General features: G+C 46.1%; 2 protein-coding genes across 3 annotated transcripts; one reads left to right on the forward strand and one right to left on the reverse strand.

Moving 5' to 3' along the window:
- Window positions 1-23,836: 23,836 nt before the first annotated feature.
- Window positions 23,837-49,754, forward strand: Kcnj1 (potassium inwardly rectifying channel subfamily J member 1). 2 transcript variants are annotated; one of them, XM_013123909.3, is made up of 3 exons: window positions 23,837-24,007; window positions 37,050-37,186; window positions 46,856-49,754. In XM_013123909.3, exons 2-3 carry the CDS (start codon window positions 37,139-37,141, stop codon window positions 47,993-47,995), a joined length of 1,188 nt encoding a protein of 395 aa, XP_012979363.1. In that variant the 5' UTR covers window positions 23,837-24,007; window positions 37,050-37,138; the 3' UTR covers window positions 47,996-49,754. The 2 variants fall into 2 exon arrangements, with proteins under 2 accessions (XP_012979363.1, XP_005084493.1); XM_005084436.4 differs by lacking the exon at window positions 37,050-37,186.
- Window positions 49,755-72,270: 22,516 nt separating this feature from the next.
- On the reverse strand, window positions 72,271-190,563 carry Fli1 (Fli-1 proto-oncogene, ETS transcription factor). Its single transcript, XM_040729884.1, is given in 10 exon segments — window positions 72,271-74,244; window positions 75,267-75,314; window positions 77,544-77,603; window positions 79,420-79,485; window positions 101,555-101,620; window positions 109,664-109,867; window positions 114,215-114,266; window positions 114,268-114,370; window positions 125,092-125,303; window positions 190,227-190,563. Coding segments are annotated over 10 exon segments (1,359 nt in total). The 5' UTR covers window positions 190,245-190,563; the 3' UTR covers window positions 72,271-73,714.
- Between the last annotated feature and the right edge of the window lie 22,456 nt (window positions 190,564-213,019).

Here is a 213,019-nt window from a genome sequence, read left to right on the forward strand (position 1 = left end):
TTCCCTTTTTGTCTAAAGAAAAAGGTTTTAAGTCTGATACAAAAACTATATACAATGACAATGATGCCATTACATTTCCCTCCTTTTAGATGGCTCTAGCTTGTGTCAAGCTGACATAAAATTGACCAGAGCACCCATTATGTGCTGGTTTGACACTCAGCAGATAGTATTTAACGCTTTGATTTCCTAGCTGCCATGAGAAGCCATACTGCTCTGAGATCCAGCTAATGCCCACATGAGGCATCTGCTGAGTCTCCATGTTCTGTCCTGTAGCAGCAGTGGCCTTTGGATTAGCATAGAGAACAAGCTGTTCTTTCTTGATGGAGCATGGCAGAATTCGTAATAAAACAGGATGCTCTGGGCAGTACTGCTTTGACAATATCCCATCAATGTTGGAACCTCTAACTGGAGATGGAAGAAAAATCTATGCCCAGTTTTCAGCTTAGACCTGGTGGATGGAATTCTAGTCCTGACTGGTTCACAAATTTAAGGTGCTCTGGAATTTTCTAGGCCAAGTCCGTGAGAGAGCCCAAGTGGCATCTGAGGATAGGTGGCACTACCGCTTAGAGAGTCTGGAAGGTGCAAAGTGAGCCTTTCATCGTCTGGAAATTAATGGGAGGTAAGAAAGCAGCAGAGCTGGTGTGTGTTAGCACCGTCACCGAGAGAGCAGCCTCTGCCCCTTTCATTTGCTTCTCCTCCCTTCTTTCCTGAGCAGCAGCTGGATTCACAGCTAAAGGTTTTCTCTTCAGACTATGACACCTACAGGAAATCATTTTTTCTCCTATTTATAGAAATTTCATTTGCATTCATGAGGCCGGTAATGTCTCATGAATATTTCCTGCCAGATAAAATATTAATTAAAAGAATTTGTTGAGTTATATACTCTGAAATCCTAACTAAATCTCTTCTAAAACAAATATTTTAAGTACTTTTTTCTCATTCTAGGAGAATCTCTCATCCATTACTGTGTATGTAAGCTCTCCAGGAACAACAGTTATCAAACAATGAAATATTTCCCAAGAGCTAACTAATAGTCAGATGACATCCATGCAATTTACTACTAAACCCCCTATAGAAAAACTCCTTTTTCTTCAAGAATTAACAACCTGAATGTGCTTCTTCTTTTCTTAAGGTTTCTTTCTGCTAAGATTGCAAGTACATGCCTGCTGGGCAGTGGTGGCGCACGCCTTTAATCCCAGCACGCGGGAGGCAGAGGCAGGCGGATCTCTGTGAGTTCAAGGCTGGGCTGGACTCACAGCCTCCAAAACAACACAGAGAAAACCTGTCTCGTAAAAGCCAAAAAAAAAAAAAAAAAAAAAAAAAAAAAGATTGCATGCACACACACACACACACACACACACACACACACACACGCAGAGAGAGAGAGACAGTGATATCCAGCCAGTGACCACTGACCATGTACACAGCAGTCCTTCCTCATTCACTATTACACTTGGTCTGGTTTCAGTTACCAGCAGTCAGCCATGGTCTGAATAAATCAAACGGAAGATTTCAGAAATACTCAATTTATAGATTTTAAGTTGCATGCAATTCTGAGTCGCATGGTGAAATCTCACACCACCTCACTCTGTCCCATCAAGGCACAGGTGTCTGCACTGTATGAGAGACCACTCCCTGGGCATGTACCTGGTAAGCAATGTTAATGCCAAGATATCCCTACCTTGCTTAATAAGATCTCTGAAGCAGCAGTGTAGTAATTAGATGGCACAGATTCCACAGCCAAATATTGATTCCTTGTCAGCGAGATGGTGAAAGTTCCCAACTTTAGAAGGAAGAATTTTCATTCACCCAAGGTTGGTGCAGTTTTAGTAGTAAATAAAAAGAAAGAAAGAAACTCCTGTCTGTGGAGTTTCAAAGAAGGGGAAGGAAATTTGTGCTAGCTTTGCTGTTACATGAGGTGTATATCTCGATGTGGTTGAACTGGGGGATGTGCACTTAGTTTGGTTGGAGAGGCCTTACCCATGTGTAGGGAAAGCGGCAAGTGTTCAGGTATTCTCGGGGGATCTGGAGACAGGAGGAGGTTAAGGGAATTGTGAGTCATTTCACATTCACCAACAGGCCTGCGGTTCTGGAGACACTTTAATAGATGCTGTAAGAGGAGATAGAAAGCATAATGGACTTGGATCAAAAGCACCTCCTAAACCGGGCGGTGGTGGCGCACACCTTTAATCCCAGCACTCGGGAGGCAGAGGCAGGCGGATCTCTATGAGTTCAAGGCCAGGCTGGACCGACAGCCTCCAAAACAATACAGAGAAACCCTGTCTCGTAAACCACCCCCCCAAAAAAGTGCCTCCAATAAACTGGCAAGGTCAGCAGGTGTACAGGGAAAGTTGGACTCACAAGGTGGGTTTAAATTCCTCCTGGATTCTTGGGTGATGGCGTGGAGCAGATAACAATGTTAAAGAAGCCCAGAGAGGGCAATCCAGCAGTCGGCTGGGGCTGAGTCCTGGCTGCCAGGCTGGGAAGAGAACAGGCCTGGGAAGGATGCTGGGATTTTCACAGGAGAGAGGTTGGATATGAACCAGAAATGGTCAGGTGAGTTCCCCGGGCTCAGGGACTGGAAGTGTGTGGTGTTGGGGAGGGAGGTGCTTCAGGGACATTGGAAGAGGACTGATGTAGCAGACTGCAATTAGCTGAGTGTCTACTATGTTCTCAACTCCACTAGAGGCTCCTGTAAGCAATTGCCTGCCACTTTCTCAACAGTCTTTGGGGACAGAGTCAGAGGAGAAAGTGAACTCCCCACTGGTGTAGCCATCAGTGGTGTCTCAGAGCTCTTAGAAGAACCCTTAGATTTGAGGATGGTATTTCTAATTGTGTCGGAGTGACCAAACACCCTGAAATCCTAGCCACTAGTACCTTGGTGTTGTACTAGTGGCTGTATTTGGAGACAAGGTCTTTTTTTTTTTTAATTAAAAAAAAAGTTAGTACACAGGAGACAGGGCCTTTAAAGAATTAATTAAATCAGTGTGGGGATATTGTGGTGAGCTCTAATCCAATTTGTCCTATGCCCTTATAAAGAGAGGACATTTGGACACAGAGACACAAGGAATTGTTAGATACAGGGGAGCCACAAAGAAAGGACAATTGTATACAAGCTGAGGGGACTCATGAGGAAACGGGCCTTCAGCACCTTGATATTGGTCTCACAGCTTCTGTAACCTTAACTGTAACTGTGAGAGCTAAAATTCTCTTAAGTGTCTAGCCCTTGGCACAGGGTTTAGTTATGGAACTCTGGTAACCAATACACTTATCGCTGGGAGGGCCTGGGTCTTAGCGTCTCTATGGCTGTGACAAAACGCCATGACCAGAAAGCAACTTGGGGAGGAAAGGGTTTATTTCACCTTGCAGCATGTAAGTCCATCGCTGAGGGAAGCCAGGGGAGGAACCTGGAGGCAGGAACTCAAGCAGAAACCACAGAATGACATTGCTTACTGACTTCGCCCCACGGCGTGGCCAACCTGCTTTCTCACAGGATCGAGGGCCACAAGACCAGAGGCGGCACTGCCCATGGCGGCCTGAACCCTCCCAAGCAAATCACCAGTCCAGAAAACGTACCGCCGATGGCTTGCCCACAGGCCAGTCTGGTGGGGGATATTTTCTTTATTGAGACTCCCTTTCCCAAATAACTCTAGCTTGTTTCAGGTTGACATAAAACCAGCCAGCACAGCCTGTGTCCCTGGCTATGGATTTAGAACTTAACTCTGTAGGTGGGAAGTCAGTACCTGAGATGTCCGGGGTCCCCACCCCAGAAGTATGAACGTCACTGTGAAGGGTTCTGCGGGGGTGATTCATTTATTTCTTCTTTTCCATGGATAATTGCGGAGCACTTATTTTGTGACTCCTGTGGCTATAGGAACCACATAGGTCTGGCTTTCCCCGGAACATCACGTGCTCCTTGGGCTAACAGCACCGGGTACACCCTGGACAGCCAGCAAACAGTGCCGTGTGGAAGAAGGGATGTGGACTAGGTCTAGAGATGGAGGAAATGACAAGGCAACACAGAGCATAACTTCATGGAGTTTGGAATCTGCGGAGGACAAAAACGGCACAATTTGTTCTGAAAAGAATCACTTCGGGAGGGACAGACTTTAGCAGGGAGTGTCACCCTATAGAACTCGGCAAAGAACGTTGTCTGTACTTTATCTGTTCCAGATAGCACGTGTATCCACTGAATATGTCAAATGTGCCACTGAGTACAAAATATAGCTTAAAATACGAGTTAATTTTGATTAAAACAGGCTTTGAGGTGGAACCATATTTTACAGTCTAGATTTAGAGGTCTGGAGAATACTGCCGGGCTGGAATGGGTGCTATCCAGAGGGTATAACACCACAGCAAATGCCCTGGAAGGAAGAATCGTATGATTCACTTCTTTCCTGACTTTATTGGTAAAAGATAAACCAAAACAAAAGCAAGAACAAAACCTGTCAATACTGTATTGAGGAAAACTACAAATGCTGCGTTTTCCTGTTTCCACAAGGTACCAATGGCGCCATCTGGTGGATGCAAAAGGATTCTACATTAAGTAGAATTTGTTTACTTGATTCATTTTTCATCTGCAGTTTGTGTTTTTATTAAAGTAATATGTGGATTATTGAAGCATGACGTTGCTGCAGTTTGACATGAAAACAATTTGGCCTCTTCTTCCTCCATTTCACAGTCTGAAGAAGCCACCTTCCCACTTCTTTTGACACAGCTGCCTATCCCAAATGACGTTGCGGCAGGGATATTTCTACCCGCAGTAATACTCCTAGATGGACAGCACTGAGGATGGAGACTTGACCTTACTTCCTTCCCTGTCATCACCACATGCTTTCACTCTTCCCATTTCTTACCCAGAAGTGAAGCTATGCCGCCATGCTAGTTGGGCAGCTTGGGTGTTATTGTGTCCCAACCATTCTAGTCATAGCTGATGCATACATAAATCTTCCTCATCTGCTTCTCTTTGTAGTTTTTATCTGTGCCTCAGTTGTTTCTCTTAATACTGACATTGAGGATTTTGTGTTTTCTCTCTTGTACGATCTCCAGGAGCCTCGGTTGTGATGTCCTGCGTGTCTGTGTTACTGGCAGTGTCTTTTCCTTGACTGTTTTCTAAAACATGAGTTTTCATGTCTGATTCTCCTCAGATATCTGCTAACCTGGCCAGAAAAGACTTTGGCCCACGGTTAGGACTTGGTACCTGTCCCACTCCCTCGAGGATTCTCTGATTGAGCTATTTCACTACAGGAACTTGAAACAACATGCTGCTTTTGGGGTAGTAAAACGTGCTGGGAACAACTTTTCATCCCTTGAGTGGAGGGTGGAACCCTGGTAAACAGAACCCTGACTACCAGAACTTTGACCACAGAACCTTGACTACAAAAACCGTGACCACAGAGCTGGGTGTTGGTAGCACATGCCTTTAATCCCAGCACTCAGGAGGCAGAGCCAGGCAGATCTCTGTGATTTCAAGACCTGCCTGGTCTACAAGAGCTAGTTCCAGGACAGCCTCCAAGCCACAGAGAAACCCTGTCTTGAAACAAACAAATACCAAAAAAAAAAAAAAAACTGTGACCACAGAATCCTGACCACTCCAACCCTGAATACCAGAATCCTGACCACCAAGAACCTTGACCACCATAACTCTGACCACAGAACCCTGAATACCAGAATAGTGACCACAAAACACTGATCACAGAGCCCTGGCCACCAAAACCCTGACCCCAGAACCCTGACCACCAGAATACTGACCACAGGACACTGACCACCAGACTTCTGGCATTGAGGTTAAGAGTTTGCACTCTTGACTTGAAGTGTGGATATGACCATTCAATCATCTCTGGGGTACAAATAAGCCATCTTTTAATGGTGCTATGTGTCTCTCAGTTTAGAACCTTATGCTGTCTGCTCCCTAGAGATGAAATCATCAGAGAGACGAAAAGGCTAGTAGACTTGTTTGTCTGGCATGGGTCAAGGAGGGGATCTGGAGTCTTACTGATGCCCTCTGTGTAGACCCTCAGCTCGCCAACTTCTTTTATTCAGCTTCTCGACCCATCCACCACAGAAAAGTGCCACAGATGTCTACGTCTTCCAGGATCTGAAGTGCCATCGGGGTGTTTTCTTTCCTAAATGACTAAAAGTGTTTGCATCTGAGATATCCTCAAGGGAACTTGCATTAAAACAGTGTCCCCCAGCTTGGTGCTGTTGGTGGGGGGTGCCCTCTTTCCAAAGTGGAACCTACGGAGAAGTCTTCAGGTCACTGGAGACCCGCCCTTGGAAGGGAGGGTGGGACTCTGGCTCTTTCTTCTTTTCCTTTCTTTTTCCTCCTATCCACAGCTTTATTTCCCATGTGCTTCCATAAAGACTGCTGCCTTGCTTTAGGTCAACCAGACTGGAACCCATAAAACTGTGGGCCCAGACACACCTTTCTTTCTTTTTTTTTTTTTTTTTTTTTTTTGGTTTTTCGAGACAGGGTTTCTCTGTGGCTTTGGAGGTGTCCTGGAACTAGCTCTTGTAGACCAGGCTGGCCTCGAACTCACAGAGATCCACCTGCCTCTGCCTCCCAAGTGCTGGGATTAAAGGCGTGCGCCACCAACGCCCGGCCACACCTTTCTTTTTTTATGTTTAACTCAGGCAGTTGTTAGAGTCCCAGAAAGCTCACTGACACAAGACAGGGTAGGCTGGATTTTGAAAACACCAGACTTGCCAGCCCCAGATCTTCTTAACCTTGAAGGTTTATACCGTTTCCAGAGCTGCCTTGTACTGTGCTGTCAGAGGAGCCGGAGAACAAGCATGTCCTTACCACCTTCACACTGGCCACTCGTTCATTCCACTCATTCACTCTGTAGCCACTGGCTGCCTCTTATCTCAGAAATAGACCTGGGCTGGATTTAGATGTGTGCTGAATGAAGCTGTGCTCTCTGCCCCACAGGACGTCTCTAAACACGTGGCAGATGAATCAATGTTTAGATAAGAATATTTAGAGCAGGAATGCAGCTCATTGAGAGGATTGGGAATCTCCATGGAGGTCAGATAGGCTGATTTCCAAGATATTCCAGCAAGTGGCACGGTATTGAGGGTTCCTTGCAGGTCCCACTTTCCCGCACAGCCACCTCCCACCAAGAACAGCCACCTCATTCATTGCCATCTAGCTTCCTGATGCCTTAGACTGGAAGACTAATTCCTTAACTCATAGCCAGTGAGCCCCATAATCATCGTTCGTACGAATGAAAATACACAGGACAGCTCCAACAGCACAGGGCTCTCTGCCAGAGTGAGCTGCCTGGGGTTCAATACTGCTGGGCAAACCAGGAATCTGTCACGGGTGGACTAGACCGAGTGCTTTTGGTTTGGGCTGTTGAGCAAGCAGCAAGGCGGTGCTCTGTGGGAGGTAAAGTTGGAACTGTTGAATGAGGCTGCCTTTTCCTGGAAAGTGCCTAGCAGAGCCGTGGGACCATTTCCCTGTTTGCTCTGCTCTGCTCTCCTCTTCTCTCCCCTCCCCTTCTCGCCTCTTCTCCCTGCTGCTCCTCACCTGTTGCTTCTTGCCTTCCATACTCCCGCCTTCAAAAAAGGGATCCTTCTCCTCCCTCACTCACTTTTTTTCCCTTAACATAAAAACTTAATTTCTATATGAAGGCACAAAAGGTTTGGACTTTTTCTAAAGGGATTTTTTTTTCCTGAGACCTGGTTTGTTTCTATGACAGCCCCGGCTATCCCAGAACTGGCTTTGTAAACCATGCTGACCCCACAGAGATGCCCCTGTCTCTACCTTTGCACAAGGACTGCCTTACTCAAATCCTCACCCTCAGCTGCCCTGGCCTACTTGAGACTCTAGCCCAGGCTGACTGGATTGGAAGAAAGGATACTGTTACCTCATGGGGTAAGAGTTCTCCACGTCTGTTGTGGACTGGAGAATTATAGGAAAACTACAGTCATGAGAAAGAGAGTCATCGAAAGAGACCCTCCAGCCTTCTTAATAGCATCAAAGACCACTGACTGGCCAATTGGTGTCTGCAAATCCCCTCCCCTGGAACCTGGCAACCATCGGTGCTCCTTCAAGGAGATCAAGTGCTGGTTCTGTTGCTGAGAGAGGGTCTCGGGGAGGGAGCTTCCTCCTCTGCTACAAGCTTCTCTGCAAAGAGGGGTACATTCTGGTGCCCAGGTACAGGGAGCCAGGGAGGGTAAGGCCCAGTGTGGCTGTATAGATGGGAAAGTGTTGCCTTTGGATTTGCCCTAGATCACTCCTGTTCCATAATATCAGTGCAGCTGGGGTGACAGGGACAGACTGTAGACCTGACTGAGGGCCATGGGGCCAGGGTCAGTCCTAGTCCCTCTCTGTTGTTAATTTCACTTCCTTAGCTGGTCACATACTAACACTGACAAGCTGCGTGACGGCCAGACCAAGGGGGGAGCATGGTAATGATTGCCTTAGAAGTTCTGCCAAGATCCTGTGACAGCAAAGTCATCCATGCCTAACTCATACCCCATTTGTCTTCTTCAGGTTCCACAGAGCATCCTATCACCCCAAATCCCATATCCCAGCTCCAACTATCCCCTAGAGCCACTGGAACAATTTTTTTCTGCCTCAGTGTCACAGCGGAGGACCAAGAGTGGCCTCCACTGAACATGGCTCAGAACCTCAATGTCACAGTGGAGGACCAAGGGTAGCCTCCACTGAACATGGCTCAGAACCTCAATGTCACAGCGGAGAACTAAGGGTAGCCTCCAATGAACATGGCTCAGAACCTCAATGTCACAGCGGAGAACTAAGGGTAGCCTCCACTGAACATGGCTCAGAACCTCAATGTCATGGCGGAGAACCAAGGGGAGCCTCCACTGAACATGGCTCAGAACCTCAATGTCACAGCAGAGAACTAAGGGGAGCCTCCAATGAATATGGCTCAGAACCTCAATGTCACAGCAGAGAACTAAGGGGAGCCTCCACTGAACATGGCTCAGAACCTCAATGTCACAGCAGAGAACTAAGGGGAGCCTCCACTGAACATGGCTCAGAACCTCAATGTCACAGCGGAGAACCAAGGGGAGCCTCCAATGAACATGGCTCAGAACCTCAATGTCACAGTGGAGGACCAAGGGGAGCCTCCAATGAACATGGCTCAGAACCTCAATGTCATGGCGGAGAACCAAGGGGAGCCTCCACTGAACATGGCTCAGAACCTCAATGTCACAGTGGAGAACCAAGGGGAGCCTCCACTGAACATGGCTCAGAACCTCAATGTCACAGCAGAGGACCAAGGGTGGCCTCCACTGAACATGGCTCAGAACCTCAATGTCATGGCGGAGAACTAAGGGTAGCCTCCACTGAACATGGCTCAGAACCTCAATGTCACAGCAGAGAACTAAGGGTAGCCTCCACTGAACATGGCTCAGAACCTCAATGTCACAGCAGAGAACTAAGGGGAGCCTCCAATGAACATGGCTCAGAACCTCAATGTCACAGCAGAGGACCAAGGGTGGCCTCCACTGAACATGGCTCAGAACCTCAATGTCACAGCAGAGGACCAAGGGGAGCCTCCACTGAACATGGCTCAGAAGACTTGAAGCAAAGCTGAGGACTTCCCAGTTCCAGGCCATGTTTGGCTTTAGTATTCCGTGCAATGAGGGAGACTGACAGCAAGCAGTGTTTAGCTGTCACTAGGCACTTCTACAGAGAGTCATGCAAGGCAAGGACAGTTTGCCCACTTTGGAATAGAAGGTGAGACTCAGAAAAGTTATACAACTACCCTAAGGTCGTATAAGTTAGAGCTCAAGCCCAGGATTTTGACTCAGTGTTTTTCCAATCACTCAAGCTCCCTGAGGTTCATTTGGGGCCCTTATTCTAACACACGTTTACCACGCTTGACAGGAAATCCTCATGACCTAGCCCCCAAGGGCCTATAGGCCCATAAAGCCAGTATGGGGGGCAGGCTGGGAGGCCATGTTCTCTGTGTGAGAACACGGTTTGTCCTGTGTACCAAGACTGTGTACCATTATGTGACGTAATCTAGTGATGTATGGTATGGGTCAGTATCAGAGGAGAATTGTTCATATCAGCTAAGCAGCCAGAAGGGTGTTGCCTGCAGGGTCCCTGGACTGGCCGGAGTGTCGTGGTTGCTTTGCAGATGCCAGCTATGTCCTGGGCCAGGGCTGGGAGCTGGAATCAGAAAACAGACTCTGGTGAACAGGCTAGCCTTGGCACAGGGTCCTGCCAAAGCAGTCTATGCGCCTGTGGGCTCCTTCTGCCTCCTGGAATGTCAATGAGCACATGGGGTGAGCAGCTGGGAATGTCCTTTGTGTTATCTTCTGATATTAAGGGGACACATGCTAGGTAACTGAGAATCTGAAACAAGTGTAGAGATTAGAAGTGAAGAGCTGGGCAAGAGACCCCAGTCCAGCGATCCTGCCACACACAATGGAGACTTATTCTTGAGGCTATTGGGAACTTTCCAAAAGCCTTCTGTGGGACCTTGTACCACCCTGGAAGTCTTTCCTAATGGAAGGCATTTGAATAGAGGCCTCAGCAATGAGGCCACTCGGCTTGTTCCTTAGCCCAGTTCCCGCTGATGTGTGTCTCAGTTATGGGAAGCCCACCCGATAACGCCCCAGCAAACAGAACCCCATGTAGAAAGCACTTCCTCTGTGATTTGCCTTAGACAGCACAGTGTCACTGGCCATCTGTAGTCAAACAGCAGTTCATGGAAAATAGTTTCTAAAATAGCAACTACACTAAGCATACGTACTCCCCCACTTGCCGTTACTCCCAAACAGTATAGCCTAGCTAATATTTCACTGTATTATGTTAGTTATCCTATGTCATCTAGAGATGATTTACAGTCCTGGAGAAGTGTATAGTTCATACACAAATGCCACACCATTTACACATAGAGATATCGGTGTCTGTGAGGGGTTCTAGAATTAATTTGAATAGCAAGAAACAGGAGTCTAGAGACCGCATGTATCATGGCAGGCCTTATACAATGGGCTCAGTGGCTATAGTTTCGTCATTCAGGCCAGGGTGGCAGGAAAATAAAAAATCGTAAGATTCCTGCCTCCTTGATCTTCAGTGTTTGCAAGACCTTTGCAAGACATATGCTGATGACATTTGAAATCGATTTTCTTTTTTTAAATTATTTTTATTACATTTTTTATTTTTATGTTTAAATTTAGATTAGAAACATGGTTGGTTCACAAGTCAATTCCAGGTCCCTCTCCCTTTCCCTTCCCTTCCTCCCGTGCCCTCCCCCCAGCTCCCCCATTATCCCTTCATTTCCCCAGGGAGGATGAGGCCCTCCATGGGGGTATCCATAGTCTGTCATTTCATATGGGGCAGGGCCTAGACCCTTCCCCAAGAGTTCAGGGTGAGAGTGCACCTCACATTGTTGGATGGGAGTCCAAAGTCCATTTGTATACTCGGGAAAAATACTGATCTACTGCCCAAGGCTCAATAGATTACCTAGGCCTCCTCACTGACACCCACATTAAGGGGGTCTTGATCAGTCCCATGCTGGATTCCCAGGCATCAGCCTGAGATTCAAGAGTTAACCCTTGTCAGGTCAGCTGTTTCTGGGGGTTAAACCAGCCCAGTCTTAACTCCTGAAAGCAATTTTCTTAGGTGGTGGCACTTGTTGATGGCAGTCATCTTCTGTTTCTAGATGCAGACTTAGAGAAGGAAGCTGTCTCTTTGAACTATTCAGCAGGTTATACAAGAGATGGCTGAGAGGTACATTGATTGATTAACATCTGTAAGCAAAGCGAGTCAAACCAGAAATCACTTCCAGTTCCATGTAGATCACCCAATGAGTGTGTGTGTGTGTGTGTGTGTGTGTGTGTGTGTATATGTGTGTGTGTGTATGTGTGTGTGTGTGTGTGTGTGTGTGTGTGTGTGTGTGTGTGTTTGCAGGGGGGTGGAGGTGGCATAGGAACATGATATCCAGAACAAATGAGATGATATTCCTGTCCTGTTGGGGCTAGCTGTAATGAACCCCAAGGGCTAGATTTTAAGGAGGACTCAGTGCCAGGATGCATGCTAGAGCGTTTGGGGAGAAAATACAGGAAATGTGGGCAAGCCAGAGGTGACTTCTAATTGTGTGGAGTTGGTGAATCTAGACCTTGTTTGTATCATAAGGAGGCACTTGCCTGGAGACATTGGGTGAAGATGGAGAGTCTCCCAAAATCCTGATATGGTATCCAACTGTCAAAAATACTGCCGTGGTCAAGGTCACAGCTTCAGCCAGTACTAGGATTCCTTTCGGAAGAGCTTGCAATCCTTCTACATCCTTCTAAAGTGAATCCTACTAAACCTGTTTCTTAATCACTGTGATGATGGTTATTCTTGACTTCCTTTCTAGGGGGAAGACACCACTAGCAGAGTAACTTCAGAGTGTTTGGGAACCGCAGGATGGAAAGCAGCTAGTCATCTGGACGTAGGGACCTGGTCTGTATGTCTCAAGGCCGCCCTTCTCATGAGCAAAGCTTCCCAGAGTAGCTGAGCAGGAACCTAGGAGTCCAAGTGTCACTTTGTCTAACTCTAGTGAGGATGATTTCCCTCAACAGAAGACATAGAAAAGTTCATGAGGTTGTCAAGTGAACTGACTCACTCTTGGGAGTGGGCCATCAAACACAGCCATGGTCATCATACTCTGTCTGCACAAGGAGGACAGTGAGCAGTGAGGTCCTACTCAAGTGGCAGGAGCCAGAAGATACCATTGCTGTTTAGGACAGATTAACACTTGCCTGAGGGGACTGATTACAGTCCACCCAGTCTGGAGCATACTGAGTCCCCCAGAGCCCTGTTGATGGACAGCTCTTTTTCTTCAAAGTCTGGTCCAGGGGAAAGAGGCCAGCCAGTCTGCAGCCAGCTGGAACCTCCTCCTCCTTCTTTGACTATGCTTTCTGACTGGTGTGAGTCACTGGGCTCTGCAAATAACATGTTTTGTATATGATAGTGTGACTTACCGGATGCAACCCCCTGTCCAGGAGGAGAATTCCATATCCGTCAAAAACATAACAGAGATGCCAGAATGGGAAATAGATCTGTAAATATAAAATTCTGGTAATAACATGACAAAACTCAAGGTGGAAAACAAAGACTAAAGAGAAGTGAACACTAGTGCTTTTGCATTCTGGGTACTTGTCACCCTCTAGAGAGACACAACCATCAGAAGTCAAAATGCCAGTGGCATGATATTGTGTCCTTTAACCATCTTGTTCCCGTTTAACTCTGCCCTGCCTATCCACCAACATGCTGTCCCTAAACCTTGGTCTTTTCCTGTGAGGACTTGGACCCTGCTCCGTAGTTACTCATCAGTTCTCCCTGTTCCAAACCCGTTTAACATAATTCTCCATTCTTACTGTGCCCATGTGAACATGCCTGGGTACCAATCCTTCCCAACTTTTCAGGCTGGAAGCAACCTCTCCTCTGTGCATCCCTAACACTTCCTGGGCACTGGTGCTTTTCTGTGCTCGTCATTGTCGTAGCCTCTGCAAAATGTTGCATTCTAGAAAGACAGATGCCATCTTTTAGCATCTTGTGATCCTCAACATCATTAGGATCGTGCCTTTTTAGTGAGTCCTTCAACAAGCTTTGGACAAAAATCATGAAAATCCTCCATTCAATACTACTCTCTCTGTGTCTCTGTGTCTGTGTCTGTGTCTGTGTCTGTCTGTCTGTCTGTCTGTCTGTCTGTCTGTCTCTCTCTCTCTCTCTTTCTCCCTCTCCCCCTCTCTGTATGTGTTTTGCTACATTTCTCATATATGGCTTTCTTAGGACCTTTCAGCTTATAACAGAGATAACACTGTTCTTTACTTCTTCTCATCCCAATTCATTGATTAGTTCTCTACAGCAAACATCTTCCTCTTACCTGACAAAGGCCATAAGAAAATCAAGCCTCAGAGATGAAAGAACCAATCTGCAATAGCAACCTGCCAGGCGAGATTTCTGCCTGCACAATAGTGGCACAATTGTTATAGGGGTAACCAAGTACTCTCTGATGGATTTAAATCCTACTACACATGAAGAAATTCATGCCTTGTGCTGTAAATCTGTCAAAAAAGAAAATCATGGTTGAAGAGGTCTTAGGCCCTATGGAGGAGCATCACTACTATTATGTGGTTTAATAGTCATGGTGCCAAGCTGCCTTCTAAATATTTATGTTTATGCCTATTGACAAATGTTACTTGTAGCCTTAATCAGAGAAGCTTCTCTTTGCAAATAGTGGCAATAAATGGCAGGCACCTATGGCTTCTAAAGTTGCCAGGAGCAAGAGATTTTTGAGTACTTAGCAGTAAACACAATATTTATATCTCCATCTCCAAAGTTCAGGGATCATTGCAGAAAAGAGGGCACAAAGAATATTAAGAGCCAGAAGATAGGGAGAAGGGTTGTGAAATCCTGTCTTCTTGTCATGGCAGAGCCAATGCAGTCATGACCTAGAACAGTCACAGCTGCAATGGGTTTATACAGACTGGGCTTATCAAATCATTCAAGGGCTGGAGAGGGGTCCATTAGGTCCCTTCATGATAAAGTATCATCTACTGATGGATTCAGAGGAGGGGCAGTAGGTCTTTAATTATATACCCACTGAGGAGTCCACCAGATTCCAATGGATAGCTCCAAACACATAGTCACAGAGACTTAGTAGATAGAGGGAGAGGGGGGGCTGCAGTCATAGGAAGGCAGTCAGTAGGGGAGGGAGAGAGATTAGAAAGAGTGAAGATTACAGTAATCAGAAGGCACCTGATATATTATGAAATTGTCAAGGAACAAATATTTTTAAAAAGATAAAAAAATTCAATGAAGTTCTTTGTCCTGTCCCTTCAGAAGCTGAGAGACCCATGGAAGTAAGTTTGTCCAATGGCAGCATCTTCTTAAATCAAAGAACATAGATGGCAGAGAACAGGGTTACTTAAGTGAAGATGAGAGACAGACTGTAGGTTTTCAGCTAGATTAAAAGACTTCAGCTGGGCTTGCTGTGTTTGAAATACTTATTGAGATTGGGCCTACACAGATTGGGCCCATCAAGTCACTCATAGAATGTAGGTTTGCAGCTATATAAAAAGAGTTCAACTTGTCAATCTGCTTTGTAAGATGGAGGAGGTTATGGTACACGGTCATGTATGTCTCACCAGTGCATAGTGGGCATTGTTTGGCTCTTCCTGTCTATCAGACAAATGTGGGTGCTGTGCATGTTTTCCATAGCACAAAACAAGGTCTCATCTGCAAGTGACATACTTAAAGGGAACTACTAGCCACCAGGAGAAGACTGACAATCACGTAATCTCAATATTGAGAGTTGGGCTGAGGCTGAGTTTCTGGAAAGGGCCCCACCCTCCAGCAAATGTCAGGAGTTGCTGTGACTGTTGTCAACTGTCCATGGAGAACTTATCTACCTTTTTTTCCACCAAAAGTACATGCTGGGTGAAAAATACCTCAAGTCACTCAGAGTTAGTTACTGCACCATTTCCACAGGTGAAGGATGGCAGCAGTTTTCAGTTTTCAGGGCTCTGGGAACTGTGGTTCAAGCAAGGTCAGAGGGTTCATCTGAAAGGGACAGAGCCCATGCCGCTGTACTTGCTCCAGCATGCAGAATTTCACTGTAAACTCCACAAGGATAAAAATGGACTGTGTGGGCTTGGGATCTAGCTCAGTTAGTAGAGTACTTGCCTGGCTTGTGCAAGGACCTGCGTTGAATCATAGTACCACAAAACCAAAGGAACTGTGCCTTTTTAATTTATTCTTGACATATTAATATGTCAATATAGACAAGGTTTTGGTAGGACCTCAGTGTCTCACCGCAGATCCAGTCTGTTCTTCCTGTATAGTTATATCAGATGTTGCATCAGCTCAATACTTAACTATTGAATGATTACAACTCACTAAATCTGGCCCACACTGCTCTTTTTTGCACCATTTTATCTTGTTTCCTGTTCTTGTTTCTCAATTAATATCACTACCTGCTTTGTCTGCATCAGTTAGGGTATACTTACTTTGTTTTCTTTCATTTATAGATATTTGCATGCAATAGCATCAATAATTTCCTCATTCTTTCCTTACCTAGTTCTCTATATATCTATCACTAATTCACCTGGAAAATCATCAGAACCGTAAAACTCCTTTTAACATCATTATTGACAACTCCAAATGTCCCGTTTTCCCTGCGAGACAGTCACCCTGGACTGGCTATCCTCAGAGTCAGCCGAGCCGATGCTCTCTCAGACAAGCTCTTCACCGCCACCCAGGCAAGACTCCCCACTTCTAGCCCATGCTGGGCTCCTCTTGGGTTCACTTCTGTCCTGCTTCCTGCGTATCTTCTGTCTCACTGTGGCATCTCTAGTTATCCTAGAGGGAATGATCTGAGCACTGCCATTTGAACCCTGTGCGTCTGCAATTGTCTTCAGTCAACCTGAAATTCCCTTGAGGGACCCAAGTATGTACAGAACTGCTTTCCTCTCAGAATTATGATGTAGACCTGCTCTGCTGTTTTTTTGTTTGTTTGTTTGTTTTTGTTTTTGTTTTTTTTTGTAGGCTGCTATCCAGTGTGGCTACTGGGTTTCTGGTGGTTTCTCCTGAGCATGTTTGCTCAAAGAGTATCTTTTATTTTATTTTGAACGTTTTAAAAGGGGTTCATAAGTAGAATTGGTGTTGTAGAGCCTTCACCCCGCCTGATTAGTGTTCATGGTGGTGGACCGTACTCTGCCCAGTGCCTTAGTTAGGATTACTACTGCTGTAATGATACCACGATCAAAGCAACGTGGGGAGGATCTCACGGAGGCATTTTCTCAGTTGAGGTTCCCTCCCTTCAGATAACTCGAGCTGTGTCAAGTTGGCGTAAGACTAGTTAGCACAGTACCAGAAGAGAAATGTAACCAGCAGCCCAGCTACAAACCCTATCATCCACAGTGGTTACTTGCCTGCATGCTGGTGCAATAGTGGCAAACACTGCTGTGGGAGTGACCAATCACTCTCCGTGGATTTAAGAGCCACCCCATGAGATGGAACCCATACCTGACATTGCTCAGGTGGCCAAGAACCTGAGACTGGGTAGGCCATGGGCCTGGGAAACACCAAATACTATTGTTCTGATAAAGGAGCATAGCAATAGAATGACTCCTAATGACATTTGACTATATCCATAGTTTAGTGCCTTACTCAGTCATCATTCTCTTGGTGTAGATGGGAACTAACACAGCTGTCCACAACTAAATAATGTGTAGAGAGGGAAAGAACTTGGAATACTAAGCCCTAAATAGAGTGTCTTCATCAAACTCATATTCTCGGGGCTTAGGGAGTTACATGGAAGAAGAGGCAGCAGCTTGTATATGAGAAACTAGTATTCTCCAGTGTAATCTCACTAGGCATATTAATCATACTTCAGAGTAGATACTGCACCCAGCAGTAGATGACCAATACAGAATGAACTCAGTGGTATTTTTTGTAAACTTTTTGTCATGTTGTTTTGCTTAGGCATTTTTTTCTTCTTACCAGCCTTTTGTTTGTATATTATGGCTTCTGATTTTGTGTGTGTGAGAGGTTGTGCTTTGTTTTTGCATTTTTATAGGTTTTGTTTGTATGTGTGTGTGTGTATCTGTGTGTTTCTTGTGTTTTTTCTTTGTTTGCTTGTTTGTTTTATAAAGGAAGAGAGAAAGAAAGGGTGTAGGGTTGTTTTTATAAAGGAAGAGAGAAAGAAAGGGTGTAGAGTTGGGTAGGTAGGAGGTGGAACGGATCTGGGAGAAGGTGGGAGAGAGGAAACGGTTCAGAATATATTCTCTGAAATTTTTTCATTAAAAAGATCATATCTCTCACCAGGAGTCACATATTAAAAGAAAGAAAGAAAGAAAGAAAGAAAGAAAGAAAGAAAGAAAGAAAGGAAGGAAGGAAGGAAGGAAAGAAGGAAGGAAAGAAGGAAGGAAGGAAGGAAGATGCTGGGCTATGGTGATGTATGAGGCAGGCAGATTTCTGTGATTCTGAGACCAGCCTGGTTTACAAAGTGAGTTCCAGGACAGCCAGGATTGTTACACAGAGAAACCCTTCCTCAACAAAACAACAACAACAACAAAAACCCTAAAACAAACAAACAAAACAAACCCCAAAACAACAACAAAAAATAAAAAAAGAAAATGCTTTCATAAAATTATCTTGATACAAGTGTTAGAAGTCCTTGGTCTTATTCTGAGTAGACTCTTAGTATTTAAGGTTCTTATAACTGTGTGATGGTTTGAATGAGAATGGCCCACACGGGCTTATATATTTGAATGCTTGGTCCCTAGATGATGAAACAGTTTGGGTAGGATTAGGAGGATTAGGTAGGATTGTTGGAGGAGGTGTGTCACTGGGAATGAGACTTCAAGAGGTGATGCCATTCCCAGTCAGTTTTCTCTGCCTTGTGCTTGTGGATCAAGGTATAAGCTCCCAGATACTGCTCCAGCACCATGCCTGCCTGCCTGCTGCCATGCTCCCTGTTATGATGGTCACAGACTCTACCCCTCAGGAACTGTAAGCCCCAAATAAATGCTTTCTTTTATGTTTCCTTGGTCATAGGATAGGAAAGTAACTAAGAAACATTTCTCTTATTTGTTACCCAGTTCTTTCTAGAACTTCTAGGTACTATCTGGATTCTCTGTGAAGCAGATGTTATGGTGATACACAACTTTAATATCAACATTTGGGAGGCAGAGGCAGGTGAGCTTCTGTGAATTCAAAGCAACTCTACATAGAGTGTTCTAGGTCAGTCAAGTCTGTGTAGTGAGAGATTCTTAAAAAAAAAACTAAACTAACAAAAAAAAGATAGCGAAAAGATTTGTTAAGAGACATGCCTATGAGAGAATATGGAAGGAGTCTGCAAAGCTCAGGGGATGAGGCGGTCAGCTTGATATTCTCTGTGAGGGAGAGAGGGAAGCAAGTTTGGATAGGATCCTATCTACAGTCTTCTGTCCTTGACTCACATTCCTTTGTTTGAGTCTCAGCTCTTATGGGGGCTGGCCTATCTTGTTGCCCCTGCTTCAGACAATGGCTGAGAACATCCCATGGGACCCTGGTCTTGGAATAGAAGCTGTGATGGAATTTTTTATGTGCATCTGCAGGTGGTCATGTTCAGTGTCGTGGCTGCCACATTTTATCATCTTGCAGATCCTGAAGCTTCTGCATCAAACCTATTCTTTGGTACTCTTTCCATCCTAAGTTTTCTTAGCTATGTTTTACATCTTTTTCCTGTTGTAAGAATTTATGTTTCCAGGTGCATCCCTGCACACCCCTATTTCCTTTACTTGTTCTTATCTATAATGTCATCTTGGTTTATTTTGCCCATTGCTTTGTCTTTGCTTATTCTTGGTTTTGTACACATGTTTGTCAGAGTCTTTTTCATGTTAAGAGCCTGTCCTCAGATGTCTGGTGACCCTTGGCTGCCTGGCATTGAAGACAATGACACTTATTGAAGCAGTGAGGAAGAGGTTGCATTTGATCCTACAGGTGGAGGGACCTCAAGATGTCAGTATAGACGGTGTCTTTTTCCTTAGTCCATAGCTTCCTTATTAGGACTTCTAGTGGCCAGGATCCATCACTTGAGCCCAGAGTAGGTGAAGAAGATATGGGCCTCTTATTAGGCAGTTCAGATTTGCACAAAGTATTGAGTCTATATTGCAGGGTGCCTTGTGTCCATCCTAAACTGTGACTGAAGAAGCCAAGTTCACACCCTTTCTTGTTTTCTCTAAAGCTCAAATCCTGAGCTGGGAAATCTGTTTCCTTTGTCCTCCTCCTCCTCCTCTTCTCCCCCCTTCTCCTTGTCCTGATTTCTCCTTTGTCTTCTTGACAGGGTCTCTCTAAGTAGCTGTGGTTCTCTTGGAACTTTCTATGTAGATCATGCTGGCCTCAAACTCACAGAAATCCACCACTCTCTACTTTCCAAGTGCTGGGATTAAAGGTGTGTGTCACCATGTCTAGCTGTATAAGGAAGTTCAACCAGTATTCCTGTTTATAGCCCCTAATATCAGCCCTGTTCAGAGGTATCTGGCCACTCTTGTTCCACTGGTTTGGGGTTGGGGAGCTTGCTCTTGCTGTCTGATAGTCCCGAGCTTAGTTTTGGTAGTGGTGTTCCCTTCAATTGTTTTCCAGCTTCTTTTTTTTTTTTTTTTTTGTTTTTTTGTTTTTTTGTTTTTGGAGACAGGGTTTCTCTGTGGCTTTGGAGGCTGTCCTGGAACTAGCTCTTGTAGACCAGGCTGGCCTCGAACTCACAGAGATCCGCCTGCCTCTGCCTCCCAAGTGCTGGGATTAAAGGCGTGCGCCACCAACGCCCAGCATGTTTTCCAGCTCCTTAAACCTTGTAAAAATCTCTCGACTACTGAATTCTCTTTTCTGGGCTCTCATTGCTTTTTACCTTTGGGATTCTTTGCTCTATTCATCTTTAAAACAACAACACTCGTTTAATCTATTATATTTTTATATTAAGATTCTTCCAAATTTCTTCCCTGATTACCCAAAAGATGAGTTCAGGGTTCTGCATAGACTGTTTACAGAGCACAACATTGAATTTCAATGCATTAGGAGGGACAAGGACTCCATCCCCCCGCAGAAGGGGCTTGGAGTTGGAGCAGACAGTGGGGTAGGAGGAAGGAAGGAAGGAATAGCCACGTGGGTTTCACAGGAGGTGCAGCGTCTACCAGGTCAGCTGGCTTCACTTACTCATTAGCACCAAGATTTGTAGGATTGAGAGAATGCATCAGCCCTGCCCTCCTCTGTTGCTTAGCAATGAGTTTCTTTTTTTCATTCCCTGCAGGTGCAAAGAGGCCCAGTTTTGAAGGTAGGGGACGAGAGGGAGGTGGACAAAGTTAAGGTCACTACCTGGTCAGCATAATAATGAGACAACCTGGGGCTGTTGTGCAAGAGGCACCTGCCTCGAAAATAAATGAGGCAGTTAGGAAAACATTTATTTTCCTCATTTGGGGTTTATTCTTCACGTTTGGTAAGCACTGTTTATCTTTGAGCTCTAAGTGTTTGTATACATGTTTGTCTTGCCACAGTCATCTGCTGGGTGTCTGGGAGGATGAAAAGGCGCATCCACAGCTCACAGAGGCTGGGAGGCAGAATGTGAACCCGTGAAAGCGCTGCTTGGGATGTTGGCTTGTGAGGGCTCCTTCCCCAAGATGTTCTGTAGGACCCCAATGTCTCTCTTGTCAAGCTCCCTGGTGGTTCCCACTCTGTCTGAACAACCCACTGTGCTTTGCGGAGTCCTCCAAGAAGCAGACCATAAGATGAGATGAGATTAATGGTGGGGTGGATGTATTAGGGGATATGCTCAGGTGAGAAAAAACGGGGAGGAAGGCAGACTACTCAAGGACTGATCCAAGGCCGACTGAATGAAGAAGAGGGTAAGGCAGGTCGGTGGCAGTATCAGAGAATGGTATAGAGACCGAAGAAGATTCACATGGCCACAAAGTGTTTCTCTTTAGCATCCTGCTGTACTGTATCAATGGTGTGGGCCTGAGTCTGGCTCTCCCTGCATTTGGAGGTCTTCAGGGGTTGACCTCAGGGGACCCTATTTCTAGCCTTGAGGAGATTAGACTTCTCTGGAGGAAATAGGACTGCTTGGCATTGGGTTAGGGCTCAGCATGGGCTCTGGGAATATTCCATTGGTTGAGGAGACCGAAAAAAATAAGAATAGAGCCACACAATGAGGGATGGAGCAAGGAAAAGGAATGAACCTACGGACAGGGGCATGCAGCTGGGAATTAGAGTGTCCATGGGAAAGCTCGTATGGAAGGAAAGGCTACACTTAGCAAGGGCTTTGAGTCTCTACTCTTGTTTTCTTCTGTGCCATATGACTGCTCCCTGGGCAAAGTCTCATATGAACTTGACATGGGAAATGCTGTCAGCAGTGGTTTTACTTTCTCTTGGTCTTCTTGGATTTCTACAACAAAATATGTGAGACTGGGTTATTCACAGAAAACAAACAATCATTTTTACAGATCTAAAGTCTGAAAGCCCAGGAATGGAGCAATAGTAGATCTGTGTCTTCTGAATGCCTGGTCTACTTGATCAAGATGGCACCTTCAACACTGTCTTCACAGTATACAAAGAGAAAGGCAGGAGATAGATTGAGGTTGTGTCCTGCAGCAGAAGAGAATGCATCCACTCCATCAAGCAGTTCTACAAAGGTCAGGGTACCATCATGAAGGCTTTGCCCTCATGACTTAACCTCTCTCTACAGGCTCCACCTTTTAAGATGATCATGTTGTCAATCTCATTTCAACATGTAAGACCACAGCAACCTACTGCATTCTTTTCCCTTTTGTACAGCACCCAGCTAGTGTCCTTCACCCATGTAATTCTGCACCAGTTTCCATGTCATCATGCAAACATCATTGTGTGTCAGTTCTTCTCTAGCAGGCAGCTTCTGCATGACTTTTCCCAGGGCAACGTGGACAAAAGTCTGTTCAACCCTGAAGGGACACTGATGAAAGATAAAAGAAACAATTTTACCCCAATCTAACTGGATGAATCAATGCGGTCACTGGGGCTATTTACATAGACCAGAAGAAGCTTGCATGACTCTGATAGCTGTGTTACGAATATGCTATTCCAGCATGATAGACAGCTCATGAAGGCCACATCGCTGAATGATGAGTCTCCTCTCTACTAGCAGTTGTTTCTGTCTATAAAGCTCTGAGGAGGGGACCTTTGAGTCTTGCAATTTTCTCATGAGCTTTGTAGCCTCCATTCTCTTCCTTGCTTGAATGTTTCATCTATCTATCTATCTATCTATCTATCTATCTATCTCTCTATCTCTCTATCTCTCTATCTCTCTATCTCTCTATCTCTCTATCTCTCTATCTCTCTATCTCTCTATCTCTCTATCTCTCTATCTCTCTATCTCTCTATCTCTCTATCTCTCTATCTATCTCTCTATTCTGAAGACAGGGTTTCTTTGTGTAGCCTTGGCTGTCCTGCAACTCGCTCTGTAGACCCGGCTGGTCTCCAACTCACTGAGATCTGCCTGCCTCTGCCTCCCAAGTACTAGGATTAAAGGTGAGCACCACCACCACCCACCTGGTGGAGTGTGGAAGAAATGGCTATACGGTAGCTATAGTGTCAGAGCCATTGGGCACAGCATCTCCAACCTGCTGTGCCTCTTCTTGGACCTTCTGCTTGTTTTATTTCTTCCACTCCGAGTTGGGGCTAGTATCCCTGTGTTGTCACATAGTGAAACCGTGTTTAGACTGCCCTAGTTCTGCTGCACGATGACAGCTTTTGCAAGCTTCTGGTGGTGACTAGTGGCTCAGTGAATGTTCAGGAGAACACTGCAACCTAAAGGGACACCTAGAAGAACAACTCAGGAAGGACCCAGGATCCGATATAGGGGTGACTACAGAGGGTGGGATACACTTAATGCCGATGTGTTTCCCACAGGTAGAGGTTGCTGGGTCAGGGTCAGGGTCTCAACCTTGCCTGACTCCTCAGGAGTCTGTGCAATAAAGGCCAACATTATCATATAACTATAGTGATGAAAAAGGCTTATTGGAAGGTCAGGCTGGCCTTACCTTCTAGGATAGCTGAATGAGTCACCAGGCAGGTGATACTTCGGAGGGGCTCCCTGGGGACCCTAAAAATTCCCTCTTTGGAGCACCCTGACCCTTGTGTACTCTCCTGTGTGATATGGACACTGTCACACAAGAAGGCCTTCCTCCTGTTCTAAGCCCTGGATCCAAAAACCAGTCTCTTAATTATCTTGGCAGCGCAACACCTTTGGTGTATCTCACTCGTTTAATGCCACGCCTACTCTTGTTGGATCCGGTTATAAAGTAAACCATGTTCTTTGAGAACTACTGCATATAGATGAGTCAGTAGCCAGTCTAAGCTGACCCACAGACTTAAAACCAAGGCACTGAGTACCTTCAGCTGGGACATCCAAACTCTCCAATCAAAGGTGCAAGGGACTTGCTCACATCGGTCACCCGACTGCTTTCTTGGAGACCAAGAAAATGAACGCTTGCCTCCATATTTACCCCAGAAATCCATGAGGTAAGAAGAGAACCTTCTCATTGTCTCTTTGTAGAAAAAAAATAGTTAATTCTCATGGAAATATACCCTCTTCCCCCCTACCGGTAATCCAGATAGATTTGCCCCTCCACGCCCAGGGGATAAGAGTGTGGTTTTAAATCACTTGTTATCTTTGATCTGCTGCTTACAGAAGGATTAGTAGCGGGATTACATATTCTGCCTTCCCTTGGCCACTTCACAGCTGCGAGGCTGGAAGGCTGAGTCTGATGGCACCATTCTTGAGCACAATGTCTTCTTCTCTTGGCAGCAGAGATGAGTGCAGGGCTCCTGCATCTGGGGGTACCCTGTCAGCAGCACCTTGCTTAACCTCCCTTCTTGCCTTCTCTGCCTTGAAGGCAGAGGAGGAGAAAGGTGCTATTGAGGTCTAGGATAGAGGAGGCAAGTTACATGTTATATGATGTTTTGTTTCAGGCAAGTGCCTTTGCTTCGTTTTCTTACATAGCACTTAGTGGAATTTTATACCATTTAAGTGCAGGCATTTAGAGCTCTTGTTATTTGTTCAGCTCCCTAAATATTGCTCTGATAAATGTTCTGGGGAGTAGTGCTGAGGACTACATTCTGACTACACTCTACACTCTGATGGAGGGGGTGGTCCTTCTCCAAATATCTGTCTCTATGGATTCTGTTCATAAGTTCTCAGAAGAAGGAGGCCTTCTGTAATCAACATTTAGGAAAAGGGCAACCTACAGCTCTCAGGGCAGAGCACAGTGAGCGTAGAAGGAAGCGGTGGCAGACAAGGGCTTCCCAGACACTCCTGTGCTGGAGGAGAAGCCCAGCACCGGGGTTCTTGGGTTTCTCGTCGGCCCTTTGCCGAGTTCACCTTATCCTATGCGCTATTTTGTGTGAATGTGTTCCCACACAGTCAATCAGCTGTAGCTCTTCAAGTTACAATGGGATAGGATTATCTTGGGAAATAGCTGTCACTTCAAGTTCTTTCCCCCATTTTCTTTTCTTTGACACTCAACTCATGGAGACGGATTTCCTCTGCACAAGGAAGGGACCAAGCCCTCCCAGGCCCAAGACTGAAGTTGTAAAGAAGCAGAGAGAGCACAGATTGCTCACAGCAGTCTTGCACCTTCGTGCTGTGCATTGGTTTGCACTGATTCTTCAAAGCAATCATGACAAAGATGCTTACGATGCCCAGACATGCTCTGCTCTGGGGAGCTGACAGTCAGAATCCCCCATGCATGTCTTTTTCTTTTTCTCTGCCAGGTGTTTTTCAGCACTAGGTTACAAATCTTTGTGATTTCCTAAAGCTCCAGCTGTGACTCACGTCTTTGCCTTTTCTCAGCCTTGGGGTTTCTATGGACAGATGACCCCCCCAGCTTCTCTTAGAGAACTTTCTCTGGGATGACTGTATGTATGTTCTAGCACTGTGATTCTAACTTAACCCACATTTGACATTTCTTCCTCTATCGTCAAACACTTGTCTTTTTTCATTCTTGTACTCATTAATATTAACATTATGCCTGATGTCTTTTAAGTCTTCATATGTTGTTTCCATAAGTGTTCAATGAACGAACTTGGAATCTTCTGGGAATTGTGCTAGGTCTGCATGGCCAGACACATGCTCAGAATTGGCAGCAGTGCTGTAGAGACCTGTCACTTACAGCCTAGGTTACATGTGTGGTGTGTGTGGCAGAAATACCATGGTGGTCTGGGCCTTCTGTGCAGCAGGGCAGTCATGGCATCATGGCTGAGTGCAAGTGCAGTGCACTGTGCATTGTCAAGAGAAGACTCCAAAGTAGCATGATCCTGAAAACCTTAGGTAGATAGGATGGTGCTGGATGGGGGCAAGAAAAAGAACATTCCAGAATAAGGAAACAGTGTGCACAAAAACATGTAAGACACATGCAGGGAGCATTAAGCCAGTGTAGCAGTGTTGGGGGTAAGAATGAATGGGTAATATAAGACAAGAGAGCCATAGGGTGCATGGGACAGGGCCTCACAGGAGGTGATGAGGGGCTCAGCAAATCTGGAAGGCCATGGGATGCCAAGTAAGAGCTTAGTCTCATAGTGGACAGGAGGCTTTTCAGTGCAAGGTGGGCTGGGAAGCCAGGCAGGGGTCACTAAGAGGCAGACTCCTTGAGGGCTAGTTGCTGGTTTGGCTCTAGCAGGGGACAGAGAAGAATAAAATAAAGCCAGAGACCTGGCAAAGTCCCCAGAGTTCACCTGATGAGTGAGCAGGTTTTGAAAGACAATGAGCATTTTCCTTACACTTAATCTTCAGTCCTCCATCTGGGCTGCAGCTTCAGAGAGCTGGTGTGTGGGGCATGCTGGGCAGTGTACCTGCTCTGCCGGGGCCTCTTGTCTGGAACGCAAAGTTGTCTGAGGAAAAGGTGCAGCCAGTGTTTCTTTACCCTGGGGTCTGGGGCCTTAAGTGAGGCGTTGTATTGGAGCTAGAGTCAATTTGGCTTCTGAGTGCTAAACTCCAGTAGCCCTGTAGGACAATGGAATGACTTTAATGTTGCAGTCTAAGGTTGAGACAGGAATCGGAGCACAACTGTTGAATGCTAGAAGCTCTTCGTTACCACTCTCTCTTGCCTGAGTCAGCCCTGGGCGAGAGTTCCAGGGAACTATTTCTCCCAAGAATAACGCTGCTTGGGCCTCCTCAGCAGTGAGGTAAAACGAGGTTGAGCCAATGTTTCCCAAGATTTTCCTGCTTGACTTCATGGAGCGTGGTGGTGTTTGTAGGGTTTGCTGTGTATGGGGCGAGGCTGTTAACCCTGCTACCTCAGGTCCTCACTAACCTTTGGAGCCACGGAGATCATGGCATCTTTCAGAGTTCCCTGTTTGGGAAGCACTGGGCTAAGCCTTGCTGTGTACAGAGCTGTGATTCGTACTTGGGTTTCATGGAACCCGGGGCTTCCATTCATCCCTTCTCCCCTCCCTTCTTTCCAGGTGATCATAGGCTTTGAAATGCCTGGTAAGGTCCCATGGCATAGAATGTTTGGAAATATAGTGTTCTTGGCTGTAAGTCCTGACCTACTTTAGGACAGATGCTGTAAATCCAGCTACCTCAGCATCTTGGTCCTTAGAGCTGAACTGACTCTTGAGGTCCCAATTGTAACCTACAGTGGTTCCAGCTTAGCTTTTATAGTGTCCAAGAAAGGGCAAACCCAGGCCTTCAAAGGAAGGCGACAGTCTCTTCCTGCCTCTTCTCAACCCTTGCATCAACCTGCATCTGTCTTTCCAAATAAGATCATCCCCACCTGATGGGTGGAGAAAAGGCGGGTCAGACTGTGGGAACGCAGGTGAAGAAAGGATTACCCCCCCTTTCTCCTGGAGCATGCATGATTCATGAATGTTAGCTTTGCTCTGAAAGGGCAAAGAATGGCTTTCTGGGTAATGTACTTGGAAAGTGGAAAAGCAGGGTGTGGCCACTGGAAAAACAAAACTGAATATGAACAAGCAAAATCTTCAAAGGAAGAAAAGCAGAGGAAACAATCGGCGTGGAAGGCTCTTGGAAAAGCCAACAGTCTTGGAAAGCTGACTCAGGTCACAGGAGTCCTGGCGCATTCGGGGTCCGCGCTCCAGCTTTGTGAGCCTCATGTGGTTCCTGCCCAGCCCACCCTTTGCCTTGTTAGCATCTTCCTGCAAATGGGAAGAGGAGCAACGCTGCTCACAGAACACCAGAACTTTTGTAAAGGCCCAGCAGCAATGGGCAGCGGGCTTGGCTCAGGGGTAAGAGCATGCGATACTTTTGTAGAAATTCTGAGTTTGGTTGGCTCACCTTGGCTTCTGAGAGAAGATTCATGTTCAGTTCTCTTAGATATAGGCCAGTACCTTCCACTTAGGGTTTTCCAAATAGTCTTCCTCGCCTCCAATTGCACAAACACCGTGTTTTTGGCTCAGATTCAGGAATTGTGTTTACCAGTGTATATCAGTAGGCCACCATATCCCTGGGGAGATGATTTAAATATGCACCAAACACTATTTGAAAGCAACAGGTTAATATAGTGTTTTTGCAGAATTAAGGCAAGCAAAGCTCTCTCAGGTGACTGCCCCTAAGGGAAGTCTCGTGGTTCGTTTCCCTTGATTAAATTCTTAGGAGCTTTCTGGTTCTTTCCAGATCAGTCATTTGTCCTTGAAGAGTGAACTTGGCAAATGTGAGCGATTGCTATTAGTGTCTCATGGAAAAAATGTGCATAAAATTTGAACCCATGGAGTCCAGTCCAATGATGAGATATTCCAAGAGATTAGAGGATCTGGCCTTGTGCTTATAGGAACAGTCAACCTTTTATCCTGATGTTATTAGGGGGTTGAGCTACCGATAGTTATGCATGGAGTATAGAGTTTGAGTTGTATTTAGAGATAAGGTAGAGGCAATGTCACAGGATCATGCTAGAAGACCCCCCAGGAAGTCCTGCTGGCCTGTGCAAGTGTGACAGTTCCACTTTGCAGGACTTTCCATCTCATTGGAAACACAGACAGGGTGTAGGTCACGAGGGCTGCCAAAGCTAGGTAACTAGCTAGATATTCGCAGACTTGGAAGATACTGAGGATGGACCCATCCCCCGTTTCCCTGGTAACCCCCAAAACAGAAGCATCACAATTATCCCCTAAAGACTTAAGCTACCATATGAAAAGCTGGAACTTCAAGGTTTTGTTGAAGCCACACTTCTGGTTCAAAGAATGGAATCTGAGCTCTAAGCTCTACCTAGGGTTCAGGTGTGACATTCCAATCTTTCCTCAAAACATTACGTGCTTTTGTCCCTTTCCTGTCAATCACTTAGAAAAGCCGGCCCCACAGGAAGCTGCCCAGGCTACTTTCTAATGTAAATCTGAGCAGTGGGCCCTTAGGTCATGGCCCGCTGCTCTCTCCTTTGGGGGATGATTAAACACTGTTTTCTCCACCACCACCTGAAATAAAGCCTGTGTTTTACACACTACACTTGGGTCTCTTTCCAATCCATCTGATGAAGACTAAGGGTGGGGAGACAAATGGAGCGGAACGAGACTCCGGGGACATCTCTTGGAGTTTCATTGGATTTTCCTGGTGGTAAGGCCTGGACTCCCCTCTCTTGGGTAGAGACCACAGAAGTCTTCCTGTCTACAGCTCCCTTCTGTGTGCACTTCTGTAGCTGGCTACACACTTTTTCCTATTTTCCTAGGATCTGACAGACCCTGGTCATTAGTTATTGTTCCAAATGTACCTCATCTGCTGCTATCTCCATGCTAATCTAACTCAGGTCTTTTATCAAAAAGTGTCAATGCTGTGACTGTCCAATGTTTTCTGGCTGTTTCTATTAAAAGCTGATAAAGTCAGTGTGTTTTCTGTGATGCCAGACCTCCTAGGTGGGGTCTTCTGGTTTTGGAACATCTTTACCTAATATACCCAATATATTTTACAGGGTTCTCAAGGGAACATAAAGTTTTTCTGTGATACACTGTGCCAAAATACAGGCCTCTTTTGGGGTTTCTTCTAGATCAATCCTGATATTTAAGGAAAGGAAATTAGAGCCATGCCTGAGAGAGAAAATCATACCTTTTCTTTTGTATAGACACAAAAAGATCAAGCTTGGTCCTTGCTCATCAGGGTGACCTGTGGGTTCTGGTCTTCACTTACTGAAGGCATCTCAGGATTTGCAGAGAGAGTGCTGCCTGAACTTCCAACAAGATTTTGGACCTTGGTTCTTGCCATAATAACTCCTGAATCAGCAGTGCACGCTACTACGGATTGCCAGGGAATGTGTAGGTCCTGACCCATTGGCCAGGGGCACTGACATAGTTTGCTAGTTTTGCTTTCTTTGATGCAAACTCCGCTTCAATTCCTGCCCATTCACCTCTCTGATGGATTCTTTATAATTAAAATAGAATTGATCCATAACCTTAAGGAAGAAAATACTTTTAAAAAGAATGTGGGCCCACATCGCCAAACGACAAGCTTGATGGGTTGAAAGCATAGCCAGAATAAAGCAGCATTGATCCTAGAGCAATTTTACAACTGTGCCACTCTTGTAAATGACTCGCAAATGTTCTAAGCTACATTTTGTACAAGCTTTATTATTTTAAGAAAAGATCCAAATTTATGCCCAGAAACCATAGGTGTCTTTTAATAAGATGGGCCCAATCAGTTGACAAATGCCCCTTCCCTGGAGAATTTTCCTATTACACTAGGATGACTGAAACCTTTGGTAATCTTGCCACCCCCAGCACTAAAATCCAAGTGCCCCATATCTAGATATATTTCAGGATACCGTAACACATCTGCCTGCATCTATAACCTTCAAGAGCTTGCTGGGGAATCTGAACGCCTCAGAGCCTCTCTATTCCAGATCTCCAATCAAACAGATCCCAGATATTTTCTTAAATGATACTAAAATATACAGAGTTCTTGACATGTCTCACAAAATCAGAGCTTTATTAAAAGATGCAAATGTTATAAGATGAACTTTAACTGATTTAAAAAAACAGAGTGGTTCAAATGGGCTGATGGTATATAACAGATTCCAGATACCCCATAGGTCCCACAACAGTTCAAGTATATCCCCTGAGGTATAAATATAATTCTACAAGAGACACACAGGGAGATGAGACACTATATTGTCTACATGTTTTTTTTCATGAGACAAGGTATCTTTATGTGGCCTTGGCCGTTCTGGAATTCTCAGTATAGACGAGGCTGGCTTTGAACTCACAAAGACCCACCTGCTTCTGCCTCCCAAGTGCTGCGTCTAAAGGCATGTGCCACTATGCCTGGCTCATTGTCTTTTTACTCAAAGGACTAAAAACACCAAGGTAAAAATAATAAATCAAGCCAAACTGACAACTATAGACATAATGAAAACAATGTTGGTTTTTAAGTTTTATTTTAAGAATTTATTTTTATGTTTCAAATTTATGTGCATGTGTGGGTTTTGTCTACATGGGTACATGCTACATGTATGATGTGTGTGCCCTTGAAGGTGAGAAGAGGGTGTTTGATCCCCTAGAACTGGTGTTCAGGTGGTTGTGAACCCCCTGATGCAGTTGGGGGTGGGACTTAGGTCCTCTGGAAGAGTAGCAGATGTACTTGAGCCAACCCCACTCCCATTTAAGAGCTGACATTTCTTTGAGGCAGATTTCTTACTTTGTTTCTGATATCAAAAGGAAATTAAAAAAAATTGTCTTTAGGACCAGAGACTCCCATTGATATCCCACTAAAGCAAACTCTGTTTTCTAGAACCAGGATCTAGGACAGTGGTCCTCAACCTTCTTCGTGTTGTGACCTTTTAATACACAGTTCTTCATGCTGTGCTGACCCTCAACCATAATATTACTTTCACTGCTGCTTCATAACTGCAATTTTGCTACTGTTACGAATTGCAATCAAGACCCACAGGTTGAGAACCACTGTTGTAGAGGAAGAACAGACAGGGTGATGGTGCTGATGATGAGAAGGAGGAAGAGGAGGAGAGGAAGAACTAGAATTTCTTACAGTCCCATGGGCACAACTTGTGATATCCCACTGACTCCTTTCCTGGAGGAAATACACACAGACAAATGCCACAGACACTTACTTATTCTCTCAAAGCCACTTCTAGTTACCATGTACTCCTTAGTCCTTCTCACAATGTCCTTGTCATCACCTTATCATCACTGTAGATATTTGGGTCATTTAAAAAATTATATGCATTGGTGTTTGGACTGCATGTGTGTCTGTGTGCGGATGTTGGATCCCTTGGAACTGGAGTTACAGACAGTCATGGACTGCTTTGTGGGTGCTGGGAACTAAACCTGGGTCTTCAGGAAGAGCAGTCAGTACTCTTAACTGCTGAACCATCTCTCCAGCCCCTATTTGGGACCCTTTTTTTCTTTTTTTTAATTATCTGTCCAGTTCTTCCCATGCCCCAAATACCAGCCTTGCCAATAGAGGTCATACCTCAGTTCTCAGCAGTGTTTCCTGCACAGGAAACAAGTTTCCAGTGAAAACAAGGAAGGCATCAGAGGAGGATGATTCCACTGTAGATGTTAGAATTCACTTGTTTTATTGGTCAAATACTGAGGAAACTTGTATGTGGACACTAGGTTGGGGTTCTAAGTTTCCATCCCAGCTTTGCCTCATAGGAACTATTTAACCTCTCTTAGATGTGGGGGCGGGACAGGGGGATGATGCAGTTTGGAGCTTAGCCACAGAGACCTGTTTAGCATGGCCCAAGGCCTAGGTTCAATCCCAGTGCCTGAAACAACAGCAGTCACTCACTAAACCTCAGTCCCCTCCCTTGTAAAACAGAGTTGAGTATACTACATCAGGGCATCACTGTGAGGCCTGAGTGGATAATTCCTCCAAAGCTCAGGAATTCACTCCTCAGCTGTCTGCTTCTTTCTTCTGTAGTGATGTCAGGGCAAGCAGGCATCAAGTCTCCCAGCCCAGTTTTGCTGCCGCTCTTTAGGCATGTGTGAGGGGTGCCACCTGCAGAGAATGCACTGCCAACCTTCAGGTTGATGGACCTAGGGAGGGATGCATTTTAGTGAGTTTTGCCCAATAATTAAATCATGACCCAGCTCAAGGTACTTGAGTACTAAGGTAGGTTAGCTTCCAGTTTCCTGACTCTTGTCTGTGAACGCCATTCATTTACCTGGCCCTTTCAGTCTCTGGTGTTCTTCTGTTCCTGTCTACCCAGGATATATTAGCAGTAACAACAGCTAGCAATGCCGTGGAGCAGTTGTAATTGTTTTGGCATGAAGAATGCCTGAGATGAAGGCCCGTGAATGTCATTTTTCTGATCTGTCCCTAAACTACTCTGAGGCTAAACTAGATTCAAGAGAAGTTCATGGAACAATCAAGATTTTCCAGCCAGTTTAATGCAACCAGTTTCCAGCCAGTTTAATCTTCAAACCACTCTGGAAGCCTAACTTCCTTCCCATGTTTTTATTCATTCATTGATTCATTCATTCAACACACCCTAGCTGTAACCAGAAGAGCATGCCAGACTAACAGAGATTAATTGTCAGTAACAATGACATGATGGCATGTCTCTGACTCATTTAGTTGCTGTCCTCTATAGGGATTTTTTTTTCATTCCTCTTCTCCTCCTTCTCCTGTTTGGTCCCACTGCACTGGCTTGTCCCTGTACCGTGGCTGCATCACCATCCCCAAGCTGCTTAGATTCTCTTCGATCTCTTTATTCCACCTCTATGCTGTTTGGTCTATCCAAGCCTTTGCATAGGCTACTACTGCCTTTGTAGCCTTGGCTGTCCTGGAACTTGCTCTGTAGACCAACTGGCCTTGAACTAACAGAGATTTTCCTGCCTCTGCCTCCCAAGTGCTGACATTAAAGGCCTGGATTTTTTTCTTTTTAACTTTTAAACCCTTGATAAGTGTATCAGTGTTAAAAATGAGCAGGTCTTTGACAATGGAAACAGATACTCATGCATGGCTTCAATACATGTGAAATGTCTGTGCCACAAATGCCATGCCACTACATGCCGGCAAATGTAAGCTTAACTTAAGATGAAGAAATGTTCGAGTGTATCCAATGTGTCTGGGAGAACTGATGCTTCTTCCTGCCACGTTCTCCTCAGCATTTCCTGAATGAAAACCATGTGGTTTCCATACTGTCCTAGATATTTGCTGGGTAGCTAGCCGGCTGAGCAACTAGAACAGCTTCTTTCCTTGGGTCTCTGTTAGAGAGACCACTGAGGCCCCATGGGTGGTGTTGGGTATAAAGCAGTGACAGCACGAAGGATTTTGCACACAAGGCACCCCAGTCCACTGGCTTTCATTGACCATTACTCATGCAAGAAGCATTTGTAGATAGTGGGCACTACCTTCGTCTTAATGCTGATCACAGCTTGGGTTTCATATCCTTCAGGAGTCCGAGAGCCAGGAATTTAGTTCCAGCTGAGCACAGCTGTCAATCTTTTCACTGTTCCTAGAGGTCTTCTTGCTTCTCTGGGCAGCCTTAACAAGGTGAGACATGTCAGCTTAGTCCGATGTCACTGAACGCTTAAATGAGGGAATCATGAAACATTGGTGCAGGCTGGAGGGATTGAGGGAGGGAGGGAGAGGATGTACAAACACTTAGTGATCCCCTCCTCTCCCTTCCCTCATGGGTTAGATGAGGGAAATGAACCCTGGGAACCCCCAGGCGGGGTTCCTGGTCATGCCCCAGAGAATAGCAGAACTGGAATTCAAGCCAGATTTGGACACGGTCACCTGTTTCAAGGCCAGAACCCAAAGGGAGCCTGCCCTTGCTCAGCAGGTGAACTGTGCTACTTGTTCTCAAGGGAATTCGGGCTCAGTTTGCCATAGGCTGTCTTTAAGTTTCTTCTCCAAACCATCACACATTCCTGTAACTGGGGGACCTAGGTTTGACCATGTGTCATCAACCAGATTTGTGTTAATCCAGATGAGGATTCTGTTTTGGTTTGTTTTTGAGACTGGGTCTCTTTTTGTAGTCCTGGTTGTACTAGAACTCACTTTGTAAAACAGGCTGTCTTTGAACTCACAAAGTTCCACCTGCCTCTGCTTCCTGAGTGCTGGGATTAAAGGCGTGTGCCACCATGCCCTGCCCAAGGATTCTCTTTTTAAAGGTTGAAAACTGAGCACAGAGTGGTGGTCCAGGACATTACTGCCGGCTGTTGGTCATGACACTCCTCAGAAAGCGTGCAAGGACATCAGCCCTGCTTTTGTTCAAGGGGTCAAGCTCCATAGGACTCAGATCCTGTCGTCCTTTACTTGATCCCAAGCCTGGACTCTATGCTGTCTTTCTGCTAGTTGTTACTCTCTGGAGCAGCGAGGTCTCATTCACTAGCCCTTTTCTCTCCTGTTGGGTGGGGGTGAGCAGCAGAGACGGCGATGGAGTGGTGGAACTATGGGACACTTCAGATTTCTCTTCTTATTTTTTAGTTTATCAAAAATTATTTTATTATTTTGTGTGTATGACTGTTTTGCTTATGTACATGTCCCTCAGAGACCAGAAGAAGGTGATATATATCTGGGACTGGAATTACAGATGGTTCTGAACTTCCATGTGGGTTATGGAGATTAGAGTCGGGTCCCCTGGAAGAGCAGTCAAACTCTCTAATGACTGAGTCATTTCTCCAGTCTCAAGGAAGAGTTTTAAGTGGTCCTGTGGACTCTGGGGTTGTCTTTGCGTTATCATTGACTCTTTAGAGAGGCTAACTTCCATGGGAATAGAAGACTAATGATGCTGACTCCAGAATACAAGAGCTGTGGGCAAAGAACGAAGTACTAGCTATGGTAGAAGTGCTAAATGACCAAGAGCAGGAAGACAAAGTACCAGAGGTGATGATGTGTGCAGCAGGATGTTGCAAGCACTCTTGTGTGAAGCCTACATGTGGTACAGTGACCAGGCCAAGGTCCTGAGAACATCCTCCCGCCTATAATGGGCTGTTCAGGACCCCACAAAGCTGGCCCTGATATGCTAATAGGAGCTGAAGCCCCAGCTAACAGCCCTGGAGATGTTGAGGAGTAGCATCCCGGAGTTGAAATTCTATACCATAATCCATCCAGTGTAGCCGAATGGGGATCTAGGACTCCACTTCCTCTGCTGGACCTGACACCCTCTCTGACCATGGTTGGGAGAACACAGATAGGAGAACAAATGCCTCTATAGCCAGGAAGCATAGGAAGGATGATGCCCAGAATAATGCTTTCTGTGCTCTAGGTCAAGTAGCCAAAGGGTAGAAGTGTCACCTGAGGTTCCACCAACGCTGAAGGAACAGAAGCTGGGTGGAGATGGGAGGAAGTTTGTTGCATCCTTACCATGTTGCAGGCACTTTCATGTGCATTTTCAGCTTTAGCAGGATATAACTCCCATTTTACAATCCCACCATCAGAAGTGTTCTTGTTTTGTTTTAATATTACATTTGTTTTAATAACATTTACAAAGCTATACAACTTTTACCACAATCAATCTTAAAACCTTTTTTTAACAACCTCTAAAGATCTACCTATAGTAGTTCCAGTATCTGGGGCAGCCACTTGTCTAATTTTCTTTCTGTATAGATTTGACTATTCCAAACATTTCTTGCAAAGGATCGTAGAATATCTGGCCTCCTTAGTGTAGTGTAATTCTGTCAAAGTTTGGTCGTGTTGTAGCTTACATTAGACCATCATTCCTTTGTGGGGATAAACAATATTCCATTCTATAGGCATGTCACATCTTATTTACTGGTGAGTGAAAACATGTAGGGTTGCCTCCTCTTTTAAGCTGTAATGAATAAAGTTGCTATAAGCATCTGGGGTGAGTGCTTGTGCAGGACATGGATCCATTTCATGTAATCCTTCTTATAACAAAGCCAACTCGGAAAAATTTGCAGCCTAGTGAGGTCTGAAGCTGAGGAGCTTCTCTCCATTCATTTTGATCAGGATAGAAGAACAAGAGTGAATAGGAGGAGAGGAAACAGACTTTTCTTTACCCTTTCCAGGTCATTGTACCCAGAGAGGGAGGAAAGGCATGGGTGAATGTGCGTCAGCTACTGCCTGCTGTAGGCTCTACTGGTCTCTTGGGAGCTGGGGCTGCCGTGGGGCTGTTTGCCAACCCTGACTTGGCCATGAATCCTGGGGGGATGTCCCCTGTGCTTGACTTTTTCATTTCAATGACAGACATAAGAATAGGCCATGTTTTTTTATACAAGGATGAATGAAATATTTCGTAGTTCTGGAGGGAATGGGGTGGGATGGCTCTGTGATGATGTCACCATCCTAAGAGGGCTCCCTGTGTGGACTGTGCCTACCCAAAAGAAGACCCCTGAAGATGGGAACCAAGCATGTGTGGAGGATGACTGGGTGGCATGGAATTACAGGGTCACAGAGACTACCAACTCTGCTTCCTTCTGGCCCCAGGGCTTTCCCAGAGAGCTCCTTAATGTGAAAGAGTAGATGACGTGCCTTCCCATTAATGTAACTGATGCCTTGGCAGAGCTCAAGCCCAAAGAGGTAATCATTGACCTTTGAATGTTCCCCGGGGCACAGCACTAGAAGCTCCAGGAAGACTGGTCCCCAGTTATTCCATGGGCCACCTCAAGCTGTGTCCTTCTCTTTACCCTTCAGGAAGTGTTATACAGTGCACCTGACATGGGCCACAGGAGCCCAGAGTGAAAGGCTGCATAGACAATGGTGCCCCTGTGTCTGTCCCTCCCATGCCTTCTATTCCTGCAGGAGTGGCAGGACTGGCAGGACTTTGTAAGGTAAGTTTAGGCTCCACTGCTTCCTATCCCCAGGGTTGTTGAAGCTCTGTCTGTCTGTCTGTCTGTCTGTCTGTCTGTCTGTCTGTCTGTCTGTCTATATGGTACACCCGAACGTCCCCATTTTACAACTGAGGAAGCTGACTCACTAAGTGGTTACGCAGCACCCAGTGTTCAAGCAAATAAGTGACTACCTTTAGGTTCAAGTCCTCAAACCCACTTGTCACATTCTAGTCTGGCGACCTGATGAGAATATACACCATCAGCTAGAACACAGGACCAGAAGGCATCCCACGCACCCCTCCAAACACAGGCGCTGATGCCGAAGACCGCCAGCTCTGTGTGTGCATCAGGCTGGGCTGAGACAGCCACTGCCTGTGGACGCAGGACATACCGGTTTCCGTGTTCCTCCTCCCCAGACCTTAGTGGGCCGCTACCCTTCTCAGTAATGTCAAGGCTGGAAATTCTATGTTTTCCTTAAAGCAGAGCATGTAGTCTTGTTTGTCGCAGACAGTTTTCGGGGCTCTCGTTCACATGGAATTCATTTATTTCTGGGCTGAAAGGAGTGAGTTGATGTAATAGCAACCCAAACCACAGAGAACTAGAAGGGTCGGGCTAATAGCAGGGTTTGTGTGCACATAATAAATACGAGCTTTTATAAACATTTAGATTCTTTCATGGAATTGGCGTGCCATTTGAGGTGGGTGGCTTGACATGTGAAATTTAAGAATAGTGTCATTGTAGATGTGTCCAGTTTCCAGAGGAACAGCCTCCACCCAAACATGCACTGTTATGGGTTACACGAGTGCTCCGTGATTATTTGATTTGCAAAAAATTGCTCTTCACTTCATAAAATAATCCACTCTAGGATTCCTTGAAATATCTAATATCCTCCTGTGTGTGTAATATGACTTCTTCACAGTTTCTTCCCTCATACTGCCTGCTGAGAACATATACTGCTTTCAGTGTAAAACTATATACCCAGACGCCTCCAGTGTAGATGTTCTCTGCTTAACAGAAATAAGAATCGAAGGTCATTAGACCAGGAAAGCCTCTGGATCGTTGAGTTGATTTAACTTTCAATCCTAAGTTTATTAGGAACCAGAATTTACTGTTAGGGCAGGTACTCTCAGAAAGCCCTGGGCTGAGACCAAGTCTGAGAATTTGAGTCAAAGTTAATTTCATGAGAGGCAGAGTGGTTCCTCTGGCTCTCTCTGTGTGGAAGAGTCTGGCCTGGCCTGTCTGCCTAGGGTTGTACCCAGGATTCTGGAGGGAGCTGTCCCATATCTCTAGGCAGTGGTCTGTGTGTTGGGCAGTTCAAGATCTCTTCCTCACCATCAGACTGAACTGCGACCCGAATAAGGTGCACAAAGCCTGTAGACATCTATTGACATCTGCGAATGGGGGACACTGTTCCTTCAGCTGCAGGTCGTTGCCTATGCCAGCTCAAGCCATATAAGCTATAGAAGGAAGGAGAACTAACTTCCTTCCTTCCTTCCTTCCATCCTCCCCTCCCTCCCTCATTCCTTTTCTCTGTGTCTCTGTCTGTCTGTCTGTCTGTCTGTCTGTCTGTCTGTCTGTCTGTCTGTCTCTCTCTCTCTCTCTCTCTCTCTCTCTCTCTCTCTCTCTCTCTCTCCCCAGAGACAAGAGTTTCTATGTGTAGCCCTGGCTGTCTTGGAACTCTCTCTTTAGATCAGGCTGACCGCAAACTCAGAGATCTTTCTGCTTCTACCTCTTGAGTGCTGGGATTAAAGCTGTGTGCTACCACCACCTGGAGAAGCAGAGTTTTGATGACGTCAAGTCTTCACCTACATCCATAGTTACCTCTTAGTGCTGCTGGCATTTTGAGCATTTCTGAGCTGTCTAGGACATTGAATGGCACATCTAGTGAAACCTGTGACCTTGGGATCCAATCCAATGTGCCATGTGCCCTGTGAACACTCCCCATTGAACACTCCCTCATATCCTTCTTCTTGCATAGGCTCTTCCTTGACCCCAAAACTCATTATCTCCCCACTAATCAGAGCTCCCATCTTTATCTCTTGCTGACTCTGGCCATTTGAGTGATTCCTCACACAGCAAGGAAACATGCCTTCACACACACAGTGAGCAGCTGCTGAAAGCATGCTTGCCTTCTCTAGCTGTTTGCAGCTATTCCGAGCATGCTGTGGGGCTTCAAAACTAAGATCCTTCTAATTTTTATGCTTGTTTTTCTGCTTTGTGACCTGAGCAAGTGGCATAACATCTCTGGATCTTAGTTCTCAGACTCTCAGAACTGCTAAGAAATCTAAATGCAGTTGATACAAGTATAGGGCTTTGGTGTCTGTGCTTGGCTTTGGGGCCCCAAGAAGTCTCTAAGTAGTTCCTCTTGTGTGCTCCAGGGGGTGCTGTACACACAGCATACAGCAGTGTCTCCTGGAGTGATCTGCTGGATAGAGAAACCTCCTGGGGTCCCTTTTTGTCACTCTTCCCACATTCTCACTTTTTAAGGCTGGGGGGCTTTATATCATCCATTTTGGGACAAGACTCTCCATTTTGAACTTTCTTCCCCTGTCAGCTCAGGCTCAGTCTACTTACAGGCAATACAGCAAAGTTTTCCTTTGTAAATCACTGTGCTCTTGGGTCTAGATGGGAAGATGGTTAAGAAAATTCTTGGTGGCGTCCTGGGACTTACCACTGTATGATTGCCAGTTTCTCATATCCCCCCAACTTCCCAGTGGGGGAGGTGTATTCTCTGCCGCCATCTTCACAGACTCTGGGGAGGTGCTCCTCCTAAAAACTCTGGACAAAGCAGAGACCAGGTGTCCTCTGCAAGGCTGTACATGCCACCATTTCCAAAGGACCCGAAGAAACGGTTGCCCTAGGAATTCTGCTGGGAAGCCGTACAGGAGAAGTTCCCAGCATCCACACCGTTGCCATCCACCACAGCAAGCATGTGCTGCCGCCAAAGACTGGTGATACCCCACTGACGTCTTCCCTGAGTTCAACTTTGTTCCCAGCCTGGCTCATCAAAAGGGATGGCAGAGTTCCCAGAATCTCCCACTGGGGCCTGAAGCAGAGATCTTTGGTGATCCTCTCAGGATGCACAGTGAGCCCCCACCCCCAAACACGTCATCTAGACAGCCTCTAAAGCCTGAACTTGCAGACTTTGAATCATTGCAATGACCTTTTGTGTACCATTTAGTAGCTTCCATGAACAGGTCTTACCATCTTCATAGCAAAGCAAACCTATGCAGAGTGGTGCATGTACACATGACTTCTGCATCAAGAGTGTTAGTTTTCACCATTTATAGTTCACAGTTTAGTCACTGAGCTCCAGGTATCAGCCAATCTCCACCTAAAAACCTTCAGGTTATTGAGTTACTTGCTTGGATTTTTTTTACATGGGTGCTGGGGATTTGAACTTAGGTCCTTATGCTTGCAGACCTAGGGTGAAGAGAATGCTTTTGTTGATGACGTCTGTGACTCTTTCTGCCCAACAGAACCTGACTGTGGGTACCAGGCAAGAGACTGACTTTTCAGAGAACAAGTGTACACGGCAGTGATGCTGATCACACTCTTGTCAGTTGCTATGGCAGCAAGATCAGCATTGTGCCTCGGTACCAGGCCTCTCAGCAGCCTTGCTAAGAAAAGGCTCTGCTTTTGTTATTGACCAATCCTTCATGATCATCTTTGCTTTTCCTAGGCCTGCTCCTCCTCTTATCAGCATCATTCATAGATGTAGCATGTGGCCAGAATCTTTCTCTTCCCTTTAAGGAGTGTTGTCCTTTGGTGAAGTTACAGTTTGACCACGTGATAGTCCATGGTGAACAAGAGTCCGTGGCATTTGGCTTAACTGTTGTGTTGGTTTCAGTTTGGGAACCATCGATACATATCGTCACTGTCATATGCTCTAGAGAATTGTATATTCTGCTACATGACATTTTGGAAGGATAGTATTAGAGCCATCTCACAGATGAGGAAACTGAGGCTCAGAAAAGCTGGGTGACTTGCTCTGCTCTCCTGGTCACTAAGTGGCACAGCTGGAATTCAAGTCCAGGCCTGTGGATATAAGCTGGAATACTTCTTCATTTCCAAGCTGTTTCTGGTCATTGCCTATTCTGGAAACATTCTTGGACCAGGTCTCCTATCTCCCTAAAACTTCCCATGCAAAGCACACCAGCTCATTAGATAATGGGGCTGCAAGCAGATGGCCCTGAGACACCCCAGCACTGCATGCCTGTGAAGGCACTGATACCACCAGACCATGTGGTTCTTTCCAGCTTGTTCCCAAGCCCCTTCTGGAAGGAGAGAGAGACCCTGGAAAGCCTATGCTGCATTTACACCCCTGAGAGGCTACTCCAGTTTCCTGAGGGAAAGGTCATGAAGCACACTTACTTCTCAACCGTGACCCATTTTTCCACGTATTACCCAGTCTAGCCTGGCAAAGGCGTGGGGCACATACCTAGGATATAAGGCTGATAAGGTAAGGAGTGAATCCAACTCCAAGTTCTACTCTAAATTAGCTAGACGCTCAGTTTTGCCAAGGATGTCAGGGTAAGTTCTGACATGCCCAAACAAAGGTCTCCCTCTCTGTGGACCCTGGACAGACGGGAGGCAGCCCAGAAACTCAGGTGATTTGGGGATCCCCAGGCTCTTTAGGTTTGCAGATCTATCTGGGGGGATCTTCTCAGCCATTCTGAGATGATTTCCACAGAAAAGAGGAAGTCCTCTATAGAAGCCATTGCATTTTCTTTTTCTTTTCTTTTTTTGACTCTTTAGCAAAGATGGGCTCCAGAGGTCAAGCTTGACATACAACTCCATGGGTACCATTTTGGTTCAGTGCATGACAATTACCGACTGACTTCTCCAGGAGCAGCTGCAAAGTAAGGGCGGTTCCTTCTTTGTTCCTATCATGGCACCTGGTACTTAGTAGGTGGTCAATAAGCAGAGCTTGTGCTCAGGTCTATTGATTAAGATAGCAGAGAGGATGCCCCACAGTGCCAGGGGTGCATGCGGAAGGCCAGGAGACGTTTGCTGGCTTCAGTTGATTCTTGGTCTGTGATAAGGCTGACCAATTTCATAGAAACTTGACGTTCTTTTGCATCAGAGTTACCAAGGGATTAGAGAAAATCATTTGACATCTGCTTTTGGATCACCCAGTTCACATTTCCTACCCTAATATAAGAACTTGACTCCAGAAATACCCCAGAGTTAGCTGAGCGTATATAGGAGCTGAGAAGAGGGCACAGTCACCCCTGTATTTTCAACTCAGAGGACACAAGCATTGACCCTCATCTCTCTTACACAGCGGTCACTGGGCAACCAGGGGGCAGAGTGACAAGTGTTCTTGGGCGGATGCCCCAAAACAACCTCTGCGTTTAGGTTCTTAGTAGTAGGAAGAGCTAGTTTTGCTGGAGTGGATGCTGCATGCAAATGAAGAGTGTGTTTTTAGGGTGACAAGCCTGCTCTGGAGGAAGCTGCATTTGCTTTCAAGGACCTTAACGGAGAAGCGTTTCAGGCTGACTTAGAAGTATGGATTGTCTCTGGAGCTGTGATAGGATGGGTGTAGCAAAGACAGAAATGTCTACCTAGCCTTGAGTGGCTTGGCTCCTGCCTGAATTTCCAGCCCTAGGTTGTATCAAAGCCCTTTAGCACTCTAGCATGTGTTATCCTGAGTCTTCTTTCTTTTTCCATGGGCTTATTTTTCTTCTGTTGCTCCTGCCTGGGCCACACACACACACACACACACACACACACACACACACACACACACACACACACACACACAGAGACACACACAGACACACAGTTAAATGCAGGGTAGTCACTGTTACACATCTTATGCAGGACTTCTCTTAAAACTGCTCTCCCAGAGGAGGAGCTGATGGCTACTGAGCAGTGTGGGTAACCATCAATTCTCAGCGTTTGCAAACACATCCATCTATTTATTTATCATAACCCAGCAATTGTTTTTGGAGTTCTTGCTACCTGTGGCTCCAACACATCTTTAGCGGTTGGATTCTGTGTCACTGTTCCGTTTCCAATAGGTGTTCCCTGGAGGGTGCCTCATGTTTCATATCACAGTGACAGTCCTCTATGTCTGTTTGCTCATGGACTCATCTGTTCCTCTCCCTTAGGCCACCTGGGAGATGCATGTTGACAAAGACAAGCAGCCACTACTTCTGTGATATCAACACAGTGGCTGATACACACAGTGGTGTCAGCATATCTCTATGGACTAACAAGAGATGAATATGTTTAATATATACAGAAAGGTGTTTGCAGTTGGTTAAAACACATCCTCAGAGGGCAGATCCATAGTTAATAGGAAATCTTATGGAAAAGTCAGACTTCTGGGGTTAACACAAACCACCCTGAGTTCCAACAGCCTCAGCTCACCTCTCCATCTGACCGTGAGCCCCTTGAGAACAGGAAGAGTTGTGTTTATCTTTCAGATCCTAAGGGATAAGCAGACAGCCAATGAGCAGGAAACATTAGGGAAAGTCTTGCTTTCTGAAAATGTCCTATTTACAGAACAAGAATGCTAGGGCACAAAGAGCAAGTGGCAATAATGCAATCCACTTGTTTTGCCAGCTACCAAGGATACCTGGGTAAATATTAGCTAATGTGCAGCCCTTTGCTTGCTATTAAGATTTATTTACTGATTTCAATAGAAAGGAACCTAAAAGCTGGGGCACATTATATAACCTGAGACACCAGTGATAATCTCTAATTGCTCAGTCGTTCATAAATGCACATCGTCTCTGTCTGTGGTTAGATTAAATGGCACGGTCCAAGGAAAGTGGGATCTACATGACAGCAGAGCGACCATGTGAATGATTGGTTTGGTCTGTGGATGGATTTACTTGCTTCCTTAGTTCTCCTGACTCTTTCAATAAACAAATCAACACCATTCGCTAATCCAGTGTGTGTAAAGTGCACCTCCAGCAAAGTCCAGTTTTTCCAGATGAAACCCCACAATAACATCTCAGTTTCTTACATAACAGTGACTGTTGTATAGAGAGATTAATGTGGTATCTTGTTTCTTCCTTGTATGATCTTACTCTTGTCTTGCAAACGTGTCCCCGTCTGTGTCTCTCCATCCAACTGTATGTATCTTTGACCACTTGGAAAGGTTAGTATTCGGTATGTTTCAGAAAGCTGACTGGGAGATTGATGATAACTAATTGTTTCTAGTCAAAAGTTATTTGGCACGACTTAGGAGAACAGCAAGAGAGCTATAGAGCGTAGCAAAGGAGAGGGGGGCCATGCTGGGATCCAATCCACGTCTGCTGCCCAGGACCTCAGCTGATGGTTTGTCATGTCTTAGCATGACGGTATTCAAGCCATGTGAGGTTTGAAAAAATATATATATACACCTAGCTCCAGGCTTGGTCTGAGTACAACCATTTGTGTGAGTTTAAACCACACAACTCCACTCGTTAACTGTTGAGAGCTAATCCAAATTAGCATCATTCTGAAGCTTAAGATTCATTAGTCTGGGTATGAAAGACGTCAACTTTCATTCAGACAACTCCCAACAGCACCACTTCCCTGCCTTGCCCACCATGGATGCTTCAGATCGGAGTGTGTTCAGAGTGCTGGTAAGTGCAGACAGTCTGCAGAAAGCAATGCGGGCTGCTGGCTGCTCCTGTTCACCACTAGGAAGGTCAGGAATGTCTTATTTTGCTAGCACAGTCATAGAGAACCCAAACTTACTGGGGACGTCTTCACTTTGCAGAAATACCCTTCACCTTCAAAGTGAAGCAAATTTTAGAAAGGTTGGAGGATGGTGGGAGGGGACGAAAAGCTTTGAATTTGATGCTTCAGAAGTCATCTTAAATTCTAATATGTGGTGAAGAGTATATGGGTTCCATGGGTAGTGCTGGTCTTAGAACTGGTAACAGGTGACAGCCAGCCTGTGAGGAAGGCCAGCTTCCATGAACCTGGGCAGGAGCATCTGTCATCAAAGACTGTTGGCCAGGTTACACCTAGGTGCAGGGGTAAATGGGGGGGGAGTAACCTGGGAAGGAGCCTTTGCCCTGCCTGTGTGTCTCCCCTGGGGCCATCCCCGCCAGTGAGGGGTGGACAGAGTTCTCTGAGTGTGTGCAGAGCTTCTGTGGCTCTCTTGGTAACTTTCTTGCTCTTATTTTAGAGCCCGGCCTTTACATTTCCCACCACCACTATGGCTGTGTGTTTCTTCTACTGCTTCTACTTGGTGCAGCCTCTTGTATTCTCACCTGGGTTAAAGTTGGGAACAAGACACTGAGGAATACTGCTTTTGTTTAAAATGTGTCACTAAGCTGGTTTCGCTTCCTACTTCTTAAGAGCAAACACATTTTTCAAGGGGGAAGTTTGAGATCTATTTTTAAAAATATGTTTGCATTTAATAAAAAAATACCACAAAGACAGTGCTAACCACAATGGGCACACCTTGATTTTGTTTTGTGGGGGGGAAGAGGAAGAGGTATTCTAGGCTTAAGACCCTTGAGTTTCACTGCTGTTGGCTGTTTAGGGGAAAGCCCCATCACTGTTTTGCTGGAAATCTCTCTCTCTCTCTCTCTCTCTCTCTCTCTCTCTCTCTCTCTCTCTCTCTCTCCTCCCTTTCCTCCCTCCTTCTGAACCCCCCTCTCTCTCACATACCTGTGCTTGATAAGAAATCAGTGAACAGACTTTGTTCTGAAGGGCCTAATCCAGTATTATACCACTGAATCTGATGGAGAGAGTGGTAATCACTCAGTCAGTCTGAACTAGCAGGTGAGACCTAGGAATGAGTTAAGCATGCATGGTTCAACCTTCATTGAACATACATGAACTCAGAGTTCATCAGCTTGGAGCCCAGTTGAGGGAATGTGGAATACCAATGGCCACCCTCATTCCGTTTCTGTTAGAAATTTTGGCAGAACATGGGGAGTAAGCAGGGACAGGCATGCAGATTCTCAGACAGCTGGGAGATCACCTGCTGGGCTGTGAGCTTTGCTAAAAAGTCAAGAGGAATTTAACTGGTCTTGTCTTCAAGTGTTCTAGGGAAGCACAGCTTTAGGGTAGAGTATTTGACAAATGAGCCAAAACAGGACTTCAGTTGTCCCAGAATGAAGGCAGTGAGTTGGTGGGCATGTGTTAGGAGTATGTCTTTGGAGATGTTATGAAAATGTTTTCAGTCTTAGTTCCTTCATTTAAGAAAGAAAGGAACTAAGGTGGATCAGGATGTCTCTTGATGTATTGGTAGAGCAGACAAGACAATTTAGAGGCTATATGGATATATTGATGAATTTCCTTTTTCAGTTATTTATACTTTTATATATCACAAAAATGTGAATAGTGCTCCAAACTTATAGTTTAGCCACAGGTTAAATTTTAATGCAGAGGAGATGATTTGTGTAATAATATCCAATAAGTAAAACTTCAGATTATAATGGCTAACCCCATGTTTAAGGCCCTGTGGACTGATTGAGGTCAGGAAATACTTGAACATGCTAGCTGTAACTTTCCACGTGGTGTCTTCTCTACTTTCTATGTGACATAGCGGCTATGTCACCCAGAACAAACTAGTTGGTTTGTGCTAATGGTTAACAAGCTTGATGAGTTGAATACTCTTTTCGGAGATAGCAGAGTCTGTATGAGTCACCTCCATCATCACTGCTACAACTGTAATCTTACCCCTCCCCCACCCCTTTGATGTGTTTTCAGATCAGGGCACTGACAGAGAGAATGTTCAAACATCTTCGGAAATGGTTTGTCACTCACATTTTTGGGCGTTCGCGGCAACGAGCAAGGCTGGTCTCCAAAGATGGAAGGTGTAACATAGAGTTTGGCAATGTAGATGCGCAGTCAAGGTTTATATTCTTTGTGGACATCTGGACAACTGTTCTTGACCTCAAATGGAGGTACAAAATGACCGTGTTCATCACAGCCTTCTTGGGGAGTTGGTTCCTATTCGGTCTCCTGTGGTATGTGGTAGCCTACGTTCATAAGGACCTCCCAGAGTTCTACCCACCAGGCAATCATACTCCTTGTGTGGAGAACATTAATGGCATGACCTCAGCTTTTCTGTTTTCTCTGGAGACTCAAGTGACCATAGGTTATGGATTCAGGTTTGTGACGGAACAGTGTACCACTGCCATTTTCCTACTTATCTTCCAGTCCATTCTTGGAGTGATCGTCAATTCTTTCATGTGTGGTGCCATCTTAGCCAAGATCTCTAGACCCAAAAAACGTGCCAAGACCATTACATTCAGCAAGAATGCGGTCATCAGCAAGCGTGGTGGGAAACTCTGCCTCCTCATCCGAGTGGCCAATCTTAGGAAGAGCCTTCTGATTGGCAGCCACATATATGGCAAACTTCTGAAAACTACCATCACTCCTGAAGGAGAAACCATTATTTTGGATCAGACCAATATCAACTTCATAGTTGATGCTGGTAATGAGAATTTGTTCTTCATTTCCCCGCTGACAATCTACCATGTCATTGACCACAACAGTCCTTTCTTCCACATGGCAGCAGAAACGCTTCCCCAGCAGGAATTTGAGTTAGTTGTCTTTTTAGATGGCACAGTGGAATCTACCAGTGCAACCTGCCAGGTCCGCACATCATATGTCCCTGAGGAGGTGCTTTGGGGCTACCGTTTTGTCCCCATAGTATCCAAGACCAAGGAGGGGAAGTACCGAGTGGATTTCCATAACTTTGGTAAGACAGTGGAAGTTGAAACCCCTCACTGTGCCTTGTGCCTTTATAATGAGAAAGATGCCCGAGCCAGGATGAAGAGAGGCTATGACAACCCTAACTTTGTCTTGTCAGAAGTTGATGAAACAGATGATACCCAAATGTAGCAGTGGCTTTTTCACTCGCAAAATGCCTTCTGTGAGCCCAATGGCTAGCTGTGTTCTGAAGCAACCAACAGTTGGGGTGTGGATGCAGGATGAGAAGCTACAAAGTCTACCAGCATAGTCATCCTTGAACCCCAGGGCTATGACTCTACAAGACTCATAGTTCTACAAGGTACTAGCAGTAAGCATATGATGGACACATGTGACTTAAACAGGCATGTGGAAGCCATAGGAATTCACTTGGAATCTTCACTATGACTGTGTGAACTCATATAGTGTTGATGGGAAGGAAGTCATCCAAGGTCACATGGACAGGCAATGGAGATACTTCTACAAGACTCCTGAAAGCTGTTAGGATCTTTACATAGCTTTGGGAACTAGCCATATTTCCCATTTGATTCTATGGATTAGAAGAAGGCCACTTTCATCTCAAAATAGACTTTCATCAACAGAAAATCTGTCCCCTGAGTTGGGGGAAGTGAGCCAACTGATCACTGACAATAAGAGACTGTCATACAAAGAATGAAAAAAAGGCTCTAGCCTTCTCAAGCTCTTGTGTTTGAAGCCTTCATCTGAGTCTAGATCACATGTTTCACAAGGGGTAAAGTGTCATCCAGTAACTCTGCATCTTTCTGAACCGAAGGTAAAGAGGAACAGGAAGGGCCCAACAAGTTTTATGACTTATCCAAATGCTGTGGTCCATACAGAAGTTGGCCTGAATGATCTCCTGTGGTACATTAAACAGAGGCCAAGTCCATTCTCTGGATGCTGAATGAACATCCTCCTGCAAAGGAGAATGTTTGAGTTGAAAGTGTTGGTGTTAAAACTGCAGAGGTGGCTCAGTTTGTAAAGAGCTTGCCATGCAAGCATGAGGACCTGGGTTTGAACCTCCAACAACCACAAGAAAAGCCTTACTTGGTAGCATGCCCCATAACTCTAGTACTGGAGAGGTAGGCAAAGGAGGATGTCCGAGACTTACTGGCCAGTTGAATGGGTGAGGTCTATGCTCAATGAGACTGTTTAAAAAAATGTGAAGGGCCTGGAGAAAAGGCTCAGTGGTTAGAAGTACTGTGATTGTTCTTCCAGAGAACCCAGAGTCGATTCCTGGCACCAGCATGGTGTTTTACACCCATCTATACCTCCATCTGATGTTAGTTTTTGGCCTCCATGGGTACCAGGTACACAGACATACACACAAGCAAAACACCATACAAATACAATAAAAAAAATAAGGTGGAGAATGACTGAGGAGGAAATCTTATGTCAACTTTTGATCTACTGATCTACACACATGCACACACCCACACATGGGGCTGGGGAGATCTGTGGTGATATTTCTTTTAATATTTAATGAATGGGTTATAGGGTTACAAGTCTGTTAAAAAGAGTTTTTATTCCTTGTTCTTTCAAGATGACTGTGAAAGCAGTCAACCTGGAGGGGGGTGTGATGCTAACCCTGAACAGTTCTTGTGTTTCTCTGCTCAGTGCTTGAACTGAAATTCTAGGTATGAAGGAGGAGGGGATGAGGCACAACTTCACAGTCTGCACGCTGCTCTCTTCCGAAGGCCATCTCAGCATCTTCCAAAGGGAACAATCTAGCAGGAGAATTTACTTCGAAGGAACTTTCTAATGGGAATGTCTTGCTTGTTCATTTCCCCACCTGTATTATTCTGGACACACTTTGAAAAATAAAGTGGAATTCAAAAGTTGTTCTAAAATCAGAATATTTTCAGTATGTGATTAATAAATTTCCAAAACTGCATGAGCAAAAAGTGTCACCTATGCATTAACTGTGACAGGATGATTGAGGAAAATATTCTTGCCAAGGGAGACTTTCTCCTGGAGGGGGTGAAACAGGCAGGAGGCAAACTACAAGCATTTGTTGTCTACACTCCCTAGGAGGGAAGGAGCTAGGCTGCAGACACGCCCCTTCTGGTCCAGCTACAGCACATCTCTCCAGCGTGAATCTTGGTGAAGATAAAGACAGCTACAAACCCTTGTCAGTAGGGATGGCTTTGTTTTTCTCGACTAGGGGCTGAGTTTGCACAGATCTATATATACTCACACTTGTCATGGTCCTGACCAGTGGAAACTGATGGGGCTAAGGTTGCACACCTTGTCAGTGGCCACAATGGGGAACACATCTGTCCCACACTGATGGTTACTCTGTGCTTGTGAATCTTTGAATCCATGACATGATTTGCTGACCAAGCTAAAAGCAATCAGGTATGATAAGACCAGGGGAGCTGGAATTCTCTGCTGGCCCGTGGACAGGAGGCCTTACCACTCTGCAGCCATTTATAAACCAGCAGGAATGGTATTCATTAAGGGCACACACTCAGAACTTACTACTCTGCTCGCTTCTGCTCCCTGGCAGTATGCTTGGGGACTGCTGGAAGTGCTTTAGGAGCAAACCGTCCCTTTTGAGTGTTAAGGGAATTGATCGATGCTACTCTGATTGGAATGTTTCCGGGTTGCTTCTAAATATTCTTTTATCAGAACCCAAGAACTCTGCACTTGGAGTCTCCTTTTTAATACAAATTTGCTAGATCCATTATACACATCCCATTAAGCTGTCAGGAAGTGAGGTATCCGGGGCAGACAACTCTTTGGGGGTTCTCAGGAGTGCTTGGAGCTCAAAACCAGAATTAAAAACATCGGGCACTGGAGAAAGAGTTGTAACAATGGCACAAAGACCAGCGGGGAAAGAAAACAAATGGGAAGCCGAAGGCATGGGCAGGCCTACTGGGTTGTAGGGGAATGCCAGGGTGAAATGTCAGTTCTTTGTTCCAGCACAGAAAGCCTTTTCCATGTAGGACCTGACCAACTTGGAACTGCTATTACTTATTAGCATGCTGCGTCTTACTATATTTGCTGTTTATCCCATTCAAAAGAAATTCTGAATTTCTTTAAGAAAAACTGCATGCTATTGTAACGATTCAGGCATTACGCTGGCCTGCCCCTGTCACCTGGCAGAATGCACTCAGGCAGTACCCTGGTCAGCCCAGGGTTCCATGGCTACTTAGTGTGCACGTAGGTGCAAAGGACCCCTTTTAAAGAAAAACCTCTGCCCACTTATGCTTTCTTGCCTGCTGTTCCCCTGGGGATGACTGGACTTTTCCTGTCTCCCTCTTCTCCAGTCCTCTTTCCGTCTCTGTGTCTCTTTACCTTATTCTCTTCCCTTCCCTCAACAAAACTTCCATTATGACTCATGTCTACAGGTCCCTGCTTCCCCATCCGCTTGCCGCCCATCACCTGCCATCCCAGGACCACAGTCTTCGCGGTCCCAGTCCAGGACCAGAAACCTGCAACCCACAGTCCCACCCAATTATTCTTTATTCCTATTGTAACACCTGTGGTACAATGTTTTATTCAGAATTTTCCTTGGTGCTGATCCCTCTTGACTTGCCCAATTTATCTCTGTTGCTATAAGGATATTGGCACGGAGAGCTGGATCCCATTTGAACTTAGCTAGTCAATATTTAGAGCGAAGCTTTGGGTGGCTCAAGGGCAGAAAGAAGAGACGCCCCGGGCCAGTCATAATGAGATGATCAGAGTGTCCATTTCCATCAATAATAATATTAGGGATAAACTTTGTGAGTTCATGGCAGGAAGGCTTAGGCCACACTCTTTCTGGAGGTTTTTCTTAAACCCAGAAATGAGTCTTCAACAAGGCTTCTGTGACTGATGTGGAGACTCATCCCTTCCTAGAACAAACAATAGGGAAACTTCTAATGGCAAGAATGCAAATGAAGCCTAGGCCCCACCCCTGGGCCGTTGCTGTCTGCCATTACAGGAAGTGTGTGTCAATCAAAGCTTGACAGGGGAGATAGAGCATTTTATTTTGGAAGCCAGAAGTTTAAGAACAATGACTGGAATTTCCTCTTTCTGTCCAGCAAGGGCTGCATGTCACTCGGGAGATAAAAGTCCAGGGGTAGGGAATAAAGGTTATCGGGAACTGCGCAACACAGAGTCATGTGGGGGGCGTGCAGGAGGAGGGCTTCGGGAGGAAATCTATCTCAATGTCTGTCATTAAGTTTCCATTAAAAGAACATTCGGTTAGGAATTCAGAAATAATTTAATCTCTCCAGCCAGATGCACACAGATGCACACAGCTGGACTCTTGGAGAGGAGCCCTGCAGAAGGGGATTTGCACACACACTGATCTAGCAACTTGCATATGACTCCAACCAGCCTACCTTTGAACGCACAGGACCTTCTAGACACAAGCACCCTTTAGGCAGGGAGACACCCAGCATAGTGACAGTTACTAAGTGTTTACTTGCTTTAAGGGTTAAATACATCTCCCTCCTTTAACTTTCACAACAGCGTTGTAAGGTCAGTACTATTATTATGCTTATTGTTCATGTGAGGAAGCTAAAACAAGGATGTCGCCCCTCATCAGTAGCTAGCAAAGAGCAGGCAGGGAGTCAGACCCAGTCAGTTTACCTGGGCAGCCCATGAGTTTATTACTTCATCCTCTCTGAATCCTGAGATAGACCCACTGCCCTCTGAGAAAACTCACAGGGTCATCGGGTATTGACCTGGAACCCACAGAGAATGCATAACCGTTGCCTGGTTGTACACTCTGGGAGAAGTGACTCAAAGTTAGCATGTGCTAAAGTCCCTGTTCAGGCTTGACAAGGGACTCCTAGTTTTGTTTTTGTTTTTTTCTGGGGCTCTCGGTAATGTGCTTAGTGGAACTCCAGAACTACTGTAGGTGTTCTGTAGATTTGTCTCGTTATCAGTGCAAATTGTGCAACCAATTACACACACACACACATATACATCACTTATGTGGACTAAATACACACACACACCCATTGCAAGTGCTAGACTTTCTGCTTATGCTATAGGCACATATTATTGAAGAACTCTGTAACATTTTAATCCATTTTCTAAGGCAGAGACATATAATATTCCTATTCTAACCAAGACAGAAAAGAAGTCTTGGTTATGTTTAGAGATCAGGGTCTATGTTCTCCATGACTTATATATTTCTAGCACTAATATTCTCTCTTACACCAGCAATAATTCAATAATTGGTGACTGCATTTGTCTGGGTTTTTTTTTTTCTGTACTAGGGCTCAAATACTGACTTACACCCCCAGCCCTGACTGTTTTCTTTTAATAATTATATGAAGAATTCATATGATTCTGATGTCACAGAACAGGGCTTAGAAGCACATTTGCACCCTCATACCCTATGTTCTTTCCCTCCTTGTTCTGTAAAACTAACCACTGCCGACAGTTTTATTTATAACTGTTAAATAATAATCGCACACATTTATGGGGAACAATGATATTTTGATCCCTTCGAAAACTGTAGAATGATCAAGTTGCACATTGCTTGTCCATCAACTTCAATGTTTTATCATTTCTATGTATTCCTGCCTGTCCTGGAACTTACTATGTTGACAAAGTTGGCCTTGAATTCACACAAATCTGTCTGCCTCTCTCCGGGTGCTAGGAATAAGGCATTTGCCATGACAATCAGCTCTGTATTATGATTTATTTGTGATGAGAACATTTCCAATTCTGTTTTAAATATTTTGTAATACGCAGCATGCCATTTTTGGCCCAGTCACCATGCTGGGAAGTAGGTCACTACGTGGTTTCCTTTTGGGAAATACAAGCAATACATATGGATTTACACACCACTTCTTTCACAGTGGGCAGCATTATGAGAACCCTGTCCCTCAGTACACTTTGCCACTTAATACCTTCTTAAGATCACTATATAGTGATACTTGCTTAGAGTGCCAACATCCGAGGGACTGCCCTCTCTTGTTTCAACGTGTCCCTTTGCAGTAGCTGCTAGGATCTGGGCCTGCTGTTGTGGATCCAAGAGACTGTGAATGTGGCTGTCTTGTGTCTCTGAAAGCCTGTTCCTTTTGCAGGGTGTCTGCAAGGGTTATTCTATCCACCCACCCTACGATGAAGTTAGACTCTTAGAATCAGGGTTCCCCAGTGTGAAATAATCTATCTGGGTCTAGCAGCTTTTCAAGATTCAAATGTGGACTGGTTGGGAAGTCAGGACAGGGATCTCCACTCCTATATAGGCATGGCCTGGGAGAGGGGGATTCAATTTCCATGGTACTCTGGGTAACTATCCTTTAATTAAGTCCATGAACTGTTTAGGGCGTCCACTACTGTAATATTTAATGCATGAGTACATTACAATTAAAATCAATGAAATTGGTGAAATGACTAAATGTTAAAAATGAAGAATAAGAAAATTCTGAGTAAGCATTTCTTTCTGGGAAGGGAAAAGAGAATAGATTCTGAGTGTGGACTGGGGGCTGGTAGGGACAGGAGAGGAAGGGATCAGATGATGGTAGGAGGATGGAGGGAGGAAGTGTGGGGAGAGACAGCTGGAGTTGGGCGCCATTTGAAGGGCGGTGTGGAAATGTAACTCAGTGGAAACTTCCTGGAATCTATGAGGGCGACCCTAGAGAGGACTCCTAGTAATGGAGGATAAAGAGCCCGAACTGGCCACCTTTTGTAGCCATACAAGTCTTTCAGTGGTGGCTTATATTGAATTGTTGACCAAGAAGCTCCCCAAACAAGCCCGGCTGATGCTAGAACAAAAAATCACTCTCTGAAAACTGACAGCAGGGCCTCATTGTTGAAGGCAACTTTGACACAACTCACAGAGGGTAGAGAGGTCGAGCTGGTGCAGGCATGGGGCTTTCATCCCTACATTCTTTCCAGTGTGAGAAGATACAGGAAGGAAAACCTGGATCTCAACCCAGGCACAAAACCTTCCTTCCACCTCCAACCTGCCCTGCTTGCAAGATGTGCTGGGGCAATGGCTGCTCAGGACTTGTGAGAGTGAACAACCAGCGTCTGGTTTAATTTGAGGCCCAGGCCCTGAGAGGGAGCCCATGTCCTGCACTGCCTGGATGGCTAGGAACCAGAGACTGAATAGCCCGGAGACCTAGGCTAGGACGTAACTGTGTGAACTCATAGGATTGACCCCATTCCATTTTGACTTAAGGTCAGAGGATTTCTGCCTTCTCTTGCTCTTCCAAGGTGAAACAACAAGGATGTTTAGTCTAAGGGTATGAATGCAACAGGATTCTTGACATAGTATGTGGTCACTGCATGTCCTGCCTAAACAACACAATACTTAACTCAGGATATAGTTACTTAGTGTTTGGGGTATTGAGAATGTAATTATGCTTGATTGTTCTTTGTATCTTGGTTAAGAAGTCTTTTGCCTTCTCCCCCTCTTCTAATGGGAGTGTAAAAAGATTGTGCACAATAAACATGAGTGGTTCAGTATTCACCGGATGCCCTCCTGACTCTACTCTCCGTTCTAAGTATCTTCAATTTTTCTGCCTGCCATTTATTTATTTATCCACAGGCTTCTCTCCAAACACAGAGCAGTCTCCTGGACACGGGACACTACAACAAACACAACTGAAAAACAAAGCAAAACAATAAACAAAAAAGCAATGAAATGATCCCTAATGATATTCTGCTGTACTCATAGTGCCTAGCCAACACACGTGAGTGGGTGCAGAGACTCACAGGCCAGACATTATGCGAAGAGTATAAACTGGAGATCTCCACCGGTTCTCTCCCCTTAGAGATGGTGAACCCTGAGGAAGAGAAGGAGGAAATACTGTTGGAGTCAAAGAGGATGGAGGACACCAGGAGAACATGGCTGACTGAATCAACTAAGCAGGGCTAGCCTGGGCTCACAGAGACTGAAGAGGCAAGCTTGGGGCTTACATGGGTGTGCACCAGGTTCTTAGCACATATGTTATGGCTATTAGCTTGTTGCTCTTGTGAGACTCCTAACAGTGGGGGTGGGGTGTCTCTGACGCCTCTGCCTGCTCTTGAGACTCTTTTCCTCTTAGTGGGTTGCTGCATCCAGCCTGGATATGAAGGCTTTTGCCTTGTTGTGTTGAGTCTTGTTTTGTCCTATTCCCCACCCCAAATGCTGAGTGAAATGGAGGAAATGAAAGATTATGGGCAGTTAATCTGGACCTACTGGGAGGGTTAAAACTTGAAATAAGGAAACGTGAAGAGTAGAGAGTTGGACCGACAGGTGAACACGTGCCCCAGACTAACAGAATCGACGCAGGCTTCTGGGAAATGGACAGGACACACACACATGAGAGGCTGGTCTGTGCAGCTACGGCGCTGTCCTCCTCTATGAGGAAGCAGATGATTTACTACTTGCTGCGAAGCTGTATTTAGGTGACCTAGAAGTTGTACTCCAAGAGACACATTTACACCCATATGGCCTCAGACATCCTCATCATCAGTTGAGGTGGAGGCCAGCTGCCTCCAGAACCTGTGACAGTGCTGAAGGACATACTAAGGGGTGGGTGGTATTGTGTGAAGCCCAGGGGTTTTGAAGAAAGTACTCCAAAGCGTATACCCCACACCATGCTCCCGACCCCCTTGGTGACTTGAATTTAATCTCCTTTGCTTTGATGCAATGCTCACCCTTCTCCCATGGCTGCTTCATTGCTGCCCTTGGCACCAGAAGCCCAGACGCTCGGCAGTGACTAGGAACTGAATACGCCCTCACCTTACGCTGTTAATTCACAGATGGAGAAATGAAGGGCCCCAGCTAAAGCACTTCTGATGACTGGCCCCAAGCTCTAGACATTGTCCTAGAGTCTGGGGAGTAAGGATAGAAAATATTATTGAGTCAAGTGGAGGGGGAGGGAAAGGGAAAGGAAGGGGGCCCACCAGGAGGCAAGCAGAGGAAGTTGGCATTCTCCACGAGGTGTGCTTAATGGCCAGCAGGTGGTGCTATGTACTTCCAGATCCCAAATGTAAGCCTGACCTGGTTGAAGTAGCCATACTCAGATTAGCCACTATAATGATTACAGTGTTTAACAGGAAGACACACATATGTGAAGTCTATCATTGTTGGGCTAATAAAAAGTTTCAGAAAACTAGACTGCATGTAAGTGTAGAGATGCTGCAATCTATTAAGGGTATACGAGATCCTATATGCTTCACATGCTGCCTTACAAGGCTGAAATACTGTTACTACTACCCATCTGACAAATTAGGAAACTGAGGTTCAGAGGGGCAAAAATACCAACAAACTCATGATCCAGTCAGGGCTAGGCAGGTTTGTATCACATGTGAAACATTTATGTGGGGCTTCTTATTGGCAGACACTGTTCTAAGTGCTTTGCAAATATTTTCTCATTTAATCCCTTCTACCAACTGTAGGAGACAGAACAGCCCCTCAGTTACAAGCACAAGGCAACCTGTGTTAAAAATCCACGGGCTTTCCTTCCTAATAAGTAGGCAATCCCCACTGTCTGGGAGCTTGCATTAGGATCCTAGAATCCAGTGGCTTCCATATGAATTTCAGGAATCACTGAAACTTTTGAGGCTGGAGATCTTTCACCAGCAAGATGATGATAGTGAAAAAAGCCACACATATCTGTGGGACCTAGAAAAAAAACATCTGTGGAAACAGTATTGTTCATCCGGGGAGAGTCTACGGCATGGGAATATGATTACCACAGACATATACCAACTTAATGCACATGGAGATGTTTCTTCCAGAAGTACCTGCAGTGATGAGGACCCAACTGTACCATGCTAGGATGCAAAGAATTCAGCATGCACCCAAACAGGGTCAAACGCTACCCACTTTCAATACATATTTGGACACTGAGCAAAGTTCTAGAGACACAGAAAATAAACACAATGAGAATTCACAAACCAGGACAGCTGACAGGAGAAATGCTTCTCAGAGGTGGAATTATCCCTAAGAAGAGAGCGCCTCCTGGGAAGACATTAAGAGGAAGCCTGGGATACAGGGAGGAGGTGACTACATGATGGACAACAGTAGAAGATGAAGTCAAGGATCAAGAGAGCGAGATGGTCCAGAAAAGAGGACACATGCAAAGTCTAGAATGCGAGACTCCAGCATACCATAAGCCGTGGTTTTAAACCTAAATAGCCTCAGTTACTTAGAAGGCCAATCCAGAAGTTCAAGATCAACCTGGACATTATAGTAAGATCTTCATCAAAATAAATAAATATGAAAAGGATGATTCTATATGATGTCTTCAAAATGTCAAGTGAAAGAAATAGAAACTAAAAATTATAAACATTTTTACTTATATTTTATATTGACATTTGGAATATTTTTGGAGCATAACTTTCTTGTTTATGTATACTTCATATAGATGTATTTGTATGAAGTGTGACTCTGAAGTAGCAACAAAGTCATTCATTTGTTCATCCACTCATTCATTTGTTCATGCAGTATGTTTTGGAAGCCTGTGGATCTGGGAATAGCATAGCTAAGGCTAAAGGAAGACAGCTATGAAGAAGGCAATCATAAGCCCCACCTTGGGGATATACTTTCTAGAAGATGATCCCAGAAGATCTCTATTGTCATTATTATTAAGATTTCCTATAGTGGCACAACCATCAGGAAAACTGGAAAGCCAGGAAGAGTATTGTTTGTACAAAAGCTGACTAGGGGCGTCTCTTCACAGAGCTGCAGTCAGGATTATCACATTGTACCTGGATATCCGCAATGGTGAAACACCCTGGAAATGAGCACATGCCAACAATCACGTGCTCCCACCCTTGGTCCCTTCAAAAGCTTGTTGTTAAAACTACCAGGACACCACTGTGGTGGAGCTTATCGGTCAGGCCTTGCCATGCCCATGTCCCCTTGAGTAACAGTGATGAGCGCACCATGCTTGGGTCCCTCTGCAGACTTCCAGAATCAGGATCATCGGTGTCCTAGAAGATTCCAAGGACCAAGGATACTGGTTTCCTGACTGATGAAGCCAATGGGCCAAATGCTTTGAATTCATTTCCACCTTGAATATATCCACATTTGGCTGCCACCTGGGATATTCTGAGGTTGATGGCAGCATTGTCAGAAGTGAGGTCACAGAGATCTACTGAGCCATCCCTTTCTCACACACTCAGAATTTGCTCTGCTCCTGGCTAAATCTCCAACCTTGGGAAAGCATTTTCTGTTTCCTTGAATCCTGAGGCATCCTCACCCCGGAACACTAAGGCCCTGTGGCCAGCTGTTCCTTCTCAAGGTGCTATGAAGAGTACACAGCATGATGGTGAACGTATACATGTCCTTCCATGTCCAGGGTTTCTTTCTAGTTGTTGCAAAGCCTTCTTGGCTGTACAAGGCTGGCTTGAAGCATGTTGCTTGAAGTGGTATGCTAGACACAATGGTATGTATGACTGGGGCATGAGAGAGAAAAACTGCTAGAGAGATACATTAGCAGAGAGGGCTTTTAGTAGACATCCTTGTTCTAAACTTCTCCTTTACAACACTTTTCTAACACCACTAGCCAAAAGGCCACCAGCTTCAACGGCAGGAATGTGTTCTTCAGCCAAGCAATGACATTTCCAGGAGGAAGAGGGGTCTCTAACTTGTAGATGGGCAAGGAGGCACCAAGGTGTAACACAAAACCCCAGAAGCTATGGAGCCCTCTCACCCTGCCTCTCCACCCTCCAACGCCTCTGTTCTGACCCTTCACCCCGACACCCGTGGTTCTCATTTTTGGGATTGCTGTGCCTCTCTTCTCTCTGACTACACTGTCTCCCAGAATCTCTCTGGATTCAGAGTCCGATTAGACTTTCCTGTCTCCCTCTATCACACACCATTTGTAGCTTTCAGCCTTCCACCCTTGGCCAGACAACTCTCTCGCTGCCAGGTGGGGGCTCCTGGAACCGTTTCTGCAGCTCGGTGATGGTCCCATACTCATACCCAACCTCTTAAGCTAACAGAGGACGCCCCCCCACCCCCGCCTCCTGTGACTCTCCATCGGTGTCCTGACCCCACTGACACCAGCAGTGCTCTAAGATTCAGGTAAAGGGGGGCGTTCTCAGAGCTTGGGGAGTGCTCCCCCAGACAGCCATGCCTGCTCTGCCCTAGACAGAAGGCAGGGGAATGCAGATAGGACCTCAGGGAGGTTTAAGCTGTTTCCCGGACTGACCTCCAGATCTCACCCCGAATTAACAGCCTTTCGAGAAAACTCTATCATCACTGCCAGGTCGCGTGGGACTCAATCCGAAGGGGGACTCCCGTGGCCCAAACCGGTCAACCCGACACCCGGATCTCCTCCACTGTCCTTGGGCCTTGCCCCATCCCCACCCCAGCTCCGGGCTGCACCCCTAGCTGCCCTTGTCCCCGGAGGCCCCGCGCCCTGACCCCGGGTACAGGAGGCGGGCGAGCCTCCGGGTCCAGCGAGCCGGCTCCGGCAGTCTGCGCGCCGCGCTCCAAGGCAGCGGGGTGAATGGACGGCATCCAACCCGGCCAGCAATTTGAAAATAAAAATAAAACAGAGGGAAAAGAAATAAATACTAAGGAGTGCGCCAGAAAGCCAAAACAAATACAATGGCGCGGGCTTTGGGGCCAGGCGTGGGAGGCTAGGGGTGGGGGGCTTTGTGCTCCCGCCTGCGAGCCTCGCTCCTAATTGAAGAAACACAATCCCGGCCGCCGACCCGCGGGCTGACAGGGCAGTGCTGGCGGCCACAGCCCCGCCCCCGCCCGCAACAGGGACCGGCTTGTTCTTTGTGATGGCAAATATTTATTTTGGTTCGAGTGGCCCCCTTTCCACAAAGACCACCTGGTTGTAATCAATAACACCTATTTTCAGATAATCTGCTGCTCTCTAGGAGAGCCCAAAAACTCACCCAAACAGAGCCCTTTTTAAAGGGCATTTTAAATGAGCTGGATTCACAAGGGTTGGAGCAGGGACCCGGGTAGGGGCGGCAGGGAGTCGGGCCTGGGTGGTCAGGAGGGAGTTGGACTCTGGCCTGTCAGGTGGGGTGGCTCTGACCTCAAGGGGGTGCTGGTTGATGGAGGGGCTGGGTCCTTCCAGGAACCCTTTACAAAAGAAACAACTGGAAGCCTTTTTGGCAGGCCAAATGTTGCTACAAAGGTAGCTTCTAGAAAATCCAAAGCATCCATTTCTGTTATCCAAAACAGCATCTTCATTACCGGAGGAAGAACTGAGCTACCCAGGTGTCCCTTTTAGGAGAGCTAAGTTTATAGAGTCATTAATTCGGAGATTGAGACGGAAGGGACCCTCAAGCTAGAGTTTAAGACGAGCAAGACCTGTCTTAAAGCAAGAACAATATTGACAAAGAATGCATGCCCACAATTGCAGTGGGCCAGCATCTTGGGCTGCAGCAGGGAAAAGAAGAGACAACACCCAGCTCCTGTAGAGCTTGTGGAGGGAAAGACAATAAAGGACTTAGTGGGTAAACTCCTAGTGTGTGACCCTGCTTTGAAAACCGTGAAGTGCTGGGGTGAGAACAGCTCTGCTTCTGGACACTTGTTTTCTGTAGAGCAGATGTCAGAGGAGGTGCTCAAGGTAGAGAAGGGCGGAAAGGGGCAGAAAGGGCTGTTCAGTCCAAATATTCCAGAGAGTGCAGCCACAGGCCAGGGGCCAAGTCCACCCACTCATGTCCTCCCAGAGCTCTGGAGCCTTCGGCTATGAAAACTACTGCCTTACGGTTGTTTTAAGAATGAAATGAAAATCAACAGCTATTGCTCACATTGACTCTCCAAATGGCACATTGTATTCTAGGACAGGTGGGGATGTGTAGTTGTTTTGTAAAATATGGCATTTGTAGACTTTCCAAGATTTACTTTACTATTTTGGGGTGAAGCATAGAGACCAAGTACCTTTCAGAAGCCAGGATGCTCATGAGAGACGTCAAACCAGGTCATGCCATCCAATGTGCTGTCCTGACTTTGGCTGCCTGGCCAGTCAGGATGTTTGCCATATCCACCACCCCATTTGGGAAGAAACCCTGGCTTTTCTTTCCAGGTTCCTGTCTACTAAGGATGCTCTGTGTGTGTGTGTGTGTGTGTGTGAACACGTACATGCATATGTGTGTGTATGGAGGCCAGATGTGAACCACAAATGTCCCTCCTTAGGAGCTATCCATCTTGCTTTTTGAACTAGGTTCTCTCTATTAGATTGGTGCTCACATAGGTTAAACTAACCGACCACTGGGCTCCAGAGATCTTCCTGTCTTTTTCTCCCCAGCTTTCGGATTACAAGTGTGAGCCATCATGCCCATATTTCATGAGTGTGTGCTAGGGATCAAAGTCGGCTGGCACAGCAGGCATTTTACTACTGAGCACTCCCCCCAGCAATACCAAGGAAGGCTTACAACACATTCTCAGTTCTCCACAAAGCTCAAGACGTCTGGTAACAGTGTAGAGATGTTCCTTGTCCCCATGTGGTCAGGTTGGCAGGGTAAAGATAGTCAAAGGCGGGCATGGGGTTTGCACAGTGGTGGTTAATAACTCAGCAGATAAAACTAATTCTAGACTGTCCTCTGCCTTATCCTGTAACCCACACCTCCATGCTGCTCTCTGTCCCAATGCTGCATTCTTTATCTTCAGAGATGACCGGAAAGGGGATGGGGCTGATTTACTTACTGTTTGTATGGGTTAGGCCAGGCCGGGGCCGAATCTATGTCACTGTGCTTCATCAAGTAGGTGGTGCTCTCCCTAGGCTGAGACGTCCTCAGGATTGCTTCTCAGCAGCGCTGCATCGGGAGAAAGATTAAACATGGGTGCAGAGACACAGTGGGGGTTCGCGGCCCCCAAAAAATTCTTGATGAGAAACGGGTGACAGACAGGAAGCAGGGTGCTGTGTTGGAATTTGGGGTAATTGAATTTGCTGTGCAGCTAACAGTTATGACTTGAATCATCCTTTGGTCGTAAATCCACCAAGATCAGGAAATTCCATAGTTAGGCCAATCTTTCAATTTTTTTTCAGAGATCTGGGTGGTTAGGATTTAGTGAGACTTCAGTGCAATCCCTTCGTCTTTGAGCTATATTTTCCTCCGGACAATGAACAGACCCTCATGCATAAAGGACACTTGTCCATCTGTTCTGATTACCCAAAATGCTGGAAGTGGAACAGCCCCTCCTCCCCAGGGACCTCTTGCATATGTTACAAGGTGGTTGCTTTAACTCAATTTTTCTCCATTGTGTTTGGATCCATGCCACTTGTAATTAGCTGCCAGTCATCCGGATAACTGATCTCTTGAAGACTTAACCAAGATTTAACCTAAGTGCACGTGTATGCAAATATGATTTTAACAGTATGGTGGAGTTGGGAAACTACACATGCTCAAACGATCCTATCTGGAATTAACTAGACCTCCTCTCTGCAGAGGAAAGAGACCTAGATCTTGGGCCAATGAAGATCTGCTCAGTATAGAGCAGCCTGGGGAACCACTGTGTCTTTGACAATGGAGCTCATTGTGGGGAAGGAAACCCCTGGCTTGCCCTTTTCTCTATCCACATCCCTTTACCTATGAGGGCTTTGGCCACAATTGATACTACTGCAATTGCTCAACTGCACTATGCAAAATTGGATTTGTTAGAGTTTGGGGTCCTTGTTTCTAGATGGGAATCATTAGTTTGTAAAGATCTTGTGAAGGAACTTGCTGAGAATCCTTTAGAAATACTCTTTTAGGGGCAGGTTTAAGCTATTGTTCAGTGAATTTAGGTACGCAGAAACTAGTGGCATGTCTGCATTTCTTCTCTGTGTGATATCCCTGTGGATAGCCTGCATTCCACACAGTTCAAAGTTCTCAGAAGGATGTCTGACATAAATCGGTTTCCCGATGGTTGTGTGCTCTATTATGCTATTTTTCTGAATGACAAGGCTTTACCTTATGCAGAAAATTGCATGGTAAGTTTATGTTGTGGGAAAAAATGGCAGAGAAAGAGCAGAGGAAGGTGAAGCTGTCAGGAGAAGCAGAGGTGTCTGGGATGTATTGGTAGGATATATGTGATGCTTGATTAAACATTTCTAGAAACCAGCGGCTCTGGGCAGTATAATAATCAGTGGGGGAAAGAAATACTGCGTCTACCAGGGAAAGCAATTAACACCAAGCACGGCTTTGGTAACAACTGCTAGCAAATTATAAGAGCGGTCTAGCATAATGCTTTAGCTGTACCCTCCCTGGTTTTATTCTACCGCACATCTTTAGTGCTAGCAGGAATGGAACAGAACCGACCCTCCACTTTGTCTCTCAGCTGGGCCTTGGACTCTTTCTGTCTAGCAGGTGCAATTTGATACACAGCAGACACACCCGGAGCCTTCCGTAAGCCAGGCACACAGCCAGATGCAGTCCCTGCCCCTCTCTCCCTTATTGTCCAGTGGAGGACGTAAGCTTTCAGACACAAAGAACTTGTGCTTTCACAGTGCTCCGGCGCTGTATTGCTCAACGTTCAAAAGTCATGAATCCCTTACTCCAGTCTCTATCCAAACCAGCAACATTGTAACTCAGAACACTGCTCCCCACACTTCCCAGCCCTGCCCCCTTTCCTGTTCCCTTCTCTTCCCCCGTTTTCTCTCCTGGAGAGAAATAAAAAAAAATGACATTTAGGAAAAAAACTACAAAGGAGTGTAATATCATTAGGAGAAAGCCAATTTGTAAGTACTATTTCCCCTAGTTTCCTCACTTTCGGATACTTCCTAGCTCAGAAAATACGCGAGTATGTGTGTAAACAGAGGCGGATGAGAGGCACAGATGGTTACATCTTATCTGTTCCGTCTCTTCAATCTCTTTGCCTCCTGAAGCTGTAGGTGCGGCTGAGCAGGACAAGTGTCAGCTCGCAATGGCACAGAGCTGGCCTGGTGTGAATTTTATCGCTCAGCAGTGTGAGAAAAGTTGTGGTGGTGTGGCATGTGTGCAAGTCAGCATTCCACCTGTGTGGTGGTGTACATATATGGGGGTCAGGGTTCCACCTGTGTGGTGGTGTGGCATGTATGGGGGTCAGGGTTCACCTGTGTGGTGGTGTGGCATGTATGGGGGTCAGGGTTCCACCTGTGTGGTGGTGTAGCATGTATGGGGGTCAGGGTTCACCTGTGTGGTGGTGTGGCATGTATGGGGGTCAGGGATTCACCTGCGTTGTTGTGTAGCATGTGCGGGAGTCAGGGTTCCACCAAGGCAGGTTGAAAACTTGTTCTTGTGGAGGAGTGACTTGGCATGGGCTGTTAAGTTTGAGCAGGCTGAAGATGACACCACACGCTGGGATGGGATGAGAGGAGGTCCATGAAGCGGAACTAAACTAGAGAGGAATCTGTCACTCATGGGTAGGGAGGATCCCCAGGGGGAAAGACCGGCTACTGGCAGAGCAATGGTAAGGAAGCATGCTCAATATGCCTGGTGAAAACCACCATTCTCATTACAAATATGGAAGAGAAGAACATAGAGGGACCCTGTGGTGTTGGATTAGAAATGAGTGCATCTAAATAAACTCAGGATTTTCAACACTGACAGAGATAAATGTGGAGTATATACATATTTGTATATGGATGTGCATATACAAACAAATGTGAAAGTATATGCACACATAGTAAGTGCATATTATATATATGCATATGCATATAGCAACTAGTGCTGTTCACTGGGAAGGGATGGAGATACGGGCCACTGTTTAGTAGTGGGCACACCTAGTACCCAGATAGCAGCTTTGAAAAGTCATTTCCCTCTAAAAGTCATCCAGGAATCTCGGGACTGGAAGCCTAAAGGTGTTTTTGAAGGAACAAGTAAGGAAGTCAGCAAAGATTGATGGATGTGTATCTGTCAAAATTGAAACCCACCTGAATGGCTTCCTACTGGGACAAAATGCTTATTAAACTAATGAAAAGGACATATCCCAGCCTCTAAATAGAACTGGAAAATATGAGTCTTTATAGAGATGTATCTTTAGGAATACTTATATAAATATACAGATATATATGAATGAATACATTAGAATTTGATGGTGTGGAGATATTCCCATAATTATAGGAGAAGCATCTTCATAAAATGCTAATTACAAAAGGAAAAAGCTTAAATTTTCTGGAAAGCACCACGTGTTCAACAAACCAACTAAATGAACTCCATCAGTAGCAAGATATATTGAGAGTGTGTGCTTCCCAATAGGCTGCCAGGGGAAGAGCCTGGTGTGATTTCTGTGATATTTTCATAGGGAAGCCAGGCCTAAATCAAGCCATGAGTACACACCAGATAATGAAACTCTGGGGTCACTCTATAACATAACCAGCTCATGATATTCTAAATTGTCAAGGTTCTGAAGGTCGGGGGGAAGACTGGGCATTCCGGATGTCACCTGTGGTTCTGAATGATCCTTTCTTCTCTTACAACAGATGATAATAGGATGGCCTGGTGGCCCAGACCTGTTAATTCCTGTTACTACGGAAACTGAGGCAGGAGGATCATAAGGACTAACTTGGCTACGAAGTTAAAGCCAGCCTGAGCAACTTAGTGAAGTCTGCCTCAAAATAAAAGGAAAGTAGTGGCCTAAAGACAGTCCAGAGTAGAGAGCTTGCCTAATGGGTGTGAGACAAGGTTGCTTCAGTTCAGGGTCCAGAGTCAGAAAAAAAAAAAATAGGGGCAGCAGAAAAGATATCGCTGCCTGAGAGAGACATGGAAGTAAGCTGCCTAGGTTAATTTTCTGGTTCTCTGGCTTGTGGTGGACTCTGTAAGGGGAGACCGATGCTTGGCAGGAATATACACTCCAGTATCCAGAGCTGATGCAGCTGTGATCAGTTCAAGAAAAGATGCTGATTTGTACTGTTCCAACTGCTTCCTAAGTTCGAGGTGACCTCAAGGCTTTATAACTTTTGTTTGTGTGTGTGTGTGTCCCAGCGAGCGCAGCATATGCAAACTTGTGTGTGCAGGAGCAGGCTAGTGCACGTATTCCCAAGGCCAGAGGAGGACAGCAGGTGTCCTACTCTATCCTCCTCTATTGCTCACCGTGCTATTCCGTAGAGACAGGGTCTTCTGTTGAACCTGGAGCTAGGCTCACAGCTAGCAAGCCACAGGGATCCTCTTGTTTCCCCTTGTCCCCACCATACAAAGTTGATTACAGATCATACAACTGAGATCCCAATTCCTCTGACAGAGAGAGAGAGAGAGAGAGAGAGAGAGAGAGAGAGAGAGAGAGAGAGAGAGAGAGAGAGAGAGAGAGAGAGAGAGAGACTCTACTACTGTGTAAGTTTTTGAGACCAGTTGTATCACTGAGCCTGGAGCTCACTGATTGGCCAGAGGACTCCACAAGAGGCGTGTACGTTCCAGCTTCCATGAAGACTCTGAGGGGCTTTAGGTCTGTGAAAGTGCTGAACCCAACATTATTAAGGCATAAAACCCCTGCTGCCAACTTGTATTTCTTAGTCAACTGAAGCTCCTATCCGATATTTCCGACAAAGCGCGTCTTTAGCGTCCCGTTAGATCCCCCTCCTTTCTTTGCAGCCTCTCCTGCAGCTTCTTGCTCGCTTAACGGACTTGAGGTGAACACACGGAACCAGTGAAGGACAAGTGCCCACGTAGGACACCGTGAGGCTGAGGAGGGTGGAAACGCAAATGCCTTCCGGGAAACCCAATCTACTCCCACTTTTCATTCATTTGAAAACGGCCTCTCTGCCTGAAAAATAAAAACCTACGCTGTCCTGAGTGCCTGGACAGAGTGACCTCCAGTTACTATAGTCTTAATAACTGCCCTCCAAGAACCTAGCAGGTGACACTGACTACACACACACACACACACACACACACACACACACACAAATATGCCATGTGTTTTCTGTTCAGCATTCTGCACTGGACTTCCAGGTTGTTCTCGGATGCCTCCCAGGGTCTCTGGCACGAGATGTTATTCAGCTCCCTAGTCAGTAGGTAGCGATAATTTGCATACTAGGTGAAAGGGCCAACATTTGAATGAGGGTCCCTGGGATTATATCTACACTCGTTTAGTCTCCCCAAATTATCTCTCTCCTCCTACTAAGAAAGCACGTGCGTTAACTCAGTTAAAATCCAGAAGGTTAATCTAGCAATTGTAGGTAAGTGAGTGCTCTCACTGGAGACTTTCTTTTCCCCTAGAGCTTTTAAGCTAAGTGTAAATTGACTATGTGCTTAGGAATTTACCGGCTCAGACAGCCTGAAACAATTAGACAGGAGGCTGAGAAAGAGCAAGAGAGGGAGACAGACCCCAGGCATGAGCCCACATTCCTTTCCAAAGCTTCCCTTCATATCTTTCTCATTTGGCTGAAGCCCTAGAGGTTTGCCTGGCTAAACCACTTCCTCTCAGAAGCAGTCATCTTCTGAGGGAGCCTGGGATTTGTAGTCTTCAAATCAGCTGACCTTTCATAATCCTTAAAGGAAGTGTGACTAAAGGCGTGTAGTATCCGTTTCAGTAGCACTCCAGTGATGAAATGCTCCGTGTGTTCACAAATCACAGATTCCTTCTTGACTAAAAGTGGAAACCCTGCATGTCCACCAGAACCCTGCTGCAGCCTCTCCAGTCTACCCCTCCCCCTCCTGTCAACCCCTCCCCTCCAGTCTACCCCTCCCCAGAGTCTACACCTCTCTCTCCAGTCTACACTGCTCTCTCCAGTCTACACCTCCCCCTCCCAATCCAGGATACCCCTCCCTCTCCAGCCTATACCTTCCCTCCCAGTCTATCCTCCCCCTCTCCAGTCTACACCTGCCCTCTCCAGTCTACATCGCCCTTCTCCTAGTTTCCACAGACACTCTACCTCCTTGCTGCTTCCTGAGTTCTAGACACAGGCCCCCACTGCTGATAAGATAGAAGAGCCTCTGTAGAGAGGCAGTCCACAGCAAGGATGCTGACTGGACAGCAGAGGCCATGCTCACAGGCTGGCTTCCCAAACAATTCTTCCAAAGGGTGCTATTCCAGCAGTTTTCAAAGCAACACCTTTACATCATGATTATTAATAAAGAAACATAAGAGAAAGTACTATGTGACAGCAAGACCTCAGAGTCCAAAACTTCTCATACAAAACAGGCTGGAGAGATGGTGACTCAGCTGTTAAGGGTACTTCCTCATCCTGCAGAGGACCAGGTTTCGGGTCCCAACACCCACATGGTGACTTACAACCAGCTATAACTCCAGTAACAAGAATCTAACTCCCTCTTTTGACCTCCATGGCCATCAGGCACTCAGGTGGTAATACATATACATGCAGTAAAACACCCACATACAGAAAATAAAATAAGATAAATAAATCTAAAATAAAAAAAATAGTTGTACCTTGGAATTTGAGGGGCGATGGTCTCAGAAAGTCCCAGAGATACCCAAACCCCTGGATTCTCAAGTTCCTTATATACATTGTGTTTGTTCGTAATTTAGGCATATCTTCTCATACACATACACACACACACACACACACACACACACACACACACACACATATATATATATATATATATATTTAAGTCACCTCTAGATTACTTTTGCTGCTTACTGAAATGTAAAGATGGTGGAAACAATCCTTACAGTGTGTTGTTGTTTTGGGAATAATGACAGGGAAAATGTCTGTAAATGCTGAGTTCAGATGCAGGTTTTAAAAACTATTTTTGATTGCAGTGGTTTCAAAATCCTCTCAAATGATACCTTGCTCTGTCAGTGACTTTGTTTGAGAAGAATGGATATTCCTTTCCTCCTTGGCATTCTGGATCCTTCTCTCTCATTTGGTCTCAATTAAAAATATTCTGTCTGTGAAATGACACTTTATGTATTACCCATGGACTAAATAAACATGTTACACTCATTCCCTAACTGCATGCAGATATAGGTTAGAGACAGCGATGATCACTTTAAATGTTCTTAAACTTCTAGTGGTTTTTGAACACTAAAAATGTTTAAAAGCAGGTTCCTTTGGGTACCAACAATAAATTGGGACTGAAAAATTAAAACTTCTGCTATACATTGAAAATTTATGCCCCCCTTTCCCCTACAATTCATATGCCTAAACCTTATCCCTAATGTGTGACTTGTTGGAGGTGGGCCTTTTGGGAGATGGCTAAGTCATAAAAGGGAGCTCTCATGAATAGAACTAGTACTCCATATAAAAAAGACCCCAGAGAGCTGCTCAGTGCCAGGAATTGTGTGTGTGAGAGAGGACAGTGAGATGGTGCCCTCTGTGAATCAGGAACGGACAATGAGTTCTCCCTAACACCAAGTCTGTGGCACTTTGGTATTGGACGTCTGACCTCTAGAACTGAGAATACAGTGTTTCTGTTGTTTGTAAGCCACACAGCCTATAGTCGTTTGTAATAGCTTCTCATGCGGACTAAGCCATCCACTTGCTCTGAAGGGCTGTAGACAGCTCTGTACCTGAAAGTGGGGGGTGAGGGGGATCTGTTTCCATTGGAACCCCTCCCAGGGTTGCTGACCCCTCTCTGCTTTGCTGGCACGGTTACAATGTTACAGCTGTTCATGGCACAAGTGCAGAAGGGTGGCGTGGGGAACACTGGACTAACAGCCAGGATGACAAAAATGCCCCTTTGTTGGGGGCCATGATTTAGCTGAATGTCTGTGGGTTGGCTGAGAACTTTAAATCTGGGCCTGCAGGAACCAAATGCCAGCCCTCCTTCAGTGAATGCTTGTGAGGACAAAAGAGCTCTGGGCCAGCTTCTGGAATGCGGAAGGAACCACTGTGAGATACTCAGGGCACAAGATTGAGCTGCAGTGCTGCAGCTTTGTGTAGGAAACGCAGCTAAAGAGGGCTAACTAGGGGCTGGAAACGGGACTCAGGAGTTAAAACTTCTTGCTCTCACAGAAGACATAGGCATGCGGTCCAGTATTTACGACTCCCTGTAACTCCAGTGTCAGGGTCCTCTATCCTCTTCTGGAGTCTCTGGGTACCAGCGTGCATGCGATACATATGTACATACATACAGGTATATACACATAAAATTTTTTTCAAAAGGATAAATTAACGGCGTGAGCACCCTGTTCTTACAGCAGTCAGGCAGGCATATGTGCCTCCTCATTTTCCCTAATAGTACATTGTATATTTGTACACACTGTGTATTTGTAAACTGATGAGAGGACTCTCTAGTTGACTATTTTATAAACACACCTAGCTTTCCTCATTTCTTTTTCTACGCCTGGGCCATCAATCCAATTCTTCATTCTTTTCTCTGTTAGAAGGCACTAGGAACTCCATACATGTATATAGATATATGTACATACTTCACTAATGGTACTGTTTCCGTTTTGAATGTTGATAGCAGGGGCAATGTAATATAAAAAAGGAACAAAATGGAATGTCAGCTTTAATGTATTTTTATATCACCTTCTAAAATTTTGTCCTTTTGCTCATAATAAATAATTAATCTTACTTTTTCCTGGATAGCATAGGAGACGGATTACCGGACCATACAAAAATCCATGGTTGCCCAAATCTCTCACTTAAAGGGCACAGTAATTATGTACATATGATCCTAATATCCTCAAAATCATATCTCGATAGTATATGATACCAAATGCAAAGGGAAACGCTATGTAATTAGTTGTTATAATACAAGATTAGGTAAAATGACAATAAAAAGAGTCTGTCAGGAAAGACAGAATTTTTATTTATTTGTGTGTGTGTGTATGTGTGTGTGTGCATGTATGTGTGTGTCTGTGTAAGTATATGCTATGTGTGTGCAGGTATCTGAGGAGGCCATAAAAGGACATCAGATCCTTGTTCTAGTCTTACTCATCTTCATTATAAAACAGAGGAACAAGTTCACTAACAGTGAAGCCATCTGAAGCAAGCTTCTCTATTGGGCAGAAAATAGAGCTGGAAAGTCTGCATGAAACCACGCTGTGAACTTAAAAATGGAGCCAGACCCTTGTTTTCCATTGCAGCATCAGGTCACCTTCTGGGTAAAAGAGAATCTAGTATACCATGCAAGGTCCTGGAGATGACTGCTGCTGCAGTTTCTTGGATACAGTTTACCCATGGCCTTACAAATGGCTTAGAAAATGTTGAAAACATCATCAACAACGGTTTGAAACCTCACTGTTACTGTACTCCAGAATGTGTGTTTGGGGAATTACTGATGGTATAAGAAACAAGTAGGCAGTTTTTCCTTGGGGCCAATGGGAGACCTGAGTGGATAAAAGTGAGGTGTGCAAGCCTGATGACCTGAGTTTGATTCCTAGGACCCATGTGAAAAAGCCAGACACAGAGGTGTGCACCTATAATGAGAGATGGGTTATAGGGCAGCTTGTGGACCAGCTAGCCTGAAGTCCACAGGTTGGTAGAAATACAAAGAGAAATTCTGCCTCAAAAACCAAGGTAGAAGGAGAGAACCAGCCCATAAAAGTTGTCCTCTGATCTACACACACACACACACACACACACACACATTCATGTTTGCATGCACTCCAACGGTAATAAAGACAATTCCCTGTGGGAAAGTCTTTGATCTAGCACCAAATAAGAACACAATGTCTTCAGTTCTGGGAGAAGAAGAAGAAGAAGGCACAATTTATTTAAGTCAAATTATTTTACAACATAGTCTTCATTGGACAGTTGTCAGCTTAACACTTAATATGGTTTAAAAAGTCACGGTTACCTGCAAAATTATATATATTTTCCCGTCTAAAAAATATATTGCATATATGGAGCAGGAGAAGCCCTCGTGTCCACGAGGCAGAGTTCTGTTCAGTTATCGCAGCCCTGTTATTTACAAATATTTCTAAAGCACTGCAGATCTAAATGCATCTTTTCTTTCGTTCTGACATCCTTGTTAAATAACAGTACCACGGCTTTTCTTCCTAAGAACACAGTGACTTTAAACGCCCTGTTTCTTTTCATCAATAGTCACATTATGCTTATTTAAAAAACCCAGCTATAAAAACGTACAAATAGCCCAAATGTACAGATTGACAAAAGATGTACAAATTATATTTAAAAAAATAACAATGATTGATTTGATAGTAAAACTGCATTTGTGACCGAGGTCAACTCGTTTATTCACTCTTTTTAATTTTAATTATTCATTTTTAATACTGTGAGATATAGGAAAATAACTCTGCATAATTTATACAGTAAGTTGCCTTCTGATTGGTTGACCGTGGTCTGGTGTTCTGACAAACGCACAGCGCTTGCGAATCTGTCTGAGTTTAGAAGTCCCTATGACTTCTCAAAGTACTGGGACCCACTGTCATTAGAAAAAATAGTTATTTAGTCCTCCATCCTTCAGGAGTGTCTGTGTTTGCATTAAACCTTCTTAGCTCATATTCTGACTATTTCTGGAGAGAATGGTCAGCCAAGTGCATATTGCCCATTGAGAGGGATTTTGTAATACCCATGGCTTCTTAAATACACACATACACACACGTCTTTCTTTTAAATTCCAGTTGGGCAAAAAACTTCACTGGCCTTGCAGCCAGTGTTCCAGTTGCCATCAGCTGAATTAAGTCCTCCTAAGATAAGATTATAAACATCCTGCCTTGATTTTCACTAAGTCTCAAACCAGACCTTTACTGGTCAAGTCCATGATTCATTATCCTATAGAATCCTACAATGATGAGACCTGTGTGTTGATAAGAAATTGCTTTGGTCATAAAAAATATAAAGAAAATTTATACTTCTTTCTCAGAACCATGGTATAACCATTCCAGTAACCTAAATATTTAACTCATTAGGTGATAGGAGGCTGAGAATCCAAACTGGTATACTGGCCCATGGAATGATTAATTTTTTTTTGTTCAGGTAGAGGAAGCAAAAGTTTTTGACATAAAAATAATAATTTTTAAAAGAACAAATGCAAAAATTTCATCCAAAAGAAAGAACGTCCAGTTTTCTTGTCTCTTCAAGGCTACTTAAGTCCTTTAGAGTCCAGAGTATCCAGGAAAAGTGAGAGTTGGAACCTCAGCCAGAAGGCCACTGACGTTAAGTTCTAGTAGTAGCTGCCTAAGTGTGAAGGCACATGGGTGTTAGGATGGCGGGGGACACTAGGGTTGGGGTAGATCCCAGCAGTGGGGGAGGTCCAGTATTGTGACGCTGCTCCGAAGAAGCTGGAGGAGGTGACAGGCATGGAGGATGGGTGGGGAGGGACAAAGTTCACCTTCTGTTGATGGGTGTGGTAGGAAGGCATGTAGGAGATATCAGAAGGGTACTTGTACATGGATGACTCTGTTGGATGCGGCTGCAGGGCCTGAGCAATGCCATGGAAGTCAAATTTGTAGGCATACCTTTTGCCATGCACCTTGGTCATAATGTTTTTATCATAGTAGTATCGGAGGGCCCGGCTCAGCTTGTCATAATTCATGTTGGGCTTGCTCTTCCGCTCTCCCCAGCGTCTGGCCACCTCATCAGGGTCTGTCATTTTGAACTCCCCGTTGGTTCCCTCCCAGGTGATACAGCTGGCGTTGGCACTGTCAGACAGTAGCTCCAGGAGGAACTGCCACAGTTGGATCTGCCCACTTCCTGCATGCAGTGAGGAAACAGGAGAAAATGGCTTCAGTCCTGATTCTTAAACATGGCAGTTTTTGTCCTTTTAAGAAACCCTTTATTTCCTCTTATGTGAGAGTCATGGAGACAATCCTTCGCTTCAGAAAATAGAAACAGACACATAAGAATTGTGCATATTTACAGGGCATAGAGTGATATTTTGGCATGTGTACACAGTAATTGATGACCAAAGTGGGGTATTAAGCAAGGTTAGATCTTAAGACAGATCACCCCAGTGGTTGGTAATCAAGCGTTGGCATTGTCGCATTAAACTCTTATGCTCTCAGGGAAGCCAACTCCCCACCACTCCCCATCCTTTTGTTAAGATTTCGACTCTCTCCTACTTAGACTGGAGTCACAATAAAACCTCTGCTTAGTACTGAAGTCCCTCAAGCTACTTCCTGTTGGCCTTAAAGAGTGTCAAGCACCCCAGGACCTCTTGGATGTGGCTGTGGGGAGTCGTAGGGAAAAGGCTCTTCATGGACTTAGGGTTCACTAAGCTGGTCTGTTCTCCAGCTGAGTTCTAGTACATGATGATGCAACTTTTTTTTTTTTTTTTGGTTTTTATGAGACAGGGTTTCTCTGTATTGTTTTGGAGGCTATCGGTCCAGCCCAGCCTCGAACTCACAGAGATCTGCCTGACTCTGCCTCCCGAGTGCTGGGATTAAAGGCGTGCGCCACCACCGCCGGGAGCCTAAGCCGCGCCAGGTGAGGGACGGACATTCATGACGCTGCAACTTTTATGTAGGTCATTTACCACGAACGTGAACCTCTGTGCAGAGATGCAGTGTGAGTACATTTGATCTCCAGACGTACCTTCAGTCAGGTGACACTACTACCCACTGACAGGCCCCGGACTGCTATCTGTGCACAACTGAATGTTTGACTAAGGAAGCTAGCAAAACTCCCCAGACAAGTTTTAGGACTAAGGTTTCTGTGGCCCTACAGATGTAGGGAATGTTCTGGAAAGAGAAGCTTGCAGGTCAAGGTTAACTCACCAGGGTTGGCTAGGCGACTGCTGGTTGGGCCCAGGATCTGATAAGGATCTAAGGAAATAACAACAACAAAAGAAGTTTGCTTCACTCTTCATCAGACAACTTGACAACAGCATCAAGAAGAAACCTCAACAATACCACTTTTATCTCAGGTTCATAGGAAAACTCGATCAAAGACCTTGGTCGCAGTTATGGCCCAATCAACACAGTATAGTAACAGCATCATTTCTTCATATTTGGTTTCTAAACTTTTAGATTACGCTGTCATTACTACCCTCCCCCACAAACAAAATCACCCACACATTTGCAAAGGATCTGGCCAATATTCATTCACAGAGTGAATAAACTGAAGGGTTACTTATTAGACAGGCTTAAAGGAGGTCCAGCGGTGGTTACTAGCCACTAATCCTCTTTGCAACCCTGAAGACATTACACATGTCTGAGTTTTCTGATGGACCAAAGAAACCACCAGGCAGCCTGGGTTCTAGTTCCAGCTATGTCATGCACTTAATCGTGTTTTGGACAGCCGCTGGGTATAAGTTTTCTCAGCTAAGAAGGGTGGGTTGGTCCCTGGCTTCAGTTCCTTTCTACCATAACATTCTGTGATTTTTAAGCTTAGAAATATCAGCAGTAACCAGAATTTGTGTTTTAGCTACCAAATCACTGCTTTTTAAAAAGAGTTTTCCACCTAATTATAATCGTAATTAACGACAAATTAATGCAGCTTCTTCTTAAAACTTTGAATTAATTTGAACAGTTCTTAAAACCTTTTAGTCCACCTTTTTATTAACTTTGAATGTTTATTGAAATGACACTGAGCTCTACCTGACTTGGTTTTCACTTGAACTTCACCTTTTAAGCACTTTCTATATTTTGGGTGGAACGTTTGCCCATCCCAAAGCAAATAGCTTGTTTAGATCTTAATTCAGCTACACCACACATGAGAGGCAGTGGTGTTGAGCATAACGGCTGGCTTCAGATCTGTGGGACCTTTCCCCAGAAGACAAAGCGGCCAGAGAGGAAACTGAACTAAGGATGCTGGTTTGGAAAAGAATTGAGCCAAGGTACAGTTGTCAACTTCCTGTTTGTTGTAAGCATTCAAGTACCGGAAAGGGCTGACATGGAGTGTGTGTGTGGGGGGGGTGGCACATCTGTCATAGGAGCTCATGCTCTAGAGGGTATTATGGATTGCAGTCTCTCATCATTTCAGTACTAAGGCTTTCTAGGTTCATGGTTTCAAAGTTCTTCTGCCGTAACTGTTAAGACGATCCATCACTAGATAAGGGCATCTCCAAAGTATGGGTCAGTGAAGTGTAAAGGCTTGGACGAGAAGTGGGGTCTCTGGAGCTTCACCTCGCTTGTATTCTAAGAATTCCTTTCGCCCACTGGGGCCCATTTCAGCTTGAAGTCCCCTTTCTGTCTGATATTTAACAAACTGTTTCCTGCGTCCAGTACTTGCTAGTTAATTCATAGATACTCTTGTAGGTAGCAGAGACAATATATGAAGTAGAGTTGCCCCTTGGTATACATAGGGTATTTCTAAGACCCATCGAGGCTCTTAAAATTTGTGGCTGCTCACTCAAGTTCTTTACAATGAAGTATTTGCACATAGTTTCAGCATATCCATCCATGTTCTTTAAATTATCCCTAGACTACCAATAGGATGCAAATGCTATGCACAGTTCACTGTATTGTTGAAGGAATAATGAAAGAAAGCAAGTCTGTCCCCTTCAGTACAGATGCAGACCCTTTCCTGTGTATTATCAGTCTGTGGTTGCCTAGATACCTGCTGTATAACAATCCTTTTCTACATTATGATTATGTGTTACTTTCATTGGTCAACAAGAAACTGACAGGCCTGTAGCTGGGCAGGAAAGCCAAGCTGAGAACGATGGGAAGGAGGAGGGTGGAGTCGGGAAGGCAGCCAGCCAGTCTTCCAGGAAACAGACATGCCAAAGGACAGGCAAACCCATGCCAATCTATGTGGCAATGCATAGACTGATAGAAATGGTTAATTTAAGTTGTAAGAGCTAGTTATTAATAACCTTGCACTATTGGCCGAGCATTTATAAATAATACTAAGTCCCTGTGTGGTAATTTGGAAGCAGATGCCTGGACAGAGAGCAGGTACTCGGGACAGAAAAACTTCCACCTACAGATCCCCAGACATAGAACCCACAGATGTGGAGGGCCAAGTCTACACAGTCTCACTCCCCCACTGACTGCGGAATCCACAACTGTCTACACACAAGGGACAGATTACAAATCTGAGCCAGGTACCTGGCTGGGGCCGTTGCTCAGTGTTCTTGCCCATGGTCTGTGCTCCTCCAAGGGGAGGACCTGTGGAGAAGAAAGCAAAGGTGGTGAGTGGACTGTTCTTCACGGGGAAGGAAAAGGTTCTTGTCACATAGCCCCCAGAAGGAGGGCACCCATCTACCCACTCTCTCACTGACTCGTGTATTCATTTTGTTATGAATACTCCCCACATTGCTATGCTGGCACTGGTCTCCAGGAGGGGGGTTTAGCAAGGAACTTATATTTTAACAAGAGAGACAACACTGGACAATGCCTGCTGATATGGGGACCTTGAGCTGGGAGAGTGGGTAACAGTGTGTGCTGTAGAAGCATCAGGACGAGCCCAGACCCTGAGCATCCACTTATAAAACATGGTGTGGCTGCACGCGTCTGTGACATGGATCCCAGAAGGGGTTGGTGCTGGGGGAGACAAGCACATTGCTGAGGCTTGCTGGCCAGCTAGACTAGCTGAGAAATGGTGACCTCCAGGCTTAGTGAGAGACCTGTCTCAAGGGGACAAGACAGAGTGATAGACCAATGTCTTCCTTTGGTCTCCATGTGTGTACATGGGTACATGCCAACACATATGTCCCCCCAGAATGCACACACATGTATCCCCCCAACACAAATAGATAACTCTATATACATCTCTCCCGAGAAACTGACATTTGAGCAGGGTCACCTATGGCTTGTGATTCTGTGTTTGTGAGGGTCCCTCCATAATATCTCACACATGCCCTCTCCATTCCCGTCTGCCTTCCCCATTTTGAATGTGTGCTGCTCTTTGTGTGATCTATGGTTTGGCATGACTTCCATCCTCACACTTCTCTCTTCCCACTGGCCCATTATACTGTTCATCACGCCAGTGACTACTCATCTCTAAAGATAAAGATTTGTTTTCACGGGACCGCTCTCCATCCCTTTCTTACCACCCCACATCCTAAACTCCAGGAATCTGGGGTTCTCACTGCCAGACCATGCTACCATGGTCTTCTCTGACCCCTGCCTCTCCAGGCTTACCTGTCTCCTGCTCCCTAGACCGAAACCTGTCCTGTCCTCCTAGATCTAACTCAAATGGTAGCAGGTGCACAGCATTCCTTAGCACCACCCAGATGAAAACAATTATGTCTGCATGTGATTTCTCTCCCCTGCCTAAATATCAGGTCCATGCCTGGTTCGTCATTCTGAGTCCCACAGAGCCACATGCTGCATGCAGGATGAATGAATAATGCAAATTCATAACTGAGATAGACCCAGGCTACTGTTTGTGCAATCGCAACCTCATTAATAAAATGGTTTCCTTTACCTCCCTTGCATTTCCAAGCAGGTTCACTTCTTGGAGATAGTAAGATGGAAACATTGGATGCCGAGTGAATCACTCTCTTTCATTTCCCCCCTAAATGGAAGATACTGGGTGGGTTTCAACAAACCATCACCTCATTGTTGGTGGACAAATGGATGTTTGTGACATTCAACATCTCCACATATGTTATCCTTCCTGTCAGTCTCTCTAACTGGGACTAGGAACATTGGCATGACTAAGCCTTGTCAAGCAGAGAACCCAAGTCCTAGAGATTCATTGTCCTGTCTGAAATAACAAAATCCAGACCAGGCACTTTTCTTTTATGAATAAACTTGTCCCAAGAAACCTTCAGACTTTGTAAGTTAAGAATCAAGTGCAGCAAAACAAACCTCAAAAGTCTGAACAGCCCCTGCAAATTCATGTTGATATCTAATCAGACAGACAGTGTGGAGACAAATGCTTGGTCCTAGTGTGTGTCTCACAACCCTATTCCCACCTCTCAACTTCCGGCTCCCAGGAAATATTTCTATCCCAAAGATTGGTTTGCTATTTACTTACTTTTGTTGAGGCCAGAGTTCATATTATTGCTCCATCCTCCTCTCCTGACTGAGTCATAAGAAGGGTCTGTTGAGAAATAACAAATAGGGCACGAATAGCTTTGTTTGGTAGCAAGGCTATATGAAGATGTTCTCTTGGTGATCAGAAGAGGCTAGATTTAGTTCAGCAATAACTTGCTAAGCACCACCAAATTCCTGAAGTATACTCTTCCCCGAGGACTGGGGGTAGGGTGATAGAAAATGCATTGAGATTTGTCTTATCTGGGGCTGAAGCAGTAGGAAGGAAGGACCCTGAACTTGAAGTTGGAGGATTGGCTCAAGTTCTGTCCTTGTCCTTACTCATTGTGAGATGTGGGATGGACCACAAGACATCCCTGATTCTCATCTTTATAGAAAGAAAAAATTTTTGTATCGATTATCTACCTTATGGGGTTATGCTAATATCTGTGAACTACCTTATAAGATTTTCTAAAAAATAAGCTACCATAAAGTAAGGGGGAAAAGCCCCATTCATACATGACTGGCAAGGATCCTGGGAAGCTCTGAAGAGCCGAGGAGTGGTGTTCAGATGAAAGGTCTCCTGAGCAAAGCATCTCAAGGACCAGGCCCATGATGTTCCTGCAAGGCCAACTCCAGCATCGCCTCACAGCACCAGTGCTATGGAATCACCATGAGAGTGTGCTCACATTGAAGACTGTCCAAGGCCTCTTAGACACTTGCAGAGGCAAAATGGGACCTGGCCTGATAACCACACAGAAATAGGAAAGACCAAAGGGGTGGCTAGAACTAGGACTGAGCAGGTAGTGAGCAGACAGTGACGTTCCATGTAGGAGAGGCTGGTACTATACGGACCCTGAACTCTGTAATACTCAACGTTTCTGGTTCCACGACCACGTTTAGAAACTGCTTAAGAAACTGAGTAGAAATAGTCCTCATTTCCCTTCTCATTGTGTGAGTACCATTGAGACATGGCACAGGCCTCTCAGAAGGGCAGAGGACACAGAATTATGACTCCAAAGTCTTTCCCTGAACAACAAAGGAACCATAAAAACCATCCAAATAAATGGAACACAAACCTCATCAAACAACCGTCTGACTGGGTGAGACACAAACCATCCCCTTTGGCTGTCCTGAGCCTCTCAAACAAATTACAATAAGAGCTGGGAGAATGGGTGGATGGATGTATGGATGGATGGATGTATGGATGGATGGATGGATGGATATATGTAAGCATATGAATGCCCGGCTTCACTATTACTAAGAGGGACCCAAAGACAGGAAGTGTCCTTGTGGAAAAATCCATGTGCACATGCACATTCCTCATGGCTCTGGAAAAGTCAGTTCAATTTTTAAAATTATAGTCTTTAGCAATTGGCACAAAAAGCAAAACAGAGCATGAGGGGGTGCGGCTGGAGAGGGAGTCGGGGAACAGGACAAGGGGACACAACTCAGCTCCCTTAAGTTGTATGTTTTCATGTTGACCTATTTTTCATTTATTTACTGAAAACAGATTCTTCTTGCTTAAAAACAAGCAATTGGAGGGCCACGGAGTGCATGTAGCTTTAAGACAAGCCACAGGCAAGGGGCAGTCAGCTAAGTTTTTCTTTGGTCAGGAACAGGTTGCTAGCTTGGCCTCCTGTTACTGATTTGGGACCAGATTTCTGTACTGGGTTGTGTACATGAAGTCCTGGGGAAGCCATCCAAATAAAGCAAGGTCCTTACATTTAGACATGACATAGTCCCTAAGACAGTCAGGTATTGTCGTCATGTGCCAAAGACATGATTGAGAAGTCAATGGCTTACTGGAGACTAAGAAGGAAAAGGTAAGTAACATTGGGGGCCTGTGAGACTTGAAGGAGACCTAACTGGAGGGGAGTGAGTGAGCCTCGCAGTCAGGAACAGACGTGGGTGGTATGGTGTGGTGGGCATGGCTGACATGTAGGGACGTGGAAGGAGAGGAAAATAAAAGGACCAGGAAGAAAGGATTGAGTGACCATTCAGGAGCTTGTGGGAGCTAAGCTAGCATCTTTGTGGCCAAGGGAAGTTCCCAGTGTGTAGTGACTCAGAGAAAGCACAGTGTGAAGACTCGTGCATTCCAGGTGCTGTGTGGAAAGCACAGAGGACATGACGAGTGGAGGCCACTCGACAGGGACAGCACTGAAAGGGGGACTCAAAGTGATGAGTGTGTCTGTTTAGGGTTACCATTGCTGCAATGAAACACCACAGCCAAAACAAGTTGGGGAGGAAGGGGTGTATTTTAGCTTACACTTCCAGGTAACTTCCATCACTGAGGGAAATCAGGGCAGGACCTCAAATAGGGCAGGGACCTGGAGGCAGGAACTGATGCAGAGGCTGAGGAGGAGTGCTGCTTGCTCGATATGGCTTGCTTAGTCTGTTTCTTTCTAGAATCCAGCCCAGGGATGACACCATCCACAGTGGGCTGGACCCCCCTTCACTGATCACTAATTAAGAAAATACCTTACAGCTGGATCTCACATAGGCATTTTCTCAACTGAGGTTTTCTCCTTTCAAGTTGACACAAAACTAGTCAGGATAGTACATAAAAAGGAGGCGACCCCATTAAGTTCCGGGAACTGATGTCAGCCGTCTGAAGCACCACTAAAATCTGTCTGAAAGTTTCCAACCTACACTTGTCTCAGAAAGCTATTATATACCTGTTGAGAATAATTGCTTTTTAAGTCCACTCAGGGCTATGGCTACATTTATCATTAACTTCTTGATACCTTTTCTTCTATTACTTTATTCTAACTGCCAGGACGGAGCAGGTGTATGAACGTTCCAGTATGTAGGAATGAATTTCCTAGGTAGTCACCAGATTCTTTGGTAACTAAGTGTTTTTGAAGTTGAAGCTTGAGGAAGGGCATGGCAGCCCGTTTTTTTTTTTTTCCTGAGATGCAGCAGACCTCATGGGTGAAGGATGCTGAACAGACCTTGGGGACAGAGGATGCTGAGCTTCAAACACAGATATTCCCACAAGCATATCTTGTGTCAAAGCCTAGCAATTCAGCCAACCATTCAGCCTTCGCATAGATGAAAAAAAAAACCCAAGAGTTCTGGACAGAGAGGCTGCTTCACGATCAGCCTATGCAGTGTTCTCACTCCCAAGTTCACGGATTAATGACCATGCCATCTACAGGCATCTTCATCCATTGTGTGGCCCAGTCAATGGAATCAGACACGAAAAACACAGACTTCCTCCCATCAACCTTCTTGTTCCTCTAAATATGTGGAAATCCTTTCTCTGGCCCCTATATCCGCAAAGCACAGCCAGTGCCCGTTTCCCACACAATCTAGTAAATGCACCAGGAAGGTGCTGGGCTGCAGGAGACATCTCCCTCATGCAAGCCTGAATTAAAGCCAGTGTTTTGAGAATGAAGTATCAAGACAGGAAAGGCCAAGACTAAGAGTGACTCTCTGCCTTGGATAGTCAAAGAATAGAGAGCCTTGGAGCTGAAGTGAAATGTTCAAGTCAGCACAGCACAGGGACCAGCGTGATCCCCATTTCAAAGAAAAAACCCATCAGTCTTAAGGCCTGCACCATTGTCACACGTCGGAAAACACTTGGGGCAGGAACCTGCTGACCATTCCAAATATGCACCCCCTATTCTGTATCCAAATATGCACCCCCTACTCTGTATCCAAATATGCACCCCTCTACTCTGTATCCAAATATGCACCCCCTACTCTGTATCCAAATATGCACCCCCTATTCTGTATCCAAATATGCACCCCCCTACTCTGTATCCAAATATGCACCCCCTATTCTGTATCCAAATATGCACCCCCCTACTCTGTATCCAAATATGCACCCACCTACTCTGTATCCAAATATGCACCCCCTTACTCTGTATCCAAATATGCACCCCCTACTCTGTATCCAAATATGCACCCCCTACTCTGTATCCAAATATGCACCCCTCTACTCTGTATCCAAATATGCACCCCTCTACTCTGTATCCTCCTTGCCCTCCTTTCCCATTTTCCTACCTGCTGCCTCATCACTCATCAATTCACGCTTGTTATTCGCATTCCGCACGTGAGCATCAGGTCCTCACGGGCAGGTCACTTTTACGGTTTTGGGGTGACAACAGTGCCTTGCACATGGTAAGCACAGCACGCAAGGCATACATGTGGATTGAATGAATGACTGCATAGACAATGTCTTCTTGTTGCTAAATACACACATTCCTTGTTGCTGTTCGCCAGCAGAAAAGAGTTGAAGACTCCTACCCTCCTGAACTAGGTCTCTAGTTAATTTAGGTCTGTGGCGTGGGGATTATAGACTATGTCAACACTGTCTGGGCAGCGGTCCACCTATTTTGAAGTGGAAGCTGAAAGTGTGTCCCTTCAGGGAGGCCAGGAACTGGGTTCCACTCATTTATGTGCCTGGATCAGCAGGGGACGGACAGCATACAGGGTCGTGGTCCCATAAAGTCATATCATCTTGTGATGCCATCACAACGGAAGTGCAGTTTGATGTTTATATGGGTTTAAAAGTAACCTGAAATGGCATTTATCAAAACTGGCCCCACTGTTAAACAGGGCAATGTCATCACTAAAGTGAGGGATTATTTTCTCCTACTAAATGTCTCCTCCCAAGTGAAAACTTAGCAATGTGGTCAGCTCTAGTGCCAGATACACTGACAGACACATCTGCAACTAACATGGAAAAGCTGGAGCAGGGGCCAAGCCTGCTGCACACATTCCTACAAGGCCCCTGGCTGCAGAGCCTCACGCTGCCTGGTTATGCCAGTGCCAGCCAGTGCAGAGTCCTCCCACAGGCTGTGGAGGCTCCAGGCCGCTAAGCACACACATTCAGACGCCCCACATGTGGTACGTGGAATCTGCATATTGACAGCTTGCTTTGGAAAGAAGAGTTTGAGGTGACCAAGGACCCAGTGTCAAAAATGTGACAGCACAGGCCAGCACCCAAGGTGACGCTCTCAGACCTTCTCTGTGGTGGCAGATGGCTTTATCAGCAGAAAATTATGCCCGGATTCTGACAAACTCTCTTTCTACTCCAGGAAGGCTGACACCCCCTGGCTTTAAGGAGTACTAAGATGACAAATCCTATTGTGATTGCTTTGCTGAGCAACCACCAGTGGGCTTTGCCTAAGGTTTCTGGTTTCAGGCAGTCCTGAGGTCAGTTTTCGCCAAAGCAAAGAGACCTGGGCCTCATGCCGGGGATTCTGGACTTTGCCAGCCATTGTGGATAATTCAGCTTCCCATCTATGGCGCCCTGAACAGTTTCTCCATTATGCAATGCTCAGTGTGGCTGAATGCGACACTAAATGGCCTCTTAGATTCCAAGACAGCCTCCCAGGGTACAGTAATATGAGCTCTGAGCCCTGTTGGAAGGGGAAGGCTTTTGCTGGCTGTGATCATGGCATAGACACACCAGTGTTAAATCAATCCTGGAAATATGGCATTCATCTCTGGAAAGACCTTGTTTTCTCCTCTTCAGTCAACTGTCTGAGGCCCAGGTGCATCAGCCTCCACACAGCTTTTACTTTGTCATGACGTCATCTTAGACATCAACCCTACACAGAAGCCTCTTTTTGGTCCCTTACTACTCTGGGCCCTGCTCTCTATGAGTTGGTGGAAAAAGATGCACTTTCCTTGAAACCTCTCATTGAGTTTCTGGTTTTTGTTGGGCAGGCTGGCAACCTCTATGCTGTTTATGCTTGGAAAACCTGGGTATGCTTGCCAATCTTTCAGGGTACTCAGTGAACCCAATAGGTAAGACATTGTCTTTGTTTGGGGGCGGTCATATTCTAGGACATGTGCCGCGTGACCTTCTCAGCTGATTCTCTGTCTGAGGATTTGTGCTTCTAGTAGGTTCTATCTCTGGAGAGGTGGCTTTTCTGACCACTGACCTGGCTGTGATTTTCTGCTTTGGGCTCTCCTTTGGGCTGAACCCCTTCTGCAAAAGCCAACTCTGCTTCCTGAATCCCTGGTTCACAACTCAGGACCAGTATCTGATCTACAATCTTCTCTACGATGCCCCTATTCACATCAGTCCTGACCTGCTCTTGTCTGACCTAGTGGCCTGAATCCTACTTTTAACCTAGGGCAAAAGTCACTAACCCAGAAAATGGGCAGTCTAAGCAGACTTTAGGGCTCTGTTCTGGGGATGCCCTTTCTTGCTAGAGTCTCATGGTGATTTTGGTGGCTATACATGCCCCTGGGATCAGCGGGCATCTATTCCCAGCTCTGTTCCTATTCATCTGAGTCCTTTGGTCATGTTATGATGATCAACTGTGTTTTCCATAAATGGGAACTTAAAAAATACACAGTATACCCATAGTCTGTTCCACTTTGCCTTTACCTCTGCAGTCAAAAGAGGTCACAATGCTCATTCAGGAAGGTCTTGAAAAAGAAAAGAAGTCCAAGAATCCCAGCTCTACCCTGGTGCCCTTGGACAGTGATTTCAAGATGTAAGTTTCTTTCAAAGGAAGAGATGGATGATCTGGAGCCCTGGTTTGAGAAACATGATCTCAGAAGACTGAGATGGACAGTGGCTAGGTGTGACAGGCTTTTGCTTCTTCCGTGACTGTGAGCTGCTCAGGCTGCTGTTTAACAGATCCTAAGGTTCATGGTGAGTCTCCGTCTCACTTAACCCATTTCCTAAGGCTCACCCAGTCTTCCCCTCTCAGTGCCACTCATGTTCCACATAGCTACAGAAGAGAGCTTTGCATCCCCCAGGATTGAAGGAAAAGGGAGTTTAAAAAGGACAGCTTTTGTTCTAGCTCGGAACTCATAGACACAAGAGAAAACATCCTGGCTCACATTTCCCTTTCTCAAAGTTCTTGTCCCAGAATCCAAACAGCCCCTCAGCCTCAGGACCAGTTCCATGGCATAGAGCACAATGGAGGTAGTGTTTAAGATATGCTATGTGCAGAGGGAAAAAGAAGGCACATGATGAAAGTGCTGGAAAGAAATGGTGGCTGTGAAATATGAAAAGTTTGACAAAGTAAGAGGCATCGGCTCTGGGTGCAGCCTCGCCACCATCCCACAAGGCACCCTGCAGAGCTTGGGTCCTTCTCTCTGTCTGCCCTGTGGGCGTTCTGTCCAAATGGCACAGATGTCTGAAGACCTGTTTATTTTGATAAGGCCTCAAAGTGGGGCTCGGGGGCGCATGTGGAAAAGGAATTCAGACCGACTAGATGAATTGGGCGTTTGCCAAAATTCCCCTCCACACTGGTCGTGTAGACACAACTAAACTGCATACTTCTTTGGTCAGATGGACCTCAGGATTAAGAGGATTCTAGCTAGGGAAAAGGGAAACATAACCGCTCACTTAGGTAATGAAGTGTTGTTTATGTTTGGCCCCCTGGCCCTGCAGATACAGAGGTCACTCTTCCCACAAGATGTCCTCCTTTGCCATGGGTATTGAATCCTCTGTCTGCCTCACAATTCAGATTTACATGCCTTTCTTCCAAGTCCTTCAGGTCATGACTCACTGGTCACTTGTTTCGAGTTTGCTGTTCTTGTGTGCTCAACCATCCAGTGCTATTCTTAGGTATGACACCTTGATGGCTAGGTGACCATCTCTGCAGCAGAGGGACTGGATCTTAGTCACCTCTGTCCCCACCTGCTCCACCCCTGTACTGGCTTATTGGATTTAGCGGATGCATCCCACTACATAGTCATTCATTCAGCAGAGTTTTATTGAATGCCTGCTCTGTCGCCAGACACATTTATGTGCCTAGAATACAACTTTGGCTAGGCAAACGCCCTTCCTCTGTGGAGCTTAATTCAAAACAAATAGTAAACTGTGCAGTAGATTAGAAGGTGCTGAATGTGAGGGGCCCGGGCAAGCCAGGAGAGGGAGCAGGCAGGGCTGGGGACGAGGGCCTCACTGAAAACATATAATTTAAGCAAAGATTTGCACTGTCTAACATGATTAAAATAGAGATTTCTGTAGCAACATAGTTCCCCTCTGACAAGCACTTGGGTTGTCCCATGTTGAGAGCAAAGCCTAGCAGGAGAGTCAGTGCTGTTTTGTTAGCTCACGTCTAGTGGGAGCTGCTTGATGTTGGAGGACAGTAACATTTAAAAACTCTATGGGATCTTTCACTGTTGGATGAGGGACAGAAAAGAGTGAGCATGCCCAGTATTTACACAGAGAGCTGATTTCTGCTTATTCAGAATCAGGCCCATTCCCCAATCTGTAACTTAAGATGGCTATTCAACATTTCCTGAGACTGGCCTTTTGACAAGACACCTGAAGAGCTAAAGTGGTTTCCAGGGAAGGGCACGTTTTGGAGTCATCCCAAGGGGAAGCAGACAGGTGAAGTAGTTGAATGAAAGGAAACGGCATTGCTTTGCTCTGGCCTGGCAGGTGAGTAGGCCATGTGGAACATGGAATCTTACCTTTGAGAAAATGACCCCAGTTTTGGTAGCAGAATGTGGTCCCACTCTATCGCAGAACAGAAGGCCCTGTTTCAGACTTCAAGGGACCCCAGACATGATCTAAGCCAGACATGCAAATGAGCATAGGACCCAAGGCCCAAAGCTGGGAGACAGCCTATGTGGCCATGTAAGAATTTTAATAGAAATTGAAAGTATGACTCAGAGTATCCAAACTGACTTTCTTTAAACTGATCTAGGCTTTTGGACAGGACTGGTGAATAACTATATAGGCAAGCCACAGCTTTTTAGGTTCAAAGATTTTTCAAGATTATACTAAAACAGTTTTGTGTCTCTTTGGAAGAATGATAACTGAATCTTACCAAACAGCGGACTGTGCTGGTGTGTCACTTAATGCTTTAGAGATGTCCGGGGGGGGGATCAAATCATTCATTGCAAAGGGAAGAACTCAGGATTTGGGGTTGCAACTTGATTTCACTTCCCATCTTGTCAGTTATGTGCTATGTGAACCGTGGGGAGTGAGTTCACCTCTCTGACTCAGTTTATGAAAGGTATGTGCTTGTGGGAAACAACAGATTATTTGTAAATTTCAGACTTTGTAAGAGCTAACAGTGTATATAACCTTCACAAAGATCACTGGAGAATAGATGAGGTCATGTGTACAAAAATGCTTTGCATAGTCCAAAGGGTCCTATGGAATTCTAGTTATTCTTTTCCTTCAGTGCTTTGGTGTATGCGTACGTGTGCATGTGTATATGCTAGTACATTCTCCTGGATATGTACATGGCGGGCTTTGATTACATGCCTCTATTGTTCTCCACATTATTAGTAGTATTAAGTAGTATTATTGTTATTGGTTTGAGACAAGATCCTTCACTGAAGTTGAAATTCACTGTTTTGGACAGTGACTGCCTGGCCAGTGAGCTCCCAGGTTCCAGCTGTCTCTATTTCCAGGCTGGAATTACAGATGTATGTCACCTTCGCTGTGTTTTTTACTTATTATTTATTTATTTTTAATCTGAGTACTTGGAACCTGAACTTAGGTCCTCATGTTTGTGCAGCTGAGTGTACTCAGTGAGCATTTCCCCCAGATCCCTCTTTTCCAGGTTTTATTCATGGGAGACAAGGAATTAATTTTTCCTGTGCTAATGAAGCTAATTTCTCCTGGTTCTTTCTTTAGTGGAGTAAGACTGTGTAAATATTTAACTCAACTGAAAAAGATTAGATTTTTTTTCCCAGTGAATCTATCAATTGTCAATGTTATTTACTGACAATGTACAGGGTGGGAGGAAAGGATACTGGACAAAACTCACAATTAAAGATGACAAGGTAATCTGTAATTAGGTCCAGAAATAGCTTGTGGATGTGGGTCTCAGGGAAGAGACTCGTGTGAACAGGTAAGGTAAACACACTCTGATCCAGGTATGATTGATTTGTGCTTTGAAGGTTTGTTGGATTTTGACATTTAAGTAGTTATCCTACTTAATGTTATTATTTTCTCTTCAGCTTGTGCCCGACAGGAATTCAAACAGCACCAGAGAGACAGGAGAAGCCTCTCAGTCTTCGCTCATGGGACCTACTGATCCTCGAGAGAGAGAAAGGGAAAGCCCCTCACACTGCTACTTTAGCCTCAGAGTTTCTTCCTCAAAGACTTTATCTTCTCTTCTGTGGGGATCCTTCAGGAGAAAGGAGCACTTTGGGATCTTTCATTGAGGCTTCTCTGAAGAGAGGAAGTTGTTACATCTATCGATGTGCTCAGGAAAGATATATTTATATGAAAATAACAAGTGATGCTACTTAGAGCATTGCGTGTTAAACAGAAGACTCACTTTTTTCTTCTGGCTCAAGAGGAGCTTCTCTGCCTTTCTATCTCTTATCTCCATAAAGAGAAAAGGACCTTTCTGGATGTAGATAGATAGGTGGATAGATAGATAGATAGATAGACATTAGATAGAAATAATTATGGGAAATTAAGATTTTTGTTAAGTGTGGTCTTTCTTTTGTATCTGAGGGTGGCTGTTTGCAGTTTCTATCACACACCAAGACCCACAGATGCTCAAATTCTTTATTTTGGTTGTGAGCTTAGCCTTTAATGGCTGAGCCATCTCTCCAGCCCACAAATTCTTTATAAGATGATGCAATACTATGGTAGAACCCATGGCCATCGTCCCATAGATTACCAGTCATTTCCGGATCACTTACATTGCCTCACAGCTAGGATATCACTTCCACGCATACATACCACGGTATAAGTAAGGCACAATAACTCATTGTACCACTGGAGGAGCATCTAAGATCACTAACAATATCTTACACAATATAAATCACTGCTGTCCTGTGCTGTTTAGGGAATGACAAGAAACTTTTTTGTTCGACAGGATGCGCTTTAATCCTTCAATGGTTGGTTGAAGCTGCCAATGTGGAAGCCCCGGATATGAAAAGGTAGCTGCACTTTCCAGTGGCCACCGCTCCTAAACAAGCCCCCTGTCTCGGAATATCCAAATCAGTGTATTGGGCAAAACAAGTAAGCGCCTCTGGAGGACTCAGTGTTGAGGAAGCCAGCAGTGGGCATCAACAACACTCGGTAGACAGTCTTCCTTTTCTTGCCAATTAACTCGAGACTCTTCTCCTTCAAACAGGCAATGTGGCCAGTTTTAGTTTCCATCACATAGCAGACCGCGTGGTGAATTTGTTAATCAACTAAGATCAGTTTCCTTCTGACTTTTAGCTTCATTGTATGGAGCGTATGGAGCGAGACCGATCTCTAAGTCAAAGAGAAACTTGGTAGAAATGGCAGAACTAACATAGGAACAGCCAGGCTAGAGATATGAATTCGGAAAGGCCAAGCCATTTGCCACTGGCAAATTTATGTCAGGGGTGGAGCTTCAGCCATAGATCACCATAGTCAAGAGATCCCCGACTGCCAGTGTGGGAGAAACTGAGTCAGGTTAGAAAGCTACCCAGGATGTTGTTACTCACAAATGCTGTCCCCACAGTTTTGCCCCTCTATCTTTAAGTGTTTACAGGAACCATGCATTGCAGGACACATGGGCACGTGCTGCCTCCTTTATTTCTCCGGGAAGCGTGTAAGAGCAGTTCTGCAAGGCAGACAGGCAAAGTCAGGTGCGAGGAGTGTGGGATGGTCTAAACGAGAACCTCTCAGGAGCCAGGAATGGTCACAGGGGGTGGCGTCTCCTGGCCAAGGGACAAGAGGTAAGGCCTGTGGTATAAAGCAAGAAGCTAACATCATCACTTAGTGTAGGAATAAAGTGTGGGCTCTCAAGCTGAGGATAGAGTGGGGACAACCCTGCAGAAACATGGGAGCATCTAAGGACTTACCATTCAGTTATGCAAAGATCTGTAAAACAGACTAATATGCCTCTTGAACACAGATAAAATTGAGAATTTTTGTACCATTGCAAGAATCAGTACAATCATATGGTTTTAACAAGTGGACAAAACCGACTTCCTAAAGGGAACAGGTCTTGTGGCATTCTGTGATGGTTAATAATGTCACGTTGGCAAGATCAAAGTGACATCACAGGCCAGGCCTGTAAGGAACTACCTTGATTAAGTTAATTGCGATGGACGTGGTGGCACCATTCCCTAGGCTGGGATCCTGGACTGGATTAATAAGGGAATGCGGGTGAGCAGAGCAAGCACTGTTTCCTGCTTACTGATGGGGGATGCATGGCGACCAATGGCCTCAAGCTCCTACCTCCAGGACCGACCCCCATGATGATGCTAAACTGTGCGCCTGAGGAAACCTTTATCTCTCAAGTTGCTCATGTCAAGGCATTTTATCACAGCACTAATAAAACGGAACCATCGTTGCATGGAAACACAAAAAGAAATTTTAGAGCCTGTCCTCTGCCCTGGCTGGGGGAGGGGGCCAGTGAGAACAGATCTGCCTCGCTTCAAAGCAGTGTGGTGATTTGGGCTTCTAGTATTTAAAACAAGAACCATGACAGTACGAAGTTAATAAGATTTTATGGCATAGAATAATTGCTTCACAAGAAGGTACTTAATAAATGTATGTTATAATTGTTATAAGGGGAGGATATAAGAAAAGATAGAAACGGCAAAGTTGAGGGGGGATGGAAAAGCATTTTTTTTTCCTGGAAGGCCACTGTTCTGCATGGGCACAGACTGAGGGCCATGCTTGGAGTGGAGTTAGTTCATAAAATAGCATGTAGCATCTGGGCCCAAAGTATGAAAGGCCACTGGTCCCTTAGTATGGACATCTGCATGTTGAGACTTCCTCCCTTGTTACTTTAGGATGGGACCAATGACAGCTTCAGAGTGGATTGCATGAAGTGGAAGTCAAGGCTAGGTAAGAGGAGGGAGGGGAGGGGAGCGGAGAGGAGAGAAGGAGAGGAGAGGAGAGGAGAGGAGAGAAGGAGAGAGTACATCTTGCAGTTCCCACAGGAGGCAAAGCTAAACAACCAATGTCCCAACTGGAACTGTCTTGTAGGCTAGTTTACAGTGATCTTTTGGGGGAGTGGGTGAAGACCCACTCTTCACCTGCCTATACAATGGCTCCTATCTCCAGCATGCTTTGGTTACATGAGAGGACAATCCATCTGGACTCTGTTGAATACTAAATTGGAAAAACAGTAGATACAAACAAAACATCTTGAAAAAGAGGCAGAGGAGACTAGAACCAGGTAAAGCCATAAGGCCTAGGTCTCTGAACACATCAAAGGTACCTGGGTGTGGGTGGAGTAAGCTGGGGAGGCAGTTCAAACCTTGATTGAAGACATACTAGGTAGAATTCCATTCAGACACAAGTGAGAAAACATGACCTAGGTGGCAAAGCTGTCCTACCTCGGAGCTCCACAGTTGCCCCGAAGTGCTGGGACTTAACATACGTGGGCCCTAGCAGATGAATCTGGGTTTCAAATATGAGCATACTGGAAGAGTCGGTGGCGGCTGCACAGTTCCTTACAATGCAATGTCAAAGTTCCAAAGGACCCAGCATGGCTTTGCTTCCAGGGACTGTAGAGTTCCTCTGAGCTCTAGGCAGTCACCTCTCCCGTGCCAGGCTGCAGCTCGAGGCTGATGTGACTATGCATGTGAGTCCCTCTCTTCCTAAACATATTCACTCAAACTTATGCTGAGGACCGTGGTCAGTGCAGGGAATGAGTGAGTGTGTGTGTGTGTGTGTGTGTGTGTGTGTGTGTGTGTGTGTGTGTGTGAGAGAGAGAGAGAGAGAGAGAGAGAGAGAGAGATCTACACAAGAAGAATGTGTACATACCTAACACCAGGATAAAAGCCCCCCAGCCCAAATGTACATAATTATCTTGGTGCAGGGGTTAAAACTTCAAATCTTTTGCTCATTAGCCTTGAACAAATTTACACTTGTCTTAGGAAACATGCAAACTGTTTCCAGTAATTCTGAAAGACTGTGTGCTCGTCACCATATGACCACACGTGTGCAATAACAGCACACAGCACACCCGTGGAAGGGAATAACGGTTCTTTTACTTAGAGAAAGGAAGGATAATGGTTACTTAGAAAGTGTCCCAGACAAGCTGTCAAATTGAATTCAGAGAGTTGGAGTCTGACTCCAGGGCCAGGCTGGCTGGCTGAACTCCCCCGAGATTAGGGTTTCCTGCCTGCCAGGGCTTAGAGACAACGATTCTTTGTTTTCTCTCTCTCTCTCTCTCTCTCTCTCTCTCTCTCTCTCTCTCTCTCTCTCTCTCTCTCTCTCTCTCTCTCTCTCTCCTGTCTCTCAAAGATAAATAAATAAAAACAAAAATAAAAAATTCAACACATCTCTGAAAAAAGGTCAGACAATCAACCTTGGAATTTCAAAGAAAACAGCTTTAAAAACTGGAGAGAGAAAGCAACCATTTATCCATAATATCCGTGTCATAAATCTTGCCTCTGGACCACAGAAGTAGCTGGGAAATACACATCTGCACACCCTCACCACACACCAGCACACACACACACACACACACACACACACACACACACACACACACACACACACACACACACCACAGCTCATGTCCATCCCGGTTCCTAGGCTCACTTAACCTCCCCACCCATAAACTCACAATTTGAATGCTAGGCTTCCAAAGTATGAGCCTAATAGCACATCACCCTCGTCTACTGTAGATGCCTGAGGAACAAAGACTCCTTACTCATTTAGATTTTCTCCCATCCGCACAAAACTTCTCTGCATCTTTAAAGCCATGGAAAAGAGAAAAGTCGAATGAAGCCTGCCCTGGGGTCCATCACTCTGCCCGAACAACCTCAGTTCAGCTCCATCACACTACCCCTTGGCCTGAGAATTTCGAGGCAAATTCCTGGCTTCTGCTTCTGGCCCGTAACTGGGCTTCCGGTCTCCCCATGAAATACCTAGGCACATTGTCTCCCAGATCTGTGGAAACCACAGCTAGAGACCTACCCAAGGATTCCTCCCTCATACATGCCACCCATTGACACTTTGTTCATTTGCTTAGGGACTTAACCTTTTCAAAAATACACCCTATATCACACAGGGCTCCATGTGACAGTGCATACACACATACCCCACACTCGTTACCCCTTCATTTGTATATCTGTGTCCAGCTCTTCCAGCGTCTTCCACATCTCACCACAAACTCTCTAATGATAACATCCAGAACACCAATGGGGAGGCTGTCTGCAGGGGGCAGCAGGGCGACCTTCCAAGACCATACTGTTCGTCTCTGAGTCTGTTTGATTGGCGTCTCTTGGTTATCATATTTCCAGCATCCAGGAAGATGTAGTATATGGAGCAAATCCCCCCAAAGTGGAGGAACCAATGAATGACTGGGAGAGGAGAGGATGAGTCACAGATTTTGAGTTCATTCCTCACTAAGGTACTGGCCATCTGCATCATTTGCATGAATATACAGGGACAGAGAGATGGCCCAGTGGATAAAGGCACTTGCTGCTAAGCTTGAAGACCTGAGTTCAAATCCTAGAACTTGAGAGAAGGGACTAAGTTTACATGAGTTGTCTCTGATAGCTACAATAGAGCTATGGCATATGGAAACACCCATATCATACATTAAAACATTACAAATAAAAGGTTATAATCTTATACAGGTAGCTAGTGGTCAGAACTGTTTCTGGTCATTGACTTTTTCAGGATAGTGTGTGACTTTGGCTGGGCCCACACATTTTATGGCCTCTCATTTCTTGCCATATAGAAGGTATTCAGGAGATTTTCAGCTGTAGCACTCCCTAGGTTTTGATTCCTTTCTTACCCTCAGAGATCTTGAATGTGACAAGTGACTTTGCATTTGTGAATGTGGTTTTATGGCATTTCTTGGTGTTTCATAGGCATCTCTCCCTAGGAAGTTTTCAAGCAACTTGACTATCTCAGCTATGGTAGAGCATCCTACACAGTGCTGCACAACCCATTATACAGCGCAGTGTCTTCCCATCAGTAGCAGTTGGTAACACTCAAATATATTGGGCTATTTTCCCAGCAATAATGTTAATTACCATTATAATTTTTGCCATAAATCACAATAATGTGCTGTTATTAATATAATTTTATCAAGCACTTTTTGGTGTGTCAGACATCATGCTGACTCACAAGGGTATGCAATTACCCTCATTTTTTACGGGAGGAAATGGAGTGTTGTGGGCTTAATCGGAAATGTCTCCCCCAGGCTCATGTTTTGGATGCTTGCTACCCAGTGGGTGGTACAATTTCGTGGAATCTTTAAGAGATAGAGACTGGCTGGAGGAAGTGGGTCTCTAGGGGTAGATCATTAAAGGGTATAGCTTAACCCTTGATCCCTGTCTAGCTCTTGCCTCCTGGTCTATCACCACATGAATGCCCACTACTACATGCTGTCCACCTACTACGTGCTGTCCACTACTAAGTGCTGTCCACTACTACGTGCTATCCTCATCATCAGCACACACTCCCATTCCCCATGATGCACTGAGATTTCTCCGAAACCACAACGTTTCTATCCTTTCCTGTTGTGTTATTTCTACTGGGTATTGTGACCGAAACACAAATACTACACTGAGGCAGAAAAAGCAAACCCTTGCCCATGGGCACACTGTAGTTTCATTAGCACGACACCGAAATGGAAGGTAGTGTCTGTCTATCTTAGGTGAACAGAAGATATCCGTCAACGAATGTTTAAGATGTTGAGATTGTGGGGGACGGGGAGGGGGGAGAGAAAGGGAGCTGGGCTTGACATGTGAAGCAAGCTTGTTTCTAATTTAAATAAAAAAAAGTTTGTGCAAAAGAAAAAAAAAGATGTTGAGATTAAAATGTGGGAAGCAGCCACCAAAGGAGCAAAGAAAACCTGTGCTGGGTTGAGTTCTGTTCTGCGTCCAAACAAGGACATCATGTAAGGAATACTGTGACCCCTTGTCCTTATTGCCCTGATCTGCAGAATGGGAACAAAAAGGTAACAGACCTGCGGTCTCATGGTGATGGTGTGAGGCACAAATGGATAACGGATGTGAAAACGTTTGGTAAATAATCAAAGGCTACAGAGAAGGATTGCTCGTCCATGCTTGGCCCTTGTCCTTGTTATTCTTGAGAGGAGAAGCTCTCTCAAGTATACCATGGTCCATAAATGCCAGTCAGGCATTCTGCATACGGGACACAGAGGTGATTTAGTCTCCTCTTCTCAATCCTTGGCAAGAAAGGAGACAGACTTTTTATCCATCAGTCAAGGTAGCTGCCAGCGATGAAGCTTCTGCAGACCATCCGCCCTTGGCAGCTGGGGCAGCGGTTTTCAGTTTTCACATCTGCATCAGAGGCTCCAGGTGGGGGCTAGGAGCTCTGCACTCCACCAGCCTGTCCTTGGCAGTTATGAGTTCCAGGAGTTAATAAACAAGGAGCTCCATACCCTCTGCCATTTGCAGAGTTAGAGGTATTTAGACAGATGCCGGATGAGAGCTAAGGAAATGAGGGCCTTAGGCGTGAAGAGGAGTTCTGAAGAGAGTGGCTCACTCTCGCCTGTTGTGGGGCTGGTGGGCACATGGCAGAAAACCACAGAGGATCTGGGAGCTGGGACCTTGGGCCTGCAACCCAGGATCTGCAGCAGCACTCCAAATTGCAGCATGCAGGACTGGGAAGAGGAGAGAGGAGTCAAGCTTAGCTTCTAGATCTTCAGTATTTGTCCATAAACTCAAGTTAGCAACACCTGGTCTCTCCTTAGAGGGCCAAATGAGGACACAGAAGTAGGGTTCTGGGATGTCAGATGCTACACTCATGCCCAGTTGTCAATCACAGCAATAATGACATTATCAACGGCAAGTGTCATTTCGCTCACCAATGCTTACAATCAGTATACAATCTGTCTGGGATGACCTGGGGACATGCAAGGTCAGAAGGAGCCAGAAAGACCTGGAGTAGCCCTGAGATGTGCTGGTCACTCTTCTTCTGTACTATGAAGCAGGGCTCATCAAGCTAGGTAGCAGGCTAGGAGAAGTCTGGAGAACTTAAGGAAAAAATATTCCTAGGGCTTTGTAGGCAGCCAGTAGAGACTTAGAACAAATCCATTCTGTTAGGGCCTGGGCATCAGTATTTGTGTTTATTTTTTGCATTTACGTTTTTTAAATAGAACCGACCATTTGCAATGCTTTCAAGTGTCTAACTCAGCGGCACCCTGAACGCTCCAAGGCAGGGAAGTTGTCACCAGCTTCAGTCTCCAGTGCCATTTCTACTTCCAGTCAACCCAAGCCCTTCTCCCTGCCTGCAGTCTCTGGGAGCCAGCCCTCATTTCCATCCCGTGAGCTCCAGGGCTCCTGGTTGCTCCAGAGAGGGGAGTCCAGTCACAGAGGACTTGTCCTAGGACATCAGTGTTTCACAAACTCTACAAGGGGCTCTCTGTGCAGTCAAGACCCAGGGTAGGGCCAAGTGGAGGCTGTGTATGAACTCATTTCTGGAAAGAGAGCAGAGACGTAGCTGGAGGCGGCGGTGAAAACGACAGGGACGGAAAGGAATGCTTCAGAAGTTCAAATGTCTGCACCAAATTGCGTTTAAGAAAAGATAGCTAGAAGGGAAAGACTGTATTTTTTGAGAAGGGACTTTGGCAACGAGGGCTATTAAATTATACATGCTTTAAGATTTTACAAATTACAATGTCTATGTACCTGCTATTACGAAGCATATATGCAATATGTGACAATCAAAGTCAGTGGCGTATCTGCCACTTCACCACTGAATTCCTAGGGCCGGGGAGATGGCTCATGTGGCAAAGTGCCTGTGGATCAAGCATGGAAATCCAAATTTGGATCCCTGGCATCCATTTCTAGCCTGCTGCAGTGTGGGTCTGTGATCCCAAAGCTGAGAAGGAGAAATTCTGGGCTTCACTGGGCAGCTAACATAGCTCAGTGGATTAAGTTCCAAAGTCAACGAGAGACCATGTCTCAAAAAAATCAGAGTGGAAGGCAGCCCAGGGAAACACCTGACATCAACCCCTAGTCTCCACATGCATGTGAACATATGTGTACACGCATCCACATGTGCACGTGCACACACCCTCAAATATGTAGTCACACGTAGACAATTGTTTTATTGGTAGTACCCAAAATCCTCCTACTGGCTGTTCTGAAATATTGAATCAATTATTGTCAACCATAGTTTTCCTACTGTGTTCTAGAAAATTTTCCTTGGTTCCAACTGCACCACTGTCTCCACCAGCCACTCCCTCCCCATAATCTTTCCTTTCCTGTCCTTGTCAGCCTCTAGTAACAACCACATCTCTCTCCTATGACAGTGACATTTAGTGAAGGGGGATTTTCCTTGTCATACACCGAGGAGCCACAAAACTGTTCAGGCAGCTACCTCCATCTTGTCTCATCTTTCTTTACAGAATGGAAACAATAACAGCTGATTCACAGAAAGGTGCAAAGCCCAAAAGGAAGTATGTGACTTGCCTGTCACACTCCCAAATCCTATACATAAGCGACAGCTCTGGCTGCTGTGGAAGTGGGTGCCAATAACTTCTTGTCTTTGTGGATTTTTTTAAAGGACATTAAATTTGAGAATACTCAACAGCTCCATCTGGGGTCAACTGGGACCCTCAACATGTTTAAGCACACAAAGATCTGTGGAAATTCATTTTTTGAAATATCACCTTACTTTCTGCATGAAATGACCTTTCCATATCTGCAGTTAGTTTTCCCGAGAGATGGTCTAGAAGGGTGGTCATGCTGATCTGAACCAAAACAGCATTGTGGTTGCTAAGTACCAGGAAGACGCAGGGACAGACATCGCCTCCTCTTTCCTTTGTGCACGATGCCAGCCAGCACCTGCCCTTTGTGGGGCAGGGAGCAGGGGCACCCGTGGGCACACGCCCAGCTCCGATTTGAGTGCAGCGTGCGCCTCTTATTTAAGAGAGACGGAGTCAAGGTGGCATTGATGTCTTCTATTTCTTTCTTCATTTACTATTAGCAGAAATAAAGATAGCTATTAGGGAAGAAGAGAGGCCGTCGTGAGGTGGGGGGGGGGTGAAAGGGAGTGGGGGGCTGTTAGCTTTGTATTGCTAATGTACTGGGTTTTGTGGCAGGCTGGGTTGTTCAGCCAGACTACCTCGAAAGGGGAAGGCAGCCGCTTAAGTGGAGGGCTTGACTGGGGACAAAAGATGCACCTGCAAAGCCCAAGCTTAATCGTCTCTAGAGGCCAGGGCCGAGGCTGGGAGATAAATGCCCTGCACCACCTGAATGGGGCAGCCGGAGCGGTCGCCTGGATGCTGCAGTCAATTCATTTCAGAAGAGTCTTGCTACCCAGTAGGAGCTGGCGGCTCCTGCAAGCTAACTGAATGAGGCAGCAGCGAGACAAATGCACTCTCCACACAAAAGGGCCAGCGGAGGAGGGGCTCGCCTGGCAGGTAGAGCAGAGGGTCAGGAGCTGGGCCGGACTTCTCAGCAGGAAGGAGTGGGTTTGCAACACATTTCTATGTCTCTAAACCAGTTTTTTTTTTACAGCCTAAGCCTGTATTTTAGCCCACTATGAACAAACAGCACATTGGTTTTCTCTAGCCCAAAGTCTCATTGGCTTATTTTGACGGTACCAGCATGCTACACTAAATCTCAATTCAGTGGTTCAAAAGCTTGCCTTTCCTTCCCCCTCCTTCATGGTCTTCCCTCATTCCCTTTCTTTCTTCCTCTCCTCTCTTCCACTCCCCTCCTTTCCCTTTCCTCCTCGCTCTCCTTCTCTTTCTCCCCCTCTTCATTGGTACTTTCCCTTCTTTCCAAGCCTGCAAGCTGTAGCCCTATTGTTGTCAGAAGCCGAGAGCTCTAGAGTCTGTGATTGACCCTTCTTAGAGCTCTGCACCTGACACCGAGTCTGAGAACCTGGATGTGATGAAGCCAAGTGACCAGACCTCAGTGTCATGAAAGTAAATATTCTCTGGTACAGATCACCAGGCTGTAGAATGAGTGGGCAGAGCTTCAGTTCTCATGACGAATTAAGTATCTGAATTGGGGAATCAGTAGCCAAAACAAGACTAGGTTGGGTAATAGAGAAGAAAGGAAAAACAAAACCAGCTAAAAGCAGACTCATTATATTGTATAATCCTTCCACTAAAGGTCCTGGTCCTTATCAAATCATAAGCTGTATGACTGAAAGTGTGGTCTTGAGGGAGACGTTTGGAGATGTTTGGGATTCCGCTCCCTTCATAGCACATGAGACACTGGAAGCAAATGTTCTCTTTCCAGAGTCTGGCCTGCAACAGTGCTGAACCCTTTTTGTCTCTGTCCAATTTTGTAGCAGGTGTAGGTCAAGAAAAAGTAGGGCGGAAGAGTGTCTGTCATACTCCCGTCGCCACACCAGCCCTGCTCGAAAGTTTTCATTTGTGGACTCCTTTTGTTGCTATCAGAAGATTTGTTTTCACTTTCACTGGTTTCTAATAATTATTTGATTTCACTTTTCCCCATTAGTTAACCAGATATCATGAATGATTCATCCATTTAAATCTTAAAATCAGACAGTATCTGATCCAATTCTGCAATATTAATGTCATAAATAAATGAGCAAGTTCCTCTCTGTGTGTGAGTGTGTGTCAGTGTGAGTGTGAGTGAGTGTGTGTCAGTGTGTGTGTGTGTGTGTGTGTGTGTGTGTGTGTGTAATGCTGGATCAAACCCAAGGCCTCACACATTCTGGCAAGCATTCTCCTGACTAGTTGGAGCTTCAGCCCCTGCTGATGAAGACTTTGAGACATTACTTTGAAGTTCACTAAAACCATTTTTTGAGACTGTTTTCTTTCTTTCTGACCAAAACCAAATGAATGGTTTGATTAAATAAAGCCAAACTAGATCAAACTAACCTATTCTAGACCAAATCTTCAAACCACCACTTTAAACATGAATTGACAATGCTAAAATTTTTTTAGAAGAAAACCCCCAAAACGAAACTTTACAAGGCAGACACACATTCCATTATCTTCACCAGGAGAGCCCCCAAGTGTCAGCTTGGAAAGTTGTCAGAATCCATTTTTCTCTGAAGGCAGCACCCTTTTCTTTTAGGGCCAATGTCTTTAAATTACATTATCGTGATGTTTTTATGAACTATTTCAAAGCTTCTCTTGTAATTTTGAAGCTTGTGGCAGGAGGAGGGAACACATGTTTCTTAGAATTTTTTTTTTAATTTTATGTACTAGAAAAATAGTTTGCTGAGCAAGACATTGGTGTCCAGACCTGGCATTGTCCACCTGCTTGGACAGTATGGAACTGTGCTGTGTCTGGTAGTGGGGGGAATGTGGACACACGGCGGGCAGACTTACCTTCCTTGACACTCAGCCGCGAGGACTGGTCTGTGTGGGAGGTTGTATTGTAGGCCAGCAGTGAACCTGAAATAAAGGTAAAAGCTAAATGTCATGCTTCAATTTAGAGCTAGAAGGTTCCCCAAAGGTCTCTGTGTGAGAGTCAGGCTTCCTAGTATTAAGTAGAGGAGGCTTTAGATATGGGGCGAGTAGGAGGCCTGCCGATCCTTGAGTGGTCTGCTTCATAAGCGGATTGGGGGACACCACCTCTGGAGTGGTGATACTGTGATAGGAACTTCCCCCCAGTAGCTAGGAAAGCGGAACACAACACACACAGTGTCCCACACTGATTCCTCTGACATCTCAGTGTGCTGACGTATGGTCTTCTATGAAGCTTTGATGCAAACATCTCTGTATCAGACTCCAGGGAACCCTTTTGGAATGGATGACTGGTTTCTTGTTGTCACTGCATGTAAAACACATGCTCCTTTCTTTCCTAAAACTAGATTTGTCCCTTTGTTTAAAGTGAACCCAAGAGTTTTAATTTGTAAAATGGAGGCATTTTTGGGATTCTTCTCATGATTCTCTTGGGGACGTTTTGAAAAGCCATCAAAACCAGGGCTGGGATCTGCTTTGACAAAGGATAGCATGAGCTTAACACATGTGTTTGAGGCTAAGAAAGCCATTTAAACAACTCCTGTCCCTAGGGCATGTGGCCAAGGGGACTGACTGGAGGCCAGGCTGGGAATGGCTTGTTGACTTGTCAGTCAAGGAGGGTCTCAGAAGCAGAGTGTAGTGTGTGTCCTCCCCCGACCCCCACGAGTGTTCTGGATGAGTATTCAGAGTCCAGGGCAACCAAGGACTCCTCCTGGAACATAAGACTCCTGCCTTAGGTACCTGTCCTTTCTAGCTCTGAAGTAGCTCCCAGATGAAAAGCAGGAGATGTGCCATTTAGAGACCACTATATGCTGAAGTGCAGATATTTGGGTAGCATTTTTTCAGTGACACACCCACCCAAGAATATCAGTGACAAAGTGACAAGTTCATTTTAGTGTAGGCTATCCTACTTAAAATAGCTAGTTCATCTGAGTATAGATCCATCAGCCTAGCTCCTCTGGATCACGTGGCCCTCATCGATACTGGGGGAAGAGTAACACCTACTGAACGCGGATGTCAGCTGTGAGGCTCCAAGGAAACCAAGTCTAGAAGGTGTGCAGCACAGACCTTCACTTGTCTGAAGTGTTCAGTCGCAGCTAGCCATTCTCATGACTGCTTTTAGTTACAAAGAATGGAAACCCTTTACACAAGAGCTTGCGGGCACTGGCCTTGCCGCCTGGAATTCCAGCTAGGAATGGGTTCTACCGCAACAAGAAATAATCCTCCGTGACTGGACAGAGCCTCAGAGATGGAAGCAAACGTTCCAAGAGAATACCCAAACCTCTCAGGGGTAAGACCAAGAATGTCTGTGCCTCCTTCCCAGGCATTCTCTCCCTCAGGCAGAACCTCGCTGCTACAGCAAATAAAGAAAAATGATGGGCTCTGAGCAGCAAGGAGTCATTAGCACAACGCCGGGCCAGAGACAGGGCTCAGATAAACCACGTTTATTAAATTTCTCCATGGGCAGAGTTCCTTTCTGAGCACACATGAAGCCACAGGAAACTCCCAGAATGCCAAGAGAAAGGGTCGCCTGACCTCCACAAAGCCTGCATGAAATACATATTTCATGGTAACCTAGGGGAGAGATTTTGCCCCAAGACTGTCTTGGTTCAAGTTTCACTGCAGGAGAGGAAACCTCCATGGGGGAGGGGCTGGCGTCTCCCCAGGGATACAAGTTTTCTTTTCATTTGTTTTTATTTTGCCAGGTCTTCAGGCTACCAAGGGTGCCTCCTGCATACCCCCCTTTAAGGCAATTTGTCCAGTTGCAGGAAAGTCCTTCCTGGAGTCTGGCCTCCCACTTGGTGGCTTTGGGTTTCTTCTTCTGGCTTTGAGGCTCTGACCCAAGCTTTCCGAGTGCCCCTGAATCCTGTAGTTTCCCTACACAAACAGCCTCAGTCAATGGCTTAATAGGGCAGCCCTGCTGAATTACATTTGCACTGCCAGGCACACACACACACACACACACACACACACACACACACACAGTGTGTGTGCGTATGTGTGCATGCACGCCACATGTCTGTGTGTTCACGTGTGAGTGAACTCCTACACATGCAGATGTAGGTACCCTTCCTCAGGATATATCCATCTTAGTTTTTTAATACAGAATCTCTCACTGGGACCTGGAGTCAGCACATTAGGTCAGGCTGGCTGGCTAGCAAGGGGTGGGGGATGGGGATATCCACTTGCTTTCACTTCCCCAGAACTGGGAACAAAGGTATGTTGCCATCACTGGCTGTTTTACTTGGATTCTGGGGACCAAAAGCAGGTCTTCATGCTAGCATGGCAAGCACTTTCTCAACTAAGCTGTTTCCACATTCTCTCACACACTATCACCTCGTTCTTGCAGGAGCCACGCCTACTCTCCTTCCATAGCTGAGATCAGCATTCAGAGAAGTCAAGTCCGAGGCTTAGGACCACACAGACAGGGACACAGGGACAGGTTGGACTGACTGGCTGCTCTGTAAGACCTGTATTCCGTTCGGAAGCTGAAGCAGCCTTTAGGTTAAACCAATACAGGGAAGATGGGCAAGAAAGCGTGGGTGTTTATTCCAACACGCCAGAGGTTCAGACAAGAGGATCACTCAAAGGGTTGGTAACAGATCCACAAAGAAACTCTGTCTCAGAAAGATGTAAAGAAAGAAAGGAAGGAGGGAAGGAAGGAAGGGAGGGAGGAATGAAAGGAGGAAGGAAGGAGGGAAGGGAAGAAGGGAGGAAGGAAGGGAAGGAGGAAGGGAAGGAGGAAGGAGGGAATAAAGGAAGGGAAGGAGGAAGGAAGGAAGGGAGGAAGGAAGGAAAACAAAGGGCGTTGGAAGGCAGATGTAGGTGCCTTGGGCTAGTTGTGCATTGCAATTGTCATAACTCCCTGCATGCTATGCCTTCATTTAAACTGCTGTCCACTCAGTCATTATGCCTGTGTGACAGGATACATACATGTGCATATATGTGTATCTGTTGATCTGAGACACATTTGCTCTACAATGCATGAAGCTGTAGCTGCTGAGCGTGGAGTGGCCTCTTCCAAGTAAAGAGCTTGAGGACAAGATTAATTTTGGTTTTTCCTTTTCTTTCTTCCTTTCCTTCCTTTCCTCCTTTTCTCCTGTTCCTCTTCCTCCTCTTCTCCCGCTGCCTCTTTTCTTTATTGAGACAGGGCCTCAAGTATCCCAGGCTGGCTTAATATTCATTATATGGTCCAGAATAATCTTAAATTTCTGATCCTTCTGCTTCCACTTCCCAAGTGCTAGAGATAACAGGATTGGGCACCAGACCCAGGCTATAGGGTGCACAGGATCAACCCCAGAGTGTCCTGCATGCTAGGCAACCACTCTACCAAGTAAGCTACATCCCTAGTCCAGCAAGGTCATTTTTCTCTTTGGGGTCCATCCTAAACTGGATTTCTGGGATCTGAAAGGAGGTAGGAAGGGGCAGATGGGAAGGGGCTTCACAGGCCCGCGCTTCCTCCGGCTCTGTGGTCTCTCTAACTTACTTTTCATCTGGGACACCTGGATCAGTGGAGGCGAGGGAACCCGTGCCAAAGCCTTTGTCTCTGCCTCCCTTCCTGTTACCATAGAACCCAGCAGCATCTAAGTCCCTAACCCCAGGCGGCCAATAGATTCCTAGCTCGCTTTCTCTGTGCTTAGGGCAACCCTGACTGAACACTGGGAGGGCAGAGGAGGGGAGTTGGGCTCTCTATACAAGAACAAATGGCCAGCTACTGGTGAGTCTGAGGCCACTGGCTCTTTATCTTATGGGAATCCTGCTCTCCTTTCCCCGGGCCAGACTTAACACTTCCTCAGCTTAATGACTGGGCCATCACCTTTGCTCCACCATCTGAGGCTGAAGGTGGGAATACCTTAGAAGGCAAAATGTGTTTTCCATTAAGTTTAAATTAAAAATGGGAATCAAGATTGATATCTTTTCTGGGGTGTCCCTGTCACTTGATGTATTTCATCCTGTGGGTCTGCTACTGTTTTAAAAATGCGGTTTCTTAGTATGTTTCCCAGGTCAGACCCAGATGGACATTCCACCAGTTCCTTTGAAAATGAAAAGGGACAACAAAACCCCTTTTCTTCTGCTTCTGGCTGTTCAGCCCAGGAGCTTTTGGGCTCCTAGACATCCCCAAACTCCCCCCAGTGGCCCTGTGGCTGAACTGTCAGCTAGGGACAGACAGCCCTGCTTCTCCAAGGTCAGCCTCATTGCTCTTGGCAAGGGAAAAGACAGCTCTCACTTGCCACATTCTCGACTGTAAACAGTGCCTCTCTCTGTCCAGTGGGTGTGTCTAGAAGATTCTGGCGGATCTGTCAATTACACCCAGAGTTTGGAGAAGAGAGGAGGTTCGGGTGAGCGAGAGGGTAGGTTTGGTTTAACTGGCATCAATCCAGGAGGTTTCAGAGGAGTTTTTGGAAAGCCTGTATCTGTTGGTACAGTACAAATAGAAAGCTTTGTGGGGAGTTGGTTTGGCCCTCGAGGTGGAGGCTGGAGATGAGGTTAGCCCGGGTGAGGAGAGGGAGACAAACCCAGTGCAGGTTCTCCTGCGTCCACATCCTAATTCAGGCGTTTTCAAACGTCTCCCACCAAAGTTGGCAGGTCCTCTGCAGCAGTGACCTTAGCTCAAGCTGGAAGCTTCAATGATTCGAGTCTCAGAGGTCAGTCCCGAAGCTAGACTGCCTCAGCTGCTTTGGCCAATGCACAGGGATCGCAGAGTTGTGTCCATGGTGTCCACGAGGGGGTGTCCTGTCTATATGTAGTTTGTGACACTGGGGCTGGTGCCTGCCTGAGCCTTGTTCCCTCAGACATTCCAGCTCAGCTCCAATAACTGTTGGCACCCTAGTCAGTTCCAGCCCCTCCGTCTTCCTCCTGATGTCACGCAGGTGCTCTATCCTGAACAGCTGAGATGCCCAGATGGGAAGATCTGGTACCTTCAGGCAAGGCTCATCCATCCCGAGGGTGTAGAGGGGGCTCAGGATACTTTTATTTCTTTCTTATCATGGGAAACTCCTCTTTAATTTATAATTCAGCCTTGAGAACTTAAAGTATGGCTTTCTTCCTAGACAACAAGAAGAGGGTAGGTCTCTTGGGAAAGTAAATATGATGTCAGAACTGTAGAAGTGTCTTCACCCATTGAGCCATCTCACTAGCTCAGCTTCCAACAACTCACGCTTTGGCTCCTCCTAGGTTCTCTAGGGCTGACATCCCTCTACCCTGTGTCCCCCATCCGTGCTGAGGGACTCAGCTCTTTCCCCTCTACTTCTTGCCAAAAGGGGGAATGTTTAGGCCCCTAACTGTTTCTCAACACGACGATGATGCTGAAAAGCAGCAAACATTCCTCTTACCCAACCTTGTGTCAAACCCTGGCCTTTCTCTTAAACATGAAACAGCACTTGAAAGTCAGTCTAGAAAAGCCATAAAGACTTAATAGCATGTTGAACAGCAGGAAAAAATTCTGGGTCACCATAGAGGTGGCAGTGTCTGATATATGGCTTTCTATAGGGTTTACACAGACAACTAATACCGATAATCAGTGGGTTCTAGAAGGCTGGAACTCCAAGGTAGAAAGTGTATTTAAAGAAGAAAAGAAAAACAAATCAGAAAAAATTCCATATGAATCATTTTAAATCTAGATGCCTCAGAAGATTATTATAGTCTCTGCTGCATTTTAGAAAATGTAAATTTAATGCAACTACTGTAATTTTTACTTTGGCCCACAGACACAGCTTTCCACTCAACTTTGTGTCATAAGCACATCTCATGTTTTACCACAGTAACTATCTTACTACCAGAAAAGCTCTCCTATATAGACCTACTATTGCTGGCACCATCCTCTAGATGCAGGAAATTTGTCCTGTGATTTCAAAGGCTTTCCAAATGCATGCTGGTTCTACCTCTTCTCAACCCTGGTAGCTTTCTCGCAGTAGTCCTCTCTCTGGAAACATTGCTGTATGGCCTCATCCATAATGTTTACATGTATTCTTAGGAGGAGAGAGAATCCACAGTTTTTCTTGCTATGTTCTACCCTCCAAACACCAAACTCTGCTCCTGCTTCCTCTCCAACTGCTCACCCCTTCACCCCTTCTTATCTGCCCTTGTAGGCGGCCACCCAGGGGTGATGGTGAGCACTGACAGATTCATTGTATTCCTGGGCCTTCTGAGAAGCAGGTATCTGTCTCATGTCAATGTTTGTGGCTCAGCTTCTTTGGTGACAGAAAGAAGAAGTGGGGACTTGGGCTGTTTATGGGTGGGTCAGAAATCCAGGCCTGGAGGTCACATGGTCTGAATTGGCTTGCCTCTTAGGAAGTCCAAATGTTTTTGAACATGTTGCTCGCAGGCATCCACCATGAAATCTAATATTATTGAGTCCTTTGTCTGGAGCTCACTGAGGCCTCTGTCATGTCTTGTCCCTCGAGGATCTCTCCACCTCCGTCACAGTAGATGCTGGAGGAGCCTGAGAGTCAGGCTGTGCTCTGTGCCGCTGGCCTCTGCTTCCCAGGATCACTCTCTATGTCTACTGTATCCCCTGCCCACCCCATGTGGATCATGGCAGAACTCTGTTCAAAGAGACTTCTGTTTTGTTTTCCTTTCATCAAGCATTTAGAGGCTGAGAAATACAGATCATTGTTAAATGTTAATCATCCCAAAATTAGAGAAGACTAGGTAGAAAACAGCCCCCTTTTAAAATTGTTATTTCTTGGACTGACCTCATATTGCAGCAACTCAGACATGAGGTCATTGCTGTGGGGCTAGCATACCCTCTCCCAGCATTACCAGCTGCCTTTGAGAGGTGGCTGGATGGCCCAGAGGCACTGGTGGAAACTTCCAAATACATTTATTTTTGTTTTCAATTTTCCAGCCAGTGTGTGTTGTCCCTGCTCTCCATGGCACTCTCTTACACTGAGACCATGGGTTGCAATGACAGCTATTAAACATTCAATTGAGACGCAGTACAGCGTAAACCAGCCCAGAGCCCATGAGCCCGTGTAAAACAGCCCCGCAGTGTTGTCTGGGGTCTCAGCATTCGAAGGGGCCTTAAAACCATCAAACCTTCCCAAAATTTAACTCTTGCAATACCCCTGGCAAAATAGGCCATTCATAGTGGACGGTGCATCTTGTTCTGCCCAGCCTCTTTTTGACATCGCTATCTATAGGAATGCCTTCATGCAGAATGAGCCCATATGTGCCTTCCTGTGGCTTCAGCTCATCTTTGCAGACCACTGAGTATGCCTTCAGCACTTGGAGATAGCATGGGGATAGAGCCTGGCATGGATTTCGGGACAGTTAAGGCTGAGGTCACTAGCAAGTCCAAAGGGATTCCGTTGCATCTCTATTGAAATCCACATGGAACTGGTGGCTGCTTGGCACTAGGGAGCCTCCTGTTGAATAACTTCTTTATTAAACTTTCCCTCCCCAAAGTTCTCTCTGCTGTCCAGGTTGTTCTGGGAAAGCTTCCAGTGTCTCCTAACAAACCCTTGCCCCCAGCTATCCTCCTTGCCTTGTGACAGTGGGGAAAGCAGCCCTTAGGGTAGAGGTGGGGTATCAGAATGACTAGATCCCATATCTAGTTCAGAGTTCCCAGTAAGAACTCTAATGTTTCATAGAAAACTTCCAATCAGAGCCTCTATCTCTACAATGCTGGGTAGTGGAAGGTTCTGGAAGAGAGATCTTCCCAGAGGCTATCTAGTCTATGTTGTCATCTTCCCCAGGTTCAAGCTCCTTGTGATTTTCCTTCCTTCCTTTTCTTTTTTTTTCTTTTTTCTTTTTTCTTTTTTTGCTTCTGTTGACACTCCTGGATTGGGTCTTTCCTTTGTGGGATTTGTAGGAACTCATGTGACGTTGACAAGGTTTCAGTAGTAAGGGTGTTGCTCCTTATCACATGTCCCTGGTGACTAGTTATGAAAGTATCCACCTCCTTCCCCTGGGCTGGTTCTTGGGGACCTGGCAGGACCTCCCCCAAGCCATGGGAGCACATGGTTCACTTACTTTCCCTGAGGTAACTGAGGTGTGACAACAGCACTTCGGTGTTGTAGAGGGAGGTGCCTCGGAGGAAGTCGTCCTTGTTCATCTTACACAGTTCCTTGCCGTCCATGTTTTGGAAGAAGGAGGTGTCGATCTCCATCAAGCCATATTCCTTTATGGCCCACTCTAGCCACTGTCGCACGTGCTCCTGTGTCCACAGTGTGGGGTCTGCAGAGGAGAGATGAAAACTATCAGCATGGACGCCTGGCTCCAGCAGCCCAGGCTACCCTTTGCCCTGCCTTCTCCACCTCTTCCTGTGGCTTCTCTCCTGGTCCTCTCCTCCTGGACCCCTCTTTTCTCTTCCTCTGTCTTCTCTCTTATCTCTCTCGGCCAGCTCCCCTCTCTTCTTCCACCTCCTTTTCCTCATCTGTTTCTCCTTCTCTCTCCTCCTTTTCACTGTATCTTTATTCCCCCTTTGTCTTTCCCTCTTATACCTCTCTCTTTTCTCGCTCCCCTTCCAGATGGTCCCCCTTGGAACACCCTATCTGGCTCCATGGCATCTGGTAATGCCTGAACCACTTAGCACCGGGAAAGGTTCTTAGCAGCCTCAACATACCCTGACAGGATGCTATTTTAAGTTTTTGGAGGGCAACTGAAACCTTGGCCTAAGAAAAAATGGCACTGAAATGAAAATAAACAATCCCGCAGGCACACTGACCAATGTCTCTGGAAAGGCGGGCCATCTGTATCTTAAGAATATTAATGAGTACAAGGAAGCACACTGATCCCTCAGATGCCTAGAGAAGACAAATATGTACACTTGTGCTTTTCCCGCAATTCATCTGGGCAGCCGGAAAACCCAATGATGTTACTGTTTGACATAACCCTAATCTGGGCTTCCTCCTTTCAGGGCATAGCTGTATTAAGATTTCAACCAGACCATCCCTAAACATTCTGAGGATATTTAAATACTTAAAGATGATAGATGGTGCTATAGACAGAAACCTCTTTAGCTGTGAATGAGCAAGAAGGACACAGGCTCTCACTTGCCTTTTTCCTCCCCTCTCTTTCTCATGGTTTCCTGTCGTACCTTCTCAGGCTGAGGTGGGAGATGATGTTACAAGTGACAGGCTCCCACAGGCATGGTGGTACATACCAATAACCCTAGCACTTGGGAAGCTGAGACAGGAGGATTGTAAATTTGAGGTACTCTGTGCTACAGAGTGGGTTTCTCCCTCTCCCTCCCTCCCTCTCTCTCCCTCTCCCTCTCCCTCTCTCTCTCTCTCTCTCTCTCTCTCTCTCTCTCACACACACACACACACACACTCTCTCTCTCTCACACACACACACACACACAGAGAGAGAGAGAGAGAGAGAGAGAGAGAGAGAGAGAGAGAGAGAGAGAGAGAGATCCATCACTATGAAAATGCAGGCATCAAAGCAGTAAGCAAGAAATGAGTTTGTGCTGGTAGTTCATGGCGCCTTGGGTAGAAGGTTCTGGGGTGAATTTGGAGAGTGCCGGGAAGCTTCCTAGAGAAGAGATGGTATTTTATTGCAGGGCGTTCCAGCTTCTGCTTTTCTGCTTGGTCTGTTTCTTTTAGCATGCTTATTTAGCAAGAAAACTTGTGCTCCGTTTTAACCAACTCAACATTCCTCTCATTCTAGAGCGGGTAAAAGCTCTAGACGCAAGAGGAATAGGGTCTAAATGGTCAGCAAATGGCAGTGGGGAGGAAGCCAGGTGCTGGGATCTCTAGGGGTTATAAAAGAAACCCTTGAGAGGCTGAGGGGTAGCACAGAAAAAAGTTCAGGGGTCACATGTCACAGCTTCTGCATATCATATCAAGAACCCAGGATGTACCTACCTAGTGACAGCACAACTGTGACATCCTACCACTGGCCAATTCTTCGTCTGTCCCATCTTCTCTATCAAGGGAATCTACAAAATGGGCTTGTTATACCCATTTTATAGATAGATAGGGATTCATGGAAGATTTGCCTTAGGAACTACTGCTGGGGTTCCTGTAGAGGGCCTCACATAGTTGGAGAAGCAGGTCCCCTGAGATTCCCCTCAGTCTTGTTTTGTCAGGATCCTGCCTTAAGTCATTTGGAATTGCAAAGCCTTGAGCCAGAACCGAGATTTCATCTGACCCTCAGCCCACCTTGAATATGTGTGTATTTGTGTTCTTCCTTTAAACTTCTGGTTTTGTTTTTAATCCCTTTACTTTTCAATTCAAGCAAGGGCTGTGGGTAAATGGAAATCTCAGAATACTAAAGAAAGACATCCCAGAGGGAGTTGGATTATGTAGCATATTATTTCATCTGTAGCTTCTCCCAATTCCTTACTTGTAGAATCCAAGACTGAGCATTCAATTTTATGCTCTATATTTTATTTATTTTATTATTTCCTCTCTTTGCTTTGGGCTCTATCACAATGCTAATTCTCTCCCTCTCCAGCACCATGAATTATAAATCTTCCACTCTGGATCATGCTAAACTCTTCCAAATGTATTTCCTGGACGACTTAGCCCTTGTTCCTTCTCATCTCGATGTGGAAATGGTGATTAACTAGAGCCCTCATTTATATTTGTCTTAAAATCCCATCATAAATTCAATTGGTTGTTCCACTAATGTTTTATTGCTTTGATTTGTGGACTTGCCCAAAGGAGAGTTTCCCTTGAGTCCAGGATGCTGACCTGGAGGAAGCCAAACTGTGTAAGGGTAATGCTTCCAGATCTAGCCAGTGAAAGAACCACCGAGCAGATCTGGGCTCGTGAATTCATTATGCCAAATGCTTTGAAGCAGCTTGATAAGAATTTATGCTATTTTCTGTTTTAGTGCTGTGGTTAAGTCAGTCCACTGAAGACCAACCTTTTGCCAATCCACTTGAAAGCATTTCAACACCATTTAAAGAGTAGAGAGTCAGCCAAACAGCCTGGTCCCTATTCCTTCTTCCCATATGCCCTTCCTTATGACAACCAAAACAAGATGGTGACAATCACCTGGTTCTCAGGTAATCTCCAGGTCCCTAATTGTTCATGCCCTCAAGATTTCCTTCCTGTGCTGTGAGGCTGTAGCAGGCCTTGTGGTGTGGAGAGAGTTCCCATCATGTTGGTTTCAATATGATTTTACTGTCTGGAAGTAGGGAGAAGACCACCTGGGCTAACCATCACCAGATGGTCTACTGAGGGTGGTGACAAATCAATTAAATGGCATGATAATGAAGTAGAGGGGGCTATTTGCATTGTACCTGGCACCTGTGAAACCCTGCTAAATGAATCTCTTCTGGACAGGCTTAGGTGGCATACATCTGTAGTTAGTCCCAGAACTCAGGAGGCAGGGCCAGGAGTATTGCTGCAAGGTCCTGCCTACCTGGCTTACACAGGGAGTTCTAGGACAGCATGTGCTACACAGTGAACTCCTATCTCAGACAACCCAAATAAGCAAACAGACACATAAAACAAGTGAAGATCACCTTGCAATCGACCCCTATGCTGGAAGAAGTTGCAGCGAGGTGTCATTTAGTTCTATGAACTACAGAACAACACCCATGAGCTCTTCCTCTGCCTCTGCTTCTGTTATCTTCTACACTTCTGTGGTGTGGAGTTTAGCCCAGAACTCACAAATGTGGCTGTCACTCTAGGAGGGTAGTCACAACTTCCCTCGGAAACAAACACCCAGGACAGAGGAAGGATGTGCCCATCACAAAAATCATCCTTCAGACCAATAGATAAACCCCTCCAAACTCCCTCTGAGACATCTAATCCTTCTAAGACACAACTGCATCTACATGTTTACAAACGGAGGGAGCCAGACTCTCTGGCGAAGTTATTTCGGTAAGATTCGTTTTAGCCCCTGCCCTGTAATTCACTTCGTTCAAGCTCTGGACATTTTGCCCCTTCCCCCTGGCACCCACTCTAAAGTGGCTGTTTTCAAATTTCCTCCACTTCCAGGCAGCAGCGTATACTGGGGTTGGTTTGGGTAGCATTCATCCGATAGGCTGCAGGGTTTAACAGTAAACCCCCCACCCCGCATAACCAACAGCACCAATACCTAGGAAAAAAGAGGCTATTTCTACATAATGACATAACTTGTGGCACACACGTGGGGGCGTTCCGTTTGTTAAATATAGTTATTTCTATTTTAAAACCAAAAGTGCTGGCTGTAATTTTGGGAAGGTGGAACCTAGCAGAGGCCAGGAAGTACATGCCCGAGGGAAGGGTGGACAAGGGTGAAGGAAAGAATGGGGGTATGAGGCAGCCTTGCCTCTGCCCTTTGGGTAGGTTTAGTCCTGGGGTACCAGGCCACTCACGGAAAATCTGCCTTCTACTATGTTTGAGGGTGGGCTTCTGGAACCCGCTTGCCAGGGTTCTGCTGACATTTGAGATTCTGCCTTGGATGGCAGCTAGGGAGTGGGGGGGGGGGGCGGAGGGATGTGCAAATTTCTCTGGTTTGCATTTCCACGGAGACTGGGCATCTAAGTAGGGTTTCCATGTTCCAAGGAACAGGCCTACCCTTCCCTACAGCTCCCAAATAATGAAGATGTGGGCCCAGGCAGGTAACTGGCTCCCAAGGTACCTGCAGGCACAATGACTCTGCGCTCGTTGGTGGTCATGTTGGGAGGAGGGGGGGCCATTCTTCTCGTCCATGTAGCTATTATAGGTCATGGGGTTGGTTTCACCTCCGCCTACCAGCTTGTTACATTTGCTGACGCTGCAGTCCACTGGAGACTCCCTGGAATGAGAGAAGACAAAGATCAAAAATCGTCACTGTGGGGACATCTCTCTCCAGCTTCAGCAGGGTTGGCCAGTCACTTAGACACCCATGGGATAATGATGACAACGACGACGATGAAATCTTACTGCCACCCGCCATGTAGAACCCAGTCTGGTTCTGTCATAAGTACTGTGTCTCCTGGTTGAGTGCATTTCAGTGGCCTGCGGCCCGCCCACTGTGTCTGCAGTGTCCAGTTTCAGCCAGATTGCCAGTGACCAACACTTCCCGTTTTCACTAATCCTTTTTCTGAGACAGGCCTTCTCCACAGTCCTATAGCACTTTATGTCTCCCTCCGTTACAGGACTGAGCTCAGTATGAGATGGTCAGAGTGGCCTGTGCCCTGTCATCGCCGTTTCCTGATACAGTGTCGCCACTTGGTGGTCCAGCTACATCTATTGCACGTATACCATTTTAATGCGGTTTTTTGTCGGCCGTTTGCTTTATCTGGACCTCCCAATAACCCTTTCAGATCTGTGGAGCGCGCATTACTACATCCCCTTCACGGCTACCAAAGCGGAAAGGTGTGGTGACAGGCAGAGTCACGTAGCTAGTAAAGGTGGATGCAGGGCTCAGGTCCCCAGTGTTAAGCTTCTCAATGGAGTCTTCATACGGAAGAGCTGGGCGGTGCAAGGAAGGGGACTAGAACCCAGGACTGCCACCCTGATCTGTAATGACTCTTGTAATGTTTTACAACCACGAGCAGTCAGTTCCCAGAAGAAGCAATACGGACGCACACGAGAGAGAGAGAGAGAGAGAGAGAGAGAGAGAGAGAGAGAGAGAGAGAGAGAGAGAGAGAGAGAGAGAGAGCGCACAGCACCCATCTTGGACTAAAACAGCACAGCCCAGTTAGCATCTGATATTTGCCGCATCTGGCACTGAGCAATGGGCTGGAGAGCTAGATGGACAAGCCTCCCTGTGATCAATGGGCTAGCCTCCCTGTGATCAATGGGCTAGCCTCCCTGTGATCAATGGGCTGGAGAGCTAGATGGACAAGCCTCCCTGTGGTCAGCTGATGCAGCTGAGCACACACAGAACACTCTATGGATCCCCAGCGACCTTCAGCATAACACCATGGCACTCTCAGCATGCCAGGAGAGGTGCCATCCCGACTTGCCCAGCTGCAGGACCATAGCACACTCCTAGAAGGGACAGTGTGGGCTGTGGTATGTAATGCCAGGTGGCAAGCATCAACGTGGCATCCTGGGAGATGGCCAGTTCTCTTGAGGTGCCAAACCCAGCCTTCAAATCAAGGAGAGCCGACAAGGTCTAGATTACAGTGTGCCCGCTCGGCTTGCTAACCCTCCCTTAGTCCCCCGGTCTGGCTGCTGTCTACAGTGACTCTGCTCTGTGTCTTCCACAGCGGGCAGGAACAGAGCGAGAGCCCTTACAGAGGGCTGGGGAGCCACCCATCCCCACTGCCAGGAGAGCAGTCACCAGCCCAGGAGGAAGGGGACCAGTCCAGGGCTCCTGAGAGTCAGGCGGAGAGGGGAGGCCTGAGCACATTCAATAAAGAAAATTAAATGAATTTGTTTCTTAATCTGAAAGGAAAAAAATATTGCAGATCACTTATCATGGCTGGGAGATAAATGCTCCACTGAGATATTAGAAGGCAGACGGTAATTTTTTCCTGATGTCTTACCGAGGAGAACATGGGCTGAAAATGAAAATAAGATGTATAACTTACACATGTTAGAATTTAAGGTTTTACTATTTGCCTACTGTTTTTCCAGGCAGAGTACCAAGAACCAGCCGTCAGAGTCCCAGATTGTTGAAGGTTTAATGTCCCCATGGCAGTCGGAGGGGAGGCAGTAGCACGTCGGAGCTTTTCACCAGTGCTCGGCCCTTGGCTTCCGCTGTTGAACAACTTGGCTTGAGATGAAGTAGCCCCAGTCAGACCTGAGTGCTTGTGTCTAAGCTGAGCTGGCCTGAGCACTCTGCCCCACCCCCAGGAAAACTGTGTGCAAGCATGCGTACACACCTCACACATATATTGCACCACACAGCACACATATATGTAATGAAAGCATTCAGACTCCAGCTTTACTACATATGCACACCCACGCAAACAATTCACTATACTCTACACGCTTTACCACACACATCACATACACACTGCCAACACATATATGCATATCCATATGCTCTACCACATATACACATGTTCATACCTGTGTACACACACACATGCTACTTACACAGTACATGCACACACACATATACACATATCCATGACCCATACACACAATACAAATGTGTACACGTGTACTCTGTATACACATTCATACAGGCATGCATACTCTATCATATAAAACACATATATATACTCTACCACCTATATGTATATATGTATGCACACGATCATAGGCTATCGCACACATACAGTTGGAAAATGCATACCCTCCATCACAGATATGCAAACACACACACACACACACACATCCACACACAGGAACTCACACCACCACAGTCTTGTTGTCTTCCCCAGATTCTTGTCAGATGTGAAACCATCCAAATGCCAGAGAAGCTTGGAGAATTAAGCTGGCCTGACACCAAGATTTTCATTGGCTGCCAGGGTCGGCGGTAGGGAGGGTGGACAGAACACACACACTTCCCGTGCGGTGTGCCCAGAGCCAGACAGCCAGGCTCAGCTCAGTGGTAGCCTAAGAGACGTCTAATCCAAGGCCTCCCTTTATTAATTTTATGAATATTGGGGATAAGAATTTCAAAACGCTCTTTTATATAAGAGTCAGACCTTGAAATTTCTGCATTTAAAACTGGCTTCTTGCCAGGCAGAGGTTAGAACCTCAGAAGTGCCCTAACTAGTGGCCCTTATGGTTTGGAGCTGTGCACAGTGGCCATGGGTGGCAAGGTTGTGCCTATTCTGCAGAGTAAAATGAAAGAAATAAAAGATGAGACACAAAACAAAGCTTGCCTAATAGTGACCAAGGTTAGGATGCCATAGGCAGGGGCAGGAGGCAGGGGCAGAAGAGCAGAGGTCCCCGGGCTCCACTGCGGGCAGTGTCTAGCTGACCAGTGGCACTCCATTCACTAGCCCCCAGGAGTCCTAGCTGTCACCCCTCCTCCAGCCTTCTCCCAGCTGCACCCTAGAGGCCTGTTACCTGCCTGGCTGCCCCTCCCCGGCCTTTGTGGAATAAGGCCCCTTTTCTTGTTCCCAGACTGTTGCTATCAAGGCCTGAAAAGGGACTTCCTTAGAAAAAAAGCCTGACACCCACCCAAGCCCTTGGCCCTTGTAGGGAGCTGTCTGGCCGCCCTGCTCCAGTTCAGGGTGAGAAAGAAGGAAACCATACCTCGCTGGCTTGTGCACTTGCCTGCCAGATCTTTGCCTCAGCCAGACAGCACAGCCGCGGGCTCGGTGACCACTGCCTGTCCAGGTGAAGGCCGGCATAAAAGGCTGCTCTTTAATGAGGCAGCTGGCGCCTGTGAAGTGGGCTCCAGGAAAACAAGAGAGAGGGGAGGCGGGGAGCCCTGGAGGGGGAAGAGGTTTGGCCATTCACTTTGCCCATGCGGCTGCTGCTAATTTGTATTGAGACTTGTACTTTGTAGCGAGCAAGGGGTTGGGGCCCCAGGCAGCTGACTGTACAGGGGCAGGTGACAAGAGGGCTTGAGGCTGCCACAATAGAGCAGGGAGGAAGTGATGGCTTGGGAGTGCAGCTCTGAGCATCTCTACCTCAGGGCTGGGGAAGGCCACAGACAGCAGGCCACAGCAATAGACATAACCATACTAGGCAGAAGCTTCTATTTCTGTGTGTTTATTGGAGGCTGCTTTAAAAAGAACCACTGCCAGTGGTCCCCAAAGGTGCCTTCAGACTCTGGAGCAACGTGAAACAAGGTGTGAAATCCTAAGAGGAGGCAAAGGGGTCCCAGACTTCCTCAGAGCACCTAGATCACAGATCTGCTGACACTCAAGGGCCACCCACTACCCGCAAAGCCTGCAGGGCTCCCTGGCCACATGGTTGCCTTAGAGTCGACCCGTGTGTCTTTCATGTAGCGTGCACATTGCACACCTGAGGGATCTGGGCTGCCTTTAGGGTTTCTGGGGGGTCCGCATAAGGAGGTGATTCATTGCTTCTGGTAAGGAAGAGTAACCTCAAGAAAAAATGACACACAAAACCCCCACCACCTTGGCTTTCAACACAAGCGGTATGCGCCCTGTCCCTAACACCCCACATGCAAGGGTTAGAATTTAGAAATGTAGGAAGGTGCCAGAGAGTTGCAAGTGACAGAGTGAAGGAGGCTCATCTTTTTGAACGTGGAACAGGATTCTCTGGGTGCTCAATGCCTTCTGATGATGCTGGCCAGTGCAGGATGTTTCAGAGCAAGTGATGCTGAGTTCAGATCCTGAACGCCAGGTACCTAAAACCAGTTTTTACCTTTTCTCCCTGGCGAACTGATAGTGTTCCCTTCATGCACTGTTTTCTTCTATCCCCACGGTCGAGACAGGATGCAGCTGAGAGTTATTTGCAGACCACAGCTTGGATCAAGTTTCTGAAGTTTATATCCAGCACAGAACCTATGGGCTGTGCTGTTTGGAGGGCGACCCAGAGAACCAGATTCAACCACAACAGGAAGATGGGAAGGGAGACAGAGTAAACCTCTCACAACTCAGGCAACCCAGACTATCTCCGATGCCTCAGATCTCAGCCCCTCTTCATGACCCTTTGACCCTGGTCCAGACAGCGGGCTGCTAGGATAAAAGGCAAGAGGGTATTGCAGTTTCAGAGACATGGAGTACCTCCTTCCTGTCAAAGACACAAACATCTATGGAGCTCCCAATAAGCACGAAGAAGTAACCCAGAAACCGGCACTTCTCAAAGAACACCATAGGGGTGCCCTGTGAATCCTTGGGCAGTCTGAGGCATTCTGCCCCAGCACGCTGCAATCCAAGTAGATTGTGAGTCACATGTTGCAGCCTTGTGGATCATTTTCACCTTACTGGTAGTTGAGGTTTAAAATTAAAAAAAAAGGGGGGGGGGAGGGCTGGGAAGATGGCTCAGCAGTTAAGAGCACTTCTTGAAGAGGACCACAGCCTCCAGTTCCGGGGGGTCTGATGCCCTCTTCTGACCACCACAGGCACGAATGTGGTACACTTACACAAATGCAAGCGAAACACTCATGCACATAAATAGACAAATGAATCTAAGAAGGTGAAATGAATTGGAATAATAGAACGAATGTATTGTTATGTTAATACAGCCACAAGATGATTGTTTCACCAAGATGTTTGACATCTTTTTCATCCTAAGACTTTTAAATCCATTGTGTCTACTACATTTTAGCACATCTCAATCACAGTCTAGACACAATGCCAGTGTTCAGCAACACAGGGCTAGTTAGGGGCCACTGCATTAAAGCACTGGGTGACACAGTCCTATCCCATAAGCAGAGAACTCCCAAGTTGTCTGCCCTGCTTTGTTTCCTTATTTGAAATTCAGGAGCACTCATACATCCTGCTCTACATTTAAAAACTTACTTTGTGTGCCCGTGCATATGTACACATGTGTATGGAATAGGTATGGAAAGCAGAGGACAACTTGAAGGAGTTGGTTCTCTCATTTTAGCGTGTATGTTCTGGGGGTTGAACTCAGGTCTTCAGGCATGGTGGCAGGTGCGGTGCTTTTAACCACTAAACTATCTCACCGGACATCCCCTACCGTTTGTGTTATGATAAATGGGATTACTGAAAGTTGTCAAATCATATTCAAGTCTTGGTACCCACCAGACATAGAACGTATGACCCTATTGCTGAATGTGCCACATGTTTTGGTCATAGGACACAGAGAAATAGAGCTAGAGTTGAGTTGAGAATTTTTTCCTTACCAGTTGGCATTTGTGGTGCTAGGAGGCTCTATGTAGGCTCTTGGAGGAGAACATGTATCAGTGGCTTCATTCTGCTGTGAGTCATGCTTGCTATGCAGTGCTGTCAGGCACTGATACAATAGCGGCATGACTGTATGGTGGGTAACCACCCATTCTATCATTGGAAGCCTACCGCATTACAGGAGGTACACATCTGGTACCATAAACCTGGTCGAAAGCCTGTGACTGGTAGGATCATGGATCTAATAAGAACGTAATGCTGTTTGTTGTTTCCCTAAATGGACATGTTGCCTAATTTAAATATTTATGTTTAGATCCATAGACTGGCGTTGCTCTCAGTCTAGAACAGAAAAGCGTTTTCTGTTAGCGCGAGACTCATATCTCATCAAATGTTGAGAAGTGACTGCTGCGCTCTCAGCTTTAAGTGGGACATCTACATAGCACACACCCCAAGCCTACAGAACACTGAGAGGAAGGGATGAAGAGCCAAGGGATGGGGAGCGGTGCCATAAAATGCTGACACACAGACACAGCATGATTCTTAACATCACAAACACACAGCAGCAAAGGATAATGGTGAAAGACTGGATTCTTCAACATTCATTCACTGATAGAGGATGTGTCCACGAGACTCTGCCCCTGCTGGGGGAGATAGTAACTGCTGGTTGCTGCAGAAGGGAGTGTTGTTTCCTTCCTGGGGAACCAGTTGGCAAGAAGGAACTCAGAGGGAAAGCTAGTGGGATAACAGAGGGTAACAGGGGAAAATATAATCACCATATATACATGAAAATATAAATGTTTTAAAAATATGCAACTAACCAAGTACCATTAGTGGTGTTACTCAGAAAACAACAGAAATGCAATGTTTAGGATGAGCAATTTAAATGGATGGACATCTAAGGATTAATTTCATTTCTTGCTCTCTCTCTCTCTCTCTTTCTCTCTCTCGTGTGTGTGTGTGTGTGTGTGTGTGTGTGTGTGTGTGTGTGTGTGTGTGTGTGTGTGTGTGTGTGTGTGTGCCACTGTGCATGCCTCTGGAGACCAAAGGACAACTTTGGGTGTCATTCCTCAGGAGCCATTGACCTTTTTATGATAGAGGATCTGCAGCTTTCCCTTTAGGCCAGGTTGTCTGTTCAGTGAAGGTTGGAGATCCACCTCCATATACCTCCTCAGCAGCTGGGATTACAGGTGCAATCCACCATGCCTGGGGTTTTCACTTGCTTTTTCTTTTGCATAGTTAACTAAGTAATAACAAGTCATAAGGTTTGGCATGGTTTCATCTTACATAAAAGCATCTTTCTGGAAGTCCTTGTTCCTGGAGTTTTACTGTCCTTCATGTGAGTGCTCTGAGTATATTGATCAGGTGCAGGCCCTGGCTGTGTCTACCTGACTGCCTCTAGGGTTTACTAGGTCTTTGCTTTTGCGGAGTGGGTGAGATTGTTTCAGCTGTTCCGAGCCTGCTCAGTCACCTGCTGAGCCAGGACAAGTGAGGCAGCTAATGTTGCTTTGTGCAATCAGGTACATAGTCACCCAGCTTACAGAGACACACAGGCTTCCTCTAGCTAGTGTCTGTGTGACCAAAGCTAGGTATGACCTGGATAGGGGGTTTGGAAAGTCTGGGGGGGTTTCTTGTAGGGTTTTCTTAACTTTGGAACACTCCCCTGCAGGGTCCAGGAGTCCCCAGGAAGCAGGGAAGGGGACAGTGAACTGACAGATGCAGACTAGCTAGCAGTCACCGTGTTTCAGATCCACAGGGCCAACTGACTGAGCAGAGCGCATGCTCTGTCCTGACCTGGGCATTGGTCACAGGTGGGAATCTTCCATAAGGACATCTGTTTCTCAAATGCTCTAAAATCTGAAGTGCTTGGGTAACCACATGAGGCCATGTGTAGAAAATTTCACACCTGATCTCACTGGAGAGGTGACAAATGCAAATTCACCAAACTATAGCTTTACTGTTGTACAGTCGGCTCATGTGCTTACAAAACAGTGAGTAGCATGCTTAGATATTGGCCCCATCCCCGAGCTATCTCACTGTGTATAAAAGCATTGCAAAATTTGAAAGACTCTGAAACCACCGGGCGGTGGTGGCGCACGCCTTTAATCCCAGCACTCGGGAGGCAGAGGCAGGCGGATCTCTGTGAGTTCGAGGCCAGGCTGGACCTACAGCCTCCAATACAGAGAAACCTTGTCTCGTAAAACCAAAAAAAAAAAAGTAAGACTCTGAAACCGGCAACACATGCAAATGTTTCAGGTAAGGAGACTCAACTTATAGCTACATGACCTTGAAGGAGCAACTTGACCTTGGCCTGCTTTACTGTGTGTGTGCCCCACTTTGTTTTTTTCCTTAAAAACTACAGACCTCTGCTCAATGAGCAGAAGCCCCACCCACATGCTAGTGAGGGCGGAGACAATTAGATTGGGTGACTGTCAGGGGAAGACTTTGAAGAGGTGATAGGTGGGTAAAGACCTAAGAGAACCATATGGATAAATGGAATAGGGATGTTTCGGGAAAAAGAAACTTGGGAAAGATAAACTGGGGTGGTGGTGTGCTAGGGTATGCAGGATACAGGGAGGGAGGAGGGAAGCCAGGGAGAATATGGGATGGCCAATGGGACTTGGCTAAAGACTTTGGGTTCTGTTATAAGATGCTAAATGGTTTTGAGCAAGAAGGTTACTCCTGTGAAAACTGACCCTCACTGTTGCTTGTTGGGAAGGTAAAGGTTTCCAAAGGGAAGTATGGGTGTCTCTACAGTAGCCCAAACTTGGGGTTTGGTAGGCACTGGCAGCTTGATACAGGCTACAACACTCTCCAACCCTGGGATCTGGATTTTCAATAAGAAGTAGGAGCGCCCTGTGATCTAGGCAGTTTGGGAGGCATTTCTGAACTGGTTTCATCACCGGAGGGTGCTGGTAGAATGAGATCATGGTATAGAACCATGACACACAGGCAGAGAGGGAGGGGCAGGAAGACGCCTAAGGAACCGGAAAGTCTGGTCTGGTGCCAGCATGGCCTCTTTTGGCTTTTTTTCTACATAGCAACAAGGTTAGAATGTTGACCTCCTAGGAGAGTGGCAGGGAACAAGTGATACTAGTCTGTAGATAAAGGTGTCCAATAAACTGTACTCTGAGACTGGACTTATAGGAATCATGGCATTATCACCATTACACAAGGACAACTGACATGGAGGGACTCAAGGCTCAGAGCTTCCCTGACTCCAGACCCTGGAAGGGTGGCTGACACTTCCTGCCTTTAGTTAATGGGATAGAAGCACGGGAGGACTGAGGGCTCTGGAAGGCAGCTCGGAGAGACAGCTGCAAGGAGAAACTCCCTCCCAGCAGCCTCGCCAGCCCTCCTCTTCCTTCCTCCCTCTCTGGACTAGCTTCCTCCATGACTCACGTTCACAGTTAAGCCTCGTGGAGATGATACCTAAGCCCCAATTCCAGCCCCAAATCCTGTGGGCTTTGGCTTCCAAAACCCAGGAGACATTTTAATCTTGAGGTTGTACCACTTGTTCACAGAGGATCCTAAAGGACACGGTGACATCCCTCCCCAAGGCACTGTCTCTCCCCACCTGCCTGTCTCTGCTGACTGCACTCGCCTTTGAAATGTCCAAACTCAGCAGCCTCAGTTCTCTCCACTCACCTGCTTGGCTGTTTACTAAGTCTACGCTCTTGTAATTGCCCCTCTGATATGCCCTTTATGCATCTCTCCTGCATTTCTGTAATCATCGCTGTCACCCTCCCCCAGAACTTTGACTTCTTATCTGGGCTATTTCAGTAGCTTCTTATCTTTCTGCCTCTCCTGTTCCCAATCCTTGTGGACAATGATTGTCACCTCATCACCCTTGACTCATGGCTCCGATCCTGTTTGGTGTCATGTCAGTACTCAGCCTGTGAAATAGGTTTGTTTCTAACCCTATCAACCAAGGTCTTGTCTTTTTTTAAAATTTCATGTTCATTTGCTTCAGACTGAGAGGATTACCGGGGAATCCACTGGGAATTATCAGGCAATGACCATGGCTAAAGTTTTCCCTTCTGTGACTCTATGTATAGTGGTCACTGACACTGTTGGGCATTTTGAAGTCACAGACACGGTCCTGGGTTCTTTTCCTATGGTAGCACACTGACTAAACCTGTTAAAAAGCAGGTGTCCTGGCTCTGGTTTAGACAAGATGACGCTGGTATTCAGATGGATTTAGATAACTTAGCCAAAATGTGGAGGCAGGCCCTGAAGCCTGGGCTCCCTGACCATGCGTTTGTGCTTCTTGTTTCCCTGGATTCTCCTCCTCTGTTCCATAGGGGAAGTCTTTCCTGGCCGGAACACCTTTGCTAAGGCCCTTTATACACACTTCCCACACCTGATGCTTGCTTCCTGCCCACCGCCCATCTTCCTCACCACTTCTCCTCTGTTACTAGAAGGGTCGGGTCACCTTTGCCCTGGTGGGTCCCACCCAGCGGGGTTAAATATTCCCAATGGCACAGCAGGGGCATCTTCCTGCTAAGTTATTTCCCCCAGAGGGCCTGGACCTGGGCCAGAGCCTGACACCAAACCTGCATTCCTGAGTACCTGCAATGGGGCATTGGGGCCTGACCCCTAGTTGGCTTCTGTGGGCTACTCCGGGACCCTGAGAGCCAGGGAGGCTTCCTCCTCCTATTCCACTCATAGCCTTCAGTTCTGTAGACCTCACTTGTCACAGCTGACTAGGAACTGACCACACTCCCAGGCCAGCCCCGAGTGCCATCTGCTACTTCCTGCAGATCTGTCTGCCAGGGTGGCCCTGGGAGGAATTGTGCTCAGGCTTCCCCACCCTCATAAAGGTCAGCTCTGTCGGGCTCACCTGGATCCATTCATGTGGTCATACTCCCGCTTGACGTTGACCCTCACTGGCTGGTTGATCCACTCTTGCTGTGGTGGCAGGGGGTTGATTTTGTGGGGCTGCCCGTAGTCAGGACTCCCCGAAGCAGTCATGTCTGCCTTGGGGAGATGGGCTGCCGCTCCGTATGCTGAGTCAAAGAGGGACTGGTCGTCACTCACCACCGACAGAGCCTCCTGCAAGCAGGGAGAAGAGACAAAGTTCAGTGTCACTTTTCACGCTGGGTAATGGCACCTCTGCTCTAAGAAGTCCCAGTGACATGGGGCTGCCCAGTCATGAAGTCGCAATTGTCCGTGTTTAATTGATTTACATTATCAAGGACAGGCTTACCCCTTCCTAAGTATAAGGAGTTCATTGTAGGTGACCCTGGGAAGGTAGGTGTCTGAGCAGTGGAATGGAAGAGCCCTAGAAACAGGTGCCCTTGTTGAGGGTGCAGGCTAGGAATCTCGTAGAAGAGAGTGGAGACGGGGAGGCTGAACAGAAGGCACAAGTGTTGGTTCTGGCTTCCAGACATAGACAGCAGTGTATTTGTCTAACTGTGTGGGGTAGTCGAGTTGCTGGGGGAGAAGAAAATGGGCATTTATTTCACAAATGTGGTCATGGAGAGCCACCAGAGAGTTTGTCTAAGTCTGGACCACACAAGGGAACCAGGGAAGCCAGAACTTCAGCTAGGTCAATTTCAGTGTCCTCGTAGGTAAGTGAGAATAGCCTTTTGCTGAATTGCTAGGTTATTAAATGGGCAACTCTGGTCCAAGTGTTTGGCAAGAACACAGTGGTGTGCTCAGGGCTGGCTATCAGGTGCAAGTGTGTCCTGCAGGATCTTAGTGTTGATAGTTCAGCCAAATAATTTAGGAGGAAGCTCGGATAGAGAAGAGGCAGTCAGTGTAAGAGACTGTGGCCTTCCAGTTCCCATTCTCCCATCTCCTGATCCAGGTGAGGCTTTTGGTAGTGGGTTGAGAAGAGCAACCTTACTCTTCTCAGAGACTGTGTGCTGATCAAAGCATGGGGATAAGATCCCCCCCCCCCATTCCTCCAAATCACATTTGACCAGACAAATCCAAGGCCATGGTCTGGAGTACAACATTCACCAGAGCCAAGTAAGGCCCAAATGAAAGCTGATCATGTTCCAGAAGAAATGGCAGCAACTGATAATTGTCTCATCATCTACACATTCTATTACATGCAACCCAGTTGTGAAAAAGAAAGATAGAATAATGTATGGGAAATAGTTACAGCAACGCCAAGCATAGAATAATACTCCGGAGACACCAGCAATGATGACCATTTGTATTCAAGTAGAGATTCTGTTGGATTTTTGTCCAGTGCTGGATTCTGCTCCCTCTCAAAGTCACATTTCAAAGCCCTAACAAGCCCCTTTAGATTATAGCTCTGCTTGGGAATAAGGCCTTCAAGGATATGACCAAGTTGAAAAGAGAATGTGAAGGTGGACTCTAAACCTGAATGACTCTCTCATTGTAAGAGATATGGATGCAGGAAGACACCAAGGATGGCTGTGTGCTGAGGACAGACCTTAGGAGGGATGCAGGGAAAAATGATGCTATGCAAAGTCAGAGGAAGCCAGCCCTGCTGCAGCTCTGACCTTGGGTTTCCAGTTTTCAGAATTGTGAGCAAATAAATTTATGTTGTTCAAGCCACTCAGCCTGTGGTGTGTTGCTATGGCAACCCTGTCTTTACTTAAGGACGCAATAATAAATGGTGAAACCTTTTTAAGTCTTGAGATCTGCTCACTTTCCCTACATAACTCATATCTCTGTCTGGAATATGTTTTCTAAGACAAAAACCCTTGGTATGTGTGCTTGTCCTTCATTCAGATCTAAAGCATGCTGGGACCTTCCTGTTTTCACCTGCTGCCCCTGTGTAACGCTCAGGGGAAGGCTGTGGCTCTGACCACCATTCGTATTTTGGTTACTAGATCTAGTAGTCCTCATTTCAGTTAAGGTTCTGCCCTGGCTTCATGTCCCAAACAAATTTAAACTTCCAGTGTATAGCTCCAAGGTGAAAAAAAATGTAAAGTTAAGGCTTTTAAGAGGGCTGAGCATGAATCTTTGACATCATTTGGGTGTTACCCAAGATTCATCGGTCTCCTTTTTGACGATAAAAATGCAGCCCCAGGCCCCAGCTCTGTTGTAGGAGGAGATACTATCTGAGCAGGTGTCTGCTGCAGAGAGCCTTCTACACCCTGGCTCATTGCTTCTCAGTCTTGGTTGTTCCTGCAGAATCCTGGAGATCTGGGAGGCAGAAGCAGACATGAGGATGCTGTGGCAAAGAGTGGATGGTCCCTGTCACTAGTGCCATGAAAACAGGGAGGCCAAAGGCAGGAAAAGGCAGGATTGCTGAGTCCAAGGGGACACAGAGGTGCAACCAGGACACACAGCTAAGAGGTTGCACCGGGGAATAAATGGGGGAGTAAGGCTTAGGAGGGAGAATTTTCAGAGGCGTCTTAAGGAGGTGAGGTGTGCAGTAAGAAGAAACAGATTGGCACATCATGGGGCAGGATGCAAGAGCAGAAAAGATATGAAACAAGTTAGAATTCATTTTAGAATTAACGTTTTCTCTAAAGGTGACCAGTCAAGAGGCAATGTCACAGGAAGACAGTGAGTGCCCTGACTCACCCCCAAGCACCCCATATTTCTGACCCTTGTACCCAGCCAGGTACATGCGCACAGGTCTGTGTTCCCTTGCAGTGCTCTCACCCTCTTCCTTCCCCTAGTCCCCAGAACCTATTCTCAGGCCAGATCCAATTCCTCCAAAGGCTGTGAATACAGCTTGTACCCAGACATTCTTCCTCCAAGAACTCGCTGTATTTCTACCATGGAAAATCTTCGCTCAGTCACTTAGTTTTCAAGAACTCAGCCTTGCCCTATCTGTCATACTATTTGTGACTTCTCACTACAGCCTCTGCGTAGTTCTAACCACTTTCACTGGGATCTTTTTTTTTAACCCAGTGCAAACTTTCCTGAAAATGTCCCGAGTTTCTGGAGCTTTTAACATATATAGACACACACATACACAAGACACACAGACACACACACACACAAACATACAGACACAGATACACAGACACACACACTCAAACATACAGACACACAGATACACACACAGACACACAGACACACAATCACAGACACAGATACACACAGACACACAATAACAAACACAGATACACAAACACACACATAATTACACAAACACACAGACACAGAGACACACAGATACACAGTCATGCAGATACACACACACACACACACACACATATATATATGGAGTATTTATCTGTGTGTGTGTGTGCGCGCACACACAGTTGTGGAACTGATTCTATTTACAATCATTGGTCTTTCTTGACTGGCTTTTGGACTGAATCTGAAAATCTGAAAGTTGCCAATAGTAGCTTTTGGGGAGATGAAGTGCCAAACAAGTTGATTTAGGGCACATGTGAAAAATTACAGTTGTGTAGGGCATCTTTGCCATGTCTGGAAGGAAACAGCATCCCTTTGTCATTCAAGCCAGAAACCACGCCCTCAGTGCCCTGCCACTTCCATGTGGCACAGTGACAGCAAGGAGCCCTCTCCAAACTGCTTTGGGGATAATGGGTATCAATGATGGAGACAGGAGAGTGGGCGAGTGCAATGAAAGGGATTGGTGCTGGGTGGTGGTAGCCCACCTCTGTATCACTGGTGACTGACAGAAGTCACCATGGAGAATGCCATGCGGAAGCTGGTCCCAAGGTGTAGCAAAGCAAGCAGGTGAGAGTCACTGTGCCAGGGCATGTCCACATGAGCTTAAGAGACCCCCATTCTTGCGTTTTAATGAGTTTGCTTTTCCTATGGACAGATTATTCTTGACAAGGCCTGTTGGGTCCATGTTGCTTAAAAAGTAGGTTCCCTACCCTGTGTTATGCTGAGCTTCAAGATTTCTTATACCCCAATGGTGGTCTCTAGAAGGAAGCCCCAAACAGGCTCAGGAATTGGTTCCTTAGAAACAACTTTGCACTCTATGGTCAGGATGGGTTGGCCCCTCATCCCCAGAGCTGTAGACCCAGAAGGTGGCACCTGGTCCCTGCCCCAAGCTGCTAAGTGTTCTAGCACTCTGGTAGCCTTTGGCATCCCCTTTCCCTACAGTTCTTCCAGAGAACTGTTTGCAGTAGCAGGCTGAGCTCTGAGCCAAAGCAGTGGAGTGGCAGATAGCCTGCTTTTGCCCAGAGAAACTTCCTTCCAACAATCCTCGATTGATCTAGGAAGTCAGCAGATGTATACCACTAAATGACTGATACATATGCCCTGATGAAGACTGCTTTCCTTACCTAGTATGGATAAGGTAAGCTTTCCCTATCACTTATAATAAACCGTGCCTGAAATTATAAAAATAAATAGAAAAGGTGGACAATTGGCAAAGCTTTTACTTATTGGAAAATTAGGTTTACATGAAATGTCTAATGTAGCCCTCCCAGCAATATAATGAGAGCTATGACTGTTTTCACCTCTTAATTTCTTTTCAGGTGATAAAATGGACTTTAAGAGAAGTGAAGTAACTTGTTCATGCATACAGAAAGTGAAGACGACGTGGGGTTTCAGTCCAGGCCTTCTGCTTGGGCAGAGAAGCACTGCTACTCCTTGGAACTTCTTCTTTTCCTGGGTAGACAACTGGACCTCTGAAAGTGACTTTTGTACCCTCAGTCTTTGGAGCCAGAGAGTGTCTAACCACCAATCCAAGTACCATCTGTTGTTCCTCTAGTTCCCAGTACCATGTCTTTATACTGTAGGAACCTTGTTTTCCCACCTGTAGCGTGGGGATGTCAACCGGCCCTAACCTGGTAGGTTGTAAATGAAAACAAAATTACATGATCTGAGTAAACTGCCTGTCTCTTCAATGGTCTTGGAACATAGTAAATACACATTTAGATTAAAGCTGGTACCAAGAAATAACCTGATAATGTTTGCGATGGAGATGATGGGGAGGGGACCAGATGGAGCCTGGGCAATGCTTCCTTCTCCCATGTGGGTTTTCTAAAAAGATCATTAGCTCAAGGAGAGGAGAGAACCAAGTTTGCTTGATGTCTTTTTCTTAAATGTGGGACAACTTTCTATTATCTGGTCCTAGACATCAGAGCCCTGGATGTGGTCTTGGGACTGCAGGGCTTGCAACAGTAGCACCTAGACTCCAGGCTCAGCCACAGCACTAATTTCCTGGCTCTCCACTTGCAGATCAGGCATTTTGAAAGTTCCAAGGCTCCATGAATATGTGAGATAATTCTTCCAATAAGCCTGTCTATAATCTATCCATCAACCAGTCTCTCCTTTTGGTCCTGCTTCTCTGGAAACACTAATTCAGATAGACAGCTGGCCCCAGAGTGCCAAGCAGAAGTTCTCCCCCAAAGAATGCAGAATAAGTCAGGCCTTGGAGATGCTGTCATCTATTCCAGGAAGTGGGTGATATTTTATATATTCGCCTATGTACTCTTTATTATAGCCTCAAAATCTCTTCCGTTTTTCTTTAATCATGGTATCTAAAACCTATGTTAGCACTGAATGTCCTTCAGTATGGGACATTGTGTCCTCACTTGGAGAAGCACTCTTTGAAACTTTAAGGCGGAATGGACCCTTCGCTTCCCAGGATTCCTGTTACAACAGTCCCCCTCCACAGCCACTGTCATCCATAGGCACTCTATATCAGACTGCCACAGTCATGAACTGTCACTGCCTGTGGGCTATTGAGCTTACTTATTTTCTGATTATTATATTTAAACCCATAGGTGACATGACAGTGTTCCACCCAAGTGTCCCCTCCTATGCCTGAAGTAGCACCTGGTGCCTAGTAGGTACTAAGTAAATGTCTCTGAGCGAATGAGTCAAAGAGAGAGTGGACTGATAAATGAGAAATCATCTGACTATTATTTACTAACTTTCATCTAATTTTGCGCTTTTTAGATTGTCCCAACTCCACGTAGGAATTAGAGTGGGAGTGCCACTAGAGAAGGCACATTTTGTCTTGTTTCCAGGGTGGTCTCAGAATCCTGTCCTGGGCCCAGCATGTTGGGCATTCAATGCGTGCTCGTTGGATGAATGGATAGGTAGTAGTCCATTTCAGGAAAGCTCGGCAGGCCTGTTTGGGATGCAAGCAGCTAAATCTGAGCCTTATGTAATGCCTTGACCGCAGGTGGCCATTTTCCAGGTACTATCCACAATTTGTATGCTATCATTTACATCCCTTAAAAAGAAAATCTACATGAGGAAATAGGGTGGTCATTTGGGATGAATTGTGGACCCCTGGCTTGTTCTCTTCCCAATTCATCCTTGCTGTCTAGAGCAAAGGACTTGGTCATCTAAAGATTAAAAAATCTTTTTCCCCTTTTTGCCATGATGGATTTTGTTTCTCTGATAGCACCTTGTCCGTCTGAATAGTTCTCTCCTTCCCTCCCTCCCTCCCCCTCTCTTTCTCTGTCTCTCTGTCTGTCTCTTTCTCTCTGTCTCTTTCTCTGACTGGCTTGGGCCCTGCCATTTTCCTGCCTCACCTCTCAGAATGCTGACCAGGAGTTCCCAGCAAACTGTCTGCCTTGGCTCTGGCTGAGGCAAAGAAGAAGAAAGGACTGCCCTACAAGCTCTGTCACAGATGTTTGCAGAACTCTTACCAAGTCTTGCATGGTCAAGAGCCACTGAAAATAAAGACTGTGACACTCCGGTTGTTTGTTTGTTTGCTTGTTTGTTTTGTTTTTTTGTTATAGTGTTATTGCATGTTTGCTTTTCTTTTTCTTTGAACTGACCTAAAACAAAAGGTCCCATTTCAAAGGTTAAAGACCTACCAGGTTGGTAATAATTGTTAGAATCTGAAGCAAGAATATGCAGGTCTAAACAGAGTCTGTCTAACTCCTCTGCATTGCCATCCCTCCCTCCAAGCGAGGCATACTGTTCCCTTGTAGGCTCTGCCTTCTCCATCTCTCAAGCTTGAGTTCAGGCCTCTAGGTGGCAGAGACAAGGCTTTAAATAGCTTCACAACCAAGGGAGGTGGTATTGTGGCCAAGGTAAAGGAGACAGCTGTGCTAACACCTGCTTGCATCTATGCTGTTTACACAGCACAGACTCCGTAAATACCAGAAGAAGCCATGAAGGTATCTGATTTACTAATAAAATTTCACTTGTTTTGGAATTAATAGCATAAATACATGTGCTCATCTGTATATACATACACACATTTACTGCCCTTATATTTACAAATATATCTTCTAACTTTTGTTTTCCCTAGTTAAGTTACCAGTTGCTGTCCATGTCAATTGAATGATGGAGGGCATGGTCTAAGTATTGTCATAGGATGAATGATGACCTAGCGAGTCCATCACCAAACAGCTTAATTAAAGCTTTAGAAGGCAAAGAAAGGTATCTAGAGTGCCTGGAGGTCTCCCCACTCTATTCAGGAACATTCCAAAGAAATTGTCATCACACATCATCCTATGAACAGGAGGATTGAAATAAGATTCACAGTTCCCTGTGATAGAAGACAAATTCCAGATGCATTAAGCTGAGTTTCCATTTCTAAACGAGGGAAGGGCACAAGACTTGGGGCAAAGAGACAATAATTTCCCATGGATGCATCCCTCTTCTTTCCCTTTGTCCTGTCCTGGATCTTGTAAGGATGGTTTCAGTGGCTGAAAAACTTTGCTGGAGGTGATGGGAAAAAAGGAATGTCAAATTCCCTGTTGCTACCCATGTTCAGTGGGTCCACAGAGCTGCTCCCAGATCAGCACTCTGCAAAGCTAATCTCTGGCATATCCGCTACTCAGGGTCACCATGGGGGAACACAGGAGGTTTGGCATTTTATTGCATTCTTTGCATAATGATAAGAATTTCCTTGTCAACCTGAGGGCATTCAAAATGCTGACAACTCTTTCAGGAGCAGAGCTGCCTTCTTTGCTTTGGTAACTATTCTGCATGGGAGAAACACCAGCCTGCAGTGGAACTCTCCAAACACAATGAAGTTCCGAGAGAGGGCCCTGCTGTATTGGAGGACAAGCCTTTCCTCATTAATTACTAGCTATCTGCCCACTCCTTGCCCATTATCCCCCGGCCAGAGGCCCAAAGAGGAAGGCAATGAGAGGGTAACTTAACAGAAAGTGGGATAAGGGAGAAAGTGGAAACACGTGTCAGTCACCCAGGCTAGCAAACCTTAGTCGTATTTTACGCAAAGTGGCCATATCATTATTTACCGTCTTGTCTCTTCCATTAAGAGCCAGAGTTTTTATTTCTCTATCCCTCTCTATTAGCTATTTTTCTCATTTCTGTAACAAAAATACCTGACAAGAAGCAAATTAAAAGGGGAAAGGGTTTATCCTGTTTGAGGGGACCCCCATTCTTCATGGTAGGGCAGAAGCACGAGGTAGCTGGTCACATTGCACTCATGGTCAGGGAGCAAAGAAAGATAAATGTTCATGTTCAGGCTTCTTTGTACTCTGTAATCCCAGCCCATGGGATGGTGACACCCGGATTCAAATAGATCTTCTTTTCTTTATCAGTTAAACCTTTCTGGAAACATCCTCACAGACAGGCCCAGGGACACGTTTCCGTGGATACTGGAAATCAACCCAAAGACAATGAAGATTGACCATTACACCCTAGGAGCCAGAAGGAACTTTGTGGCTGCTTCAACAAATTCAGTGTAAGAGAAGTGGTCTTGCTCAACCTCAGTGGCTAACTGATGAACAGCACTAAGATTTCCACCCACTTAATATTAGTCCTTGGGAGTCATCACCACGCTACAAGGATGGCTAGTGTAGTCCAAGAAGATCGGTGTGGAGAGGACACATACCCACACAGGGAGGGGTTGAGGCCACCAACCATCAGCCATAATTGACCTCCATATTGTAAGTGACCATGAACCATTCAATGGGGTGGGTGGAGCTCCTGAGCGCTATGGTTTAAACCACTAGGTTTGACACTCAGTTTGTAATGTAGCCATAATGATTAGAAATGTTCTGTAGTGAAGCAGAGATCCACAGCTAAGCATTGAACTGAACTCCTGGAATCCAGTTGTAGAAATGGAGGAGTGATAAGCAAAAGAGTCAAGACCATGGAGGGGAAACCCACTGAAAGAGATGACCTGAGCAAGTCGGAGCACATTAACCCCAGCCACACAGTTGGGAAACCAGCATAGGACTGAGCCAGGCCTCCTGAACTTGGGTGACAGTTAGGAGGCCTGGGCAGTCTATGTAGCCTCTTGCAATAGAACCAGTATTTATTCCTAGTGCACACATGGACTTTGGGAGCCAATTCCTCCATGGAGAGATACTTTCTCAGCCTAGATACATGGGGGAGGGCCTAGGCCATGCCCCAAATGATGTGACAGACTTTGGTGATCCCCCATGCATGGCCTCACTCTCCCTGGGGAGTGGATAGGGGGTGGGGTGGGGGAGGGGCGTTCATGGGAGGGAGAGGGAACTGGGATTGATATGTAAAATAAGTTTGTTTCTAATTTAAATAAAAGTCCACACACACACACAATGTTCTGTAGCTAATTGTTGGCTAGAGAGCCCACACTCAAATAATATAGGGGGTGACTAAGTATCCTTTTGCTGTGGCTTTTGACACAGCAGGAATGAGCACCATGACTGACAGGATGGAGAAACTGAGGCACAGAGAATAAGCACTATTCTAGGCTCATACAGTGGAAGGGAATCAATGTTGGATAAGCTCCTCTGATGACTGTGTTGTAGAATTACTCACCATCAGGAAGGAAGCAACTGTAGCTGCGGCTCAGAAGCACAGCGCTGACCTAAGATGGTGCAGCCCTAACTTTATCTCCAATACCATGAAGCAAAGCACCAGGCAGACAAGACTACATCTTTAGACTAGACTGGGTAAAGAGCCAGATGTGGTGGCTCACACCTGCATCCCAACGCTTGGAACGCTAAGGTTTGAAGGACCCAGAGTTTGAGGACCCAGCCTAGGTTACTTAGTGAGATCGGTCTTTAAAAAGTAAAATTAGAATTAAGTATCATTTGACATTTCCAAGAGATTTTTGTAATCACGGCCCTTTAAGATGTGACATGGGATTCTCGTGGTACCGAAAAGGAAACCAAGGCTTAAGGAGACACAAGACTTGTCTAAGGTCCCTCAGCTCTGGAATTTCTGCTCTAGTCGCCAGACTGCACTCTTCAGCCATTTCCACTTTGGCCTCTCTTATCCCAGGCTACACACACAGACACACAGACACACACAGACACACACACACACACAGACACACACACACACACACAGACACACACACAGAGAGAGAGAGAGAGCGAGAGAGAGGCAGGGAGGGAGGGAGAGAGGGAGAGAGGGAGACAGAGACAGAGACAGAGACAGAGAAGCCTGGCTTGCCTTGAGTCATTTTCTTGTTCACCCCCACCCCGTCTTCTGAGATCGCTCTCTCTGCCATAGTGTGAATGTGTCTACTGTAGTCCCTGCCTTCAGGAGTGGATCACCGTCACTGTTGTAGAAGTGGATTAGTCACAAGTGCACCCAGTTCAGGTCTCTCCTCCCCACAAGTACTTCTCTCCCTGTCACTCTCCCTTTTGTCCTCTACTCTAGTGCGTTCCCTCTTTTGTCCCTTCTGCCTTCTACTATGCGAGAACAGCACAAGAAGCCCTCATCAAATATGGTCCCTTGGCCTTACAGCTCCAACCTGCAGAACCCATGAACCAAATAAATGTCCTTTTATTAGAATAGGCAGCTTGTGGCATTACACTGGAGCAGCACAAAACACACAAAGACACCCTCCTATAACGATACTCGATGCTATATAGGGAAAACAATATATTTATTTATCAGAGAAAGAGAGAGAGAGTCGCACATGTGCTAATTTACTTGTCCCCATCCTCATGGGCGGATAGCTTTGTGGGGTTCACTCCTACACCCTCCCTATCTTAAGTCGCCACTAACTGGGGAGGGAGCTCCTGTAGGGGACGACACGGAGATCCCAGCGACAATGGGATTCCTTGCAGATGAAAAGACTGTTGGGATTAATAAATTGAGATATGACCCTGAGTGTGTTTGAGGACAGGATCTCTGAGGCCTCTCGGAGCATGCCACACAGTAGGACCCAGAGCCCGGGCCTCTGACTAAGGGCGCCTCCCATTAGATGCTTCTGCAGGTCTCTCAGGGGTGGGTGGGTACTTTTGCCTGTTCGCTTTGAGTTTTCACCGTCACTTTTTTGACTGTAACCACAGTTAAAGGGCATGTCTAAAGATCAAAGTTAAGCTCTCCTCCCACAGAGAATGATCATACTGCTGAATGTGGAAAGTCACAGGACGGGGATACAAGACTTTTCTGTGTCCTGAGAGCATTTCACGCTAAGGTTTTACTTTCTGTTTCTGTCTCTCTGTTTCTCTGTCTCTGTCTCTCTCTCTCATGTGTGTTAATGTGCATACATATGTGGATGTCAGAGGTTGATGTCAGGTGTCTTCTTTGTTGATCCCCATTTTTAAAAATAATTTTTATGCGATGTGTTTTGATCATATTCTTTCCCCTCCTCCCTTTTGATCTGGCACTCACCAATTTGGAAAGACTGATTGACTAGTGAGCTCTAGGAACCCTCCTGTCTCTGTATCTCCAGAGTTAGGACTACAGACCACAGGTTTCCTCATCTGGTTTTTATGTGGGTGCTGGGGAACCGAACTTGGGTCCTCATGCTTGCAAAGCAATCTCATACTAACTAAGCTATCTCTCTAGTCCTTGCTTTCTATTTCATTTCAGTGAATGTGACCATGTAGAAATCTGCTTTTTCTAGAGGACAGTGGAGACAGGGGTCTTGATAAAGATCCATGGAGCTTATCTCCTCCCATCTCAGCATCTGGGGACAGTCTCTTGAGATAGCAAAGTGGCGGTGACCTAAAGAGGACCCCATGTTGCCACAGGACAGGGTAGAATGAAGGTAGGCTGTTGACTGACTGCAGTTCAGAGCTTTGAAATGCTCTTCCCTACTCAGCCAGGCCTGATGCTAGACAGGGTTAAAAACTCTGAGCGCCACAGGAGGTCCTGATAAAAGAGAACGCTTAGTCAGGACAACAGAACCAGAGACCACAGGTCCCCTAGCTCAGGTAAGCTGCCCTTGGGAGGCTGCTGAGACATGGCAGAAGACACGGTTTCTGTTTTGCTGTAGGACTCTATTCTGCCTGACTTCTGCAGGTGGCAGTACCAGTCACATGAAACATTGCAGTAGTGGTTGCCCCCGCCAAGACTCATGTTGAAACTTGACCCCGAAGGTTTATTTTAACTGTATTTGGAGGCAAGGGTTCTGAGGAGTAGTCTGGAGGTCATGAGGTCTTGAGAGTGGGGCCCTTGTGAATGGGTTAATGATTTTATCAGTAGAAGAAGAGAGACTCGTTAGGGAGTTTGTTGTGTCTCATTGGGATACCCACACTGACTCATAACTGCAGAATTCCTACCAGCAAGAAGGTTCTCATCAGATCCCAGTAGATGCTGATAGCATGCTCTTGGGAGTAAAAGCCTCCAACAACACGAGGAAAGTAACCTCTGTTGTTTATAAGTTTTTAGTTATAGCTACAGAAACAGACTAAGACACTTTCACCCTCCTCTCTCGGTCCCATCCCGGAGGACTGTGGATCTTCTAGAATCTTGCTTCAAAACCGAGTGCAGTGTTTTGGTGCGTGCGTCACATGGGCCTCATAGATGTGAATGTGTCCCTGACCTGGAGAATAGTTTTCTGATACCAGAGATAGGGTTGAGAATGGGAAGGTGAGCCAGGAGCAGCCTTTTTCCTCACAGCAGCCCTGGTCACGTTTGCTACAGTCAAGGTTGAGGAGAAGGAGCGAAGAAGGAAGTCCCATAATCCCCTCTTGGTTTTGCTGGCTGTTGTTAAAATGTATCCTAACAAAAGGAACCAGCTACCCCTAGTATTGGTTGAGGGACTTTGGGCAGGTTACCTGTTCTCTTGGTTTCTGGACATGGTGAGCTATCTTCATATGCTTTGATGATGTCAAATGCTCCCTGAAACTCAGAAGAGCTACTACAGAACTACCCATGTCACAGAGTCTGAATTTCTCTGATTGAGAGACAGGCCTCTAAGAAGTCCCTTGAGGCTTGGTCTGTAAGAGCTTTACCTGAGGCTTAGTCTGGAGTTTTTCCTGGCAGCTGGACCAGGACCTCAGTTAAGGCCTGAAGAGATAACTGAACCCCAATGAGTAGGGAAGGAGATGAGGAGTCATGCAAGTCTGAAAGTCTTCTCCCTCCCAAAGGGCAAACAGATGATTGTCCTCAGGGAAGTAACAAACTTTCTGCCAGTTTGCCTAAGCACTGAGGAGAGGAGAAGTCATAGGTGGTCAGTGCCCTGGGGCATTTCTTTGATGCCTGGGGAACTTTCTTTCTTCTCATAGACTGATTTTGATCCTGTCAGGTCCCTGAAGAGAAGGGCAGCACCAGCCTCCCCCTTCACCTTCTCCCTCCCTTGCTTGAGCACTTCCTAGCATCTAGTGGGTACACAACCTATTATTCTGATGACTAAAAACCGCAGAGCATGATGGGAAGGGCAGAGCTGCGCTCTTGCTCATCCAACACTTCTCTCATAGACTGACACCTTGCCTTCTGTGCTTTAAACATGTTTCAGGAAGCTTTGACCATTGCTCTCCATCCTGTACTGATCCTCTCTTTCTAAGCCAGTCACAGCCTATGGCTGTCTCTAATGCAAAGCCACTGAGCGCTCTTGTCAAACAACAACTTAAGGTCTTTCTCTTAGAAGCTAAAACCTGATCCTCCAATTTTTCTCATGTGACAGTTACCATGGCAAACAGAGTCTCAGAATCACTAGATGCCCTGGAGGAAACACGCACATGAGGGGACCCTCTGCTCCCGTTTCTCCACCAGTCCTTGAGGAACTTCCTACACAGTGGTTCTCAACCTGTTGGTCCTGGATGCCACAGGGGTTGCATATCAGATATTTACAATACAATTAATAACAGTAACAAAACTATAGTTATGAAGTAGCAATGAAATGATTTTGCGGCTGAGGGTCTCCACAACATGAGGGACTGTATTAAAGGGTGGCAGCATTAGGAAGGCTGAGAACCACTGACCTAGAAGGAAAACAAAAGCAGAAGCAGCCACATGAAGCAAGGCCTGCTGCTCACATTAACTATAGGGAGGTCTTAGCCTATAGGCTCAGCTGGTACTATTCTGGGAGATCGCCATTTCAACTTGATGGGCAGAGCAGGCATAACACCAACACCAGAGAGTCCACGTGACTTCATTTCCTCCTGAGGTGCGGAGAAGAGAGATCCTGAATCCACTTCCCAGATCTTCATGGCTGTTTCCTTCCTGTGATTCACGGCTGGGAGGCAGGCTTGGTGACCTCGTGTCCATCAAGTGGGGAGGCAGCTCAACCTTGAGTCCTGAGGGTGCAGTATTTCTAGCTAGCACATCTGGATGAACTATTTTATCCGAGGTGTTTAGTTTTTCTGTGGCCTCGGGCATATGGTTACCATATTGTTCTGGCAGCATGTGGCAAAAGCCTTGCAGATGAGAGGAGTAGGAGGAGGCGGTGCCTGAGGAAGGCCATTTTCTGGACTGGCTCAGCAACTCTCTGCCCATGTCCTGTGCCGTTTGTCCGGGTCCTTGCTAGCCTCATCTGTCTTTGCCTTTGCCCTGTGCTCCCATTCCATCTCTCCTAAGCATTCTGATGTTCAGTCTGAAACTCTTGCTTCTCAGATACCAGACCTCCCCGCCCGTTTGCTGTCACTTGTCACCTTTAGGTGAGCGTCTGACGCACTGCTTGCTCTCCGGGTATTTGAAAGCAATGCAGTGAGAACCGGCTATCCTTCCCTGAGATACTTTCCCCTCATGCTGCTGACCTCTCCAGCCCCTCTGCCTAGGCAAAGCCCACCCGCTCACAAACTGTCCATGTCCTCTAGGAAGCTTCCTTGACCGCTTCAGGCCGCTGCGGCAGCCTCTCATGTGGCCTGAGATCTGCCACATCCAAGGCCTCCACCAACTATTCGGTGCTCTATCCCTGCGTGTCACACCTTTTCTTTCCTCTTTGTTTTGTTTTCATCTGCAAGTTGTGTTTTTCATTGTAGTTTTGCATATGTTTCCGTTCTACCTCACTATCTGGATCAAAAGTGTTTCAGGGAGAGATGTTGTTTACGCTTTGCTGTACACGTTATTACCGCTATGCGCCTTGCTCCCTCGCCCATACGACGGGCACAATGATAGACGAGCCTTCAAAGGACTGCCTTGAGTTAATGTGTGTAAAGAGCCCTTGCCGTGCTGGCTGCTGAGGAGGAACGCCCAACTACCATCTCAGCTGTCGCCCACAGAGCCAGACAGCCAGAATCTGAATTCTGCACCTCCTGATACAAATTCTGTGACCTTATGCAAGTTCTTTAATCTGCCTGTGCCTCAGTTTCCTTCTTGGTAAAATTTATTTAGTATGTTACCAAATAGTAATGTCTAATAATAGTTCCCTAACTCTTATCTGTCCCATTGTAGGCAGCCCCTAAACTTAATCTTATTGCAATTTATGAGTCCTGCTATAGGAAAAACACTTCATATGCCTGGGTTCATTAAAGGGCCAAGGTGGATGATTTGCAAACTTGCTCTGGGATTTGAACCTAAAGTCTGTAGTGAAGTGATCTTACAATCCCCATTTGCTTGGAACATTCTACTACATGCCTACTTGTCTTGAACATGCTTAGTACTCCTTTAGCCCTCAGCGTCACAGCAATTGAGATGACACATTAAATAACCATTCAGTCTACTTGCAGACATGGATATTTCTGTGCATGTGGCTCTGTGGGCTCATCAGAGGCCAACCTTGCTCTCTACTCCAACGGGGAAGGTAAGGGGAACCGAGGACAGCCTGGTGTACACAGGAGAAGCCAAGTGTCCTCCCATCATGAGGCTCAGACATCATCTCCGGTGCACAGCTGGTCTCTCAGCTGGCAGCCACCCTCAAAGCTGTCACCCACTGAGTTGGCCTTCATCCTTGTTTTACTCAAGTGCCAAACCTATTCAGTCTGGCACCAGGACCTCCTGTCTCTCAGCATCCATCTATAGGAAAAGCAGATATTTTGTGAACAGGCCCTGCCATGGTTCGCCAATGAAAACACTGAAGGAGCATTGCGTGGAGAGACCGTTTTTGTCAGCCTCAATAAAGCTAGTTGAACAGCTACTCCAGTTGAAAGTCGCTGACGGTTCCTAGGGACTTGGGACTGGTCTAGTTACTCTGCAGAAGGCACTTGGTGTTCTGCTCTTGGAAACTTTTAGAGTCTCTGGCCTTGCCCAGCAGAAGCTATAGCTGTCTGTCAGTTTCAAGGACAGGTGTCATGACAGCAGCGAGGCTCAACCCTCCACATTCCAAAGTTTCGTGGCAAACAGGATATTAATTACAAGATGGAGGTGAGGTGACCAAGCCTCATGAAAAAGTTTCCTTAGCTCTTCTGCCCAACTCCATTACTTTGGTTCCTGACGCCAAAGGCTAGCACGGTCTCTTATTGCCAATGCTGCTTCGTCTCCCATGCCTGCAGTCTCCTATGCCTAGGATATTCTTGCTGATTTCTCGGAAGAGGCCAGTCCATGGTAACAACCTTCTCAAAAATGGGAGCAAACTCCCCACGGTGTTCTCCTCGTTCCCGTTAATCCTGAGCCAAGAAAGGTTGGGAAAACCTCTGATTATTATGAATTCTGAGTTTGCTGGAGATTATATTTGTTGGTCTTTCCCAGAGTCTGTATCATGTTTTCGATGTTATCAAGACTTCTCCAGCTATTTAGGCAGACATTGCATCTCAGAAAAGAATCAAATAGTTGACTCGCATCCTCAGGAGAAGATGGCCATGTGGGAAGTAAAGGGACTGCCAAGAAGGGGGATTTCAGAGGACAAGAAAGCAACGAGGTGCGCAGGAATGTGAATGTGAACACTTCACTGACCAAGGGACTTTCCTGGTCACGAATAGTTAACAGGGGCCTTGAGTGAATGTGTCATCTCACTCTCTACAATACACATGGTGGGGAGCATTGGATCGCCATGGCTTGACCATTTCTTCCCAAAGCTTGTGTACTGACATATGGCCCAAATTGATACCTAATGATGTCTGGAGGAGTCTTTGGGGAGTAATTAAGGTTAGATGGGCTCAGGAGAATAGAGCACCCACGATTGCACCAGTGACTTTATGAGAAACAGGAGACAGAGTCGCCCCAGCACACTCTCTGTCCCCCCATGCGATACCCTCCTCCATACTATGATTCAGCAAGATGGCCTTCCCCAGATGTCGTGCAAGGCTCTTAGATTTACCAACCCTCAAAACTACAGGACACAGATGTTGCTTCTTCATCAATTACTTCATCTGTGGCATTTTGTTATAGCCACAGAAAACGGACTAAGAGGGGCTGAGGCTTGCCACGATTAAAGGCTTTCCTTTAAGGCACTTCTAGTAAATGGAGTGCCGTGGCTCTGGACTGAAGGGATTTAGAAGGTAAAACTCCACAGGAATGGGGCACTGGGTTCTGATGGGCTGGCGGCTCCAGCCCTGAAGCTGGAGCCTTAGTCGTCTGAATAAATATAGTTGAAGCCAGAGATTGTGGTTGGGCGCAGTAGGTAGTGCAACACATGACTAGGGCTTCTTAAAGGTGAAGCCATTAGGAAAGGGGCAGCTTTGACTCGTTCAGCGTGGGGACAGGCAGGCCTTGTCTGGTAGCACTTCCCTTTCTCCTGTTGGGTTAACAATGCTTGCTAGAAAACAGGATCTGCACCGCGGCACATGCCCTCCCTCCGAGGTCTTCACCTGCTGTCCCTTCTGGTGACCTCATCCACCTCCCTCCTTGGTGGCTGCCCAAACATCACCTAGATAACCATCCCACCAGCCCAGCCCTAGCAAGTGGACCCAGCCTGCAGGATGCTCCCGGAAGACTGAGTAGTACTAACCTCCAAGACTCACCCATCAACACTGATTTAACAGGGAAACGATTGATCCAAAACATCTCCTGGAGCCCAAAAGGATTACTGGACCAGAGTCTGGTAGTAAGATGGGGGCTCCCTCTCCCTCTAGTGGCAGATTAGCCCATGCTCAATACTTGAAATTTAACTGAATATTTAAATATCTGCTTTGGATATTCACATAGAGAACTATGTGGATTAAGTGAAAGAAGAGGGTTTAAAGCGTGAGGGGAACTTAAGCAGGATGTTCTAGAAGATGAGACTGAACATGTTTGTGTTCTTTGATGGCCCAACAGTGTTCAAGGACTTCTCTGATCTCATTTGCGGATTTTCATGGGTTTTAACTTCCACAGTCACCAAATTAATGGGAGGGTCAAGGGAAGACTCACACAGCTCCCACAGGTGCCGCCTCTGGGTGCCATTGTTTGCTGTGTGGTAGGAGACTCACTCTCAGTCCCTCTCGGGTGCTCTCAAGCTCTATGGAGCACCTCTTGCATCCTGGAGCCAGCACACGTGATCACTCTCTGCCCGTTCACCCACACGAATGCATTCCTAAATAACAGTGCTCCCCATCTGGGTTTTTTCTTCCCAGTGCTATGGAACCCATGCACATTCAGTGGAAAACACGTTTTCAATTTTGATCTTTTCCAGGGTAAAGGGTTTTTGTATAACCCTCTCTAAAGATGCTGACAGCATCAGGGAGCCATGGCTACCAGTCAGCCACATGATAGGAAGGGAACTGATGGACCCTCTGTAGGCGACTGAGCTGCTCACCAGTAAGGGCCCATAGTTTAGAGGTTTTAAAAAGCACTGCAGATGTCCAATGGGTTTACAGGGACATGGTCCCCTTTCAAATCATAGAACATCTGTGTGCCACAGTTTCAACAGCCAGATTCTCTTCCCACCCCCTCTACACACAGGTCCCAGCAGTTCTTGGAAAGTTGGTTCCTGCATGTCTAGGATATAGACAAGAAGTCAAAGTTGGTGACAAGGACATATCTGCCCCTTTACACTATCAGAGAGTCAAAACTCATGTTCCCTCATAGGTAGGGGGGAGAGGCCCAGCCAGAGCAGCTGGCTTCAGCTCAAGCAAGGCCCTCTGTTCCTGCAGCAAGAGGAAAATCCTGTCAGAATGGCTTAACGATCTTCTAATATTCCCATGCAATTAAGGCCACATCTGTCTCCCAGGCCCCTGCACTCCTCTGTGAGCCCACAGACAGGAACCAAACAGTCTGTCTTGTCGATCTGCAAGGTAACAAAGAGCTCCATTCATAACTGGAGGCACTTTCACCATTTTTTTTTCAAAGTAAAATAGAGTTTTCACTTTGAGAGTAACCTGTGTGGCAAGAAAGCGAAGGATTTTTCCCCCCTAATAAATCAAATCCAACAGCCTAATAAAACGCTGGCTCCCCTTCCCCCATCCTTCCCTTCCCCCTCCCATCCCCTGTCCCACTCTTCCAGCCGTGCTGGGACTAGAGGGGAGTGGGTGTGCCAAGGAGACTTGGGGAGTGAGCAGAGAGCAGAGGGAACTTCAAGTTGAGGACCAGGATTTCTAAGGGCAAGACTGTGTGTGTGGTGGGGCATGTAAGAAGTAAGGGCGGTGATGCAGTGTGGGTAGGCAGTCTGCCTTCCCATCCCTTACTCTGCCTGCTTACTTAGCCTTTGGGTGTTTTCTTCTTCCACCCATCCCCAAGCATAAAGCCGAGCTCCCACATCTCTCTGTTCCCTGGAAGGGAGCAAGTGACCCTAGCTGGGAACCTAGTTGGGAAGAAGTGGGGCAGGGCTGGCTACACCTGTAGCTGGAAACGCAGCAAGAGCTGGTGCTTCTCTCAGAGCAAGGCTGTGAGCTCTCCCCTGTCTTTGAAGCCTCCAGAGAGTGAGTCTGCAGGAGATAGATGCTGATAAGCATCAAGTCGGTGCTTATCGCAGCAAACACAGTCTTCTGAGGTTCTCTCTGCGCTCGCAGGCAGGGGAGACTCTAATCAGAAAACAACAGGGAAGGCTGCCCTTTTCTTTTGTTTCAGTCTGTGCTGGAAAGTCCAGCACAGATAACGTCATACAGGACTTGAGAGCACCTAACTGCCAAGGCTTTGCTTCATTTATTTTGATGTTTGGTTTTGTGGGTTTTTTTTTTTTTTGCTTGTTTGTTTTTGGTATGGACATCAGTGGATGAAATCTTTTCAATCCTAGACACACAAAAAAAATGAAAGAGCCAAACATTGATAACAATTATATAGCCTTCTGGTGCTGTTCAGAGAGCTTTTACAGTGCACACAGTCTGACCCTCGTGACAACCCTCTAATGCAGGCAGGACAGATGGTTTACAAGTGTCTGAGTTAGGGTATATAATGCCCTCAAAGCTATACATCTTGAAGTGGGGTGCCAGGAGTGCAAACCAGATCTCTCTAGCTATCAAGGCGGTTCTGCTCGTTCTATCCCATGCGGAGGCTCGGCAGTTAGATTACTAGGAGAATAGCCTTGAACTTCGGTGGACCACCTGGAAGCACTTGGGAAGCCTCGGCAGCAGTGGATGGAGTCAGATAGAGGGTTTTCTGAGCTCTGCGTCCTTGAGTAATGAACTTCAGCTGCCCTGAATTTCAATGCACCAGCTCCACGCTGTTTCTTGGGGGTAGGCTATCAGCAAGAAGCAGATGCTGAAGATGTCATGTACTGGTGGAAAGGGAACTGACTGGGTCTGGAGCTCTGATCGCTCACCAACTGTGGGCTCTCGAACAAACATCACTTCTCAGAACTTAAAGTTTTCCTTCTGTCACGAGAGCAGGAGGATGGAGGATGCGAGAGGATTTCTAAGTGAATTCTCTGAAAATTAAGCTACGACACCATCAAGCTTCGTGTAAAGGGTGCCATGCTTAGGGACGAAGATGAGAGGCACAGCGGTACAGCTTGTGTACCCTCCCTCGGCTCTCCCAGCTTCAGTGTTCAGTGTGCTGGCATAAGAGCCTAACTCACAGAGCCGCTGATGGTCATATATATCCAAAAAGATGATGGTGATCTCCAGGAAAGTTTTGATAAAGCAGAATGGTCCTAAAGGCTGAGTCTTCAATTGTATACAAGATAAGCGTAGGGAACTCATTGAATTTGAATAGAATAGACTGGAAACTTCATAAGCTAAGTGGCAAAAGGGCCTGGGACTGGCCTGAAAGAAAGTTTCTGGAGGCAAGAATGTGATTTATGCTTCAAGGGGGTTATCTTAACCTCAGTATATCGTTGACAGAGGACTGTAGTAGCTCTGGATCTGTGGGATCCATGATGAGTCAACAAGGCTTTCCCTCGGTCTCTCTGAATCTTTCACAGGAATATATTTATGTGTTACCTGTTCTTTTTTTTTAAATTAACTTTATGGGTGAAGAGATGGCTCAGTCAGTAAAGCATAGGAATCTGAGTTTAATCCCACAGAGGTCATTAAGAGCTGGGCATGGTCATGTACATCTGTTACCCTAGGGCAGGGGCCATGGGGCAGAGACAGATGGGTCCCCAGAGGTCACTGACCAATCACTGAGTGCTCCGTTCAGTGAGAGACACTCTCTTAGAAGATAAAGTATACTACAACCAAGTAAATAAGACACAGGACATTGACCTCTACCCTTCCCACACACACATATGTGTGAGATGCAACCCCAAACACTGTCTATGCCCAAGTGCGCTCACACTCACACACAAATTAATAAAAAATAAACTGAAAAGATGGAAAACAGGAATGCCGTAGATGTGATCATGCTTTGCAAAGAGAGGTTAGATTCTCACTGATGGATTATCTAAGTTCCTTTACTTCTTCCCAATGGTGCTTAGCGTCAAATCTGGAACTTGATGGAACTACACCATCGAGCTCCATCCCTAGCCCTTGGTGTTTGCTTTGGTTTAGGTACTTTTGGTTGGTTTTTTTTGCTTTCCTATTTGTTTGTTTCTGCTTTCTTAAGACAGGGTCTGTCTATGTTGCCCAGGTTGATCCAACTCATAGACTCAGGTCATCTTCCCACTTAAGGTCCCCAAGTGCTGGGACTGCAGGTGTGTGGTACCGCATCTGGCTCGCTGAACTGCTCAAATTTTGCCAGAAGAGGAAAAATATCATACTGCCAAAAGTTTGTGCTTTGGTCTGGGGGAGGTCATCTACAGAGAAAGGTAAAACAAGCCCTTTTGTAAAGCCTTACTTTGGGCCTGTGAAGGTGGCTGTGCTAATGTTTGCAGGACAGCCAAAGGGGGTGAGCATTTCACAGACGAAAGGGTGGACTCAAACAGGCACCCAGGCCTCTTCTCTTAATCTCTCAATCTCTGCCACTCTATAGGATCTCATGTAGTCCGACTGGCCTCTAGCTCACTTTATACGAAGGAATGACCTTGGATTTCACATCTCCTTGCCTTCTGCCTATGCCTCCTGAGTGTTGGAATCACAGGCATGAACTACCACAGCTGGTTTTTATGCAGTGCTGGGGATGGATGAATCCCTAGGCTTCATGTGAGCTGGACAAGCGATCCACAATGTGAGCAGAACTCCAGGCTCCTTCTCTCTCTGTCCTGTATTAGCTGCCTTTCCTCAAACTCCCATTCAATCTGGAAAGGGATTTCAGAAGGTCATGTCCACTTAAGGGTTAAATCTAAGGTAAAATTATGTCTCTTTAGTTTGAAAGGTCGCCAGACTCTTCTACTTACATGAACCTGTACTTTTGGGTTCGGCTAGGGAGGCAGCCTTGTCTTGGGCTTGATAGGTATACTTCCTTTGGAGCAGCAGCTGAGGGGTGTAGAGGGATGTGGGGTCCTCTTGTTTATGACCCCCACTTGCATACAGACATACGAATAACAGTGTATTTTGAAAGCTACTAAAACTGTGCTATAAATATTCAACTTATGCAAATGTTCTTATAACAGAAAGTATGTACACAGAACACACACACATCCATCCACTCTTCCAGCATCTGAGACCATTTCCCACTGAGTGATCACAGCATAAACAACATCTATACAGTACTTGTTCTGAGAAACCAATAAACAGCAGAGTTTACCAGCATCCATCCATCCTAGAAGTGCCTGTTTCCATATTCTCTCTCTCTCTCTCTCTCTCTCTCTCTCTCTCTCTCTCTCTCTCTCTCTCTCTCTCTCTCTCTTTCTCTCTCTCTCAGCATTTGGGGACATTTTATCTATACTTGGCATATGTCTGGCATATCTGCACTGGTATGAGTTCAGCAATCTTTCCAAGTTCCTATATCCTCAATCAATGTGGCAATGCGGCTTAAGTGACAAACACAGCCTTTGGATATCAAATGTCCAGGTGAAATTTCAGGTGTGACAAGTGTACAGTCAGTACAGCTTTCTTATGACATCAAGGCCTTCCAAAGACACTGGCTCCTACTAGCATCCAAACTTATAGCTCACATTTCCCTTCCAGGGAAAGCTATGTAAGTTTCCAGAGTAAGGATTACTGCCTGTTCTATTTCTAAGGAGTTCTGGCTGCCATGCATATTTTTCAATGAGCATGTCAACTTGTCAGAAAAAAAAAACAGTGTAGAATGTGGTTGACTATGTGGAGAAGGGAGTGAGCTGGGCACCCAGGGAGTGGTTGTGTGTTCAGCTCTAGTAGCTTACGTTTCCTGCCTAGTGGGGTTAGGTAAAAACTATAAACAGGAGAGACTCACTGCTATCCTGGACATCCAGCTTCAGTGATGATGTTCAGGGAACCTCTGCCCAAGGTGGGTCTCTGTATCCCACAAAAAGGGTTGAGCATCAGGATGCAGGACCAACCACCCCAAATTCCAGGTGCATGCTTCAATCTTGTCCTATTCTTCCTTCAAAATTAAGTGAAGCTACTTCCCAGAGCTTGAGAATCATAAAGGGCCATGTGAAAAACTTGTCATTCTTAGGACTATTTTGTCTCAAGAATCTGAATGTCCAGAGGTCTTGCTGTCTAAGGTGAAAGAAGGCTCAAAAAGATCTGGGGAATTTACAAAAAAAAATCACACAACCTCTCCAAATGCCCACCCCCAATCATTCGCCATCAGGAGCCCTGGCCACAAAGAGTATTAAAGTTTCCTTGTGTGTTTGCCTTCTTGCCAAGATGCCTAGCAACTCAGTTAATTGTGATGACAACTTCTCTATCATTGAACTGAACCTTTAAGGAATGCCACAAACTCCACAGTCTCCAAGTTCTCCTGAGATGAGAGTCAACTAAAGAGTTGAGCTGAATGCCATCCCGGGAAGTGCATTGCTTTCTCAGATGTCTCTCATCTTTAAAATGATGTGTTCACCTTGAATCTTTCAATGTAAAGCCTAGTCACCATTACCTGTGTGTCACTGTAGAGGAAGTTAGCTACCCAGGGAGGGAGGAAGCAGAATGAGTCTGGCCTGTGTGACTCCCACTTGCGGTCTTGGCCTCTCTTTCTCTTTAATGGCAATGGCAGAAGATATATTCTCTACAATTCCTTCTTTCTACCCTACTCTGATAGCAATAACAGCAAGTGAAATTTGTGGACTACTTCATATTTCAAGACTTAGCTTAACAGGAGCCTCCCTGCACCTATTATAAACCAGAGACATGGTAAACCAGAGACATGGATAGGTATATTCCTTACCCTACTTGACTGTGAAGAAACAAAGGTTCTGACAGGCTAGAGGTCTCATTCAAGGTCAAGAGCCAGTAATGGAATAGGAAAAATGTAGTGCTCTGGACTCCAGATATCAGGCCCTTTCCATGGGGGTCAGACGTTCTCTGATGCATTTTGGTCCACAGGCACAGAGGCCACAAATACATTAACGCTTTTACATAGATGTTACTTTTCTTTTCCTTTTGATCTCACCCCTTTGGTTAGGGTAGGCAGTTTTAAGGCAAGATCTTTATCTTCCCGTTACTTGTTGTTTGAACTTGTAGCGGGCTCATTAGGGGTCCAGGGACTTTTGCTGATTGATGGCATGCACTGGACATGAGCCTGCTGGCTTTGACATTTTCAAACTGCACACTTCCTTCAGTGACAGCGTGCCAAAGCAATGGGCCTCACTGCCATTTTCTCAAAACCAGGAAATGAAACTGGCCACCAAGAGCAAGTGACCACGAGCCAGGGCATTGGTGCAAACCAAGCAAAACATGGTGTCGGCAGTCTAGGTCACAAGGAAGAACGCATCTCATTTGCAGCTATCATTGAAGAAATAATCCAGTACGGTCCTTGCATCTGCACAAGCCAGACCAACTCTAATCACTTGGATGAAATGTGCTGCCTTTGAGGCAGGACTCTAATGCTCAGCAGAACACAGGTCTTCTCACAGTTGCCTTATGCTGTCCCTCTTCCACACTGTCTACCCCTAGCCCTAAGACTGCCTTTAAAACAAGTCAAATCTCTGACAATGTTTTTTTTATTAATTTATTTTTATTTTTATGTGCATTGGTGTTTTGTCTGCCTGTATGTCTGTGTGAGGGTGTCAGGTCCCCTAGAACTGGAGTTACAGACAGTTGTGGGCTTCTGTGTGAATACTGGGACTTGAACCAGGGTCCTCTGGAAGAGCAGTCAGTGCTCACAACTGCTGAGCCATCTCTCCAGTCCCTTTGGCAATGGTTTTAGGGGTTTTCTCCATGTGTAGCTACAGAGGTATCTTTGGTGTGCTTCAAAAAGCTGCTTGCATCTCTAGCAGTCAACCCCAGTCACCATCATGTGCTCTGTCACCCTTCTCAGCGCGCTGATGGCAGGCCAGATAGAAGAAGCATGTGGGAGCTGACTGGAGAGAGCCATTTTATTTTTAGCCTTATTTCATTCTGATGATAGAGCGTGATGAGGGAGAGAGAGGGATATGAACACACACAGAGGGAGAGAGAGTGATACACACACACACACACATGCACTCACACACGCACACACGCGCTTGCGCATACACACATACACAGAGAGAGGGAGGGGTATGAACACACATACACAGAGGGAGAGAGAATGATACACACACACACACACACACACATGCACACGCACAGGGACACCTATCTTCCCTTTGCAAGAAAAGGAGTCAGACAAAAGATATTTAGACAAATATAGATAAAGGCATCAGACAAAAAGCCTACTGGATCTTGGATTTGCATACCTCTGGGAAGTTTTCAATGCATAGCATCTTCTACCACCATGATCTTCCTGCCAGCTACATCCAAAAATCATCTTTGTAGCTTGACTCATGACACCCAACAAATTCAGATCTGAATCACTGAATATTATTGCTGTTATTTTTCATCTAGTCTGGATCAATAATTTGGACGTGTTCACTCAAAGTAACAAAAAGAAAAAGCCTCCAAAACAACAAGCAACAACAAAGTTCCTCAAGTGATAAAACCATGCAGAGATAATGAGACACTATGTGACACTATTGTCACACCAGCATTCCCAGACCTCTTTCCTAGACTGACTGCATCTAAGTCACTTAAGGTATTGTTTTCAAATGCAAAATTCCAGAACATTCCAGACTGAGTGACTCAGACACTCGGGTGCAGGAGAAGAAGAATCAATGATCATTTTGCTCCCAAATGAGTTGTGCAGGTGGAAGTTTCAGAGCTACCGGGTTAATGGTAGGTGCTCAGTAGAAACACAGTCAAATTTATTAGGAAAACGCTGGTCACCATGTGGCCACCAGTCTTCTCTTTGGGCAATAAGACATGCATTAGCATAGCCATGCATCCAATCTTCAACTTTCCCACAGAATCCCCATTTCCTAAAACTCCTGCAAATATCCTCAGCACCTTTGGAAGCAACATAACAGCTTCTCAGAAACTGTTGTGACAAGTTACTAATGGGCTCTACCTGCCCATGTCTTACTTTTAAATCTCTCTAACTATTAGGAATAGGAATCGCGGTCTGCCACACAGGCATCACACCCAGGAGGTCACTGAATTTTCCTTTTTGCTAGCTAACCGATTATTAGAATCATAACTTGCTTTGGCTATGTGTTGGAAGCAATGAAGCATATTCCTCGGTTCATCTTCAGCACCTATGTATGAATATCTTGTCTTCAGAGGGACTTTTCTGAAACCTCCAACCTAAATTACACCCAGCCTGCTGCTAATTCTTGGAAATACATAGTTCGATGTCGCTCTCCCATTATATTTAAGTCTATGAAGGCAGAATCATCTGTGGGATCATGCCTAGCCAGTAGTCAGCACTCCATATCTATTTATCCTATAAATGAATTACATGATGTTTGTCTTGTCAGTCCTCAGATGCTGTCCATATTCTTGAGACAGGGTCTCTCACCTTGTAGGATCTGGGCACCTATCTGTCTGTATCTTAATAGTGCTGGTATCACACACACATGCCACTATATCTACTGCTTTGTTGCAGTTCTGGGTATGGAACCCAAGTCCTTGTGCTTAAGAGACAATCACTTTACAGACTGACATGATTTAGACAATGATTCTGTTTTGGCATCAGGACTTCCTGAAAAGCTTGTTCAGAATGCTTGGTTCTGGCTGGGCATAGAGCTCAGTGGTAGAATGCTTGCCTAGGATACTCAAGGCCCTGGGTTCTACCCTCCGGGTTGGAGAAAAACAAACACTGCGTTGTCCTACGTGACATCTCATATCTTCTAAGTGAAAATGAGGGGAGGTCAGGATTAATGTGCTAGTGGCTGGCTGAGAAGGAGAAAGGAGGGCTTGGAGATGTTTACCTTCATCTCGTCTCTTGGCTTCTGGACAGGCCTCTGTATTAGTGTCTCTATGTCACTCTTCAGTAAGTGGAAGTCCCACTTGCCACCTACCCTCTTCTACTCCAAAATTACACTGTGAGATGTCTACTGAAACATTCTGAAATCCCAAGATGAGAGGAGATACCGAAGCAAAAAAACACAGTTGCTATTTCTAGCATGATGGGTTTCTAACACATGGCTGTGAACTTTAGTTTTGCCAAGCGATTTTTCACATAACTTCACTGTGGGAGCTTTCTCTTGAGCCTGCCCCTTTAATACAAAATAAAGACTACCCTTGCTTTGTTAACTACACTTTCCTACTTGACCTTTTGTTTTGTGGTGGAAACTCGGCTCGAGCAGACTGCTAAGGCATGCATGCTGGCCCCGTCTATATCTGTCTGCAGTCAGGCAATTTGTGCACAGGGAAGGGGTTGGCACACTTGTGACCCTCACCATTAGCTCCAGATCCCCTCCCTTCCGGAGAAGCACAGGCATTAGTCTGACCTCAGTTGTGTGCAGTACAGGAAGCAGAGGGCATGGGCTAATGTGCATGTCACCATGTGGCTTATGGTCACAGTCTAACCCTACCTTCAAGCCTGCACAAGCTGCAAGAGCAACAGGAAATGGCCAGGGGTATATATAGCCACATTGTGTTTATCCAAAGGTGCTGTTTTGCACAGATTATGACGAGCGTCTTACATTGGAAAGGACACAGCATCCTCCTTCCCCCAAGGGCCTCTTTCCCCCAGAAACACTTAGAAAATGAATTCCACCCCTTGAGAAGGAAGAGGGTCATTGTACCCCCTTGGCTTCTTCATTTTCATGTGACAGGACTTGGCTTGTGAACTTTCTCCTGCAAGGGATTTCTGGATACATTCAGCAGAGGTTCACACGGGGCAAGGGAAATGACAATACAAAAATGCAGGATGAGCCTCTCAACACAGCATGCCTGGAAAAACCATTCATTCTGCAAACCGAGTCCATCCTTCTCCCCATCCCAAGCTAAAACATTAATTAGATTTTGCTTTTCCCTGCCACATTCCCCTGACAAATAATTCATGCACCCCTTCATGGCATATCTGCTATAGATCCCTTGGTCTTACTGCTTCAAGATCCTACCGTAGGTAGAGGTAACAGAAAATTCATGAGAATTGAGACCTCAGTGGCCCACACCTTACACTTCCTTTGTCCTCAATGACATCATCAGAAAGGAAGCAAAGGCTCGTGTCCTCTGAGCCAGATCTGTCCTGAGTGCAGAGCCCTTCTTCGCCACTGTGGAAGCCAGCGAATCCGTCAGTACCCTTGAATCTGATGTGTGTCCCCTACATTGGCACATGGCTTCAGCTAGGCCGCTTTGCCCTTTACCCAGCCCTACTCTCTATTCAATGAGGCCAGAGACAAGTCTTAGGAATGTGCACTCAAGGGAGAACTGGACACACAGGTGGGCATCCAAGCTTTGGTCTGCACATGCACACTGCGAAAACGGACAACTCAAGAGTCCTCTTTGAGATCTGCTTTTCCCAGGACGTTGGGACCCTAAGGATGCAATGAGAGACTGTTGGTAGAGAGCATTAGGCAGCACAGTGTCCACACAGCAAGTGCTCACTGCATGTTCGTTATAATGGAGTTAGTGGTGAGGGGAGCCTGTAGAGAATGCGTCTGGATTTCAGCTTGGCTACACCCTAAAATTTCTCTTGCTAACTTGGTTGGCCGGCTCCTTCGGCTAGGTGTTGGGTTGGCAAAATTCGGTGCAAAGCACTCTCTGATACAATACCGCTTAATAAACGGGGCTTCAAAAATCCTTGGCTCTTCCTACTCTGAAATGACATAGGATGCATTTTGGAAAATCAGGCAAGCACTTAGCACAAGGATTCTGGAGAACAAGACTGAAACATCTCTTACCTTCTAAGTTCTGCCAGCCAGTGACATACTCCCCAAGAACCCATTTTGAAAAAAACAGAACTGAATGCCTCTGTTTGGACACTTGGAGAGACAGCGTGGTGGTGGGGGGGTGGGAGGCACATGGCTCTGGCTCAGTGGGTAAAGTACTGGGTAAATATAAGGATCTGATTTCAAATCCTAGTACCCACGTAAAGGCCAGGAGTGGTGGTGGTCACCTGTGGTGAATCATGCAGATCCCTGGGGCTGGGTAGCCAGTTACTAGCAGTCAAACTCCATGTTCAATGAGAGATCGTGTCTCAAAAACTAAGGTGGAGCTGGGCTCATGCCTTTAATCCCAGCACTGGGGGGGGGGGCAGAGGCAGGCAGATCTCTGTGAGTTGGAGGTCAGCCTAATCTACAGAGCGAGTTCCAGGACAACCTCCAAAGCAATACAGAGAAACCCTGTCTCGGAAAAACAAAAAAACAAACTAACAAAAAAAAACCAAAACCCTAAGGTGGAGCATGACAAAGGTAAGATTGCAGATGCTAATCTCTGAAAGTCAAACACACTTACAAGTGAGCACACCTGCACATATGTGCAAACACCACACAGATACACACACACACACACACACACACACACACACACACACACACACAAGTGGTACTAGATAAAGACTCCTATCCAGCGCATTTTATACTTAGTACAAGAAAGTCAAAGGCAGGTTTTTCTGAGCCCCTGTGCCTTTTGGAACCAGATAAAGACTCCTATCCAGCGCATTTTATACTTAGTACAAGAAAGTCAAAGGCAGGTTTTCTGAGCCCCTGCACCTTTTGGAACCTCTGTGCCTTGCATCTTCCATGGGAAGCCCACATATCGCACTGGCCTCCGCCCTGCTCTTTTTCTCCCCCTCCAGCTCATGTACTGCGTCCCAAGCCATTGTTCAGTCGCACTTCTGAAAGCTGAGCACACAGTCAGTGGCAAGGCCCAAGGCCCGCGGCTGTGTGTGCCCGAGATTAAGATTTTATCTGTTCTCTGACAATGTGCAGAGGAAATCCTGTTCCTAAACTCAGGGCCGTGAGAGGAGAGCCAGCCAGCCCTTCTTCCCTCCCACCTGGGACACAGATCGGGACACCTGACCTGCAGGGACCGCGGGATCATTGTTTATACATAGAACAAGCTCCTTTCCTGTCCAATTCATGCTACTGTCTAGTGGGATTTAGGGGAGAGCTTTCCCACTCCCCATGAGCCAGGAGGTTTACAGGCAGCCAAGTCCTTACTGCATCGACCCCAAAGTGGCTCTCAGTCACTAAGGGAAGTCCACAATGCTGAAGGGTGTTGCGTTCTCTGGTGGCTGGGTTGGGTTAGGGTTAGGGTTAGGGGTTGTGGGAAGTTGTAGGTTCCTATCATTTCCTTCATCCTGGGTCTTGGTGGCCAGCTACTCTAGCTGGCAAGCACCAGTGACTATTAGGGGAGTCACAGAAAGGGGTTAGTTTGTATGGCTTGTCACATCCTGCTATAATGGAGGCGATGCAGGCTAACTTGGTAAAGATGGAGATGCCTGTTGGTGTAAAGGCAGTGAGGACATGCTCTTTCCCATATTTGAAAGAAGACATCCCAACCGAGAACTACCTGGGTGCTGACCCCAACTCTGCTTTTCCTGTCACTTGCTGGACTGGAGCAGACCTGGCTTGTCAGCCAGTCCACAGGTATGCCCAGGACTCTGCACAGAACCTGCTGGGGGTGGGCAGGCGTTTAGTCTCACAGAAGCCACAGCAGTTACAGAAGAAACCATGTGAACAAAATGTCAGTATGAACACCCAGAGCACTGCACGGCAGCAGGGGAGAGAGAGAGAGAGAGAAAGAGAGAGGGGAGGAGCCGTCTCTGGAGGAGACATGCCTGAGAGCTCGCCCTCTGCCCTCAGCACCTTCATCTGTGCAGCAAGGGAACACAGAGGACTGCTAAGGTCTCTGGCATTCGACCCTTGTGTAATTGAATGGAGAGTTGTAATTGCATCGATGAAGCGGGAAGTGTGATGCTTGGGCGTCTCACCTGTTCTTAGGTGTGGCTGGGTCACAGCTGCCTCATTTGCAGGGGCAAGTGGGAGGGGAGCAGCGTTGTCTATGTGGAGGAAGTGTGTTGGGAAACTCCTAAGACTCCAATGCATGCATCCAGGCCTGTCCTGATTCATCTTAAATCTGAGTCCTGCAGAGGGCTTATTGGAGTACCACTTGTTTTGTCGTGTTTGGTTTTAGCTCATGAGGAAAATAAACTTGCTCATCAGTCTGGAACTGGACTGAGAGGAAGTAGGTCCTGGGAGGGAAGCTTTACTTCTGCCCAGCACAAGACAGAGGAGAAAGTAGGAATGCCTCATCTCCCTTCCCCCTTCAACTCCTTGCCCTGCTACAGAAATGAAGGCAAGGAAGCCTGAGCTTAGAGAGCAGGAGACCAACCTGCTCTGGGGTGAGCTGCAGCCAGCTTCAGGGATCGGGACCACTGGATTCGGTGGCGTGTGGGATCCTGGGGAGCATCTCTTCCCAGTTCCATTCCCAGGGACATCATACCAATCACCTGACAACCATCCACAGAGGAACCGTTTGCACCATGGAAATAGGTGAACATGACACGAATCCAGGCAGTAGGCAGCTAAGCACTTATCAGCACCTGGGGCTGGAAACTCCTGCTTCTCGTTAATTCCACCCAGTGTGGAGCCAATCTCTAACTCTAGGTAGTGAGGGCTCAGGCTGGAGCAGGCTAGCTTCTGAGGTTAATATTTACCTCCACAGGCAAGCATGGGCTAGACCCAGTCTTGGAGCTGTGTGAGCATCTTAGCTACCTTCACATAGGAACCCACTGACATGGGAACTGATCTGCTGAGTCCATTATCTAGGTTTGCTGGAGCCACACTCTCTTCCTTTGAGGGCTTGAAGCTGTTTTCCCTCGCTGCTTTTCTGGTCTCTGACCTATAAAATCTATGGTCCCAGCCACCGCACGCTCAGGAGCCGCTCTTTATCAGGCAAGGCACAAAATGCTTTGCATCAGTTATCTCCTCGGATTTCATCCTCACCAGAGCCTTATGAAATAATTTCCTCATTTTACAGTTCAGGGAGGTGAGGCCTGTGAGGTTGACCAGATTATAAGGGGCACAGCTCAGAGATGAACTTGGACTTGACACTACGGGGTGTGCTCTTTCCAAAGCCTGTGGTCTGGCCCGTACCACACTCCCGTATCGAACAAGGCTCTTCTTTGAAAATCTACCCCAGCCCATTGATACCAGCCCTGAACAGGACTGTCCAGTGGGGCACAGCTCCCAGGGCCACCCTGGAGCTAGAGCACCCTTCCCGAAGACATCCCACCTCCCCCACAGTACACACTTCCTCTTCCCTCTGCCCCAGCCATGGTCCCTCCCCTCCTTCAACCTCTATTCAAAAACTTACTTCCTCCTCGAAGCTTTCTCTCATTAACCCCACCCAGTGTTGATCAATTCACTCACTGTGCTTTTATTCTAATGCTTGAATTCAAATCACTCCAGACTGCTTTTGTCTCGTTCTTACCATTTGGGGAGCATTTTGATCTTCTGTAATTTTTACCGCCTACTAAAGTCTTGCAAGGTTTGTGTGCAAAGTCACCTGGCTAAGGTCGTGTCTATCTGTAGGCTTCATATTCAGAGCAGGGAAGCTCTTGATTTGGTCGGATGACTCAAATATCTGTTTTGCTCTTGCTAAAGATGCTCCTGGCATAAAGAACAAGCAGAAGGAGAAATGGCCCAGGCCCAGGCATCTCCAGCCCTAATATTAGAAGAAACCTTTGAGGACTTCCTTGGTCCAACTAGGGTACACATAGGACCTGATCTTTCTTAGAGGGTTTTTCCCATTATATTCCCTCCTTGATACTCTCTCGCACTGACTTGTGAGTTGAAATGCCTGATGGTGTGGCAGTTTGGAGTGGGGTCTGGGGAGGCATCTCGCAGTGTTTTAAAAGGGTAAATGTGTAGGTGAGTACAGTGGGCATTGGTGGGGAGAGGGGAGGTCTGACCCAGGAGTGAGATGGCATTATCTCCATCAGGCACGGTTCAGAAACCCCAGGTGATTTAGCTGGGGAGGCTCAGCCTCCGATCTTCTGGATGAAGACAGCAGCAATGTGATAGTTACAGCTGCTGTTTTGCATCCGAGAACCTGACTGTTTCAGAGGGCTCAGCCTATGCTAGATCCCCTCCCCCCTCCCAGAGTCTGAGAGTCTAATCTCCTTACCATTTCTCCCTTTCCCAGCCTTGTCCTTGGGTACCCTGCTCACCCATGCCTAGAGCGCGGACTAAGTCTTCTCCACCCTAAAGACACGACTTCTAGCTGCCATATTGCCTCCTTCTATGTCCCGAACGTTAACAGGCTCCCCCCACATGGACTGCCACTTTTAGCCTGGCACACGGTTTTCACAAGACAGGGTTTGTGGTTTCAGTTTTTTTCCTTCATAAGTTTGCAGCTGCTAGTTTTGAAACCACCAGCCCTGAGGCAACTCAGTCAAAGAGAGAGAAGGAGGGAGGGGGAGAGAGAGAGAGTATGCCAGCGAGGGGGATGTCAAGAAGGCTTTCTAAGCAGCATTGCTTCCACCCTGAAGGTCCCTGCAGCAGCCTCGTTCAGGAAGGTGAGATGCCACACTTGGTGCCCGCACTCTACCTCTCTGCCAGACCTCAGATGGTGAAAGGCTCCGGGGCACACTTCTGCCTGTGGATCAGAATGACTTCCACGAAATGCGTTTCACTTGCCTATGTGGCTGCCTGAAGGTAACAGGTGATATGTAAAAAGGCAGGCCCTTCATTTCTGATCCGATTTGTCCCACGGTTTCCAGGTCCCGTTGACTGTGTGTATATGGGAGGGTGTAACCCACATAAGTGTTCATGGGACGGGAGAAGGGACGGGATGCCCGGGAAGACTGGACTGATTTTGCGCATGACACAGTGATCCCATTGGAGCCTGTCTAGTGAGTCATTTACATATATATGACCATGAGTATTTAGCTGAACACAGACTTGAGGTGAGAACGGAAACCAGAAGCAAACCGAATCCCCCCCTCCAAAAAACACATTGTATTCAGGTTTCCCCTCCCCCTCCCGAGCTGCCTACATGCGTGGCCATTAATTGCAGTTTCTATATGAACCATGTGAACTCCGAGAGTGTCACAGTCTAGGTATGGCATGGAGGACCGTCAGCAGACCACTGTAGACCTATGGGTGGCTTTGCTGTGCATATATTTTCTGGCAATCCCACTTGATTCCATAGTCGTCCGCACCTGGAAATAGCACTTTTGCCACTGGTAAGAGGAAGAATCCTGGTGATGGCTCCAGGGAAAGGAAAGGGGAACAGAAAAGGTGGGGCCTCCAATCAGGCCTGAGAGGGTGGGGCCAGACCATCTCCACTTCCTTTGTGTGTCTCCTAGAATCACCCACCCATTCCAATCTCCTGTCCCTTATCTGCGCTCATGGTTCCCCTCCTTCTTTCTCTCCACCCTTCTCTCCTAAACTTATCAGAGGTCCCTGAGGGCTTGAGATAGGTTTTTCTTTGCATGAGCAAACCTCTAACTACCTAACACAGTGACTGCTCTGTACGCAATAGGTGCCCTTGGGTGTTCATTTAACCAAATTGAATATGATGTTGGTTATCTTCTTACATGCACTGATTTTCCTGTTACACAGCACAGATGCAAATTCTCTATAGTCTATGTCAAAGGCTCTTTGGAGTCAGGCCACAATCTATTACTTGACCTCCCCATTCTCACTGACATGCCCTTTCCTTGTTCCTGCCCCCATCTTACTGATTCCTCTCCTTAGTGCTGACTGTCCTAGGAATCCTAGGTCATTGACAACACCAGTTCCATGGGTACCTTTTCTGGAGACCATCCTCACCCCTAGCTCTTCTCTAGGTAGGCATTCATTCCTTTGATGGCCTCTTGTGATGCTTCGCAATACTGTTATGAACACACTTGCTGCTTTTAGCATGACTATTGCCCATTTTCTGCACGCAGCGGACCCATCAAAAGCCAGCAGAAAGTCTTGTGCTCACCTGACATTGCCAGAAATAGCGGGGTGCTTACTTGACATTTGATGGTAAAAGTATTGGAGGATGCATGGGTTCTGTTTCCTATTCCAGATCTCGAGAAGGGGATTTCTGAACTTTCTTTCCCACTCTGGGCCACATGGTCACTTCCTATGGCGCAGCACACTTATGGCATCAGGAAAGCATTTAAAAATTTTTCCACTTCTGAAACATCTCTACCGTATTCCATACATTCCTGTCCTTGGGCAGCCAGGTTGGCAAAGGCCTTGGTTCATGACTTGCAGATGTGGCACCTGTGCCCTCCTCCACCAAGTCCTCTCGCGCTAATGGAAGCCTATGGGAATTTTCCTTTTCTTCTCAGTTATTTTCAGTGACCCCGATTATACCTTCCGAGTCTCACTTGTTGTGTTCTTTCTCACTGTCCCACTGTTGCTTTGGATTTGTAGAAGGATGCCTTGGTGGTCTGCACTAAATGTTTGTGTCGCCCTCCAAATTCGTGGTAAATCCTAACTCTGGGTCTCATGGTATTAGAATGGGAGACTTGGAAAGGATTACTTGGTAGGGAGAAGACAATCCCTGGCAGAATGACTGCCAAAAGGGATCTTAGGTAGTGTGCCTTATTTCCACTAGGTGAAGATACAGGGGCACCAGTAGTATACAGGCAAGAAGAGGGTGGGTCTCCCCAGAACCTGACACGGCTGGCACCCTAATTGTAGACTCCCCAGCCTCCAGATCTGTGAGACACAATGTTCAATGTTTATGAGCCACCCAGTCTAGGACACTTTGTTATAGCAACCTGAGCTAAGACATGGACAGTTCTCCTGATTCTTGGGAAATCTCCCCTCTCCATAGTGCCCAGTGCTTGGTAAAGATGAAGAAAACAAAGTCAGTGATTATATTGGACACCCCTACAGCACTGCCTGGCTGCCTGTGGGCATTCGTCCCTCATCCTCCAGCTATGGGTTTTCCTAGTAACCTGTCCCTCGGCTGACCTGGAGCAACTCCTCTGTTAGCAATATGAGTTGTCATCCTAAAGGTTACATTCCTTTTGAAAAAATTCTTTTAAAGACGCGTTTATTTATTTTTATGTGTAGGAGGGTCTTGCCTGCCTGCATGCTTGCATGGGTACCACGTGTGCCTGCTGCCTGTGGAGATGAGAAGAGGGTGCTAGATTCTCTGGAGCTGGAGCTGCCACCATGAAGGTGCTGGGAACTGAACCCAGGTCCTCTGCAAGAGCAACAAGCACCCTTAACTGCTGAGATGTCTCCCCAGGCCATACAATTCTTGTTATGGAGTAAATCTCTGACAATGTATGCATTTCCAACCACAGAGTTACACTTCCCTGCGGAAGCCATGCAAGTCTCTTGTCTCAAAAACTGTTTAAAAAAATAGCCTGTTTCTCTTTGGAAGACAGAGCTATATTCCTACATTCCCTAGAATCTAAGTAGACAGCTCCCCTTGGAGTTTGCTGCCATTCTGGCTGTGCAAACCTTGCAGCGTGGCCAGGTATCTTTGATATTAGATCATCATACTGCCCCGCTTCCCATCCGAGCCCCATTCACTTGCCCTCCCACTTCTCTGGTTCAAATCTCTCAGAGGGGTACTCCTTTTGACACTGCTTTTTCTCCTCCTCTCTTCCATACTATGCCAACAGTTGCCACAGAGCCTTGCTAAGTGAAGATCAAATATTAAATGTCATAATGCCTTCTGTCAGGTGTCACACAAATTGGAGCGGGAGAGCTGGCTCATCAGTTGAGAGTACATGCATGTCTTCCAGAGGACTCAAGTCTGTTCTAGCACCCACATCAAGTGGCTCACAGCTGTTTGTACTCCAGATGCAGATGATCTGTCACTCTCTTCTGATCTTACACACACACACAGACACACACACACACACACACACACACACACACACTTATTTGAAAAGAAAGTTACCCTGATGCCCTTCTTCCTAAACACGAGCTTCCAGAGAGCCCGGAGCCTGCAAGTTTCAGATTCATTTCCATCCACATGTTTGGTTACTGCAGATGAGCATCTAACCCCATTTTCTTAGAAACAGGAAACCCCAGTGTGCTGAGGGTAAACAGATCCCAGCCCCAAAAGGTTTGAGTTCCTTTAGGAACTCCCTGACCACAAGAGTCTAGGGGCCGAGGACTGGGGCTAGGCATGCTTGGCTGCCCATAACTGATCTTGTTATATAGAGCTGCTCTCACTACAGCTTGCCAGCTGAAGCACCTTTCTGGAGGCTGGTAGTAATTTGAGACATAAAGCAAAGGGTGTCAAGCATCTTTGATAACTTGGCAGGCATTTCCCCTATAATCCCCATTATAGATTTTGCTTTTCTTTTTTATCCTTTTTATCTCCCATGGGAGCAGAGATGCAAACCGTGTCTGTCTTACCCTCTATTCTGTCCTCACATTCTAGTACAGTGCAAAGAGCAGGCGGCCCTGAGTAAGAATCAGTGGAATCAATGGATGCCCTAATGAAGAGTGAGCCCCAGGGCTCTGTCAGCCTGCCTGCAGGGTAAGCACACAGCATTGCCAGTCTTAGGGAATTCACAGAGGATTCCACACACAACCTCAGTCCTGGCTCACCAGGAATCCACGTTCTGCTGTGGGTCACCTGGAGCTTCCAGCCTGTCTGGGGTAGTTGAGCACTGCAGGTTAGAGCAGGCTGGAAGAGAATTCAGGGCTGCCTTCCCTAATGGAGGGGGAAGGGCAGGGGAACCTGAGGGGACTTCTGCTACCCAGAGGTCTTGCTGACTGGTTCACTAGACAAAGAGCCCTCAGAAAGCTACCTTCTAAACCCTGCCACACACAGAGAAGGCAGAGAGGCCTGGCCTCTTTCTGACAAGGAGCCTGCTGACCCGGTTGGTGGGAGGGGCAGAAGAGTGGCAGACAGCTGCCCTGAGATGGGAGTTTTGCAGGAGTCACCATGCAGGGATTGTGAGCCTCACAAGGACTAGCAAAGATCGATGGAATCTTCTGTAATTAGGAGTGGCTCTCCCTGGCATGCGTTAACCAAACAGCCTCTGTGAAGAGGCCTCCAGGTAGCAGGCAGTTCAGAGATGCTGTCTTTATGCTACCAGATCAAGTCCACCAGGCTGGCCCGCAGTCTGCTCTCAGCCCAGCTTCCATCTGGGCTGCATTAAGAAGCACAGAGAGGTGAGCTAAGGCCCAGTCTGCCTCTTCCAGGGTTTCTGGTTTTACGACTCAAGTGGGACTTTGTGACTTCTATAACATCACCTTTTCTACAGTTCACGAGATTGGCTGTTAGAGCCTAAACCAAATGGCTAAAACAAAAATATCAAGATGTCTAGCTTGGTTGCAACAGACTATCCAAGGTCCAGAAGCCAGAAGAGTCAAAGACAACACATGCCACTCAAAAGTATCCTAGAATGTAGCCCCTCAAAAGGCCCAGCTTCCCCAGGCACTACAAAAGAAAAACAAAACAAAACCTCAGAACTTTACCTGTAAACTTACTAGTTTAAGTGCGCAACCATCAGATGTAGTGACATGGAAAAATAGTCCAAAATACAGGAAAAGTCCATAATTTAATAATAAGAAAAAAAGAGGTTTCATAGTAGTTGGTTCTGAATATATTAAAATTAAAAATGTATGCCCATATATTTGCATTAAGGAGATTGGAAGGAAGTACACCAAAATATTAATAGATTATTTTATATTATAATAATCTGGGTTATAAGAACATTTTTAAAAAACATTTTTCTGTGTGGTTTGTTTTTCAAATTGTGTACAAAATTGTATTTTGGAAATAATTGTTTTTAAAAATACATTTCTTTAAAATAAACAACACAATGAATGGGTTTGTTTGTTTTTAAGTAAGCCAAGACACTCCGGGTTCAGTACACCCAGAGAGAACTTTCTTAAGGACTGTTCTGAGCAGCTTGGGCCAGGGGCTCAGAGAACTCCATCTTCCTCCCCTATGTCTGCCTTTGCCCCTTCCCTCCTCCCTGCTCCTCACAGCTCTCCCTTATTTCAGTTGGTGACTGCTGGCGACTCTGTTAAAGCGCCTGGCTTTCTAGTGCCCTCGTCTGCCCAGCATTATTCCCCAGGAACAGGGGCCAATGCAGATGTGGTTCTGCTTGCAAACTTTATGTAGGCCTCCACTCGCTAGACACCATCCTGATCTCCCCAACCCCGAGCTCTCAGTACAGACAGAGGCCGTACTGCCGTTTAGATTTTAGCAGCTTCTAGATGCACAGTATCGGGAACTGCCAGTCAGACATTCCTAAGGGATCTTTTCAAGCTATAAATATGCTAACGAATATTAAATATGTGCATGCATATTTAGTATATATAGAAATGTGTGTTTACTTACATATACATAAATTTGCATATGTACGCGACAATAAAGCACACACAATACTTGGTCTTCATAATGCCATGAGTCAGTACGTTTTCTTCACCTAACTGACGAAGCATCAACACTCTGAGATATTAAGTCACAGGCTAGAAGTGACGGGACCGGCAGGACTAGCACCTAAACACTGCCACAAAGGTCTCCAAGCCCAGCCGCTCTGAAGCAAAGTGCCGTTCACTCTCCTGCCAGCAACGCAGGCAGGCTGCTGTGGTAGTACTGAGTTCTACAGCTCCATAATTACTGGGTTCAACTCAGTTTCCAGAATAACCATGACAAAAATTTGTGGAAATGTTCACAACAAGCTCTCTACTTCCAGGTTCTGAGATCAGAAACGGAAGTTTCAAAATACCGAAAGTTCGTTTATGTTGAACACACTGGTTAAGCTGAAAGCAGGAAGTTCAAGAAAGCCTGATCTCATGAGGTTTTTCAGCCCAATTTGGATTCACATCTGCGCTTTTGGATTTTCCACTGAGTCGACCCTCAGCTGCTACGCTCTGGCTGAGTCTCCGCTGTTGAGGAGCTGGGTATGGATAAACAAATACAGTCTGTTGCCATTCGCTGACATCCACCAAGCTAGTAGCCAGGCGCAAGGTAGTAAGCTGGACTAAGAACAGAGAGAAACAATTGAAATTTGAAAAGTATGGAAGTTTCTTTTCAGAAGGGCAAAACAAAGCAAACAAAAGCACTAAACAATAAGTCTTCAGAAGAATGGGCTCCGTTCTTGCCTCCAGGTGCAGGAAATGAGTGGGAATCCTGCCACCCCTTCCTTCCCGCACAGACCTGGTCCTCCCGCTTAGTCAGATTCTGACAGGGAAAGGGAAGGACGTGAACTGGAGGTGCCAGCATTTTGTGGGCACCTCAGAATAGTCTAGAGAATACTGTCTGCACCTCCATGCCCACAGCTTGAGGAACTGTGGAAGCTGCAGGATTTGCTTAGGCCACACCACCCATGCATGGCAGAGCAAGAATAGCAAGCCCATCCCGTCAGATAGCCTTCTCGGTCCAATCACAACATCTCAGCATCCAAATGCATCCATAGGCATGATAAAACTTTCAAAGCACATGCTAGTTATTGTAGGTGTATGTATTTCAGTGTGGCTGGTGCCATAGTTAATTGGATCTTTCTCCAAATATAGAGTTTTCTGGGGACCCCTTGTCTGAGAGATGTCCCATGCAAGAGGGTCCCAAGGCTACCATGGGCCCAGCAAAAGTTTAGAAGTCTATGGGAACATCTGGAGGACTTTTGGACGGCATGCAGCGTCTCTACTCATGAGCTAGACCTCATTCTTTTGAAGCTCAATTTCTAATCAGCCACACCCAGTTGAAACCACTCAGGAGAGGCAACAGACCGCATCCTAGGGCACCCTCTCGTCAGCTTGAGGAGATGAGGTCCACGTGGGTTGCTACTGTTTAAATTTGTCAACCTGTTCAGACAGAGGGCAAAGATACCTATTGCAGCAGAATGGCCTTGAGTCAACCATGGAACCACTCCAAGCCTCAGCTCCATCATCAGAAAGCAATCATGGTAAAAAATAAAAAATAGTCCCTCATAGACCAGCAAAAGAAGCAAAAGGATCTTCCTCAGCTGTCCAGCATAGCCCATTGCTGTCCCAAGCCTCACCCTTCCCTTGGGGATAAACTCCAGTGGCTTTCATCTGAGTGTCCTAGAAGTTACATACCTGAGCTACAAGAGAATTGCCAGAATTAGGAAGAACAAATATCCTAACTGAGAGATACTTTTATTGGATTTTTTTTTTTTGCTTAGCAAACACTAATTTAAAAAAAAATGGTGGCGGGGATGGGGAGTGGGGGGGACCACTGCTCATTTGCTGGACTCCTCTGCTGACCAGGGCCAGGAACCTGTTCCTTAGCCACATTACAGGTGTTCATTACTGACTGGGTCTTGGGTTTGGGGTACACTTGGAGCAGAAATGGAGAGTAGTCTCTTGGGAGGCTCAAAGCTGAAGCGGGAGGAAACAGGGCCTTTCATGTGGTGGACCTGGGCCTTCTTTGAGGAGCCGTGTGTTTCCCGGAAGCCAAGCCATGGGCAGAGGCAGAAGACTCACTGCGTCTTCCCACCTTGGAAAATTACACAGTTGCATCTCTTTGCTTGGCCGATGACTTCCAGAAGGGTGCCTAGCGGCCGCGCTGGAACTGCCTTCCCTACCCCTTCAGAATGAAAAACAACAGTGTGCCAGTGCCCACAGTGAGCGCTCACCCTGCCCTCTTTCTCCTCCCTGCCCTGGAAAAAGCACACGCGATGGTAAACAAGTCATTAGATTCAAGATCCTGCCCAATTTAGACGCTTTGTCTCCGTTTTCTCCAGAGTAAACCCTTGGTCACACCCACCCCAAACCCAGCTAAGACCAGAAGGAATGCAGGGCCCTGTGGCCAGGCTAACCACAGCTGACCCGGAGATGCCCAGGGCTGGACATTCTCCTGGGCTTGGGAGAGCAGAGCTGGGAGGCTGGCTGGAGTTTGCCATCCTGGCCCAGAGGGTGGGTTTAACCCCCACCCTACAGCTTTTAGTCTTGGAATTGCCATCCCAAACTCTCAAGACTGAAAACTCCACACCCTTTGAAGTCTGGCAAGAAAGCCCCAAGATCTCCCTGATTCCCGAGCTTCCGCACAGGCAGCCTTCTACAAAACAGGGGCTGGAGAAAATGAAAACCAATGCCAACTCCTAGCCAGACAGAAGAATAACTGCTGCTCCCCACGGCCCCCACTTCCAGCTCTGGCATGATGGGCTGGGGAAATGGGCCCCTCTCCCGCTGTTGAAGATCTGTTTATTTTGCACTCCATAAAGGGAAACCAGGCCCTTTCTGACATTTTGGCTTGGGGAGGGCGGGGCCAGAAGAGGTCCTGAATTTAAAGTCAAAACCAGATCAGCTTCTCTAAACCTCCTGGAGCTTTTGCTTTGACTCCTAAATGGACTGCATTGTGCGAATCAGGTTTTGCTATTCTACCGAGTATGAGCCTCCATTTCTAATAGGCTGACTCTCGAGCCCTCTCTCTGTACACCATCAAGCACAGTGACCTTTTCCTGCCTCCTGGCCATGCAAATGATCCCCAGATGGCACTCCCAAGCAGTGTGGTGGTCCTTTCTCGCCCCACCCTACCCCCAGCCAACCTTGCCTTTTCTCTCACCCACAGCTTATTCCCTAAGCCTGCTCCTGTGTGGACAGTGGATTCTTTTAAACAATAAACCAGAGAATTTCCTTTGTCCTGGAAATGTGCCATTGCCATCCATGTTATCCTTATCAGCAGACCACAGTTCAGCAAGGGGAGGCCCCAGTGTGCTCAGGACACATGGGATATCAGTGCAAAATGTTTTCTTCACTTCCCCCCCCAGCCTTGAATTCAAAGCATGACCTTTATGGGTGGAATTCAATCAGGTCATCTCTCAGATTCCCTAGTGGGGAAATGAAAGTGGCACCGGCCAAACCTATTGTTTCCACAGCAAGGAGGCAGAAATGCTATTTTCTCACTGGATCATGCAGCAGGATGAGGTGGGATTGGGGATAGGGGAGGTAAAGGGACCCCTGTGATTGCCTAAGACACTGTTGATAGGACATAACCAGGGCCAGGCACACTCACGAGGCTTCCACAGCAGTTTCTAAGCAAATGTTACAACTCAGCTCCAGTCCTTCTTCCGTAGATTTCCCTGCTTTCCGTGTAAGTCATCTTCTACTTCAACAGCTATGAAAATAGTTTTTACCCCTCATTTCAAACACCAGGAAAGCAACACAGTTAGGAAAAGGGGTGAAGGAATGCGGAAAAACCAGGAGGCCAGAGGAATTGCAAAAATAAGCTCCCACTAATGTTAACACTCATGTATTCCAAGGCAGGAATAATTAATAGTATATGTTTCATCACTTAGCAACTCAGATCTCTTATTACGAAAAGCTCAAACTGTTTCACACATATGAGCAAAGACTGGGATCATACAGACCCTACTAGCTGCAAGCTCTTTGGTCACTTGCTTGAGTATTGTGACCCTCAGCCCCTCTTACTGTGAAAGTAAGTATCATAGATGGAATCCATACAACCTTGATGAGAAGGTAGTGCTAGAAGACTTCTGTGTGCTCAGCACCACACCAACATCGGCACCATGCCAATATCAGCATCACACCAGCATCACGACCATCACCAGCATCAGGACCATCACCAACATCAGCTTCACACCAACATCAGCACCACCAACATCAGCACCACCATCTCAGCTCCATATAAACATCAGCTCCACATCAGCATCAGCTCCACACCAACATCAGCTCCACACAACATCAGCATCACCAGCACCAACACCACCCAACATCAGCACCATACCAACATCAGCACCTCCAACATCAGCTCCACACCAACATTAGCACCACACCATCACCAGCAACAACATCAACAGCATTGCTGAGTCTTTCTGCCAATGTTGTTTTAAATAATACTGAGGAAAAGGGCACAGAAATTCCAGAAAGATCTTGAAAGCCAATGCCGGTTTTGTGCCTCTTTAGACCTTTAGATCAGAGAGCGTTCTCTGAAATTCTAGCAAACACCGGATAGAGATAGCATGCTTCATGCTTGCTAAGAAGGGGTGTTTTCTTTCTTTCTTCCTTTCTTTTTTGATCTTGCAAAATGCGTTTACTGCCATCTTCATTACAACATCACTTTGAGGTAAATTATCATTGGCAGAATCTCCATGATCTGCAGTTGAGGAAGCCTAAGGCAGAGGTGATCCAGACCCTATCACAGAGTGGTTCTTGTCAAAGCCAGTGAGTGAATGTTCTAGAACTCTGACTGCCCAGGAATTCCTGAATTTACCAGTGGGGAGTTACAGCAAGCTGTAACAAGGCTGGCATCTTACAAGGTAGAAGCCAGTTTTCCAGAATTGTCCTACCCTTGAAGTTTCTAGATGTACTGCATGTTAGAGGGATAGTAACTGATCTAATTAGAGGGGTCTAAACATTCACTCTAAGTACTCAGTAAAATGCTTGATAATACCTTCCGGGATAGTTGTCTTTTCATAATATTCTTCATTACTCTCTACTTTCCTTTATCAAACACGAAAGTGGCTAAGAGAATGACTTGTGGCCACACAGATAGTGCCTGGAGGGACCATGGTTAGAATGACTAAGCTTCTGAGGCCTAATTTAGCAGGGCCTGGAGTGGCCATGGAGCGAAGCAGGCATTTCATCTCTCTACTCATTAGCAGAGACTTATCAAAAGCCTGTTCTCTCTCATACTTACTCCCACTTATCATTCAGGGTTCAGCACAAATGTTACTTCCTTAGGGAAGCCTTTGACCTCTGAGACTAGGTTAGATCCCCATGTCAGACTCTCTGAGGCACCCCACAGCAGTTCCCCTTTCACACAGACCTCTTTGGGCTAACTACCTGCTTGCTCAGCTTGAGCATGCTTTCAGACAAAGCAGGAACTACAACTATCTCTTTACTACTGTACCTTCCTCCCTGGCACATGGAAACTATTCCGTTAACAGATGGAGCGATGTCCTGTGTTTATGGCACAAAGAAAAACTGGCCAAGTCCATGCCCTCACAGAGCCCACAGCAAGCTTTACAAAGCCAACAGTCAGATCCTGAAAACAAGGAAGCACCTTCATATGTGATCGGAAAAGGACAGAGGGAAATATTTCAAGGCATGACAAGATGTTGTGAAAAAGCACAGTTTATAGGACCACTATAAATTCTGCAATTAACTAGGATGAGGCCTCTGAACATTGGGCACCCACTGTGGCCTATGGGCAGGTGTGCGTTTTATTCTTCCTGGAGGGTGGTTTTAGTATGAATCAGGACCACAACAGTCCACCACCTTAAAAACTGTTTGTTAGGTAGTTAGACCTCAGGGCAACTCAAACTCATTTTCTTGGAAGAGTCTGTCCATTTCCGTTTTAAGCAACCCAACTCACAAGTTCATGCTAGAGATTCAGTGACAGACACAGAATTGACCGCCACAGTGATGTGGACCAGAAGATGTACAACCCAAAAGCCGCCATAGGTCTCATCATCAGAGAGAACTTGGTAACAAGGCCAGATATTCCCAGGAGAAGAATGGAGTACATATTCTGATGATGACCCCAAAGCTTTGCTGGGTACAGCACGTCGTCTGTAATGCCATTAGCCACGGGAAAGGGCAGGAAGGCAGTAGATAAGTTGCTTTACCTCTTGGGACACTAAGAATACACATCCTTGGAACTGAGGCACCACAAAACAAAACAGGTTCAGAAGAACGTGCTCTTGAGGGAAACTGGCTTTCCTGGACCATCCAGCTGGTCGTTTGCCAGCTTAAGTTACTTTGTTCACATTTAAGTGAAGAAGTCCTCTTACAAAGAGTTACAGAGATGTGGGAACTAAAGAAACAAACCATCTGTTAAGAGTACAGAGCCCTATGCAATAGGAAATCATATTTTCATGGTGGCATAAAGCAGAAAGCATTAGTGCTGAAAACAACCTTAAGAAGAATTTGGGTCCATGCCAATACTTTCCAAAGAGGAAATCAAAGTTACCGTGTTGTATAAGGACTACTCTTGAGCTAACCTTGTTTTTCCAGCAAGAGGGTATATATCAAGGCCCATACAGTTCTTTAACAATCCAGTGTACATTCAATCATGACTTGTAAATATCCTTTTGGTAAATTTCTATTGCCTCCATTATCACAAGAGAAAATATAAGTATTATATTCTTAGTGGTCAGCATAGATTTGGTTGTTGAAACCAGGCCAGCATGAATGGTAACCAGGCAACACTGAACATCAACTGCGTTTTACCTCACTTTGAAATTCACCGTAGAGTAATGGAGGTGGTTGGGCATGGTGGCTCATGACTGTAATGGGAAACAGACGAAGGAATCAGGACTCAAGGTCAGGGTTATTACATAGTGTGGTTGAGGCCAGTCTGGGCTACAGGAGGCTCTCTCAGAAAGCAAACCAAAAAAAAGACAATGATAACGAAAGGATTAATGGAAGCACTGGTCTCCGTGTACACAACAAACCCACTGCTCATAAAAAGAAAGCTTGTAAACAGATCCTTCCAATTCAGCACAGAGTTTAAGATGATGGTTTGGACAATGATTTTATTGGTATTGTTTAAAATTAAATTAAATTGGATTAAAAAGCACTTCCTCAAGTTGAGTGTGGTGGCATAGGCCTGCAATTTCAACACTGGGCAGGCTGAGGCAAGAGATAACCACCAGTGCAAGGCTATCCTGGGCTTTATGGCAAAAAATTATTTCTGTTGCAAAAAAAAATTCCTTCTTTGGACTCGGGAATCTCAAATCTCAATGTAGCCACTTTCACTGTCATATTGGACAGTGATGAACAGGACATTTTCTTTTTTGCAGAGGGTTCATTTGGACAACTACAAAAAAAGACAATGGTTTCAATCTTCCACTTACTTGCCTTGGCCTCTGAGACAGGGGCAAGAAGGCTCAGAAGAACTGATGAAGTTTCACAAATCACTGCTTTTAAAAAGTATTTAGTTCCTCCAATCCCATGAGCTCAGGAGTGTGTCATGACTTTAATGTATTAGGGATGTACTTGGCAGTGGTCGCGGACCCTTTTAATCCCAGCACTCAAAAGCAGGTGGATCTCTGAGACCAGAGCTAGTTCTAGGACAACCAGGGCTATACAAAAAACAAAACAAAAAAAAACCAAAACAAAAACAAACAAACAAACAAACAAACAAACAAAAAAACCTGGCTTGAAAAACCAAAAGAAAAATGTACCAAGGATACATCATGTCTTGAAAGAGCTCAGAAGACAGGTGACTATATGTGAATTTGAGGCCAGCCTGGTCTATTTTAAGTTCCAGGCCATCCAGGGCTACAAGTGAGACCAATCCAACTTCCCTTCCACAAAAGGTACATCCAGCAGTCATATCTCTAAGGAAGTTTCCTAACCATGAATAACTTAAAATAGATGCTTGACCTTGCTATATCCCCCCAAATGAATATTGATCCCTGTTGTAAGCTAAGAGCTGAATATCCCCCATGAACTTGTGTCTTGAATGCTCATTTTCCCCAGCTGATTGTGATGTTTGGGGAAGACATGGAATTTTGGGAGGTAGATGATGTCTCAAGGAAGTAGGTTACTAGAGTCAACTCTTCAAAAGCTAAAGTCCCATTCCTGATTGTAGAATGTTCTGGTTTCCTGGTCTACTGTGAAGGAAGGAAGCATCACCAATGGAAATCACACATTTCCAATGACAGGAATTCTACTACATTTTGCCACCAGGATGGACTGAGACTCTCTGAAGCTGTGAGTCCCAAAGTTCTTTGTCCCTATCAGTCTGTTCTGACAAGTATTTGACCACCCCAACACAAGCAAAACCTAAGAATATAGTTCCAAAAGACCACAAAGAATATGTTAGTTATTTGAATATTTGTAAATGTCGGGGCACAACATTGGCCACGATAAAGACTTAGGAGATTGTGTTTGTCTAAAAACTGTCTACAATCAAACCCCAAAAAACAGTTGATACCAATAAAGAGATGAATTCTAAAAGGAGGCTGCCTTTATTTCCATTAGGTGATGTGACTTTTACAATTCGAACTCTGTGTATGTGTGTGTGTGTTTGTGTGTGTGTGATAATTGTGATATTTGATGATCTCTTTCTCTTTGCTCTCAGGTTTTGGGAAAAAATGCAGAATACTCATTCAATGAAGCCTATAGATTTGGAGAATACCTTTGTTTCATTTTCCTGGAGAGGGAGGCAGCAGGCCTGATCTTGCTATAATGATAGTCTCTAGCAATTACAAGACATAGTCCCTGAACAAGGCAGTGTTCTACTACACGAATTTGAAATGTCATTCCAGTTGGTCAGGAGTAAAACCAGAGCATGTGGTAGTTCAAACTACCCAGAAAAAGGACCCAAGTAGTTCTTCATCTCAGCCCCAAATACATGCACAGTGCTTAAAATGGCAGGGACTAACTTCATTGTCCACCTTTCCATTGGACTAATTCAGTTCAGGTAGGATAGGGGCAAATTTTCTCCCTTTTCACACCAAGTCTCATCACATCATCATATTTGGTGACTTAGTGCAACCTCAAGACAGAGATGCAACCTTCTTAAAGGGTTGAGAAGGCCCTGAGAGTAATGAAAGCCCCCTCCCCTTGGGCTCACTGGGTGAGGGCCACCGTTATTCCCGACATTGACCCCAACAGAAGGCTGTCTTCATGGTGGATGGCTTCTTTTGTTCAGAGTTTCCTTCACTATCTGTGCCTCCTTATTGCATCAGAATTCAAGACAGACTGTGACAACCTAGTATGCTCACATCTTCTGACCAAGGCGGTCAGCTCTGTGGCAGACGCTCTTTTCTCCAAGAGAGAAAGGCAAAGACCAGAGCAGATGGGTTGTCATGTTAGGTTCCCTATAAGTTGACCAACATCTGCCCCAGGCCATAGAAAGAGACCAAAAAAAAAAAAAAAAAGGATTGGGGAGACACTGAAGAAGAAATGTTCCAGGTATGAGGTAAGGCACACTCAGATCAGCCAAATGGGAATTTGAAAACTGTCACAGAGAATGCCATGGAGAAGTCATATGTTTTATTGGTGAGGGTGACCTGGCTCTATAGAGGCAGACATAAACCTGAAGACAATGGATTTGCAGCACAGGTTGGATGGACAGTTTCTCTGATGGCCCTCACTCTTTTGTTTGTTTGACATGAGTCTCTTTATCAACAGCGCAGGCCTGGAATTCCCGAGTCCACAGTCACATCCTGCCATCTCTTTATGCTTTTTACGTAAAAACCCCATTGATTGAGTTGTGAGTTTCACAGCCAAAACAATAGCCGGATACACGGGAGGGAAAAGAGGAATAAGGGACATTTGATCTGTGGAGTGCATTGCTAGAGATGATGTCTGTGTGAGCAATAGCCGGATACACGGGAGGGAAAAGAGGAATAAGGGACATTTGATCTGTGGAGTGCATTGCTAGAGATGATGTCTGTGTGAGCAAAGAGATAGGGATAAATAGCTGGTTGGTCAAGTCAACCAAATTCAACCAGTTTTGGAGATCTTAATGCCAGAAAAAAAAAAGGCAACGTTTGCTATCCCTTACATTTAAACTCTGACCAGAAGGAGAATAAATTAAAGTAGTAGTAACTTGCATGACCATTTACATTTATAAGGTGCTTTTTCCTTGTTTCATTATATTTTTGTCACAAGGGCTTGCTACGTAGCTCATCCTGGCCTGGAATGTAGTCTTCCTGCCTCAGTCTCCTAAGTGCTGGGATTAAAAGTGTATACCACCATGATCAACAATTACAAAGTACTTTCATTTTACGCATTTCTTGTGTCACAATTAACAAGGCATGTAGAAAATGCTATTATGGTATTATTTGTTATTATTATTCTAATTTTCATTCTTATTTTTTAGCTAGGAGAGGAGAGAAAAGTTAGTATTCATCCTGGGTGGGATTGAATTTAGGTATTCAAGTTTAAAACTTAAAAAAAATCTCTCTCAGTGGTGTGTGTGTGTAGATGTGTCCATGGCATGGAATGATTGTGGAGGTCAGAGAACAAGCTCAGATGTTGAGCCTTGCCTTCCCCCTTGTTTTAGAAAAGGTCCCCTATTGTTTGTTTCTGTGTGTGACAGACCAGCCAGCCTACAAACTTCTGAGGACTCTCATGTCTCAGTCTCCTGCATCACTATAGGAATACCGAGATTACTGATGTGTGCTCTTGCAGGCAGTTTTATATGGAATTGGGATTTGAATTCAGGTCCTCTCATTTGGATGGCAAGCACTTTATTCACTGAACCATCTCCCCAGCCTCAAACTTCCAACTTCCAAAAATTCCTTTTGTCACCACCATGGTATCTGACAAAACACTACAGAAACCCTCTACCAACTTCACCAAGAATTTGCATCACCTGTCTTAGGCAAGAAGTAACTTGACCGCACAGGGCATTGTTTTCACATTGCACTGTGTGAACACGAAGTTACATTTTCAAACTTTAACTGACAGAATATTAGTAGGGAGTTCCTCACAATAAGGAGAAGTGGGCAGGCTCTCTCTCTCTCTCTCTCTCTCTCTCTCTCTCTCTCTCTCTCTCTCTCTCTCTCTCTCTCTCTCTCTCTCCCCCCACCAGGTCTGAAATGCTTCCTGACTTACCACTAGCAACATGAATAGCCCCCAAATCAGTGACCCTGTACTTATTCAAACTGGAGTTATTAATTAATACCTTCAAGAAACCCAGCGCATCTCGGTGTATAGACAGTGACCAAATCTACAGAGCAAGAGGCACATGCTGCTAGCCTCAATTCTTTTGTGTGGACAGAAAAGAAGATGTTAAGAAAGACAGAATAGTATGCCAATACCACCCAGCCGGCCTAAGCAAGACCAGGCACAGAACTTGGGTGACCCAAACCTGGGGCTCACTTACTTAGGTTTTTAGAGGGAAGATGCATAGACTCTGGAAGCTTCTATGAGAGCTAGAGAGCTAGTACAGAGGTGTACCTAACCAGGCTTGCCACCACGGTTTCTAATGACCAAGAAGGAGACAGAGAGTGAGGCATGCGATGATCATAGACTTCTCACTCCCTCTAACCAGAAGGAATTGAAAAATCATTTAAAATTAATATCTCAAAATGGCCAGTCTACCTGTTTGTCTCAGACAAGGCTGCCTACCTAAATGAGTGTTCATGGGCTCCAGCTGAATGAAGTAGGAGACACCTGTGTGTCTTAGTACATTCCCTTCTCTCCTCTAGAAAAGTCTAATCTCTAAGACCCCACTAGACTTTATTGTTGGGTGCCTACCTCTGCCCTTATTTTCCCAGTTCATCTCGAAAAACATTTCTCTCTCCACACTCCATAAATGCTCTTGTATTGTGCACAGTAATAAAACAACTTCTCCTGTTTCCAATTATTTTGTAACAATTAAGCATGCAAATGTGGGAGCAACATTTAATAGGCTTCTATGGACATCTAGGAGGAAAGAAAGAATGAACCAACAAAAATCAGAATCATCAAAGAACTCTTACAAAACCAGTATTTTGAGCCTTTAATTGAAAATGAATCAGAAACAGACGTGTGAAATTTCCCATGAAATGCACATAGGGTTTTAAAAAAAAATTAGAGGGTGCTCTGGGAAGAGAAGAGTCTGGGTCAAACCCAGTCCACAACGAGGGGAAGAATAAGATTAATTGCGATGAACCCAAGCAGGCCCCACTGCTCTACAAGACTCTCTGGGGGCAAGGGCAGGGAGAACGGGGTCAGGGGTGTGGCAGATGTGGAGGTGTGTGAGGGGGTTGGGGGGCACAACACGCTGTGGTGATTCCTTCACTGCAGTGCAGACCTGGACAATCTATACATCTTCTGTGAATCTCCAGAAGGAAAAGTTTAGCAGCCCAGAGCAGCAAACCCAAACCACAGGACCATCCCCAAAGCACTCTGGGAAAGATAGTCTGCATGTCCTTTTCCTGAGGAGGAGGAGCCGGCAGCTCATTATCTTCTGGAAAATAGAGGAAGCACAGGCGTCCCTAAAGCCTTGGACCCCATAGGGGTGTCCTAAAGATCCTCTTTGAGTGAGATTTCATTATGGAATCTGTGAACTCTACTATGGAGGAGGACGAAGTCATGTCTAAGCAGTTCTCTACAGACAGAGTGTCAGGGCTAAAGGGAATTTTGTAAAAGAATGCAGAGCTCTCTTTTTTTCTAGAATGCCTGACGGTAACAGATCTGGGTGTAAAGCTGGAGGCGTGCAACAGTGTCTGGAAACCAACAATACACACTGACTACTGGTCTGTTCCTTCCACTTGGCACCACCCACCGCTGGTTACCTGAGCGCAGACGCACACCTTCACCCACACTCCTCTTTGCAGGCAGTATCTGAATTATTTTGTTCTTTGAAGAACATCCTTTTAACCCGTTTCTTTCTATAGCTGTTAACATGAAGAACCGGGCTAAAAGAATTCAGTAGCACTTAACCACAATGAATTGCTCTTTTAGAGATGCCCATGCCAAAGCGTAGGTACCAGTGTCATTGTTTTCCTATTCTAAATCGGTGGTCATCATGACCAAAAACCCTTAGTAATGTGATAGCTTAACTGCTCAAGTGGTACCTAGAGAGCGTGTCCCTTTTCAGTTCCTCGGGCAGAGTATGGCAGTGGTCAGGAAAGGAACCGGGTCAAGGCTCAAAGTCCTTGTGAATTCAGTGAAACCCTGGTACCTTCATCCTGGGAAACACACTTGTTATGGGATGTGTCCTTTTGGGAATACAGATTCTTAACTGATGCTGATGGTATATTTGCCCCTTCTTACCTCCCAAGGCACTGAATCTTGAAACCTACTCTGTCTTTTCTGTCCAGGGCCCTCTTATGCTGCAAGGGTTCGGAAGAGGGGAATATTAAGTAGACTACGTGTGACAGTTGCTTTGAGAGGAACGACAGGCATGCAAGCAGTTGCCTTAATTTTCCATTTTTAAAAATGAAATCAAACTACAAGCAGGATATGTTCAAGTGGGTCACCGAACCCTGATAATTTCACACAGGTCTCCTCACATGCTGTGGGGGCAGGGAGATGTAAAGGTGAACATTTAGTCTCGTGCATGGGGAATGAAACTTTAAAATAATAGCTTCTTCGGAGCTAAATTATGTTTGCTCCCAAGGATCCTTAGGGTTATGGTTTTCTTTGTTCTGCCAAAGGAAAAAGGAAATATATCAGGAAGCTGGGCCAGTCCACAGGAAGTCTCACTTGGGCTGATAAAAGGAACTGATGTACAGTGGCTTTGGATGCAGTTATAAGTCAATCTGCCTTGAAATAACAAGAAATGCTGCTCAGGAGAAACTGGAGCCCAAGTCAGCCTTGCTCCGCGCTTCCTTTAGCCATCGCAGAACACTCCCTTCTTTGTGTTTCTCATAACTCCCCAAATGTGTCCTTTTCTGTAAAAGTTTGTGTGTAGTAGTTTTGTGAGCATAGGGGTGAAGGGGGAGGATGAAAAGGAGAGAAGGAATTAAGGGGGAGAGGGACAAAGGCAATGCGGGAGACAGAAGAGGGAGCCTTGGTAGTCCAAGCACTCACTTATTTTCTGTCGAGTAGAGAGCCTACCATGACTCACCTCTGTACTTCATTATGGTAAAGTAGAGCCTGTCAATTTCACAGTCTGTCTCTTGCCTGACCGCCAGTACACCTGCTGACAAAGCTGGGCAGGCTTTTTCCTGGATATCCCGGGCTTCAGTCTTCATGCATAATTGGTGGTGGAGTATGAGCAATTTAATGAATCTGACCTGCGCAGACTGTGTGCTCAGGAGACATGGCGGCTAGAAACAACAAAATCTATGCGTTCTTCACAAGGTGGGTTAAAGCTGAGCCTTGTGGTGCAGGCAGGGGGATTGCAAATTCTAGGCCAGCCTAGGCTAGAGAGTGAGTTCAAATCCAACCTGAACAAAATTTAGCAAAACTCTGGATAAAAACAAATAGTGAATAGAAAACAAGGAAACCTTGCTTTGACTATTGCACTTGCCTTGAGCATGTGCAGAACCTGGGATTCAACCTCCAACAGCAGGAGGCTAAACAAAGAAGAAAGAAGACTTAGACTTTGAATCCTAAGCTACATGGAAGCATATCTGTCAATTTGGTGACTTTTCACAATGACTAGGCTCCATAAACTTTGGAGACTATCAGGATTGGGTCTAAATAATTGCTTCTCCCTTTCTACCTGAATAGACCTTAAATAAGCTACTCGATTGCTCCAAAATGGAAACAACGCATATATCATCAAATTGGTAAAAGGACCAAGGCTATCGTGTATTCAGGGCCAGAAATCAGTGCCTTAAGGAAGACCAATAACTAGTTTTTTTTTTCTTCTTATGACACTGCTCATCCAAGTTTGTATGTCCCTTAGACAGAAAATGAATAATGTGTCCAATCTGAGGTAAGGACTAGAAAAGAAGCCGTAGTTGGGCCAGTGATACTACTTCACACCGAATTGGGGCCTACTGGGCAGACTATGTTTGCCCATAGCACGGCACCACTTCCTGTTTTAAGAAGCAGAAAAAAAAATTAAAAGCCTTCCAGAAAACTCATTAAGAGGCTCAACATTCTTCTTAGACATCAAATAAGTCCTCAAAAATTTTGTTTTCTTAAGAGTTAAGCGTAAATGAATAAAAACCAGACAAATTCAATTTCCATTCAATTAAACAGGATTTTTTTTAAAAGTTCAGACTAAAGGCTTTTGGAGCCAAACGTGTTTTCGGGTTTTAAACAAGACTGAATTTTTAAGAGTCTCAGGCCCCAGTGCAGAGTTGGCCCCTATTCTTAGATGGTGTCAGCATGGAGGGCTCAACACCATTGCACTGTGAGTTGTCAGTGAATGCAACTGGGCTCCCAGAAACTCACACAAAGCACCTTGTAATAGTTCAGTGGAAGTTGGTCTTGAGCAGCACCTGACAGCACAACTTTAGCTTCAGATCTTAGAGTAGCCACACAAGACCAGAAAGAAGGTCAAACAGTCCAGCCACCTACACTTCAAAATCACGGGAGTGTATAACCTGGCCAGGATGAACTTGGAATTGGAAGGGAATGTTGCCGTTGTAACTCAATTTATGCATGAAAAGAGTAAATAAAGAAATATCATGCGAGTAGCAGAAGCCTGGGGACTTGCCCAAGATCCAATAGTTGCTCTGAGGTACAGCTAGGGCTAGAAATGCCTTGTGTGAATCCTCAGGCACACTATTTCACAAAAAGGGGTCTCAAGTCTCTGGGATCCACGTGTTTTGGTCAGAACAGTTTCAATAAATCTATTTCTAACAGACCATTTTAATTTTTGCTTCTTTTAAACTGTGAAAGTAATATGTATTAATGATTAAAGAATAAGATGTTCCCTGAGTATGAAAGGTAGACATCTACTTTTCCATATTCAAGGGTACCTGTTTTTAACTTGTATATATGTCTAGAAACTATTTGGAGATAAAAAGATATACACATGCCTAAATTTCTTCCATAAATAGACTATGCAGTTTGGAATTTTCATTTTTATATGTGACAATATTCCACTGAGAGCTCTCTAAATTAGTGTCTATAAGAATTATTTCCTTCTGCTGGGTTGTGGTGGCACATGTCTTTACACCCAGTACTCGGGAAGCAGAGGCAGGCGGACCTCTGTGAGTTTGAGGCCAGCCTGGTCTAAAGAGCGAGTTCCTAGAAAGCCTTCAAAGCTACACAGAGAAACCCTGTCCCAGTAAACCAAAAAAAAATCCAAAATAATTATTTTATTCCATTTGTCACTGGCATGGCATCCTCTTGTATATATCTTCCCTAATTACATATCTAGCACCTTACTGATACTAAACTTCAATAACTTTTCATTTTTACCATTAGAAAGATTCTATTATAAACATCTTGTATATATGTCTTTAGTGACTGAATGAGTACAGATAAGGGTACGACAGTCACCCTTTCTAACACAGTACATTATTGCTTTCTCTTTACCCCATTCTTTTCATTGAAAATCATTGTGTACGCCTAGGCTTGAGAATCTAAGTTGACTGTTCATTTGTACTTCTTCTTCTAGTATCTTTGTCCATTTTCCAGCAAATAGTCTTTTTTTTAATTGATCTGTAAGCAGTCAATGTGACTGATGTTAAGAATGAGAAACAGTCTTTGAGTGCTCTCGTTTAACATTTGTTGCTTGTTTTGTGGTGGGAGTGAACAAACATAGCACCTTAGCTGTGCTGCTCTGTCACTGGTCACAAAGCAGCCTTATCTTCCTACGTGTGTTTGTCTCCATGTTAATGTGTACATTGGAGACCTGGAGGAAGAGAGAAGAAGTAGTGTCCTTGGCTCAAGTTCTGGATTTCCATAAACATCTACATAAAGGACTTAAAGGACTAGTATACCTCAGATGGAGGGGCTGTGGAGCACTATACTGCTGTCACCTTGGGACACTATGACTAATGTCTCCATAACATTAAGCTATGTTCCAACAGTCCCTCCAAATGGGCATTGCCTTCTTTGGAAGGCACGGATCATCAGAACACAAAATAAGGAAGTAGAGAAACTTCTGCTCTCTGGAAATCTGAAGTAGTGGAGACATCTTGTTTTCATTGACAGAGGTGGACCATCTCTAGACCACTGTGGCTGCTACTACTGTTCAACTTGGGTGAATGAATAAATGATTGAATATGAATTAAATGATAAATGTCTAAATGTAAAATGAATCTACAGACAAATACATTTCAATCCAAATATTTGCTTCTGTGTGGAGCATAACAGATCAACATAAAGACAAGTTAGTTAGAAGCCGCGTCATTTTTAATGTTAGCCTATTTGTTTACATCTTTTTGCTGCATGAATGGCCATGTACAATTGTTCTCTTCAGACTAGGCTCCTTTCCACATAAAATCAATGAACACGTGCATTTTCAGAATGAACAAATCTGCGTCTGGAATGTTAGATTCTAGTAGATATGTGAAAGCCACAAATGTCTAGAAAATCAAGGTTAAAGCTCCCTCGGCACCCGTAATTCAGGCCTCTTGCATGTGTGCTCTGAAATGTGACATAAGGTCTTTCATGACCTTGGATGCAAAGCTCTGACTGAGTAAACGGGCCTGCTCTTGGGAAATCATTCCATAGCACTCAAGTCTATGTCTTCCTTGAGGGTTTGAAAACTTTCATACTCTGAGATTTTGATCATAAGGTAAATAGCAGGCATGGTTTTCCCTATAGATAGGAAATATCTCAAAGACTAGAAGTTTGAGTAATTTTGAAGCTGCTGTAAAGTCGGTCTGAAGAATGAAAGTCTACTTTGCCATCTGTCTCAGATCCTATTGGGATGGGGCACAGAAGTCTCTGAACCTCGGTTTGATCAGATGAAATGTCAGCAGCAATGCTAATGGAAGCAATGGGACTGACCACCTCATGAGAGAAGGTCACACTTCTCTGAGTTTCCATAGAAATTTGATTTGAGTGTCAGGGAAACAACCTTGCTTTTTTCATGGTCTTTGTTACCATCTGCTGACTCATTCTTAACTAGAGCTGAAATTGTCACCTAGGATAGACCTCCCAATTAAAAAAGATAGCTCATGGCGAGATTGCCCAGAACACTGAGCAAAAAGTTCTATTTGAGGGAGCAAATGTGACAATTAATGTTTTAAAACATTTTTTATAGTTCTTGGGAGTCAATGGAGTTCTGTATATACTCTGCACATGCTTAACCACTGAATCAAATTCACAGCCCTCAGTTCTTTGAAATAGGTTCTTGACATGTAGTTCGGTCTGGTTTTAAATCACTTCGTGTTCTAGGCCGTCCTTGGATTTGGGATACTCCTGTGTCTACATTCTAAGTGTTGGGAATGCAGGCATTTGCAATGCCCCACTCTTATGTAATCACGTTTATAAGACTCAAAGAAATGGAATTTTCCCTCTCTCACTGGGTGCCTGCTTAGTAAGTGGCATCTTGCAGATCTTTCTGTTTCTTCAAAATTATCACTTGACGTCTAGTCCTCATGGCTTACTAGACATTTCTGGTAGAGTTTCTAATAAGCCTCTGTCATTTCCATTGACTCAGGAGAAGAATGACAGTAGGAAGAGCACAGTCACTTTTGTGTAACTATGTAGACTATAAAAAATTTAAAAAAATGGTTATTTCTTATTGCATATTATATAAGACCCAAATTCTTTATCACAATATTTAAGGCATTCTATATTCTACTTCCACTTAATCTTTCCATCTCCTCCCCAGTGCAATTCCTCTCCAAAGCCTTTGACCATTTCACCACATGCAAGTCTACCCATGCCTCAAAGCCAACTTCCAGATCCACTTAGGTCAAGAACAGCAGGGTTGGTGTGTGCAGAAGAAGCAGGCATTCTGCAACCTGAAAGACTGGGCTTGAGAAACCCAGTTCTGCCACATATTAGCCATAATTTTGGCCAAGTAGCCTCACCTCTCTTAACTTCAGTTCCTTCATGTGAAATGGAGTTCTGTCAGCATAACCTCACATAGGGGTGCAGCAAGGATGAAGGCCTAGGGAACATGGGAAAGTGCTTTGCAAGGACTAAGAGACTACACTGTAACTCTTTTCATTGCATCTCTCTGTGTGGGCAGCTCAGGTGGCTCTTTCCTTGCACAGGCTGCCATGACACCTGATAATCCCACTGGCACCCACAGCTCATCTTCTGAGTGGGGATTCCCAGACAGTCACCAGGTCAGACTCTGCACAGCTGTCATGTAGCTGCATTGATATGGTTGGTTAGCATACAGTGTTCACTTTGTACAGAAAACTGTTATTCTAGAGATTGCTACCTTTCAGAGATGCTAGGCTGAGGGGTGACAGCAAGGGGAATGGATGGAGATTCCTGCTATTACTTCTGGAGAAACAACCTGAAGTGTATTACTAAGTGATGTCACTTAGTAAAGTCATCCATTAATGAATTGAACGTGAATGGCATGAACATGGCAGATATGAAAGAAACAGAAAATGAAACAGGGTGTAGTCTTCTGAAGAGAAAAACACCTGCGGAATTTTGTGATGACTAAAAAAAGTGTACTATAGCCAGGCATGATGGTGCGTTCCTGTAATCCCAGCACCCAGGAGGTGGGAGCAGGGGGCTCAGAGGTGTAGCCTCACTCTTAAATATATGGTATTTTTGAGGCCAGCCAAGGACACACAGATTTTCTCCCAAACAAACAAAAGCATGTCCTCCAGGTGGGCATGCCACCCTCCCATCACTTCACCTCAGTATCACCTAGATTCACAAGGACTCCAGGCAGACTAGATGGTATTTTGTCTGTCCCCATGACCACATGATTGCTCTCAGAAATAATTACAAGTGAATTATTGCCACTGAAAAGCTTTCTTCTCTTACCATTCAAAGTTACAGGTTTGCAACTTTAAAGCAGAGATGGCTTGGTGGGTAAAGGGCTTGCCATACAAGTTTGAGAACCTGAGTTTGAGCATGTCCAGAGTCGCATAAAGCCAAACAGAAGAAACACAATCTCTGTTCCCAGGGATTCTGTCATGAGATGGGAAGTTAGAACAGGAGAGTCTTCAGAAGACCCTGAACCAGCTAGACCACTGTACACAGCAGCTAACAGCAAAGAAACTAACCTATCTCAAACAAGTTGGGAGGTGAGTATCAACACTCCAGATCATCCCATTTTCTCCATGTGTGTGCCCATGCTTACACACACACACACACACACACACACACACACACACACACACACACACACACACACACACACACCAGAAACAATGAAATAAAAAGATAGACAGGCTTTTAAATTCGGTCTTCAAAAATGCCTATTATTCTAAACAAAAATATTCTATGCCAACATTTTTCAGTCAATCGTCTAAATGAAACACAGTAACAGACTTCTTATCCTAAGTCCAGGAAGACTAATGGTCTGACCTGAAAGCCGTATCAAGTTTTAGGCTGAATGAAACTCCAGTTTGTGAATATTTTTGTGAGGTTTAAGGTAGAATAAAGGGAAACTTATTAATGTAAACATTTTGCCAAGATTCTTTCCTTTGTTTTTACTGGGAGGGAATTTGACTAATGCTACATTTCTGGCAGGGGGAGGGGATGATTTCGCTCAAACAGTTTTAAAAACTAATGCCAACTTAACTGTTCAACCTCAAACTAAAGAAGACACTGAAAATTCAAATTTTATTGAATGGGGTTATTACTAAAGACTACTGTTTGCTTCGCTGTTTAGATAGCAGATCTACTAGGTGTGTCCTACTATATCTGAGAATATTTTACTTAAAGGGGCAAACATTCATTTTTTTAACACCTGTTCACCATAAGTAGAATGATCTGTTGGCTATTTAAATAATGGTTTCTTGATAATGGATACTTTGTGTTGCATATAATCAAAGCAAATTCATTTTGGAAAACAATTGTGTTTTCCAAACCTATTTGAAACTTTGGACATTATGACTTATTGTTGTTGGTGGTGGTGGTAGTGGTAGTAGTGTGTGTGTGTGTGTGCGTGTATGTGTGTGTGTATGTGTCTGTGTCTGTGTGAGTGTGATGTAATTTAAGATAAGTGTAATTAATATATCTGTCCATAAATTACAGAAGTGCCATTAGTTTAAGGTGCCAGCTATTTCATATTTGCTCTTTTTAAAGCTCTCTTTTGCCAGGCAGTGGTGGTGCACACCTTTAATCCCAGCACTTGGGAGGCAGATGCAGGAGGATCTCTGTGAGTTCGAAACTATCCTGAACTACAAAAGCTAGTTCCAGGACAGCCTCCAAAGTCACAGAGAAACCCTGTCTCGAAAAACAACAGCAACAAAAAAAAAAAATGCTTTCTTTCTGCAGTATTGCGTAATTTTAATCCCTGTGACAACTGGTGATGGTCTAGTGGTAAGAGCACTACTCTATTCTTTCAGAACCCTGAATTGTGAACTTTCCACTCAGTGTTCTGGACCCTGGTTTTCCTACAGGGGCTAGCTCTGCTCTTTGTAAGGAATGTTAGCATGAATGTTATCCAAAACTTTAAAGTTGCAAACCTATAACTTTGAATGGTAATAGAAGAAAGCTTTTCAGTGGCAATAATTCACTTGCAATTATTTCAGAGAGCAATCACATGGTCATGGGGACAGACAAAATGACCATCTAGTTTGCCTGGAGTCCTTGTGAATCTAGGTGATACTGGGGTGGAGTGATGGGATGCCCATCTGGAGGACAGAAGCTGAAGTTGCCCCTCTTTAGTGTGATTCTTCGCTCTTTACTCTTTCTAGGGCTCCTTCCCATGTTTCTCTGCCCTGAGAGCGGCAGGCTGCCCTCTGCGTGGTGTGACTCTTCTCTGGTCCACAGATCCCAGTGGAAACCCCAACTTCACTCTTTGCTCTACCATTATTTAGTGGCTGTGCAGAGGGGCTAGCTCTGCTCTTTGTAAGGAGAGTTCTATCTAGTCCTCCTGCCTGATACAACACCATCACATGGGATCCCTAATCACATTAGTTTTTTTTAATCTATCACCTTCCCTAGAGACATTCAATTGCTGTTTATCCAAAGACATAAAGTAGAGTCATGAAATATGAGTAATGATAAATTCAGACCTATGTTCTACTATTTCGCCAACAAATTTCTACAAGTTCTAACCAAAGATGAAACTCAGCGAATGCATATCCAACCTAAAGTGCCAGATTTTTATCTCCCCCTCACTGTGACTTATCTAAAGAAGTTTGCCATAAACCTACATTGCAGATGAGAAAACTGAGACCCAAGACCTAAGAGCCTGGCTATGCCACACACAGTAACTAGTAGAATTGAGGATGAGCCTAGGCTTTCTCTGAGTCCTTCCTTTGTTTCCTTATTCCCCAATTTTATGAACATGTCTTACTCTTCTCTAGTTGATTCCCAATCTTTGATGGAGCACTTTACATTCATACAGCTACAGATGGCATCAATCTGATCAAAGGAAGCCTGCCTAGAACTAAGATGGGTTTTGAAACCAGGTCATTTCTTCAAGCAGCAAGCAGTATCACAGTATCACGTGCTTTCCAGCACTGATAATATCACTGTGGGGAGCAAGGGTGGGGTAGGGTGTCGTTTAACGTGACAGGTTAACTTGTCTGTAACTAAAGAAGAGCAAACATACTATGAGGCTCTCCAAATGAGTTCTCCCAAGAGACATTCTTGGATAAGTGAAGAACATCATTTGGAAGGGCAACATGATTGGGAATTTCTATCACCAAAGGATTCTGTGAGTGTGAAGCAAAGCCAGGGGTTACTGTAAAGACCCAGACTTCTCTAGCACCCTGAGTCACGTGGCATGGACATCATGGGCACCAAATCTCACAGGCATTTTGAACTTTGTGATTGAGGAAGAGGAATGCAGGTGTATAAAATCACATCCCAGAATCACTCAAAGCTGATTTTTCCAGGTAGTTCAAACTAGCAACTCACACCCTGAGTTTGTGTCTACAAATTAAGATCCGATCTATGGTGCCTTCTAAGCTCTTGTCAGTATAGGAAAGGATAGTGGTGAGTGTACCAGCAGCTGGAAACATTAGTGTCAGGCAGTCCCACGGGTTCTCATGAAGATGATGAAGCTCAAAGAGGCTTAATAGCTGTGAATTCATACAACAAGATCAGAAGTTGATTGACCCTTCCTCCAATTCAGTATCTTTCAGTATTTATACCAATCATGGCAGTGAACCATCGTGTAAGCAGGGTCTGTGATCCCCTGAATCCAAAAGTTACTTGTAAACAGGAGTCCATGGCATGTGCACAGCTAAAATGTCTAAGGATACAATAAAGACCCACTCTTCCAGAACCTTGGCATACAGAAGAGCTTGAAAAGACATTGACCTGTGGTGGCTGTGGAGTCAGGTAACCCTGGCAAGAAACAAGGTGTTTCTTGGGAGGCTTGGGAGGGGCTCCCGGGCTCCTGTCATTCATCCTAAAAGAGCCCTCACTCCCATCTTTGGGTATGAAGTGTCAAGCTCCTGGTCTAAGGTTGCTCTTAATGCCTGCCATGCCCATCCCTATGTGTGCATAAAAGGAGGTTAACACATCCTGGGTACACAGACCACAGCTTCCTCCAAGGCTCAGAGCCTGTGCTTAGAGGTCTGAACACTGCGCAGATACTGCTTCAGGTCTCTTTACAGTGTCCACAGCAAGCCTCTGGAGCCATAGTGCCACCCTTCTGGACCCAAGGGGAGTCTTGGGGGGGGTAGTAGAAAGTGTTCTGAATGTAGACTTGAAGTTTCTATGAGGGGCATCTGGTCACTGCACCTGGGGATGTAGGCACTTGCATGAACTCACCAACAGGAAGCAGGGAAATGTGTGCAAAGGCCCAGTGACCTCCACTTTCAGGTCTCTAGAGCAATCCTCTCCGCCACCCACTCAAGTCTGATAAACCCGTGGCTATTAAACCCACTACAATCAATTATCTCATCTCTGTCTCCAAGTTCCTTCAGTTGATGCCTTTAACCTAAGTCAGCATGTTTCATAAGAGAGACAGAGAGGAGAGAGAGGGAGAGAGAGAGAACTTAGCAAATAAAAACACTTTGACCCCACCCAGAAGATAAGAATCTGTTGAATTCTCTAAGCCCAACACCTTAACCTCCTCTCAGTCAAACCAAGGGTAGGAAGTCGATTCCTTTGGGTTCTGGAGAATGGCAGGCTCTGCAAGTCCCCACCTCACCAGCCTGATAGTTTTTCCAGGCCAACTCCTGCTTGGTGTTGTATGGCAGCCTTGAAGCTAATGTCTGGTCTCATTCATTCTCCTAAGTCCTGTAAGGCTAGTCACGTAAGGGGTTGTCCCTCCTATCTGCTCCTGGCCCTACTTCCCCCTTTCAGAGGGAGCAGTCAGCCGTTCTGAAGCGTGACAGGGAACCCAGACTCACGGGTCTTCTGGGCTGCACTTTGCAACCTAGACCCAGGCGGGGCGGTGCAAATTGGGGGTGGAATCGGCAAGACAGCCCCAGGCCACAGGCTCAGAACCAGTCACCGCAGGCGGATGGCTGTGAAGGTGTTTAATTCTTACTGAGAGGACAGCTCCTGGAACCCTTGCTCTGAAACTGGAGCCTGCACGGAGTGGGAGTGTGGGATCTGGGGAGCAGGGGAGCGACGGAGCCAGAAGATTCCCAGCCGGAGAAGCGGAGAGGAGGGCCGTTAGCTGTGGGCAGCCGGCTTCGGCAGAGTGCCGGGCAGCATCAGTGTTAGGGGAAGAGAAACCAGTCTGGCTGACATGTAAACAGGGGCTTCCATCTGGACCCGCCGGCTCAGCCGGATCCTCAGACACACTCTCTTGCACCCCTCCCCTCCCGCAGCTAAGCCTCTAACTGGCCTCGGGGATCCGGGACCCCAGCCGGCGGCGAACGCAGTCTCTGCCCGCGCTGCTCTCGGCCTCTGGCAAGAGGAAGCTGGCGGCCAGACGAGTGCCCGCGCCGGAGCCAGGGCGCCCGGGTGCCGGGTGGGAACCGACCCGGCGATCTCCTGTCCTAGACTTTAGTCTGCGCCCCGGCTCCCCAGGTTTCAGCTGCCGGGTCTTGCAGCCCCGCGTGCGGCGCGGTGGGAGCCTGTGCCACAAGGAGTGAGGGGTAGATCGCCCTCGGCGGGAAGGCTGGCCGGCCTCCTCGGAAAGGGGGGACTCGCCACCCGGAGGAGACGGCGCAAGCCGGGGCGCGGAAGGAAGGGTGAACGGCCACGTCTTCCGGGACCCCGGCGCCCAGCCCTCCCGCAGCCCCCGTCGGCCCTAGCCCCGATCCCACTGCCCCGTTGCTTACCTTAATAGTCCCGTCCATTTGGCCAAGTCTGCAGTCGAGCCCCCCAATATTCCACACATTGACCCGGTTACAGCCTGACCTCGTAGCCCCTTCAGATTAGCACGGTGCGGCCTCTCTGGCGCCCTGGGCCCTCCCTGAGTGCCCCCTGCGAGCGCCCTGCCCTTGCTCCCCTGTGCACGTTTGTTGTTGTAGCGGATCGAAAAAGAGACAGTTAACCGGATGAAACTTTTTTTCAGCTAATTTTGGGAAGTGACTTCACTTTGCGATCGGGGAGGAAGTCCTATCTCTCTCTCTCTCTCTCTCTCTCTCTCTCTCTCTCTCTCTCTCTTCTCTCTCTCTCTCTTCTCTCTCTCTCTCTCTCTCTCTCTCTCTCTTTCTCTCTCTCTCTGTCTCCTCGCTCTCTCCTCTCCTCTGTTCTCTCTTGTCTTCCCTCCCCCACACCCCCCTCTTCCTCTCCTCGCCTAGCCCTGCTTTTCGCATCACTCGCTATATAAATATACGCGGAGATGCCCAGATACATTCATGCACTGCGCACACAGGATACTTGCTCCTGGGAGATAAGAGCTGGCCAGGAACAATGACGGGGTCTACGCCCAGTGTCCGCGCCCTGATTCCTGCAGTCTGCAACTCCCCCATCACCTTCCCCCCCAAATCCAAAGCCAAACAAACGCCTCTGGCTTCTTTCCTTTCCCTTGGGCCTTTGGCCGAAGGTGGCCCTCCTGACTCATTCACTTTCCGTTTCTTCCCACAGATACATTCATTAATGCTTTTTCCAGCCGGACTCAAAAACTTTTTGGGGATGGGAGGAAGAAGGCGGGAGAGAGTTTGCTAGGAAAGGGGATAACCTGGTGCCGACCGCCAGAGGAGATTCGGAAGCAGATCAAGGCAAACCGACCATTTTTGAGAGAGAGAGAGAGAGAGAGAGAGAGAGAGAGAGAGAGAGAGAGAGAGAGAGAGAGAGAGAGAGAGAGAGAGAGAGAGAGAGAGAGAGAGAGAGAGAGAGAGAGAGAGAGAGAGAGAGAGAGAGAGAGAGAGAGAGAGAGAGAGAGAGAGAGAGAGAGAGAGAGAGAGAGAGAGAGAGAGAGAGAGAGAGAGAGAGAGAGAGAGAGAGAGAGAGAGAGAGAGAGAGAGAGAGAGAGAGAGAGAGAGAGAGAGAGAGGAAGGAAGGAAGGAAGGAAGGAAGGAAGGAAGGAAGGAAGGAAGGAAGGAAGGAAGGAAGGAGAGAAGGAAAGCATCCCAAAGAACTTTTAGCATAAAGCGCAGCACTCCGGAGCGGCTCGACGCGAATTCTGGGTCGGGGGACCTGAGCTGTCAAGGGTGTGACTCAACACCTCAAGCATTGTTAGGAGAGGCGTCCATGCTTTGGCGCTCCTCTACTCTGGACACCCCAAGCCTGCTAAGGAGGTAGACAGGCGCATCCTAGGGCACTTATCCACACCTTTTTGTGTTAAATCCTGACTTGGGTGGACCCGGCCGCCAAGCAATCCAGCTCTGCCCTTCGATACCATCGCAGCCCCCAAGAAACTGACACTGGGGCTAGCATGCCCTCCACACTACTTAGCCGGACCAAGGAGCCCGCAGCTCAGCACAGACCCAACCTTCTCAGAGGAGACCCAGGGGCCCGAGGGTCTGAGCTGGGGACTGTCACCCCCACCCAGCGGCGTGGCTACCTTTGCCCACCGGGCTCTCTCTCTGAGATCTCCCACCTCCCCTCCTGGACCCAGGAACGCTCTAGTTAAGGCTGCCTCTGGGGTACCGGCGCTGGCAGCCTTACTCCCTTCTCCCCGACCTCCAAAACAGGTTACCTTATCCACGCTCTTCAGACAACGTTGTGGTGGACTTTCTCACTTTTATTTAAAAGTCCTCCCGGGAAAAGAGGGGGGGATATCCAGAGCAGATCCGAATAAATTGGAAAAAAAATTCAAAAGGGTGTCCACGGCGGCAAAAAGGTGACTTTTAATTCTTTATTTCTTCAGGAGCAATTGCACTCGCTGGCTTCCCTCCCTCCCCCTCCCCCCTATCCAAATTAGTCTCATCAATTCAGCTCCAATTTGGGGTTCGAATACAGACACGGGTCTGAACGTGACCAGACCTGGAGCGGCCGTGCAGCCTGCCAGCAATTGAGACTCGGTTTACTGTGGGGGGTGGGGTGGGGGCCAGGCCCACTCCCCCTCCTCCTGTCTGCTTCTCAATCCAGGGGTCTGCTCCGGGGCTCCCCTGGGACCGCCACATCTGGTTACCGCTAGCGGGGTCAGTCCCCCCCTTTGCCTGGGGCCACCAGTTCTGGAGTTCAATTAAAAGAAATCAGGCTTAACCCTTTCCTGCCTGCGGCCGGGCCTCCCGCCCTCTTGCTCTCCCCTTCAGCGTTTCCACACGCTTTCCAGAGAGGAAAGAGGTTAAAGGGAAAGGAAGAATGAATTACATCCTTTCAAACCCCAAATTGTTTCCTTTTCAGCCCAGACTCTACAGACATTCAAACGACAACACAGCTTTCAGGAGGGTGCACCCAAGCCATACCAAATGAGTCTCTCGGCCCAAAAGAACTGTTTACTTCACCACGAGGTCCCCCTTCCAGTCACTGGACAGTCACAGAGGCTGCGACTAATAGCCACCCCACATGTAGTGACTAACCCTATCCCCCTTAGAAAGCGCCAACTAGAAGACAATCATCAAGTTTTTCTTTCCAACTTCAGTTGATCTGGCAAATGACAGTCATCTTCATTACACTGACCAGCAGTCGCTGGAATAAGGCCCATCTTCATTGAGCCCAATTCCTCCTCTCATCAGAGCAACTCAACAAGAGTTCAGATCAAAACCAAGACTTGAACTCCCATCTAGCTGGGGGACTAATGAGCACTTTTTGTCTCAGCCTGCAAAAGTGACACTAAAGCAATTTCACAATTTTTTGGGGTGGAGAGAAGCTACCACACACACACACACACACACACACACACACACATACCTGCTCACCCTGCATATAAAGATGTAGTTACCATGTCAGTCTTTTGATATTTACCACCAAACCCACCATGGAAATCTACTGTCCATTCACAGGGGTCTCCATCTAGAATAAGGCACAGTCCCCTAGTTTTGGGAAGATTTGGGATAAGGTGTCAGATTCTTTCCATCCCATGTTGCTGCACTGGTGGGCAAGTTTGCTCGCTTATGTAACTCTGGGTTTGGTGCTCCACTCTATCCTCCTGGTTCTTTTTTAAATCCCGAAGGGGTGGGGGGGGGAGTCCTAACCAAACACAACAGTAAACAAGTCTGCCCTGTTTAATGTGGTTACCACCAGACATCTGGAAAGATGGTTTGATCCTGGCAGCTCACATTGTTTTCATGAGCAGCCAAAGAGAATATTTTGAATGTTTGCATTGAGACAAATTGATAGAGAGCCTGCGGTGAGGCCTGCTGCAAATGAAAACTGTCTTGTGTTGGGAGAGGGCAGGTCCCTCCCCTTCTCTCACTTCTCACTCCCTTTGCCTTTCCTTGCCCTCCCACCCCCTTCTGGCTCTCAGCGGCTCTCCACCATTCTCTTCCCTGTCTACCAGTCTAGCTCAGGAATGGCAGCCCCTGCCCACACAGTGATGCACACCAGCTTTCCCAGCGCTCGGAGGACTGCCGGCTTCACCGTTTCACAGACTGTGCCTGGCTAGGGGCAACGACTTGGTATGGTACCATCTCTGCTGTTCCACCAGCTCCTTCTTGACTTTCAAGTTAGGGGAAGCTCATAGCCAAGGAAGCCAGGCTAAACATTCTTTTTTAAAGCCTCCAACTGGAAAAAAAATTTTTCAACAACAAAGCATCCTGACGCGTTTCTAAGTTGAATAGAAGACGCACACATGTGGGTGAATATTTAGGAAGCATTTGAATTTGGAGAATTTTCGTTAGAGCAATGATGAGACGACTTGCTTTGCACCATACACACTTGACAATTTCAAAGATGCGGAAGTCCTGCTTCCCCAGGGAGGGGAACGGCCGACAAAACGTGTCTTGGCTCGCTCAATGTCAGCCCTTTTGACCGGGTCAAGACTTTCCAGACGCAAGCTTCCCGGGCTCCTTTGGTCCCAGCCTAGAACGGGAGTGGGAGGGCTGGACAATCCGAGCCTGATCCCTGGGGTGCCTCCGGACACTGTGACAGCTGGGTCATTTGAAGCTCCTAAAGATGCCAGGTTTGGCAAAGCATCTCCAGCAAAGCCTTCCCTCAGCGCTTTCTCTTCCCCCCCACCAGTTCAGAGGGTATCTGGCTGGCAAAGCAGGAGGGGGTGGCTGGGAAAGGGGGCGGGGGAAGGGGTGGGCAGGCGAGCGCCAAAACTCCAGACTGCACAACTGCAGCTTCAAGTGTCTGGCCTCTCGCTCGAGGCCATAATTAATTTGAGATTTATTTTTATTGGAGAACTCGAGTCTCGTCTGACCTTAGCCAAACAAGGCAGCTTGAGTCGCCCCTGGATGCGCTTGAATGCTGGGGACTGGTTCTGCAGGAAGGGTCTGCAGGCGCGCCTGCTTTGAATTTGTTTCTCAGACTTTATCCACTCACAGATTGAAGGAAGATTTAGAGCCTCTGCTCACCCTGCCCACTCCCCACGCTCATTCTTGCCTTTGCACCGACCCAGTTCAAAACGCTACGTGGGAGGCCACAGCGCCTGCAGAGCCACGCGGGGGGGCCAGGCCGGGAGGGTCTCGGAGACTCGAGCCCCAGGCAGTTGGAAGCCGAACCCCCAGACCACTCGGCGTCATTGAGGAAACCCCCAAGGGAGTCAGAGGCTGACCAGAGAGCTCAGGCTGACAGGAGGTGGAGACCAGCCGGGTGTCGCGACCCTCATCCTTTGGCGGCGCCGTGATGGAGACTATGGAGGTCGCTGGTGGGCTCAGCTTCTGGAATCTCACACAACCCGACCTCCCAGTAGTCCCATACAATATCCACTCCAAATATATGGACCACTGTCCTTGAAGTGCAGTTTTAGGACCTGCATGCCAGATACTTATGGTTCTGGGCCCAGCAGCTTCTCTTTGTCTGATAGTAAAGGGGGAGGAGGATGCCACTCCCAGAAAGCAACTTGGGTGGAATCCGCAGGCAGGTAGGCTGGAGAGCAGCAAGACGAGAACCCTGTCAGGCTTATGCAGGTGTGTGAAGGGATCGGATCTCAAGGATATGCCTTGTCACTAGATGGAATATTTGTGTCACATTTTCCAGCATTATGCTTTTACTGGGAAGAGTTATTGCATTGGGTCTTCTGGTCCCTTCTCCATTCACTTCCCAATCCAGACGCCATGTTTGAAAGTTCAGACTGGACCACCCAGCTCCCTGGTTTCTTAACTTCTCTGAGCCAGCATCTCCCTGCCCCTTACAAACTGTCACATTAATCTCTCTGTGCAAAACAGACTGCCTCGGGGTCATTATTAATAGTATAGTACAATTACAATGCTGTAACGGGGCCTGGCAGAGGGAGGGAGTTGTAAGTATCACCATAGCTAGGCTTCTAGGACTGCCTACATGTTCTCTAAGTCCTGGTCTGAGCCCTTAGTCTGCAGTTAGCGGCATCCAGAGACTGAGTGGACAGTCCCTGCTGCTCACCATTCCGTAGGGCGGGACTTAGCTGAGTCACCTGGGCTTCCTTGTTTGTCAACAACCCTGAGCTGGTGCAGACAGAGGACAGCAGGGGCTTGGCAGCTTGTGCCTCTCTGGCAAATGGTTGGTGAAGGAAGCCTGCAGAACAGACCAAAGATTGTCCCTGCCATGCAGAGACCTTACACCGTCATCAATGCACTCCTTTGTGCAACAATACAAACTTTGTGGCTGCTGAAAAAAATCCATTTTCCTCCTTGAAAAGAGCTCCTGCGGCAAGCGGCTCCTGTGGCAACCCACAGCTCTCACAGGTCCTCTTTGCCCACCCCATGTTGGCTAGCTACTTGGTCCAACTTGCTTTCTCCATGACCCTTAACCCTGGGTCAGACCCCTGGTCTCCCCTTTGCCCTGTGGGAGGTTATTTTCCCTAAGATCTGGATCCTGATGTGTGAGCAGGAAGGAGCCTACAGCCCAGGATGAGGGTCATTTAGGACACTGGGTGTTAAGCTGGAAGAGACCTTAGCTTGGCTTCTATGCTGGGAAAAGTGGGGAGGGGGGGGAGGAGCTATAACTTTAAAACTGGAGACCAAGGCCCTGCCTCCTCTAGTCTGATCTCATTGTTTACTGTGGCACCTCTTGGGGGTCACCCATCCATCTCTGCAAGGGCTAATTATTGACATGATTTCACTCTGGTTTCTCCCCCGCCCCTCTGATCATTGTTTAGTCACCCTCCCTTGGCACAATCCTCCTGGACCCCTATGAAGTGAACATCACCTCTCTGACAGCAGGTGGAAAGAGAGAAGGTGTTTTCCATTGCCCACAAGTTTCTGAGCAGTGTCAGACACATAATTAGTGCTCCTTGGACCTGACAGACAGGCCTGCGTGCTGTCTTCCCTCTGTAAAGGTGGAATGCAGAGTCTGGGTGTGTTGGCCGGGCACTTTTGGGTAGGACTCTGGATGAAGAAAGGAACTCAAGTCCTACAGAGGTGCCTTTGCAACCTCGGTGGGTCTTTCCTCCTCCACGGTGTTCATGGCTGTGCAGAGTGAGGCCCAGTCTTTACCCTGGGAAGGCCATTCAGTATAGACTCTCTGCCCCACCCACAGAGGATTTTCACTGAACGTGTAACCCAGATGTCCCAGTCTGGGTTTGTTTACATTCTTGGGAACGGTTGTGGAAAGGGGAAAACAACCCTTTGGATGAGTTGTCAAATATAGCAATCTGAGCTTTTGAGGGGTAGGCCAGCTTGGGGGGCTTGACAGCTGAGCGGGCCCATCCGGTAAAAGAAATAATTGCACGTAGCCACACACAGGACCACATCCATGCACAAAGAGCAGGCAATATACATATGCATCTGCACATATTCACTCATATGAAAACATGTGCACATCCTTAAGGCAGGGAGCCATTGAGTACCAGGTGCACAGTGAACCACACAGGGTTGAGTCTGCTTGCACACCCTCTGACAGGCTCTCCTGAAAGTGAGATCCTAATGAGAGAATAGCCAAGGATTTCCCTCCCTTCCACCTTTTTCTGGATGGAGGAGCACCAGATCAAAGGCCTGAAGTAAAGGTGGAAGAGAATCGTGTGGGGGTTATTACCTGTTTAAAGATGTTGTCTTGTCTTACCTTGACGTAAGACGACGTGTCGGGGACGGTCTGAAACATCTTCTGTTAAAGAGGTAGGATCCTCAAGGCTCCAGGAGCAGCCTAAGTAGGAGAAATTTGAGTCACTAAAAAATGGAACAAAGATGAGGACATGGTGATCCAAACAGAGAAGGCGACGGGATATGAAGGACTCATTTCTCTCTATTCCTTAAAGTCTCTGCCCATAGGACTTCAGGCCAGGAGGTGGCAGGGCAAGGACCGAACTAACTCTTACCCTTTCTTAAGTACAAACCAGACACTATAGAAATCTAGGGGCTTGGATGGTTTAACACGCTGAGCGGAGTCATGAGGCTTCCTGATTAGAGGATTGAGAGCATCCTCAGGAAGGGAAGAGCATCCCTTTCAAACTGACCAGCTCCAGAGAACAGGCCATAGGAGTCACTAATAGGCCCCCTGGGCAGGGACTTTCTTCTTGGCTCTCCCAGGCAGGTGGCACTCTTTCCATCCAGGGTACAAATGTCTCAGGGAGGATGATTCAGGTTCTGAGGTCTGTGGAGCCCCTTTCAGAGGAACTAACGTCTCCCTCTTTTGAAAGAAAACAGATATAGAGAAAAGCCCAGGATAATGAACACAGGGCACTCATTTTCAATGACAGAGGAGGTGGTTCATCTGGTCAGGACACTTGGGCCACAGAAGCAGAGCTGCCTAGGATGTCAGGTGCCTCTGCCAGAAGCAGGTCTGTCCTCAGCTTTGATTAAGACTGGGGCTGTCTCATTCCCCTCCCTTTTTTCCTTCTCTGAAACCATCTTTAACAAGGCAATCCCACAGCTCCTCCAGCAGCCAATGTGTTTCTGATAAAGCACTTTTCTCCCTCCTAACAAATTCCAGCTTTTCTGACTCCCGAAGCCATAACACATGCACTCACTAGCTCAGTGCCTAGGCTTGTGTTCTCTGTTGCATTCGTTTCCCTGGACGATTCAGACCCCAGCCCCCTCCCCTTTCACTGTCGGAGTTTTCTCTGAAACCCAGTGCTGGTTTGTAGAGCTAGAGAGGTGGAGAAGAAATGAATGGGAGAAGAAACAGCCTAGAGAGCCCCATATTTTGTCATCACTACCAGGACAGTCAGAAGGCGGTGGAGGGAAGGAGAGGAGGGAGGAGGGAGGGGGAAGGAAGGGACAGCATAGAGAGAGACTCAGACACACAGAGAGAAGGGATCCTGTACCACCAAGAGAGAGAGTTAGGACACTCACCTTTAAGGATACCCTTGCCAGCTAAGCCCAGGAGTTCCAGGATGTCTAAACTGTGAACTCCAGGGTATTCTATGCCCCAGCTCCGGGGACTTTGACAATGAGGACTTAAACCTGGTAGGCACCTACAGTTAAAAGCTCAGACCACAGCCTCAGCTCAGGCACGTCCTGAGTGTCTGCTGGAGTCACCAGAGTGTGTGCGAGCAAGCTTTCCTCCCCTGCCTGCCTCCGGCAGCTATGCGCGCACGCTACCTCTTCCTCAGCCTTTTCCTCTCTTGTAATTTGATTTCCGTTTTCTTATCAATATTTCAACTGCTGTCTCGTGAACTGTTCTAAAGAGACAGTCACCCATCTGGCCCCAGCTGCCTTTCCAGAAACCCCCTTATGTTACCAGGAAACCTTTAGGAATACTTAGAAACCACAGAAGCATCATCGCACATAGACACAGCTAGGAGAACAGGCTGAATCCTTCTGGGAAAGTTCGAACTCACTGCTACATAAATAATGGTTTTCCAGCCTTGGAATTCCTGTAGTCCTCATACATTCCCATCCAGGTTCCTGTTTTCCTACTTGTTACTTATCTGAGGCCCCTGGTAATACCCTTTCTGACCATCTTCTTTCTTAGCCGTCTTTAAGAGCTGGCTAAGACACAGCCGTCACAGCCATCTTTTTTTTTTTTTTTTTTTTTTTTTTTTGCCTGAGTTTCGATTTTAGGAGCTCAGACACTGGGAAGCACTCATTAACAAGTACTTTTGGCCCCAGTTTGTGTTTTCTTGGGATTGAAAATGTTACTCATTTCTTCTCTTCTCCTTAAAGAAGGACCTTGGATGGGGCTCAGGTTTCAGAGACCATGGTCAGGTCGGATCCCAGGCCCCCACCAGGCAGGCAGGCTATTCTCCCCAAGGCTGCCTGTCAATACTGTCCAGTTGCCTTTGTATATCAGGGTGGGCAGCTTTCACACCTTTGCCCTCTCCTTGAGTGTGTAGGGGAACTGCTCACGAGGCCTGCCTGGGTAGCCCTTGGGAACACAGCAGTGAGTCTTAGACTTGAATTTAGGTGTCTGGGCAGAGGCAGAGGTGACAGGAATAGAGATGGAAGTGTGTTCATTTGTAAAAATAAGCAGACAGCTTCACGTCTGCCAGGTGCTGTTTCTTCTCTTCCTCCCGTGGAGAGCAGAGATTCCTGAACCCTTTGCTTCTGGACCTCTTGACAAAACTAGTTTAGTGTCGTTCCCCTCCGTTCCCTGCTTTCCCCAACTGGCTCTGGAAATTTCTGACCAAATTCCATTTCAGGAGAAAGGGTACTTATCTGCCCCGATCTGCCCACGTGGGGGGCTCTGCTGAAGACCGGAGGGCGCTATTCATTATTTCCTTTTCAACAATATCCCGATTTTCTCTCCTGTCCCTCCCCCAAAGCGCCACATATTGAAGCATTTTGCTCCTTAATAAGAGCAGCCCCGAGAGCTAGAAGGTGAAAGGCCAGCCTGGGACCGTGACTGGAGCTGCCCGGGCTCCTTGCCCACAACCGTGTTACCCCTCCCAGCACATTCCTGACCATAGCTTAGGAAAACAAGGCTGCTGAGCAACATTGGGGGTAAAGGACCAGAGCCACAGTCCCTGGAATTCTGCTCTTTGGATTCTTGGGGGAGATGTCTTCTTTCCCAAATGTCAACATGCTACTTCAAACAATGGTCAATAAAAATGACTGTGTACATGTGCATCCTGTATTTGAAAGATAAACTTTCTTGCAGAAAGCAGAGAGGAAGTGAAGACTAAATAAGTTGTTTAATGCCTCACCATTTCTGGTCTGACCCTCCCTGGCTCCCTTCTTCTTTTTACTTATCCAGGTTTTGCGGTATTGGTGGTAGGCATTGGACTTAGTAGGTAAGTGTTCTACTACAGCGCTATATAATAATAGGCCCTCTTTTCACTTTTAAATTTGAGAAAGGGTCTCATTAAGTTGTCGAGGCCAACCTTGAACTTGAGATCCTCCAGTTTTAAGCCTCCCAAGACAATTTTGTGTTATGAGGCCCTAACTATTTTTGGGGGGTGGGAGAACTTGTAAGGGACCCTTTGGTTACCTCTCTCCAAGCTGGTGGTTCTCAGCCTTCCTAGTGCTGCTTGTTGTGGTGACTTCCAACCGTAAAATTATTTTTGCTGCTACTTCATGACTGTAGCCTTGCTTCTGTTGTGAATTATAATGTAAATATCTGATATGCACGATATCTGATATGTAACTCTTGTGACGGACACCTCAGCAGGGTAGAGACCCACAGGTTAAGAGCCACTACTCTGTGCTCCCTCTTTGTGTTTTCACAGCTGCCAGGCCATACTCATTTGCAGAAATATCTCTTGGATATTTTTCTCCCCATTTTCTTATGAGATCCCTGAAGGTAGGCACAGGGGGGTAGTTTTGAATACCTAGTGTCCACACAGATGCCAACAGGTACAGGGGGAAAAAGTAACAATTACCTTCACCTAATCATCCTTCTCCTTACCAGTTACGAAAGAGAAGAATGGAAAGTAACCCGGAACATCACATTTGTGCTGACGGCAAGGTCTTACCTGAGTAGTTCTGCTACACTGTATGCTTTGAGGGGGTAGCATGTGGCATCAGGACTCACTGGCTTCATTTGCACAGGTGGTTTAACCAGGGACTTGCAGTGGTCCCATTTCTAAGCAGATGGAGGTGGTGCTATCCATGCAAGGCTCTGTGACAAAGCCTTGATGCTTGTGTCTTCATTCCTTCTCTTCCTGTGACTTCAGGAGTCACAATGGATATTCATCCTCAGGGGGAGCAAACAACCAAATCTGTGGCTCTAAGAAAACTTCTGAGCAGATGACCAACAGAACACATTATAGACACCCTTTCAGATATAAACATGCGCCCGAAGCCTGGTCTATGTGAGCATGTGTACTCGTGTGTGTGTGTGTGTGTGTGTGTGTGTGTGTGTGTGTGTGTGTGTGTGTGTGTACATATGTGTTGTAGCTGCCAGAGGCTGAAGCAAGTGGGGAGGGTGAACACGGAAGACTCATTAAAGTCAGCCTAAACCTCCGGTGTCTCCCAAAAGAAAGGTGTAGAGTTCTCTCTCAACAGTTGGCTTCTACCAAGCTGCTTCCCTGGCCTGTAGACTTTCCACCCAGAGCCTAGAAATCAACACTGCCAGGGAGGCCAGGAGAGCAAGGAGGAACTGAAGACTGGAGGTTAAGGGAAAGGAGAAGAAATCCGGGTGGTACATTGTGGTTCATCCAGCAGTTCTATGATTCTGAGCAAGACAGATTTCTTATCCTGCAAGTGATCCTCATGCACGTAGATGGTCATGAAATGTGGTCCAGTCTGGGCATATTACATTCTGTGAAAGTATTTAGCCAATGCACCTCTGTGAGAGTATTTAATCTGGAGAAAGGTAGGGATGAATGGCAAATCGATATTCTAAGGTCTTAGGAACTCTACACTCCAGACTTGATTCTGCTCCTAATCCTGGCATTCTTGATTGAGCTATGTCACTTCAAAATTTATATGCTGATGCCTTGGGACACTTACCTTAAAGGACTCCAGAATGTGAAGGTATTTAATAGACAGGGAATTTAAAGAGGTCAAAAATAAAGATGAACAGGTAGGCTCTAATTCTATATGGTAAGAGTCTTTGTAAAAAGAGGAAATTAGTATCTAAGAATTACTGAACCTAAAGAAAGACTTTGTGGAGATGCAGAAGGAAGACACCATCTTCCAGCCAAGGAGAGAGGCCCGGCCTGCTAGATAAGTGATCTTGGGTTTCTACTCTGTAGCACGGTGAGGAAATACATTTCTGTTGTTACAGCAACTCAGACTAGTATTTTGTTTGGTAGACCAACCAAAGATTAGTACATTTTGCCATGATTTTGGTTTCTCCAAGCAAGTCAAAGGGACTTGACAATATTGACCATTTATTTACTTTTTCTGGGACCTGTTGCCATATCAGTACTGGTTTATTGTATACCGATACAATTTTTTTTGTTCATTTGCTTGCCTTTTTATTGTTCCATTGCTATTTCCATCCAAATTAAAATCCTAGGACACATTAGTTTCAGCCCTTCTCATGTTTTTGTTTGTTCTTTTTTCCCTATCCTTTTCCTTACAGTGATGGGGAAAGAGGGAAGCTACTTCTTGTTCTTCGAACACACAATTCCAGGTTTTTAAAAGGTAACCAGCAGAGAGACACCCCCCTTATCTCCTAATTTTCTGAGGCTTCTTGTGGCCCTTGACAGGCTGCAAGTGTACATTGAGTTCCTGGTTGTTTCAGGTACAGAGAAGGAACGGGAAATCTGGAGTGGGAGAGATAAGTCCAGGAAATAGAGGCAAACACCAAAGCGAAGTCCAACGGAAGAGTCAGGGGTCTCTGCGTTCCAGGACACACGCGTCACCTAGCTGGACTTTTGATTCTCATCACATCTAGCCTTCCCCACCACTTATCCACACCACGCTGACACACAGTCTCAGTGAAGGAAAGGGTCTTAGGAAGGGTAGCAGGGAGCTGTGGGGCAAAGGGCCTGTATGTGAACAGGTGCAGCTGAGCAGGCTGCCCAAGGCTAGCAGACACATGCTTAGCCTAAAAACCAAAATGGACGGGGTTTGCTAAGACGAACAATGAACCTTGAGAGTTGCTGGAGACTGTGCACCGAGGCAAAGAGGAACTCCCAGAGCAAAGACTTCATCAACTGTGTCTCCACTCCTTCAGTGAAAGTTTTTCTTCTGAGTTCTGCTTAAAATAGACATCAATTATTACTAATTAATTTCTTTAGATAATCCAAGATTCTTAGTCTAGTCAATATTCTCATAACTCTATATCTAGTCTAATCTGTGAATGTATTTTTTTCAGGTTGATGGGAAGTATTTTCCATGGATGTCCACATATCTAATGGTGGAGGTAATCTTTTTCACGAATTCCAGTAAATCTAGAAAAGGCTGCCTTTTCTGACTGAATGGAGCAGTTGGTTCATTCATTCATGTATGCGTGTTGGGAGGGAGGGGCAGCAGCAGAAAGGTCCTGAGCAATATCAATTTGTTACCACAGAGAAGGTAAAGGATTGAAATGTCTGTTATCTTTGCTTCATCAATCAGGCATTACTCAAGCCTGAAAAGGAAGAGAACAGAATTAAAAGAAAGCACCAGGTTCAGGACCTCTTGTAGGAAAAAAAATCACCGTTACTGAGAGGTCATCAGCAACTTGGAAGGGTTCAAAGCTTAATTATGTAGCGTGATGGAAGTGGTACAGACATTGTAGCTCTGGTGTAGAAGATGATTGCATACATCACGATTGAAACAGTGCCCCCAAACCTTTGGAGTACACACCACAGAACTACAGAGCACACCGGCGTAGCCACTCACAATAACAGAGAGTGGAGCTATCCAAATATAGGTACTATATTATTTGTCCCTGCCTTCTTGAGCTCAATTAGGATGGGATGGTGGTGGGGGGTGGGGGGGAGAAGGGGAGGGAGAAAGAAAGAAAAACCTGGACAGAAGCAACCCAACGTCATTTATATTTAACAGGGAAGTCTCTTGAGTTTGTGGGAGTGAAGTCTGTTGGATGAGAGTAAGATATATATAATATCCCAGATACAAGTGTCTGAGGATATTCTTTGGAGTAAGTAAGAGCCACTAGCCCAAATGTTTCCATCTTCCAGAAGAAAAAGAAACCGTGCAAATAGTTTCCAAATCAAACTTTGGTCTGATATGTCATTGTCATTACTTTGGTGACCCTCAACTTTAAAAGATAGGGTTATGGATGGGTGGGGGTGGGTGGGGTGGGAGCAATGGGTTCCAGACAGAACATTGTCTCTCCATATTCCTTCATTGCATGTCACAGCTGAACACTAAACAATGTGCCCAACTTAACACAATAAACACTGGGACTCACAGCCTTGAGAGTCTCTGAGGGAACCTGGCTTCCCTAGATAAGAGATCAAGCGTGGAAGGCACGCTTTCATTTTCTTGATGTATGTTTTTAAATCAGATTTTGTGAACTATGAGTCTCTTAGATTTTGGCGTGAGGGAAAGGGGGAGCATATATTTTCATCTAAACCCTGCTTCTTTAAAACTGATCAGATGTTGGGATGACACATTTGCTTCAAAATGGTGGGGACTTAGGAAAGAAAAAAGGGGGGATGGGGCTAGATTTCACTCTACCCAGCTTGCAATCTGCGTCTCAGGGAGATGGCCTTTAACAGCTGTTTATACCTTACTGGAAACGTCTGGGAGAAAGGGGTGACTGTTGATCGGCCCTGAAAGGATCCTGCAAGCCACATCCCCATCTCTCATTCTCTCGCCACAAGCACCTGCCTAGGTCCCAGTTGGCTCCTATGGATGCCAGAGCATGCTTGGTTTTAAATAGAGCCCCGTCAGCATGGCCTCTATTAACCCAGCTGGCCACCTCTGCTAGCTGTCTTGTTCTTCAGAGATCCACATCCTGTCCATGTTAACTAGGATTTTATCTAAATGGCCCCAAACCATGAAACATCAGAACCAAAGGGGACTCAAAACCTCAGAGGTCAGCACAGTCAAGGACTCAAAGGTGGTTCTAGCTCCAAGCTTGGGGAACCTGACACCCTACTCTGTTTTTGCATGCCCTTATCCCTAGCTGATTCCAGTGTGCAGTGGGGGATGAGGGCCAGGTTCCCTCAATTTGCTATGGCAGGTATACTCATGGTGAAAGTCCAGGGGTTGTTTGGCGGGATTTCCTCTAGTGGATTGGCACGGTGGATGATGGTCACGGTTTTCAGTTGGGCACTCCTTTCCATTTGGAACCAAACTGAAGTTTGGCTTGTATTTCTAGAAGAGAAACGAGCCCTGGCTGTGGGGCCCAAGAGCTGGCCTGATGATAAGCACTTGCAATCTTGAGTGCTTATCTTCGCCTGTATCTGGCCCTCTTGCATTTATAAAGTAAATCGGGAAATCTCCCCACAACAGGCTTTCCTGTGGAGGCTGGCATTTCCTGCCCTCCCCAATGGGGACAGGAATGGAGGGAACACAGGGCTGAAACCCAGGCCCTCTCGTTTCAGCTCCCTTGTAACTGCTCAACTGCTGCAGGAAAAGTGGAAGTCACTGAGTACCACAATGCCCTGGGCTGGAGCTGTGGAGGCAGACATGTCCACCCAGCACCCTTACACAAAATAAGAATAAACATCATAGGGACTTCTTTGATCTCTCTCTCTCTCTCTCTCTCTCTCTCTCTCTCTCTCTCTCACACACACACACACACACACACAAACACACACAAAACACAAAAGCACATCTAGTGTATGTGTGAATGTATGCCTCTCTCTCTCTCTCTCTCTCTCACACACACACACACACAAAACACAAAAGCAATCTAGTGCATGTGTGAATGTATGCCTCTCTCTCTCTCTCTCTCTCTCTCTCACAAAACACAAAAGCACATCTAGTGCATGTGTGAATGTATGCATGTATTGCTTGGGGAAAATGGTTAATATTAATCAAAGAAACTGATCTGCTGCTGAAAAATGTCCATTAAATTGCTTAAAGTTAAATAATATTTTAACACACTGGGGAAATAGCATAAAACCTTGATTTAACTTCTTTTCTCCCCAGAGCAGAGTGTCATTATATAGCTCTGGCTGTACCGGAACTTATTATATAGACCAGGCTGGCCCCAAAACTCAAGGAGATTGGCCTGTCTCTGATTCCCACTTGCTGGGATCAACTATGGGTGCCACAAGGCCTGAAATGGTTAGACACTTTGAAAAACTATAACATATGCTGCCTTTGTAAAGGAAATAGACCCTTCCCACCTCTCACAATTATCTTATGGTAGGTTTGATTCCAATGTTACTGAATTTACCATCGGAAGGTCGCCTTAGTATAAAGGCTCAGACTTCATTTCTCTTGGAAATGAGCTTGGACAGAGTGAACTCGCTCTATCATAACCCCTTGTAATATAGTCCATGCCACTGGAGGCATCTGGCAGAAACTTGTACCCAGTTTCCAGATGATCAGAGTACCAAATATAAACTGTTTCTTTGTTATTGGAAATGATTTGAATTCGGATTTCATTACTATGCAAGGTGATCGTTTGTCACCATCTTCAGTTTGGTGAACACTGAGTGTCCCAAGAGCATCAGCAGGGAGTTTATGGGAGCTTTACTGCAGTGCAGCTCAGGGAGAGCTCATTCACTTGCTCGGCCTGTTTAATTTCTGTTCTTTGGTTTCCTGGTTGAATTGCTATCGACTCCTATGCCAGAGCTGACTGTGCAGCTGTTTTCTGAGATGGGTGGTGGAGGGGGCTTCCCTAACAATGTTGATTCCCTGGTTTTCATTATGTCCAGCTCGTTTTTCATGCTTACAGCTTTCAGTGCGAGTGAGTGAATAAACAAAGAATTTAGTGTCACCCTCTGCTTCCCTTCTTCACATCCCGGGAAGAAGAGTTGTAAAGACAGGACTGAGGGTTCACACACCCAGCTTTGTTTCGGAGTCACTCACACAAGTGTTGGTGCAGCACTGGTGTTCAGCATGGGTTCAAGGCTAGCCACTAATCTGCAGACTCTGACCTGGGTTTCCACCTGTGCTCCAGGCTCAGTCTAAAATCCCGCCTTGCAGTCAATGGCAAGATGTCTTTGGTCGCCGAGATCTGAGAGTCTTCTACTCTTTCCTTCCTTTTCATGACTTTGATATCTGGGAGCATATTAGGGAGCATGTTGAGAGATAACATCCTATGGGTAGGCGTTTGAATTTGTCTGGAGTTTGATTGCAGTTAGCTGAAGTTATGCAATTTGGAAGGGCACCACTGAGGTGAAGTGCCTTTTGTGGCATATCAAGCCAGGAGTGCAAGACACGGATCTGTCTCGGCGCTGTTTGTAGCAGTTGGCTTTGGCTACTATAGCACGATGCATAGGACAGTCACCTGATGGAGAGCATGTAGCTCATGGTTCCGGAAACTCCAGTCTGTAGTCATGAGGATCTCCCTTTGGGTCTCTAGTAATGGTGCTTAACAGCTGCACTGGGAAACCGGCTCAGGCTGAACTAGGAAGCAGAGAGAGACATGACTGAGAAAGTGACAGCCCCCTTCAAGAGCACACCTCCAGTGACCAGAGGACCTTGCAAAGTGTTCTAACCCGTAAAGGACCGCAGCATCTCGTAGTTGTGGCACTCCAGGGGCCACGCCTTTAAGACATTAACTTCTGAGAAATGATATCTGTATCCAAACCATAGCAGCAGTATGCTAACCTTGATTTTTGATCAAAGTGCTCCTGTCAGGATTCTCTATTATAAACTTACTATTTTTTTTACAAGAGTTTGAAAGAAGATACTTAGTAATTGACAAATATTTTTGTGGGAAGACAAATGCCTGTTTCTCCTTACTTTTTCTTTGGCTCATTGAGTTTAGCATCTGTTGGTGGATTTTACATTGAGAAATAATTACTGTGGTGTTTTAAGGGTGACTTCACTCATCCACTCTACAAATTGTTCCTTGGAACACTTTGGTATGGAAGAGTTGTTCTGGGCCAGGCAGGATGATACACACTGTAACCCCAGTACTCAGTAGGTTAAGACAGGAGGAGAAGAGTTCCAGGTCAGCTTGGGACCCCCTGTCAAAATCAAAACAACAGAGAATATTTTCTTTCTTTCTTTCTCCTTTACATATTTGTTCAAGTATCTGGCTCCATCTTCATAGATTTACATGACACAAAACATTAGATTTTTGGATTCTAATCTATTACTGTCACCATTTATGTTGTTCCTTATCTTGTCACTGATGTTTGAGCTGAGCTGTTGCCATCAGTATTTAGCATGACAGGAATGGTGCAGTACTGAGAATATAAATTATGATTGTATATTTTCTCTGAATTATTGCGAAATTAAAAGTACTAGGTCTCCAAAGTGAGACCTAGAAGTTCTAAATGGTGTGCATGGATTGATATTAATTTGCCTCTATGTCTCTATGTATCTCTCTATACACCATATATGTAACACACGTATATAAATATACATATAGATATATAGTTTTTTGAGACAGGGTTTCTCTGTGTAGTTCAGGCTATCCTGTAACTCACTCTGCAGCTCAGGGTGCCCTGGAACCCATTCTGTAGACCAGGCTGTCCTGGAACTCATAGAGATTTGCCTGCCTCTGCCTCCCGAGTGATGAGATGGAAGGTATGCATCACCTTGTCTGGACTGTGTCTATATTTTAGTTGTATCTGTTCTCCCTTTCTTTTCTTTTTTAGGCTGGGACTCTTGTAGCACAAGCTGGCCTTGAACTCATTCTACCAACTGAGCTACGTCCTCAGCTTTAAATTTTGTTTGAAAAAATGAAGATCTCTAGAAATGGGATTATATAGTAAGGACTCAAAATGGAACTGACTAATAGAGCTATCAAGGACCACTGATGATTTCTATTAACTGAGCATCACAAGAAGTGCAGACAGGCAATGTGCTTCGGTGCCTGAGGTCCAGCTTTGGTCAAGCTGTTCTGGGTTTGTGGTACATCTCTGCTATGCACTGCCTACTGGTCTCTGGCCTAGCTGCTTATCTGACATTCCCAAGCCTCCATTCTCCTGTCACAGAAGTAAGAATTGGTGACAGCCACCGTATGTAAGCACTACAGTAAAGATCAAGTTATATTATATATAAAAGCATGTAACACATTGCTTGGAGCTCTACTTCTAGTAGTAGCCATATTAATAAACATTAACATTAAATGTCCCCCAGGGTACAATTCACTTAATTAATGAAATATGGCTGCAACAAACTGCAAAGTATTCAGTTTTAGCCACACTTGTCAAAGTATGCATCACCAGAAAAAAAATCAGTAAAAAATATCCTGAATCGTTTACATCAAAGTCAGCCCCCACACAAGGGGTGTGTTCATAAATTTTCATTTACCAGAAAAACCGAATGTATGAGTGATCGATTGCTGATTCACTGTCACACTGAGTTAGGCAACATGATAAGTAGTCTTGCCCCAGAGCTGTGTACTAATGCAAGAAAGCTTTTGGTTCCTGGGCACAAACTCTTAGGCATGAGAGGGCCATGAGCTGTGTTTGCCCTCCAGAATTCATCTTGTCCAGCTGACAAATTCTCCTCTTTACTCACTTAAAAATAAGTAGTGGTAGTTTAATGTTCACATCTTCATGACCTTTGGATGATTACAGGGAAAGCTGTCACTTTTATTGGCTCCATGTTCATCTTTTGGCATGTTTGGAGCTGGGAAAAGGTGTCGCCATCACCAGGCACATAGAACTGACTGTCAGCCTCGAGATCCAGGTGTGAGAGCGGGTGGAATCTGAGGAGAAAGGAGAAGTCGTGCTCAGGGAGCCAGATTGGCTGGGAGCGGGTCATTTAACAACTTTTAAAGGGTTAGAGCAGCATAGACCGGAAGGGATGGCATGGGCTCAGAGGCAGTTTAGAAAACACTGGGCACATTTGCTCAGCTACCAACTCAGCTGGAGACCTTGGGGCCCGGAAGAGCTCGAAGCATACTGAGCTCTTTCCATGGTGGGTAAGTTTGAGTCTGTCTTCTCCAATTCCATTTCCTGCCTCTAACTGCCACAGCTTGATCGTTGAGACTTAGCCACCCGTGACTGCTGAGGGAAATAGGGGGAAAATTGAGCGGCAAGCAATCATCTCCTTTCCCGGCACAGGGCAAAGTAGGAGATGACTGAACCCTGAGCAGGGCCCATCAGTCACCACCACTACCGACGGGCTTGAAACCCTTCAGTGATGACTTGGGATGCTGTGAGCCTTCTTGTAGGGAGCTCTTTCTGCAAATCAGATCTTCTACTTTGCACTCAGGGATAAAGAAGGACAGAAGCAATTCGACGTCAAAGGTTATGCTTAAGTTCTAGCGGGGAAGCCAATGAGTCAGCGCATAGAAACGAGATCAGGAAAGAGTAGAAACCAGTGTCTTCGCCCAAGGACTGTGCTGGCTAATGGATCATCCAATCTTGGCTGGGCATTCTACCTCTGCCTCTCAATTATGAAAGTTATTTTCTGTCTCTCCGGCCTCAGTTTTGCTAGTCTTATAAGTGGGAATATGGTCCTTAGCTGCAAGTAAGATGAGATACTTATGAATGGTAAAGTCCTGAAGAGTACATCCCAGGTCCATGTACAGAAAGGCATTAAAACTTGATTTAAAAAAAAAAAGCAATTCCCTAGTGGCTAAAAATACCCTGTTGACACAGGCCTGTCTGCACCCCTGAGTTTTCATTTTACGTGCAACAATTTATGTTTTTCCATTTTCGTTGGCTAGGGTTCTGTGTTTTGAAGGTAAGGTGTGGGGAGTCCTTCCGAAGTTCAGTGGGAGACAGGGAATCGGATACAGTTTTTCTCTTTGGAAGGAACTTTCATCCAGATTTAGAAAAAAAAAATGTTTAGGCTCCGCTTGCTACTGTAACCTCTAGTCCTCTGCCAAATGGCAACACAACAAAGACAGCCTCCTTTTCAAGTTTCTGGTTAATAAAACAACACAAGGCAAGACAAATAAACAGAAACAGAAGGCTCGGGTTCGCATAACTTAGTGTTCACATGTGTAGAGCTAGGTCCGGCCTCTGCTTGGACTGCAGATGATATGTGCATTGGCCACCCTCCCTAAGATGGGCTTCGAGACTTGAGGAGCTGCATGTCTTCACACAGACGCAAGGAGAGCCTGGGAGAACTGCACAGACCGGTGGCCTCCTTGTGGTTTGTGCTGATGTCCATCCTGTTCTCCAGCTCTGGAATCTGTGCTCATGAAAAAGCTTAGCTGTTGCCTGAGTCTAGATGTGCTGGTTGAGAGAGAGTGCACTTGAAAGGATGGTTGGTGGCATACCATTTGGGGAGAGTATGTGTAGAAGGGAGGTGACGCATGACATATTTTCATGACAAGGCTAACCTCCTTTCCTCTTTGTGACGTTCCCTCTTAGGAGTCACCCGGGATTCAGGTGAGGACTTGGGGATTCTTTCTAAAGTCAGGAGGTGAAGGATCTGGAGGAGCTGGCTGTACCTAGCAGTGTGGTGCAGGGTTCTGGAAGATTCATGGAGTCCTAGCAGTTACCTGGTCCCACAGTTAGCTGTGGGGCTGTGGGGGGTAATAAAATTGGGAGGAATAACCCTTGCTTTCCCCCTTCCATCTTATTCCTTGCTGGGGGAAGAACTCACCCCACTACTGGATTCCATAGATTCTGATTTCTACCAGGGATCATGGGGGAAGTGGCTTTCATCACAGGACTACACACAAACTCCCAGTATTTCCCAGCAGTGTCCTCTGGAAGTGTAGAGGGGATTTCCCAGCTCTCCATCTCTGCTCTCAGGAGACATCTTCAGGTCATTATGAGGTAGTAGCTGTGAACCAGCTGCCGCTAAGCCCTGGAAACAAAGAGTAAATCCAACACTTGAAGAAGGGATAGAGATTTATGATGTTCCAGAAGAAAAGCTGTTCATAGAAAGAGGGGGAGCCAACTTCCCTGTGATGTGTTAAATAACAAACTGAGGGTGTAGAGTGGCTTTATATTACATGGAGCAAATGAAATGACAGGAGACACACACGGAGGGGTGTGGCTTGGGGGATACTTGCGCTGTCAGGATTCACCTGTGCAGAAGTTGCATCTTGACGTTGTCATGCCTTTTGCTTCTCTTTACCCTGAAGTGTGGCTTCTGCTACTTTTGATTAGTTTGTCTAGGATCGCTCCGGGTGGAGAATGGCTTCTGTAATTCTCTCAGAATCCCCACTGAATCTCACTTCCTTAGTGTTTTTGTCAGACCATGCACAACTCAACAATCTGCAAGCTTGACAATGCTCTCAGTTGTCAATATGCGATTTCCCAGCCCTAACACACATTTAAGTCTTAAACATCTACAGAATTTGGAGGCTGTCCACCAACAGAGCTCACTGTCTATCCTTCACTGCAGGCTGGTGTGCAGCTTCTTCCTACGTTATCTGCCCTTTTGGGACTCTCCGAGTCAGCCTCTGCTTCAGGCATAAGTAAGATTTGGCAACCCAAATAGAACAATTACATCTTTCCCACAAACACTTGGCTCAGGAGCAGTTGTAATAATTGTTGTATTGAGCTTTGACAAACAAGACAAGCTGTCAGCATCTCCCTCACTTCTGTGTGAGTACGCACTTGCGTGGTTGTATGCACATGTTCTTATAGAAGTGCATGAGTGTTTGTGTGTCCATGCATGAGGCATGTGGAGGCCAGTGGTCAGTGCACTGTGTCTTTCTCAACTGCCTTTGTTTTTGTTGCTATTGTTTGTTTTGAGATAGAGTTTGTTTTTCACTGTGCCCAGAGTTCATCAGTTTAGCTAGACTGGCCAGTGAACTCCAGAGATCTGCCTGTATCACCAGGCAGCATCAGGGTTACAGATGTACTCCATCATGACTTTATAGTGAGTGCTGGGGA

Source organism: Mesocricetus auratus, unplaced genomic scaffold (assembly GCF_017639785.1).
Source record: "Mesocricetus auratus isolate SY011 unplaced genomic scaffold, BCM_Maur_2.0 Super-Scaffold_100022, whole genome shotgun sequence".
In the NCBI taxonomy this organism is placed as follows: Eukaryota; Metazoa; Chordata; class Mammalia; order Rodentia; family Cricetidae; genus Mesocricetus; species Mesocricetus auratus.

What these genes read in the sequence shown, in the direction of transcription:
- Kcnj1 (XM_013123909.3), top strand. Translation starts at nt 37,139, where the DNA reads ATGCCTTCTATTCCTGCAGGAGTGGCAGGACTGGCAGGACTTTGTAAG. An exon ending in GACTGGCAGGACTTTGTAAG is followed by an intron (nt 37,187 to 46,855) that starts GTAAGTTTAGGC and finishes ATGTGTTTTCAG; the next exon opens with ATCAGGGCACTGACAGAGAG.